The sequence below is a fragment of the Callospermophilus lateralis genome, chromosome 6, assembly GCF_048772815.1.
Source record: "Callospermophilus lateralis isolate mCalLat2 chromosome 6, mCalLat2.hap1, whole genome shotgun sequence".
NCBI classification, from domain to species: Eukaryota; Metazoa; Chordata; class Mammalia; order Rodentia; family Sciuridae; genus Callospermophilus; species Callospermophilus lateralis.
In genome coordinates, this window is record NC_135310.1 from 142,141,668 (window position 1) to 142,430,025 (window position 288,358).

The following is a 288,358-nucleotide window of genomic DNA, read 5'->3' on the forward strand; positions in this document are numbered from 1 at the left end:
TTTCCAACCCTTGTCACAAATGTCAAGCCACCTTACTTCCTTAGCCTTTTACAGATTGTAACACATCATTATAAATTGCAAGTAACCAAGATATTGGCATATCTTGTGGTAAAGAAGAGCGAGTTTGACAACTTTAAATGATGCTTTAAATGATGCTTTTTATTCTTTATCATTTTAAATGTATCGTTCCTTTTGATGCCATGCTTAATGATATTTATTGCTTCCTCTGCAAAGCACAAGTCGCTGGCTCACTCTCAAATTCAATATGGACCTGAAGAAAGAAGTTAAGTGTCACGAGGCTTCACTTTTCCATTCACTGTAGTAAATCCCTCTTGTTGGGATTGTAATTGCTGGTGGTAATCAGAGAACGCAGAGACCCCTGAAAAATTTGATGGCGTTCCAGCCAAGACACAGCACAGCCTGGAGACTTAAGAACTGGAAATGGGGACAGTCCTACAATGCTAAGACCAACCAGCAACCGAATGAGTTCTGAAGCGGTAGGGCAGAATTTTTAGAGGACGCCTCCCTTTATTTAAAAATAATTATTTTTTCCGTATGTATTCAGTATTTGTGCAACATAAGCATTCTGGTATTGCAGAGTTATAACACTGTAGCTATTCCCATAATGCCTTTCCTCCTACAAGTTCTTTTCTCTTTCCATTCTCTTTAAATCTTCTCCCATCTGGCTTTTCTAAATTAATTTTTTTTTGTAGCCAGAGCTTCCGTTTCAGAGCGGTGGTTACTTTTGTGTCTCTGATTGCTTTCTTTAATAACTTTTAATGACCTAAGAAATAGTTGGCTAGGTTCCATTTTTCACTTCCTCCAAGTCCAACGATAGCACCTCCTACACCCTGTGTTTACAAGTATCACAGAAGGCAGCGCTAATTCCTTTTGCCTTATCTCCACTGAAGGATGCCTGGATTCTTGACAAGACCGGATAGAATGTGCAAGTGGTTTTTGACACCGCTAAGAAACAACAAGCCAGTAGGACATCATGAGAACTAGCCACTTGAAACCATCCCTTCATTCTTTCACATGTTTGCTGCACCTTTCCGGGTGCCTCTCATCAGAAGGACGCCAGCTATGTGCTTTGTGGGGTGCAGACATGGGAAAGTCAAAAACAGAAGACGAGGTGTTTTCATTCTGCAAATGGGTGCTCCGATCAATACCACACGGGCTGCATGGACGAGGTGCCCCAAGAGAGGGACAAGTCACTGAGGAAGTTCAAATGAGGGAGAAGTCATATCCCCCCAGGGAGACTCCTATGGAGGTCCAACTCCATTCTATGACTGATGAGTTTGAAGTCAGCTGGCTTTCAAGTGCAACAGAAGAGAGCAGTGGGAACCCAGGACAGAAACCCAGGAAAAGAAGGACGAGCGGGAGGTGAAGATTCCAGAGCCGACTTTAGAGAGGTTGTAGTTTCCTTGCTATGCTCAAATTCGGGACCCCCCCAAAGACCACCAGAGACCAAGATCCATATAAGCAGCAAAGAGGTGTTTATTGCGAGCTAGCTCGGTCCTCAGCGCACACACAGCAACTGGTGACGCTGAGAGGCCCCAAGGCCAGGGTTTGCAGCAGTTTTATACATTCTTTGGGGAAGGCAGGGACTCCCACATACATCATAGCATCTCTTAGCAAATCATCACACACCGCAGGAAAATCAAATAACAACTCTAAAACATGATTAGCACATTCACTGGCAGGAACAAGTTGGGTAGGGGTGATTGGCTAGTACAAGAGGGGGATTCGTTTGAACTGATTGGTTTAAGTCAAAAGGTGTACATGCTGAACTACATGGTTTCCCAACACGTTATCAACCACCATAAACTACTGGGGGGTCATCTGGCATCCCAGGTATTTCCCTGTCTCATGCTGATTGGTGGCTGCTAGGGGGTTGCTATGGGTCCCCACCTAGCCTGACTGAGTCAGGGACACCTGGCGCAGCAGATCTCTCCTGTTATTTGTAGATAAACAACTCAGCAGGGTGGGGTCTGTGCCTAGGAGTGCTCTGTGGGTCTTTCCAAGGACAAGGGTCACGCCCCCTTCCTTGGACAGGCTTTGCGCTGAGGTAGGGGCTGGTTTCTCACCCTGGCTCCTGTTTGGACTACCAGGCCCCTTCCACTGCGGTGGCTTCCAGAGCCCAGGACAGCTGGGGCTTTTAATTTCCCAGTCAAGAGACTTCCTGCTGCAGAGGTGTATTCAGGACCCACGATAGGTATTTCTTTTTAGGAAAAGTTGCATTTGTTTTTTAAAGGAATGGGATTTTTTGTAAGGTCAGGCAGTGGCGACCACAATTGATGTAAGGTCAGACAGCGGTGACCACAAGGAGACAGATTAAAAAGGCTGCTGAAGGAGGCTTTGCTGAGATTTCACTCCAGGTGGGGAGGGACCCTCAGACTGACAGAGCAGGTAACCAGAGGGTCTGAGGCTCCACTGGACTGGAATTTTTATTGGGCTTAGGGCAGGAAGGGAGGGCTTGGGACCGGAAAAGGGGTTTGAAGAGTCCATTGTCCTACTGCGGTTGATCAGGAGTAGCTGGCTAAGATCCAGGATTGGCCAGGAGACCCCCGCTGCTTGACTGTCTGATTGGTGGTTCTTTTGGGGGTGTGAGCTGCTTGGTGCTTTGTTCCTCAGCCGCCTCCACCGAACATTTTTGTTTTGATTTGTTTTTATTATTTTGTTGTTTTTCTCATTTTTAAAGTAATCGTTACAGTTTAGATAGGAAGTGTACCCCAAAAGCTCACGTGTGAAACAATGCAAGAATGTTCAGAGGTAGGTGGGTGTGGTGGCGCACACCTGTGATCCCAGCAGCTCTGGAGGCTGAGGCAGGAGGACCACAAGTTCAAAGCCAGCCTCAACAAGTTAGCAAGGCCCTAAGCCACTTAGCAAGACCCTGCATCAAAGTAAGAAATTAAAAAAAAAAAAAAAAAAAAGGCTGGGGATGTGGCTCAGTGGTTAAGCACCCCTGAATTCAATCTCTGGTACCAGGAAAAAAAAAAAAGAAAAGAATGTTCAGAGGTGAAATTATTAGATTATGAGAATTGTGACCTAATCAGAAGATGCATCCATTAAAATGGATTAACTGGGTAGTAACTATAAGGGAAGGCTCACTGTGGGTGTGCCTTTGGGTTTTACATTCTGTTCCTGGTGAGGGGAGCTCTCTGCTTCCTGGTTGGGGTTGGGGGGCCACTCACCTCCTCCGTGCCCTTCTGCCTCATCTGGGGCCCAGAGCTGTGGAGTTGGCCCACCACAGACTGAACCTCTCAAACCATGAGCCAAGACAAGCTTTTCCTTCTCTATGTTGTTGTCAGGTCTTTTGGTCACAGCGATGAAAAAACTAACTAAACAAGTAATACTCATTGAGTATTTTAAATCTTAAAAGTATTTTTAATCTTTAAAAAATCCATATTCCCACTACTCAGAGACAATATAGTATATGTACCAAAGTTTTCTATTTAATTAACACAAATAAATGGTTGCATATTGATTCTATTTTTTTTTTGACTTGCATGTCTTAGAAAAACAAAATATAGATGGTATTATACCTAGTTTTTGGTATGATTTTCCTTCACATGAAATAAAAAATTGTGGTCTCTTTTGACTTCTGCATCTTTATCATTTTGGATTCCTACAGAGTATTTCAACCCTTATTGATTGATAGTCAGGTTATTTCAATTTTTATGCTACTTTTAGACAATACCATGATAAACATCCTGGTATGTCTGTACTTGTGGGTGCAGCTAGGCATCTTTCCTTAATACAGAAGTGCAGAAGTAGGTTACAGGGCCACAGATGTGTCTAACCACATTAACATATAGCCTCCATAGATGAAGATTAACATCAGGTGATTTAAACCTTGGCCCCATCATTCCTCTGTGTTCAGTGCACCTCCCCCACTAGGCCCTACCACTTCCCATTCATTCCGCCATCTTGACTCCCATTCTTGCAGGGGCAGAGTTGACTATCAGCTTATCATTTTAATCATTAGGACATTCACTTTTATGGCTTTTAAAGCTATGACTCATTTTTTAAGACTGAAGATGAGACAGGAAAACTATTATGGAGGGGACCCTTGACTGATATACTTCAAAGAGACCATTACTGCCCCGATGGAGGCGTCCTGAGCTAAGATCAGATATCTGCCCATCGGCAGGGGGGGCGATATTCTAGATCTTTTCTAAGCAGAATCCTTTTCATTGAAAAGGTCACCTGAATTTTCATTTCTAAGATCTCCTGCCTCTTTCCCCAAAGAACCATCTACTGCCATTCCAGAGAAAGAAAACGTTCCCCGCGAGTAATGAAAATGCATATTTGGACCAGTTCTCCCAACTGTGTGCAACAAAGCGAGTTCACAATCCCGTGGCCTCTGAATTCCTTTCTGCGGTCCATTTCCATGGTTATTGCCACTCAGGATTATGAGTCAAGAATTACTAAATCCATTCATCTCAAACTCCACTGCAACAACCACCAACATCACAGGCTAAGATTGCAAGTACACATGTGGGCAGTCAAAGCAAAGACAGTTTACCATGGGATTCTGGGGATCTTAGACTACACCTATACGTTTCTCTGAAGAAAAAAAAAAAACTGTGACTTCTAAACCCTGAGTCAAATTCTTACAAATCTGTACCCTTCATAAGGGTACAAAACAGAAAGGGAAATTTTAATACTCTCGAAACCTTGGTCTAAAAATGTCAATGCATATATGCAATTTTTAAATACAGCCAAAATGAATGTCTACTGTTTTTTTTCTTTCTGATAGTTAGATGTTTGAATAGGCACCTTGCTTGCCACTATGAAATTTTTATTCTCTATTATTGCTTTGCACACAATAGGCATTAAATAAATGTGTGTTAAAATGAACTAAATTTAGTAGTTAGGTCAATATCTTTTCATACATGTTGATGGTATTTAATAGTTGGAAAGTAACATTAACTGCAGCCATTTCCATAAATATCATTTCCTTTGTCCATGTGGAATGTAAAAACATTACCAATGGGAACTGTCCCGAGGTGCCTGAGCTGAGTTATTAAATTCTAACTTAATTACAGCAGAAACTACCAATTTTTGTTTGTGTGTTTGTTTTGGTACTAGGTATTGAAATTCAGGGGTGCTCTACCACTGAGCTATGTCCCCAGCGCCCCCCGCCCCGCCACTTTTTTTTTTTTTTTTTTGGAGGAGAGAGAGGTTCACTAAATTGCTGAGGCTGCTCTCGAATTTATAATCCTCCTGCCTCAAGTTGCTGGGATACAGGCATGATCGCCACCCCTGGCCCTACCAATTTGTTTTAAAAAACTTGTCCCACTCTTAGAAAGGAAAATTGATTTGAGGAGCAGAAGTCAATGAAGAAAATTGATGTTAAATGGCAGGAGTGAAGCAAATATTTGAAATTCTGGTTTCCTGGAGTTTCAGGAAGAGTTGAAATCTCTCCTACTTAGAAAATAAATTCTGGCATCAAAAACCATTCAGATCATAGTAGATTTCTATCTCAATTCGATTTCCTCCTCCTAGGCAGCCTATTTACTAAAGCAGTATGATAGCTGTTAATATTGTCATTTAATAAACATATAACTAATGGAAAAAAATAAAATAAGCTGTATTCCAACTATTCCCCCAATGGAATAAAGGTGTCTTCTCAAAACCTCTGCTGCTTTTTCTTTCCCATTGATCTGCCTCCTAGGAGTCAACCTACACCAATCCATGGAATTAGGAACAGGAAAACATAAAGTCTGCTCTTGAGAATATGTACATATCTTCTTCTAGTCTGAGAAAAACAGTATGCAAGGAGGACAGGGCAACAAGAAACTATCATTTAAAAGGCTTTAAAATATTTTTTTAAATTGAAAACCATATTCAAGCAGATCTATTTGTTGTTGTTGTTATTGTTGTTATTTGTTGTTTATTTGTTTGTTTGTTTGTTTGCTGCTGCTGCTGGGCACTCTGCCACACCATTCAAAATTTCCTAATGGCACGTATACTTCACACTTCGCTGTCCTGCGTGTTCCTTGGTTAACTTCCCCTCGTGTGAACAGATTCAGAACCGACACAGTTCATGCTCTGTTGTCTACAGAAATTTACTGAAAGAGAAGACTTTCAGGCACAGATCTTATCATAAGTGAAAAATATTCTGTTATTGTTCTGTGAAACAACTTTATAAATTATAGCAATCTTTTGAAAGATAAGATAATGTTCCTCTAAAACCAATTAAAATTTCTAAAAGATTATTCAGGATTGTTCTCTTGTTAAAACTAAGAGTCCCAAGTCCTGGGAATCCCAACACAGAGACCCAACTGAGGCAACTGGTCACCCTCACATCAGCAATCTTGAATAAAAATACCAGCTCTGAACACTCCGTTTAATTGAGTTAAGCAAGCCTTTATTGAATGCAGAACTGTGTCTAAAGTACTGTGTTAAACAGGAGTCCATCAAGGCCCACACAGGAGGCAGCTGGTATGGTCAAACTGAGTCATTTGAGTAGAGTTTCATTAAAAGGCTGTTTACAGAGGCGTGGAGAGAGCAAGGAACCCGTGAGACGTAGAGATGCATCCTGGGCTAGCAACAGTGGGCAGCCACGCGCACTCGGGGAAGCTGCCCAGCCTGAATTCACCACAAGCCTACAGGGAGGGAACCCAGGACCTTCCTCCCCCTCCTCCAGATATGAATTAATGCCTCCCCAAGTCCAACCGGAAAGAAGAGGAAAGGAGTGTCCGGTAAGGGGCTCTGCAGCTTCCCAGGCCACAGCACAGGGCAGAGAGTGGTGGGGAGGTGCCCAAAGAAGTCCTAAGCCTGACATTTCAAAAGAAATACTAAATGTAGGTCTTTGGAGCGATGACATTATGGGTATCACTGTTATTTTCTTCTACACTGTGCATTTTCAACATTTGGGCATGGAACATGGATTACTTCGGTCATTTTTCATCTTCATGTTCAACACTGAGTGTGCTATTTGGCTGTGGTGGGAATATTGTCTTGCTGCTACCACTTGTGTTTGAAGTTTACACTTCTGCAAATGCATTCTGTGATGGCATTCATCGTTTTAACACTTTCTTTTCTTTTTTTTTTTTTTTTTTCAGAGTAGAAATTAGAAGTTTATTAAAGGACAGCAGAAAAGACTTCTCCCGGAGGAAGAAGGGGACCCAAGAGGTGGAATCCCCGTTTTAACACTTTCAGTTTGCATAAATCTCGTTGTTAACTAAAGCGTGGCCCCTGCTCTTAGTAACTTAAAATCTAAGGGCAAGTTGAAGGCGTTAGTTTAGGCACATACCAACACAACTTAATAGTAGCAATACCCAAGTGTGCAGGTCTAACTAGCTCTTGTAGAAGAAAGCAAAAACCAAAATCAAGATGTTGGTTTTATGCCTCCTGACCTGGTCTGCTTTTAGTTAATTTGGAATTAATGGACCCTGGAAGTATTTTTATACACATGCACACATATAAATGTATGTGTACGTATATACATATATGTGTGTGTATATATACATATATATCTGTGCATACATATATACATACATGCATATACACAGATATGTGTACACATATATATTTTCAGACATAAATATATTGACATCTAAAAATATGTAAGTCATATTTATACGTCTTAATCTTTTTTTTTCTTTTTCTCTTTTTCTTTTTCAGTATTGGGGATGGTACCCAGCAGTGCTCTACCACTGAGCTACACCCTGACACCTTTTTATTTTTTAATTTGAGATAGTATCTCACTAAATTTGCCAGTTTGGCCTTGAACTTGCCATCTTCCCTATCTCGGCCTCCCACGTAGCTGGGATTACAGGCATGTGCCCCTGTACCCAGCTGTCTTTGTCTGTTTTCTGTAGTTAATCCCACAATGCCACAGACTGAGTTATAAAGAAATCTATTTGGCTCCCTGGTTCTGGTCCAAGGTCAAGGAGCACATCTGGTGGTGGCCTTCTTGTGGGCAGTGTGCCAAAGTGGTGTAGGGAATCACATGGTGAGAGAAAGAGAGCATGCAGGACCCAGCCAGGTTGGGTTTTACAGCAGCCTAGCCCCAAGGTGACCTATGACCCATTAGTCTATTAATCATGTGAGTGGTTGGTCCATTCATGAGGCTTGTTATTTGGCTCTGGAATGTGCCCCTTGTGTTAAAGTCTTGGTCCCCAGCCTATTGTGCTATTCATAATTGGTTGAAATTTTAAGTGGTGAAAGAGACTGGGAGTATAGCTCAGTGGTAGAACACTTGCCTAGCAGGGCCAAGACCCTGGATTCAATTCCTGGTGCCACAAAGAGAAAGAGGTGGAGCCTAGAGGGGGGGGGTTATGTTATTGGGTACATGCCCTCAGAAGGGATTATAGGACCCTGGTCTATTCTCTTCCTCTTCTTCACACCCTACCCATGAGGTGAGCAGTTGTACTCCATCACCCCCTCCCCATCATGATATTTTGCCTCGCTGTGGCCCACCAGTCATGGACTGAAACCTTCAAAACGGTGAGCCAAAATAAACCTTTTGTCTTGGGGCTGGGGATGTGGCTCAAGCGGTAGCGCGCTTGCCTGGCCTGGGTTCTATCCTCAGCACCACATACAAACAAAGATGTTGTGTCCACTGAAAACTAAAAAGTAAGTATTAAAAAAAATTCTCTTAAAAAAAAAAAGACTTTTGTCTTTATAAACTGATTATCTCAGGCATTTGTTATAGTAACAGAAAGCTGACTAATACAAAAGCAGAGGCTTAATCACTTCTTAAAAGTCCCACCTGGTCCCACCTCTTAATATAACAGCAATTAAATTTCAATATTATTTTAGTTATCCTTTTTGATACTAGTTTCATGATTGAGCCTTCATATAAGTCCTGCATCCATTCCCCTCCCTTTATAATTATAAAAAGGAAATGACATCAGGGTACCCATAGCACTGAGGAGCTGACACTGTTGGCTTTATCTTCAGTATTCTGCCCATTTTCACTCTGAAGCCACCTGCTCTTATTGAAGATGCATATATCCATGCTTCTCCAAAATGTATTAATTCTTGTCAAAGCCAGAAACAAATGAACAAATTGCAAAGCAGGGTTTAACTATTTGTAAGCTGTCTGCAACTTCTGACTTGCAAAACAGCAACTTCAGTTTTCAGAAAGAACATTACAGGAAGTTATCACCCCTGCGATCTCCAATGTGGCCCTTAATATAACCATAAGTCCAATGGTTAGAGTTTAAAATTCTAAAACACATACCACAAAAGCTGATTTCATTCTTATTGCACTGAACCACAGAAATCCTTCCCTCTGTGGCATCATAGGCGCTAATAGCTGATGAACAGACCACAGGTTTTCGTATGAAGGGTGCTTGTTATCTTCAGAAGGATTTGGACCGAGTACTAAGTCTCCTTTTCTTCCATTGGAAAATGGGAGAAATAATGATGCTCATTGGTTGTTATAATGATGAATGTAATTTCCAAAAAATATCTGACCCTGAGTTGGCTTTAAAATCAGGGTTCCCACCATAACTCTCTTCACCTTAGCCAACATGGTTTCAGTAACTTTGTGTTTAGTAACTTTACATTTAAATAACTTAAGAAATATATTTTCCATCAAATGTCATAGAACTTCTAAATATACTGGTTCATCTCTGCCTGCTTGACACGTTGAGTAGCCATTTGCAAATACAGGGATGAAATGAGACAAATATAACACTCCTTTGAACAAAAGGTTTCCAGAGAAGCACAAATTTTCTTTCAGTCTATTTGATGTGTAATCCAAATCAGGAACCAATGAAGTCTATCCAAGTGACGTGCATTCAGGTGCGGGAGATGGGGAGGGATCTTAACAACTTTATGAGGAGACAGTTTATGGGCTCCTTTTTGACACCATGAATGGAACTCCCTTTCCATACCCGGGGTAAACATGCCACACACAACCCTTCCTAGTCTTGAGCCCACCTGCCATAAGAAGTATGAATGCGCAGTGTCCCATGCCTGTAATCCCAGCCCCTTGGGAGGCTGAGGCAGGAGGATCGCCAGTTCAAAACCAGCCTCAACAAAGGCAAGGCGCTAAGCAACTCAGTGAGACCCTGTCTCTAAATAAAATACAAAATAGGGCTGGGGATGTGACTCAGTGGTTGAGTGCCCCTGAGTTCAATCCTTGGTATCCCACCAAAAAAAAAAAAAAAAAAATGTATGAATGAGGTACAGACAAAAGCCCTGAGTAGACATAGATTCTCTTTCTTGAATGTTCACTGACAGACTGCTTCCAGCTGCCCTCGGGGTGGGACGCCACCACAGTAAAACGCAGTGTTTGCTGAGGATTTCAGCAGCCACCTGGGGCCAAGGAACTCAATGAATGCTATTTAGCAGGGCGAGTGGTGAAACGGTGACAAATGGCATGTTGACTTTTTTTTTTTTCTGTGTTTGTGGTTTTAGGACGGCTTGGTTTCAGCCTCTGCTGGCTCCTTCTTCTGTGTTACCAACCTTTTCCACATTAAAAGCCTGTAACGGCCTCTCCCAGCTTCTGGCAGTGAGCTCCGGGCTGTTGACAGAAGCCATTTATTGGTTAGATGTGGCCTGTTGGAAACTACTGGCAAATACTGATTTGAGAGTTGATCCATGCTTCGGAATTTGTGTTCATTCTTTTTTTAAGAGAAATTCTTTAACTAGCCCAGTTTTTGCTCTTTAGAGTGTTATCATTTCAAAATGACCACCCACTGTTGGCTTCTTTTATCTCTGGTCACACCCAGTAAAATTAGGCTGGTTTGCAGATGATTAGCCCTAGACTCATCCACCTCTGAGCTAAACCTCCGCTGGCTTTGCTGGTTGGTTGGACTCTGCCTCAGGCTTAGCCCCTGGGACACCCCCTAGTCACCTCTACAGTCCCCAGAGCCCCTTCCCTGCCTAGGCTCACGCCTCTGGAGAAGGCTCATTAGCCTCAGCCTCCTCCTCCTCTTTGCTTCCGTCTCTTTACACAGCATTCTTCCCCTGTCCCTCTTGGTTCTAGAACGTTTCCAATTATTTCCGCCGCGAGGTTCTGAGTTCAGAGTGTTGACTGAACTAAAATATGGAAAAGATGAGAAGAGCCTGGCACTGAGAGGCCAATTAGTTAAATTGTTCAATGATCCCAAGAAAGGCCGGTTTCTCTTTCACTCCTGATGAGTCTTGGACTCATTAAAGGGAACTCAAGTTTCACTGAAGGCTTGTCCAGGAATTCCCCAAAAGCTCTTGAACCGAAGGCTGCAGCTGCCCGTGTAGATTTCTGTTTCCAAATGTGAAAAGACCTGAGAGCATTTCTCCCTTCAAAAAGATGTCATGGATCCAGGGCCCTTTCTCTGCCCTGCTCCGGATCTTGCCCACTCCAGGACTCAAGGTCAGGCGCTGCTATTTCAAGTTGAAAAAAAAAAAAATGATATTTCTGTAATCCAAATCGATTTGGGAAACGGTCCATAGGCCACTTAAACTGTTGCACAGTTTCACATGGATCCCGTATGTTACTACCCAGACTTCAACATGGTCTCGGTTCCACTCTCTAGACCCAAACCCAGCCAGCGGCACACCTTCCCAAAGCTCTTCTTTCCTCCCACCTCCCAGTCTCCCTCTTGGGGTTAAACCAATTCAAATTAAGCTATTTAGTGTGTCCCGTGCGCCTCTTCCATCCCGTATGCTAGATGAGTGTGTAAGCCCATGGACTACAACACAGAGTGAGCAGGGCAACCCCAGAAGTGAGATAAAAGCCCTCTTCCCCAAACACACAAATCTCACCTCTGTGGCACCAGGAATTTCCCCAACTGGACCCTTCCTCACGCTGACCCACGACCCAGTTCAAAGATCTAAAGAGGTCTTACAACCTATTTTTGTCAGACTTCCTTCGAGACTTGAGCACACACATGCGCACACCCAGGATCAGCGTGTCACACTGGGATCACAAAACCCACATCCCTATTCTTCCAGACCCTCTTACCTTTCCAGATCTTTCCAGACCAATCCGTTCAATTGTTCTAGAGAGGCAAAAAGTAACCGCTCGGATGGTGGTCATCTCCAGGTTATTCACTATTTTAGAGAAGGAAATATTTGTCACCCGTGGACATAGATCTAACGAGTCATCTCACATGCCCACATGCCAAAAGGCCCGTCCCTCAAGTATTCAGAAATCTATCATCTAAAAAAAAAAAATACTATTTTAAGAGTGGCCCCAGAGCCTTTTCCCTATTAGGATTCAAAGACACATTGTAATGCAGGAAATGTCTAAAACTCTCAGAGCTTTTTTATTCTAAAAGCATCAAGAGATTTTTTTTTTTTCTTTAAGGACACAATATTTTTTTCTGATGATGCTTTGATTAAGGTATTATTAGAACGAGTGTGGAACACGGTAAAGGTGATCTCAGGGGGGCACAGTGGAACTGGCCCGAGATTAAAAGCATCGCTAAAGGTCAGCTGGACAATTGATCATGGAGGCGTAATTCAATGTTGTTCTAGGATTCTATAACTAGATAATGTCATTTACATTATCCTTCCTTCCAAGGGAGGGGAGGAAGACCTATGGGAGGCAAAGCTTAATGGTTCCGGTACTGGCACCAAATGTCTTCTTGCGCAGCAAATCTGTTTCAAAGTACGGCTCATGAGCTAAGCTGGATACATACACAGGGGCCAAAAATTAACAAGGCAAGGAAACATATAGATTGTTTCGTATAGGTTGTCCCCCATAATCGGTAGTCAAATCAGCCAGCATATATTTACATGTATCTCTCCTGGGATGGAGGAGAGGGGTTTAATAAAAAATTTAAAAAGACAGAGGCTCCTGACTTCAAGAAATTTGGAGTCCAGACAGAGCTATGAATCTAGCACCTTCATCCAAGTTGGATACTGGGAGAGTGTCTCTGGGAAGGACTGCTCACAGAGGTAGTAGCATTTGAACTTGATGTTGAAGGATTTAAAAAAAAAAAAAATTGGTAGAGAGAGAATGCACAGACAGGGAGGCTAGTCACAGGCTGCTGCCCGGGGTGAGCTGTGCTCTGCGGAAAGGAAGAGTAGGAGGTTGTGACGGGGCCCCGGGTGCAATAGGACATGTCACCAGAGGCATCATTGCAGAGGCAGCTAGAAATGAAGTCGGATACCAGGCCATGCAGGACTTTGAGTGCCATGCTAAGAACGTAAGCTGTCATCCTGGAGACAGCGAAACTGTTCTCAGGACCATGACAAGCTCCCAACTGTGCTGGAGGAGAAAGTCTTCACCTTACTAGGGAAGGGTCAGAATGGAGATGAGCGGAAAGGCAGGAGACAGTAAGAAAAACGACCTCAGGCAAAGTCAGATGCATTCACAGACAGGACATCCCGACTGTCTGCCTCCTCAGCTCCCCCCCTGCCTTTCTCTGAAAGAAGTGATGGTCCCCACCCTAAGGCTGTGGTTAGACACCCTCACTCCCCCCGCCCATTCTTCTCAGCTTCCTCTGGGTACATCCTGGGTCCCTGTCCCTCTAATTTTTTTTGCTCCTGTTTGACAAACAGACTGGAAGTCGGTCCCCACCCCCAGGGCCCTGCCTCTCCCCCTAAATACTAAATGTGGCCAGTGTTGTTCCTCACTCTGTCTCTTCCACGTGTGGCCTTGGAACAAGGATCACCTTGATCATTTCATCATGGTGTTCAACGCTGAGGATGCTGTTGGACCGCAGTGGGGCTACTGTGTTGCGGGTGTCCACTGTGTCTGGAACTTCACGCTTCCAGTGATGCACTCAATGATTGACTTCATCCTTTACCAAACCACTTAACACTTTCAGCCTCAGATAAGCCTTGTAGTTAGCTAAAGCCTCCAGGTCGCTTTCACATGAAATGTTCACATCAATCATGACTCTCCTCTCCTGTTCGTCTTTGAGTAGTTAAGATCTAAATCCTTCTCACAGTACTAAAGGCTGCCTCTGCATTAAACTAGCTAAGTAGCCAACATGCTTCTGAGAGGGGACTGTCATGATCTAATCCACATGGTAAGGATTCCAGGACCTGGGCAGGTGGCCCTGGCTCCCTCTATCTCCCATCCTTCCACCCAGGAACCACAAAATATTCCTATATATAAAAATGAATTCATAAAAAAATTCAAGATGCTATTAACCTGTGCAGGGGATAGAAAGATTGGTAATGCTTTAAGTCTTTGGTATATCAAATTCTCTTGTTTTATGAAATATTACATGATGAAAATGTCAAATATGTCCTAATTTTAAGGTAATATGTAGGGACAATTTAGGTAGGAAGAAAATTCTCAGTATCCCTTGAATTTTGAGTAAAAAATAAAGGTAATAGAGAAAAAAAAGAGAAGAAAAAAGGCATTAAATAAATGAAATTTAAGAAAATTTAAAAAAAAACATGAAAGGGAAAAGAAAGTAAAAGAAGAATGAAGGAAATAAGAAAATAAATAAGTCTGAAAGACGAGCTGAAATAATGGAGTTGGGGACTGGGGATGTAAAGCATTTGCCTAAAATGTATGAGATCCTGGTTTCAATCCCTAGAACCAAAATAAATAAATAGGAAAGAGAGGGAAAAACAGAAAAGAAAGAAAGAGTAGGGTTGAAAGGAGGATTTGGCCAGATGGGAGTGGTGGAGGTGGTTGATTAACCGGTTGATGAAGTATCACCAGCCAGGTGCGGTGATGCACACCTACGTTCCCAGCAACTTGGGAGGCTGAGGCAGGAGGATCCTAAGTTCTAGGATAGCCTCAGCAACTCTGTGAGACACAGTCTCAAAAATAAAAATTAAAAAGGTCTGAGGATGTAGCTCAGTGGCAAAGCACCCCTCAGTTCAATCCTCAGTACCAAAAAAAAAAAAAAAAGGTATCACCATGGTGAGGACTGCAGATGCAGACTGGTGGAGAGACAGGGAGCCACGGACAGTGCCTCAAATCCTCCAAGAACCATCAGCAAATCCATGATCGCCCTTGGCCTTGACTTCAGCCACCCCAGGGGTCAGTCTTTCAGTGCTGTCCAGACTGTGTGGCCCAAAGTCAGGAGGCACAGGAGCCAAGTTCCCGCTGGTCCTTAGCCAGGCCTTCCCTCAGCTGTGGGTGCAGAATCTCGGTGCTCAGGAGTGTCGCTGAGGCGACTCAGCATGCTGTCCTTCCTTCCCCTCCTGCAGAGCCTGCGCAGTAGCCTGCCCAGCCAAGAGAAAGAAGAGCCCTACAAGCCTCCAGAGGAATGGCAACATGTTTCCCCCAAAACCTGCCAGGTAGGTGTGCGGTGACGGTCCAGGGGTCTCTTGGCCACGTTGGCAATTCTAACTTCAGACTGAAAACAAGGTTGCCCGCTGCCCCACCTGGCATGAAAAGTCAACTCCAGTGGGATTAAAGAGTTGCATGTTTATTTCAAAATGAGACCGTAAAAATATATATGATTCCAGTACGTGGGGGGAAATGGGGTCTGTTTAAAAAGAGATGGAGCAGAGAAGATTCTCCAGCCCCTGCGTCCAAATCTCCAGATTGCTGGGCCCTTCTTGACTCCTTGGGCTGAGCAGATGGCTCTTTAGTGACTCAGTCTGAAGAGCAGCTGTACCCAAGTCATTAAGATTCCATTTCAGGTGTTTAAAAGTTCAGGAGGCTGAATCAGAGATTAATTTTAATCCCATTCAAAGGCTTCCCCACCTCCCTCCGCCATCTCAGGCCTGATTTGGGACCCAGGGGACTGTTTTGCAATTTTGTTTCTCTTCGTCTCTCTGTGGCCCTCTGAGGTTGGAGGAAGAAGGGTGGAAGGCTTCGGGGAAAGGCTTCATTCCTACAGCTGCAGTCCTGTCTCGGGAGGGTCCCCCGGTGCAGGTCCTTCTGATGTCCAGTTCTCGTCAGTCACACTACTGCCGGATGCACTGGGGGTCCCACTTTTCATAGCCCCTCTTTAAGGCTCCCGCCCACCTATGCCCATCAGAGCCGAGGGGCTAGGGAAGGGGGCTCTGCACCAACCATCCAGCCACCTCTGCTACATTTATTGGCCCACAGCTCCGTCTCCCATCCTGGACTCTCTGGAAGGGGAGAATGGGAGCTAACCCCTCATGGGGTGGGCTGCTGCAGCAAGACTTGGCATTCCAAATTCTCTAGACGGAAAAGAGAAAGCAGGGATCAATTTTTAGGTTCGCACAGGCCCCTAAACTCCGAGGGGGGGCAGTGCAGATCCATCCGTCTTGAGCATTTTCCCGATTGCTCTGTGTCCTGGTGGAGACAGGGTGGGACTCCAGGGCCCCTGCGTCTTAGTAAGCTGCCAGCAAGGGAAGAAGTCCACCGCCTCCCTGTCTGTAGGGAGGGCTGGCTTTGAACTCTGGATGCTTCTCAAATGGCTTAGGAGGAGGTGATGCTCCCCCACCCGGCCCATAAACCCATCATAAATGGAAAATGCATTTAACTCACCTAACCTTCCAACACCCCCGATGAGCAACCCTGACCACAGTGGAGTGTCTGCTGCTCCAGGTGGGATCGGGGGTGACTGGGAGCCGCGACTGTTGGCACTGCCCAGCACTGAGGCAGAGGACTGGACGATCCTGGAAAAGACCTAAGTTCAAACTTTGCAGGTACAGTGGCTACTGAATGTGCATCATGTTCACCCAATCATAAATTAATTTAAAGGAAAAAAAAAAAAGTAAGTCGAATCATTATGTTGGGACTGTTCCTAGTGGCGACCTTGGAACCCCTTATTTGGCTTAAAGGCCAGTAGAGAAAGCCCCCACCACCACCACACACAGCCCCACTAGATCCTTCCTGTGCTCTGTTCCTTTGGCAAAATCTCATGGGCCTCCTTCTCCAAACAGTGCTTTTAAGTACATAAGATAAAATATACAGAATTACAAAAGAAACCAATGTCAGTGAAATGCAGTTGTCAAAATCACTTTAAAATTGATGCTATAATAATAATCCTTTTTAAAAAAATCACTTTATTGAGATGTGATTGGCACACAAAAAGCTGTATGTATTTACTATATACAAACTAAGGAGTTTGGAGACAAGTTCATGAAACCATCACCACAATTTAAACCACAAATATCTCCAAATATGTCCATCAGCTTCAAAAGTTTCCTCCTGCCCTATTCATCCATCCATTCATTCATTCTGAGAACATGTAACAAAGGAGCTAATACCCTCTTAACAGATTTTTAAGAATGTCATAGAAGATTGTTAACCATGGGCAGTTTGTTGTGCAGTAGGTCTCCAGGACTTATTCATCTTGCATAAGCAAAACGTTGTGCTTTTTGGTCAGCACCTCCTGCTTCCTCCTCCCGAGACCTGGCAACCACCATTCTACCCTCTGCTCCTACATGTTTGATTATTTTAGTTTCCTCATTTACGTGGTCTCATGTGGTATTTTTCCTTCTGTGTCTCACTTATTTTTGCTTAAGTGCTCTTTAATTAGTACTTTATTAATAAGTTTTAGCAGTACTTTCTAAGTAGGGATGAATCTAAGTGACATTTCTAGATATCCACAATGACTGCATATGATGTGAAAAAACTTGTGGTTTCTACTAATGACAGAGTTACCAATGTTGCTAATACGACTGTACCTTGTTGGCTACATTCATAATCCAAGGATATACTAAACTTCAACTACAGAATACAGAAAATAAGGATGGAATATTTTTTCCACTCTTGGTCTTGGACCTCCTGAAATCTACCCGCAAACTCCTGGGGACAGATGAGGAAGCCCTAGACTGCAGGCTGCCTCCTCCAGGGATCTCCCCACATCCTTCCTCGGCTTATGTAGGTCAGCGGGGGTGGAGAGGAGGTGGCTGCAGGGCCGGTTTGGTGGCCTGTTGGTGAGGTTTGCAGGTCACCTAGCAACTCCTTTAGGAGTGGAGAGAAGTTACAGCCCGAAGTCCTCAGCTTTGAGACATGCAAGAGAGCGCTCGCCTCTGGGTTCGATCCTCAGCACCACATAAAAATAATAATTAAAAATGAACAAATATTTGTAAATATAAAAATAAATAAATAAAATAAAGATGTTGTGATCTACTAAAATAAATTAAATAAATAAATATTTTTAAAAAAAATAAATAAAGATATCTTGTTCATATGATGGAAAAGAAGTTTGAAAGAAAACTTTAAGTTTTTCTAAAGGAAACTAATGTGACTTGAACTTATCTGAGGCAAGTAAGGATTCTCTGAGTATAAAAGTAATAGAAGAAATGATGGGGAAATTGAAAGATTTGATTACGCATACACACATGAAAATATAGGTCAAAACAACAATATCACAGATAAAACTGAAAGAGAGCCAGGCATGGTGGCACATAGCTGTAATCCCAGTGGCTCATGAGGCTGAGGCAGGAGAATTACAAACTCAAGGACAGCCCCAGCAATTTAGTGAGACCTTAAGCAACTTAGCAAAAGCCTGTCTCAAAATTAAAAAAAAAAAAAAAAAAGTTAAAAAGCACTGGAGATGTGGCTCAATGATTAAGCCCCTCTACAATCAATCTTTGGTACCAAAATGATAATAATAATAACAATAACAATAATAATAAGCATTAATAAATATCTGCAATGAAAATTACAAAAAAAAAAGAGCAGATAGTCATATATTGTGAAACAATCTTATAAATCGGAGAGGGAAAAAAGTAAGATACTATAAATAACTGTTTGGGGCTATTCATTACTTTTCTTTCTGCCCTAATTTTACCATATCTACCTCCAGAGAAAAACTGAGCAGCAAAAGAGATATATAATGAAAGCCAGGCTTGGTGGCACACACTAATAATCCCAGTGACACAGGAGGCTGAGGCAAGAGGATTGCAAGTTCAGGATCAGCCTCAGCAATTTGGTGAGGCCCTAAGCAACTTCATGAGATCCTGTCTCAAAATAAACAATAAAAAGGGCTGGGGTTGTGGCTCAAGGATTGAACATCCCTGGGTTAAATCCCCAGTACCTGCCAGCCTGCCCCCCCACCCCACCCCCCCCCAAAAAAAAAGAGAAAGAGAAAGAGAGTGAAGCCCAATGTACAGATCAAATGTCAGCATTCAGTGATGGCAGATACCATTTCCACCTCACTTTTGTACCCACTTTAGGCTCAGGTTTGTTACTGGCACTGGTGCTTTAAGCCACATGGAGAATCCTACACCAAACTGGACCTGAACTTCCGCAACCCTGGAATGCAAACAAATAAACTTCAGATTCTCCATTCTATCTTGCACCTAAAGGTATTGATCAGACCCTTTCAATAAAGATGCATGAAAGTTTCTAGAAAAATAAAATATCATGCAGATTTGCACCAGGCCTTCTGGAACCAGCATTGTGCTGTGTGGAAAGGAACATGGTCTTTGAGACCAGACAAACATGGACCCAAGTCCTGGCCTGCCGCCTTTTACTGACAGTGCAACTTGGGCCAGTCATGTATCTGTGTCTTGGTTTTCCCGTCTGTGAAACAGGAGCAGTGTGCACCCCATAGACTTGCTGTGAGGTTGAGAGATAACACATGAATCACATCCTGACCTTGCATCATATACACAAAAACACTCCAGATGGATCAGAAGATAAACATTGAAGTAAAACAATAAACCTCTTAGAAATGCAGGATAATGGTTTTGTGACCTTGGAATAGGAAAAGATCTCTTTAAAAAGTCCCCCAAAGGCCAAATGATAAAAACAAATATATATAAATTGAACTGCATCAAAGGTAGGAACGTCTACACAATAAAAGACATCTTGGAAAAAAGTAAAAAAGACAACCCAAAGCCAGGAAGAAGCTGTCTGTAACCTATTTTAAAAGAACAAAGCATTTTAGTATGTGGCATATACTAAAATTCTTTTAAATAAATTTGTTGAAGAAAACCAAATTAAATAAGTGGAGTTAAAAAAAAAAAACTCAAATAACACCTTTTCCCGATCTAAAAGAAAAGAAAACCTAATAGAAAATGAGCAATTTCTATTGCTCACGGGGTGGTATAATTGACAGAAGAAACACGGAGGTCAACAAATGCAAGAAAAGAAGCATAGCTTCACCGCACACGTGGAACTGCAAATCGATCCCCATTTCAGTCCTATCAAATAGTTCCCCTTTCATAAGAACTGAAAAACTCCCCTAAGCTTAGAAAAATTGTAAAATCCTAATAACAGTGTTGAAGAAGATTGTGCAGAAAAGAGGATTCATATGCTCCACCAGTGGGAGTATAAATTGATTCAACCACTTTGGAAAATAGCGTAGCATGATTCAGTAAATGGGCACAACCTCCCATCAACAGTTCATCTGAAGAGACCCTAGTGCCTGTGCTCAAAGGGGCAGATGAGGCTTTTGCTGGAGTGTAGCTTTTGGGTGGAGATTAACTAAAATCAATGTGAACCTCTCTCTGTAGAAGGATGGACAGATGGACTCCAGCACCCTCATACAGTGGGATACTATGTGCCAATGAAAACAAAGTTGCCAGATTTGCATGAAACATCAAGGGTGAATGATAAAAAATACGATTTTTAAGTTAAAAAAATGCTGCAGAAAGTTTTATACAGTTATGACATCACTTGTGTAAATAATTATAGATACTCAAAGCAACACTAAATATTCTTTACATATACATGTACTTTATGGTTTGCATCTTCAATGTCTCCCAAGACCCATGTGATAAAGACATGGTTCTCAGCTCATGATGTCCATTGGAGGTGGTGGAACCTCAGGAGGTGGGGCCTAGCGGAAGGAAGTTAGGTCATTGGGGGTGTGCCCTTGAAGGGGATACTGGAACCTTGGCTCCTTTCTCTCTCTCTTCTCTCTCTCTCTCTTTCTCCCCCACCTCCATGAGATGAGCAGCTCTCTCCTGCACCCCACCATGATGTACTTCTGTGCCAACACAGGCCCACAGCAACAGAAGCCAAATGACCATGATCTGAAACGATGAGCCAAAATAAACCTTTTCTCCCTTTGAGCTGGTTAGCTCAAGTATTTTGTCACAGTGACAAAAAACAGAATCTCTGTAATATGAACACATGAAAATATGGCCTGGATACATACCAAATTTCTAATGGGAAAGAAATTGGGAAAGATACAGAGGAGAGTTGTTATTATACTTTTGTCTACTTTTAAAAAGCTTTTCAGTTGGGAGGAAAGAAGTAAATAGGAAGTACTAAGGAGAATGCATGGCCTTTATTGGTGCCTTACTTAATTGAAGCCATTTTTTAAGTTATCTACCAAGTATAGGTAAGTGAAATGTACTTTGGTCCTGTGCCCTGACTATACCCAGCTTGTAGCTTCTCCCTGCCCAGTTCACCAGCTTGAGCAGCAGACTGTGTGTATGGTAGAACATGGGAAATTGATGTTAAGCCTCACAGTAAGCCAGCGGTTCTTAGCTGGGGACAAGTGTCACCCCCAAAGGACACATAGCAATGTCTGAAGACATTTTGACTGTTACAACCAATGTGGAGGGTGTTGCTACTGGAATGCAGAGCCTAGAGCTTGGGGATCCACTTTCAACCTGTGATGCATCAAATGGCCCCCACCACAGAGATTCAGCTGGTACAGAACATGAGGACTGGGGTCAGGGAGTGAGCGCTTGCCTAGCATGTGCGAGGCCCTCAGTTCACTTTCCAACATTGCCCAAAAAACAAAAAGAAAAATAATAAAGGAAGCAAAGAAAAGAAAGTAAGAAAGGGAGGGAGGGAGAAAGAAATGTCAATAGTGCAAAGGTTGAGGATCCCAGTGTAAGCCCACAGAAAATTAAAAACACACATCCCTTGAATTGCAAATAACATACTAAAGTTAACTACTTTTCGGATGAGTCCTTTTTCTAAATAACTGGGGATTACTGAAACCACTCCTCTTTTCTAACCCAGACACTGGGCTACATCCAAGAGTGTGGAGGACAGAGATGTTTCTGCCCAAACTGTAGCCTCCAGTTCTCTTATCCGGGTCATCTGCAGGAGGGAGCATAGACTCCAATCATTTCAGTTGAGAAAAATCCTCCCAAATCTGAATACGTATAGGTTCGCATCCTAATTCAGACTAACGCCGTCTGTTTCCAAAACTAAAGGAAGCACAACCTGGGTTATTTCTTTTCAACCTCCCAGGAAATCATTTAGCAGATCCAGGGACTCAGGCCTCCAATCCATACCCCTAAATCAATTGCTCCATATTCTTAAAGTTCAATGGGCCAAATCATGCATGAAAAGTGTATCAATCATGATCCAGCTTCATATGAGCAAAGCCCCATATATAGTGGCTTAAGTAAAATTGAATTTGATGCCTCTCTCGGTCAATTGAAATTTAGAGCTAGCCCAGGCCAGGTTTGGCAGCCCCAGGATGCCTCTTAGTATTCTCTGTAGCTTGGCTCTTTTTATTGTCCAGGATAGCGGCTGATATGTCACAAGAACATCCACCTTCAAGTCAGAAGAATGGAGAAGCGAAAAAGACTTACCTCTCCCCTTTTAAGAAGTCTTCCAGAAAATTCCTTGCCACACAATTGCTTTTAGCTCCTTGGCCAGAATTTATTTACCTACGTAGCCATACTTAATGACAAAGGAGGCAGGGAAATAAAGTCAACCCTCAGTGTTCACGTGAGATTGGTCCCAGAACCCCTGTGGATACCAAATCTCCAGGATGTTCATGTCTCTTCTGTAAAATGACATAGTATTTGCAGATCACCTGCACACATCCCCCTGTAGACTTTAAATCATCTCTAGGTGACTTATAATACGTCATATAATGTAAGTGCCGTGGAAATAGTTGTTAACACTGCATTATTCAGGGAATGATGATGAAAATGTCTACACGAGTTCACTGCAGATGCAGTATTTTAAAAATATTTTTGATTCACTGTTGGTTGAATCTGCAATCATGGAAGCTGCAGGTTAGAAGGTCCAATTGTGTAGATTTTTTTTTTTTTTTTTTTTTTTTTTTAGCCGAGTGGCAATATGCCTATTGAAAATCGAGGGTTTTGTATCAAAGAACTGCAATGTGGATTCTGGAAGGCATCTAGCATTTTCCACTGTGGTCTGCTCCTTTGGCTCCCCCAAATACCCATGAATGCTCTTCTCGTTCATACCCATGCATTTTCCTCAAAGTCTCCTACTGTTTACTGAATCTCACTTAAAGTCCAGGTGATCTAGACTTTAAGGATCCCTAGTTGATACACAATCATCTTCATGGAGTCCAGATGGGACTCCTTGTGCTCTGCTCATTCTTAAACCCCAAAGCAAGTTATCCAACATCTACATGCAACATCACTGCTGGAGCAGAAGCCAGAGACTGAGGCAGAAGAACCACATGGTCCTCAGAGTTCAAGGCCAGCCTGAGCAACACAGTGAACCCCCCCCCCATCTCTAAAATAATCGATCGATTTAAAAACTCACAATAGACAAAGGAAGAAAGATAAACATTGCAGGAATTTGTCCGTGGCAATGATCAAATCCTGCTCAATAGAAATGGCAAAGACCCCCCACCCCTTGCTGTCTGTGTGAGCCTTGACTGTCCCTCTGGCAGCTCTGCCTTGGAGAAGCTCTCTTGTCCATTGTCCGACGTGACCTCTGTCCGCCCTCTAGGAGGTTCTTCTATGGAGGAAAACGGGGACAAGCCCCGTGCATCAGAAGTTATGATCATTTTTTGATGCCATATGGTTTCCGTAGCCAACTTCTTGCTTTGGAGGGTGCATTTGAGAGCTGAATGAGCAGACGTTTTCGCAGGCCAAGCCCGGGGTTTCTGTCCAAACCTAAGTAAGCTGCCATCCAATCTATTTGCTTCCAGTCAGTTCCAAGCATGAGTGACTACAGCCCAATGTTGTGTCCAGAAACACGGTGTAAGCCTGAAGGTTCTGATCTTTTATTTATGTCTCTTTATGCTCTGCCCATCCTTCCCTCTCAAAGTGATGCTAGCTCCTTTGAGACTATTTGAAAGGCAGAGAGAAAAGGTTGGGTGGGACGGCACATCTTTAAACTGATCACTGGGGCTGGGCGCAACTCCATTGTCCAGAGGCAACTGCCAGGAAGGTGCCTGGAAAGGGCCTGGGGCCACATCCTTATCTCCTGCCAAGGCCCATGGGCTTCCTGTCACTCTACTACTGCTTCCATCTGGGGAAGAAGCAGTTGGATTTTTCACCCCTGCAAGGCCCCCAATTCCAGGACTCCCGGTGGATTTAGATTGCAGGCAGGGACTCTCACAATGCTTTTTTTTTTTTTTTTTTTTTTTGCTTACACTTTTTTTTTTTTTTGCTTCCACTTCTGCTGGTGGGTGGGATGGCTCCAGCTCAAGTTCATATCTTTATTACAATTCATAGCTAGTCGCTATAAGAAGTAATCAAAGCTGGGCTTGGTGGGGCACACTTGTAGCCCAGCAGCTCAGGAGGCTGAATCAGGAGGATAACCAAGTTTGAGGCCAGCTTCAGCAACTTGGCAAGGCCCTGAGCAACTTAGTGAGACCCTGTCTCTCAATAAAAAATAAAAAGGGCTGGGGATGTTGCTCAGTGGTTGAGCACCCCTGGGTTTAATCCCTAGTACCAAAAAAGGAGGAGGAGAGAGGAGGGAGGGTGAGGGGAAGAGGGGGAGGGAGGGAGGGGGAGGGGGGAGGAGGAAAGAAAGAAAGAAAATCAATACAAACTTTGCATTTCCTATCTCTGACCCTAGCTACACCCTCAGTTTGCATATTACTTGCTTGACATAATACATCAGGTGATCATTTGATCAAACGTTTTGCTACAGCATAACAAGAGTTACAAACTATACAACAAAAATATCCACTCCATCTCTGCTCTATACCTGACCTTCTTTACTAAGCCATTAACACAATTGGATTTTATTACATACACTACCCAACTGCCAGGTGTCAAATTTCATATTGATAAGGATACGGTTTAGTTGCTTAAAACAGGAAAATGCAAAATAACAGTGATTTGAGCATAGAACAAGGTGCTTAAAAACCCCACAGATGGAACTTGTTAACCATGTAACATGACAAGAAATACATTGTGTTAGTCAGTTGACTGTTAGTATAACAAATACTTGAGATAATCAACTTACAAAGAGAAAAGGTTTATTTTTACTCACAGTTTTGGAGACTTTGGTCTATGATTGGTTGATGCCATTGCTTTTGGGTCTGTGGAAGGGAGTGTATGGTGGAGTAAAACTGGTCACCTTATAACTGGGAAAGCAAAAAAAGAGGGAGAAAACAACATCTATAATCAGCACTCCCCCAGTGACCTAAAACCTCACTGGGCCCACCTCTTATGATTTCCACCAATGGCATTAATCTAGGGAGCAAGATTTAACACATGCGTTTTGGAGGACACGGATAATCCAAATTATTGCACACATTATTAATCATAACAGTTTATTAATTAAAATAGTTCCTAGCAATAACCTGCACCTGAGAGTTTAGGATTTAGATAAAACACCCAGGAGTGAATGTGCTGACCATCTCTTTTCCCTTGAGCTCATAAGCTTCTTCTCAAGCTGGAACAGAATTTCAGCTGACGTCTCTCATAAGGGGAGACCCAGATGTTTCATGATAATGTCAATTGATTCCTGACCCAGAAATAGAGCAGAGGCTGGTGATGGAGGGGTAGGGGCTTACTCACTGCTGAGGGGGACAAAGGTCAGATGGGAATTGGGAAGAAGGACATGGAGGGAAAGCCCATCAGTTGAGGTCCATCAGTCCAGAATCTGACTATAAAATCAGGAGAGTCAGAGAGAGAGTTGCTTGTTGAAATCAATGAGAAATCCAAAATCTGACTGCTATTGATTATCACAAACAACTCTTCTGTTTGTTTGTTTGTTTTTAGTACTGGAGATTGAACTCAGGGTGCTCGACCCTATTTTGTATTTTATTTAGAGACAGAGTCTCACTGAGTTGCCTGCTGCCTTGCCGTTGCTGAGGCTGGCTTTGAGCTTGAGATCCTCCTGCCTCAGCCTCCCCAGCTGCTGGAATTACAGGCTTGCACCACAGCACCCAGCCCAACCAACCCTTTTGGGAGTGCGCTACTGGGGATTGAACCCAGAGCCTTGCACAAGCTAGGTAAACACTCTGCCACTGAGTTACACCCCCAGCCCTTTTGGTTTTGAGACAGAGTCTCACTAAGTTGATGTTTTAGTCAGCTTTGCATTGCTGCAACCAAAATACCTGACAAGAACAATTTAGAGGAGGAAAAGTTTATTTTGGCTCATGATTTCAGAGGTTCAGTCCAAGGTTGACTGATTCCATCGGTTGGGGCACAGAACATCATGGCAGATGAAAGCAGCTCGGGATGTGGAGACCAGGAATTAGAAAGAGAGCCTCACTGACTAAGGACAAAATATAAACTTGAAAGGCACGCCCCCATGACCTACTTCCTTCAGGCACACGCTACCTGCCTGTAGTTACCACCCAGTTAATCCATATCGGTGGATTAATCCACTGATTAGCTTACACCTCTCATAATCTAATTATCTCCCTTCTGAAAATTCTTGCATGTAAGTTTTTTGGGAGCTCCTCATATCTGAATCATAGCAGTTGCCAAGGCTGGCTTCAAATTTGAGATCCTCCTGTCTCAGCTTCAGGTGAGCGACACAGTGTCTGGCTGACCAGTATACTATGTTCCAAGCAATGTACTAAATTCTTTATATGCTACAGATAAGGAAACCGAGGCTCAAAGAGGTTAAATAATTTACCCAAGGTGATGACAAATAGTGGAATCAGGGCATGACCTCGGGTCTCTTGGAGACCTGAGCTAATTAATCTCTTGAACATTGTGGTACATTGTTCAGATGGTAAATTTGGGGCAGTTTGGGGGTTTTGTTGTTGTTTTCTGTTTCGTTTTGTTTTGTTGGAACTGGTGATTGAACCCAGGGGCATTTTACCACTGAGTGTCACATCCCCAACTCCCCCATTTTTTTTTTTTTTTGTACCAGGGATTGACAAAGGGGTGAACCACTGAGCCACATCCCCAGCCCCCCCTCTTTTTTTTGAGAGAGAATTTTTTAAAATTATTTTTTAGTTGTAGATGAACACAATATTTTTATTTCATTTTTTATGTGGTGCCGATGATCGAACCCAGCGCCCCGCGCATGCCAGACGAGCACTCTACGACTGAGCCACAACACCAGCCCCTGTTTTTTTATTTATTTTGAGACAGGGTCTCACTATGTTGCTTAGGGCCTCACTAAGTTGCTGAGGCTGGCCTCAAATTTGCGATCCTCCTGCCTCAGCCTCAAGAGACACGGAGATTACAGGCATACACCGCCGTGCCCCACTTTTTACTTTATTTTCTTCAGAGGGACGACTCCTGGCTGTGTTAATTATTCAGTAGTATACAATCACCCGTCATCTGCATAATCAGTCTCATTTCATCACAAGGAAAGTCACTGCAGCCCCACATTCATAATTGGCATTTTCAAGCCACATATTATAGTCTTTATGAGCAGGAAGGAGGGGAAAGGAAGAGGTTTGCATTTAGGAAAATGAGCAAACAGACCAAATGGATTTGAAGCCCTCTCGTCCTTCCTTCCCTCCCTCCATCTGAGCATCCACTCCGCGCTCTGCTCTTAGATTGCAAAAGTCCCAAAGCCCGGCTCTGCACTCATAGAACAGGCGCTGGGGTGGATGGGCAAGCTCAGGAGCTGTGTACACCCTTGAAAACCATGTCCACCCCCCATCTGTGGGAAACGGGGGTAGAAAGGCTTCCTCTAGGGCCGGAATGTAGCTCAGCCATAGAGAGCTTGCCCAGCATGTTCAAGGACCTAGGTCTCTTCCCGCATTTATAAAGTAAAAATTGCCCAAGCGAAGACCTAGATGGATAAATAATAGAAGCCAGCCAAACCACGTGTCAGAAGGTTATCTGAGCACAGGAGGCCACCTGTGCAAAAGCATGTGTTCAGGATTGTTGAGGGCGGCCAGGATTGGGGAGCTATGGGAAGAGATGTGGCAAGAGGCCACCCAAACGTCAAATCCTGAAGGTCTTTATAGGCCCCACAGACTAAAGTAGGCTGCATGCTAAGGGAAGCGGAATGTTAACCACAAGAGGGACACCAGATGTGCTCTTTAGGAGGGCCACTCTAGCACAGGGGTAGAGAATGGTTTGAGAGGTGACTTAAGGTGGGCAGTGCCAGCGAGCGTCTGTCAAGGTACAGGAGTCTTGAGATGGGGGTGGCCCAGCTCAGGCACAAGACCAAGAAGGGACAGAAGCAGAGGGGCTGCCGTGCCCCTGAGGAGGCTATTGCAGTCTGAATTTTCACCACTGTGACCAAAACACCTGACAAGAAGAATTTCATAGGAGGAAACGTTTATCTGAGGGGTCACAGCTTCAGAGGTCTCAGTCGCTAGACGGCTGACTCCATTGCTCCAGGCCTGAGGTGAGGCAGCCCATCATGGGGGAAGGAACTGGCTCAGGACCCGGCACCAGGAAGCAGAAAGGAAGCTCTGATCAACAAGGACAAAATATATACCCCAAATATGCGCCCCCCCATGACCCACCTCCTCCAGCCACACCCTACCCGCCTTCAGCCACCAGCCAGTCAATCCTATCAGGGGTTAGGGCGCTGATCAGGTTAAGACTCTCCTAACCCCATCATCTCACCTCCAAAGTTTCTTCCACTGTCTCCGCTGTGATCCTTAGGGGACACCTAATATCTAAGCCAAACCAGAGATGGAGAGAACACAGTGTGGTAGATGAGACGAGAAAGACAGGCCAGTCCACGCGGTGGATTCTGACTCAGAATATTCAGCGGGTGCAATTTGGAGACAGTTACACGTCATGTAGAGGTCACGGAGTCCAGAGTCCACAGGAGAGCTCAGGCCCAGGAAAGCAGGTGTGGCATACAGAGTCTCTAGGGACAGGGGGACAATGACATGGTCCCAGAAGAGCACCGCTGGCCTCCCTCCTCTGCCTCCGACGGCACGTGCTGGCCAGTTCTTCCCATGTGCTGGGCCTCGCTAGTCCACTCCTCAGAATCTGGCCAGCGCTTAAACAGTTGCCCCCATCCTCATCCAAAATTAGTTCTGAGTCTCTTAGTGTGTCTCTCCCAGTCATTCTGATGAGTGATTTATAAAAATCATACAGGCATTCGTGGGTTATTGCCTACAACATTTCTGGATTTTAATGGAAGAGAATCAACAAGATTTGAATCCACAGAAATCTCTGAGGTCTTACTGTCTTTCATTTATTTGTTTACTTGTATTTGGTTGGTGGTTAACACTGAGGTTAACGTCCCCTCAGTCCTCCATCCAGGCCACTAGAAGCCCCATTTCTTCAACCACATTTTTAAAAAAATTGAGCCCTTAGCTTTGTACTTAGAAGTCTTTTCCACTCCAGTACTGGGGGCTGAACCCGGGGCTTCATGCATGCTAGGCAAACCCTCTGCCACTGAGCTACATCCCCAGCCCCTGGTTTTTGGCTTCGGAGGCATGAATATACATGGAGTGTGCAGGTCCTCATCGTTTCTGTCTAGGAGCACAAAGTACACTGCTCCATCTGTAGAAGTGGACAACTCAGGTGATGGCTACTTTAGCGCTGGACATGGACAAAACAGAACTGGAACATATGTCTGTTTCTGACCCATGCAAGGTCCCCAGTGTCAGAGCCACCTGGCAGTGGGTGGCCAGGAAGAAACCGCTGTGCTGTGAAAGTCAAATGCCACTACCCCAGGGAAGCTCTCCTCAGGAATCATCAGGGACTGCTTTGCCACGTCCTCAGGGCAGTGTGGCATTTGTCAGACTGGGTCCTGATTCTTTTTGTTTACAAATATGTCTTTCCTCCTATTCTGTAAGTTCCAGGAAGAGACGTGTCCTATCTTCCCCATCTTCTCACTCCCGGTCCCTGGGCCTTAACACAGTGCCGTGTGCAGCAGGCGTCCCATCAGTATCCACTGAACACACGGCTTCGTGAATGAATCTGCAGACAGATCCCACTCACAGAACGTGGGGACAGCAGGTGTGCAGATGTTTCTCAGCTGAGAAACTGAATGAGTGACGGCGGCACAGAGGGATGCCACCCTGGGCACGTCGGAGGGATTCCCAAGGCACCAAGCCACATAGGCAAGTTCTTCAGGAGACACAGGATTCTTACTCTCTGTCTTCCTTCTGGGAAAAAGCCTAAGAAATGCTTATTCATAACACGGGCCACGAGGCCAATGGCTAATGGGCTAAGTGGAGAGAATTCTGGAGAGACGGAAATGGAAACGGGTAGTGAGAATTGGAATGGGACATAACTGGGGCACCATGGCTTTGAGAGATGCCAGAGAAGTGACAGAAGGCAAGAGGATGAACGGCAACGGGAGGAGGGACAAGAAGATGACGGGTTCTGATGGAGAGACGGGGAAAGACAGGAAATGTAAATTCCAGTAAAAGAAATCTTGGCATATTGTAAAATTGAAATTAAAAGACAGAAAGGAAAATATTCAAAACTACTCATCCCTAAAGGCTTCTACCATCTTATTCTCTCTACTATTCAAAGCTTTCCTGAAATTCTTCTCTTGCCAGAAGTCTTCACCACCATCAGAGAAAACACTCCCGCCCATCCCACCCTCCCAATGCTGGGAGTAGCACCCAGGGCCCTGTGCACGCCAGGCACGTCCCCACCACTGACCTGCACCCCCAGCCCAGGGGCAGCTTAGCTCCTATTAGAGAACCGAGGACTGAAAGGAATCTCTGTGATCTCTGTCACCTTTACCTCACAGGTGAGGACGTCAAGGGCCTGGGCATGAAGTTACTCCCTTGCAGACAGATTGTCAGATCATCTGGAGCCTGAGCCCAAATCGCAGTCTCTGTATTTCCAGAACCATGTTCCTCCAATAGATACTTGTCTCGTGCTCCCATTTTTCCAAAAAGATGACTGTCACCGATACTAAAAAAAGAAAAGCCTGCTTTTGAGTTGACAAACATTTCTATGTGCAGGAGTGAAGCAGTCAGCCTGGGAGGAAGCGCTGTGCTTCACTGTTGTACTTCTAGGATCGAGCCAGGATCTGGCACATCCTCTTCCATAGTGTTATTGGGCGGGTGGATGGATGGACAGAGAAAGGGGTGGGTGCTTGGATGGATGGATGGATGGGTGGGTGGATGGATGTGTCCTATTAGTGATGTCATCACTACCCAGATGTCAATTAATCAGACATGAGTGTCTTCTGGTGTTACAAAGCATCCGAATCCAACTTGCATCTGCAATGATCCCAGGTTGTTTTAAAGAGTACGCAGTAAATGTTGATCTGATGAATGAAGGAGGCTAGTGATATTCTCAAATAAGTTATCATCTCACTGGAAACATGAGACACGGACACAAATAGAAATGACTAACAATGTAGGAAAATGGCGTATTAAATACCACATGGCTGTCCACACAGTAAGAGCTAAGAATAGGGTGATTCTACAATTTATCCTTTAAACTGGGTCTCGTTTGAGAGCAAAAAGTGGTATTGTAAATATGCATAGACAATAGGAACCATCTGGGCCATACAGTCAAGAGAGGTACAAGGGAGTTCAAAGAAAGGGTCAATGTTCCATTTGCTTGAGGAAGCCTCTGAACTTTGCATCTACTGTTCTCACAGCCCGAACACTTCTCATGGCTCATTACTATTTAATTTTTTAATAATTTTTTTAGTTTTAGGTGGACACAATATCTTTATTTTTACTCAGAGCTGAGGATCAAACCCAGTGCATGCTAGGTGAGCCCTCTCTACCACTGAGCCACAACCCCAGCCCTATTTAACTTTTTTAATTAATAAATACGATGCATTAAAATAAGGAGACAAAGTATACGTAAATGACAAAGACTAGAAAGAGAATAAAAGGAAATTCTGCACATGCTTTAAGTTTGTGGACATGGGCATTTCATGGGGATTAAAAAAAAAAAAAAGAAAAAAGCCAAGCATTTCTTTCTAGATTCCAGATATTTATCTTTGAGTAAATTTCTCTTAATAGTCTAGTGAAGCTAGTCCAGAGTTTTGACTTTTTAATGAAAGAAATGTTGCTAAGAAAAAGGTAGATTCATACTCTTGCTATTCAGTGTGCTCCATCGACCAGTAAAGCCCACGTCACCTGAGGATGTGCTGGAAACGTGGATGCTGAGGCCTCACCCCAGACGCACAGAGTTAGAATCGGCCTTTGATGGAGGCCTCTCGTTGTTCTGTAGGTACATTGAATTTGAGATACACTGGCCAATAGCACATTAATTCTTCCAAAAGAGTAGATTTCATTTAAACATTTAAATATACTTTCTCCTTTATAAAATATATTCAAATTGTGCTTCTTTATGCTTTGAATCCATTTAATTGAACAGATCTTAAGTAATGGCCACGAGGAGGATGTTGTCTACAAAGAGAACAGTCAGAATGAGACGAACACTGTACATTTCCCCACAAATGCATTCTGCACAGGGGTGACAATGGAAGACAAATTCCCACAATAAGTCGCTCCATCCTGGACTAGATCCACTTGAACTTCATTCAACTAACTTTCTTTTTAAAACTCCCAGAGGGGTGGGGCTGGGATTGTGGCTCAGTGACAGAGCACCTGCCTAGCATGTGTGAGGCCCTGGGTTCGAATCTCAGAACCACATATAATAAATAAATAAATAAAATAGAAAATTTTACCAACAACTAATAAAAGTATTTTAAAAAAAAAAAACTTCCAGAGGGAGAAACAAAGACCGATTAGAAGCAGAAACCATACTTGGAAATGCCAAGTATTCCAGGAAATCTTCACTTTTAGTTGACTGTAAATATTTCACAAAAGGTTTTTTCCTGAAGGAATGCAGCTGAAGGAATACTCACACGCCATGGGGGTACCTTGCCCATCTTTTCCTGTGCCTGTTTTGCTGGCTCTGGGCCCAGCATGAATATGGTGACACCAGGCAAGGCCAGAGCTGCTTGCTGATCTGCATGGCCTCTTTATTTTTGTAGCCATTAAATAGCTCCTCAATCTCCAACATGTGTTGCTGCACGTGACGTGTGACCCGATGATTCAATGCCCTGTAGAGAGAAGCAACAATAAGAACGTGGGGCAATTAGCACTGGGTGGGTGGTTCTTCTTCACCGGCTCTTGCCTGTGTGAATATTCACAGCACATTCTGGGTAGGTGCTCCTGGGAACTCCACAACTGTCACCGTCACCAGGATGGGAAGGGCACATATGTGGTGGGCCACTTCCTTCTTTCCCAAGACAAAAGCTGTGAAGGGGGGTGGGGGTGGGGCCAGGTTGTGAGTGCCTTCCAATAAAGGTCTTTTACAGCTCTTTAAAGCTGTCATTCAGTCATAGACTCTTTTGCCTGCTGGCATGACAACTTTAAAAATTTACATTTCTGAACTTGTGCTTTAACAGGCTTTTATCATTACTTCTGGGAAAATTTAAGTGTAGAGTCTGCACTGAGATCAGAATAATATTGACTAAGCTTCCTACTGGGGCTCTTCTAACATAAACAATTACCCTGCCTCCTAGGATTTCATATTCCAAAAAGGATAGTAAATGCTAAAATAATTCAATCCCTTATGCTGAAAGGCCAGATAAACAAGGTATTTTATAGTGAAAATTATGAAATAGCTCTCAAAGAGATTTTAAAGATGTTCTTCCTTTTTTTTTTAACAATTGCCTATAAAATGTGTTAGTCAGCCTGCTATCACTGTGACAAAATACCTGAAATAATCAACTTAAAAAGAGAAAAGGTTTATTTGGGTTCATGGTTTCAGAGATTTCAGTCCATAGTTGCTTAGCTGGCTCTGTTGCTTTGGGCCCTGAGGCAGTACAGTATTTCATGAAGGGAGTGCTTGAAGGGGGAAGCTTCTCACCTCTTGGTGACCAGGAAGCAAAAGAGAGAGGCAAGGAGTGGATCCCAGTATTCACTTCAAGGGCACACCCCCAATGATCTAAAGACCTCCCATTAGGCCCCACCTCCTGCAGGTTTCATCACCTCCCAACAGCACCGTGACAAAGCCTTCAACATGAGGTCCTTAACAGGGCACTTTTCCAAACTATAACAGTAACTTTCTAAGAAAAACTTTCCCTTTTCCCTTAGGCCACTGGTAGTTGAGGTGCTACCCTCCCTGATAACACAGAATAACTGTATTCCGGGCTCTCATTACAAAATACAACCTTGAGCTCTTTGTTCTACGATTCCTTAGCAAGAATTCTAATTTTTGAGAAATGATGTTTGTGGAAGGGTATGAGAATTCTCCATCCTGCTGGATATCTTAAAATTTACCTTTGGATCAAGTCTGATCATCAGAGCCGTGTGTATGTACATCATGGATGTTTGCCTCCTTGTAGAACTGATTTGACTGAATTGTGCTTATGTGAAGGGGTGCTGTCCCAGTCAACACTAAGATGTGCCTTCTTACATTTAACTCAGGGATTTACTGAGAGCCCAATCTGAGAGTGTGCCAGACTCCTCTTCATTAGGACCCACAGGAGATATTTCCCTGGGAAGAGCTGCAGGAGAACTTTGGCTTCACGGAATACTCTTTATCTTGCTGGGTGAGGTGGCTCACACCTATAATCCCAACAACCCAGGAGGCTGGAGCAAAAAGACTGCAAGTTCAAGGTCACCCTTAGCAATTGGGTGAGGCCCTATCTCAAAATGAAAAATCAAAAAAACTAGGGAACTCAGTGGTAAGGCATCCCTGGCTTCAATCCCCAGTAAATGGTGCAATCCCCAGTCCCTCCCTCCCCCACCAAAACACACACACACACACACAAAAAAAAAAAACAAACTATTTTTTTTTGTACCAAGGATTTAACCCTGGAGTGCTTAACCACTGAGCCACATCCCCAGCCCTTTTTAATATTTTATTTAGAGTCAGGGTCATGCTGAGTTGGGAAGTGCCTCCCTAAGTTGCTGAGGCTGGCTTTGAACTCACGATCCTCACCTCAGCCTCCTGAGTCACTGCACCTGGCAAAAAAGAAGAAAAAAAAAAAAAAATATATATATATATATATATATATATATATATATATATATATATATAAAATACATAATGAATAATAGGTATGAGTATGTTAGCTTTACTGTACTGTACTGTTCCTTTACTGTAATAAAATACCTGAGATATTCAGCTTAAAAGAGGAAAGATTAGGGCTGGGGATATAGCTCAGTTGGTAGAGTGCTTGCCTCCCATGCACAAGGCCTAGGTTTGATCCCCAGCACCACAAAAAAAAAAAAAAAAAAAAAAAAAAGGGAAAGAAAAAGAGGAAAGATTTACTATGGTTCCTGGTTTCAGAGTTTTCAGCCCCTGGTCATTTGACCCCTCTGCTTTGAGCCTGGGGCAACACATTGTGTCAAGACTGTGTAGTGGATCAAAGCTACTCATCTCAGGATGACCAGAAAGTAGTAGAAAGTAAACAGGAAAAGTCCAGGTCCCACACACTTCAAGGGCATGCCCTCAATGACCCACTGGCCCCCACTTTTTAAGGTTTCCACCACCTTGCGATAGTACCATGCTGGGGACTGAGCCTGTAGCACGTGGGCCCTTAGCGGACATTTCAGATCTGATTATAACGCGAGGAGTACTGTTCCTTTTGCTCTGGCTACCAGGAAATGTGGAGCCAAATTTATTTAGAAAATGGATTATATTATTCTATAGTGATCTTATCCTTGGCTTTAATTTTCTTACCCTTTCCCCTTTGCTGATATATTTATCTCTTTGATTGCTTATATTTTGTAAGTTTTCTTGTTTTTAAAATCAACTGTGGTGATATTGAGGCAGAGGGATCACAGTTCAAGAAGAGCTTTGGTGATTTACAGCCTGTCTCAAAAAATAAAGCTGGGCATGGTGGCTCTTGCCTGTAATCCCAGCAGCTCAGGAGGCTGAGGCAGGAGGATCACAAGTTCAAAGCCGGCCTCAGCAATTTAGCAAGGCCCTAAGCAACTTAGTGAGATCCTGTCTCAAAATAAAAAATAAAAAGGGCTGGGGATGTGGCTCAGTGGTTAAGCATCCCTGGGTTTAATTCCCAGTGCCAATAAAAATAAAGTAAAAAGTAGAAATTAAATTTAAAAGAATCATTGCATTATTTTTATTTTATTTATTCTTTTTTTAATGCTTATTTATTTTTTAGGGGTAGATGGACACAACACAATGCCTTTATTTTTATGTGGTGCTGAGGATGGAACCCGGGTCCCGCCCAGGCTAGGCGAGCGCTCTACCACTGAGCCACAATCCCAGCCCATTATTTTATTTATTCTAATTTGTTATATGCCGCAGTCCAGCTGCAGCAAAATAACTGGGGGGTGACAAACAACTTGTGTACATTGATATAGCAGGAGAGGGAGCCGTTTATTGTAGGACAGGAGGAGTATTTATACATTCCACAAAGCTTATCTAATTAACATAAACTGATACAGCAGTCAACCAATAAGGAATCTCCACACTTAATGGCTCGCTTTTGTTACTTCACAAACCACTCCCTCTGGCATTTGGCCAGGCGCCATCCAGACTTGTTTACAGACTCTAACAGTTATATAGGACAGCATAATGCATTTCAATTCATATTACACATATAGAGCACAATTTAAAAAATTTTTTTTAGTTCTTAATGGACCTTTATTTATATGCAGTGCTGAGAATCAAACCCAGTGCCTCACACATACTAGGCAAGTGCTCTACCGTGGAACCACAACCCCAGCCCTAGAGCTCAATTTTTCATGTCTCTGGTTGTACACAAAGTAGAGTCACACCATTCATGTCTTTATGCAAGTATTTAGAGTAATGATGTACATCTCATTCCACCATCTTTCCTAAATCCATGCTCCCTCCTTTTCCTTCCCTCCCTTTGCCCTATCCAAAGTTCATCTATTCGTCCCATGCTCCCCGCCAATATCCATTATGAATCAGCTTCCTTATATCAGAGAAAACATTCAGCGTTTGTTTTTTGGGGGGATTGCCTTACTTCACTTGTCATTATATTCTCCAACTCCATACATGCAAATGCCATTATTGTATTCTCTTTTATTGTTGAGTAATATTTCATTGTGTATATATGCCACATTTTCTTTATCCATTCATCTACTGAAGGGCATCTAGATTGGCTCCACAGTTTAGCTATTGTGAATTGTGCTGCTATAAACATTGATGTGGCTGTGTCACTGTGGTATGCTGTTTTTAAGTCCTTTGGGTATAAAATGAGGAGTGTGATAGTTGGGTCAAATGGTGGTTCCACTCCCAGTTTTCCAAAGAATCTCCATACTGCTTTCCATATTGGCCGCACCAATTTGCAGTCCCACCAGCAATGTATTTATTGCATTATTTTTCAAAATAAAAACATTTAAAGATGGATTATGTTAACTTCATAAATTTCAGTAGAATTGGGCTGAGTTCTTGATATTATTTTCCAAGGATTTGGAAACCCTAATCCAGCTTGAGCTCTCTGCTTTGAACTTAAGAGTAAACTGACTTGTCCGAGGTCACACAATTCACCAATACAGCCCCAAAATGTGTTAACTCTCCACACCTCATTCCTTGAGTGTGTCTTTCCAAAAAACTGTCTTTCTGACAAACAAAAAGAATTGATTTTCCACATGACATTTGAAGAAAAGACTTTATAAATTTTGTTCATTAATAATAAACTTACTGAAATCTTTCCAAAGAATGACTTTGTTACTACATGGAATGAACTGGGTTAAAAGCTATACATCTTTTTTTTTTTTTTTTTTTAACCAGGGATTGAACCCAGGGGCACTTAACCACTAAGCCACATCCCCAGTCCTTGTTGTTTTTTTCATTTTGAGACAGGGTCTTGCTAAATTGCTTGGGCTCTTGCTAAGTAGCTGAGGATTTTATCTAAAATTCTATGCTGGGCACTGGGGCACACGCCTGCAATTCTAGATACTCAGGCAGGAGGATCACGGGTTCAAAGCCAGCCTTATCAATGTAGCAAGACCGTGTCTTAAAAATAAATAAATAAAAGGGCTGGGGGGTGTGGCTCAGTGGTTAATCGACTCTGAGTTCAATTCCCAGGACCAAGAATAAAAACAAAACTTTTAAGGGCTACCTAACATTATCATTATTGTTTTTCATACCGGGGATTGAACTCAGAGGTGCTGAACCACCGAGCCACATCCCATTCTGTCTGTTTTATTTTGAGAGGGGATTGTGCTAAGTTTCTTGCAGCCTGACTAAATTGCTGAGGCTGGCTTTGAACTTGCAATCCTCCTGCCTCAGCCTTCCCAGTCGCTGGCATGACCGGCCTGTGTGTCACCATGCCCAGCCCTAAGGACTACCTAATATTATATTGATTTATTTAGTCACACAGATGAGATAGGGAAGATGTTCTGAGTTTTGCTTTTCATTAACTTTGCAGATTCTAGCGCTTAAGCCAAAAGTGCCCATTCATCTCTTTATTTTTAGAAATTATAGAACTGTCCCAATAACTTTCCTTCTACCCCTGTTCCCCAAAGCCCGTCTATCACTGCTTCTGCTGAAGCCAGACAGTCAGCAATCTCTTGTCATCATGATCTGACCTATGACTGGATACACTCACATCCTCTAATACCCAAGAAAGAACACGCCCTGCGTCATGTTCCATAAACATTTATGGTTGGAATGCCGCCCAGAGTGGATGGCATTTGGACCTCATCGTCCAGGGCTCCTGCGTCCTGGGAACTCTGGGAGCTCACGTGTTCAAGATATTGTGCAAGCCTGCCTTTGGAGCCCTTTCTTTGTGAAGCAGGGTGGTGACGCATTCACACTCATACACACAAGGACAAAGACAGAAAGCATAGCAATACAAAAAAAAAAAAAAAAAAAAAAATGATGATCCAAGTAGAAAACATACCCCAGAATAAATAAATGTTTATGCTGCTTTCAAAGGACTATGCAGTGTTGACGGGTTTGGTGCTAAATGCTGAAGGCATCAGTTCTTTATAGATTGGTCAGGAAAAAGTTTGCTCCCTTAGAGGAATATTCATGGCATTGGCAAGGAGCAGAGAGACGAGAGAAGCTTCAGCAGAGTGGGGAGCCGGAGAGGCCGACTATTTCTGGCCTCGAGGAAGGTAGATGTGAAATTGAGCTATTCAGAGGGAGAATCTGGGCCTAAGCTATGAGGAGATTAACATAAAGGAACCAAAAAGAAGCCTGATGAGAAAGAAAAATACTTGGTTGAAAGATTTGTGGTAAAGAGGGAAAAATAGGGGCTTAAAGTAGGTGGAACTGTCAAAGATATGTCTTAACTTTCATAAAAAAAAAAAAACCCAGATACATCAGTGGGGCTTCACCTCAAGCTTTTTTTTCTAGAATTTTCTCCCAACCAACCCAACTTCTAGGCCCATCCCACCCCAGAAAACTAAAGTCTACTGCCCTTGCCTCATTCTTTGATATGGAAATTGAACACGTTCTCAATTCTATTCGAGTGTTATCATTCAATGCAACTTGATGTGGAAGGGGGCTCCTCTGACTGTGCTTCCTACCATGTGATTGAAATAAGCCAAGACTCTCCTTGACAGAAATGTTCAGAGTAACTGTGGCAAAATTAACGTTTGCTCTCAACCATTTCATGCATTTCCTAAAAACTATTTCCACAACCTGAGAGCTAATTTAAGACAAACTCTTAGGGGCAGATGAAGGCCCAGATTGAGCACTCCCAGTTACAGTTAAGTTAAATAGATCTTTAAATAGATGCTTTCAAAGCTGTATTTCCAAGGAATATAGAGTACCACAGGGGATCTGTTGCATACATATCTGGTATAAAGGCACTTTCCCCATGATTGTCAAAGGGAACGCCTCATGTGGTGTTATTTGAGGGTCCAGAGACCACCTCCTCTTAACTAGCAGATAAACAGCTTGGGTTCTATCTATGACTCTGCCCCTCCCCCTTTTGGGGGGTACTGGGAATTGAACCCAGGGCTTTGGGCACTGAGCCACATCCCCATTCCTTTTTATTTATTTATTTTGAGACAGAGTCTCACTAAGTTGCCCAGGCTGACCTCTGACTAGTGATCCTCCTGCCTCAAACTCCTGAGTAGCTGGGATTACAGCCGCCATCACCCCAGCTCAAGACTTTGGTCCCATTTATTATTTTTTTCTATTTTTCCCCATTCTTCTTCTTTTTAGACATACATGACAGCAGAGTGTTTGTTTTGTTTTGTTTTTTGAGTATGGGGATTGAATTCAGGGGCACTCCACCACTGAGCCACATCCCCAGCCCTATTTTGTATTTTACGTAGAGACAGGGTCTCACTGAGCTGCCTGGCTTTTGCTGGGAAGCAGTGCAAGGTTCTCATGTTACTCAGGAAGTGACAGAGGTATAGATCTGACAGTAAAAGGTAAAGGGCACCACTGTATATTGTAAAGGAACAAATGACTTTCAAGGTAATAATGAGGAAAAAATAGTCATTTTTTTTTTCAAAAATTCTCAATCAATGATTGAAGGAAAAAAAAAAAAAAGAACAGGGAAGATAAATAGAAAATGCTCAATAGCTGGGCGCAGTGGTGCACACCTGTAATCCCAGCAGCTCAGGAGGCTGAGACAGGAGGATCACGAGTTCAAACCCAGCCTCAGCAAGGATGAGGTGCTTAGCAACTCAGTGAGACCCTGTTTCTCAATGAAATACAAAATAGGGCTGAGGATGTGGCTCAGTGGTCGAGTGCCCCTGAGTTCAATCCCCAGTACCGCCCCCCCCAAAAAAAAAAACAAGAAAGAAAATGCTGAATAACATGGAAGAATCAAAACTGCACATATCAATAATTACCTTTAATGTAAATTCATTAAATACTCAAATGAAATGACAAAAATTGTCAGAGTGAATAAAAAAATGAAATTGCTATTTTTAAGAGGCACATGGAAATCTGAAGATCCAGAAATGTTAAAAATACAAAGATGGAGAAAGACTTTTCTATCACAAAAACATGAATCCAAAGAAATTTGATATCTTAATATCAAACAAAGTAGATTTAAAGTCAAAAGCATTATTGTTGTCTTCATGATGATGAGAATGTTTTGTTTACCAGGGAAATAAATAGTTTTAAACCTGTATGTACCAAATAACATAGCTTAAAAATATATAAAGCAAAAATTAAACAAACCAATAGTCAAACGCAAATTCACGATCATAATGGGAGATTTTTAATATGCCTATCCTAGGGCTGGGGCTGTGACTCAGTGGTAGAGTGCTTGCCTAATATGTATGAGGCCCTGGGTTCTATTCCCAGCACCACCAAAAAAAAAAAAAAAAAAAAAAAAAATATATATATATATATATATATATATATATATACATAAACACACACACACTCACACACACACACATATATATATATATATATATATATATATATATTCCACTAACTGAAAGATTTGAACAACATAAATAGTAAAATTGAATGTATATATGGTGAGAACACTATGCATAATAACTGGAAAATACAGTCTCTTTGAAATACTACAGAATATTTACAAAACCTGAGCATATTTGTGACATATATGAAATCAACAAATTTCAAAGGATTGAAATTCTACAGATTTTTGATCACAATATCATTAATCCAGAAGTTAAATTAAAAAAAAACAAACTAAAAAAATCCCTGTGATTTAAAATCAAGAAATATACTTTTAACAACCCATAGTCTAAGTAGAAGCCACAACGAGCATACTTTGAAGTAACTGATAATAAAACATAAAATATTAAGACTTGTGAGATGAAGAAGAATTTGTAAATTTAAATCCATATATTTGGAAGGTAGAAAAATTGAAGATCAGTGAATAAAATTGTCTTATAAGTTAGAAAAAGAACAATAAGACCCAAAGGAAAAAGGAACTAATAATAGTAGGAGTATACCAATGTAGAATAGACTTCACAAATGCAGAGAATCAAAAAAGTCCAAAGTGGGCATTTTCAAAAGACTAGTAAATTAATATACCCTTGGAAAGGGCACACCAAATCCAGCAATTTATAAAAAGTATAATGCACCAAAACCTTATTTAGTGTATTCCATAAAAAGAAAATTGGCTTAAGATTAAAATTAGTGCCTTGGGTTTAAAAAAAAAGAAGAATATAAGTCAACACATTTACAAAATGAAGAAATAAAATCAGATGACAAAATCTGCCATCCATTCATAATTTAATTGAAAAAGATTTCTGGAAAACTAAGATTGGAAAGGGACTGCCTTATTTGATTAAAGATGCAGCAAAAATTCCTTCAGCAAATATTATTTCTAATGGCAAAAGTTTTCCCTTTGTAATAAACCCTAGGAGAAGATATCCATTATTGCTACTTTCATTCAGTTTTATATTGGAGAGCCTAAATTGGGTGCCTGTCACCTAATGGCCTTTGGAGTATGCACTTGGCATCAGCTAACTAGGGCCACCAAATTTTTATTTTGAAGTAAATTCATATCTAAAACCAACAAGCAGCCAGGCAAGGTGGCACATACCTGTAATCCCAGCAACTCAGGAGGCCAAGGCAGGAGGAACACAAGTTTGAGGCCAGCCTGGAAAATTTAGGGAGACCCTATATTAAAATAAAAAAATAAAAAAGGGCTGGGGATGGGGCTGGGGTTGTGGCTCAGCTGTAGAGCGCTCGCCTAGCACATGGAGGCCATGGATTCGATCCCCAGCACCACATAAAAATAAAATAAAGGCATTGCATCCAACAACGACTAAAAAATAAAAATATATATATCTATATTTTTTTAAAAAGGGCTGGGGATGTAGCTCAGTGGTAGAGGCTCAGTGGTAGAGTGTCTCTGGGTTCAAGCCCCAGTACCACAAACAAAAAGGCAAGAACAACAAGAAAAACAAACAAACAAACAAAATCACAAAGCATCCAATTTAATGCAATAATGCAATAATTCCCTAACTGCTCCATCCTATAATCAGTTCTTCGTAGAGCCAAGCTTTTTAAAAACACAGATCAGATCAGAGTGGCGCATGTCAATATTCCCAGCAGCTCAGGAGGCTAAGGCAGGAGGACCACAAGTTCAAAGCCAGCCTCAGCACCTTAGTGAAGCCCTAGGTAACTTAGCGAGAACCTGTCTCAAAATAAAAAATAGAAAAGGGCTGGGAATGTGGCTCAGTGGTTAAACGCCCCTGAGTTCAATCCCTGGTACAAAAACACCAACAACAACACCCCCCAGCCCCCAGCAGAGCAGATTATTGTTCACAAGACCCAGGACATTGTCATAACCTACCAGACTCACCTGCCTCTTCACCCCCACCTTTGTCTCTCTTCCTGTTCTCTGCATTTCGGTTCTTTCTGGTTCTCAGAGGTGACATGCTCCTTCTACATGGAGGTCTTCGCACTCTTGTTCAAGTTTGTCCTTCAGATTTCACTAATTTAGGTATGTCCTAATCAAAAAGTGAAAACAATCTCCAGGAGCAAAGAACACACCTGGCACACAGATACTGCTTTCTAGCATAATATTGCTTTTTTCATGAAAGAAACCAGGGCTCCTTGCAGAAGTGGCTGATTCTAAGACTAGAGCCGAAAATATACAAGATGAGCCTGGAGTGTCTTATAGTGCCAGAAAGAGAGGAAATGCTCAAAATACACACCCCATAAGGATGGGTGTAAGTCAAAGGAGTCAATTAAAAGATCTTCCACCAGGTGCCCTGACACAGGCCTCTAATCCCAGCAGTTTGGGAGGCTGAAGCAGGAGGATCACAAGTTCAAAGCCAGCCTCAGCAACTAGCGAGGCACTAAGCAACTCAGTGAGACCCTGTCTCTAAATAAAATACAAAGTAGGGCTGGGGATGTGGCTCAGGGGTCAAGTGACCCTGAGTTCAATCCTTAGTAACCTGCCCCCCCGCCAAAAAAAATAAAATAAAATAAAGGAGTTTCCAATGGCCAGAGCTGGAACAATTTGAAGAAGAAAATAAATAAAGTAGTATGAATTATAATCCAAAATATAAAATAAATGTCCATGAGTCTATACTGATATAAATGATTAATCAACTAATAAGTGGGGGAGAAGCGACAGATCTCTTATGCAAAAGAATTCCAAATTCTTTTGTAGATGTTCTGCCTGTGAGGAATGTGGGTCCTCATTGCTTAAGTGTGGACCCTGACTCTGATGCTAAGAGCACAGTATGGAAAAGGGGGCCCAGGGATGTGCGGGACTGACAGGCTCTGCTGCATCCAGGTGATCAAGGTCAAGGTCAATAGTGATAAGTAATGTTGGCTGCTACGTGCCCTTGATGGGATGTGAGCATGGCACTGAACCTCTGTGGCCTTCCTTACCAAGACACTGAACCCCAGTCTAATCAAGAGCTGATACTGGACAAATTCCAGCTAAAGAGATCCTGCAAGCACTCTGCAAAATAACTGACCAATATCTCCCAAACTGTCAAGGTCATGAAACAGAAGGAAAGTCTGAGAAACTGTCACAGCCAACATTAGCTAATGGAGGCAGGGGAACCACCTGCAATGTGACATCCTGAATGGAACCCTAGTATACAAAGAGAAAATTAGGTGAAAACTAAGGTTGTCTGAATGAAGTTTGGACGTTAGTTAATAATGTGTTGGACACAGGGTGTAACTTGGTGGTGGAAACCTTGCTTGGTATGTACCAGAGCCTGGGTTCAATCCCAGACACTGGGGGGGGGTAATAATAATAATAACATATCAGTGTTAGTTCATTAATTGTGACAAATGAAACAAACTAACATAACATGTTAATCATAAGTGGAATTTGGGTGTGGAGAATATGGGAACTCTCTGCACTGCCTTTAATTTTTTTCTGAAAATCTAAAATAAGAAAACATTTATGAGAAAACATCAACAATTCAATATGCCCCCATACTGAACACAATATGGTATACTTTATACTTCCCAAGAGTTATTGAAAAGTCTGCCAAAGTATTGGCAGGAACACAGGATTATCATTCCTCTTAAACTAAGAATTAGGTCCACAGGCCTCTGTTGTATTATTCTTTATACTTTTTTTTTTTTTTTTTCAATCAGGGATCGAACTTAGGAGCATTTGGCCACTGAGCCACACTCCCAGCTCTATTCTTATTTTATTTAGAGACAGGGTCTCACTGAGTTGCTTAGCACCTCACTTTTGCTGACACTGACTTTAAACTCACAATCCTCCTGCCTCAGCCTCCTGAGCCACTGGGATCACAGGCATGCGCCACCATGCCTGGCACTTCTTTGTGCCTTTTTAAAAGTCAAGTATTTCACTTTTTAAGCATGCTAACTGAAAAGCAATTATGCAGAAGGAAAAAAATGTTGATTTCTCTCATAATGTCTGCTTAAAATTTTTTAAGCTATTAATTTATTTGAAAATACTTTTTCAGTGATCCTGCTGTGCTGGTTCCCCGGCAGGTCCCCTGTGCCCATAGGGTGACGGGCACTGTCTTTTGGAAAGCAGCAGGACAGAGTCGGCCTTAAGTGGTCTAGGCTCACAGCTTCTTGCCATTTTCCTTGATTAGTAATTAAGAATGTTTTTTCCCCTGACAACTTAATGTCTATCTGTTCCAGTAGATTGGGAGCTGTCTGGGAGCAGGGATGATTGTATATATATTGATTAGTAAGAGGCCTGGAACACAAGTGGCCGGTAAATATTCATTGAATGAATGAATGAATGACTCTAACTTGGTGATGAAAAAACCCAGGCACTAGAGTTACCTAGACCTGAGCATGAATTTTTGTTTCCCCAACTTCTGGGAATAAAGTCAGTTATGGTGCTTATTCCAAAGGGTGCTTTTGTGGACAAATGTGCTTACTTAGGAGTCTTTGCAAATGTTAGCTATAATTTTATTAGGTGCTTGTTGAATTAAAGAGCTTAATATTTATAAAGTGTTTAGAACAGTTCCCAGCACAGGGTAAAGGCTTCTTGTTTGTGTTCTTTTTTTTTTTTTTTTTTTTAATGCTGTTGCTAACCAAATTAAACTTCATTCATTTTATTCAGTCTTCCACATTCTTTGGAGAGAAAAGGACTAAGATACATACTATAAATGTTCATTAGTTTAAAATACACCACATACTATAAATGTTCATTAGTTTAAAATACACCACTCTAGGATATGTGATAATTCAGCAGGGAACCCGGTCTGAACACCTTTGTAGTATTTATGGAGAAATAATGTGTACTACAAAAAAAAAAAAAAAAAAAGGATCATTACACCATTGAAGAAAATGGTTTCAGAGCTCTTAGGTAATACCATTCATACAATATTAACAATCCAACTTTGCAAGGGGCTTGTTATCCATCTTTCCAAACATTGGCTTTCAAAATTTTTTGACTTAACTCAAAATGTAAGAAATACATTATGATCTAGTCACAATAAAATACATGTGTGTGTATGTGCACATATGTACATGTATGAACATGTATAAGTACAATGGAAATTGAATTTCATGACACAATAGGTACCCTAAGTGACTTGTTGAATGTACTATGATACTTTCCCTACATTGATTCCATTCTATTCATTCCCTTCTGTCTCATTTTAAACTGTTAGTCAAGATCTACTAAAATGATCTAATGATCTACTCATGATTTGAAACCTTTAGTTTGATGAATGTATTGCTCTAAACCAGTCTTTCCAAATGTTAGTTTGTATTAGAATCTCCTGGGGGATTTGTTAAACAGATTGGCAGCCTCCAAAAGGTGGTAGGGTGAAGAATTCACATCTCCCATCCACCGCAGACCTGGAGCTTGAAACTTTGGCCTTTCGCATAGGGGGCAAGTACTTTGCTACTCAGCTAAACCTCCAGCCCCAAGTATTTACACTGCCAACAAATTCTAAGGTGATACTCTTGCCCTGGTCTGGGGACCACACTTTGAGAACTTCTACATTAGATAATATTTTTTATTAAAATAAATAAATAAATAAATAAGCCCCACTATGTGTTTTCCAATATTGTTTGGCCCCAGTTTTACTTTCAAGTTCATTTACACTTTGCTTTAGATTCGGTGCCCACCTGCTTGGGTCCTGAGCTAATTCTGGGTTTCTCTATTTTGGGCAGAACTGCTGTTCCTATATTCCTTACCAGCCACAATGTCCACACTCATCTCCTACCTAGCTATGTACTCTTTCTCCAAAACCAGAGGATAAGGAGGTTACTGAGGATGGTCTTGGTTAAAGCCAAATATAATTAATCATCAAAATAATTCAATGAAAAGTTATACTTACTGTTTTTTTTTTTTTTTTTTTCCAGGATCTATCTAAAATAAGTTAGCTACTGCCGTAACTGGCATAAAATCAACCAAGTCATGGGAGTGCCTTGGACTCTTTGCTCTTTATGATTTCAAGTCTTTTTTCTTTCCCGAGGTGGGGTGATGTTTAAAGCTATCAGCAAAAACTTCCTTGCTCTTAATCAAGCACTTCAATTAAAAGAAGACACAACAGATACATTGTTTAAGGATTCTTTCATGGAATCACCATCAAGTAAATAAAAAAGGAACTACAGTTAAAAATACTAAAACTAGTTGAGACAGAAAAAGATGCTTAATTGTCAGTTGCCCTTTGGGTAGTGGTGGTACCTAGCTCAAGAGGAAACTGGTGAAATGTTAAGAAGTCTCAGAATCGACATCATTAGGGCAAAGAGTTAAATAAATGGTGTTTGGCTGGGAAGCAGCAGTGTGGCAGCTGGTTACTGGCTTCCATATGAAAGAGAGAAATGATACCCAGGACCAGGATGGAGAGAGGCAGGGAGAGGCTGCCAGTTAAAATGGGGAAATTGACTATTTGGCCAAGAAAGGATACAGCGGCTGAAACCAGGAATCAGATGTTATTGGTTGGCCAGAAAAGGGCGCTGGTATCCAATTTAAGCTCTCTGGGAAGGCAGAACTGGTTGGCTCCAAGTTCATAAAAGTACCCAAGCATCTGAATTCATCTAATGACTGGTTCTCTATTTCTCTTTTTTGCATATCAGGTTTGCAATGTTCTTACTTTCTTGACTGATTGAGATGGATAGATAGTCCACCAACTTTTATGGAATGGATATGCTATAACAAGAACAGTGATTTCCTTTTAGTCTCAGTGTGTTTAAACAAACAAACTTAGGTCCCTTCCTCATAAAAACCACAATTAAATTTTGAGTTTTGGAGCAGGTTGTGAAGATAGAGTATGTTTTTGGGATACAAAATTGCTGATGGGACTCAAGACTCACATCTTTTCACAGCCACCCAAGCTTAAACTGCCTTTGGCTAGGGGAGCAGTGCTTGCAAGATTTTGGATTCTTTTGTCTTAAAAGTCCCATCCCCCACCTCCTCTTGCGTGCCTTGGGATTCAAATGCAGATGAAATGCAGATTACCGAGGGAGAAAGGAAGGAGTGGCCAGTTTGGCTGTTGAGTGGGGAAAGGAGAAGACCTCAAATTTAAGATTTTAGTCATTGTTCTTCCAAGATATAAAACGTCTGTGATTCCATATCTGAAGAGTCTTGGGTAGACTGGTTGTGGATTATCAGTTGTTTGGATATATTTGGAAAAGGTGTAAAATGGATTATGTGGATCTCTATCACTGGCTCAGGTCAGGTAAGCATTGGAGTTTATTGCCGGTAGATGTGTATTATAATTATGTGTGTCCGTCATCTCTCTTGTTGACCACTTCTATAATCTTTTAGAATGGCTATATCTTTATAAGCACATTCTATTGTACAATGTGTATTTTTGGTACAGTCTTCTTGATGTTTAGGGAATGTGATTTCGCTTTTCTCAATCCACCGAGAAAGTACTTTTGTAAAGAGCACCCACACACGTGGTCATGGTAACTACTGTAAAACTTCACTATTTCATAAAAGATGATATAAATTCAAAGCCACTCTGTGATATCGGGCATATTTACTTCAGTGATGAGTATCGATAAAATGTCGTTTATATTAAAAAGTGAGAGAGGAAAGCAGAATTTGCTTAAAAGTGAGATAAACTGAACTGATGAAATAAAAAACAAATTAAAATGGCATTCAGTAAACTAGTGGGTGTTTTAAGTGGAGGGAAGCCGGAAGAGGAGATGAGATGAACAAAAGTGGACAATAGAAAACGTGGCCAACTTCTCAGTCACTAGTTGGGTACCTTAGTACTGGCCTTTTCTGCGTTGGTGGGAGCCCTCATTGTTGGAGGAGAGAGGTGGTGGTACAAGGCTGTACCCCAGCCTTGGTACAGATGCTACCAATGGTAATTCTTTTAACGTGGATGACTACCCATGGCAATATACTTAATCCAGATAACCAGGATTAAAGGTCTAATGTAAATTGACTTTTTTGAGTTACCTGTTTTAGGCTGTAAATCGCCCCCTTCGGCGAGCGCGTGCGCGCACGTGCGCGCGCGCGCACACACACAATGAGAAGAATCACCACTCTGTGTGTACTAGCTCAGTATCTGAATATGGTTGTCATGGATGGGTTTCCTTCCTACTTGCCCTCTCTCCTTGGGCAAAAGTGATAATGTTTGAAGCTCTTTAGTGATAATATATTTAACATTTAACATTGAGTCCATGATGGAGCATCATATGAATGCTTAACAATTTCTGTTTTGAAAGTGGCAATCAGTAAGATGGTCCTGGGAAAAAGAAGAAATACTCATATTTATATTGATCTATCGCTGTATATAGGTTTATATGTGAGATGTATCTGTTCATTTTATATCGAGGATCCCCTTTTCTGTCAAGAGTTTATTTTGTGTGATTTTTTTCCTTTAAAAAACATCACCTGTAAGTATCTGAGCACTTGATATATAGTGTTTGTGTGGGTTCTAATTGCTTTGAGACTTCTCAAATGTATAAAATCCTGCTCCTTACCTTCAAAGGGCTTGCAATTTATATTGATGAATTGGAGCTTATCATTTATATTGATGCTTGGCACACCTAGGAAGAAAATCGCCAAATGTAGCAAATAATGGAAATGCTAAATGAGGGGAAAGAAGTGCTATTTGGAGGGGAGTCCGAGAATCGGACCCTTAGGGAAAGACGTCTGGACTGGCAGATGAGTTGGAGGCTTTGTGATTCAAGGAATTTGATAATGGGAATTGGACGTGTGGGTAACTGGCTTTCTCGTGAACACTTAAATTCCACTGATTGGACATAACGACTTGTTTTGTATGTATAGGACTGTGCTACGAGCAGAAGAGTCAGATTGGAAGTTGAGGTCTAATTGAAGGTCATGGTCTAGAGATGAGGGTGGGGCGAAGAACGGATAAACATTAAAACATACTGAAATAAGTTCTGCCATGGAGCACGCTTGGGTGCTTCGGAAGCCCCTGGAAAGGGAGGAAGTCTAGAAGACCATGCTTTGTGAAATGACGTCGGAGCTGGGAATTCAAGGTTCCAAAGGGGCTTTCAGGCAGTGGGAGCCGTAGGTAGAGACATCCGCGTGAAAAGACGCGGCGATGATTTGACTTCTGGTCTAGCGTTGTCCTTGTTTCTGGAAGCGGGGAGGTCAGGAAACTCCGCGAGGTCTGTGGTGGTTAAAACGCTGTTCGGGTACAGTCGGACTGGTTGGAGGAGCCTGGTGGCCGGGCCGAGACGTTGGTTAGGCTTGAGCACTAAGGAATGGGTGGCTGGAGAGGATTCACTAGAAGACATGTAGGAACTGGTGAAGGCTTCCAGATGCAGGGTCTGGGGAAGAATATGAAAAAAAAAAAAAAAAAAAAAAAGGTCTCTGCAGGGCCGGGTGGGGAAGTTCCGCCGTATTTGGCGGGAGGGTTCGGAGTTGCCGGCTGTTTGGGGGAGTCCGGCCCGGAAGCCCCTTTTCCTTTCCCCACAGATGGTGAAACGTCTAGTTCCCCGCAGGTGAGCTCTGGCAGATAGCCCTGCGAGCGGGGTTCACTTTGGCCATCTCCCCTGGACGCTGGGGGAAGGGCCGGCCCATCTAACCTTCTGGCGGAGAAGGCTTGTAGCGTAGTTGTCCACACCATGCCCCCAACGAGTACCACCATTGACAGCTTCCTTCCATTAGAACCCGAACCTCCCGGGAGTTCAGATTCCGGTCCCAGCTCCCCTTCGAAGGAGGTGGACACTCCAAGAGGAACCCCGAGGCCCGGCGCGGGGGAAGCCGCGGGCAGAGCCCGGGCAGCCGCACCCTCGCGCCGCCCTCCGCGGCGCCGGGCTCCCGCCCCCGGCTCCCACCCCCGGCCGGCGGCCCAGCCAGCGTGCCCGCCGGAGCGCGCCCAGACTCTCGGCGGGGCGCGAGTCCGAGTTCCGGGTCTGGGGCGCGGCCTCCGGGGAGGCGGGCACGTGGTAGGGCTGGGGTTCCACCTGGCCACGCCGCTGGCCTCAGCGCGCTGGCTGACTTGTCCCGGACTCGCGGACAGAGGCGGGCGCACAGAGGCGGCAGCCCTGCCATCCCCGGGAGAGGCGCGCGTTAGGCGGTGCGGCCGCTGCCGTCGGGGCGCAGGCCTTTTAGTCTACAAGGTCCCCTGCCCAACTTCGGCTCGCCGATGCCTGTCCCAGTGGGCACCACCGCCCTTCTCCTGGGTCCTCGAGGTCCTGGTCCCTTCCTCTCAGAACCAGCCTGCACCCACGTCTAGGCTGGTCGGTGGGCGGCGCCACAGTTGGGCCGACCCCCGCGAGCCGGACTCGGGGAAGCCAGAGTACCGCCCACCGCCTTGCCCCGCCCACAGCTCTTCTGGGCCCCGCCCACCACGCCGGCTCCTCCCCTTCCTGCTGGCTTGCTCCCGGCCGTCCGCCCGCCCGCCCGCCCAGGCCCGGAACGGAGCCCACTGCTCCCCTCCGCCGCCCCGCCCCGCCACCTCCCGGCCCCTCCCGCGAGGGCGTCCCGAAAACCCGGAGCGCGGGAGCGCGGCTCCGCCGGGCCGGGTGGCCGCACTGGGCATGCTCAGTAGCCAGGGCAGGTTTTTTGGTCGCAAGTAGGAAGCTTTTTGCACTACACCGGAGAGGGGGAGCCGCGGATCCGGCCGCGCCGCCTGCACCGCCGCCGCGCCCGCCTCAGCCCGCTTGGCCCCGCGGCGGGGCGCGATGAGCCCGCGCCCAAGCCCCAGCCGGCCCGCCGGGGAGTGAGCGCGGGGCGCCCAGGGCGCGTTGCGCAGCTGCTCCTGCGCACAACCCCGCCGCCGCCGCCGCCGGCCCGCACTGGCCGCGGAGTGGAGAGGCTCGTCCGTGCACAGCGCCCGGCGCCGGCAGCGGGAGCAGGAAGCGCAGGCCACGCAGGGACCCAACTGAAACAAAGTGTCGGCCGCCCGGCGCCGCGCCCGCCCGCGCGCCCGCAACTCCGCCGCCCACCATGGCTTCCGAGGAGCTGTACGAGGTACCTCCCCTCCCCCCGGACCCTCGGGCCGCCCCCCGTCGCTGCCGCGCCGCCCCTCCCCGGCCCGGCCGCTGCCAGCCCGACGGCCCCGCTCCGCCGCCGGCGCCCGCCGCGGCCCCTCCCCCGCCGCGGCCGCAGTTTGCTGGACGGGAAATGTGTGCGAAGGGGACCCCGAGCCACGCTGCTCCGAGGGGCCCGCGGGCGGGGTGGGGGCTCCTGGAGTTGTCGGGCCGGAGGGGGGTCCCGGCCGTGGGGAAGTAGCGCTGACATAAGTGACTTGCTTAGACTGAGCCCGAAGTGTTGGTGGCGTGGGCAATGCGAGTGAAGCCCCCGTGGGCGCTTGGCGGGGTCTGTGGGCGGTGCAAGGCGGGTGGTGGTGTTTTTCCTGTCCACTTAATAAAGCATTTGGGAGAGGGTTTTGTCTCTGTGGGGGGGGGGGGTAGAAGAACCAAGGCAACTGTCTCGACTCTACTGCTAACTAAAGCGATGCAAAATATCGCACCGAAAATGCTAAACGGTGACCACATGCTTTAATTAGGTTAGCATTGTGGCCAGAGCCAGGAAATTTAAATTTAACGCCGATACACCATCGCCGCAGCGTTGCAAATAAGAAAGGGTACAATCAGAACGCTAAGTTATGGGCGGTGGGTTTGCCTGCTTCAACTTCCGAGAGTTATCCATTTGGATCTTTGGGCATGTTTTCTATGTCTTGATTTAACTTCTTGATGTAGTTCAAAGTAGATTTGCTGAGACTACAGAAGTGTGGCAGGCATTCTGTTAGTTTGGATAGATGGTTCTTCTGCTTCACACGTACTTGTAAATGCATCTTTTTAAGAGCCTTAAAACTTCTGGATATTCTCTACACTCATCTCTATGGTGCCTTTAGGGACCTGGTGTTTAGGGACCTGGATGTAAGCGTCTGTAACATGTAGAGTCCCTTGGCCCTAAGTGATCCTTCCAAGGTGTGGTGTCTTCAGATTGTTTTTGCTATTGTCTTGGAATGGAGCTTTGTTGACACTGATAGTCTTTAGCAACTTTTTTGTTGGTTTTAAAAAGCAAGTGTTTGTAAAGTTATCCAGAGGAGGCTGCCTTCTATAGACTAATGTAGGTTGTTGCCTCTCCCTACATTGTGTGTGGTCAGTGTGCCTTAGCTGGTACTGAAAATGTTCCATTATTTTCAACCATTTTATATACTAGTTGTGTCCTAGTGTATTCAAAATGCTGTCTTAGATCCTTTGAGGATCTAAGCTTCCCTAGAAGCTTCCCTTCTAGGAAGGATAAGTGTTTTGTGTGGGGAAGGCCCAGAGTAGAGGCTAGGATGAACGCTTGAGGTTTTACCAGTAACGTTCTACAGTGGGAAAGTACGTAGGATGAAGCAGGAGGGATTTTACTTTCTGTATTAGATCATTCTTGGGTAGTTTAGTCTTTGGTGTTCACTCTTGCATTTGGTTTTGTGATTTTAAGTAATGGGTTCAGTTGGTGTTTGGATGAGAGTAGCACCTTATACGTAAGTTGTATCTGTGCCTATAAAAATGAACCTAAGACAATGTATTCATCACTAGTGCTGCTTGATGAATTACATTTTTTAAATTTATTCTCTATCTTCAAGTTTCTCTTCTACTCGCTATTTTTCTAGCAGAAATTACTTACAAGTAACAGTCAGTACTGTTTTGTATTCATTCAGCATGTTTATTGAGTGCTGTATGGAGGTTCTATTGTGCTGTATGGAGGTTCCATTGAGAAGATGGAGTAGTGAGAATGTTCATGCCCTCAAGGAGCAGCTACTGGGGAAGAAATAAGAACATTGCAAAGAAATGATGCATCTGCACAGTCGAACTTTCCATTCTGTTTTTTTTTTTTTTTTTTTGATTGTTGTTTGTTTTGGTAGGTTTTTTTTGGGGGGGAGGGGAGTGATACGTGTAAAGAGATATAGCATGTAGTAAGTGTCTAGGGGCCAGTATCTTTTAGGCTATTAGTTCTAATTTCTTGTAGTGAGCACTGTGACTATACTACTATTAATATTCTCTCTCTCTCTCTCTCTCTCTCTCTCTCTCTCTCTCTCTTTTGGTACCCAGGATTGAACTCAGAGGCACTCAACCACTGAACTGCATTCCCAGCCCTATTTTGTATCTCAATGAGTTGCGCAGAGCCTCTCCATTGCTGAGACTGGCTTTGAATTCCTAGTCCTCCTGTCGTTGCTTTCCAAACCACTGGGATTATAGGCGCGGGCCACCCGGGTCGGCTGCTATTAAAAATTGACATGTAAAAGTTTTGCATTGTGGTTGAGAGCCTGGATTTGGAATTAGACTACTAGTTATTGAATTCCAGCAGTGTCTCCTTGGGTAAATTAGCCCTGAATGCTCTACTTCCTCCTCTGTGAAATTGGGATCAGTGTTTCCCTCGTAGAGCTGTGACATTTAAATAAGAAAATACATAAAGTATATCCTACGATTCCCACTGCAAGCACTTAGTAAGTGATGGTTGTTATTGTATGGTAACTGAGGTTTTTATTGTTTTTCCTCATTGAGTCCTGTTTTTCTTTGTAAATTCATAGAGTTGGATTGTTTTGATCAAGGCAGTCTTATTTGTGGGGCAGTGATGATATAAAACTGTAAATGAATACTGTGGTCCTACAGGCTGGGAAGAACAGCAAAGTACTTTTCTGGACAGCTCAAGGGACATAGTGGCCATGTTTTTTCCCAGTTGTTCCCAGATGAAAATAAGTTTCATGTTTGGCCTGAGGTTTCACAAACCTAAGGGAATATTGAGTCTCTAAGATCATGTCATGGTAGAAGAATGGGTAGCTAACTTAACGGGTTAGCCTTTGTTTTCCCACTTAAAAGGAAGTAACCTCCTGTGCTTAGCATGGCCCCTGGTATATGATAATATAACCTTCAAAATATTTAAATGGTTATTGAAACTATGCTTTGTAAAAAAGCAATAAGGGAATGAGTCCTTGAAATGTTGGTGGTCCATCAGTCTTGCAAATTTTGAAGTGTTCTTTTAATGGAAGGATAGAATAGATTTACCTCCTGTGTTGCAGCAGGTTTTTGGTTCAGCATAGATCAGAACTTCAGATCTTTCACAAAAAGGCCAAGCAAGCACCTTTTATTTTAAATTTAAAAAGTTAATCTTTCAAAAAAATTAACATAAGATTGTGTTTCTTGTGTATAACAATGTTTTGAAGTCTGTATGCATTGTGGAATAGTTAAATTTAGCTAGTTAAGAAGAGTAGTATCTCAATTATTTTGTAGTGAGAACAGTTAATATCTACTCAGCATTTTTCGATGATACAGTGTGTTATCATTAACTGTAGTCACCATTGTTGTCTAATAGATCCCTTGAACTTAGTCCTCCTATCTAACTATAATTATGTGTCCTTCGACCATCATCCCCTGAACTTACCCCCCCATCCCCTGCTCCCAACTACTCCAGCCTTACCACTGTACTCTTCTCAACTTCTGAGCTCGGCCTTTTTAGATTCCACATATGAATGAGTTCACATAGTATTGGCTTTCTGTGCCTGGCTTATTTCTCTTAATATAATGATTTCCAGTTTCATCTGTGTTGTCACAAATGACAGAATTTCTTCCTTTTTTATGGCTGAGTGGTATTCCTCTATGTATAGAAACCATATATTCTCCCTTCATTGATGAACGCAGGCTTGGTCCTTATCTTGTTGTGGTCAACAGTGTGTAATAAACATGGGAATGCAGGTGTTTCTTCAATACTGGTTTTATTTCCTTTGGTTATATACCTAGTAGAGGGATTGCTAGATCATGTGGTAGTTCTGTTTTTAATTTGTTGAGGAACCTACATACATTCCAACAAAAGTTGTACTAATTTACGTTCCTACCAGCAGTGTGCTAAGGTTCCTTTTTCTCCACATCTTTGTTCGTGGTTACTTTTTATTTTTTTGCATAGCCATTATAACAGGAGTTTCATTGAAGTATTGATTCGCATTTCCCTGATGATGAGTGATGTAAACCTGTTGGCCATTTGTGTGTCTTTTGAGAAGTGTTTATTCAGGTCATTTGTTCATTTCTTAATAGGTCCCCCCCCCCCCCCTTTGTTTTTATCCCTGCTTTGAATTGAGCTCCTGCATAGTTTGGTCATCAACCCCTTATCAGAGGACAGCTTGCGAGTACTTTCTGCCATTCTGTAGGCTTCTTCCTGCTCTTGTTGGTGCTTTCCTCGGCTGCGAAGAGATGTCTTAGTTTGCACAGACCTACCTGTCTGTTTTGCTCCTGTGTTTGAAGTCATATCAAAGCAAGAATGACGTCTTAGAGCCACCCCCCCCTCCGTGTTTTCTTCTAGTAGTTTCATAGTTTTGGGTCTTATGTTTAACTCTTTAATTCCTTCTAGTTGATGTTTTAATATGGTGAGATGTGAGTCTGTCGTTCTTCTGAGTATAGTCAGTTAGTTTTCCCGACACCATTTTTGGAAGATCCTGTCCTTTCCCCGTGGTGTGTTCTGGGCACCTTGGTTGAAGGTCAGCTGGCTGTAAATGTTAAGCTATGGTTTTGAGCTTTCCAGTTTGTCCCGTTGTCTTGTCTTTTTATGCCAATACCTTGTTCTTCTGGTTACTGTGATTTTGCAGTGTATTTTGAGGTCAGGTGGCATGATGCCGCCAGTTTTGTTCCTCTTTGTTCAAGACTGCTTTGGTTATTTGGGATCCTTCATGGTGCCACCTGAATATCAGGATTGCCTCTTCTGTTTCTGTGAAGAAGAGTGCCTTTGAGGTTTCGATGGAGATTACACTGAATCTTTATTAGCTCATTTTGGGTAGGACGGACATTTTAACCATTTTATTGCTTCTAAGTCATATCTTTCCATTTATTTCTTTCACCAGTGTTTTACAGTTTCCAGTGTAGAGGTCTTTTTGCTTCAGTCTGTTCCTAAGTATTTTATGTCATTGTCGTTATCATAAGTGATAGTTTGTGGTTACTGCATAGAAACACTACGGATTCTTGTTATATTGGCTTTGTATCCTGCACTTTACTAAATTTGGCCCTGATAGTTTTTTGGTGGCGTCTTTAGGGTTCTTATGTATAAAATAATATTGTCTGGGCATCGTGGCCCATGACTGTAATCCCAGTGACTTGGAAGGCTGAGGGGGGAGAAAAGGACTGGACTGGGATGTAACTCAGTGGTAAAGCTCCCTGGGTTCAGACCCTAGCAACCCCCCTGACCCTCCCTCCCCCAAACCAAACCAAAACAACAACAACAACAACAACAAACAAACAAACAAACAAAAAACCAAGAATAACATTGTCAGTAAACTGGGAGAGTTTAATTTCTTCCTTTCCAATTTGGATGCCCTTTATTTTTCTTGCCTAATTGCTTAGGCTACGGTTTCAGTACCATATTGAGTAGATGACGGTGGCATCCTTGAGTTGAGTAGAAGACAGTGGGTTCCAGATCTTAGAGGAAAAGCTTGGGTGTTTTCCCTATTTGTTATGATGTTATCTGTTGATTGTGTTGAGGTGCATTCTTTAATTTGTTGAGGGTTTTTGTCATGAAGGAATATTGAATTTTGTCAAATGCTTTTTCTACACCTGTTGAAATGACCGTGTATTTTTTGTCCTTCATTCTGTTAACATGATGTATCATGGCATGGCAACCCATCCTTATATCCTAGGATGAATCCACTTGATTTTGATTTTTATGGATAATCAGCTGTCAAATTGGGTTTGCTACAATTTTGTTGAGGATTTTACATCTGTGTTCACCAGGGATATGAGCCCGTACTATTCTTTCTTTCTTGTGTTTCTGGTGTCAGAATACTGGCCTCATATGTGAATTTGGAAGCATTCCTTCCTTTTCAGCTTTTTTTTTTTTTTTTTTTTTCTTTTTTTTTTTTTTGAGAGATTTTAGAAGGTGGTGTTTGTTCTTTAAATATTTGGTAGAGCTGGGCATGGTGGCTCACGCCTGTAATCCCAGCAGCTGGGGAGGCTGAGACAGGATGATCGTGGGTTCAAAGCTAGCTACAGCAATGACGAGGCACTAAGCAACTCAGTGAGACCCTGTCTCTAAATAAAATACAAAGTAGGGCTGGGGATGTGGCTCAGTGGTTGAGTGCCCCTGAGTTCAATCACCAGTACCAAAAATAAATAAATAAACAAACAAACAAATAAATAATTCGTAAATGTTTGCTTTGATGGGACCCTTTTTATCCTGATTCAACCAGTATTTTTATTTAGTGTGTTCAGATTTGCTGTTTCAAATCCAGTCTTGGTAGGCTATATGAGTCCAGGAAGTCATTTCTTCTAGGTTATCCAATTTGTTGACATGTAATTTTTTTTTTTTGAAGGTGTGAGGGATACCAGGGATTGAACTCAGGAGCACTTGGCCACTGAGCCACATCCCCAGCCTTATTTTGTATTTTATTTAGAGACAGGGTCTCACTGAGTTGCTTAGCGCCTCTCCATTGCTGAGGCTGGCCTTGAACTTGTTGTCGTGTAATTTTAATAGTTTCTTAGGATTCTTTGTATTTCTTGGTATCTGTTGTAATGTCTGCTTTTTTTCTTATTTATTTTAAACATTTCCTCTTTCTTGTCTGAATATTTGTTGATTTGGTTTATATTTTCCAAAGCCAATTCATTGTTCTTAAATTTGTTAAGACTTCTTTGTGGGTTCCTAATGATCTGTCCTGGAGAATGTTCTGTGTGCAGTTGGGAAGAATCTGAATTCTGTTAATGTTGGATGGAATGTTTTATGTATGTCTGTTAGGTCCATTTGATATCTTCTATTTTTCTAGTTTCAGTTTTATTTATTTCTGTTGTGATCTTTATTGTTTCTTTCCTTCTACTGATTTTGGACTTTTATTTGTTCTTGTCTTTCTAGTTTGTTGAGGTATAAGGTTTGGTCACTAGTTTAAGGTCCTTTTTGATGTGTATTTATTGCTTATATACTTCCCTCTTAAAACTGCTTTTGCTGAATCCCAGAGGTTTTGTATTGTGTTTCCATTTTTGTTCCAAATTTAAAAATTTCCTCATTTCCCCATTGGTTGTTCAGGAGCATGTTTAATTTTCATGTGTTTGTGAATTTTCTGAAGTTTCTTCTGTTAATCATTGCCAGTTTTATACCACTGTGTTCAGGGAAGAAAGGTATTCGACGCAGTTTCAGTGTTCTTAAATTTGTTAAGACTTCTTTGTGGGCTCCTATATGATCTGTCCTGGAGAATGTTCTGGGTGCAGTTGGGAAGAATCTGTGTTCTGTTGATGTTGGATGGAATGTTCTATGAGTGTCTGTTAGGTCCATTTGTTCTAAAGTGTGGGGTTTCCTTGGTTGAAGTCCAGTGTTTCCTTGCTGGTGCTCTTCCTGTGGCTGGAAGTGGGGCTGTTAAAAGTGCCCTACTACCCTTGTGTTACAGCCAGTTTCTTCCTTCAGCTCTGTTCACCTTTATTTTACAATTGTTACATCCTTGCTGAACTGACGCCCTTCATAATTGCACAGTGCCCTTGTCTCTTAGTTTGATTTAAAATCCACTTCATCTGGTCAACGCGTAGCTACTCCTGCTCTCTTTTGGCTTCCATTGGAAGGGGCTGTCTTTGCCATCCTTTCACTTTCAGCTGAAAGCGAGTCCCTTGTGGACAAAATGGCCTGATTTAAGGTCTTCTGACTTTACTATCGTGCCAAAACTATACACATTCAGTAGAAACCCTACTTTGCATTTTGAATTTGTATTTTTCCTGGGCTGTGGTGTGTGGTGTGGTCCTCTCACTGCAAGGGCGGGAGCTGGGAGCCACAGTGAGCCCCGGAGTCGTGGGGAACACCGACGCTCTGCAGCGTGCGCTGTTGCTAAGTCGCGATGCTCTGCAGGCCAGGCGTGTTGAATGCATTTTAGACTAAACAGTATTTTCAACTTAAAATGGGTTTATCAGGGCCTAATGAATTGGGGAGCACTTGTAGTTGTGTCGGGGTTTTATAAAATCCACTCGCCACTCTGCCTTTCTGTTGAAGAGTCTAATCTGCTTATGGACAGGTGAAGACCTAGGGCTACCATTTGGTAATTGTTCTCTAGTTATGTCATGAGTCCTTTTTTTCTCTTAATGTCTTTCCAGTATTATGTTTTGATTCCTTGCTTTTCATTTTTTTCTCTATTTATCATGAGTTTTCCCTTTGTGATTACTATGAACATTATGAAAAGCATTTTATATGTATAACAGGTTATTTTCAGATTTTTTTTTCCCCAGCTAGAGATTGAACCCAGGGCCATGTGCATGCTAGACCAGAGGCTTTATTACTGAGCTACACCACCAGTATGATAGGTTATTTTAAGCCAATATAACAACTTAATTTTGCTCACAAAAAAGACTACACTTTTACTCCCTATCCCATATTTTGATTTAAAAAATTTTTTTTTGGTACTAGGGATTGAACCTAGGGTGCTCTACCACTGAGCCACACCCTAGCCATTTATTTATTTATTAATGGTACTGGGGATTGAACCCAGGGGTGCTTTACCACTAAGCTATATCCCTACTTATTTACTTACTTAAAGACAGGGTCCCATTAAGTTGCTGAGGGCCTTGCTAAATTGCTGAGGCCATCCTCAAACTTGTGATTTTCCTGCCTCTGCCTCCTAAGTCTCTGGGATTACGGGCATAAACCACTGCATACGCCTCTTCCCCTTTTTTATTTGAGACAGGGTCTCTCTGACAGAGTTTTTGAGTCTAATGTCAAACTTGGCATCCTCCTGCCTCAGCTTCCCAAGTTGCTGGGATTACAGGCTTGAGCCACCATCCCATCTCCACATCTTGAATTGTTGATGTCATGGTTTACACCTTTTTAGATTGTATGTGCATTACCAAGCATCCTTAAATCGCACTCTGTATGTAAAGGGGTTTATAGGCAATACTGTAGTCTTTGCAGGCTATACAGTATTCATCACAGCTACTCAGCTCTGTGTTGCCAGTACATAAGCAGCCATAGAATGCACTGAAAGTTAGAATTTCATTTCTATGTGTCATGAAATGCTCTTTTTCTCTCCACTTAAAAATGTCAAAACTGTCCTTAACTCACAGGTTCCACAAAGACAGCCAGTGGGCTGGCTTGGGCCTGTAGGTCACAGGTTGTAACCCTTGCTTGAGAAGATGGCGTCTACTCAGGAACTGGGCTGTGCAGGAGAGCTGGAGTCTCTGGAGGTTGGAGGCTGAGTGATTAAAGGCCTTCTGTTCTGGCTCTCGTAGAGGTTTTGAATACCCCTCTTCCCTTCTACTTAATAGCTGTGTGACTTGTCAAGTAGCTGCCTCCCCTGAGCTTTGTCATCGGTAAAATGAGTATGATGATGACTGAACATCCGTGAGGCGATTGACGTTACCAGTGATAGCAATTTATAGTTGATGAAATGCTGTGACAAGTTGTGAAGTGATTACTTCATCCAATGAAATGTCTTCTTCCATTCTCTTCTTTTGGAGGGGGTGCTGGGAATTGAACCTAGGGGCATTTAACCACTGAGCCATATCTCCAGCCTTTTTTTTTAAAAAAGTATTTATTATTTTTTAGTTGTAGTTGGACACAACACCTTTATTTCACTTGTTTATTTAATTTTTTATATGTGGTGCTGAGGATCGAACCCAGAGTCTTGCATGTGCAAGGCGATTGCTCTATCGCTGAGCCACAACCCCAGTCCCCAGCCTTTTTTATTTTGTATTTTGAGACAGGGTCTCACTAAATTGCCTAGGGCCTTGTTAAGTTGCTGAGGCTGGCATTGAACTTGTGATCTTCCTGGAGCTTCACCCTCCAGAGCTGCTGGGATTGTAGGCATGCACTCCTACAGGTCACTGCACCCAGCTCTTCTTCCGTTCTTAGAGAAGAACAAACAAGCCACCTACCTTTCATTTCCTGAAACTCATCCTATTTTTCTTAAAACTTTGAGAGTTGAGATTTCATTTGAAAGTATCCAGTGACTTGATTATTTTATCAAAGAAAACTGAGATAAAAAGGACCTCACTTTATCCAGTGATCAAATGTACGAGGCATGTTAGCAGCGGGTTTCTTTTTTTATTTTTTAAATAATATTGCTGGTGGCATTTCATTTTGTTTTGGTTCATAATATTTATTATGAGCAAAATTAAACTGCTGAATACTATATATGTATGACTGACTAGCAGGTAGACTTTGAGTTTTACAAAGCCTGATACCCCCCTCAAAAAAGGGAAAACATCCACAGCTTTTGATTATGGAAAATATACAGTGCAAATTGAATTGGCCCCGGGGTGTGTGCACATGCAGATGTGTGTGTTTATATTGATGACAGAGTTGGAAATTTGTATGTGCATGTGGTTGTGTAAGTGAAGTAGCACCAAGAAAGATATACTCACACAATTGAAAAAACAACCTTGGTGATTGTGATCACCAGAATGGGGTGGGGAGGTTTGTAGAAATTGAGTGGTGGGTCAGTGAAGTCAGACAGTATGTGTGCTTTGAAACTTTCTGGGTTATCTTGAATGATCTTCATGTTGTGGATTGCTGAGGAAATTTATTCATTTGCCTAAACAAGTGTGTGAAGACATCTCATGAGCTGTTCGTTTAAATTTGCTTTAAGCCCTGAGTACAGAACAAATTTTTGTTCTTTTCTTGTAGTAGTGTGTCAGAGTCATTGACATTTCCTCATGCTCTATGTTTTTTTTTGTATTAGGGATTGAACCCCCAGGGTGCTTAACGTCACATCCGTGGAGTCCATTTTCAGGGTATATAGAAACACTTTATTTGCAGTTTTCTGGTTCGTCATTTTGACTATCTATGATGCACAAAGTCAGTTCTCAAATTAGGCAATCTTTTGTAAATCCTAAGTAATAGTTTTTCTGTTTTGTGTGTTCATGAGTGGAACAAGATCATTGGAGGGTCCTTTTAAAATTCAGATTATTAGGCCCAGACCTTTAGATTGTAATTTCACTATTTGGATGGAGACCAGAATCTGTTTCAGGAAGCTTTTTTTCCTAGAATGCTGGTAGATTTTGGAACTTCTTTGGACGCCTAGGCTCCGAGTAGAGGTGGGAAGGTCAGGAGATCAGCCCAGGAGAGTAGGAGCTCAGTGGTGGGCTGGCCAGTTTTGCAGACTCTTTGACCATTGCTGGCTATTAACTGAAGCCATTCCAGGAAGGAGAACTTTGAACACACAAGGCAGGTGGCTAAGGGCACTGCAGTTTCTGTTGGTGTCGTCTTTGTGTGGTAGCATGTTTGCTGGAGTGTGAGTGCTTTAGCTAAGCATCATTTTGAGGTCATTTTGAGTTACTTCATTGAAGAGTGAATTACAAGACCCCTGACTTCAACATGCCTGTGCCAGTCCTTTACACCTAGTTTGTCATGTGCTTTTTTCATGGCAGAACTTCTGACTTTGCCTTCTCTCACTTAATCTGATCCTCTTCAGCTTTTCCAGCTGGATGAGTTCATATACTCCAGGGAGTCTGGGAAGTATCTACTGGATTTGAATGGAAATTTGTACAACTTTGTATGAACATTTTTTCTGAGACTACCAAGAGCTTTCTTATGATACTCAAGAGGGTTCTAGAATCCTAGCTCAAGTGTTAAACTGCTCTTGAGACCCTTGGAAAGCTGTTGTCTGTCAGGCTGGGAATGTAGCTCATTGGTGAGGCCTTGAGTTCCATCTCCAGTATGGTGGGTTGTGGTGATGGACACAAGGCAACACCTTTAACTTTGTCTGTTCTTTATTGACTGCTTTGACATTATTTTGAAATTATTTTTGATCAAACTCATTAATGCTCCAGCCACAGTCTGTCTACTTAAAACATTGCCGATTGAGTTTGGAAGTTGTTTGTTATTTCCAGTTTCAAAATGGCTGTTCTTTAAATCACACATACTTAAGATCTGAAGTTAATCAATATTAATGTCACTTTTGATGATACAAGAACTTTAGAATCTTAAAACTCTGATTCATCCCTCACCTTCTACTATTTTCCAGCATCTTATTATGCCATAAAATAGAACATTGTTATTTCATATAGATGACGTTGGTTAGTTTTATACTTACATCTTTACCATTTTTTTTTTTTAATCATCAATCTTCTTTCTGAGAACTTTCTTTCTCAAAACTTCTTTTTCTCCCTTAAGTATATCCTTTAGACATCTCAGACTGTTGATAGAAAGGTTTAGTTTTTTTATCATCTGGAAATGTTTTTATTTTTATTTTGCCCTGTATTTCCTGTAAAGCCAGTTGATAGGCATTTTGAAGATACTCTGCTGTTGTCTTCAGGCCCCTGTTATTCTTGAGGAGCTTGTCAGTGTAGTTGCTTTGCAGGTCTGTCTTCTGTCTCTGGTAGTTTTTGAGATCAACTCTTTGACTTTGGTGTTCTGTAATTTGACCACAGTGTATTTTGTGTGGTTTCCTTTTTATAAATAAGCTTGGTGTGATGTGCTTCTTTTGTGGGTTTGTGCCTCTTTTTCAAAGACTGCTTCAAAGATTTGTGCATTCTGTCTTCAAAGGCTGCTCTCTTCTGTGCTCCTCTGGAATTCCAGGTAGCCATGTATTGCATCTTCTCGTTGCTCCTCTCTGTTGCTTACCTCCTCATTTCCATTTTTTTTTTCATTTTTTAAAATTTCTTTCTTTTTCTATGTATGTATGAAAATCATTGTTCTGCTTTGCTTTCTTTTTGTGAGGTGCATTCTAGGTATTTCCTTCACTCTAGGTTTTAGATCAAATGAGCCGTGCTTAATTTGCTGTTTAATTCATTGGTAGCATTTTTAATTGCAAAAATTAATGCATTTTACTTCTAATATCCTGGTATTGTTTCTCCCACCAGGTCTGCTGCTGGCCTCTTCAGCCTTTGGTGCTTATCCACTTTCATGAGTGCATTATTCATTATGGTGGAGTTGGGGGAATTAGGAAGGCACTTGGATATTTCTCTTGCTTCTTGCAAGCCCTAGAAAGTATAAGAATTGTAGTTTATTGATCATCAAGTTATTTTGTAATGGGCAGCCCTCAGGAACCCACCTTCCCTCCCTCCCTCCCTTCCCTCCCTCCCTTCCTTCCTTCCTTCCTTTCTTCCTTTCTTTCCAGAAACTAAAGAAGCGTTCTTGACTTGGAATTTATATGAAATCATAGATTTCATTATGTTTGAGGGTTTGAGCCAACATTGAGATTTACCTACTGATATTGAAAAAGCAATGAAAGTATAAAGTAGATTTCATGGGTACTGTTTATGAAGATGGATATGGTAGTTAATTAAACTGTTATTCTGAAGCAAAATGTTCACCTCCATTGTGACGATTTTGATGCATAAGCATACTGTCTCTAACTTTTCTTCCCCTGAGGTTGTCTTGTTCAGTTGGTCTGAATTTGGCTTGGTCACACCTATATTCCTTCCCCTGTACCCGTGAGTCGTGCTTCTCCAGTGAGTGGGAGGTTCCCTCTTCCCGGCCTCAGTGCCCATTCTCCTTCAGAACCTCACCTGAGCGGAACTCCCATTCCCATCTTGTGGGACCAGTTTACTCTTGGTTTCACACTATAGTTCTTAGTGGTCACTTGTTCACATGCTATTTTTTTTCTAGATGTGATGTCTTGTGTACCTTTTCTGGAATGGTGGGTGAAGCATGTGCTTTTTGGTGTATCTGGTGCCTAGTCTGAAGACTTGAATGTAGTAGTCAGTCACTGCTAACCACCGTTAGCTAAGACATGCATGTGATTACAGTGACTAGAGCCACATTGTTGGACGTTTTACCTTACATGTCAGAACCATGCATTTAGTTATCTTGTTTGAGGAAACCCTACAAATGTCTTAGAGGCAAACTAGAATTCTAAATTTGATGAAAATAATTTGAAGAAGGAAATTGTGTTCCTAGAAAGAGAATTTGGATTTTTAGCATTGAAGTGGCTTTTATATTTTAAAAAAAATGTTTTTGTTTTTTTTTTTTGCGTGTGTGGTGTCAGCTAACAACAGAGTGGAGTAGTTGGAGAAGTTAGCTTCGGTATATTTAGGGAAGTGTTTTTACTTTGTCTGATTTCCATTTGTAATAGGCTCTGCTGTGTGCATTTTTCTAGAGGATGGTAGTTGCCTAGCATTTGTTTATTGCAGGTCATGAATATTCTTTGGTTAAAATGTACCCATTTTTCGCCAGTAGTTTACTGGAGGATTTCAGAGTCTCACAAAGCTGCATACAGAAGCATTTCTTATTTTGACATGTAGCTAATCTGGCTAACTCAGCTATTTAGCATATATGAGAACTGGGACCAAAAAAGAAAAATAATCTTAATTTATAAAAAAGACATCGTGTTCCATGGCCATTGGTCAGCTTTGCCTATGTCTCCCTTGGAGACTTTTTATTTTGGGCGTAATATGCTTGGACTTAACTGGCTTCATTAGCACGTTAGAAAAGGAAGTTTGGTGAGGGACAGGGATCTGCCAAAGGCAGGTAAACTGGCACAAGTAAGTTTGCTCATGCAGTCAGCCAAAGAGGGCAGCTGGGGTTGGCACCTCCAGGCCCTGGGGAGGCAGAGTCTCCTGCTGGTCCGAACCTCACACGCATGGGAAGGGCAGGCCAGTGCAGAGAAAGGGCATGTGTTGAAAGAACAGCCAAGAATGGCGTGAAAAGTCTGGGTGTGTACGTGACACAGTTGGATTTACTTCCATGGTCGGTGTTTCACAGTTGCCACCCAAGTTCTAAGAGCAGAGGAGAGCTGTGAGATACTCTCACAAGGAGGTGGGGGAGGTGGGGAGGTGGGGGAGGCTGAGTGGCCTCCGCAAGCCTGACTGTTTGCTTGGCCTGTCATCCTAAAACTGTTTTGATGCTTTCAGTGTATTCCTCAGCTTTGTGGGGAGGTTCCATGTTAAATGTTTTAACAGTTAACTCTTCTGACTGGTTAACTCTTCCCCCCAAATCTTCCCCAGTTGCTGTTTTAGGAACAGGAGGCATGGGTGAGTAGCTTCGAGGAAGCCTTGCGCTCCTGCTGCACGTGGGTGCTTGGTTTAAGAACAGGGACGTGTACTGTGCTCACTTCTGGAGTGTGCTAGGTGAAGGAAGTCTTAGCTCATTTGGTGATAATAAATGAGAAGGTTTGAGTCATTAAAAAAATCTTGTTTCAGTAATTGTTTTCTCAATGAACTTTAAAGATACTTGTTTTCTGTCTAAATCATCTTCTTGCTGGGTGTTTGGGACAAAGGGTGATTGGCTGTGTTCATCTCAGGTCCACCTGCTGCATCTCTGTACTTGAGAGAGAGATGCTGCTGCTGCTGCTGCATGGAGTCAGCTGCGGAGCTTCGTCGGTTGCTCTTGGCATGAGGGCAGGTCTGCTCCACAGTGCCCCATCCACGAACTAGGCTGAGGTCCCCACAGACACCTCTTTGTCTTCCAAAGAGCTATCGCCTACATTTGCAGTGTTTTCCAGTGGCTCATGTTTCTAAGGCTTGGTTGCCTGCCTGTGGCACTATTGGGAGGTAGTGGGATCTTTAGAAGGTGGAGCCTAGTGGGAGGAAGTTAGGTCCTTGGGGGTGTACCCTTGAAGAAAGGGGTCTTGGGACCCCAGCCCTATCCTCTCTGCTTTTGGGCTGCCATGAATTGAACAGCTTTGGTCCATCATGTGCTCTCTGCCATACTGTTTGCCCCAAATGATGGAGGCAACCACTTATGGACTGAAAAATAAGGAGCCAAACTAAACCTTTTCCTCTTTCAGGTTGATTTGTCAGGTATTTTGTTATAGTAACAGAAAGCTGACAATACATTGAGGAGTCTCCATCATCATCCCTTCTCTCCCTCTTGGATCCATGTCCAGCTCTGGTACTATGTCCATTGTGAATTTGTGCTTCATCCTATTCTGACTATTGACTCTGGCCTTGCACTTGCGTATTTCTTGCCGAGGTCTGGCCTGGAAACTAGGATACTGACTGCCCACTTTTGCTTACCTAGTTTTTTATGTGTACAGTCCAAAAGGAATTTCCTTATACTCCAGGCACCCGAGGTAGAGCTTCGCCAACTCTTGGCCAGCACAGAACTGCCCAGACCTCAACTCCCTGCTCACCTCTTGTATGCAGATGAACTTGCCTAAAGCAAGAGGTATATGAGTATTTTATTACCCCTTCTAAGGATGAAAAGGGTATGAGTGTGTTTGAAAGTTGCAACTAAAAGATGGTTTGTTGTTTTCTTCCTTCAGATTACTGTGGTACTTTGTGGGGACATGCTACAAGATCTCCAGTGGGTGCTAAACTGTGGGTAGTACTAAGCCCTAGTGTATCGAGTTTCCCTATTCATATTGAGATGTTCCCCCAGAGGCCCAGGTGGTAAAGGCTTGGCCACCAGCTTAGTGCTGCTGGTGGAGTGGGAGGACTTCAGGTCATTCAGGGTGTGCCCTTGAAGGGGTGGTGGGACCCTAGTTCACCCTGAGGTAAGTAAGTGGTTTGCTCTAGTAGACACTCCTGCCACCTTGTGCGGCCATAGACCTGCAGCAAGGGAGCCGGTCAGTCATAAACTGAAATCTCCAAAACTGAGAGATAATAAAACTTTCTTCTTTGAGTATTTCTGGTATTTTGTTACAGAATGGACCTGGCTGACACAAATACATACCTATGGTATTTAATTTATTAATTAAACATAGTAAGAGATTAATCATAATAATAAAATAGATAAATTATAGCAATATTCTGCAGTAGATTAAGTGACTGTGCTTTCTTGATTTATCTCTTTCTTCCCCCAACTTTTCCGTACTTTTACCTTTTCACTTAAAGGAAACATTGTACAGTTCCCTGCTGGCGTAGTTGCCTGCATTACAACTTTTGTACTTTGGGCATTTAAGTAAAATAAGGATTACTTAAACACAAGCTCTGTGAGTCTGTGACAGAGGGTCTGATAACTGCGACAGCTGTCAAGTGACTATCAGGAAGGTAGTGTATACAGTGTGGATATGCTGGACAAAGGCATGATTCATTTCCTAGGTATGATGGAGTGGGATTTCATCATGCTACTCAGGAAGGTGTGCGATTTAAAATTTATGACTTGTTTGTTTCTGGAATTTTCCATTTAGTATTTTCAGACTGCAATTGACTACAGGTAACTGAGACCACAGAAAGTAAAACTGTAAATAAACCATAGATACAGGCAGTGGGCACTGTTGTCTGAGTAACATTTCCTCCATAGTTATTTAGTATGCCGTCCTTCAACTAGATTCTGCTCACGAATGAGTGTTTTGAGGATGTCTTGATTCAACTGATAGATAACATCTGAATGTTTATTTCTCAGGGAGATGCTGCTTCCTAAGTAGCCCCAAGTTGGGGCTGCTAAAAAATGATGAGTTGGCAGTGATCGTATGGAATAAGTTTAAATGATCATGCTGAGGTGTGTGGGTATCTGTGGTGGGAGGAGGTTGACTGGTAAGACCCTAACCTCATCAGCCAGGGAGAGAGCTGGGAGAGAGCGGGGCAGCCACCTTCCCCTTGGTCAGGAAGATGGCGGGGGAAAGACAACCATGTAGCAGAGGTGGGCAAGGGTTGTTATAAAATCAAGACTCTTCGTTATGAAAGGAAACCTAAAACATGAGGGTCCTCACCTTGGGGCTAACTTTGGTGGCACTGGAGGAATGTGGGTGAACTGTTGGTTTCTAGTGGAGCAGTTCTCCCCCTTTGAAGAACAGTGCTCTGAAGAGTTAAAAGGAAACATCAGAGCAAATAAGGACATTCTTGTGCCCGAGGAGGGCCAGGGAATGCCTGTGCACACCCTGAGGTGCAGCAGCAGTTTGGAATCCCCTGTGTGTTCCGAGCCCTGCGGGAACTAGAGGAGCTCGGAAATTCCCGGCCTCTGTCATCTTTGCCACTGCCCGGATCCGTCAGACCTGGGGTTTTCATTTAAGCTTGACCCCATCCACCCGCGTTTCTCTGGAGTTTGTCTGATAGCCAGCTCCCTTCCCACCTCACCTGTTAGGACATGGCTGACTTTATCTGTCTGCTCTCCTGGGACAAAGGGTTGTTGCCACTATCTGCTTTGTGCCTGCTGGGACAGCCTCCTGCAGGAACCATCCCCCGGGTGTTGTGATGTGAGCTAGAGGCTTCCCTGCCCGGTGCAGTGTGGGCCTCACCCTGGCAGGAACGGAGGATCACACCTCTCCTTCTTCCTCCTTTGACTTTGGAGGCACAGGTTAAGTGTACTGCTTCACCCAGGGTCTCTTGCTTTTCAGGTGCATCTTCCATCTCTAAGCATCCCCGGGAAGGGGAAGATCCTGGGGATAGACACCGAGCCAGGCTCACAGCCCTCGCCGCCCCCCTGCAAGACCGTACCAGCCCCATTTCCCTTCTCCAGTCTTGGCAGGCCTCCCCTCCAGGTGCCTCTCCCAGGCCCAGAGGGTGCGAACCCTAGGGATGAAGCAAAGCACCTGGGCCGAGGGTTAGCTGTTGAAGACCACTGGTATCGGAAGCTCCTGTCACTGAAAACTGTTCCAACAAGATCAGTTATTGAACTAAGAAGTGTTTCCAAATTCCTTATTTTTGTTTTCTGGAGCCTCTCTGACATTAATAAGTTTACCCACGCGATTAGCTAGAGAGGGGAACTGGGGATGGCACCTCTAGGTCCTGGAGTAGCAGTCCCCTCTCCTGGGCCCACACAGTGTGGGGGGGACATGTTGATGCAAAGAAAAGACACGCGTTGAAAGGACTTGTCGAGAATGGCTTTTAGGGCTGGGGTTGTGCCTCAGCTGTAGAGCGCTCGCCTTGCACATGCGAGACCCTGGATTCGATCCTCAGCACCACATAAAAATAAATAAGTGAAATAAAGGTGTTGTGTCCAACTACAACTAAAAAATAAAATATTAAAAAAAGAATGGCTTTTAAAAGTTTTTGGCCCGTAGTCTCACAGCAAGGCGCGTGTGGCCCTGTCTTGCTCTGCTCAGAGTGTGGCTGTCTCCTCCACTTCTCCTGCCACCTCCTCACACACCCCTTAGAGCCTCGTTCCCTTCCTATGTGCTCCATCTTGTGATATGGAAGTAAACCATTCAAAAGCCTAGTTTTCTATTCTTTGTGGGAAAAAAAAATCAGATGCACAACAAAATTTGTCTTTCAAACTAAACTAAGCTCCTACTTGGGTGTTTGTCCACTTCCCTGTAGGTCCTCAGTGGAAATGGATTTCTTGTTTTTACTATACATCGTCAGTTTAGGGAGTACCATCCAGTCAAGTTTTTGTTTTTGTTTTTTGTTTTTTGTTGTTGTCAATCAGCACTGATACAGAAGAACAGCAAAAATAGAGGAAGACTGACTTTCTCCCTAGTTACCTATTTTTTATATATATGAGCAAAAACCTATTTTCTGTTTCAGTAAGCATGCTGTGTTTGTTAAAGGTGGTATTTCAAAGATTTCTGGAAAAGAGTTTATAAAAAATGTAATGCTCATGTAATCATTTATTTTATGTATTTATTTTATGTCAAGTTTCACTGTGTTGCCCAGGCTGGCCTCAAATTCCTGGGTGTAAGTAATCTTCCCACCTTAGCCCCTCCAGTAGCTGGGACTACAGGCGCACACCTTCTAATGGAATCATTTCTAAAATAATTGATTAATTTATTCTAATTAGGTGTATATGACAGCAGAATGCCTTTTGATTCATCGTGCACAATTGGAGCACAACTTTTCATTTCTCTGGTTGTACATGATGTGGCGTTGTACCAAAAGTGCAGTCATACATGTACTAGTGTAATGATGTTCATCTCATTCCACCATCTTTCCTTCCCTCATGCTCCCCCCCCACCCCGCCCCTTTGCCCAATCAAAGTTCCTCCATTTTCCCCATGTGACACCCTTCACCCCCATTATGGATCAGCATCCACTTATCAGAGAGGACATTCAGCCTTTGGTTTTGGGGGATTGGCTTACTTCACTTAGCATGAGATTCTCCAACTCCATCCATTCACCTGCAGATGCCATAATTTTATTCTCTTTTATTGCTGAGTAATATTCTCTTGTGTATATATACCACAGTTTCTTTATCCATTCATCTATTGAAAGGCATCAAGGTTGCTTCCACAATAAGGAAATCTTTTAAATGTGAAGACAGCCAAAACATTTCCAAATTTTTTTCACCTAAGAACTTTTCTGTGAGCAGCTAACAATCATGTGACCTCTTGTTATATGCCAGTGGCCTGTGGGTACTATGTGACAGTGTGTCTGAGTACAGGAGGTGTCACTTCTGTGCTGCAGGGTTGACTTTGGTGTGCTAGAGTTGTCATTGTTCTCTAGGACACACTAATAACAACTTAAAACATCCTTTTCCTGGTATGAGGACTAGAGATATGAGGTTATCTTAAAGTCTTTTTGGTGTAAGTTGACACATGATGGTAATTCATTGTCAAAGATAAATCTGTTCTTCCATTGTCATCATATTTGGAGTCATTAATCAGAACCCACTGTGGACATGACTAAAGTAGTGACGTGTTTTCTAATGTTGCTTGTGAAAGTAGAATAAGCAGACTCAGCTGCTACTTGCCTGGAGTTTCAGAGGCAGCCAGTAGGTTTCCTGTACACAGCATCATGGAAGTCTTTTGTATGGACAAAAATGAGTGGCTAATGATGGGATAGAAAGTTGATAAGTTTCATGCAAGGTGAATGAACTGAAGACATCATCATGGATAACATTGTTTGTTTGTTTGTGGTGCTGAGGTCTGAACCTAGGGCCTTGTGCATGCAAGGCAAGCACTCTACCAACTGAGCTATATCCCCAGCCCAATAGCAGTGTTCGACTGTCATCAAACATTTCAGGTTGAGCAGGTGTCTATAGGGGAAGAACAAAACACTGATGGAAATGGAGAAGAGATCAGAGATTGGATTTGTCCAGGTAGGTCAACTGAAATTTGTTTTTGTCTTTTGAAAATTAGCAAAAGCTCACTTTGGAATAGAATTTGAAAGTTTGTACAAAATTGATGAAAATAGAAATTATGATCTGATGTATGAGTTTTTATTTATTTATTTTTTTTTGTAAGAAATAGAATGGAATGTGTTTGGGGAATACATTAAGGAGGGTGACTTGTCCTGTTTAGCAGCAAGCGCTGGCATTCCTAAGAGGTAAGAAAGCACCAGTGTCAAATCAGCATGTGATCTTTGTCACCAATAGCATTGCTCATTTTATAAATAAGTCCATAGGTCAGATAAATTTAGTGTGTGGAAATGAGGAAGTTTTGAAAGTCAAAGAAGAGCAAAGGGAACAAAACAGATCTGCTAACTGTGGTGGCACATGCCTATAATCCTAGTGGTTTGGAGGCTGAGGCAGGAGGATCACAAGTTCAAAGCCAGCCTCAGCAATTTAGCAAGGCCCTAAACAACTTAGTGATCCCGTCTCAAAATAAAAAAATAAAAAGGATTGGGTACATGGCTCAGTGGTTAAGCATCCTTTGGTTAAATCCCTGGTACCAATTACCCCATAACCCCCCAAACAAAAACAAAAACACAGGGGTCTAATCATAGATTTCCTTGTTAGAATACTTTACTGTGTGGGAAACAACTTTTGATTTACAACATATCCCCAGCCTCACTCATTAGACATCTGGTTCTAAATTACTCTAGTTCATTCCACAGTCCATTTCTCCTTTAGTGAGTGAAGACTTGGCACCTTGGAGGATATTGCAAAGATCATGCCAGAGGATAGCACTAAAGGAAGAGAAAGTTCTGGGAAGGTTTTGTGTTGTCCACAGCCTGTTTGAAACAAGAGTTTGGCCTTCTTATGTCACTGTGTTGTGACCATGCTGTTTAACAAGACAAAATTAATGAGAAGGAGTGGTAGGATTTTACATAAAATTCTTTATATATCATTGGCTTGTTTTTCTTACTGATTTGTTGGAATTCTATGTAATGGTTACTAATTTTTGTTATGTTGGAAATGCCTTTTGGTACATGTTGTGCTTTAGATCTTCCATAAAAGTCTTTTAAGTCAGTCGCATGTTTCACCTGTAAAATTGATGAGATTTTTACGTTTTCATGTGGTCAAATTTTTCCTTTGTTTTCCCATTTAAGAAGTCCTTTTTGCTGGGTGTGGTAGAGCATGCCTGTAATCCCAGTGATTTGGGAAGCTTAGGTAGGAGGATTGCAAGTTCAAAGTCAACCTCAGCAATTTAGCAAGGCTCTAAGCAATTTAGCAGGACCCTGTCTCAAAATAAAAAATAAAAAGGGTTGGGGATATGACTTGGTGGTTAAGCACTCTTAAGTTCAATCCTGGTATTTAAAAAAAAAAAAAAAATCCTTTCTACCCCAGTGTCTTCATCTAAAAGTTTTGCTTTTTATAGCATGAATTTTAATCTGCTTGTATTTGTTTTTAATGTATGATATAAGATAGGGGTCTCATTTCTTTTTGAAGTGTGGATTATCTGTAGTTCATCTGTCCCCTACCCATTCGCCACGTCTGGTATGAGAAGGTTTTGTTGATGCATGGGTCAGACCTTCTGTTCGGTTGCTGTCAATGCCACACTGTTCATCTGTGTGGCTTTGCTGTGCATCTTGGAAACCTGCCCTGCCACGTGTCTCCACCTTGTTCTCTGTGGTGCACTTCTCAGCTCTCCTTGGTGGTGGTTGTGCTCTTTACACACTGGAACCATCTTGATGAGTTTCATGGGAAACCACGTTGGTTGGGTTGGATACTGCGTCTCAAGGCCTCCTCTGTGGCTCTGGGGAAGGCACGCTCCTGCCCTTGAGGAGCTTTGATTCTGCCAGTGGAAGAAAACTAATCAGGGTCTGGAGTACTAGTGGTGTGGGGAGGGGTGTTGTTTTTATGTAAGAGGACCAGTGAGAGCTTCATTGGAAAGGCGATGTTTGTGATGAGGGTCTGAGTGCTGCCGGGCCACAGAGGCCAGTGTAGACCTACAGAATGGCTAATGAGGTTGGGGTGGGGGTACGTGGAGAACCTTGTGGACATGCTAACTACTTTGAATTTAATTTGATATAACATGGGAAGCCTTGGAGGAATGATGGAGTGAAATTAAAATTTTAAAAGGATGGTTGGATATTATATGGAGATAACGGGGTAGGGGGGGCACACTAGGAGGAACAGGTGGACCGAATAGCTCGCTAACAGGTAGTTGAGGCAAAGATGGCAGAAGTTTGAGGCAGGATTGAGTAGGACTGGGGAGATGGTGAGAAGGGATTACCTTTCAAACACGTGTTGAAGGTAGAGCTCAGCAGGGTCCATTTGTGGACCGTACATTGAATGCAAGGGGAGGAGAAGGAGAGGAAAGAACCCAGGGTTTTTAGTCATTAAGATTTGAGATTTATTGAGATGGGGGGGTGCTGTTCAGGGTGCAGCTTTTGGTTTCATTGCCAGGGAAGACTGGAAGGTGGATTTTAGGAGTTGGGTGTGAGACAGGGCAGGTTTGAGATGCCTGGATTCGGGAGATGTTGAGCTAACAGGAAGCCCCTGTTCAGGGCAGAAGGTAGTCTGGGGAGTTGTCAGTGTGTATAACATTCCCAGTCCTTTATTTTTATTTTGAGATAAGGTCATGCTGAATTGCCCAGTGTGGTCTTGAGCCTGAGATCTTCCTGCGTCAGCCTCTGTTGTACTGAATTACAGGCGTGTGCCGCTGCATCCTGCCTGCAAACTTTTACGATTAACTTGTTCTTTGAAAACCTGTACGTTCTTTTAGATTATGATTATTGGTCATATTTAGATAGGACATGTACAAGTAGGGATGCTTATACTTTTTTTTTCAAGCTTTCATATGTTATTTCTTTTGTATTTTCTGGGACTATCCAATACAGTGTTGATTATAGAATCATTCTATAAAGTTTTATTAAGTAAAGCTGTGAATATTTGCTAAAAACTTTTTTTTTTTAAATCTGATAAAGTTTCGGTGTCTACCATGTGAAGAGTCTTTAATCATGGAATTGTATATTCTGTGTTTATTGGAGAATTGCCACTTTACCCACCTTTTAATTTTTATAAAAATATATTTTTAGTTGTAAGATGGACCTTTATTTTCTTTATTTATTTATATGTGATGCTGAAAATCAAACCCAGTGCCTCACACATGCTAAGGCAAGTGCTCTACCACTGAGCCCCAGCCCTAGCCTCACCTTTTCATTTTTTAAAGTACTATATTGATAGATTTCTGGTTGAGCCATCCTTGCATTTCTGGGCTAAATCCTTTCAGTGACATGTGGTATTTTATGCACATTGCTAAATTCTTTTCCTAATCATTGTTTTTATAGCCTCATAGAAGAGCAGTAATGTTTTTTTCTATTCATAGTTCCCAGAATTTTTGAATTTTCTGCTTTCTAGATTTGGTTTTAATTGCTTATGAAATCATCTTGTAGGAAAAGGGGAGATATTTGGTCACTAGCTCTTGTTGATTTATTAGTACCTTTTATTCCCCACCTCCCTTTTGGTTTTAATTGAATCGCATCATGGTCAGAGAATAGTCTTTAGGAAGGTACCAGGGATTGAACTCAGGGATGCTTAAGCACTGAGCCACATCCCCAGTCCTTTATGTGTTTTGTTTTGACACAGGTCTTGCTAAGTTACGTAGGGCCTCACTAAGTTGCTGAGGCTGGCTTTGAACTTGCTGTCTTCCTGTCTCAGTCCCTAAGCTGCTGGGATTATAGGTGTGTGCCACCACACCCGGAAGTGCTTTTTATTTCTTAAGTCAATTATGGCCGAACATTTTTTAGGTCAGGAGATTCTAAGTATCTTTAAAGTACTGTCCCAGACTTAAAATTCAGTAGGCCTGTGCTTTTTGTACCTTTCTTTTTACATATATTTTCTCTTACTTGATTTTTTTTGAAGTACCAGTTTTTGGTTCTACTGTCTTGCTCTTCCTTGTCTTCAACTTTATTATGTCCTGCTCTGTATTTCCTTCTGCCTTCTCTAGGTTATTTTCCCCTTGTTTATTGAGATGAACACAGCCCATGTTGCTCTTTAGTAAAAGCTATGAAATTACCTATGAATACAGCTTTAGCTGCATCTTATAAATTTGATGTATTATAAACTCAGTCTTATGGCTCTGAGAATTTTCTTTTCTGTTTGAAATATGTTCATTTGTTTGATTAGTATATTTATTCATATGTTTAAAAAGTATAAAAAATTTGACAGCCACAGATTGGTTTGTTTTTGAGAACATTTATATTTCTAAGGCATTTTTTTTTTCTTTCACAGTTAGACTTCAGAATTCTACTTGAATTGCATCATGGTCAGAGAATAATCTTTCGGAAGGTCCAAAATTTATGAAATTTTCTTTTTATGACGTTAAAGGGTTTGTTTGGGGATTCAAGTTTGGTATTTGTGGTGTTCAGTATTCAGTTTATACCTAGGCATTGAACTTATTATAGATTTATTCACTATTACATGTTCTGCATGCTTTTTTAAAAAAAATATTTCTAGTTGTCAGTGGGCATGTATCTATCTTTCTTTCTTTCTTTCTTTCTTTATTTATTTATTTATTTGCTGAGACTAGGACCCAGTGCCTCACACATGCTAGACAAATGCTCTACCCAATGCCTCACACATGCTAGACAAATGCTCTACCTCTGAATCACAACCCCAGCCCAGGCCCCCTGTTCTGCATGTTTTGAGCCTAAGCTTTAGATGCAGTCAAACTCATGATTGTTCCTTTTATTAATATATAGTGACCCTCAATGCATTTTCCCTTAAGTTTTTTATATATTGCTATACTTACTGGTTTGTGGTAATATTTTTGAGTCACATCTTTTTCTTTCCTTTTCATTTAAAAATGTGGTTTTATGCCAGGTGTGCTGGTGTGCTCCTGTGATCCCAGCTACTCAGGAGGCTGAGGCAGGAGGTTTGCTTGAATCCAGGAGTTGGGTACAGCATGGCAACACAGTGAGAACCTGTCTCCAAGAAAAGAAAAGAAAAAAGTCTGGTTTTGTTTAGAGCTGTAAGCAACAGCCAGCCATATTTAAAATCTTAAATATGATCTCTCTTCTGAATTTGATGTGTTTGCTTATTATGACCGCTGAGATATTTTGGACTTTTAGTGTTGTTCATTACTCTTGTTTGCTTGCGTTTTTCTTCTGTTTTGAGACTTTTCTATATGAGTTTGCTTTTCCTTTGCCATTTTGGAAGGTACAGATCTTAAGTCTGGCTTTATGGTTGCCATTAGTTTCATTAAGTTCTGCCTAAATAATATTCCGAATAATCAGATCATTCAGTTGTAACTTTTGGAATCTGACAAGAATGTCAGCTTTCTTCCCTCTCCATCCAGAATTTTGAATTCCTTTTTTTTTTTGTACTGGTGATTGAACCCAGGGAAGCCTAACCACTGAGCAACATCCCTGGCCCTTTTTTATATTTTATTTAAAGACAGGGTCTTGCTGAGTTTCTCAGGGCCTCTCTAAGTTGATGAGACTGGCTTTGAACTTGGGATCCTCCTGCCTCAGTCTCCCCAGCTGCTGGGATTACAGACATGTGCCACCATGCCAGGCTATATTCTTTTAAATGTACAAAAATGTGGTGCATACGTTACTGAAGCTCTAGTTATCTTCCTAGAAAAAAGATACAAGGAAATTTGCTCATTTTAATTCTTTTTGAAATCTTTAGGCTTCAACTCCGGTTAGCTTAATTATTCTGTTTGCATTTTATTCTTAAAAGATAGACTGACAGGGGCTGGGGTTGTGACTCATTGGTAGAGTGCTCATCTGGCACGTGCAAGGTCCTGGGTTTGATTCTCAGCACCACATAAAAATAATAAAATAAAGGTGTTGTGTCCAACTACAACTAAAAAATAAATATTTTTAAAAAAGATAGACTAACAATTTTTTTTTCAAATCACAGGTTATTTAAATTTTCCCACATGTGTTTTGAGTGCTAGCTGTTTCTTTTATTTCTTCCATGTGTGCTGATTTTTCTTCATGAATTACCCCCACCCCCCCAAGGTATAATTCACATGCAATAGAATTTCTCTTAAAATATAGAGTTCATGGGGTTTGGGCATATTTATAAAGTTGTGGAGCAATCCACACTAATTCCAGAACGTCTTCGTCACTCAGAAAGAAACTCCAATAGTGTACAAAATGATACCTGTCAGTCCCTGTCCCCAACCCATGTCAACCACTGAACTACTTTTCATCTTATGAATATCTGTGCTGGGTATGTCATGCAAACAGTCATGCAACATCTGGTGTTTTTCATCTGGCTTTGTTCACTTAGCGTAATGTTTTTAAGGCATCCACTTTGTAGAAGGTATCAGTGCTGCATTCTTTTTTTATGACTGAATAATCTTATTTTGAGCACGCACATTTTATCATTTGTTGGATATCTGAGTTGTTTCTGTGTTTCTTTCTGAATAACGCTGCTCTGTCTTCATGTAGAAGTATTTGTGTGAATATATTTTCAGTACTTAAGTAGACATCTAGAAGTGATTATGTTTTAATAGTTATTTTAATAAGGATTTAGGATTCTGAATTCTTTATTCATATGTTGAAACATAATCTCACTGTCATCACTATTGGTGACTTTTTAGCTGCATATAAGTTTATTATTGTGATTTTTATTAGTCTTACCATCTCTTTTTTTCTTTCTGGAGGGTTAATGTCGCCTTCCCTCAGCTCTATGGGTGAGTAGATGTGGTATACTTTTGATCTGAATGATCTGAGGACTTTGGGTCCTGTTACTGTATGCTAATGAGGAAGTGTGTGTGTTCAGAAGGTTCATGGATCTATCATTGTTTTGCCTGTTTCATGTCAGAGTTATACTGGCCTCATAAAGGAGTTAGGAAGCACTTGCTCCTCTTATTTTCTGAAGTTGGGTGTGTTAGGTTGGTTTTGATGCTTCCATAAATGTTTATTAGAATTTATTAGTGAAACCATCTGGGACTGAGATTTTCTTTATGATAAATTTTTAAATTATTGTTGAGGCGCCATTTTGCCAGAGGGAATGGTTGAAAGGATGCCAGCGAGCCATTGAGATGATGATGGTTAGTTAAGCTGTGTATTCAGTTGTATATTAGACCTTTGCTGTCCGGCAATAGGGCGCTCTTGGCGATTTGGAGTTCCCATTGAGTTCTCCCAGGGTTCTGAGAGAGCTGGCGTGGTGCCTGGGGAAGAGCTGGGAGAGTTCCGGGGAGTGTGTGTGGAGTGCTGGTGGAGTTCGGGCAATAAGTTTCCTGTTTGAACATACAAGTGCTTTGTGGCGGCTTGGTGATTTGTGCCCAGCCAGACTGCGGCAAATTATAAATTTAATATCTGTAATAGACGATAAGGATATGCAGATTTCAGGGTTTTTTTGAGTTAATTTGGTGTAAGCTACGTCTTTAAAGGAATTAAAATGCTGGATTATTGGCTGATAATTGTTTCTGCTCTTTATTATTTACCTCAAGTTTGGTATTTGTGGTGTTCAGTATTCAGTTTATACCTAGGCATTGAACTTATTATAGATAAGTTATTTCTAATTTTATTTGCTTTATTTTTTTGTTTATTAAGGTGGAAGTTTATCAGTCGAAGACTTACTTGTTGGTTTATTTTCTTATGTGAACGTTCTGTCTAAGCGCCACACCAGTGGATCCTGTAGAGTTTGATATGTTTTCCCTTTAATCCAGTTCAAACTATCTTCTAACTTCCCTTGTGATTTCTTTGACCATAGATTAGTTAGAATTAGGTTAATTTTCTAACAGTCAAGTTTCTAGGTGTTTTGTTGTTGATTTTAATTCCATTACAGTCAAAGAGCATTTTCTGTAGTATTTCAGTCTTTTGGAATCTCTTTAGGCTTGTTTTATGGCCCAGTATAACATCAGCCTTGGTGAGTGCTCTTGGAGAACTTGAAAAGATGATAAATTTGTCAGTTGTTAGAAGAGTGTTTCATAGTTATCAGCTAAATTCAGCTTAATATTGTCACTTAGATGTCTCATATCTGTCCTGTTTCTAGTCCAGTTTTATCTGTCAGAGAGAGAAGTATGTTAAATTTATCTGTCAGAGAGAGAACTATGTTAAAATCTCCCAACTGTGATTGTGGATTTGTTTTCCCTTAGTTTTTGTTTGTTTTCAAGTTATTGAGTGCATGCATTTTTTTTGGGGGGGGGGACCAGGGATTGAACTCAGGGACACTTGACTACTGAGCCACATCCCCAGCCCTATTTTATATTTTATTTAGAGACAAGGTCTCCCAGAGTTGCTTAGTGCCTCGCTGTTGCTGAGGCTGGCTTTGAATTCACAATCCTCCTGTCTCAGCCTCCTGCGCCACTGGGATTATAGGCATGCACTGCCATGCCCGGCTGTGTGCAGATTTTAATATTGATTTATTTTCTTAATCTGGCTTTTAAAAATTGGTATGAAGATTTTTTTTAATATATATTTTTAGATGTTGATGGACCTTTATTTTATTCATTTATTTCTTAGTGGTGCTGAGAATTGAACCCAGTGCCTCACATAGGCAAGGCAAGTGTTCTACCATGGAGCTATAACCCCAGGTCCCCCTCCCCATTTTCTGTTTTAGTAGTACTTTAAAGTCTACTTTGTTTTACAATAATATATCCATTTAATCCTTGATGATTTTACTGTTTTGATGTTACTTTTAGTTTGTTTCTGTCTTTAAAGCCCTTCTTTAAATATTTGAATGTAGTTGGTTGTTGCTTTTTTTCCTAATCCAACCTGACAATCTCTGCCCTTTGATAGGGATGTTTATACCATTTATATCTAAAGTAATTATAAATATGATTCTATCTAGGTCTATCATCTTTACCTTTTTAGAGAGGGGATTTTACTTGCCTTTTCCCTCTTTCGTATTAATCTATTTTAAATTCCATTTTAATTTTCTTAGCTTATAGCTATATCTTTGCTTTTTTGTGTATAGTTGATCTAAGGGTTACCATGTACATCAGCGATGTCACAGTCTACTTTAACATTAATATTAAATCTCTGTGGATGTAACATTGGAGTTTTTCAGTAATGTTTTCATTTCTCCTTTTAATCCTCAGTATTGTCATGTGTTATGTTTATATACTTTGCAAACCTGTCACTAATGGTTTTAACATGTTGCTTTAAGCTGTTATCTTTTATAGGGTGTGCTTATTATATATACCCACTATAATTACCATTCCTGACTGTTTCTGCCTGTAGATCCATCTTACCAGCTCCTATATTTTCCATTTGGATTAGAGCATCTTTTTAGTATTTCTTGTAGCACAGATCTGCCATGACAGATAGCATATTGGAAATACCTTCATTTAAAGGGTAGCTGTGCTGTGTGCTAGAATTCTGGGTTGAGAGGTTTTTTCCCTTCTCTTCAGTGGTTGGGATGTGGTGCCAGTGTCTTCGTATGTCCATAGTTTCTAGTGAGCAGTTGGTTTTGCTCTGAGCATGATTGTCATTGTTTTCCTGTCTGTATCATGTCATTGTTTTGTAGCTACTTTTCAAGATTGCCTCTCTTTGGCTTTTAGCAGTTCAGCTAAAATGTGTCTGGGAGTTGTTTTATTTGTTAATTCTCTTTGAGGTTTGTTGAGCTTTTGGGGGGTTTTCAGATTTAATATATATATATATATATATATATTTTTTTTTTTTTTCTTTTTTTCTTTCTTATCCTTCCCTGGCCCCTGCAACATTCCAAGTAGTACACTACTTCCTATTGTGGCTCATGTCATTGAATTCTACTCATTTTTTTTGTTCTGATTATTCTGTATTCAGGTTCATTGCAGATGTTAGAAGAAAGCATCAATCTTTTGCTTTGCCAATCTAGTTGGAATTTATTTTAATAGATCTAGAATTTTCAGATCTAGAATTTTCACTTTTCAAACTTCATTTTCTTTGTTGAGATTGTCTTATCTGTTCATTTATTGGTACCATATTTTCCTTCAGTTTCTTGAGCAAGTTTTAAAAAATTCTTTAACACACTTATAGCTGCTAGGTCTAATATCCAAGGCCAATGGAATCTATTTTGATTTACTCTCTTTTTGTTTGCATATTGGTCATGCTTTCCTGTTTTTTCTTTCTAGTTGAAAATTAGACATACTGTAATGAGTTGGAACTCTTTTGTGTTCTTATGAGGATTATTGGGTTTTTATTGTAGCAGACAGTAAAATTGCTTGGAGTCAAACCCTGTGGTTCGAAGCTGATCATCTCTCTCTCTGCTCAGTTTTTATGTCTTCCGCTGATTCTTCTTCATTTTGCCCTGTGCCTGCAAGACTTGGAAGTCGGTGGAGGCTCTGGGCAGAGTGGTCCTGCTCCCTTTGTAGGCTTCTTTCTTGCTGGGTTCCCCTGCCTTCTAGCTACTCTGCCATCCTTGAGCTCGCGCTCATGACACTTGAGGCTTCTGCCCCCGCAGCTGAGTGTGGTTGGTAGAAAGCACCCCGTTCACAGGTCTGGCTCCATGTTAACTCCTTACAAAGACCTCTTCCAGGTCCTGGCTTCCTTTCACCTTGCTGGCTTGGAGTCCTCGGTGCACGTGGTTAAGCTGTCAGTGAGGATTTCAGTGTGTGGTGCTCTGCATTTGGGTGCCACTCCTGCAATTCTGATGCTGTCAGAATCCTTTAGATTCATGGTTGCTTCCCAACTCTAAATTCTGATTAGGTTATAGCTTGGTATGGCCATAGTTGTGCGGATTGGAAAGTGCTTGTTTTAGGCAGGTTTTTGTGTGTGTGTGTGTGGGGGGGGGGTCAATGACCAAAGTACCTGACAAGAACAATTTAGAGGAGGAAAAGTTTATTTGGGACTCATGGTTTTAGAGGTACAGTGCATAGATGGCCGACTCCACTCTGTGCCCGAGGCAGGCAGCATGTCCTGGGAGAAGCTTCTCAGCTCCTGGCAGGGTCAGAAGCCCACAGAGGAAGGAACAAAGGGCCTCAGGGAGGGTGAACCCTTCCAGGGCACCCCCCAGTGACTCACCTCCTCCAGGCATACATCTCACCCCTCAGCCCCCCAAGTTACCACCCAGTTCATTAGGTCACAGCTCTCACTTGCTCATTTTTCCTCTGAGTGTTTCTGTATGAACAGGAGCATTTGGGGGACACCTTTCATTTAAACCATTGTTTTTAAGCCAAAAGCCACAAATTTACCATCCTTCTCCCTCAGGTTGTAGTTTTAATTCTTAACCTGGCCCTTTTAACCCGTCTTTAGATGGTCTGTTTTTGTCACCTGTGGGTGTTCCAGTGTCCCCCTCACCTTAGCCATTATAGAAAGTTGACTTGTAGTTTGGGAATATTAGGGCATAGAGGACCTGTTTTGTAAGCATGCATATCTTTCTGCTATGCTTTCATTGCTTTTAGGGTCATTTTTCTGTTCAGTTTTTTTAAATGCAAATGATTTTGTATGAGATTTAACCACCATCCTTTTTCTATAGTTAATTTTATTTGAAATTAGTTTCTGTGCACTTTCTAGGGGGATGGGCCAGGAGAGGTTTTCTGAAGCCACAGCTCTAGAGCTCCCTCTTCTGTCATCTCAGTGAGTGTTTGAAAATGTGTGCGGCACTCTCAGGCTCCACCTCCCCTTCCACCCTCTCTTTCCACTGCCCTCCTCTCCCCTCCGCTGGTCTTTGTGCTTTCCCCAGCAGTTCTTGGTGGAGGGGTGCTGGAGGGCTGCTTTGGCTGCATTCAGGATCTCCAAGGCTTAAGAGCAGCAGTCCCTTTCCACCTGACTGATCCCTGAGCTCACCTGCACGTGGAAATGTGTCAGACCCTGTGGTTTAGCCTGCTGTTCTGACGTCGTCTCACTGTTGCAGCCAGGGCCTGACGAATGTGCAGGGTGCTTCTGTTCCCGTCCACTGACACCCTTTGCCTGTTTCTTCCTCCTGCACAGACTCTGATACATTGGGTCTTTGGCTTTTGCTGATTTGTTCCTGCCCAGTATATTTTGTAGCTCGTGGGGTACTAGAACTTTTTCTTTGGCTGTTATCTGAAGATTTAGGTTTTTACTGAGGGAGCCAGGGAGATGGAAAGCCGCCTCAGATGCACCCTTCTCCCTTATTTCCTCATGTCTTGAGGTGTCAGGTTTTATCCTGCTTCAAAGGCTGGAATGTGAGTAAGCATTCTCGGGAAGCCGCCCTGCAACTGAGGTTGATATTAGGCAGGTTTCCTGATGTCTCCGTTCCCTAGTCACCATTTTACTTGAGAGGGTAGCCGGGGATCTAGCCTGCCTGTGTGGTCTCCAGGGTGCCCTCCTGCCTCTCACAGCTTTGTCCTGACCACTATATCACAGGCATCAGCACATGTCCTTGGTGTATTGTCTCCAGATTTGATTACTTTCCTAACTTTTTTTTTTTTAGGGTTCTGGGGATTGAACCCAGGGCCTCATGGATGTGGGGCAAACACTCTACCACAGAGTTACATTCTCAGCCCTTGATATTTAAAAAAATTTTTTTACCTGTATATTACTCAAGATATCCCTTTTTGCCCACTTGAGTGATGCCTTTTAAAAGTATTTAAAAGATACTTTACTCAACTGTGTGTGCATTTAAGTTCCTAGAAAGGGACCTAGAAAGGACCTTGTTGACCATATTGGTGAAAATGAAAATTTCATTTTTTTCCCTTTAAACTTGTTTGATCCTTTTTATCACGACTTCTGTGCCATGGCTCATCACACTTTCTTTTCTGTCTTAATCCTTTCTGACTTTGGAAGCCTTAGCTTTCTCTGTGTGTTCTAATGCTTTGCTCTCCTCTTCTTAAGAAACCAATCCAGCGGCTGTAACTTTTATGCAGTGTTTTGGATGTTCAGTCACGTAAGACCCACCTCCCAGTCAGATGGTAGGGAGAGGAAAGAGGAACTCTCATTGTAGACTGCTCCTGCCCTGGCCACACCCACATCTCACAGACCAGAGGCTGTTCCTGTGAGAGAGTCCAAGGCACAAGCTTTGCTTAATCACCCTCTTCCTGTGCTGCACTGAGACCCAGGGAAGGTAATTATTGAATCATGACCAAGTGCAAGAGTTTAACCCACATATTCCTCACAGTCACTGTAAGGCAAGTGTTAGTCACCCTTTTTGTAGCTAAAGATAATGGAGCTTCAGTTATGTTGAAATATCTCAAGGACTTCCATCACTCCAGAGCTGTATCTCCTGGCCAGCAGCCCAGGAGCCAGAGAGCACACCCCTTTGACACCAGTGCCCTGGCCTCTCCCTGCCTGGAAGTCAAGCTTAAGTGGGTTGGTTTGCTCCCTCCCTGGCCCCCTGCTCCAAGCAGCAGAGTAGCCTCCCACTGTTAGTAGACCTGGTGCCTGTCTCCAGCCTGACTCACACAGACTGCTGTCACCAGTCAGAAGTCTGGTAATGCGTCCCTGTGCATTGTCTGTCCTATGGCCAGTGATAGAAATTCCTAGTTCTTTGAGAAGTGCTTTTTGGTGGCAAGATTAACCTGTAAGAAGAAGCATTAGACTTGATAACTGGACTTTTTAAGGTCATCACTTAAATGAAAACACAAAATTGGTAAATCGTGTGCATTATTGGCTCATGTATATTGTCCCATATCTATATCTTCTCCTCTCCTCTCCCCGCCCCTCCTTTTGGTACTGGCGATTGAACCCAGGGTGCTTAACCACTGTGCCACATCCCTAGCGCGACTCCACCCCTCCACCCTACCCACCTTAAATTTACTTTGAGACAGGGTCTTGCTAAGTTACTTAGGGCCTCACTAAGTTGCTGAGCCTGACTTTGAACTTGTGATCCTTCTGCCTCAGCAGGGGTGCACCACCATGCCCAGCTATACATTTAGCTCTGTGTTCCAGATTATATCATTTTTGAATATCATTAAAGTAAGGGAGAAATAGTTCGTAGTAGATCATACTTAGTAATGATTTTAGTTGAAATAAAGGTTTACATAAAATCAACTATACAAAAAAAAGCAACATTAGACTGGAAGGCGCTTTTAAATAGCAGTAAGGTATGTAAACTAATGTCTTAGGACTCTAAAAGCTATTAATATGCTAATCAACGAGTTAATTTTCTTTTTCCTTTCAACTTGTGAGTCAAGTTTGTTTTATTTTTAGAGGATTTTAAAATCAAATTCAAGGGCTGGGGCTGTAGCTCAGCAGCACAGTGCTTGCCTAGCATGCATGAGGTACTAGGTTCGATCCTCAGCACCACATAAAAATAAACAAATAAAGCCATTCTGTTCATTTACAACCACAAATAAAATCAAACTTGATAACTCATGTTAGTATAGATACTTTAGCACTGAAGATATATTCTGTTCTCATTTTAAAAAAACGTGTGTGTGTGTGTAGTTTGTTAAAGGAGAAAGAAATGTTAGAACTTGTATTAGGCAGGGTATAGCCAGTAGTTAGCAGCCACACCAGTAATTTGAATGGGTGGAATTTTCAATAAAGAGTTGGTAGGTGTTAGGATTCTCTAGAGGAATAACCAACAGGGTATACATAGATATGTAGAATCATTTCTTATAGGAGTTGGTTCATGTGATTATGGATGTTGGGAAAAGTGTTCACTGCATGCCATAGGATACTGGAGACTCAGGAAAACCAGTGGAACCCAGACTTGGAGGCCTGAGAACCAGGGGAGCCGTGACGTTGAGTTCCAGTCTGAGTGCAAAGGCATGAGAGCCAGAAGCACCAGTGTCGGAGTGCAGAGGTGATGTCCCAGCTGAAGCAGAGAGTGAACCAGCCCTTCTTTTGCCATTTTGTGCCCATCCACATTGGGGAGAGCAGTCTTGCTCACAGTTGCCCATTCAGGTGCTGACCTCTTGCAGAGACACCCCTGTAGACACACCAGATGTAGTGCTTTACCAGTGCCGTGGACATAACTTAGGCCAGTCAGGTTGACATATAAAAAACCAATTGTCACCAGTGGGTGAAAGAAGGCTACTGTGTGCAGAAGTGGCATCCACAGAAAGCAGCTAATGAAGAGGGACAAGGAAGGAATGTAGTGGAGGACAGCCTGCCTGCTGCTAAGCCTCCTACCACCAAGGGGTATGTGTCCCGTAAGAACCCAGGACCGGCCAGCACTGAAGTGAACTGTGGGCGCCTGTGTGCAGACCTGCCGGCTGACCGACTGGGTGGTGCCACCCGGAAAACACTCAGCAGAAGGAAGAAGGAAAAGGGAGGATACCTCTCTACAGTGTCCCTTCAGCACCCTCTGTTGGCAAAGCAGCCGTGTCAAGTCAGCTGTCCAGTGTCACACAGCAGGGCAGACAGTTTGGAGTTGAGTGTAAATTCACACCTCCTCTATTGCTCCCAGAGTGGTCTTTCTAAAATGGTTAAATGATCCTTGCCTTCTACTACCAGAGCATTTTAATGGCTCTTAATATTTAAAAAATTATTTTGGAGTAATTTTAGACTTGCAGAAAAGTTGCAAAAGTAGTACAGGATCCTCAAATACCCTCACCCAACTTCCCGGATTTTAACATCACTCATAGCCATAGCACAGCCATCAAAACCCGGAAACTCATTGGGACATGACTTTATATACACATCCTTTATTCACATTTCACCAGTTTCTCCATTAATGTCTCTTTTCTGCTCCTGGATCCAGTGTTGCATTGAGTTGTCATTTCTCTTTAGTTCTCTTTCAATCTGTGACAGTTCCTCAGTCTTTCTGTTCATGACCTTGACATTTTTAAAGAATAAGTTATTTTGTAAAAAAATCCCTCAATTCAGTGTTAGTACACTTTTGGCAAGAATTTCACAGAAGCGATGTTGTCTTCTCCTGCATTTTTCAGGGCCTCTGTAACAAAACACAGACTAAGTGACTTAAAGAGCAGAAGTTAAATTTCTCACAGTCTGGAGGTCAGAGTCTTGTGCAAGGTTTGAACTGGTCTGGTTTCACCTGAGGGCTTTCTTCCCTCAGAGGACCGGAGTTTTGCCATCCTCTAGCCATGTTCCTGCGGGCTGTGTCCTCTGCATGCATGCAGCTGGGGCCTCTGTTTGTATACAGATTCTTTGTAAGGGCTCCAGCTCTGTTGGATGGGCCTACCCACAGCTCTCATTTAACATGATTCTACCTCTGAAGGCCTGCCTCCCAAGCAGCCATATTCTGAGGTTGTGAGGATGGGGGCTTCAACTTATAAATGGGGTGGGGGTGTTCAGCCCTTCTCTCACGCATCAGTAGGAAGATATATGATGTCATACTTAATTTTTTAAGTTGTAGATGGACACAACATATTCATTCATTTATTTTTATGTGGTGTTGGGGATCGAACCCATGCCTCACATGTGTGAGGCAAGTGCTCTTCCACTGAGCGACAGGCCCAGCCTGTGATGTTCTCTTACAGACTTGATCACTTGGTTGAAGGTGCTATCTGCAAGTATACAGCATATTGTTTTAGTCAGCGTTTTCACTGCTGTGACTAAAAGACCTGACCAGAGCAATTTTAGAGGAAGGAAAGGTTATTTGAGGGCTCACAGTTTCAGAGGTCTTAGTCCATAGACGGCCGGCTCCATTCCTTGGGCCTGGAGATGAGGCAGGACATCATGGTGGAAGACTCAGCTCACATGATGATCAGGAAGCAGAGAGAGAGGTCTCCACTTGCCAGATACTAATATATCTGACCTCAGAGTCATGCCCCCACTGAACCACTTCCTCCAGCCAAACCGAGTCTGCCTCCAGCCACCACCCAGTTAATCCCATCAGGGATTAATTTACTGATGAGGTTAAGGCTATAACCCAATCATTTCTTCTTCAATCCCTGCGTTGTCTCACATGGGAGTTTTGGGGGGACACCTCACATCCAAACATAACACATACAGAAAGTGTAAGGTTTATAGTAGTTAGTTTTTACTTTGTAGTTAATACATGTTTTGGGGAGATAACTTTGAGACTGTACATAAACCGTTATCTCCTCAAACTTTTGTCCATTAACCTCAGTCAGTGTTTGGTTTGTGAATCTCGTCTGCAAAATTTGTTTCCTGATGGTGACAGTTTATTCTCCTGTTTCCTCTATGTTTGTTAATTGGAGTTCTTTTATAAGGAGGAGCTGTCCTTTCCCCATGGATGTTCATTCATTCATTTCTTTCTGCATTCAAGTCTTAAGAATTCTATGTTACAATCCAACATTATCGTTTTGTTACTTAGATTGCTATAATTTTGGTCATTGGACTTTCCTTCAGTTTGGCTGCTTTATCTTTACTTTGTACCCTCCCCCACTTTCCTTTTTCAGCACTTTAGACCATCCTTGCCTAGTTGTGGAGTGAAACACTTCTTCAAAGGAGCCCTGTTTAGTTTTTTTGGAAAGTGGCATTTAGAAACCCAGATCTGGGGGCACAATTTGCTTCTTGCTGCACAGTCTCCTGTAGGACAGAACTGTGGACACGTGTATGTGTATCAGTCCATACATTCCTCCACATCTTTATATGGATCTGTCTGTATATAATTAAAAACCCCATATTCATATTGTAAGTTCCATTTCCAGTCCAACACCAGTAGTGTCCATTCTGACTTCACTCCTTTATAAATAACTTATTTCTGCAACAGTGAGGAGCCTGTCTCCTGTCATCTATAATACATTTATTCATTTGTTCCATCACCATTAGGAAATAAAATTCTAGTATGTACATAAAAGTAGTTTCAGACTTGCTAACCCATGTGCCTATGAGGAACAACTTTATCAACTAGAGCAGGGATCAGTGACCTAACTATACCCATGGCCCTATCTAGCCCCCCTCCCATTTCATGAATAATATAGCCTGCCTGTTTTTGTTTGTTTTTATATTTTTTTATGTGGTGCCGGAAATCACTCGTGAATGCTAGGCAAGCACTCCACCACTCTACCCCAGCCCACTAGCCTGTCCTTCCCACCGCCTTCAGTGTGGTTATTTAATTCCTTTATCATGCAGTGGCTGCTTCCTTACGGTTTGTGTTCCCATTTTAGTTCCCCCACAAACTCATCCTGGCTAACTGTAATTGTGTGTGTGTGTGTATGTAGATTATGTATTTATTTAGTTGTAGATTGATACAGTACCTTTATTTGATTTGTTTGTTTTTATGTGGTGCCAGGGACTGAACCCAATGCCTCACGCATGCTAGGCAAGCCCTCTCCCACTGAGCCACACCCCCAGCCCTTTTAATTGTGTATTTTTGGGGTATGTGAAACAGTGGCGCCAATGGGAGGTGTTATCAGAAGGTATTCTCAGAAATGCCACTCCGCGGTCCCACTTCCCCATTGCCATTCCCCCAAGCTTCCAACTCCTTTCCTGCTTGCTCCCTGGGGGTGACCAGTCTCCTCCATCCTCCTTGTCTGTCATGTACATGTTTGGAGCAGAGCAGCAGAACCTTGTGCACTTTCTTGATCTATTTCTTTCTTCTTACAAGAAGCGTGGCACACAATAAGACACTGTTTTGCACTTTGCTTTCTTAGCAGTCATTCTTGGAAATTACTCTAAATCAGCTCTTAGAGATCATCCTTGTTTTAAAAAGTAGCTCAATAGGACTCCATGGTGTGGCTGCGTTGTAGCCTATTTGACTACTCTCCTAGGTATGACATTTAGAATTTCTAATATTTTATAGTAATAAACAGTGCTGTAGTCAATAACCTTATATATGAATAGTTTTTTTTTCTTTTACTGTTATTTCTAGAATGGGATTGCAGGGTCAAAAGGCAAAGCACAAATGTCATTTTGTTAATTGTTCCCAAATTCTTCTCAAGAAGGGTGGACCAGTCGGCGCTCTGTCGGGGTGTGGGAGGCCTCAGTGCCACCAGGAGAATATGTCATCACTGTTCCCTAATTCAATAAAGAAATTTTATCTACATATATTAAACTTGGAACTTCTCTCACAGTGAGTTGGAACACTTTTTTTTTCATGTTTGATATGTTATATTTTTTGGTATTAAAAATTTCTCGTAGATGTGAATTGTCTGTTTTTGTGTTTATCCCGGTTACTATCAGATTTTGGTCTGTGTTCTTCAGTTTTTAAGAGTTCTTTGTAGGGTACGGATGTGAGCCTTTGGCGATACTTCTGTGTGTTTTCTCCAGGTGGACTTTGCGTTTGGTTTGTCTGCATGGCTTCATTCCTTGCCTGCAGGCTAGTCCCCTAATCCCTAGTTCTCTGGGTGCTCCATTGCCCACTCTCTGCTCTTGACAACTCCTACTCAACAAGTCCCAGCTCAGGGGACAGTTCCTAAATGATTTCTCACCTAGAATGAAAGAAAGAAATGGATGGCCTTGATGCCTTCCCAGGGGGTGCTGCTTTAAAAGTTGTGTGATCTTCATGGTGCCCTTCAGCGACTCCTTGTGACTGGTGACTAGAGCTGGTTAACTCACGAGTTTCACACTGCATCAGCCCCGGGGTCTGTTTAGAATGATTCACCATTGGATCAGAGACATTCACCCTGCTTAATATTTTCTGATTTCATCAATTTATTTTCACCAAAACCTTTTCCTTTTTTTGTGCCAGCATATGATAAAATTGATGTGTTCCCAAGTGAACTTGGGTAGCGTCCTAGTCCATTTGGGTTGCAGTAAGAAAATATCATAAATTGGGTGGCGTATAAACAGCAGAAGGTGATTGCTCACAGTGCTGAAGGCTGGAAGTCTGAGATCAAGGCTCCAGCAGATTTGGTGTCCAATTAGGGCTCCTTCTGGATCCATGGAGGGCTCCTTCTCACTGTGGGGAAGCGGGTCACTGGCTCTCCAGGGCCTCTGTGGTAAGGGCACTAAGCTCACTCCTAAGGGTGAGACCTCCTGACCCAATCGCTTCTGGAAGATCCCACTTTCTAATGCCATCATGTTGGGATCAGGTTTCAGGTTGTGAATTTTGGTGAACAGACATTTAGACCAGAGTGAATGGCCATTTATGGACAATAAATTCCAGTCAGCCTTTTCAGTAGTGAAACAGCTAGTGAGTGCACACCATAATAGAGCGGATCAGCCATAGCAAGGCCAGTTCACAGGGAGTGAATGAAGCTCTAGATTTGGGTACCCTCACTCTCAAGGGCCAGCCCTGGAGACTTTAGTAGTTGGCTATAGAAAAGATATTTATGCAAGCTCATTAATTGTCAGATAGTTAAGAGTGACTTTCTCTGGAAGGATTAATTAACAAGAGTAGGAGATGAATGAAATGTAGTAGGCCACATTAAAAAAAGAAAAATCCTGAATTACAGTTGCATGAATACTACTACTTCAGGTAGAAATAGTAGTTATTTTAAGTAAATTTATTGGACTTAAACAATTTTAAATAAAAGGTGACCACATAATGTAAAATAGTGTTTTAAAAAGTACTTCTGTAGTAGTCATGAGCTGTCACCACCAGCTATTGATTAATTTCTCTTTGCTCCTGTTCTCTTCTGGCCCAATTACTGATCCTTGTTTGAGGAGCAGAGCCAGCCTGCCAACCTTAATTGACTCTCTCTGTGTACTTACCATTATGAGACTCGTAGAATTTAGTAACTATATACTTAGAAGTTTTCTGTCTGGGATTTTAGAATCTAGTTTTTAATTACACAAGTACTCAATTATATGATTCTTGTAAAATAAATTAAAACATTATAAATAAGCCCCAAACCACTTTTGACTCCTGCTTGCGGTCTCACTTGTCTCCCTCTCTCTTCCCCACTTCGATAACTATTATTGTTCTTCTCTAGAACCTCCCAGAGGAAGGGGAACACTTGTATTCAAGGTTGCCCATGGATGTCACCAAGCTGCAACACCATCTCATAGGAGTTGGTTGGAATTGCAGCATCTCAGGCTCTACCCAAATCTACTCTGTTGGAATCTGCATGTTAATAAGATCTTTAGGTGATTGTAGGCATGTAATTATTTATGCATGTATTAGGAAATGTAGAAAGTGTTGCAGATTTATGCTTAAAATTTCCCCAAAGTGCATAATGTGGCAACTTTTCCCAACAAGCTGCCCGTGGTCTCTCCATGTTGCTGTGTGTAGACCTCTTTGATTCTGGTTTCTTTCTTTCTGTGGTACTCAATGATTAGCCATTTCTTTTTTGAAGGGCATTTTTGAGATGTCCAGTTGGCGGTGAGCTCCCAAGGTGTGTTTTATGTATACATGCTAGGAAGTAGCTGGATGGAAGGGTGTGAACATTTTAAACATAATGATCCAGCCAAATTGCCCTCCATAGTGGTGCTATCAACTTGACGCTAATTTATTTCTGTGTTCATTTTGCATATTCTTTATTTTTACAACAATATTTTAATTACTGCAGCTTTGTAATATTTTCACATCAAGTCGCTCAATTCCCCCTTTGTTGTAACTGTTCAAAGTTCTATTGCCTTTTTAAGAAATTTCTTATTCTTGTATAATGAAATTGAAACTCAGCCTGTCAAGTTCAATGAAAAATTCTGGTCAGGTTTTCATGGCAGGAGATGGCATTGAATTTCCAGGTGAATTTCAGCAGAGAGGTAGTCTTGTTTTAACTGTTGAGCTTTCTGATACTCATTCCTGACCCTGGATGGTGTTTCTCTCCATTTCTTTTAGTTGTAAGCCCTGTAGTGAAGCTTTGTAGTTGGATGGAAATGTACATTTTTTATATATGGGTGTTATATATTATAGTTTTCTTTTTTGTATGTGGCGGGGTGGTTTAATCTTAATTTTTCTAGCTCTTAAGAATGGGATGGGGGCGTCTACTGGGGATTGAATCCAGGGCCTGCCTCATGGTAGGCAAGTGCTGTACCTCCAGACCGTTTGTTTTATTGTGGTACAGTTTCACCGAGTTGCCAAGGCTGGCCTCTGCCTCCCAAGCAGCTGGTATCATAGGCCTGTGTCACCAGCTATGAATGGAATTTTTGAGAAGTCTTGATTTCTAATTGATTGCCAGTATATAGGAAAACCACCAGTTTTTTTTGGGATCTTGATCTCCTATTTGGTTCCTTTGCTGGATACTAATTGTCAGATCACTAGAATTTTTCGAGTTGGCAATCAGATGCCTTCTAACTATGGTCTAATATATTTTCCTTGATATTTTGTATCTCATTTCATTTTCTTGTCTAATGTAGGCTGGGGATGTGTAGGCAGGTGGGTGTTTATTAGTAGCATGGTAGATGGCATTGCTGTCCGGCTTCGCTTACTGCAGGGCTTTCCCACAATGTCTTACATGTACTCTTCCATCCAGACTTCTGGTGAAGAGGTCTTTGTTACTTTTAAAAATCACAAGTGGGTTTTAATTTGATATATGCTTTTGCAGCATTCATCGATATTTTTAGATTTTGTTAAGTTATATAATGAGGTAGGATTGAATTTTCCATGTATTCCTGTGATACATTGTACTGGGTTACCATTTATTTTGGGAGATACTGGGAACTGAACCCAGGGACACTAACTGAGTCATATCCCTACCCCTTTTTATTTTTTATATTTTATTTTGAAACAGGGTCTCACTAAGTTGCTTAGGACCTTTCTAAGTTGCTGAGACTTGTGCTCCTCCTGCCTCAGCCTCCTGAGTTGCCAGGATTACAGGCATGTGCCATTACACCCAGCCATTTATTTATTCTTTAGTCACTGATGAAGTCAGTTTGCAACATTATTGTTTAGGAAGTCTAAATCTCTGCTGTGAGAATAACTCATGTATATGTGTATGTGTGTGTGTTTGCACCTGCGCTGTTTTTGTTGTTGTTGTTGTTGTTGTTGTTGTTGTTGTTGTTGTTGTTTTGTTTTCAAGTTTTGGTGGAATTTGCCTGAAGTTTCTCAGACTTGTAGGCAGAAATGTTAATGCTTTTTTTTTTTTAACATTTCAAATAACAATAAGCATTAACTTTGAGTACATCTAATTAGGTATGTGTTTCAGTTATTTTCATTACTACACTTAGTTAAAATTATTCTCAGCATGCTTTTGGGAACAAAACATTTAAAAAAATATTTGAGTAAGTTTTTTAAAACTTACTATGAGAAACTCTGTATTTATATATTTATAGTCATTTTAGAGATGAAATCATGAGGGGAAAGAACCCTTATGTCTTGACTTGAACCTAGTAGAAAGTGAAACTGAACCGAGGTTTTACTGCCCCATTGAGCACATATGCAAAGTTAACCTCAGAGATCACAGCAGTTTAATTTGGGAGGAAGTTCTATTTCCGTTCGCTGTGGGAATTTAATGTTACCAACTCGGGGCTGACAGACCAGTGTAGAACTGAGACCAGCTCCTGCAGATGTGCTCTGGTGTGGAGGACATGGAATTCATGTCCTGTTGTCCTGAGTTTTGGTGGAATCCTTTCAAAGTCGAGGGAAAGGATAAGTAGATCAGCCGGAATAGTGGTAGTGGTGTGCTGTCCAGCTCCTTGGTGACAGATGTCTCAACTCCCTTGTCACAGACTTTCCCATTTTTCTCTGTGACTTCCAGTTGGCTTTCTCTTCTATCCCAAAGTCACATTTTTAAGCCTGTCAGTAGGAACTTGAGTTTTGATGGCAATATGCTTATCTTATAGTGATAAATATAGGCAGGAAAGAGGAACGTTGATTTTCTTTTTTACTGATCTTCCATCTTGACCTTCTAGAACATGCATATGTGTGTGCGCGTGTACATAGTATGTATCCCATAGATAGATTTTTAAAATGTTCACTGAAAATGTACATAGCTACAGCTGTGTGGCTTTTTCCTTTGCAATTTAAGAATAGTTATTTTGCGTATCATCGCATTAGCCATCAGTCATGTCACCTTACCCTCCTCGAGACCTCAAGGTCTGTGTTTCCTAGCATAGAAACTGAACTTACGCAGCCATTTCTCTGTTGGGTTCTGGGTGGAAGGCAGGTTTTCAGATGGTCTTACTGAGTCAAAAAGCACACACACCGAACAGTTCCCGTGTTGCCAGGTTGTCCTCTTGCCGTCTGTCTGTACTCACAGGTTGAGCGCCGGTTTTCTTGTGCGTATTGATGGTGATCACTGTCAGCCTTTACTTTTTGCTAATTTAATAGACAAAAAATTGGTATATTATTGTTTTTATAGTGAAGTTGAACATTTTTCTACTTTATCATTTTTAAATTTTATTTTTATTTGCTCACTTTATCATTTGTTTTTCCCTTTTGTAAGACACGCTCACATTAAGGTTCTTCCTCATCAGTACATAGTCATGCTTCATACTAAATGTATATTCTGTGTCACAGCGTTTTCTCCTCATCCACTGCCTGTTTTGACTTTTAAAAATATCCTTTGCTCGTATGGAGATTCCTTAGAAAGCTGGGAATGGAACCACCATTTTATCCAGCTAGTCCCCTTCTCGGACTATACCCAAAAGAAGAGCGTACTACAGGGACACAGCTACATCAATGTTTATAGCAGCACAATTCACAATAGCTAGAATGTGGAACCAACCTAGATGCCCTTCAGTAGATGAATAGATTAAAAAAATGTGGCATTTATACACAATGCAATATTACTCAGCACTAAAAAATAATAAAATCATGGCATTTGCAGGCAAATGGATGGCATTAGGGCAGATTATGTTAAGTGAAGTTAGCCAATCCCTAAAAAACAAATGCTGAATGTCTTCTCTGATATAAGGGGGGTGACTCAAAATGGGATAGGGAGGAAGAGCATGAAAAGAAGACTACCACTAAATAGGGAAGAGAGGTGGGAGGGAAAAAGAGGGCGAAGGGGAGTTTCACAGAAGATGGGAGGAGAACCTCATTGTTATACAGAATACATAGATGATGTTGTAATGAGAAAAAAAAGTGTGTCACATTAGATTGGATAGAGAGAAAGCACGGGAGAGGAGGGAGAAGTAGGGAGGATAGGAGGGCAGCAGAATAGGACAGACAATATGATTGATGTATGTACATTCCATGTATGTATTATATGTCAGAATGCATTCTACTGTCATGTATGACTAAAATAAATAAGTAAATAAATAAAGTTCCACTTTGGTTATGGAAAAAAAATATCCTTTGCTCTACAGAATTTTTTATTTTGATAGTCCAGTCTTTTTCTTTATGACCACTAGCTATTGTATTTTGGTGAGATTGTTCTTTCCTGTATCAAAATTGTAAACACCCTTTTATGTTTTCTTTGAGTATTTTTATAGTTTTAGTTTTGTTTTCTTTTAGATTATTCTGTTTGATTCACCCCGCCCCCGACAGTGGGAATTTAGGAATTGAATTTAAGATTTTTTTCCATATGAAATAGCCAATTGTCTCAATACTCCTCCTTCAAAAATCCTACTGAGCATATACTAAGTTTCCATATATTTCTGAAGTTTTCCTTTAGCTTCATTCAACAGTTGAACTGTTCTGCAACAGTATCACAGAATTTTAATTATTACAGCAGTAGAGTTTATTTTGATAATTTAGTGTGCATGTCTCCCTCACCCTTGTTCTTTTTGGCCAAAATTCTTGTGGCTATTTTTATGTATGTAGGCTGATTTTTAAAAAAAGAGATTTACTTTGGATTTTATGATTAGTAAAGGAAACATTTTATGAAGAAAAAATGTAATTAATACTGCCCATATCAATACTATCATGTAGTTGGTATTGTTTTAAGTTCTTTTTAAGTATTGTTGTTGAAGAAGCAGTTATTTCTCAGCAGTCCTAGAATTAATCTGATTGTAAGATTGAAATGGGGAACAACGTCAAACCAAGAATTTTGCTATCATCTAGGCTGAGAGTGGTGTAGCCTGAGGTAGACCCGGGCTCCAGCCTCTCCCCCGCATGTACACCCAGTTCACACACCTCATGTTTAATGTCACTAACTGTGATCTGTGTCCTGCTTTTTACAAGTGTTCCCACTGTCATGAAACACAAGTATAACTCACGAATGTTTTATATCCTATTTGCTGTATTGTTTTAAAATCTGCTTAATCTTTTAGCCATTTCATTTTTTCCATACTTTTTTCTTTTGTAAAGAGTGTCCCTTACAGTTATGGCGCATAACCCGGGGAGCCGCCAGGAACCAGCTAACCTCAGCGAGCCTTTTCAGGGCTCAAGCTTGGAGGGTGTGCTCTCTCGCAGTAGGTATTTAATTACTGGCACACAGTTATAAGTATACTGTGACGTGCTCTCAGAGCGCGCTCTGCGTTTTAAGAGAGGATTAAAAAAATGCAGTGAAATTACTGGATCCGAAGCTGTGAGCATGTGAAGCTTTTGTTGGCACCCGCTATTACCCGGAGGACCCGAGAGGCCTCCGGAGCATCCCCCCCTGCACCGGGCATCATGCAGCAAGCAAAATAAAAGATCAGGCTCACTTGGTAGAAGAGGGTTTCTTCTAATTTGTACTATTCAGATCACTAGAAGCTAAGTAAGTGGGTTTCGTTAGCCCTTTTCTATTTAACAACAATTTCACAGTATCTCTTCGTATTAACACCTTTTTATGGCAGATTCATTTCTCAATTTATTTTCTTTATGCTTTGACACTTTGTATTTATCTCTATTTCACTTTTTTTAATGTAGGTAGGTCCATTGGTCTTGCAGTTTGTAATTTGAACTTAAATGCCATTCCCACGTGTAATTTTAAAATTTTAATCATGTTAAACTTTTCAATTTGTAATTTGCCTGGCAGGATTTATTTTGCCCAAGCTGTGTCTTGAGTGGTCTAAGTTTCATATTCAGCCAGTATTGCCAGTATCACTCACGGCTCATCTTTCCCCTTTACCAAAGGGAAACCTTGTATACTGGGATCTGTTGTGGGCAGGTTTACGAAATCAGAATTAATTTATCTGTGCAGTTCTGTTCCTTGGGATAAAACATTTCCCTGAAGAAACTTTGAAAGTATATCTTTTACCTGTTAAGAATGTTCAAGTATTGGTAATTCTTGTTCTGTGGCTACTGCTAAAATTGTGTTTCCTCAGCTTCTATATCCTTGAATAAGACAGTAGCTGACTACTAAAATTGAAAATAGGAAATAACCAAGAAAGGCAGTGGATAGTAAAAGTGATATGATCCTGGTAACCCCGGGAAGGATCATTTGTTCCCAGGGAAGGGAAAGATTTTGGAAGCCTTTTGAAGGAATCCTTGGTAGTGTCTTCTGCATAGGGTTTGTACTGTGTACAACTGGATTGGTCTGCATCTTTGCCCTTGGTTGGTTGTCTTGGCAGTGAGTGTGTTCTGACTTCTTTCTCCATTAAGTCTCAAGACTCTCCATGAGTTCGTCAGACTGGGACCATAATTTAATTGTCTTCCATGTGCAAATGAACTTCTTGTGCCCGGTTTTCCTGCTCATACTGTGCTCGTCCTGCTTCGTTGGGCAGCTTTTGACACCATGTTAACTCTCCGTCTTCAGGAGGGAGGCACAGTTGTATTTTGTAGTGAAACGCTAAGTGGAGAAGGCGTGAGAGCCAACTCTGAACCATGCTTTCAGTATTAAAATTGTGGACTGAAAAATCATGTTAGGCTGGGGGTGTGGCTCAGTGGGAGAGTGCTTGCCTAGCATGTTTGAGGCACTGGGTTCGATACTCAGCACCACATATAAGCCAGTTAATAAATAGAGTAAGAGGTCCATTGACAAGTTAAAAAATATTTTAAAAAATAATGTTATGGAGCTGGGGGTATTAGTGGTAGAGCGCTTGCCTAGTTATGTGTGAAACACTGGGTTCAATTCCTCAGCACCACATAAAAATAAATGAATAAAGTAAAGGTATTATGTCTAGCTAAAATCAAAAATATATATTTTTAAAATCATATAATGCTTGCACAAGGCCCTAGGTTCAATCCCCAGCACTGAAAAAAAAAAAAAAGAAAAGAAAAAAAAAAAACGTTATGACAACTTGGATGCCATTCTTTTAACTAGGTGACTGGAGGACTTCTGTTTTTAGTCGTTTTTCTTTTCCCAGGGGCTGATGTCCTGCTCCTAAGTCTGTTTTGAAAGTTAACCCAGGTGCTATGTAATTGCAGTGCTCTCTGGAGGTCCTATAGTTGGGAGTGCCTCCCCAAGACCCCCAGAGATAAACTTGGGCCCACAATCAAATCTCTGCATACCTTGAAAAGGAAGGTAGAGGTGGCACTCTGTATCCGTGGGTTCTTTATTCATGGATTCAACTAATCCACACAGTAAAACAGTTGTGTATACTGAACATGTGCATTTTTTTCCTTGTCATTATTCCCTAAACAATACAGCATTTCAATCATTTACATAGCATTCACAGTGTATCAGGTATTATATGTAATCTTCACGTGATTTAACGTACCCAAGAGGATATGTGTGGGTTCCGTACAGATGCCACACCATTTCATATAAGGGACTTGAGCATCCACAGATTGTGTTATCTGAGTGGTCCTGGAACCAATTCCCTGCAGAATTGGAGGGGCCACTGTACGACTTGCTTAAACTTTTCCTTTTAGTGTACAGCTCCTCACTATTCTTTGTGACTAGGGAATTGCTTTGGATGTAATCTTCTGTGATAAATCCCATTAATAGTTTGAGATTTTGAATGCTCTTTGCTAGTTGATGACTACTCCTGTATGTCGGGTCTCTGTGTGTAGAGCCAAGATGCTCCCAGCCTGGGCGGTGCCAGTGCTCAGGCTGTCCGATGGCGTGGTCTCTGTGTTGCCCACTGTTGGGCAGGTGGGGGAATCCAAGCCCAAAGGCGGGGGGCTTTGCTCTACTCATCCTGGTTCCAACTCTTCCAACATCCACTTGCAGTGTGGCTGGGACTTCTGCCCTTTCTGTTGCTGGCCTGCTGATAACCCCCTGTTGATGAAGTTTGCTGCTTTGGGGGCCCAGGTTAGTATTACAGGCGTCATCATGACGATGACATGAGGTGTATGGTATCCACAGTTTTCGTTTAAGATCTTGAGAGAAAAGAAGTTAGTTGGGGTGCTCTCCACCACCCCCTTTGGTCCCTGCTTATTTCTCCTTTTGCCCCATAGTCTGGAGCAGGTGTTTATGGCAGGGGTTTTCAAGGGGGAATGTGGATTGAATTTGCTTCCCAGGGACATTTGTCAGTGTCTGAAGACACTTTGTCAGGACCAGCTTGGTATGTGTGTGTGTGTGTGTGTGCACGCGCGCGGGGGTGCTCCTGGCACCTGTGGGGAGGCTAGGGACGCTGCTGATCATCCTGCCATGCCCAGGACAGCCCTACAGAGACTTAGCTGGCCTCAAATGTCAGTAGTGCTGGCGTGAAGGAACCCTGGTTTATGGGAATGCCCCAGGTGTTGGTGATGGGGTAAAGTCTCGGGAGACCCTAGCAGGACAAGGGACTGGAGGAAGGTGGGTTAGGCAGTGAGGAGAAGGAGAAGGGGCCTAGCTGAACCAGTGCTGGGATTGCATACTGATTTCTAATCCATCTCCCTCCGCCATTCTATCTGGGAGTTGGTCCTCAGGCCACACAGATATACTGAGAGCTCTTAGACACAAATAACCATGGAGAGATCTAGATTTTCCCTAAGAGAGTGCAGTTGCTCCCAACAGGCAGATAAACAGCCTTGTTTCCTGCAGTTGAAGCATTTCTGTTGTTTCAGAGCCCTGAATACACCTGGTGACTCCAAAGTGATTACTAAAAACACCCAATTTTTGTGGGGTCAAACAAAAAATTTAGAGATCCAGTTTCACCAGTGGTTGGCTGTGAAGGTGGCCGTTTTACTTCCTCTCACCCTGATTTCTGTGCAGTAATGAATCAGGCTCAGTGATTAGTTAACAATTCTAAGCCCAGTCTGTACCATGGGGAAGAAAGATGAGTTCCTCTGTTTGGATTCTGCCATTTTCTTCTCTCTTTCTAGCAGCATCAAGCTTTTTTCAGGGTCCTGAGGTTCAGCTCTTGCATCTTGGCTGGTGTCTCTCAGTGAATGGGATAGAGGAATACCATGTTCATGCCCGTTGATAGTGTGCGTTCTGTTCTCCTGCCTCCTGGTGTACCCGAGAGGCGTACAGACAGGAGACTTAGCTCTGTGAAGGAGCACAAGACCAAGTTTAACCAACTCTGGTGAGTGCTTGGGGAAATGATGTAGTAGTTAGAAATGATGTCCACAAAATGACTGAGCTACCTTAATTACGTGGATGGAAACAGCCCTTAAAAACTAAAATAAAAGTACAGTGGCAAGATACACTGGCAGGCCTAGAATGTACCAAATCACCTGAATAGTGAGACTTTTAAAATCCATAAAAAAACCTTAAGTTCTTGCCTTCACCTAGATGTGAAACCCTGTCAGAACAGTCTTGTATCTTTACTGAGTTCTGGGCACAGAAAATATCCAATGGAAATAGCAGTGAGAGCAGCTTTTGTGTTTTCTAGTCCTGCATTTAATTATATTAATCTTATTAATGAGATAATGTAGACTCTTATTTCACCTTTATCATCATTAATCTCTTCTTCACCTATTTATCTTGTGACTGTAATGTTTCTGTAGTCCAAGTAACAGAAGGCTCAGGTATATAGAATGTAGATCAGAGAAGCATTGATCATCACTACCACATGGGAATTCTTTGTGTAAAAGTGTTCCTTGGATTTCTATGTATTATTCTTAGCAATTGTGATTTAGAAAATGAAAAGCATGTGCCTGTGGGATTATGTAGAGGAAGGTATGCATCTGCACTGTCCATCTTATAATTTGGCTCAATTTCATTTGCGCCCAAACCCACAAATTAGTTATTTTTGCAACACTGTGTTTACCACCTGTCTGGTTTGGCTCTTCAGTGTCCCACAAAAGCTCACGTGTTGAAGGCTCAGAGGTGGGGCCTAGTTGAAGGAAATAGGTCCCTGGGGGCTTGCCCTTGAAGGGGATATGGGGACTACAGCACCTTCCTGTTCTCTCTTTGCTTCCTGGCCACCTCAAGGTAAGCAGCTTTCCTCCACCACATGCTTGCTCCATGGTGCATGGCCTCACACAGGCCCAAAAGCAATGGAGCCGAGGGACCGTGGACTGCACTTCTGCAGCCATGAGCCAAAATAAGTGTCTTCCCCATTCACGTTTTTGTCAGGTATTTTGTTGTAGTGATAGAAAACTGAGTAATATGCCACCCACAATGTTATTTTTTTATTTAAATAAATCATCGTTTTTAACATCTATATTTAAAAGTAAACTTTATTTCTACTGTAAATGTATCACCCAGTTAAATAGAAGTGTAAAAAGCATAAAACTACCGTGTTAATTTTAGAGAATATGTCAATAGAAATGTTTATTGATTGATAGATTTATAGGCTCACATTGATCTAATTGATGTGTGCACAGTTGGAAAGTACAGAAGATAACTAATCATTTTCTTTATTTTGGTTGAATACCAAGAATTTCGAATGCTGGCATTGAAAGTGACTTTGGTTTCAGGGAGCCATCAGAAGCCATTCTCAAAATCTGAGAGTGTCAGGTTTTGGGGGTACAGACAGCAGGGTAAGGCTTAGCCACTCATTGCTGATATCTGTTATGGTTAAATAAAATTTATTTCATGCCTTTCGATTTCTTTATAACGTGGAAAATGTTTTCAGTGAGTTTTTCTGGTAAGATCACCAGGGTCGTGCAGACAGTGGAGACAGCCCTGCACACTGTACATTTATGACCCCAAAGCCCTGCATGTGTGCTCACAAGGGAGTTCATCTCTTCCTGAGTGTGGGATACCACCTTGTAAGCACAGGTCTAGACACCGTGAGCGCGCAGATGCCTTGAGTGAGCAGACGCCTTGCAGAGCACACACCAATTCCTGAAGCCTACATGGTCATGCCTGTGCCTGACGTGGACCTTCCTCCATTATGATTCCATGTCCTCCCCATCTGTCCCTTCAGAAGCCGGGGAGAAGAGGTGCAGGATTCTACAGTTTTCTCTAACAAGTTGTCGCAGTTTGAGTTTACTTCTCTATGTAAAAACAGTGAGTAGAATTTAGAATTTCACACTAGTATTTATATTTCCAAGGTGACTTTTACCTTTCAGACTTTTTAATCACTTAATTGATCTTAGCCACAGTGGGTCCAACAGAAGGAACAGATATTCAGAAAGCAGCCTCAATCCCATTTCCCAGTTATGTGAGCTTGTGCAGCGCACACGAATGAACATGCTGCCGGTTTTTAGGAGTGGCTTTTTGATCTGTCACTGATAAGAATACATGGGGCACGTGGGCTAATTCAGTATTCACACATCTCCATTAGAGGTCAGGCATGTTATCCATCCCGTCTGTACTTCTATTTTCTTATGATAAACTGAATGTAACATAAAATTTGCCATTTTAACCATTTTAAGTGCATGATTAAGTGACATTAATTACAATGTTGTATCACTATTACAGAAATGTTACTCAACTTAAACAGAAACAGCAACTACTGTGTAATAATTTCCCATTCTTTTCTTCGCATAGTCCTGCCTCAGTGAATTTGCCTATCCCAGATATTTGGTATAAGGGAAACCATGCAATATTTGTCCTTTATTTGGCTGTCTTCATTTAGCATAATGTTTTCAAGGTTCATCCGTGTTTTATGTATCAGAATCTTATTTCCTTTGAGAGGAAGGGGCTTGAACCCAAGGCCTTGCTCATGCTAGGCAAGTACTACACCAGTTGAGCTACGCTTTCACCTCCTGCCTTTGCCTTTTTATGGCTGGATAATACTCCATGCTATAGTCATACCACATTGTATTTATGTACCTTAGTGGACATGTGGGCCATTTTCCTATTTTGTCTATTGTGAATAATGCTGCAAATTGACCTACACATTGTTTGAGCCTCTTGTTTTCAGTTATTTTTGATCCATGTCTAGGAGTAAGCCATATATCGTATTGTGGGTCATTATTGGGTCATATGGTAATTCTGTTTTTAACTTTAAGGGACTGCCAAACTATTTCACACTGTGGCTACACCATTTTACATTCTCACCAACAAAACCCCGTAGCAATTACTTTTAGTTTTTTTTTTTTTTTTGTAGTTAGCCTAATAGTTGTAAAGGGGTATCTCATTGTGGTTTTGATTTGCATATAAGGAGAAGCATTTTATTTTTGCCAGAAAGCCTGTGTTAATTTTAATAGGGGTTGCATTGAATTTGTGTATCATTTTGGTTTATACTTATTGCTGGTATAGAGAAGTGTATTGATTTGTGTGTGAATCTTGTATCCTATAACTGTACTGAATTTATTAACTGTAGTGGCTTTCCTATGGATTCTTTGGAATTTTCTCTATATAGTCTCTTCTGTTGTATTTGAGTAAATATAGTTTTACATCTTTTGTAATCTGGGTGTCTTCCCCCTGCCTCCTTGTTTAATTGCTTTGACTACACCTCTCAGTACAGAACTGGTGAAAACAGGCATCCTTGCCTTGTTCCTGAAAGTGCCAATCTCTCATCATTCGGTAAGTTGTTAGCTATGGAGTTTTTTGTTTTTTTTGTTTTTGGTGGTGCTGGGGATTGAACCCAGGACCTTGTGTATACAAGGCAAACACTCTACCAGCTGAGCTATATCCCCAGCCCAGCTATGGATTTTTAACAAATACTCTTTATCATGTTGAGGAAATTCCCTTTTATTCTCAGTTTTTGCTATGGAAGGATGTTGGATTTTTTTCAGTACCTCTTCTACATTGATTGAATTGATTGAGGTGATGTAGTTTTCTTTTCTTCTGTTTAAAAATTTTTTTTTTGCTGCTGTTGTTGGAGATGGACTCAATACCCTTACTTTGTTTTTTTGTTTGTTTGTTTGTGTATGTATGTATGTGTGTATTATGTATGTTATGTGGTGCTGAGGATTGATCCCAGGGGCTCACACATGCTAGGCAAGCACTCTACCACTGAGCCACAGCCCCAGCCCCCTTTTCCTTCTATTCATGAATGGATTCTTTGTGATGTTGATTGAACCAACCTTGCATTCCTGGGAATAAATTCCATTTGGTCATGTTTCATAATCCTGTTAATATCCTGGGGTATTCAGTGTATTAGTATAGTCAGTCCTCAATATTCATGGATTCCACATTTGCAAATTTATGTAGTGACTAACCTCCAAATGAATACTGCAGGACTTTCATGTCATCTGTGGACATGCCTAAAGAAGCAAGAAAATTTGAGTCACCTGACATGCACCTTCTTGGTTGAGGTTGACCATGTCAACACACTGCTTGTTCAGCTTTTCACAGAGAGGCCAGCAGATGGAAGTATAGTGCCCTGGGCCAGTTTATGGGGTTTGGATCCCAACTCTGGTACCTGTCTGAAGGGTGACTCAGGCAAGTCACTAACACTTCCGGTTTTGTTTTGTTTTTCCTCTTTTGTAAAATAGAATCTACCAGGATCAGTTTATTGTAGGATTTTAAGATTATAGTCTGTGTGATGAGTGAATGAGTGTGAGCAAGTGAGCATGTGTATTTGGTGTGACAGCAGTGGTTTATCATTTACTAATTCAGTTTTCTTAGTATCTTCATAAAATAAAACTGCTACTAATATAACAATTCACTCTATTTTGTTGAGGATAGTTGCATATATATTAATAAGGGATTTTGGTTTAAATGTTTTCCAATTTAATTAGTTAATTTGTTAATTTAATAAAAATGTTTTCTTTTCTAGTGATATCTTAGGATAATATAGGTATCAGAATGAATTAGGAAATATTCTTTTATTTTTGGGGGGAGTTCAGGAAGCTTGGGTACTAACTTTGCTTTAAATGTTTGGTAGAATTCAGTGATAACATGTGGTCTTTTACTTTGTTGGGAGGTTTTTGTTGTTGATTCAGTCTTGCAAGTTTGTTGAGGGTTTTAATCTCCTTGAGCAGATATTTATATGTTTCCAGGAATTTGTCCATTTTATCTAGGTTTTTCAGTTTATAGGCATACAACTATTTACAGTATGCCCTTCAAATCTTTTCATTCTGTGAAGTTGGTAATAATGTTCCCACTTTCATTTCTGATTTTAGTTATTTGTATCTTTAATCTTTTTTTCCTTTGTAAAGATTTGTAGATTCCTATAGAGCTTTTAAAAGAACCAACTTTTTTTTTTTTTTGGTAGGGAAGGGTACCAGGGGCGCTTAACCACTGAGCTAGATCGCCAGCCCTCTTTTGTATTTTATTTAGAGACAGGGTCTCATGGAGTTGTTTAACACCTTGCTCTTCGCTGAGGCTGGCTTTGAACTCATGATTCTCCTGTCTCAGCCTCCCTAGCCGCTGGGATTGCAGGCGTGCACCACTGCGCCAGCTGAAAGAACCAACTCTTGGGTTCATTGATTTGTCTGTTTTTCTCATATAATCTCTATCTTTTTAAATTTCTATCCTTCAGCTAGTTTGGGCTCATTTGACTTTTTAAAAAAAAGTTTCTTGAGATATATAGTTAGGCTATTGATTCAAGATTTCTTTTTTTCGGTAGGATTTACAGCTATAAATTAACATCTGAGCACTGTCTCCACTGCGTTTCATATTTCATCTATGTTGTGATTTTGTTTTCATTTGTCTCATTACCTTCTTTATTCCTTGGTGATTTCTTTTCATTCCAGCAGATACCAAAGTGTCTTTGATTTCAGTCTTTTAAAATTTGAAACTTTTTTTTTTTTTTTTTTTTTTTTATGGTGCTGGGGATTGAACTCAAGAGCCTTGTGCATTGCGAAGCAAGCACTATACCAATTGAGCTATATCCCCAGCCCTGAAACTTTTTTGAGGTCTAATATTTTGTCTGTTCTGGAAAATGATTCATGTGTACTTGAGGAAGGTGTTTTTGTTGTGTGGTGGAATGTTGTACGTATTTCTGTTAGTGTCATGGTTCATGGTTTCAGTCAAGTCTCTGTTTCCTTACAATCTTATGTCTGGTGTTCTGTCCTTTATTGAAAGAGGTGTATTGAAATCTGCAACTATCATAGTAAAACCGCCTTTCTCTTTTCAGTTTTGTCAGTCTTGCTTCACATACTTTAGAGCACATAAATGTTTGTAATGTTATATCTTTTTTAATATTTATTTTTTTATAGTTGTAGATGGACAGCATGCCTTTATTTTTTTTTTTAAATTTTTAATGTGGTGCTGAGGATCGAACCCTGTGCCTCACACATGCTAGGCAAGTGCTCTGCCACTGAGCTACAGCCCCATGTTATGTCTTTTTAAAAATTTATTTATTTTGTTTCTATATAACAGCGGAATGCATCACAATTCTTATTACATATATAGAACTCAATTTTTTCCATGTTATGTCTTTTGATTGATTGATGGGTTGACCTTTGAATCAGTGCCCTTTGTCTCCCATAATAGTTTTTTAAACTTTGTTTGTCTATTTATTCATTTATTTTATATGGTGCTTAGGATTAAACCCAGTTCCTCACACATGCTAGGCAAGCCCTCTAGCCCTGACAACCCCAGCCTCCCTGTAATAGTATATTAGTTCAGGCAAAATAGACTTTAAGAAAAATCTATTTTGCCTGAACTAATATACCTACTCCAGGTCTGTTTTCATTATTGTTTGGTCAGGTTTTTGTATCCATTTTGCCAGTTGCTCCCTTTTGTCAGAAAAGTTTATCTTGCATTTAAAGTAATTACTAATAAGGAAGATTTTCTTCCATTTTGCCGTTACCTAGATTTTTACTTTTTTTGTCTGTTATTTCATCAACTACAGCCTTACGTTATTGGATTTCTTTCATTTTTGATAGTGGATAGTTTTAATTCCCTTCTCTTTTTCTTCCTTTTTTTTCACCAGGGATTGAACTCAGGGGCACTCAGTCACTGAGCCATATCCCCAGCCCTATTTTGTATTTTATTTAGAAACAGGGTCTCACTGAGTTGCTCACCATTGCTGAGGTTGGCTTTGAACTCATGATCCTCCTGTCTCAGCCTCCTGAGCCCCCCTGGGATTACAGGTGTGTGCCTGGCTCCTTTCTTATTTTTCTTCCTCTAGGTATTTCCTTTGTAGCTATCATTAAGATTACATGTAACCATTTAAATTTATAACAGTGTACTAGTTTGAATGGTACCAACTTAACCATAGTTGCATACAGATGTCTCTCTCTGCATCACCCCCTTTCTGTGTGCCCAGTGACTTGGACTTGTGATTATTTTTCATGCGTTCGTCTTAAAATCACATATGGAATAAAAAATGGGCTTACAGTCCCAAAATACAGTAGTGCGTGTGTCTTCACATTACCACCGGTCCTTCTTCCTGCTTTGTTTTAGGCTTTGCGTTACTGTCCGGCTTGCTCCCACTTGAGGACTACCTGTGGCATTCCTCGTAGGACAGGTGAAGTGGTGGTGGGCTCTCGCAGCTTTGTTTATCTGTGAATGTTTTTCTTTTTAAATATTTTTTAGTTGTAGATGGACTCAATACCTTTGTTTATCTTTATGTGGTGTTGAGGATCGAACTGAGTGCTCTACCAGTGAGTCCCAGCCCCAGCCCCAGCCCCAGCCCCATAAATGTTTTTCTTCATCCCTCATTTTTGAAGATCAGTTTGTGGGATATAGGCTGATTGGCTCTGTGTGTGTGTGTGTGTGCATGTGTGTGTGTGTTCCATTCCCCACCCACTTCAGTACTTTAAATGTCATCCCATTGCTCTCCAGCCCCTGTGGTTTCTCCTGAGAAATAATGCTGTTAATCTTATTAAGTTTCCTGTATGTGTTGAGTCACCTTTCTACCTGTTTTTAGGATTCTCTTTGTGTGGATAGTTTCTGCCAGTTAATTGTAGTATGCTTTTGTGGCATTTTAAAAATTTTAAATGGCTTGGAGATCATTGATTTTCTTGGATTTGTAAAATCATGTCTTTCCTCAAATTTGGGACTTTTAGCCATCATTTTATAAAAAAATAGTCCCTTTGCCTCTCATATCTCTTCTCATCGTAGATCTCTCTTAATTCATGGGCTGTTGTACTTCATGGTATCCCATTAGTCCTTTGGGGTTTGTTTAATTATTCTTATTCTTATTATTCTTTAAATTGTCCTGTTTTTAAGTGATTGGCAATTTTTATCGCTCAAATCTGTGGTTGAACCCCTTTAATTTCAGTTATTAAATTTTTCAGAATATTTCTTCGGTTTCTTTATGTAATTTCTATTTATTGGTTTTGCTTATAGATCATTTTCCTGGTTTTCTTAAGTTCTTTATTTCTACTAACTTTTTGAATTAAGAGGGTCTATTCTTTTCTCAAGTTAAGTTTGATGTCTGGGCTTCCTTGTAGCTGGTTTCTGTCAGTTTTTGTACTTCCGAATAGATCATACTTTCTCATTTTATGAGCCTTGTGATATTGGAAACTGAAATTTGATTATTATAATATAGGAATTCTGGACATCAGATTCCCCCTTCCTCAAGTTTTGCAGGATTTTTTAATTGTTGAAGGCTATTGCAGTTTGCTTAATGACATCTCCCCCCGCCCCCCTTTTTTTTTACAAAGACCATATTCCTTGTTGTGTGTTGTCACTGAAGTCTCTGATCTTTAGCCTGTGTTTCACTAGTGCCTTGGCAGAAATTTCCTTTGTATGCACAGAGCTAAATAAAGCAATACCTCACTTGGTCCTTGCATGCTGACCCATGATAGGGCATTCCTCCCACAATTAACCAGGCTTGCACTGAGCCTGGCCGAAAGCTGAGGGTCCTGGGCATGTGCATGGCTTTCTGTCAGCCCCTTTACTCCTGAATGCTTTTTAAATATCCTGGTTTCCCAAAGGCTCTTGCCCAGCTTTTCTGTTCCAATGTCCTTTGAAGTGCATTGTATGCCTCAGTTGTGTGATCTCTTCTCTCACTGTCTGTAGGTGTTTTTTAATGTGCCCTCACTTTTCTTGCCTAAGGGATCATGTAACTGTCCTGAAGGAGCGGCTCCCAGTCAGGTTAGAACATATCTAAACAATTTGTAAATAAAATCTGCTCTGCTTCCTTTGAGTAGTGAGCCAGGGACCCCAATTGGGAATGCAGGCTGCCGGGTGGGGAAGAGGGTGGGGCAAGAGAAAGGTAGAAATAACCACAAAGCCTTTTTACTGTTTTAAAGCTGCCTTGTTGCATGTGTGATTTGAGGTCACTTGTTGGTTGTAAAGCTTTGTCCAGAGTTCTGACAAAATTCATTCTAACAGTCGATGCTGGTTTTGATGTTTCTGTTGGGAGTAGGAAGTCAGAGCATCCTGCCCCACAGTTTCTGACCCTGTCTGTGCTTCTGAGTGTTCAAAGGTTAGTAGAGATTTTAAGTGCTGTAGTGTGCAGAAGCATGGCCCCCACAGCTCAGGGTCTGCATAAGGAAAGCCATCATTCCCGTAAACAGCTGGCACTAGGTAAGCGGTACTTCTCGCCCACCAGAGGGGTATGGCATCTAACAAAGATGGAGCCCGTGCTTGCTTTACTTATAGCGGTACAGATCAAGGGGGATGGGTAGGTGTCTCCATCAGTGCTATTAATAATTATTCGGAGGTGGATTGTCTTTAAATGCAAGTGTATGTTCGATCACACCAATTGTCAAATATAAACAATGCAAAGTGCTGGGTGTGCTGGAACACCCCAACTACATTCAGTGCACACTAATTAAACACTATAAGCAAATCACACAATCTTAGGGCAACCACAGGCCCCCAAATACCTCTCAGGTCATGAGACTTCTCTTAGCCAAAGAGCAGAGTTGTCCTTGTCTGGACATGAGGGAATGGTGGAGCCGGTCCAGGGACCTACAGCAAGGCAGGCAGTCTCACGGGTGTCATTGGAGCAAAACTCTTCAGTGTGGCAGGACAAGCAATTTCAACACAGTTCCAAGTTGGTGGTGTCATTTGGTGATTGGTTACACCCAGTGACAGTCAATGTCCATTGGTTACATCCAGTGAGGTGATGAATTGCAACTGGGCATGTCTTTGCACATGTCCGTGGAGCTGTGCTCCCTGTCAGTTACAACCAGTCGTTGCTAAGCGTGCCTGTGGCTAGTGCTGCCTACAGCTCCTTATCAGTTGCAAGCAGACAAGACCAAGCAGTTCAATGGCTGCTGTTCCTTATGGCTAGCAACTCAGTGAGTCCCAGCATTTCCCAGCATGTCTAAGGCAGATGCTCCATACAGTAGGTCTAAAGCTTCAGTGTGGGAGGAGTCTTGTCTCCTTCAGGAAGTCTTGCTTCTTCAGGGCAGCAGGATGAGGGAGTAAGCAGCCTGTATGTCTCTTAGCAGGTGATGCTCATCTCCAGTGTTGTGCTAAACTTGAGATGGAGCAAGGCAGGACACCACGTGAACAGGCATTCTCAAACCAGTGAGATTATTGCTAGTTCCTGATGTCATGGCTTCAACATCGATTTTCGTTCACACACAGTTCATGGATGGCTCCCCACAGGTGCTAATGTGCAGAAAGTAAATACAGTGTTCATAAATTTTAACATTCATTCTGTGCCACCCAAGCAGTCCTCTTGGGTACCCCTGGAAGACAAGCATCATGCCTCATCCCCTATCATAAAGACAGACCATCGGCAGTTTGCTTTAGCAGCCCCCACTCTATTCCAGTCCAGGATGCTGTGTTCAATATGTCGTAAGAGCCTCATTGACTTGCAGTCACACCACAACTCATGGTTTGTGATCTGAAACTTTTCTCCCCCTAATTGGTGTTTTTTGTTTGTTTGTTTGTTTGTTTCTTCTTTCTTTTCTTTTTTTTTGGGTACCAGGATTGAATTTAGAGACACTTGACCACTGAGCCACATCTCCAGTCCTATTTTGTATTTCATTTAGAGATAGGGTCTCACTGAGTTGCTTAGTGCCTTGCTGTTGCTGAGGCTGGTCTTGAATTTGCGGTCCTTCTGCCTCAGCCTCGGGAGCCAAGTACCTGAGACTATAGGCATGCACCCCTGCATCCAGTCCTAATTGGTGCTTTTTGATCTGGGAACTTTTAAATCTGTTATTCACAAGGCTTAGGTTTCTTTGTCAGCCGCAAATGCCATTCATGACTATGTACATAGAAACAGGTTCTCCAGAACCCAGAGTGGGTTTTATTTATTTATTTTATATCTGTGCTTTCAGAATTCCAACACTCTAGAGGAGCTGGAATTTTAACTCAGTGTGGTGAATTCTCTTTATCCCCCACCCCCTTCTTTCATTCCTTTCTTCCTCCAGTTTTTATTTTCTTCCTCTAGGGTCCTGGGAATTTGGACCTTCTACTCTCTTTTCCAGAGATACCACTTGTCTTTGTCCACTGTGGAGCAGGGGCTCTTGCTGTCCTTCCTCCTCTTCTGTTTCTGCAGTAAGTACTTTTCCTGCTAAAATCTTTTAAGACACTACTCGTTACATTTTTCTTTTTCTTTTTTCTGCAGTGTTGAGGATCAAACCCAGGGCCTCATGCATGCTCTGCAAGTGCTTTACCACAGAGCCATACCTGCTGCCCCTAAAATATTTTTAATTAGGGCAAAATGAGGATCCTAAATGCTTTTTAATGCATATCACCACACAACAGGTTAAAAAGTAATTTGCACGTAAATGTTACACAGAGGAATGAAGCAGCTTAGTGAAATTGTGGGGCTAGCTTGACTCTTGGTGTGCTGGTCTTTAGTGTGGCAAAGGGAAGCCAAAATGCCTGCACTGTGTATGAGGAGTAGGTGGAAAACAGCAGTGGGCAGGTCCCTGTCTGCCTCTGCACCTTGCTAGGGTTGGGCCTGTGACTCATCTACCTTGTTCTGGATGTATTGAGAGTTGGGAGATAAGGAAGTAGATGGAATAAAAATGGGGTTCATCTGGAGTGGCTCCCTGGGATGGAGTAGAGTGTTTTTTTTTTTTTTTTGTGTGTGTGTGTGTGTGTGTGTGTGTGTATGTATGTATGTATGTATGTGTGTTCACTCCCACGTCTGCCTGTGATTTCACTTCCTCAAAGTAAGGCAGAGCAGTGTCCCATGTCCCCAGTGTCTTATGCAATGCCTTGTACATAAGAGTCACTCCTGTGCTAAATGAATGAGGGTCCAGATAAGCTAGAGCAGCTTTCTCGGAGGCCTGGGCCCCAGTGGTAGGCATCCCGAGTTCAGTGATACAAATTGCCATTGGTTTTAGTTCACTGATTTGACTCAGCATACATTCCTCACCTAATGTTTTACCCACAGATGGTCCCTAGTTTATGACAGACAGTTCAGCTTAATAATTTTTCAACCTTATGATGGTACAAAGACAATACACATCTGTAGACACTGTACTTGGAATTTCTAATTTCCCTCTCTTCCCAGTCTAGCGATATGTAACTTCCAGCCAGTTGCACTGTCACCAGAGGAAAGAGCCAGTACCGTACTCTGCAATGTACTGTGCTTAGTAAATCACACGAGATAGTCAACGTTTTACCATAAAATAGTTCTTTTTCTTCTTTTGGTATCAGGGATTGAACTCAAGGGGGGTGCTTTACCACAAAGCCACATCCTCAGCCCTACAGGGTTTTTGTTAGATGATTGTTGCCCAATTCTAGGCTATAATACGTGTTTTGAGCACATTTAAAGTAGGCAGGGCCAAGCTGCGATGCTCCATAGGTTATGTGTATTAAATGCATCCTCAGCTTAACAGTATTTTCAACTTAAAACAGGGCTATCAGGACTTAATCCTTTTGTAAGTCAAGGACCATCTTAGAGTGACCATATACAGATATTCCTCCTTGGCTTACAACAGGCTTACATCTTGACAAACCCAACGTAAATTGAACCCCAATAAAACCATCTTGTAGTGGAAAAATCCCAAGTTAAAAAAGTTACAACATTCAAATGGAGACATGTGAAGAGCAAAAGGGGCTTACAGATTGTTGTATGATTTTTGAAATATTTTTGACCAATGTGTTTGCTTTATTCATTCACAAGTAATCTAAAGGGAACTTCTATGGTCATTGGAACATTACAGAAAAATCATTCTTGCTACATTTTTTGTAGTTTTATCATTTCTGTTGCAACATGATGTTATTAATGTCATTCTGAAGAATGTTTCTTTCTCCATTGTGGGTTTATTTGTGAAATTCTTAGAATTGCCTGCACACCTCTTTAAAAATGTTTTCAAGTTAATATGCTTGAGATAGTTGACATTTTTAGTTTATTCTTCTCTGTACACCATCATATTTTTCTATTGAAAAAAATACTCTTTTGGTGCTAAGGGAGCTTATTAGTAAGTTCAGAGTAACTTCTGAAGGGAAAATAGTTTTAGTTGTTGTTTTGTTAAATTGAAATATGAAGTATTGCTGCTTAAATATTTTCACAAGAACTGTCTTTTATTTTTTTTAACTTCCATTCAGAATGCCTTTGTTCAACAAATAATCTTACCAGACAAAACACTGTCAAATAAATTGCTTCTTTCATTCTTTTGAATATTTGGCTAAATTTAGATGTTGTAAAATTTAATGTCTTTATTCAAGTAAAAATAGGAGCTCTATAAAATAATTTCCACAAATTGAAATACTCTAAAACATACAGTGAATTTCAAAATTATTCTACATTTTAAACCTGTTTTTTAAGTTAGCTTCTTGATTTATGAGGATTAATTTTATCATGTTTTCTTATAAGTTTTAACTAGTAATTGTACTTTACTAAGGGCTTAAAAATTGACCCCCCCAAAAAATTGTTGAAAATTTTGATCTGATTTTGAACAAAATAAAGCTCAGATTTAAATATCTTACTAGAATAGAGTCCAGATCATTTTGTGATACTTGGATTGATTTTCAAAGTACTTTCCTGAAGGCTTAACTTGGTGAACAGCAAAAAGAATCCACACTTTGATTATGCTGGAGTTATTTTTAACTTTGGTTTAATTTGTTCCTTGTTACTATGTATGTATGAAAATCATAAAAACAAGTCATGTTCTATATTGAACTTTTTACAGCATTATTTACAGTAATACTGGATTTTAACCTTCTGAGGTGTCAGAGTCAGTGAAGTGTTCCTGTGAAGGGCCAGGGCATTAATGGTCTATTTTGTGCTTTGTGGGCAAGACTGAAAGTAGCCGTGGATGTTATGCAAATGAATGAAGACTGAGTACCAGTAAAACTTCATTTATGGGCACTGAAATGTATACAAATGGTTATTCCTCTTCCATTCTTTTTCCAACCACTGAAAACTGTGTACATCATTCTTACCTGGTAAGCCATGCCAAAACAGGTTGCAGGTGGATTTTACCTGCAGGACATAGTTTGTAGACCCTGATCCCATGAGTTGGATTGAAAAAAAATAGACCACTTTCTGCTTGAAAACTGGAGCCATTCAATCTCTTGTGTTACTTTTATAGTACAGGAGAACATTTAGAGGAGAAACTGGGTGCAATTAATTAAAACAGCTGTTTGATCTAAATGAAGTCATATTTCAGAAGTAAATGTAAATGCTGCAGTTGTGTAAATGCCAATTCTGTTTCTGCACTTGATAATTAGTTTGGTAACTGCCTTCTTTTAAAAACAACTATTAGTGCTGGGGCTAGGGCTGAGGCTCAGCGGTAGTGCCCTTGCCTGGCTTGTGTGAGGCACTGGGTTCAATTCTTATCACCACATATAAGTAAATAAAAAATAAAGGTCTATCAACAACTAAAAAAAAATTTATTTAAAAAAAAAACCCCAACTATTAAAGTGCATATTGACACTAGTTCAGAGTTCTTCTGGCCTTCCTGGGTCCACTGATAATGGCCCCCATGGCAAATGTGAACAGAATGTGGAAATTACAGTTCATTAACTTTCTTAAACAATATCCATACTTATTAAGCCCACATTTTAATTTTTTAGTTCAATGCCACTGAGTGACTTATTGCAAAATAATAGTAATCAAAAAGACAAACAAACCAATCCAAGTGTGGATTTATACCTTTTAGTCAATAGCAGACTTGTGAGACTGGTGTTGGGTTGATTCCCATGCATTCGTGCCCAGGAATCTGCTGAGGCTAGCACACTTCGTTCCGTCAGCGAGTGTGCCGTGTGTGCCTGAGGAACTGCTGGTTATCGTGGAGCTGGAAAAGGTCCAGAAAACAGGTGGCTTGTTTCTGGTTGACTTTAATAACATGGTGAAGTAAAGAGACTGGGTGCACGCCTTGCATACCACCAGAGGAGATTGTGGCAGAAGCAAGATACACAAAGTGGAGGCCTGCTAAACACAAACTGGCATATTTTAATGCTGTGGTGAATCATAATACACAATTAAAAATGGAAAAATGCAAAGGCCAAACTACTTAGGATATTGAGACAGCAGGTGTCAGACAAGACTGTTCTCCATAAGCCAGGACATATGGTTATCCTGTTTAAACCATAAAATTGAACTTTGCCGTAGTTTGGGTAGTTTTCTCTTTCCTTGTCTCTATTTAGTTGGCAAAGTAACCACCTAGGTGTCTCCAGGGGTTGCTCTCCCTGTTCTTACCCCACATGCCACCTTTGCACAGTCCTGTTGTGTGAGCTGTGAAAACCTGACACTGGCTCTCTGTATTTCAAACCCAGAACGAGCTCCCCATAAATGTCACCTGTGGTCCTCCAGTTGTGGTATGCCACCAACATCACCTATATGTGAGGCTTGCTGCAAATTTCTGGTTCCTGTCTCAGAGATTTGGGTTTCAGTAAGTCTTGAGGAAATACTGGCACATGGGACATTAGGGTCCTGTCTGTCTGGTTACTTCATTACTATCACATCCCTCCAGTACCATGGCTGATCCCAACTGCTGTGTGTCCCCAGTGCCCTGTTAAGTGGAATTTCCCCATCAACTAAGGGCTGTTAACACATCATCTCCCTGTTGGAATTACAATTATCACTTTTTAAAATTCCCTCTCTCTCTAAACTGGGCATCTTGCGGGGTCTAGGTTGGATCATTGCTGAATTCTTAACCTGACACCTAAACCTCATGGTGACTGTTGAGTGATATTTATCCATATAAAATCCAAGGTATGATCTTCCCATTGTTGTGTTTGTCATGAGCTGAAAGTTCAGTGAATTGAAGTGGAATTTATGTAGCCACTTCATTGAGCTCATTGCTTATCTCAAGTTCTGTGGCCGAAGTTTCCATTTTCTCCAGGATCAGACAGTGTGGTGATTTTTAATTTCAGACTTTAAAAATTATGTTTTAGAGCAGAGGAACACCTGTTAAACATTAACAGCTTCTGCTGTATTTTAAAATAAAGCAGTAACTGCATCTCTGTCCAGCCAGAAAAGAGCTCAACCAAAGAAAGCTGGAAGATACGGGAAGCCTCCGCTCCCCAGGCTCTCAGCTGGAGTCCTGCGGTTGATTTTATGTGTTGATTGCCACAAAGTTGGTTCCAAAAAGACCTGCTGAAGCTTTTCTGTGGGTTCATGCCAGTGGGACATACCCTGCACTTAGTGAAGACCTGGTGGAAATCTAATGACCAGAGGTGAAACTGGGAACTTCTTTTTCTTCTTAATGCTTTTGCTTATAAATATTGACATTTGATAAAAATTTAACCATTGTTACCTCTTATTCTATGAAACCAGGTAGGCATTTTCCAGAAATTTGTGAGCCTCGTGAGGCAGGGGTTTTGTTATTGTTGTCTTTGAGGTGGGTGTCTGTGTATTCGGTTCCAAGCTCAGCGTCTGACATCGTCTGTCACATCATCAAATGAACAAGCTTAAGGTAAGGCTCCAAATATGGCAAATTGATTCTTTGGTGATTTAATTTTTTTTCTATGACATTTTTTTCCTTCCCTGGAAGACTTTTTTAAAAAAAAAAATAGCTTGTGATATCCAATTGAAAACAGTTGCTGGTACCTAGAGCCAGAGTTACTGTGCTTTCTGCCCCGGAGTTCAGAATGTTCTCTGTGTGATTTGTGCATGAAGGACCAAGACCATAGCAGTCGTGAGCAACTTCCTGTTCAGTGTTAGCAAGGAGTCTTCAGGGCAGGATCTGCATTGAGTCGTGGGCACCTGGCCTGAAAGTCCACGTCAGTGCAAGGGCAGACATCTTGAGGAGAGTAGTTCTTCCTGGAAACTGGGTAATTTTAGTTGTGTGGATATTTCTGCTGCCTGGTGGCTTGTGTGGGGTTTAGGACATGTTGAGTGTTCAGGGTCTTTGCCTCAAAGACAGAGTGGTGGTGTGACTCCTGTGAGGCTGGGTGGGACACCTGGGGCCAGTTTGGCCTTGATGGTGACAACAGCAAGGGCTGGAAATCACTGTGTGTATAGGATGATTGAAGCTTATCTTGTCAACTTGTTGATAGTATTTGACATTTCCTTTGGGTAACAGCAAAATAAAGACAGTACGGTAATAGAATGATCGTCATCAACTCCATAGAGATAATGCCATTTTTTTAATTGATCAAATTTAGTTTTAATTATGTCTGATTATTTTGGGACAGTTAGATGAAACTCTTTTGCCTTAATGCTTGATCTCTCTATTTAGTTACCAAAGGCATGATTTATAAATTGGTAAGACACTTTTACAGACATGGGGGCTTCATAATGAAATTGAAGCCTTTAAAATGTGGAGAGAGAAACCAGTTACAAAACAGATAATAGTGACTTTTGGCAAAACAAGTCTTTATGGAAGCATACATTAGTGATTATCTGCCAAATGCAATTGCTTTCTGAGGTTAACAGAATTATAAACAGGAAGCTACAGACACAACGATCAATACTGAGCAGCATGATATTTACATAGAATGTTCTTTAAAAGATTCTTAACAATCTTAAGTATTCGGTGTGGAATGTTACTAATTAATTTGGTTACTTAATTTGGGTATTTAAATAAATGTTCTTTTTTTCTTCATTGCTTTTGTATGTAAACTTCACTGTTCAAAGGATATTTATATATAATTATATTTTTATCCCTTTATTCATTCTTTTTGTTTGTTTGTTTTAATGTGGTGCTGAGGGTCAAACCCAGTGCCCCACATGTGCCAGACAGGTACTCTACCCCTGAGCCACAACCCCAGCCCCATAATATATTTTTAATAAAAAATTTTCCCAAATTATAAAATTAGTCCAGCCAAGGGGGTAAAAAATCCTTTACCCAGTTGGAGCATGTTAGATAATTCCTGTTTGTTTTGCACCTGTCCTCATGTGCTGAATAGTTAGAAGTTCAAGGGAGTTGGCAGGAAACAAAACTGATGAACTCTTCATGAAACTCACATGTAGACCATAAGGAAATGAGGCAGTGAGATGGCATTAAGTGCTCAGGACAAAACAGAAGGCAGAGAAAGGGAATAGGACTGCAGCTGGGGGCAGAAGAAGCCAATTCACACTGCCACTAAATAAGGGTGTTAGCTGGGTGACTTCAGGTCAGTCATTTAACACTGCAGTCTGTTTTCTCATAAATAAATTGGAAAAAAAGGCATTCAACCTGTTCAATGGGTAAGAGGAATATTGTTAGTGAAAAGGCAGCGCAGGTGTATATAGTGATAATTTCAGCCTTTATTCAGTACCAGCTTATTGAATCTTTGCAGTGACGCTCCACAGCATCGCAGCTCATTCTTTCACTAACCAGCAGGTATTCCTGGAGTGTCTCTGCTCAGCACCGGGGACCTAACTGGGTTTGGATAGCGTGAGATTTGTGTCTTCATTCTGGTGGAGGTCTAGTTGAAGACACTTAGTGTTGTGTCATATACTTCTTATGTTGCTTTACAGGAAAAGTTGTTTGGTGACCTTTTGTCATTTAACTGCAAAAGTTTATATTTTAGTAAAACTTGTGATCAGATACTTAGTGTTTTATTTTTCCTTGTCATCACTTAGCATAGTAATTTGTTTCATTCCGTAAGTATCTTAATTTTAAGATGGAAATAAAATATGCCATTTGATCATCAGAAGCATTTAGTCCAGACTGCAAAACCACACGCTGGAATTTAGCCGAGTTCCTGAATTCTGACTTGTGAAGGAGGTAAATCGTTCTCCATTTGGGATGGAGGAGGAAGAGGAAGAGGAGGAGAAGGAGGAGCAGGAGGAGGAGGAGGAGGGATGGAAATAATTTGGATACTTAAGAGACGTTTTCAGGGGTTAAAATACTATTTGAAAAAATGTATGATCATGACTAGTTAAGGCTGAGCACTGAAGTCTGGTTGTGATTGATTCGGGTGTGCGATTTTATCTGTGGCTGTAAAGGTCTGAGGCAGCCAGGGTACTGTACTGTGCCCTCACCAATTCCAAATCCTGACATTGATGTTTGGGGCCATGACTGGGTTTCCATGACAGCACTTGGTGTGGAGGCAGATTCTTCCAGGTGGACTTAGTTGCGCCCTTTCAAAGCCAGAGCATATCTCATCAGAAAGTAATCGGAGCCACTCGGTTGCTTACTCTGTAACCTCGAGAAGGTATCTGTCGCTTTGCCATCTGTGAATGGACGGTAACAGGATGATGAGAACCAAAATGAGTTGTTGGTGCACGTTATGGGATTAGCCAGCAGCAGGGTACAGACTCATAGAAAGTGCTTCCCAGTGTTGATGAAGGAAAGGTTTTCCATACAGTTGTGAATACTCTACACGTTCCAGTCTCTGCTTGGAAATGTTCAGTACTCTCCCAGGTAGGAGTGAACCTTTGATGTCTGCGGTGGCAAGTTGCATCTGTGACACCTTCTGTCATGTGATCATAGGAAGCTGGAGTCGGGAGGTTGTTAAGGGGTCTTTGGGAAGGTAGAAACAGGTGACTTGCCTGCCCCTACCTTCCTTTGTGAGGGAGCTTTCAAACGGGGACCTGGAAACAAATTTCTGCTGAACTCTTCACTGTTCCTTTGCACATGCAAACATCGCCCTTGGTAAAATTCTCCTACCAGGAATCACGGATAGTGATGTGTCACTGCTGTGCGTGTATTCAGCCTTATGCCAATAGAAATGAGTGGCTGCCATTCTTCCTACCACATTTGGGGAATGACCCAGGGGGTGGGTGTGTTGAAACTACCAGCCTGCAGTGGAAGTGATGATGATGATACTAACTGAAAGTAGGCGAGTATCTGTACCCTCTGCTTCAACAGTCCCTGCTTTTATTTATTGTATTTATTGAGTGTTTGAGATGATGGGGCCAGTTTCTTGTTGAGAGTCTCACATTCTGGATTCATTGGACTGTCTCCCGGCAGTGATGCAACTTACTTCCCTATCCTTTGTACTCTTCTCCACTGGGGAGGTTTTAAAGGCTTGGTGAGACTTGGGCTGCTCCATTCGACGCGAGGCAGCCTCTGCTGTGTTGTTGGAGGTCCCACTGCCAGGCCCAGCGGCAGCTTGTCCCAGCGGTTGGCTCTGGGTTGATGGCTTAGTAAGTGGTCTGTCTTGTGAAGGGATGTGTGCCACTTGCCTGTTGGTGACACTTGGCACCAGGTGGAACTCCCGTTTCCCACTGGTGATTCCTGCTGGGACTTGCTGTGTGTCGCAGTGGGATTTTCTAGGTTTGCCGTTGCTGCTGTGTTTCGTGGGTAGAATATTATGTAAAGGGGTTTTCTCTCAGCACCTGGGGTTCTTCCTAAGAAGACGGGCTACTTTTTATTTTAAAACCAATTTTTAAAGTTTAGATTCAGTGTAATAATTACCTTCATTGATGATAAGTGAGGATTTAAATTTTATCATGTTTTACTGTGGGCTTATGATTTTTATTCAGTGGTGCAAATAGTCAATTTTTTTGACCATCAAACTTCTATCCAGTGGGAACCGTTTCTTGTGCATGTCTCCCCCCCGCCCCCCTCTGATATCCATCCTCACTGCCTCATTGGTCTTTAAGTTCTTTATTGCTTTTTGGCACAGAAAGATGGCCCAAGCCTACCTTCTCTGCATAGTTAACCACAATAGTAATTACAGTAGCCATCACTGGACACTGACTGGTAATTCACGAGGAGTGAATGTACCACATTCAGTCCTTACCACAACCTTGAGGATATGGGTACTTTTATTTTTCCATGTAAAATGAAGACACCAAAGCTCAGTGAGCTTAAGAAGTGGTAACACAACTTCTCCAAAGCTAGGTGCTAATGGTACAGGCTGCATCCGATCCTGTAGTTGCCCTGTTACTGTCAGTCAGCTCCCGAAGACCTGCCCCCACCCCACCCTGCCCTTTCGCACTAAGGATAGCCTTGCAGCGTCTCCTGGCTCCTCTCAGCTTCCTCTCCTTGCTTTAGGTGCCGATTCCTCTTCTAGGTTATTGCAGTGGGTCTCTGCCTCCTGCCTTCCTCCTCCTCCTCATGTGATCAGTCCTGCCAGCAGGATTTTTTTTGTTGTTGTTTTTAGCTAAACATGACAGTAGAGTGTATTTTGACATGGGGTATAACTTGGTATTCCTGCAGTTGTGCACAATGTGGAGTTATGCTGGCTGTGTATTCAGTATGCACATAGGGAAGTTATGCCCGACTCATCCTACTGTCATTCCTATCCCCACGCCTCCCCCTTCCCTTCATTCCCTTCTGTCTAATCCAGTGAATTCCCCCCCTCACTTCAATGCTTGTTAGGACCCACATATGAGAGAGAACATTTGGCCTTTGGTTCTTTGGGATTGGCTTATTTCATTTGGCATGATAGTCTCCAGTTCTATCCATTTACTGGCAAATGCCATAATTTCATTCCAAAAGGGTTTTCTGTTAAAGGGCAGCTCCACTTGGTGGACAGTGCAGAGCCAGCTTCCTCCATGGCACACAGGCTTCTCCCACCACACCTGCAGGGCAGGCCAGCGTGTCTTCTCTACTCACCGATACTTGCTCTTACACCTCACACATTTTGTTTCTTCTTGGAATCCTTCCACTTTTAAATTTTTATTTATTTATTTATTTATTTTTCAAAATTCAGCCCAGAGGGGCTTCTCCTGGGAGTGTGTTTTCCCATCTCTCTCTGCAGAGGTATCCCTGCATCTGGCCAGTTCCCCTGAAGCACAGTACTTTCCACATGTGTCCTCAAGGGTACAGCCATCTCCTCCAGCAGGCCACACCAGGACAAAGCTCCGCAGACCCATCTTGTGCACCTTTCAGTCAGCGTGTAAGTACCAGTTGTGAACGCTCAGCACACACCTGAACAGGCTCAAGCCTGGTTCTCCTCACAGGAGTCGCCCCCTGGACTCTTTATTCAGTTGATGCCGTCCTGTGGTAGGGCTCAGCTTGTCCTCAGGACGTTTTTTTTCTCATGCCAGTTTTCTTAAAAACTCAACATTCACAGTTCTCAGCACCCTGTTTATGGGTTGTAGTACAGTCTAATGCTTAGTCCAGCAGATCACAATTTGAACTTGATTCTTCTCAGTACAAAGAACTGTGCACTCTGTAGGTTCCTAGTGAACAATTTTGTTGTATTAAATGACACAGACTTTAGTCACCAGGAGCCAAATGTGTACCCTCCTTTTAGAATTGTTCCTATGCCAAGACTCTGCTACAGCAAGAATTTTCAAGTGTGGAAATGCCAAGCTACCTGGGATGAAGTACCAGACAATCTCATGACCCCAGTTGGGGGAGATATGTGGCAAGACTGGCAGGTGCAAGTTTGTCCCATTTAGGATAAATATTGCCTCAAGGTTAAGTCCCTACCTATTTATGGCAGCACAAGGGAGACCCAGACGATATCCCCCCCCCCCCCCCCCCCGCCCCGCCACGTGTGCAACCAGTGACATAGAGACCAGAACTGCAGAGCACACCCCTGAAACACTCCACACTGCATTAGATGTGGCTGGCATCCTTGACTACTTGCCTTTAAAAAAGTAAAAAGAGTGATTAAGGTTAAGGCCAGTCTACTGTGACCCCTGAGGATCACCAGCCAAGACCGAGTTGAGTTGGGGCTAAAGTTGGAATTCGACTGAGTCTAGTTACAGTTTTATAAAATATATGGAAGAAGCTTCTTCTTTACTAAGCACTGGAATTCTAGACCTAGTCTGTGTTTAGGCAAAGTTGTTTTAGGATAAAATGAAAGGATATTTCACAGGCAGTAAGCTTGGTATTTTAGATGGACTGTATAGCTAGATCGAAAATTATTTGCATAAATGAATGGATCCATAATGGATTCTCAACAGTGAAAGCCCCAAATCTGACTCTTTGAAGCAGAGTGAGAGAGACTCAACCCTCTTTTCTATTAATACTCTCTTACCAGCAGTTTCCAGCCTGCACACACAGTAGTTCCCTTCTGGGGTCTGCTCAAAAGCCATGCATCCTCAACCTGGAAAGCTACCCGTCTGCCCCCAGGTTTCCCTTGTGAGGAGGGCCAGCAAAGTTATTTGTGGACTCTTTCTCTCTAAAAGTTGATCTCAGGGTATAGTGGGAAATATTTTAGTACATCACCATCTACTGCACACACTTGTTAAAACATAAAAAGTTTTGCAGAGCACTGGCCTTGCTATGTGCTCTGTCACGGTGTAGTTCATTTTATGAAGGGCCATCAGTTAAAGCAACTTCATGGCTAGTGGGTCTGCACCTGCAGTTGGACAAATGTGACTCTCAGCAGGCCAGGGGGCCAGGTGTTAGAACCCTTGCTTTATCACAGTCAGGTTCTGTGTTAGACCATCTCATGTTTGCACATAGTTCTTATAGTCATTATCTCTTTGTTGCTCAGGAGGACAGATCAGGTCTGATATGTGCTTACCTCAAGCACTCAGAAAGAATTACAGGTTGGTCTCTGGCATATCAACAGTATTGGGATCTGACCCACACAGGTCCTATAAATTGTAGAGCTCTTACCTTCTCGGCTGGCATCCTTGACTACTTGCCTTTAGAAAAGTAAAAAGAGTGATTAAGGTTAAGGCCAGTCTACTGCCTCCTTGTGGTCAGAGCACAGGTATGCAAAGAGCTACAGGGTATAGCAGTGAACAGATGAGACAGGTGGAGTTGGAGACAAAATATGTAGCATGGCAGATTGTGGTGGATGCTAAGGAGGCAAAGCAGGGAAGGGGATACGAAGGGCTGGGATAAGGTTTGGGATTTTAGGCAGGGTCACTGAGGTGTTAGCATTGTTAGAGAGAGAGAGAGAGAACACGTACCCCAGCAGTGGGGGTTAACCCAGAGGCTCTACTACCGAGGTACATCCCAGTCCTTTTAATTTTTTTATTTTGAGGTAGGAATTTGCCAACTTGCCCTGAGTGGGAGGGCCCCATGGTGTCTGGAGAGGAGGGAGGGGGCTGAGGGGACAGAGGACAGCCTGTTGTTGACCAGGCTTGGGGAGCACGGGGTATCAGGGGAGCTGCATGCAAGATGCACAGGACCTGGCTGGGATGGTGGCGGCAGGAACAGCCAGAGTGCCCCCATTCCAGAAAGACTGGACCTGGGCGGGAGAGGAGAGGAGGCCGAGCTTGAAGCTGCCTGGACAGACTGGGAAGACTGAGGCAGGGGGCTGGGGCATCTGGAGCCCAGCCTGCGCCCGGAGAACTTGGGATGCCGATTCAGTCTGATTGGAAAAGCCAAGAGGGTGTCAGGATCCTTCATTTATAGTTTTGCCCAGTTCTTCATTTGTTTGAAAGAGAAGCCCTAAACAGCTTCTGATGAGTGTGGCCATGGTATTTTTGTGCTTGGCTACTGTGTTTTTGTGTGTGGCTGTCCCCACTCTGTCTTTCCTGTGGGGCTGAGTTCTTGGCAGTTTCTTTGTCAACCAGCCAGGGGAAGGAAGTCTGTTGAGCAGAAAGAGAAAACCAGCTGTGAAGAGGAGAAGGGTGCCTTTCCTCCATCTTTTGGCACCCACATGGTTCAGTGGTATAATTTGTGGCCTTTTCCAGTTAGAGAAATGTGGGTTTTTTTTTTTTTTTAAAAAAAAAACATGGTAAATACACCTAATGCAAACTTTACCCTGTGAGCCATTTTTAAGTGTTCAGTTCAGTGGTATTGAGCACATTCCCGCTGATGTGCAGTTACCACCTCAGAACATCTCCAAAACTGTTAAAAAATGAAATTCTGCACTTAGATGTCCTTCTCAAATGTACTTCAGAGTTACCCAAATTTACCATGAAAAGTTACTATACAAACATAAAAATGTTTTCATATAGATTAAATATTTGATTCTAAAAATGTCATGGAAGCCTCTCTAGAGGACAACTTCTCCACTTGGGGTCTAAACTGAGAATTCTTGTGAAGTCCAGGGGACTCTTGCTGGACTCCACCTTTTCTGGCCAACTCTCCCTTCAGCAAATGTCCTCTTGTGTCTTCTGGATGGCTTTGTTGGCCCTTAAAGTCCCTTCCAAATAGGGCTAGTTATGTAGACCCCTTGAGGTCTTCTGATACGTGTGAATGCTTTTCTAAGTCTCCTGCTGCGAAATCCCAGGGGATCCTTGTGCTCACAGTTGCACCTGTGTGCTGAGCGTCCCTCTCTGTGTCCCTGAACTGTTACTGGACTCAAGAATTCTCTTCCTTGGGCTGGGGATGTGGCTCAAGCGGTAGCGCACTCACCTGGCATGCGTGCAGCCCGGGTTCGATCCTCAGCACCACATACAAACAAAGATCTTGTGTCCGCCTAAAACTAAAAAATAAATATTAAAAATTCTCTCTGTCTCTCTCTCTCTGTCTTTCTCTCTCTCTCACCTCTCTCTTAAAAAAATTAAAAAAAAAAAAAAAAAAAGAATTCTCTTCCTTGCCATTTGCTTCTCCCAAAACAAAACAAAACAAAACAAAATAGAAAACACCTGTTGAATTAAAGCTTGTCCCAAGTCCTTCAGGTGACTTTGCAGGATCTTGCCTGATGTTTGCTGCTTCACCTTGAACTCTCTGCAGAATTAAAGTCAGCTTTATTCGTCCTTATTTCCCATTGCACCTGTTTAGAAGAACCACCACCCCACTTTGCTGAAGCAGCGTGATTTAGAAACCTGGCTTTGCTGCGTCTGATTGTGCCCAGCCAGTCTGAAGATTTTCCACCTCACCAGTCAGCTTGTCCCGTTTACTGGTTCTTACGTGTGGCACTAGCTCCAGGCTCTTGGCTCCCTTCACCAGCTTTGCTCGCCCTTCAAAGTCATACTTGTTTCGGATTATGAGAGTTTCAACTGGGAGCTTTCCGCGTTCACTTTCTTTTATCTCCTTTTATTTCACAGTGTGCTTCTCGTTCACATCAGGCTTTTATTTCATTCTCCTTCAAATAAAAATAGTTTGTATTTTTAAAACAAACTTATGTAGGGGTTATGGCTCAGTGGCAGAGCGCTTGCCTGGCATGTGTGAGGCTCGGGTTCGATTCTTAGCACCACATATAGATGAATAGATCAAGGTCTGCCAACAACTTAAAAAAAACTTATCTAGGGAGGGAAACCAAGCAGTGAAGGGAATAATGCCAGAATGTGGAAACTCACATAAAATTTAAGCATCAGAACTAAACCACTGTTACATTAATCACATCATCATCTTGTTCATACGCAGTAATGGCAACATGAATGCTGCCTTAGTTACCAACTTCCAAAATGCTTCACACCCAGACACACGAGTTGCTTTCATACCAACCCTCTAGGGGTGGGTACAGGTTGAACATCTCCAATCTAAAATCCTAAATACCCCCAAATCCGAAACTTTTGGAACACAGTCAAAATGCACATAACATTTTTGGGTTTTTGGAGCATTTCATACTTGGGTTTTTTAGATTAGGGTGCTCAGCTGGTCAAGTCTGTGCAAATATGCTCAAATCCGAAAAACTCAGAAATGTGAGACACTTCTGGTGCCCAAGCCTTTTGAATAAGGGATACTCTGACAACTGCTGTGTATCTGTGCCGATGAGTGAAGTGGAGCTGCTGGAGCCTGTGGAAGCTGCTCAGAGCCACTGAGCCAGACCCGGGCAGGTGTGCACTTGGGACCCAGCCAACCTGTCTGTGACTTCCTCTCCTCCTTGCTGTGCATAGCTAGAGCAAATGTATTTTTCTGTGCCCTGCCTTTTTTTTTTTTAAACTGAAGTATATATTAGAAATAGTTTCATATCTTTGTACAGATTGAAATTTAAGGCCTTCATGAAGGTAGAGAGGGAGACTTCTGCATTAGCCTGCCTCTGTTCCCTTGATGAGGTTACCTGATCCTCTTTGTGCCTCAGTCCCTTCTCTGTAGAGAGGGGAGGACAGATTAGGATTCTGCAAGAATTAATGAGTTAATATAGATAAAGAGCTTAAAGCAGTGGTTGCAAAATAAGCACCTGCAGATGTTAATTACCCATGTTAAATGTCAGGTACCCGCCGCATCCTTTGTTCATTCTGGGCTTATTCATGACGGATTCACTTGGGAGGGTGCTTTGAGGGTAGTGCTGGAGCCAGTCATGTGCATTTTTTTTTTTTTTTTTTTTTTTTTTTTTACTGATTTATTATCTAAGTGTCATTCTCAGTAAGGTTCTCTGTTGGTTTGGTGGCTGTCGAGTCTCTTTGAAGCTTTCCTTAGTGGTGTGTTGTTTTCAGTGAGTCACACTGTAGGTGTGTTCTGTGGAACAAACCTGTCCTTGGATTATGACAACAGGGAAATTTTATTTCAAGGAAGCTCCGTTCTGGGAGACAGGTGCCTCTGTCTGAGGTTCTTTTCTCTCTGTGCCAGTTAGCACCAGCTACTTGCTGCCCACTGTTGCTGTTGCAGATCAGCCGTGCCTCAGTGAGTTGCTTAACACAGAATTCATTTAATTCAGCCCAAATCAGTTGCCCTGGCCAAGCAGATGGGGAACAAGCAGGGTTATGTCCCTGCCACACCCCACCTGGCCTCCAGGGCTTCACCAAGTTCATACAAGGCAAGCTTCATTTCTTTTCTATGATTGACAGTTGCATAAAAGAACATTTTTACTGTGGATTTTGTTGTGAGAAATTGAGACTGTTTGGCTTGTACTAGTTTTTCACACTTTTGCATTTTAGGAATTATGCCTTATTTAGGAGGTATGTTATCTTTTGGGAGCCCCCATCTACAAGCACTTTTGAAGTTCAGGTTCAGTGTTTGGTGAACAAGTAGTGTCTTGTTTGCAGGAACCACCTCTTCTGTCTCCTCCATTTTCCCTCAACCTGACCACTGACTACAGGTCCTCCAAGTTCTGAATAGCTGTGCCCTGGCTGGACCAACAGGATGACTTTAATAGATACACAGTTTATAAGGATCATAAGAACAAGCTTGTACTTAATGGTTTTATTTTTTGAACTTTGATTTGCATATTTCATGACATGTGCATGATGAACATAATTATTGCCACTACTTCTTGCCAGTCATACTCTCTCCTCACTGTGTTGGCTTTACATTAGTGACTTGAGGTCCTGTCGTGTGCAGGCATTAGCATATAGGTGGTGAGGCTCCAGGTATGAGCTTGTTACCAGTGATCAGAATAGTATAGAAGGTGACATTAATTCATTAGCAGCAGTTATTTATTTCTCTGACGCAGAAGACCTAAAAATACAGACCAGTTAAATGTCAATGAAAAACACAACATTATGAGCAAAATATTAGGGAGGCATATCCCTGTTCTTTCTGGTCATATCTATTTTGGGCTCACACAGGGAGGCCTACATTAATTCTCTAGGCTGGTCACCCAGGCCTGAACCTAGGCGCAGAGGGCTTGGCTAGCTAGAGTTGTCTGGGGGCCAGGCTGGCTGCTGGGAAGGAGGTGACCCCAGTTCTCCTTCTTGAAGGTTGCTGACAGTTGTGTCACCCATCCGTCCCTAAGTAGCTCTTCAAAGTCACCTGAGTGACAGTGCTGGAGATGTTGCCCAGGCCTTGGCCATGTTTGAGTCCCGCTCCCAGCACCAGATTCCTGTGAGGGCCAAGTGGGCCAGGAGATGATGGTCCAGACTTCCAGGAGAAGAAAGGGAAAGCCACTTCTTAAGGTGCATGCTGTGATGTTTAAGGAGGTCCTTAGAAGTAAAGCTGTTGCTGCACTGTGCACCTCCATGAAGGAATTTTAATTTTATGGGGTTGCTTTTTAGGGAGAACATTTCTTCTAAGAGCCTCTGGAAACTGCCCCAGGAGTTGAGCCTGGTGCCCTTGTCTGCTGTGTGGCTCCCTGTGTAGTTCACCTTCTGTGCCTCATGTCCGTGCAGTTCTACTTCTGTCCTCAATAAGCTGTGAGCAACTTGGCTGCCAGAGGCACGAGAGTGGTCAGGTTATGGACACCGGTGACCGTGTCCTTCAAATCAGCACCCGGCACAAGGGTCTATTCCCTGTTAAATCACAAGCCAGTCATATAAATTCATAACCCTGGTCGTAAACCAGGAAGAGACCCCTCTGCTCCCCTCCTCCAGGAACTGGAAACAGACACGTCAGGGTGCTAACTAAGCAGCCTTTCTGGAGATGCTGTGCGGGCCCTGGGCACCTGCTGGTGGTGTTCTCACAGCTCCTGCGAACAAACAAGATACTTTAGGATGAGAAGCAAAAGGTCCCTCCTCCCTGGGGCTGTGCCTGATCCCGGAGACAGTGTGTGCTTTAGCTCCAAAAGAAAGGTTTAAGTGCTGCTGTGTCTGCTGTTTGGTTGGAGGCATTTTGTTCTTTTTCAAGGGAGTAGGGTGAATTTACACTGATTTTGTGGAGCCTTTAAAGAAGGCTTAAGCTCACCGCTGAAATCTCAGCTCCACCTGGTGACAGCCTACCCGAACTACTCCCTTTCTTTTGAAAAGAAAGTAATTTTTGCCAGAGCCGTAAAACTTAAAACCATAGTAAATAGCGCTTATTTTGACTTCTATTAAAACAGTATTCTTTATTGCTAACCTGTGAAAGACCTCTGAACATGACCTAATGGATCAACAAAGTTCTTTGCCTTTGGGGGCAGTTCAGTTAATACATTTGGAAGCCTACTGCAGCTGTCAGTGTGGACTAAGTCAAACACATGAAATGCTTCAGGACAGTTATTTAATTTGTTTGTCTTTATTTTGCAGATCCTAGGCCTCTTACTCCTGAGTAGCTTCAAAGGGAATTTGCCTGGCAGTGACTCTTTGGCTTGTCTATGGCAAGGCCTTTCTAGTCTACCTTGGTGCTAAGGGTCTGGTATGGCTTCCCAGCTAGTCAGTGTCTGCTGATTTGAGCAAGAAATGTCTTTTCAGATGGGTGCAAGAAATGTCTTTTCAGAACATTACTAGTTCCACTTCATGCTAGAAATGGGAGGAGGGGGCCGTTTGGTTCCTTAATCCTTTGGAATTAATTTATACTCACAAAGAATAACCCTCCAAGAGTTTTGACTCGCCAGGTGTTGCTCCAAGTTTGCATTCATTGGCATCCTGCCTAAGCAATCCTGGCTTTGGCACAGCTGATTCCTATTGCAAAATGGTATTTCCCATGGGGGTGAGTCTGAAAAGATGCTCCAAGAAAGCCACTTTCTCCTACAAGCATCTAAATTAATCAGGGAAATAAATAGCCATTTGAAGCTTTTCATAGGAATGCAAAACAAATATTTAATGCAGAGCTGATCTCAAAAGCGGCTTAGTTGTAAATGCCTTCATTGAAATAAACTTGCAGTTCTGATCTTTGCTTCTTGGGGATCTATGGCTGTGACTGAGGCACAAGAAGGTCCAACTGTGTAAGTCAATTATGTGTTTCTGAGTAGAGAAAGGAGGGTCTGATGAGAGAATTTTGGAAAAGATAATGGTTAGGAAGATACCATTGTAGATTTAAAAAACCAGTTCTCAGCCGGGCATGGTGGTACCCACCCATCATCCTAACAACTCAGGAGGCTGAGGCAGGAGGTTCATAAGTCTGAGGCCAGCCTCTGAAACTTAGCAAGACCCTCAGCAACTTAGTGAGAACCTGTCTCAAAGTTTGGGAAAAAAAAAAAAGTGGCTGGGGCTTTAGCTCAGTGGTAAAGTACTTGCCTCACATGAGTGAGGCCCTGGGTTTGATCCTGGCACCACATAAAAATAAATACATAAAAGATAATGTGTCAATTTGCAACTATATATGTATGTATGCATATACACATATATTACATATATTTAAAGGGCTGGGGACATAGCTTGAAAGTACAGTACATGTTTAGCATGTACAGTATTGGAAAACAAAAATAAATGACACAGTTCTTCATGAATTTAAAATAATAAATTTAAAATAATCTTAAATTTCTTTATCTTTGGAAGCATAGCTTCAAAATATATAAGGCAAAGCTGATATAACCTCAAATCTGTAGTTAGTGGAAATTGTTGAATGACTTCTCCATAAGTGACTAGTAGGTTGATCAGAGAGACACTGTTGGGATAGATTTGAATAGCTGCAGTTTTGTCTGAGCTAGTGGACAGGAAAACCCATTCTTTAATAAGAAGTTAAACTTTTAAAATGTGAGACATAGTGTTAATTTTTCCGTGTACTAAGCTACAAAACAGTAAACATCAACAAATACCAAATTTATACTATGGTCTCTGATCACAGCTTATTAAGTTAGAAACTGAATTTCTAAGCACATACATTTTGGGAATTTGAATTCAAAATAGCTTTGCAATACCACTAGGAGTGTACAGGTATACCACACTGCACTTAAAAGACACCAGATGATTGAGAGGCGGCTGAGAGCAGTGGGAATGCTCAGGATGCAGACAGCTCCTACAGACACCTACGGGGATGCAGGTCGAGCAGGGAGCCTTGAAGGAATCAGCAGTCTGACCTACTCATCCACACCGTGCCCCCACACCAGACCCAGAGAGTTCCCAACGCACCCCAAGAAAAAGTCGAAGGAAGCCGGCGATAGTTTAGTGTTAGGGAGTTTGTTTGTGAGTTACCATGACGCAAGTTCAGGAGATGTCATTTCTTCCAGTGATAAATCCAGTATACAGACGTTCCTCAAGTTATAGTGGGTTGTGTCTTGTTAAGTCCATCCAGGGTTGGAAGTACAAGTATAAAATGCACCGAGTGGCCCCAACCGAGGCACATCAGAGCTTAGCAGCACGCTGCCCCATAGGGCAGGTGTGCCCCCAACCCCACCCCCACTGCCCCACAGGCAGGCATACCACACCCCCTCCCCAGTCGGCTGCTTGGAGCTTTGGCTGCTTCTGCCGCTCTGCCTTGATTGGAGCGCATGTTGCTAGCCAAGAAAAGACACACACTTGAAGTGCAGGTTTTTTTTTTTTTTTTCCCCTGAATGCATATTGAGTCAACATCATCCTAAATATTTCTAACCTAATAGGACTGTAAGAATACTATAATACCATTATATTTTAATAATAACCACCATTACATAAAATGATATTGATTCAAAATGCCACTTTTACAATTGGCTTGTTTTAGTTGGGCTCTAAACTATGACTCCACATTTGGCTGACTCTTTCCCTCTATTTTATTGTCCTCGTTCCAACCATTCCTTGAAAGAACCAGGGCATTTGTGGTGTGGATTGTCCCAAGTCTGTAATAGCTGACTGCATCCTAGTTGTATTTGTTTTTCTGTCCCCATGTAAGTTGTGAATTTTACATAAATTGATAGTTACTAGATCTAGGGGCTTGTTAAATTCAGGGCAGTCTCTTTGTCAAGAACCCTTAGAGACAGTGCTGCAGCCTTCCCGTGACATCTAACCAGGAAGCACATGATATCTGGTTGTCCCACTTTTAGTGAGGTTAAGATTTGTCGGTGAATTCAGGTGTTTTTATGTCTATGAACATAGGCATAAAATTTCCTAAATAGAGTGTGAGCAAGAATTCAGCAGTGTATTAAAAAATGACCAATTTAACATACGAAAATGTCATGTAATATATGTCATCATAAAATCATCTCAACTAAGAGATTGGGTCTTTCTTTACAATTTATTGCCTTTAATTAAAAACTCTCCAGCAAATTAGCAATAGAACCTGCTCTGACATAGGGTATCTACTCAGACTTGCTCTAAACATGGTGAATGATGAAATGTTACAAGTATTCTATTTAAAATACAGAGCAGTGGGCTTGAGACCTGGAAACCAAGAAACAAGGCTGTCCATGTAACAGGCAGGTGTGGATGTCAGTAAGGGGGGACACAAGGTAGACCGTGAACTGTTTTTCCATCCGAGTGCCAATTTAAATACTTACGAAAACATTTATAGTAGCAACAAAATCATAACCACAAATCTATAAATCCAAATGTGCAAAATCTTTATGAAAAGAATTAGAATGTTACTGAAGACAATTAAAGAGAACCAAATAAATGGACTAGTGTTCCATGTTGGTGGATGGGAAGGTTTGTTACTTTTAATTCTTACCCCTCCCCATTTATAGATGCAGAATAATTTCACTAAAAATCCCAAAGTGGGAAGGGTTTTGCTTTGCTAGTTTCTGTTGCCTCTCCGCTTTGGTCACTGTTGTGTGGCACAAGATGACAACTTGTATGCAAGAACACTGTGCCTAGAATGTCCAGATAGTTTTCACATAGAGGAGGTGGGTGCCTCACCCTGTCAGACCCCTCACCTGCCTTGGCGTGGTGGGGCTCTCTGGTCTTCCTTGGAGCCGCAGGACCTCCTTTTGTGTTCTGCAGGCAACAGCTTTGCTCAGTATTGGTTTTGGGGAATGCCTTTCTTTTGCCTTCATTTTTGAAGGAGCATTTTGTGGAGCATAGAATCTTTGATTTTAATTTGGTGCTTTGAGGATGTCTTCCCCTGCCCTCTGGCCTTGCTCCTTGCTGATGGACAGTCAACCCCCGGGGCATGGGCATTTTGCTTTCCTGGCTGATTTCAGGTTTTTCTCTTTGCCTGTATTTCCAGATATTTAATGAGCACATTCTCACCCCTCTTCATTTTCTTAAGTCTTTTCTGTGTGTAGCTTGCATAAATTCTGTTGCTCTCTATTTAATTCACTGATTCTTTCTCCTGCCATCTCAAAATCTGGTGAATTTTTTAAAAATTTAGATTGTATTTTTTAAGCTTAATTAAAAAAAAATCTCGATAACTTGTATTTCTTTGTGGATGTTTCCTACTTGAGTTATTGTCATGTTTTCCTTTAGTTCTTCAAGCATTCTTTAAACATCTGTGTGTCGGGGCAGGTACTGGGGACTGAACCCAGGGGCACTCTTCTGCTGAGCTGCAGCTCCAGTTCTTTATACTCATCATCATCATCATCATTTATTATTATGTAAAGTTTGAAATAGGTTGGCAGGCCTCAAACTTGGGATTCTCTTGCCTCCGTCTCCTGAGTTTCTGTGATTGTAGGCATGTGCCACTGCTCCTGGTTTAAAATATCTTGAATGTTCCCTCTAAAATCTGGAACAAGACAGGGATGCCCTCTCTCACCACTTCTGTTCAACATAGTTCTCGAATCACTGGCCAGAGCAATTAGACAGACGAAAGAAATTAAAGGCATAAAAATAGGAAAAGAAGAACTCAAATTATCACTATTTGCAGATGACATGATTCTATACCTAGCAGACCCAAAAGGGTCTACAAAGAAACTATTAGAGCTAATAAATGAATTCAGCAAAGTGGCAGGATATAAAATCAACACGCATAAATCAAAGGCATTCCTGTATATCAGCAACAAATCCTCTGAAATGGAAATGAGGACAACCACCCCATTCACAATATCCTCAAAGAAAATAAAATACTTGGGAATCAACCTAACAAAAGAGGTGAAAGACTTATACAATGAAAACTACAGAACCCTAAAGAGAGAAATAGAAGAAGATCTTAGAAGATGGAAAAATATACCCTGTTCATGGATAGGTAGAAGTAACATCATCAAAATGGAGATATTACCAAAAGTTCTCTATAGGTTTAATGCAATGCCAATCAAAATCCCAACGGCATTTCTTGTAGAAATAGAGAAAGCAATCATGAAATTCATATGGAAAAATAAAAGACCCAGAATAGCAAAAACAATTCTAAGCAGGAAATGTGAATCAGGCGGTATAGCTATACCAGACTTCAAACTATACTACAGAGCAATAGTAACAAAAACAGCATGGTACTGGTACCAAAACAGGCAGGTGGACCAATGGTACAGAATAGAGGACACAGAAACCAATCCACAAAACTACAACTATCTTATATTTGATAAAGGGGCTAAAAGCATGAAATGGAAGAAGGATAGCATCTTCAACAAATGGTGTTGGGAAAACTGGAAATCCATATGCAACAAAATGAAACTGAATCCCTTTCTCTCGCCATGCACAAAAGTTAACTCAAAGTGGATCAAGGAACTTGATATCAAATCAGAGACATGGCGTCTGATAGAAGAAAAAGTTGGCTATGATCTACATACTGTGGGGTCGGGCTCCAAATTCCTCAATAGGACACCCATAGCACAACAGTTAATAACTAGAATCAACAAATGGGACTTACTCAAACTAAAAAGTTTTTTCTCAGCAAAAGAAACAATAAGAGAGGTAAATAGGGAGCCTACGTCCTGGGAACAAATCTTTACTCCTCACACTTCAGACAGAGCCCTAATATCCAGAATATACAAAGAACTAAAAAAATTAGACAATGAGATAACGAATAACCCAATCAACAAATGGGCCAAGGACCTGAACAGAAATTTCTCAGAGGAGGACATACAATCAATCAACAAGTATATGAAAAAATGCTCACCATCTCTAGCAGTCAGAGAAATGCAAATCAAAACCACCCTAAGATACCATCTCACTCCAGTAAGATTGGCAGCCATTAGGAAGTCAAACAGCAACAAGTGCTGGCGAGGATGTGGGGAAAAGGGTACTCTTGTACATTGCTGGTGGAACTGCAAATTGGTGCGGCCAATTTGGAAAGCAGTATGGAGATTTCTTGGAAAGCTCGGAATGGAACCACCATTTGATCCAGCTATTCCACTACTCGGTCTATTCCCTAAAGACCTAAAAAGAGCACACTATAGGGACACTGCTACATCCATGTTCATAGCAGCACAATTCACAATAGCAAGACTGTGGAACCAACCTAGATGCCCTTCAATAGACGAATGGATAAAAAAAATGTGGCATTTATACACAATGGAGTATTACTCTGCATTAAGAAATGACAAAATCATAGAATTTGGAGGGAAATGGATGGCATTAGAGCAGATTATGCTAAGTGAAGCTAGCCAATCCCTTAAAAACAAATGCCAAATGTCTTCTTTGATATAAGGAGAGTAACTAAGAACAGAGTAGGGAAGAAGAGCATGAGAAGAAGATTAACATTAAACAGGGATGAGAGGTGGGAGGGAAAGGGAGAGAGAAGGGAAATTGCATGTAAATGGAAGGAGACCCTCAGGGGTATACAAAATTACATACAAGAGGAAGTGAGGGGAAAGGAGGGAAAATATAAGGGGGAGAAATGAATTACAGTAGAGGGGGTAGAGAGAGAAGAGGGGAGGGGAGGGGGGAGGGGGGATAGTAGAGGATAGGAAAGGCAGCAGAATACAACAGACTCCAGAATGGCAATATGTAAATCAATGGTTGTGCAACTGAAGTGATTCTGCAATCTGTATATGGGGTAAAAATGGGAGCTCATATCCCACTTGAATCAAAGTGTGAAATATGATATATCAAGAACTATGTAATGTTTTGAACAACCTACAATAAAAATTAATTAAAAAAAATATCTTGAATGTATTTATTAGCATAGTTTGAAATCTTTTTCCAGCTAAATCCAATTTCTGGAAAAACTGGAGAAAATTTCCATCAAATGTTTCTGTTCAAGCTGGGCTCATGCTTTTCCTTTTTTTCCCCCTCCCTTTCCTACTCTGTTCGCTTGCTTGCTTTCAGGATATAAAAATTGTTTTGCCCAGAGCATTTTGGGGTATGTGTTTATATGTGTGCTTTTAAGTTACTTGTTTGATGTAGCCCAAGAAATCTTGTCACACCGACTTTTCTGTTCAGCTCCCCACCATCACCCCACTTCTGAGCCTCACTCTCCAGGGAGTCACTCTTGGATATCTGGAGGGTTTACTTGTGAGCCAGGTTTGGTGGGAGGCCATCTGTGAACCTCTGGAACTCACAGCTCCCGTCCTGCTTGGGCTGGGAATGCAGTGGAGGCCCGAGCCATTGTCTGGGCTGCCCCAGGTCTTTCTGGGCCACTGGGGTGTGCAAAGTGTGCCCAGAGGCTCGCAGAGGGCGGGGCCGTGCAGAGCTCATAGGGAGCTTCAGAGGCCCAGGACCCTTGCCGTGTCTGCCTGCTCCTCCAGTCAGTCACTGCCGACGTCACTGTGCTGTTCTGGGGAGACCCTTTCCCCCCAGCCTTATCACTTGCCTGTTTTGGCTTTCTAGAGCCTGGAATGATTGTTTTTGCTAATTTTCTCAAGTTAAAAGTTTTCTTTTCCTCCCCGGTAGAAAGGGTCTGTCAGACTCCATAGCTGAAGTCCCCCTGCCAGGCCTATAACCTATATAAAAACATCTGACTCGTTGATTGTCCCCTCTTCGGAGGCCTGGCTTTGGGGACACCACTTCACTGGCTCCCTGCCCTGCTGTGCCCCTCCTCTCCAGTCCTCCTGCTCTCTGGGTTCTCAGCTGGGTGAGTGTCCGGGCGTCGGCCCTCGGGCTCCTTTCTCTTTCCTTGGTCCATACTCACTCCTGGGGTCTTGGGAATTTAACGACCCTTTAGTGCCCTCTAATGCCAGCTCTCTGTCTAGCCTGAGTTCTGGATCTGTGACTCGAAAGGCTGTCTCCCTCTCCTCGCAGCTTGTTAAGACTAGACCCTTGGGCCAGTCACATTTCAGTCAGCGGAGGCTCCATCCTTGGAGCGGTCGCTTGGGTCAGATTCCTGGGTCAACCTTCACCCTCCACGTCTCTTTGTCCGCAGCCAGGGCTCCAGGAAGTCCTGTGAGCACCGGTACTGGTGATTTCCAGAGAGACCCCGCAGGACACGGATGCCTGGAAGGGTGGATGATGGGGTCTGTGCAGGGGGGCATTGATTGGGAGAATTGGCTCATGTAACCGTGGAGCCTGAGAAGCCCCAAGGTTGGCACGGCCCACTCCTCAATATTCTTCCTGGGCGTCCACATGACTCACTGCCTCCTGGCCACTTCTCTGCCTTACCCTGTCTCTTCCTATGGCCTTTCTCCCAACAGTTGTGTACATTACTGTGCTGAATGTATTCGTTTTGTCTCACTCCTCTCACTTGAACATAGCTTTGAGAGTAAGAGGGAGAAGTGACGTCTGTGTTTCTTCTGTGCTATAGTCTCAGCAGCAGCAGGAAGCCTGGTGTTGTGGAGTCGCAGCAAATATCAGAGGAGCGAGGACTGACTGGTCAGGGAGTCCACCTGGTCCAGGGGCTTCCACCCCGACTGTCAGAACCTCTCACTTGGCGGATCTCCAAGCTAGTTTGTCGGACTTGAAGTCTACAGACGTTGAGCATCACTCCCAAAGATCCTCTCTAGCTTGTTGCAGTGCTGTTTAAAAATTAAATTTGGCCAAGTCCTCTCCACCCTAAACAGTCTCCCTTACTTCGCTGGACTTGGAGAGAGTTCACTTTCTCACAGAAGCCACCCGGCACCCTGGTCTGGCTCATGCCCGTTTCTAATATTGTTGAATACCAGAGGTCCCATTAGTCTCCGCAGCGAGCCTCGTGCTCTTCCTTGGCACTGTGGCTGTGTTGCTTTGTGATGTTGAAGATGCTATGGCCTCTATAACATGGCGCCAGACCTCTGTGCAAAAGTTGAGATTTTGATTTCTGGCCAAAGCAGTTGTGTTATGGTTTGTTTGTTTGTGGAACATAAAGTGCTTTATTTGCCTATCATTGGTCGTGAGTGAGTGAGTGAGTGTGTGTGTGCAGGCGTGCCTTTGCGTAGTTTGAATAGTCTTTTGTGGGCTGCATTACACACTGGAGTGAGTTTTATTCCTGGGTGGATAGATTCATTTCCTTCAGCAGAGGCTTTGGGAGTTTTTCAATACCAGTCAACTACCTCAGTGAAATCTGTCATAAATGTTGCTTTTACCAAGAGTCTACCAGGTGCCTGGTATATTCTGTACCTGAATGTTTTGGCATCTCTTGGCATTTTGGCTTGGGTTGGTTGTTTGTGGAACATAAAGTTTAAAAGTGAATATTTGGACAAGTGTTTCAAAATTTAAGATGTGTGGAGGCTTGCGTATAGCACTATAATTTCTAACTTCACTGTGCTGTTATGAAAATAGAATTAGATTGAAAATTCCCCACATCAGACATCCTAGTTTATCTATTTTTAGTTACCCAACAATATCATCTTTGTCTCTATCCATTTAAGAGCAGCAGTCTTGGAAGCACAGTAGCATCATTCAGCTTCAGAACAGGAATTTCTTTATGATTTCTTCGATCTCTCTATTTAGTAATTTCGGTTTGTGTTGCCAGTGAGAAATAACCAATGTCTTATCCTGCTTTGAGGCATCTGAAGAGTAATGCAGTTGTTGTGAAATTAGTTCTTGTAGTTATTTTTCAGTTGTAGCAGCTGTGTGGGAGAAGTTCTGATTCGCCCTGTTTATACAATATACACATATAGATTTGATTCAATTTGTGATTTGTTTGTCAAGTAGAAAAGAAGCAAGCAGATTTATTCGTACCAGATACCACTCTACACTATTCAAACGAAACACCAGAAATGTGACCTATTGGTAAAATCTTTCAATGGCTTATCCTTTGCAAAATATTCATTCCGTTTTTTTGAGGTGTGGGTAAGCCCTATTTTAAAAAAATGGATGAATCAGATACTGAATTTTATGGCTCCTAGCCAAAAGGATCTTTTTGATCTCTCAGTCTCATTGGCGAGGAGAGGGCCACAGCCTGCAGTTCCTTCGTATGTGTATCGTGAGAGGCGTTTTCATCCCTGGTCTCCAGTGTGCTCACGGGAGGGGAGGGGGAAGGGCAGTTGATGGGTCCTGAGTGTTTTTCATGGGGTGGATGGAAATTCACATTTGCTAATAACCTAAGCCATTGAATTTCTCCTTAATTTTTGTTCTAAAAGTTAACTTAACATTCCACTGTTTGGAAACATGGCTATTGAAAATTCCTGCACTTTAATTCTACCAGTGTGCTCCAAGAGTGAGTTAATTAATTGGCAGATGTAAAATATGTAAAAATATAGAATTTCGTTATTATTGAAGGAACTAAAAAATGAAATGATGTGTATCTGGTTTCGTGCTGTGCTTTGGAGCAGGCTCTGAGATCCTGCTTTGAAACGGCGGAGGGACCTCCTGTGGGAACACTCATGGGTACTGGGCCTGCGGATCCTGCCTCCCGCACCCGCTTGCTCCTTCTTTTGAGCACCCGTTTGAGTTATTTCTTGGGGATTATTCCTTACTAAATTCCCATGTGAGATTGTCTTAAAACCCTTGGATGCTCCTGTTCGCTTGCCCTTTGTAAGACGGTCCTGCTGCCCCAGCAGTTGAGGAAGTGGCTTCTTCACACCAGGAAGCCTTTTAGACAGAACATGTCCCTCACATGGGTAAGGTTAAATCCTATTCCAGGTTTATTGATAGTTTATGTTCTTTTATGAATGGCTTAGGCAGAATTTGTTCCACTCTCAATTCGAGTGTTGGCCTTACTGTTTTGAAAGAGCTTTTTATGCGTTAAGATTTAGCTTCTTAGTCACAGTCTGTCAGTCTTATTTTATGATCATTTTTTATGTGTATTACATGCATTTTAAATGTTTCTGTTCAGTGTTGGCATTAGGGTTGGCAAAGCCGCCTTCTCCCCATCGTGTGGTAGAAACTAGTGTGCTGTGCTCCTCACAGGAATCTGAGAGGACCGGGGGTCTCTACAAGACCAGGAGCAGTCTTAAATATTTTTGGCCAGAAACATCTTTTCACACCACAATTAATTCCAGACCACGAGCTGCCTAGGTGACTTTCTGCTAAACTTGTTCCATGAGGTGGGTTCACATACGGTAAGTGTCTGTGGATCCTAAGTGCGCAGGTAGGTGAATTCTGACAGACACGTACACCTGTGTAACTGCCACCTGACAGGGATGCCCGCATTTTTATCACCTCCAGGCCCCCCACCCAGCCCGTTCCTCCCCCCACCCCCGCCACTTCAGCCACTGTCCATTCCTCTTTCCTCACGCCAGTTTGCCGTCTCCACGACGTCATATAGATGCAGTCACACAGTGTGTGTCCTTTAGTGTCTCCTTCCATTTGCTGAGCATGGTGACATTGCACGATCAGTAGCAGTCCTTCTATTGTGAACATCATTCTAGTGTCCCAAATCCCCAAGATGAGTCAGCTGTTAAGGAGGAAGGCTTATTTCTGCTCACAGTACAAAGCCTCAGAGGTTTCTGTCCATGGTCACTGTGAGCTCCCCTCTTTGGGCCTTTGGTGAGGCAGCACTTCAGGGTGGGACCATGCAGCAGAGAAGCTGCTCACTCCTGGCAACCGGGAAGTAAAGAGTGACAGAGGCTGGTGCCCCAGAACCCCCTGCAGGGGCACACCCCGCAATCCTGCCTAATGATCACCACCTCCTGAAGGTTCACCACCTTTGAAGAGTGTGACAAGCTGGTGACCAAGCCTTTAAAATGCAGGCCTTTGGGGGACCCTCACCGACTGTAGCCATCATGTGAGCACCTCGGTCTGCTCACACACTTTCCCATTGGCGGATCCTGGGCTGGTTCCATCTGTCTCTGGGGGAAGAAGGCGGCCCGAGCAGTCTTGTACAGGTCTGCTTGTGGACTGCAGCATTCCTAGAGTAGACTTGCTGGGGTAGCTGTGTGTTGAAGGAACTGCCAGAACATTCTCCAGAGTGGTTGTGTCACTTTTTACTCTAAAGCAAGACATTGGGAGTAGCTCTTGTCAACCTCAGCAACATTTCCTGTCATCTTACTAATCTTAGCCAGTAGAATAATTCTTGAACTTAGGTGTTGGACGACCTGAAGAACTTTATTCTTTTAAGATTTTTTGCCTCTTTTATGCTCTTTGCGGTTTATTTATTTTAGAGTTGATCAAATTCTTTGAAAAAGTCTTTAGGAATCGGTGATTGGGATTATGTTGCATGGGGTTATGTTGCCTTTGTATGTCAGTGTGGGGAAAACGAAATAATACTGTTTGCCAGTTTATAAACACGGTATGTCTCTCGGTTTTCTCTCAACCATGTTTTGTCATTTTCATTGTAAATGTCTTATTGTTTGTGGTTAAATTTATTTTGAGTATTTTGTTCTGTGATTATTTTGTGAATTGTTGTTAAACTTTCATTTTCTGAATGGTTACTACTAATATATAAAAAATCTTGTAATTTTTTTTCTTGTCTCCCAATGACTAAATTCACAATTTTTCCCAGTCAATCGTGAAGTCTTTTTCTATTTTCTGAGTTTCAAAATCAATAATAATATATTGTTTTGCCTGCAACATCTTAAAATTTTGAAATATACAGCTAAGTTGAGAATTTTGCTATGAGCGTTCATAAACTCATGACACAGAATCTTATTTTACCATTCATCCATCTCTTCCTCTGTTGGTCCATCTTTTTGGATAATAAGGATTAGGATTGCTGAGTTGTAGGGTAGGATTTGTTTACTTGTGTAAAATGCTGTCAGATCTTTTGCCAAAGTGGATGAACCATTTTAAAATCCTACCAACAATGCATGAATGTCCACGTTTCTCAACACTGAATTAACTTACATGATATAACAAGGTTTGTGGTTCACTTTATTCATATATAGATATCCAGTCTTCTAGCACCATTTATTAAAAAGACTTAACCAAACCCCATCATGTGGCCGTTCTTTTCCACTTTGGCCGTTCTCAGGCGTATATAGTTAGTAGCTTATTATGTTTTTAATTTGTAGTCTCTTCATTGATAGCAGGTTTTATCACTTTCTAAAATTTTTTAATTGACAAAATGTCCATCACTTTTTAATATGCTTACTGGTCATTCACGTATCATTTTCTGAGAAGTGTCTGTTCAGATCCTTTGTGTACATGTGCTGTCTGCCTCTTATCTTTTCGTTATGAAATTCTAGAAATTTTATTTCTTAGGTACTGGAACTATTGGGAATGGGATGCATGTATTTTGTATTTGAAAAGAATATGAGTTTTGGAGACTAGGGTGGAAGGAATGTTTGTGTACCTGTGGGGGTTCCCTCCCCCATGATGGAAGTTCATCCCCAGCGGGAGGTGGTGAGGTCATAAGGGTCTGCCATGGGCTTGGCATCTTATAGAGGTCCACAGGAGCTTATTCACACCTTTCCCACATCAAAGACACATAAGGCACCATCTCACCAGACACTGCTGGTTCCTTGACCCTGGTCTTCCCAAGCCTCCAGGACTGTGAGCAGTAAATTTGTCGCAGCCCCAACAGGTAAAGACAGAAATCAGCACTGAGAGCAGAATGTTCATGTCTGTTATCTCCCCGTCTATGGTTTGATGGGGAAGGATTTGAAATTTTGAGCATCTGTTGTATCAGTTTTCTAATTTTTCATGGTTATTGTTTTTTGTGACCTAAGTAACCTTATCCTTTCCCCCAGGTCACAGAAATGATGGTCCTATGTTTTATCCTAAAATCCTCATAGTTTTAGATTTGGTATTTAGGTCTATAATAGATCTTGAATTAACTTCTGCATGTGATATGATAAGGTTTGCACTTTGCTCTTTTTGTATATGGGTAGCCAGTCTTTCAGTGCCATTTATTTAACCAAGTTGATTACTTTGTGACCCGGTACCTACCTACCTACCAACCAACCACCCAACCAGCCAACCATCCATATAGACCAGGAGTCTTTCTATCTATTTTCTCATGTGTCATTGATCTCTTTGTAGATCTTACGCACGAATTACACTGCCTTGAAAATTGCTTTATGATGATAACTCCTTAAGTGAGGTTGTGTGAGCCCTCAAGTCCTTTTTTAGGATTACTTTGGTTCATTTCCTTTCCATGTAAGTGTTAAAATCATCTTATGAATTTCCACACAAAACATTGTTGGATTATTATTGGGACTGTGTTGCGTTTGGGAAAATTTATACCTCAACTGTACTTGCTCTTTTTTCATGAACATGGAATATCTCTGCATTTATTTAAGGTTTTAATTCTCAGTGATATGCCTCCCACTTTTTTTTTTTTTTTTAATAGATTTGTTTTCAAAGGGCAGTGCACTTAGAGACTTTAGGTCCAAGTCCAGGAGAACTGCTCTGTCCCCGAACTAGGTCCTCAGTCAGTGATGATCTCAGAATGGTTCTCACTTCCACACACTCGCCAGTATCATCCGAGTCCTCTCTGTGAGGAAAGGGGTCTGATATTTTTATTCATGTACATCCGTCTTGTCTGCAATGTAATCAACAATTGCTTGTGGACACGTTAACTTTTCTGCCTCTGTATCAGGAATTTCAAACCCAAATTCGCCTTCTATGGCCATGGTAATCTCCACTTGGTCCAAACCGTCTAAGCCCAGGTCTTTCATAAAATGAGAATTTACTGAAAGCTTTTCTGGGTCAGTCTGTCATGGAGTTTCAGGACGTACAAAACAGGTTCTTAATTTTCTCTAACGTCAAAAGGGTTGTGTCACTAAACTGATGGCACAACGGTGTGACTGTCCATGGAATCTTCATGAGCAGTAAGGCTGCTGCTTAGTCCCGGGCCTTGTCTAGTTCCCTGGGACACCCAGCTGAGTGGCTGGGCCAGGCCAGCGTGGGGACCTGGAGTTCACGGCAAGAGGCCTGCATCTCTTGAAATACGGGATACCCCCAACCCCCAACCCCGTGTCTGTTTCTTTTTCAGTTGCAGTTGTAGGCTTAAACCTAGGGCCTGTGAATACCGGGCAGACTGCTCCCCAGCCTGGCTTCCCTCTCTTATTTTTCATGATACAGTTTCTTTATTTCCTTTTTCTTCCTTACATGTTTGATAGAATTCAGTAGTTGAACATCTGGGGCTTAGGGAGGGAGGTTGCTGAGAATTTTTTATCAGGTGCCTTAGCTTTATATTTTTGTTTCATGTTGGTGTCCGTTTTAGTTGAGTTCTATTTCTTAAGGAGTATGTCTATGTCATCTCAGTTGATGAAAATATTGGCAGACTGGTGTTCAGTATTTTGTACTTTAATGTCTGTAGGGTCTGTAGTGTTGTCTCTTCATTTCAATATTGATAATGTATGTATTCCCATATTTCCTGACCACCCTGACTATATTATAATATCATAATTATATTACAAATTTATATATATAAATTTTTATTATATTATAAATTTTAATAATATTTAAATGGAGCATCTTTTGACTTTTTGCTTTTTATTGTTGTTCCAATTTATTTCTCTTGCTAAGTATTTCCTTACTTTTACTACTTTTTTATTTTTATGTTTTTTATTTGTAAGATGGACACAATACCTTTATTTATTTATTTTTATATAGTGCTGAGGATTGAACCCAGTGCCTCACATGTGCTAGGCACTACTGTGCTACAACCCCAGCCCTATTTTTACTGCTTTGGGTTAAACTTCTTTTTCTATTTTTTAAAGTGGAAACTTAAATTGCATTTTTTTAAAGAAAAACATAAATAACTGGGCTATTTTTAGATATGATGTTATTATTGCTGTCTACTTTAATTTCCCTTCCATCAAAGAACATACAAGTCAATCATTTAAATTTTTACTGAGATTTACTTATCTTGTGGCTGAACAGGTGGTCTCCAATTGTGACTATTTTAAGTATATTTTAATATATAGTTTTTAGTCATTGGCTGTAGTATTATAAATATCACCAGGTTAAGGTGTAAGAGTGCTGTTAAAGACTTTAATGGATTATTGATCTTTTATTCAATGAAAGAGGGATGTTAACATTTCCAGCTGAGTTTGTGGATTACTCTTTGTCCCTGGATGGTTTTCCTTCATGTATTTTGAAGGCTTTTACTAAGTGAGTAAATATTGAGGATTGGCATAGTGTCTTGATAAACCAGCCCAGTTCTTAAAGCCATTCTTTCTTTATCTCTGCTCATCCTGCCTGTCTTAAAGTTCACTTCGATAAATACCAGCTTTTAAAAAAATAATTTCATGATGTCTCCTGACATATAAGAATAGTTATATTTCCATTTCGCTTTGCTTGTTTGGTTTAATGGACTTTATTTTTTCAAGAGCAGTTTTATGTTCACAGCAAAATTGAGAGGAAGGTGCGGAAATGTCCAGCGTACTTCTTGTCCCCACATACCACAGCCTCCCTCTGCATCGGCATCCCACCAGGGCGGAGAATTAGGTAGAAGTGATGAACCTGCACCCACCCATCGTTTCCACCCAGAGCCCATGGTTCACATCAGCGTTTACTTGCAGGGTTGTACGTTTACTTGCAGGGTTGTACGTTCTCAGGATTTTGCAAACGTTTAATGACCCGCATCCATCATTATGGGATCATGCAGAACAGTTTCACTGCCCTGCAGGCCTCTGTGTCGCTCCTGTTCTCCCCTCTCACCCTGGCGACTTCTATCTTATTGTCGCTGCAGTGTCATCTTGCCTTCCCAGAGTGACCTATAGTTGGAATCCCACAGCGTGCAGCCTTTTTGCTCTGGCTGCTTTCACTTGGCAATAGGCTGGTAAGGCTGGTCCCTGTCATTTTGTGTTTTGGCCGTCCACTGAAGAGCATTTCTCTGTCTAGATGTACCACAGCTTACTTACCCGTTCACCTCCTGAGCTGTCTGTTGGCTGTTATAACTGAAGCTGTACAACTGTCTGTTGTAGGTTTTGTTTGAATAAATACCAAGGAGCATGATGGCAGGCAGAATCATTTGGTAGGACCATGTTTAGTTTTGTCAGAAACAGCCAAAGGGTGTCCCATGGTGGCTGTACCATTTCGCATGCTCACCAGCAGCAAGTAAGAGTTCCTGCCTCCCTGCGTCTTGCCCACACCCAGTGTCATCAGTGTTTTGGATGTGCCGCTCTCATAGTGATGTGCCTCAGCCTTGTTTGAATTTGCATTTCCCTGGTGATGTGTGCCCTAGAGCATCTTTTCATGTCTATTTGCCATCTAGACCTCTTTGGTGAGATGAGTTTTGCTCTTTTAAAATTGAGTTGTTCATTTTCTTATTGTTGAGTTTTAAGAGATCTTTGTTGTATCTTTTCGATGAGTCTTTTTAAAAATATTTTTTATTGTGGATGGATACAATATCTTTATTTTATTTATTTTTATGCAGTGCTGAGGCTTGAACCCAGTGCCTCCCATATGCTAGGCAAGCACTCTATCACTGAGCCACAATCCCAGCCCCTGGATTACAGTCTTTTGTCAGATAATACCTTTTGCAAATATTTCCTCCCAGTGTGTGGCCTATCTTCTCATTCCCTCAATCACCAGATATATATATAATTTTTTTTTTTTTTTTAGGGGATAACATTGTTGAAATTTGACATTTCACTCTAATTGTCTAATGGCTTTTGGTCATATTGGTTTCTATTACTGTGATTTTTTCCGTTAGTTCTTAGTGACTGTTGTAGAGTGATGGTTCTGCCTAGGCCCCAGGCTCAGCATCACATGAGAGCTCATTAGGAACATAAATTATTGGGCTGTGTCTAGGCCTCAGACTCTTGGGTGAAGCCTTGGGCATAGTTAACAGTTGAAATGTGTGGAGATGTGATGTACCACTTTATGTAAAACACATACTTTAACAAACAGTAGAATCCAATTGATTTATCTTATTTGTGCTATTGTGAATTTTATATCTAGAAATGGTAAGTCTCACAATACTATATTTCAAATTTTTCATTTAACACTACACTGTCTTACTAAATTAAAAGAGAAATAAGAAGTCATTTATGTTTGTTCACTTATTTGTTGTTTTGGTCCTTTTTGTTCCTGTAGATCTGAGGTTTCACTTGATAATCATTTTGCTTCAACCCAAATCATATTCTTTAGCATTTTTAATAATGGGTATTGCTGGGAGACAGTTTCCACAAGTCTCTTGCATTTCTGCACATTTTGCTAGCAGAGCACTAGCTGCTATTCTCCTAGACTGTGTTAGTCAGCCTTTTGTTAGTGTTATCAAGATACCAAACAAGAACAATTTAGAAGAGGAAGAGTTTCTTTGGTATCATGGCTTCAGAGGTTCAGTCCGTGGTTGGTCGACTCCATTGCTCCTGGCCTGAGCTGAGGCAGAACATGATGGTGGAAAGGCTGCTCAGCTCAAGGCAGCCAGGAAGCAGAAGAGTGGGGGAGAATGACCAGGGCCAGCATAGACCAAGGCCATGCCTCCAGTGACCTCCTTCCTCTAGCCACACCCAACCTGCTACAGTTACCCCAGTGGTCCCTTCCGATTACTAATCAGATGAATTAATCCACCAATGAGGTTACAGCTCTCAAAATTTAATCATCTCACCTCTGAACATTGCTGCATTGTCCCCTGAGCTTTTGGGGGGACTCCTCATATCCAAACCATAACACTTCTTTTCAGGGATGTTTGTAGAGAAGAATCTGTCATTGTGACAATTCCAAGTCACTGCTTGAAAAGGATTGGAACCCCCTTTCTTCTACTAAAGGTTGGGGCAGGCAAGCTTGCCATCCGTCCTAGAAGATGAGAGGCTCCTCTGGTGTAGCATAGCCCATTGTATGCAGAGGTGTCATGCGGCTCTCTGTGGCACTGGAGGCTTAGCAAGCTGGAGTAAGAAAGCTCTGGCACTCTGGCTACAGTAGTAGCCTCTTCTGACTGTGGCTCCAGAGTCCCTTGCCTTCTTCCAGCATCCATAAAACAGTGGCAGGCTCACTAACCAGTTTGTGGGAGAGGTGAAATCGCAGACTGGTCACAGTTTTCGACAGTGTCGGTTATGAAGATGGGGAGCTGACAGAGGACGTAGTTTCCTCAGATAAGAGCATGGGAGCTTCTTGGATTGGTTGATGAAATTTTAGGGAAATCCATCGGGTCATTATTCTGACATGTTGTCCAAAGTGTCAGTGTACCAGTACGATCCTCCACTTCATTGCCTGCTGATGAGGAGAGACCGAGGGGATGACTGTGACTGGCTGCCAGGAAAGAGGTTTTTCAACAGATGTGAACCAGTCCTCTGGTTGTGGCCAGCTCTTCTCTGGGCGGGAAGACCTCCTGGACCCTTCTTACAGGCCGATGGTTTGTGGCCCTTTTCAGACAGTTAAGGGAAGGGAATTCACAGCCACAAGGGGCAGCTCTCTGGGACATGAGGGGCGGGGGACTGGTTAAGCAGTCACACTCACTCCTGTAGCCCCGTCCAGCCCGCCAACCTCAGGTCCCCTGGGAGATGACAATAAAAGGCTCAGCATTTATTTTTGTGCTGGATCCTGGCTGCTGCTGCGGAGGTAACCTGACAGAGAGAGACATCTGCGGGAAAACAGCGACAGGCCATCAAATAGAGGCATTAATGCTGATGAAGGTGCCCATCCCACACAAGGTGAGATAGATCCTTGTAGTCTGTTCTGCTGCTCAAATGCTTTCCTGGCCCTTCCCTAAAACATGGTGAAAACCAAGAGGTAATGTCAGGACGGTAGGACAGCAGATGCTCCTAATTAGGGCCCATGCCTTTAAATGTTGCTGCCAAGCACTTCAGGCCTGAGTCAGCCAAAATGTGCAAGCTCTGTGGCCCCCGCTGGAAAACTAGCTGAGACTGCTGAGGCAAGGAGTCCCCAACACTGAGACAGATGGCGCACTAGCGACCTTGTCCCCTGAGAAGAGCTTCACTTGGGAAACCTGGAGGGTGAGTGAGGGCGTTGGGCTGAGCACTAGCCCTGGCCCTCTTTCCATTCTGCCTTGGCCCCACTGCACTAGGAAGAGATGCTTAGGGGCCAGGTGAGGTCCCCAAGAGGGATGGCAGCTCCTGCCCAATTCTCCAGGGAGCCCAGGGAACTCTGGGTTGGGGAGGAGCTCGCACGCACTCGGCTCTGTTGGATAAAATCTCCCAAGTCACTGGCCTTCCCAGTCTTGTGGGAATAGGTGGCATCTGAATTCCAGAGATGGGGTTTGGCCCAGCTGAGTCCAGGTAGCATGTGGCCCTTGTGGGCGGGCCTCCTGGATTAACTCAGTGTCCTGTGTGTGGTGCATTTAGGAGATTAGAGCCGCGTGTTCCAGGCTTGCATTTCCCTCTCGTCAGTGGCGAAGAGCTGGGTGTGGGGGGCCTCGAGGCCTGGATGAGCTCCTCCCCCATCTGCCCCTGGTGAGAGGTCTGATTCACAGGAGTGCCTCTACCCTCTGTTCCAGAGCTGTCACTCTGTAGGTGATGCCCTGACGGGTGGCACCTGTGAAATGTCCTCTGAAGACTCATGTGCAAGGCCTGTTTCCTAATGAAGCCGTGTTCGGGGTGGGGTGATTGGATGGTGAGGACTCGGATCTCATCAGTGGATGATCCATTGATGGGTTAATGATCTGTTGCTGTGGGGGGTTGGTTGAAGTTTTAGGAGGTGGAGCATAGCTGGAGGAAGTAGGTCACTGGGGCAGGCCGTGGAGGGGGTCCCCTGCCCCGGCCCCTTCTCCTGTCTCTTTCCGCTTCCCGGCGGCCACAGGCTCTGAGCAGTTTTCTCCCATCGTGCCTTCTGCCTCCTCTCAGGCCCAGAGCAATGGAGCTAATTGACTGCCGACTGAAACTGCTGAAATCTTGAGCCAAAATGAACTTTTCTAACTCCAAGTTGTTTGTCAGGTATTTTGGTCACAGCAACAAAAAGCTGACTAACAAAATGTTAGGAGCCTCAGTCTCAAGTGCCCTGAGTATCACCACCTGCAAGGATGGCTGATACACACACCAGCAAATGGCCCACTTGCCACATAAAGGTTTCTAGGACTGTGTGGGCAGAGGCACAATGCTCAGGGGGTCTCTTTAGAACTTGGTAGTAACTGCTGTCTGGCCCCTGCATAGAAAAGGAGCCATCCCCTAATTGGACTCTGGGTATTGGAGACAGCATGGTCTTCACTGGGGCATTCTGCTTGTCCCTTCGTGTAGACCGAGCTGAAAGTCAGCTGGGGGTCAGTGTGACAGGTTGTGTGGAAGCCACCCAGCACTCTGGCTGACTGGGCTGGAGGCACACCCCTTTGGAAAAGAAGCTAGCTATTATTAGCTGGGTGTTTCCTTGATCCTGGGCTCTCGGAGAAACCAAATGCATGTCCCATGGAGGTCTTGTGATTCTCGAGCCTGCTATTCCCTCTTTGGCGTGGTCAGTGTGGAATCCTGACTCAGATGAGACAGGCGCAGCAAGCCTCAATTGCTAAGTGGAAATGTCCTGTTGAACTAGCTGGCCTGGTCCTGGTAGCTTCTTGATTTTATTTAGAAAAGTGGCAGCTGTCCCTGGGGTGAATCTTTAGCCTCTTCTCTTCACCCTAAGCAAAGCCCCTGGCTCACTGGGGCCTGGATTCACAGGGTTCCCCTGAAGTGTCTGGACATGTTCTGCTCATGGTTCAGCTAAGCCGGAGACTGCTGCTGCTGTTCATCCTGTTGGCAACTGTTCAGAACCCAGTGTGGCAGCTCTGCTCATTGGGCAGAATGAAAGGTTTGACTCTTGGGTGGTTTGCTGTCTTTTGGTCTGCCCCTTGGAAAACCAAGCAGGCTGCTGAACTGTTTGGGGTCATTCATGTGGGTGCCTCTGGTGAGGGCCCTATTCTTTGATGAGACCAACAGGAACCAAGCTGCTCATGGATGCAGTGTATTCCTCTGCCTTGTACTGAGAAGACGAACCTAGGCAGCGGAGGATGGCTCCAGCTCCTGCACCTGTCACACAGAACACCTGTTAACACTTCTGCATGTCCGTCCCATCCCCTTTCACGTCCGTCCTTCAGTTACTCCCATGACATGGATAATGCCACTGGCTGGTCGGATGACACGGGACAGGTTGGACTGACTGCTGTAAATGGCCCTCCAAAAACAAGGATGAGACTAAATAATCTGTACTGAGCTGAAGACTGTGACATCTGTAACCAGACTGTAACCAACCACACCGATGTTGGAGGCACTGTCAACTGTGTCCCCATAATGTGAGACCCCTTGGGGGAGCCCCAATAATTATAAACAGCACTTTTTAGGACTAGTATGCACCATTGGGACTGTATTTCTTGTGGAGGCCAGGTATCAATTTGTTTCCCTCCCTAAAACACAGTTTTACTTACACCTTAGGAGGGACATAATGACCCTCAAGTTCAAGGAGAAACTATCAGAAGATCATCTAGCTGTTGTAAGACTGTGAAGTTCTTTCCAAAGTGAGGCTGCCCTTCCGTAGCTCTTCAGAGGCATAATTGATTCACTGTACACAGCTTCCATCAGCAACAGACAAGGTGGTAGGAAATTTGTCCTGGAAACACGTTGGTTCTAGAAGATACCTCGACAGTCTTAACCCACTGGCCAGGATTTTATGGGTGATATAAACGTTCCATATTTCCTCCTTTGGGCCAAGACAAAGTTCACGCAATTGCTAATGTGTCCTATCATACCCGTGTCAATGGCCCCAGCCAACAGCAAATATCAGTTCATACATTGAAAGAGAGTCGTGGGGCCTTCTGAGGTGAGCCCTGATGTTTGGTGTTTGACCCCTCATATACTGTTGCAAGTAAGTGCTCATCTGCTAACAATTGCTAATTGTTTTTTCTCTGATGAGGACTCTTCTGCTATCATCTATGAACATATCAAAAACTAACCTGGCAGATAGTAAGATCTCAGATTCTTCTTGGTTCTTCAAGTAGGTTCATTGCAAAAATGATTCTTTTAGCTCTTGTTCATCTGAAAATTCCTTCATTTCTGCCTTTGTTGGGCAGGCTGGGTCCAGTTCACTGGTAGGCATGAGTAAGGTCAGCAGTGTGGTTGGCCCATCCTGAGACAGAGTCCTTTTGTGATAGCTTTCATTAAATGTTGTGAGACACAATGAGCAGATTTGGTTCCAGCCTCTATTGGTCAGATTGATCCGATCGACTGATGGAGTGGGTGCTCTGAGGGAAAGTTGCCTGAAGCCAGTACATGTCAAAACAAGGGTATCCTTGCGAGACAGTTCTCCAGGGGTCTCTTACATTTCTGTCTTTGGAGGAAAAAAGTTGCATTTATTCTGGTCTGTGATTTTCAATAGTGATGATGGAGCAAACAGCCTTGGAAACAGAAATAGTGTCTCCCTTCAGACATTAGGATGGGTTTTGCTTATAGTTTGTGTGGTAGGGATGGAATAGGCAGGCGCTGCCTGTCGTAGAGATGTTGGTCTCCAGCTCAGTTCCTCTCTGCTAATGCTGCCTGCTGGGCGAGCAATGTTACCTGGCCCTGTGTTTATTGCTCTGTAGGATCTGGGGCTCAGATGCTGGTTCAGGTAAGTGCTCACAAGCTGACAGTGGCTAATGCTGTGCTCTGATGAGGAATCTTTAGCCACAATATATGAAAATATCAGAAACTAACCTGATAGATAGTAAAATCTCAGATCCTTTGTGGTTCTTCAGATTGATCCATTGCCAAAAATCCCTTTAGCTTTCATTCATCAGAAATTTCTTTATTTTTGTCTTTGTATAAGTAGCTTTTGTTAAGATTAATTCATATACCAAGCAGTCCACCCATTTAAATTGTATGGCTTAATATAAAACAGCACAGGGTTTTGTATCCATCACCAAAGTCAGTTTTAGATCATTTTTATATCACCTCAAAAAAAAAAGCCCATATCTATTAGCAGTCATCCCTCTATTCACCCTACCACCTCTTCCCAAGCCCCAAACAACCAACCACTAATCTGTTTCTGTCTATATAAAATTGCCTGTTATAGACATTTATACTCTTTTTTCCTTTTTGGGGGGGGGTGCTGGAGCTAGAACCCAGGGTTTTGTGGGTACTCAGTCCATGTGTTACCACTGAGCTACATCCCCATCCCCATCCCCACGCATTTTCTTAAAAATTCAATTATACAACATTTAGCTTTTTGTTACTGGCTTAGCATATTGGGTTTTTTTTGTTTTTTTTTTTTTTACTGCTCATTCATGTTATAACATGGGTGAGTAGTATTCCATTGTATAGATATATCATGTTCATTCATCAGTTAGAGGGTATTTGAGTGTTTCCTAGTTTTGACCATTATGAATTATGCTGCTGTAAATATTCATTGGACAAGATTTGGTGGGAGACAAGTTCTCCTCCTCTTGGGTAGATACCTAGGAGAATTGCTGGGTCATATAGTAAGTGTGTATTTACTTGTTGAAGGAGCACCCATCCTGTCTTCCAGGATGTCAGAGCCATTCAGCATTTCCCAGGTAGAGTATGAGGGTTTTCTATCCTCCATATCCTTGCCAACACCCATTACCTTTGTATGGTAGCTGTCCTGGTGGTCGTGAGTGGTGTCTCATTGCGGTTGTGAGACACATTTTTAAAGTAGCTAATGATGCTGAGCATCTTATCTTACAAGTACAGGTTATTTGTAGGCAAAATAAATGTTCATTCAGATCCTCTGCCATTGTTAAAATGGGTTGTCTTTTAAAAATAGAGTTATAAGACTTTATATATTCTTGATACAAGTCCTTTAGAGAAAGAACGATTTCTCCCATTCTGTGGCTTGTCTTTGCAGTTTCTTGGTGGTTGTCTTTGAAGCATACAAGTTCTTAATTTTGATTCCTATTTTACATTTTTTAAATCTTGCTGCCGTCACTTTTGTCGTATCTAGGAAACCATTGCCTGATTCAGGGTCACAGTGCACACTTATGCATCTGAGAGTTTATGGTAAGTGTGTACTTACTTGTTGAAAGAGCACCCCTCCTGTCTTCCAGGATGTAGGTTTAAACCCTTATGCTGGGCTTTGATCCACTGGAGTTGAATTTTGTGCAAGGAGTGAGGTAAAGGGCAGCCTGCGTCTTGCCCCAGCACTGTTTAGGGAAAATAGAAGAATATTCTCCCTGACTTGGTGCCCTTGTCAAACACCACTTGACCCTGTATGTGAGGGTTTATTCTGGACCCTCTCTTCTGTTCGTTGGTCTCTGTAACTGTGCCAGGTCCACACTGTTTGGACTTGCCAAAGCTTTGTAGTGTTCTGAAATCAGAGAGTGTGAGTCTTCCAGCTTCGTTCTTTCTGAAGATTGTTTCCGTTCTTTTGAGACCTTCAAGTCTATACAATTTTTAGGATTAGCACACCATTTTCTAGAAAGAAAACAGCTGGAATTACAGGGATTGAATTGATTTTTTTTTTAACTAGTTTGAGGTGTATTACAGTATTAACTCCTGATCTCTGAACACGGTGTGTGTTTTCACTTAGATATTTCTTTGAATAATGTTTTGTAGTTTTTAGTGTATTATATTAGAATTATTTCTAAGTATGTTTCTTTTCAATGCTGTTGTAAATTAAATTGTTTTCTTAATTTTGTATTTGATTTTATCATTGCTACTCTTAAAGAAACACAACTGATTTTTATATATTGATCTTGTATCCTGAAATCTTGCTGCCCTTTTTAGTTCTAATGGTTTTTAATGGGATGAGGATGGGGACTAATTTACTTCTTTCCAATCTGGATACCTTCTCAAAATTTTCTTTATCTTTCTCTGGGAAGCCTCTTGCACACTTTTGCACAAAGTGGCAATAGCAGGCATCCTTGACTTATTTTTGATGTTAGGGAGAAAACTTAGTCTTTCACTTTTGAGTGGGAAGTTATTTGGTCTAGATCTTTTTATATCAGGTTGAGGAAGTTCCCGTGTTTCTAATTTATTGAATGTTTATTTGACTTGTTTGCTTAATTAAGAAAAGGTATCATTTCTTCTTTATCTATTGAAACAACCTGATTTCTGCTCCCTTTTCATTATTTGATGTGGCATATTACATTAATGGATATGGGGATATTAAACCAACTTCGCCTTTCTGGAATAAATCCTTGGTCATGGTCATTTTTATGTGTTGCTGGATTTGTTAGTATTTCATTGAGAATTTTTGTGTCTGTTCATTATAGACATTGGTTTATAGTTTTCTTTAAATGTCTCTGGTTTTGACATCAAGATGTATTATTGGTCTCATATGATCAGTGCTGAGGTATTCTTTCTTCTGATTATTGGAAGACTTTTTTGAAGAATTGGTGTTAATTCTTTGAAGCCATTGAGTTCTGTACTTTGTGGTTTTTGTTTTTTTAATTGCTAATTCAGTCTTTTTGTTTCTTATAGATTTATTCAGAGAGAGAGAGAGAGAGTGAGTGTGTGTGTGTCTTTAATTCTGGGGATTGTACTCAGGGGCACTCGATCACTGAGCTACATCCTCAGCCTATTTTATATTTTTTATTTAGAGACAGGGTATCACTGAGTTGCTTAGTGCCTTGCCATTCTTGAGGCTGGCTTTGAACTTGCAATCCTCCTGCATCAGCCTTCTGAGCCTCTGAGTAGCTAAGGGTTTATTACTTTTTATTACATATTGATCAGTGCAGCTAAGGTTTATTACTTTGGTTGAGTTTTTGCAAGGGAACTTTAGGTTTTATCACTTTTAGTGTCGCGTTTCTAGTCTTTATTTCCTGACATTGCTCTCTGCTTTTTGTTGCCACCCTTCTCTGTGCTCTGGGTTTAGTTTGCCTTGGCCCTGAACTCACCCCACCCGCCCGGCTTCCACTTCTCACTGTCTTCTTTTTAAGGCAGGCACCTACAGGCATACCTTTCCCCCTCTTCACTGCACCTTCTCGTAAGTTTTCATATGTGAATTTTTGTTTTCTTTTACCTCAAGGTATTTTCTAGTTTATCTTGTGATGCATACCCTTGGCCCATTGCTAATGTTGTATATGTTGATTTCCACATTTAAAAAACATTCCCAATTTCCTGTTATTTATGATAATAGTTTGTATGACATGGGAAATGTCCCATGTGTGCTTGAAAAGGATGTGTCTTCTGCAGATGTTGGGTAGAGGTCCCCGTGGGTGTCATTTAGGTCTAGTTGTCTATTGTGTTGTTCAGGTCTTATTTTCGTGTGTGTGTATGTGTGTGCGCGCATGTGTGTGTGCGCACACATTTGTGTTGTGTTCGCAATACTGGGGATGGAGTCCAGGGCCACATGCATGCTACGCAAGTGCACTATCACTAAGCTACACCCCCAGCCTGATTATGTCTCCTTCTGTTTTATTCTGTCCCTTATAGACATTGGGGTTGATTTTTAAAAGATTTTTAAAGTTGTAGTTGGACCTGACACCTTTATTTCACTTATTTATTTTTCTGTGGTGCTGAGAATCAAACCCAGGGTCTTGCACATGCCAGGCAAGTGCTCTATCGCTGAGCCACAACCCCAGCCCAGGTTGAGCCAGGTATTGTTTATAGTCATTTCCCCCTTCATTTTTGTTCAGTGTGGGCTTCATATATTTTGTTGCTATTTTAGGTTCCCCAGTGGCAACATCTTGTAACAAAGTGGCCCAACAGTCTACCTTGACACATCAATACCACCCCCATCCACAGTTTACCTTGGAGTTCTCTCATGAGGTTCATTCTATGGGTTGGCAAACGTGTAACGGCATTGTGTAGTCACCTCTTTGTGCTCCTTTGTCTATTACTCTTTTCTCCTCTTGCCAACCCCTGGTGACCGCTGACCTTTGCTTCTTACAGACTCTCCCGTAGTTGGAAGCATACAGCACGGAGCCTTTTCTGTTTTCAGTTTTGAAAGACACATTCACTGACTTGAAGATTGACATGTTTGAAACAAATTTTTGACCCTGGACTATGTCTCCCACTGCTTTCTGCTCTCATTCTCTCATGGGAAGTCAGCTGTGCATCTTCTTAATTCCCTTCCACCTGAGAAGTTGTCTTGCTCCGGCTGCTTCAGCGTTCTCTTGCCTTTGAGTACTTTAACTATGAGGAGTCTGTTCATAGATCTCTTCACTTATCCTCCTTGTCGTCTGTAGTGTTTCCTGGATATACATGTTGTGGTTTTAAAATAAACTTGGGGAGTTTCTAGCCATTATTTTTTCTTGATCCTTTCTTTTCTTGCCATTACATATATATTGTTGTGCCTAAATATGTTGTTTCCTAATAACTCTTCATTTTCTTCATTCCATTCTCTTCTCTTCATAGGTATAATCTCGGTCTTTTTTCAAGTTCACCGATTGTGAACTTGAAAAGAGCCACCAGCTCATGGTTCCGCTGCAGAGAGCCTGTGGTGATCTTTTCTTTTCAGTTGTACCTTTCAACTCCAGACTTTCCGTTTGTTCATTATTTCACGTCTTCTGTTCATTGGTATTCTTTAAGATGGCAATGTCTTTATACCTTCCTTCTTCAGGTGTGATGTCCTTTAGTTCTTTGAACATATTTATTTTGGCTTATTGACGTCTTGTTATATCTCGCATCCCTCCCTTTCACAAGTAGTCATGGGTTTGTTTTGTTTTTATTAGTTTGTTTTTATTTGTTTTACATGTTTGAGTCACTTATTCCTGGTTTCTTTGCAGGCAAAAATATATACTATATTATGCAATATTTAAATATGCATACTTAAACTGGGTGTTTTATATCTCTAGCAATTAGAGAAATGCAAATTAAAACTACACTGAGATTTCACCTTACTCCAAGTAGAATGGCAATTATCAAGAACACAAGTAACAATAAACATTGGTGAGGATGTGGGGAAAAGAGTACTCTCAGACATTGTTGTTGGGACTGCAAATTAGTGTAACCACTCTGGAAAGCAGTATGAAGATTCCTCAAAAAAACTAGGAATGGAACCATCATGTGACTCAGTTGTCCCAATTCTTGGTATATATCCAAAGGAGTTAAAATTAGCATACTGTAGTGACACTGCCACATCAGTGTTTATAGCAGCACAATTCACGATACCTAAGCTCTGGAACCAACCTAGGTGCCCATTAACAGAATAATGGGTAAAGAAAAAAAAAATATATATATATATATAGCAACAAAGAATTACTTTATGACATTCTCTGGTAAATGGATGGATATGGAGACTACCATGCTAAGTAAAATAATCCAATACCCCAAAACTAAAGGTCAAGTGTTTTCTCTGATATGTGGAAACTAACCCACAGTAGGGGAGGGGATAGAAGTTCATTGGATTAGACAAAGGGAAATGAAGGGAAGGGAGGAAGGATAGGAATAGGAAAGAAAATGGAATAAATCAGACATAACTAGGAATACATCACAACGAATCTCACCATTGTGTGTATCCACAAGACTAGGATCCTAATTAGAGTAAGATATACTCCATTTTGGTATAAATGGATTCTTCTGTCATGTATAACTATAAAGAACAAATTTTAAAAAAAAAAAACTGGGTGTTTAGGTTGCATGTCAGAGCAACTCTGTATCCTGGCTCCCCTCCCCCTCCCCAGGAGTTGTTTGGTATTTGCTAGGTGTCTTTGTTTTGTGACTTGGCTAGACCATTTTTGTGAAGCCTGTGTCCCTCCTGTGTGCTGCCTTTCATGTGGCTCCTCCGAGGGCACAGGTCTGGGGAGCACACAGTCCCTCTGGGTTGACTGTAGTGTTTGGGCTCTTTGTCTTTTTCCCCGACCTTGCTGCCAAGCTGTGGTTTCAGTTGCTGTGCACTCAGCTCATTAAATTCTGCTTATTCCTGGTGGCTGCTGCTACACTGTTTCTGAGTGTCTGGTGCATTCAACTGCTGATCAGTCTGATCCTGTGAAATCTGGTCAGGGGCTAGATTGAAGCCAGGTGTGTGTTCTGACCCAGCAGGACTGTTCCTAGCTGTTCCCGGGTTCCCTTGGGTGGACTGGGTGCCTGCTGCTCTTAATCTTAACTGTCATTTCAGGAGTGCCCTTAGGCTTGAACCTGTCTTAGAGTCCGTTGTTTTGGGTACTGGTTCTCTTTTTCTTCTGGACTGCCTGTCCCCTGGGCAAAATCTCTGAACCACCACTTTGGGTGCTAGGCAGTGGTGGCCTTGATTGGGAGCTGAAGATGATATGGGGAGCCCGTGATTTGGGGTCCATCAATTGGATTACGCAGCTGTGCCCTGAATTGGGGATTGGGCAGAAGATCGGAAGGTGAGGGAGTATGGTTCAAATGTCACAGGCTTTCTGTGTTCTGATGCTTTCTGTGTCCTTAGGGCAATTTGCAGGACTGGTTTTCTCCAACTTTGCGTGTGTTTGGGAGCGTGTCTGTAGGGCTCACTGTGTCTCCCCTGCAGAAGTGGGGCTCAGCCTTTGCTTGGAAGCATTTCTTTTCCAGATGCAGTTCTGAGTTGATGGGCCTTCCCTTCAGCACATGGTGGGTGTGCCCTTGTCTTCTAGCCTCTGCTTTGTGGCCTTACTTCTCCGCCCCACCCACTGGTTCCTGCTTTCCTGAGCTTTGTTTGTTTGCTGGTCCTTGTTTTCACGTTTCTCTGTGAGGTTCATTGGTCTGGAGTATGCTGCACGCCTTTTGAGAGTCTGGAACTTTGGTACCTACCAGGCAGTGGGTGCTGATGTAACCATCCTCCATAAAAGCCCTGGCACCTGGTCTGGCACTAGGAGAGGATTCTTGGATTTGTGCCTTGTACCCCAGATGTCAACCCATGTACCTTTTCTCTTTGCTGTTTTTTTAGTTTCCTTCTACTGTAGTAAAGTCATAAACTTGAATGAGATGATATGCAGGACTTCTGAGACCACGAAGTGAATCCCAGGTGGTCTAGGGACTCTGGCACACCAGCCGTTGCGTTTTTACTGGCCTGGTGTCATTCAGCAGTGTGCCCAGGATCTGAAGGTGTTGATATGTTGGTTTAGGGGCTCACTTCTTGGTAATGCATCCTGTCTTTATCTCCTCCCTAGATTTCAGGCCACCTTGTCAACTCCCAACTCTGTCCTCCAGCTGGTAAGACTCGGCCCGCGGCTCCCACTCTGCCAGCACCATGCGCCAGCCAGCGGGGCGGGGCGGGGGCCCGAGGAGCCGAAGCCCCTGTGGTTCCTTTTTAAGACTCCAGTCCCCCCTGGCTTCTGCCTGGATTGGATTTCTTTCCACTTTCTACAGATAGTTGTACTTAAATGATTCCATTTCCAGCCATGGAACCATCTGTCTGTTTTTATAATAGAGATGCTGTTTGAGTCATGATGGGGCTCTTCGCAGTAAGTCCATCGTAGGTTGAAAATCTCAGCAATGCGTGTAGACTCCTACCACACCAGCACCACAGCCTGGCATCAGGGCACACAGGGGAGCACCTGTGGTTTCCCTTGTGATCATGGGGTCGACCCGGAGCTGTGGCTCGCTTCCCCTGCCCAGCATCACCAGAGGGGATCGGGTCCCCATAGTGCTAGCGTGGGAAAAGGTCAGAAGTCCAGTTCTACTGAGTGTCTGTTGCTTTGACACCATGATAAACCTGAAAGGGGACTGGTGTCTGTACATAAAAACTATTCTTAAAAGTCATTCTTAATAGCTGAGACAGCTTTCAAAAGGGCTGGTGCAAAGCCTACCTTCTTTGCTTCAAGCAGTTTAAATAAAGGCATTATCTTTCTCAGGAGTGAAGCTTTGTGATTTAAAACTATCCAAACCCAAGAGAAGTTTTCAGATGGCTTCAGGTTTCACTTTGTCCTGGCAGCCTGCTCACACAGTTCTGATGGCATGCGATGCTCAGAGCCAGCATCCCTGCTGCTGACGAGGTGATTGGCAGTGGTGCGGTGCGCAGGCTTTTCCTACCATGATGGTTCTGCAGCTCCGTCCTTTTCTCATAAGCCAGTGTATCTGCATGCCTTGCCTTGGTTTGTTTTCTGCTGCAGTAGTGGCACAGTTGCCTTCTTTCTTCTCAGCCTGGGCAGAACCAGTTTCTTCTGTGGATTTCTGCTCATGTGGTCTTGGGCCTTGCTTTCATCCTTTCCTTTCTGACTCCTCCAGCTCTGAGTGCAGCGCTGGGCCCAGGGCTCTCAGAGTGCTCCAGGGAGGCAGAGCGAGCAGGCGGGTAGGTTTTTGGACAGTGGTCAGCAGCCTTTCTGGATGGGGGTTGCTCTGCAAACCATCACAGGACTTTGCAGTGTTAAGGAAAGCCAGGTTTTTACTTGTTTAGCATTTTTAATTTTTTTTTTTTAGATTGGGTTTTAGATGAAATATCCTAACAAAAAAGTATTTTGGCCAGCTTACTGTACAGGCTATTATGATTTGGATTTTCCACTTAAATTTTCACTCAATGTGTGATTGTGGATAATAACATTAATGCAGAACAGTGTCTGTGTGATTTGGGTGAGATTTTTCTGCCTTTCTTTCTTCATTGTGTCTTAACTTTGAAAACAAATTTAGAATTTTACTGCAATTCTGTATATCCTTCCACAAAGAGTTTATTCTTTGCATTGAAATTCTATAAAGCTAGAGTGACAACTGCTTAGACTTTGAGAAAGACAGTAGTACATTGATACTGTTTAGGAACAGTCACACGGGGTGGGAGACGGAGAGAAGGGAACTATGAAACCTGAAAGATTTACTTACGTGCTTGGATTAAAATTCCTCACTGACCATTATAAAATAAATAGGTTTTAATATTATATAACAATTTATTGAATTGAAGTGATGTCTGTTTGTAGGAGATTAACTCAAATGAAAGGGATCATACAGGACTTTGACTTTTCAGATCTGACCTTCGGATACCTCATGTCCCCAGTTGAATCTAAAGTTGGATGCACTGTACCTTAAGGTGTGAGTTGGTACCTCCTACCCTGTGCGCGGCGCCACTTCACAGTCTCTTGACCCTGTGTGTGTTCCATTGATTCGCACCCAGTGTCTACCACAAGAACCTAGTGGTGCACCCTGTCTGCATCTGAAGGACTTCCTGTGCCATCATGGTCTAATGCAGGATTAGCAAACTACAGCCCACAGCTGACTCCAAGTGGTTTTTATGTTTTAAATACTTAAAGAATATTATTTTGTGACACATGAAAATGAACAAAATTCAAAGTTCAGTGTCCATAAGTAGGGTTTTCTTATTTAATGCCTCCCTAATTGTTTAAGTATTACCTGTGCCTGAGTCCTTGCTCCAGGGTCAGAGCTGAGTGTTTGGGAGATGGTGTGGCCCACAAACCTAAAATGTTGACTAAAACATTGGCACTTTCCATAAAGAGTCAATTCGTGGTCTACCATTGCTCTCTTTCTACACCTGTAAAAACTCTGACCACTGAGCATACATATACAGGTGTGCATGTGCGTGCATGCGCGCGCGCGCACACACACACACACACACACACACACACACACACACCCTGCCAAAGCTAGTGCTGTTGTACTACCTCTCAGTGGCAGAAGGAAGCAGTATAGTACCTGGCGGGGCCTGACCCTTTAAGGAGGTAATCCCGGGAGACTAGGGTAAGGAGGAGGAGGAAGAGAGACTCACCCTATACTCCCAGACCTTCACTTCACAGCTTTAAGGAAATAGAGGACAGGGAAAGGGGATACCCTGATTTAATGTGCATGCTTCTGGAATGAGAATTGATTTAGGGGGAACAAAAAGCATTAAACATAGTTTTCCCACAGATATAATCTCTTTACCCCTTGCATTTAAAACTTTTAAACTGTTGTTGCCATGAAATTAATTTGTGTGAAATTTTCCAGAAATACATCTTTTACTTAAATGCTTGTACCTTTATGCAGAACTATTCACAAGTGAAGGAGCAGGGGGAGAAAAACCATTTTAAAGTTCTCCTTGCTATGTTATGGACTGTGTGGACTTGCTCATGCTGATCTGACATTAATTTTTGACTCAGGAGATCTGTTAGGCGTGAAATCTGCCTCCCGATGAAACAAGGCCTTTCTGTTCTTAATCCTTTTTGCACGGAAGTAATGTGCATTGAATTTTAGGCTTTACTGCAGTTCATGGCTTTAATTCTCTGTATCTTAAGTGGATGTGCTGGGTAGTTTGTCTTGTCATTTTAAGAATAGGGGAATGGTGGGGGTGGGTATTTTCCCATTCTGCAAAAGTTATCCACAACTGTATTCAATCAGCCAGAGTCATTTGGCAGTATCAAAGTTAGGTACACTGTTGTGTCATCTGATATAACCTTTAAATTTGCCAGAAACATTGATATTTTTGATCATTGAAGGGATCAGACCTTTGTGTCCATAATTAAAGAGCTGCTCTCTGGCTGTGGGCCTCCACCTCAAGATGTGAGCCGCATGCTGCCCCTGACGGAGAAGGCTGATTGGAGAGAAGTTTGCATTAACTGCAGATATAACCACAGATTCTAAATTTCTGCAATAACATGTGGGCATCGTGTCAAATGTTTTTTCTTCATGTAAGCTGTAGAAGATCTCCCATTTACCTTTAGAATGTTAAGGTAGTAGAACATGTCAGGGTAATAACATACTTACAAAGCAAGGGTGTGTGACTTTACACAGTTTGACACAGAACATATCGATCATTAAATTTAGAGATTAATAGCATCTTTCTTTAAAGATACTTTCATAAAATTAAAACCAAGATTTGAAGATAAATAACCTGGCTATCCTGGACCATTTTATTATTATCATAAACTACCTTTTTAGTTTTAGGGGAGTGCTTCAGAATGATGCTTACAATCCCAATTATATTTTCTCAGTGAGCCAACACCACACCATGGGAAGTCCACAGTGCTTCATTGCTTGTTGCCCACTGCTGGTCACCTGAGGAGGACCAGGCCCAAGGCTGCAGATGCCCCCTCTTGCTCCAGTCACAATTTTGAAAACCAGCTCAGGTGGACAGGATTCAGTGTAAAAATAAAAAGAGCCCCTTTGCATCACAAAGAAACAAGCCACTCGATGTACATCCATGTATCATCTCTTTGCTGATAAATAAAAATTCATGTCTTATTGATATTTAAAGCAAGAATACATTTTAAAATAAAGTTATTTTGATAAATCATTATTGTATAATCATTGAAATTTGTTTTTGCCCAGTAATTAACAGAAATCATGTATATTGATATAATGTTTCGATATATGGGTACTCTTCACACATGCCAAGCATAAAATTCAAGCCTTTTGTTCAACTCCATTTCAAGGAAATTGCCAAAATCCCAAGTGTTCTGTTACTGTTTTATTCAGATGATTGGGGTTGGGAAGAAAAGATCGTTTTCATGATCTATGGTGCTTTTTATTGTTTTGATGTTTCCTTGTTAAGCTTGTATCTTTCTGAAAGCATAAGCTCTTATTAAGACTCTTTTCTCCATCAGGTTGAGAGAATCGTGGACAAGCGGAGAAACAAGAAGGGGAAGACGGAGTACCTGGTTCGGTGGAAAGGCTATGACAGCGAGGACGACACGTGGGAGCCGGAACAGCACCTGGTGAACTGTGAGGAGTACATCCATGACTTCAACCGGCGCCACCCCGAGAGGCAGCGAGAGGGGACCCTGACCCGCACCAACAGGACCTCTCCCAACAATGCCAGGAAGCAGATTTCCAGGTCCACCAACAGCAGTTTCTCCAAGACCTCTCCAAAGGCCCTCGTAATCGGCAAAGACCACGAGGCCAAAAACAGCCAGTTGTTCGCTGCCAGCCAGAAGTTCAGGAAAAACACATCCCCATCTCCCTCGAGCCGTAAGAACATGGACCTTGCAAAGTCAGGTATCAAGATCCTTGTGCCTAAGAGCCCCATTAAGAGCAGGACCCCGGTGGACGGCTTTCAGAGCGAGAGCCCTGAGAAACTGGACCCCGTGGAGCAGGGTGTGGAGGACACAGTGGCACCGGAAGTAGCAGCCGAGAAGCCTGTGGGAGCTTTGTTGGGGCCCGGTGCAGAACGAGCCAGGATGGGGAGCAGGCCCCGAATACACCCACTAGTGCCTCAGGTGTCTGGCCCTGTGACTGCAGCCATGGCCACCGGCTTAGCTGTTAATGGAAAAGGTGAGTGTCCAGGTGGGCTGCCGTGGGCCATTGCCCACTGCTGGCTGGACAGTGACCCCGGAGGGTGCACATCCTTCTCTAGAGGCCTAAGAGCAGGATCCCAGTGGACGGCTTTCAGAGGGTCCACTTGTGCTCACAGAAATCGGGAACCTGCACAGGTGTCTGCTGAAGGCTTTGGGAGATCTTCCCGGCTCACTCTCTCTTTCCCTGAAGTCTTCGGCATTCATCTCTTTAATCAGCACTCGTTGTCTCTGCGCCCTCTACTGTGTCCCCCACTGACTCTGAACAGTTTTTCACTCTAAACTCCTCGTTGTGGTTGGTACTTCTTTGCATCAAGTTCCTTTCTGAAACTACCTACCTTTCTACCTCTCTTAGACAGTAGGTCTCATCTGTAAGAACCCACCTGTAGTTTCCCAGCATGGCCAGTATAGATTTAGAAGCTGTGCTCCTTATTTTGCACACCTTCTTGAGTAACCTTAAATGCCTTTCATCAAGGGCATCACTAGCCTAGGGGACTCCTGATGGGAGTTTGCTTGGGTTCTCTGTTCGGATCCCTTTGCTCAACATGGCACCATGGGGGGTTTCTCTCACCCCCTGCTCCTGCTCTTAGACTCTGCAGTTTCATCATTTATACTGTGACCTGCCCGTCTCCTAAGATGGCTCACCTGAGACTTCTCCCTCACTTGCCCACACCTTCCTGGTCACCCACTTTTACAGAATTCCATCATATTCCTCCCCTCCAAAGCCTGGAACTGCCTCACTCTACCTGCCATAGCTTTCCTTTCTTTTTTTTGGGGGGGGATGGGGGGGTAGTGGTGCAAAGGTTTTAACCCAGGGCCTTGTGCACACTAAGCGGGCACTGTACTGCTGAACTATGCACTGCCCCCAGTTTCTCTCTCTGCTTCCTGCCTTTGACAGCTCCTTCCATTTCCCACCATTCTTGTCCTCTCCAGTCCGGTGCCCCCTCCCCCATGGCCTTGGGTAGCACACGTGTTTCTGAGCACCTGTGAGCCCACCCTCACCTGCCTTCCCTCAGCACCAGGGCAGTGTGCTCCCTCTTCCTCCTGGAGCCGATGCTCTGCCTGGCTGTGGGGCACCTCCTCCTGGGCCCTCTTCGCTCCTTGTTCTCTGGGCTGCAGTTCTCGAATCTGCCTCTGACCATCTGTGTGAGTCTCCCTCGGCCCCCGCCCACTAGAATAGTATAAAGCCAAACACAGAGGTATCGGTTTGGTGTGGGGCTGCTTTCCTCAGCGGGGGACTGTACTCCGACAGCCTTGCTGTGGGGCACTCGGCAAGCTTCCATCTTGGCCTGACCCTGGCTTAGCAGCCAAGTGGGATAGAGACACAAACGTGGGGTTTCCTCTAGACAGGAAATCGCCACCTTGCTAGCATTTTTCAGATTCACACTTGACCCAGATGCTGCCACTCCGCTGCTCCAGTCTGACCCTCACCTGGGACGTGTGGACTTGTTTACGGTGTGCCTGCCTCTGGGTCAGCCTGTCCCTGGGTACGTTCTCTGACTCATTTGTACAGGAAGGCTCACAGAAGGTCAGAGGTGCAGGGGACTTCATAGGTCACCCGAGAGCATGCCCTGTTTTCCTGCTAAGTCCAGAGAGCAGGATGATCATGAGAGAGCAGGCGCCAGGGAGGGGGGGAGAGAGTGCCTTGATCCCTCTTCCGGAGTTCTCCCTGTCATGGTGCGTTGCCTCTGCTAGACTAGAGCCTCCCATCTTTGATGACACAGGGTCAGGCACTATGCGGGGCTCTGGAGCCACAGTCAGGAACTCGGGCAGGAATTAACAGCCCGCCAGCCTACCACCTAGTTTATGGCCTTCAAGCTAAATATGTTTTTACATTTTCTAATGCCTGAAAAAAAATTGAGAGGAATATTTACTAGCACATGAAAATTAAGGAATTAAAATTCATGCATCTGTATATAAAGTCTGGTTGGAGGACGGCTGCACGCATTCACTGATTCATTCATTGGTTCACCAGCACATGTTTTGTCTTGGCCATGCTCCTGCAACAAGGCAGAGTTGGGTCATTGAAAGAGACTGTGGTTTAAGGTTTGCCGATTTGGTTCTGGGAAGTCATAGTGTTTGGGCTTTTTGTTAAGTTGGAGAAACATAAAGGCTTCAGAAGATTGGGGGCCCCTTTCGTGGTCCACAGAGGCTGTGTGTGCACATTTTTATGGGAGGACCCATGGGTTTAAGGCTTTGACCCATCCAGGTTGAGAACCATGGTCCTTGCTGAGAACCTGGAAGGCCAGCTTTGATTGGTCACTGCTCTTGCACAGCTGTTCCTGTGGGCCACGATGCATTTAGCCTTCACACTGAGGCTTCTCAGCAGAAGCCCCTGTTCCAGTTTCCTGTAGGAACAAACAAACAAGCAACAACAACAGAAAAATCCCAAGGGTGGCTTTGGTTAAAATCACAAGGGGCTTGAAAGCATAGAGTCTTACATTATTTTCTCCTGGTCTGTGGTGTTAGGGGATTGGTGTGGGAGTCATGCTGTCATTCCATGTCCTTCATGACGCTGCCTTTCTCCAGAAGCTACTGTCCTCTTCATACCCCTCTTGCTCCCTTCCACCTGGTTGTTGGCCCTGCGTCCTGTGTATGGCTGAGGGCATAGGACAGTGGTGAGTGGCATACCCTGTAGCATAGCCTGTGTTGAAGTCACACTTGCACATTTATACGTTAGAGAATAATCCTTCCTGCCATTGGAGTGTCCTTCATGAATAAACAAGATGACAAAAGCAGTAGTGTCTTGGGCAGCTGAGCTGCTTGCGGACTCTTAGGTGGGCCTAGGAGGATCAGGGCCTTGGCTTCCCGGGTGCTTCGCCGCTCCATGGCATAAGTGCTGCTGTTGCTCCTGCACCGGAGTGCAAGCTCCGTGGGGGTAGTGTGTCCAGGGGGGCTGGCTGAATGGGGGGTTTCTCTGCAAATCCCTATGTGTGACTGATTCCGAGAGGATAGGTGCTTACTGACGAGACTGTGACAAGTCCTTGTGCTGTCCCCGCCCCCCATTACTGGCTCAGAGCAACTCGAGGAGAAATGCAACCAAGATTATAAGGAAGGAGGGCCAGAGAAAACCTCCAAGAAGCCACTATTGCCCTTTGCTGAATGAAGCTCCGGTGGATTGTTGGGCCACACTCAAACATTTTTAAAGTGGTTGTTTGTTTTTACTTTCCAGATTAATTTTAGAGATGATAAGAAAACTGATTTGTTTTCTAAAATTAATTGAAGCAGATGCTGGTAGAGTCGTTGGGAAATGAACCATCTCCTGTTCAAGACAGTAAAATCATGTGCACTCAAGGGATGTATCTGCCACGTAAAACAACAGATACTTGAGTGTCTGCGAACCAAAAGAGTGGGTGTTTCTGGGACATTTTAACCCCACACAATTGCTTTTATAGATAACCACATGGACATTTACTTTCTAACTATTCTAAGTGTGAAGCTAAGGTTTAAAAGATGAATACACTGCTTCACTCAAATGAAATTTAAAAATGCAGTTAATGCAGCTGTCATCTTATTACCCCTCTTTATCAGTAAGTTAGGGATGAATCTTTGCTCTTTTAATTGCCGAATGAATTAATCCTACAAAAGAAGCAATTTGCTTTTAAAAACTGGATTATCGTGACTTTGTTCTTTCATGAGTTCAAACATACGATTGTTCATCATTCCATATATAAGGATTTGGAGAAAATGCTATTAGAAAACTTTGAAAAAATAAATAAATAAAAGAGGCCAGGCACCATCGCGTACGCCTGTGATCCCAGTGGTTCAGAAGGCTGAAGCAGGAGGATCACAAATTCAAAGCCGGCCTCAGCAAAAGTGAGGCTCTAAGCAACTCAATAAAATCTCTCAATAAAATACAAAATAGGGCTGGGTATATGGCTCAGGGGTCAAGTTCCTTTGAGTTGAATCCCTGGTACCAAAAAAAAGTGTAAACCTCACCAGGGTTATCATGTGGAGCTGGCCATTAGATGTCCAAGTCAAAGCCAGCAGACATAGCAGGAAGGTGACTGGAAGCCCCTTGGCACACCTTCTGTCCCATGAGCATGTCAGCCAAAGGACGGTCCCAGGAGAGCCTGCTCTAGGCATCCTGGCTGGAGTGCGACTTCCTCTCGCTGACAGCAGGTGATCTGGCTCCCTTTCTCCAAGATCATCAGGTTCATGTAGAGGCTCCTCGCCCCACAGGGCCATTGAAATTTAAAAATGCAGTTAATGCAGCTTATTACCCCTCTTTATCAATAAGTTAGGGATGAATCCTTAAGCATGTGATGTAGCCTTCATTGAAGTGTTGCGGTTCTGAAGACAGAAGTGACTTCACCCCAGGGGAGGGTAAGAATTCAGGAGGCCAGTGTCCAGTAGCAACAGCCATTCAGTAGGGCCACAAAAGAAATGTCCACTTGAGAACAGCAGATGTTTGAAGTCAAGTTAGAGCAGACAAGCAATTGAAAGTGTCTGTAAGGATTTGATCCAGAAAGGTCTCAATTTGAAACCAGCAAGCAGTTGGTATCTCTGTAACAGGCCCCGTGCTCAGTACTTCTAAGTGCTCACTTAGTCCTTCCAAGGAACAGAGCTGCTTAAACATGGAACGGTTCAGAAGCTGAAAACCAAACCACACCACAAGAAAATAAGTCTTTTAGGGAAGTACATGGACACCCTTCTCCCCACCCCACCCCAGCGTGCATCACCCATGTCCTCTGGTAGAACATGTGACCACGCAGTGCAGATAGGTTTCTCACAGGCAGCTCGGTGGTCCCTAAACCTGGGTGTGCTCAAGAATTCTAGTGCGGAGTTCTCACTAGACGCAATACCACGTTGAGAAGATCCAGCAGACTCGGTTGTTAGCCTAAGAAGTGGATTGTCCCCAGGAATCTTGAAAACATACAAAGAAAGTGTAGTAATTTTATTTTAAAACTTATAAATGTATGGTTTTTATGTCAACCACTGTTGTATAGCCAGGCCCTTCAAAAGGGGATACTTGTGTTTGCCACTTGTTGGAAAGCCAGGGCCTTTCAAGTATGGATCCGTTGACTGGGGTGCTGTTTCACATAGTGCACACCCAGGAATCATCATCTACTCTTTCCAGTTCAGATTTCTTTAAACTGGAGAAGTGCTTATGATTCTGGATCTTGAATGCATAGTCCTAGTTTTTTGTTTTGTGGGGTTTTTTTGGAGGGGGGGAGGATTCTTCATATTTCTTTTTCACACCTGGTTTCACATTTATTTTTAGCCTAAAGCCTTTCCAGAGCATGTGATGTAGATTTCATTGAAGTGTAAGCTTCCCTTTTGTGGTCACATCTCCAATTTTATGCAACAGTGAATGAAACGTAACCAGTTGGACCAGCCTCAGAAGTGGAGGGAAGGAGAAAAGCATTTCCCTCCCCTCCTAGGTTCATGGGGGCCTGTGAGTAAAACTGAACTGACAAGAGAGAGGGGAACAGGAGGAAAAAAGGTTGTACACTGAATTGATGTTTTTAATTTTATGTGTTTGGGGGTTGGGCTGCCACTGAAAAGAGGAAACTCCCAAAGGAGTGGTTACAGTTAAAGAGTTTATGTGCCATTTTAACAAAGGACAATAAACTATGAAGTGACTAGAGCGGGCACCCAGGGCTTGGGTTCTGGGTTGAGAAAGGTAATGTTTGTGCAAACTAAGGAAGATAAGGACTTGTTAGCAAAGTTTCTTCATGGAAACTCATCTCATTTCCACCTCCATTGATAAGGGTTCTTTTCCTGGTTCTGAAAAGGAGGATGCTTTTGTAAATGGAAATTTATGCCCCACTTCTAAGCAGAAAGGGGGAGGTTAGAGTTGTTCTTCCAGCTATAGCTTCTCATTTGCCTTCAACTCAAAACAGTCCTTATACCAAAGTGGCACATTTTCAGTGGCATGCCCTGATCCTTTGCAGAAGTTAAGGGAACAAACCCAGCCAGCTCTTGACCAGCACACATGGCAGCCAGGCCTAAACGCTGACTTTCTTAATCTGTAGGGGCCAAACTTTTCAGAGAATACCCCCCATCCTTACTGCACTGTTAAAATGTTTTATGACATTATTAAGGATTTTAGGACTCTGGGCAATGCTTATCCAGTGAGCCATTAAAACCCTGCTTCTAGCCTAGAAACTAAGTTGGAATGTGGTATGATCACTTAGTTCTCTTGTTGTTTCAACTTTCTGTAGTTTGACTCTTTTTTTTTTTTTTTTTTTTAAATGCCAGTGATTCTAAAAGGTGGTACCCAGACCAGCAGCATCTGGGAACCTGTGAGAGTGCAGATTCTTGGGCCCTACTTCACCTCTTGAATTGGAATCTCAAGTTGGGGCCCAGCAATCCAGCAAGCTCTCTATGTGTTCTGATGCCTGCCAAGGTTTACTCTGTTGTATTTTGTTTTATGTTTGGTTGACAAAGTGGAAAGTAAATAAAAATATGCTGCTAAATAATTCCATTTATAGCATATTTTAGTTTCTTATTGCTGTATATATTTAGTTCCTGTTGTATCTTGAGATTGTTTACCTTTGCATATCTTCCCCCCTGCCCCCTCCTCATGCTGGAAATTGAACTCAGTGCCTCATACATGCTAAGCTTGTGCTCTACCACATCCCAGCCCTAGTCTAGCGTGTCTTGATTTAAGATTGTCTTTAGGCTTTTTGATTTAGGGAAGAGCTACTCGAGATTGAACCCAGAGGCACTTAACAACTGAGCCACATCCCTAGTCCTTTTAAGATTTTACATAAGAGACTAAGGCTGGCTTTGAACTTGCCATTCTCCTATCTGGGCCTCCTAAGCCACTGGGATTACAGATGTGTGCCACTGCATCCAGCTTGATCATTTTTAATACAGATTTTAACAAGCATCATAAAATAATAAAAAAACACCTGATCGTTGACACACACAAAATCCCTACCTCCTTTTTACTTTCTAGAAATAACTGCTGTTAACAGTTTTCTTCTTTTAAAAATGGTCTAAATATGCTTCTGGTTAAAACAAGACGTGTTAACATTCCTGCAGCTGTAAGGGAGATATGTGAGGGGGACACCTCACATCCAAACCGTAACAAACTGTATTTCTCAGCAGGAACACTTTGGATTTGGGCTGGACACTCTCCGCCCCCCGCCCACCCCCCATTTAGTGTCCCTAGTCCTGCCTTTAAGATTTTGGTATGGCTTTGGGCATTGTCATAAACCAGAGTCCCACGTTCCCGTTTCCCACACACCCATATCCCACAGGGGGCCCCTAGTCTGTGGGAGCCTCACTGTAGACATTTCAAAGGTCCCCCCATTGATGTTACAGCTGCAGGAATGTTAACACGTCTTGTTTTAACCAGAAGCAGCAGCATAAGTACCACAGATGTTCACACAGTACTTTAGAAGTACTTTGAGCAAAACGTGGAACTACTTTGTTACCTCCTCTCCACAGGATACTGGGTGCCCCAGAGAGGACATTAATAGCTGGGTATCATTTTAGACCTTTTTCTCTGTGTGTTCTCTCTAATATGAGATCATACTATATACATGATCCTACATTTTCATTTAACATGTTTTAAGATATGTCATTTCTCTCAAAGTTTTAGCTTTATATAGGTATGATTTCATGTTCCTGTAGATGTTGCCAGACCAATACAAGAAACACTCAGGTTCTCTTTGCCCAGAGTCACCAGGCCTTTGTCTTCCGCCTTCTTTGCTTTCTCTGTTCCGTGTCTCCCTCTGCCGAGGTGTGTGTTCATACACACATACGTATACGTGGAGGCACATTTTTTTCCTGAACTATTTTAGAGTTTGTTGGCAACTTGCTGTTATAAACGTTAGCCTAACGCAGGCTCATAGCTGATTAAAGAGTTTGATAGATTTTGCCACATTTCTGTCTCAGAAAGCTGTGAGGTTGTGACTCTTCATTTACCTGTTCCTAACAGACGTTTGGTCCATTTTTCAGTATCTGCCAGAGAAGGTAGAAAATGATATATCATTTAGATTTAAACTAGGAAAACTTTAAACAGGCTGACCATTCGCATGCATTTTTCTCCTACTTCTCTTTGTATATCCCTTACCTACTTTTCTTTTGGGTGGTTTACCCTTTTCAAAATGGGTAAACATGCACATGGAATGTGCATGTCCTTGCCCAGGGACTACACAGTCTTCCCTGTGTGCTTGAGCTGTAGTGTGTACTTAAAAGGGTGCCCTTCAAAAGAGGTCACCGGCTTATAGTCCTGACCCACTCACAGGCTGATACTTCCATAGTTACAACTGACTAGTCCCTGCCTCAAGGGACTAGAAAACCACAAGTTAATTTACATTAATTTTATGGTTATTGCTCCATTTTTAAAAATATTTATTTTTTAATTGTAGGGGGACATAGAATCTTTATTTCATCTTTATGTGGTGCTGAGGATGGAGCCCAGTGCGTCACGTGTGCTAGGTGAGCGCTCCACCGCTGAGGTGAGGGCTCCACATCCCAGCCCTCTCGCTGCACTTTGCATACACCAAAAGATACTGCTGTAGGGGCTGAGTTGTGGCCCAGCGGCAGAGTGCCCGCCTAGTACGTGCGAAGCCCTGGATTCGATCTCAGCACCACATAAAAATAAATAAATAAAATAAAGGTATTGTGTTCAACTACAACTAAAAATACATACTTAAAAACAAAGATACTGCTTTAATTTGGAGTATGAGAGAAATTTGGATTCTTTAGGTCAGATGTCAAAGGAATATTTCTAGCTCTAATTCCTGTTCCTTTTGAACTTTGGTTCAGGACAAAAGAAAGTCACATTTTTGTGTTGAATTTCTTTTCTTTAATATTTTTTCTCGTTGCTGTGATATTTGCTTTTATACCAGTGGGAGCTGAATACCTATTACAAGTCCCACATATCTTCTGTACTCCAGTTTTTGCTGCTGTCATTTGCAGCTGGGTACTGCTCTTCTAGAAGATTCCTGTAGTGGCATCCTGTATCTGAGGGTAGGGGGCATCTGTGCACACAGAGGCAGTCCTGCACATCATGCTCTCACCCCCGAGCAGGCTCTTGTGCTGCCTTTGCTTGTCTTGAGTTCCTCCAACGTTCTTCCTAATTCAGAGAATGCTGCTGAATAGAAGAAACTGGTTGTGAAAGGGAAAGTGATTTGATAACAGTAACTTCAGCAGAGTTGTTGGGAGAATAGGATCCACAGTAGAGAACTCACTCCTGACTTCCATCTAGTTCTTTATAATGTTGTCACATGCTTTCAAGTGACTTTCTGTAAGTACAGTTCATACTACTGATAGGTACTATGTGAGACAGGACTTTTTCTGTTTTCAAAGTACATAGTTAAACTCAAATTGGATCAAACAGTCAAATGCATCTTTTTTTCTCATATAACTAAGATCCAGGGCCTGAAAAAAATAGAGAGGCAGCCCTTAACCTCCTCTGAGTTCAGGTAGACCCTTCCCACCTGGAATCAAGATACTGTCAGGGTGTCTGACCTCTCAGCAGACCAGACAGAAAAGGGACTTCTCCTCAGAAGGTCAGAAGGGGAGCCAGGCACATGGTGCATGCTTGTAATCCCAGTAATTTGAGAAGCGAAAGCAGGACGTTCAGAAGTTCAAGGCCTCTTACAACTTAGCAAGACTGTCTGAAAAACAAAAAGGGTCAGGGATGTAGTTTAATGGTAAAGCATCCGAGGTTCAGTCTTCCATACCACCAAGAAAAGAAGAAGAAGAAGAAGTTAAAAAGGAGAGATCAACTTCATCTAAACTGCTAAACTCTAATCTAGAAAGAGAGTTGGGATTCCCTGAGGGAATTCCAGGGCCACTGGCAGTGGAAGTAGGTACTGGGCAGACCTGAACATAGAAATCAAGAGGCTCGACACGACAAATATGCCAAGTGCATTAAAAACCTACAACTTTTCAAAGTTAGAGAAATAATCACGGATGTTAGATACTAGCCATATGAATAACGATATCATCGAGGAATGTGCAGCTCCACTTTGGAGCAGTCCTTTCAAACAACCTAATCCTCCTCGTACAACTGGGCCGGAGACTGAGCTCTGTGTTTATCTTTTCACTTTGTATTTTTAACTCTATTTTCAAGTCCTGTCTTTGAGGGGAGAGGCACTGCAGCTATTCTCTCCTAACAGGTACATCACTTTTTTATCAGTCAGCCACTTCCTTACAAAAGAGAGGCTATTTGAAAGACAGTTTATTGGGAACTCTTGAAGGAAGATGCTAGGGAACAAAATTTCCCAAACTCTTGCTTTGTGCAAAAAAAGTTTTAGGTGGCATGGAAGGGTGCAGTCCAGTGGCAGAGGGCACACCAAGACTCCAGCACTGCAAAACAGAACAAAGTGGCTGGGTCGCCTACATCTGGTGAAGGAGAGTTCGTTCCCTGGTGGAATCTCTGAAAATGGAAAATGTAATGGAAAAGATTCAGAGAGATCCAGAATAGATGCACACATACACCAACATTTCAGATGGTAGGAATGGAGAAGTATCATGACTAACGTCTCAAATCATCTTTAGAATCTCCTACATTGTCCAATTGTTCACACAGAACAGGTGCTTAACCTACATTTCAGTGTGCATGAATGAGTTGTTGGAGGAATTTCTACCACTTGTGCTTCCATCTTGTGTTTGCATAGTCTGAAAAGATTAATTGTCTGAGTAATTAAGAAATTATCAGACAGTAGGAGGTAAATATGTAATGAAGTGATTCCTAAAACCACAAAACAAAGTTAATGTTACAGGACATCTTTTAGAAGTACCAGTGAATAAGGCCTATCTGTGACAGCATCCAGGCAGATGGTGACCACTGTCAAGCCTTTCACCTGGATGGATCCATCTCCACAGCTCGCAGTCTCCAGAATGAGCTTTGGACCAGCAGATCTGTCCCAGCTCCCCGGGTTCCTGGTCATTGGAGGGAGAAGTAACCTGGGCCCAGGTCTCCATGTGTTTCCCCCTTGTCGCTCCAGCCTCAGCCTTCACGGCCCTTTTCCCCCTTGAGCTGGCACCTGCCCCTTCTCGTCCACCTCCTAACCTGGTGACACACTGTCATGTTCATGGCTTTGCCTTCATCCAGTTCCCCTAGTGCTCAGCCTCCCACGAGGATTCCCCACACCTTCCTGCCCCACCGAGACCCAGCACCAGCTCCCCTTGCAGCTCCTTCCTTGTCCAGTCCTGCGTTCCGATCTTTGTCCCCTCTTGCTTTGATTGACCAGCTTCCTGGTCCTCTTCCAACATCCTTCAGAGAAGTGGGCTTTTGAGTCGAGGCCTTGAGTCACTCTCCAGCTCCTCCTGTAACCTCAGAGGACTCAGCCTGCAAGGGGAGGCCAGCAGGGCCTCATCTGTCCTCCCAGCAGTGGCTGCCATTCACATGCAGCTACAGCATCTAGGCCCACTACCCCTGTTGTCACAGCCACCAAGTGATGAAATACACCAGGCAGAAAGATGGGAAGGAGCCTGCTCAAATCACACACCCTAATCCCCAAGTCCTCTCCATAGTTGGGAATGATTTTCTCTTACAAGGGGGAAAAATGGTTTTCAGGTGCAGATGCCCGTCACCTGCTTCTTTCTGTTCAGTTTATGCCCCTGCCCCTACCCCATCCCCACCCCCATCCCCATCTTGTAACCAGCAATCTTAATTTCTCAGCCTCTGGAGTTCCCATTAGTCCCTTTTCTGCGAGAATTTTATTAATATTTTTTTAAGAAAATCTGTTGCCACCTTTGTTCTTAGGCCACACTTCTAGAGAATTCATTTCAGTGCTGCCAGCTCTCTTCTCTTTCCTGCTTATCGCCCCTCGGTCTGGCTCGTTCCTCTCTCAGAGATACTGAGCACCAGGGCCGCTGGTCTGCACTGGTGCTCAGACTCCCCCAGAACCAGCCCTCCTGGGGCTGGGGGCATTGCTCTGTTGCTCAGTGGCAAAGTGCCCAAGGCTCTGTGCCATCCCAACCAACAAGCCACACTCTAGCCCACATGAAGGTTCACTACATCTTCAGATTTTTTGCTACAGGGCCCCATCCCTCCCACCCCCTGCACCAAGGTTTAAACCCAGGGCCTTGCGCAGGCCACGTAAGCACTCTACCACTGAGCTACATCCCCAGACCTCTTTTTAAATTTTTGTTATGTTACACATTTTACATATACAATTCAGTGACGTTATATGTATTTATATTGTCATGCACAGATCCTAGAATCCTTTTATCTTTTTTTCCTTTTTTTTTTTTTTTTTTTTTTTTTTGTGGTTGTAGATGGACAGTGGCCTGTATTTTATTTGTTTATTTTTATATGGTGTTAAGCATTGAACCCAGTGCCTCACACATGCAAGGCAAGCACTCTGCCACTGAACTACAGCTCCAGCCCCTAGAACTCTTTTATCTTACAAAATAGAAGCTCCATACCCAGTCAGTACTGCCTCTCCTTCCCCCTAGTCCCTGCCAGCCACCTTCCTACATTCTGCCTGAGTTGACCACTCCTGGGTACCTTCATTTCTTGTTAGGTTGAATAGTGTTCCCTGGTGTGTTATATGCCACATCTTGTTTATCCATTCCTCCATCCTGGTCACTTGGGTTGCTTCCGCCTTCGGTGTTGGGAATAACACTGCTGTGAACACATGTGCAGCTACCTACTCGAGCTGCTGCCTTCACTTCTTTGGATAAACACTCAGAAGTGAAACTGTTGGATCGTATGGTCCTTCTGCTCTTAAGTTTTGAAGAAATCCCCACACCTCCCAACCCCCTGGTGCTGGAGATCCAACCCTGAGTGCTCTAGCACTGAGTCATATCCCCAGCCCTCTTTATTTTTTATTTTGAGACAGGAGCTCGCTAAGTTGCTTGAAAGTCTTGCTAAGTTCCTGAGCTGGACTTGAACTTGCCATCCTCCTGCCTTGGCCTCCAGAGTTGCTGGGATTACAGGTGTGCTCCTCGGCACCCACCTGCACGGTTACAGGCGTGCTCCACGGCACCCGGCCTGCACAGTTTTCCACAGCAGCTGTCCCATTCCTACGGGTGATGCACAGGGGCTCTAGTTTTCCATGTCCTCACCAGAACCGTTCATGTCATCCTGGGTTTTTAAGATCCTTGTTGACAGAACACTCTTCTCTCTGTTCACCTTTTGCCTCTTTGGCCATTTCTTCTCATTTGCCTTTGTGAACTGTTCTTCTGACACCCCTAAGGGACACTGCTTGCTGCGGCACTCACGGAGGGTATTGGTTTGGTGCACAAGATGGCCCGTGTGGGATTCCAGCTGCCCAGGGCCACCTGCACCCCCGCCCTAGGCACCTGGAGGACCTTTTCGTAATTAGATGAGGTCAGCGGGTTTACGCTCCTGCCCCCAGGTCCCTCCTGCACTTACACTTTTTTTTTAATTGATACATTCCTCTTCCCAGCAGACCCCAGCATGCACAGGACCTTCCTGGGAGGGAGAACTGAGCTGTGCCGTCCTTGTTTTTCCACTCCCTGCCACACTGGCACAGATGAAGCATTTTTTTCTCTTATGGTTCATCTTAACATGCTTTTCATAAGTACCTGTTTTTGAAGATTAATACTACATTGTTTTATCTGAGAAAAATCTAGTTCAAAGAGTCATTAGGTTTCAACATACAAAAGGAATCGTTAAGAGCACTCCCACCTGGATTGGGGGTGCTCGCCTGCCTCTGGGTATCCCAGGAATGAGGCTGCTCCAAGTTCTGGGCTCCTGATTAACTGTCTTCGGTGGCAGTTAGTCTAAGTTCCAGAAACAGGGTTTTTTTTCCTGATTATCAGGCATTTATATCAACTTTGTTTTGAGGTTCTGATTATGTCCCATTCCGTATACTGACAGCCACCCCTGCATGAGGACATTTCCAGAAGCCATGCCCTCTCATCATGCTTAATGAACACCTGCTGTGTGCCAAGAAGTCTCAGTTCAGACACACACTGCCCCTGACTTCTGGTAGCTTCTGGCCTGCTGGCAGATGTTTAAGAACACGAGTTTCTGATCATGGGGCCATTTGAATGGCTTTGTAGTTGACAGAGCCGCAGGCCGCACACCAGAGGCCCAGATGCTCTCCGGTGTTGCAAGTTCCGCCCTGCAGGGGTGGGCAGCATTCCTTAGAGCCAGAGCAGGGTGCCAGACTGTTGTTAAGGAGATTGTGATGAACTCATCCTTGCACAGACCTGCTCTTGCTGGGGTGGTGACATCTAATGAGATAAACTGTCTCTATAAAAAAGTAATTACCCTAATATAGTAAATACCCATCTCCCCTAGTGATAAGGATCTAATGTAATGGCTTCTCTGTCTAGGACCATAAATAGAATCCACCGAGGCACTCAAAATAGGGAATATTAGGAGAACATTTTAAACCTTCCCTCCAGAGTGAGAGCTATTCCAGATTACTCCCTGAGCTACACGCCTGTTCTCAGGCACATGGGTTTGCTGCCCATCCTTTCATTGCCGGGCCTCCCCGCAACCCCCATTTTGGGGAGATGATACTTCATTATCAGCTTTATTTATGATAACTGCTGCGCCCCCCCCCCCCAGTGTTAAGAGTTGCTAGTGTTTTTAATGGGAATGTTCTAGATTCTCAAATATACCTTAAAATAACCCCCTTTCTGCCCAGTTACCTCTGTCATGGTCATCTTAAATTCTGCAGTGTAAGTCTTTATGTATGTGTGGCAAGGGGAGAGGAGTGTAAATGACCTTGTGCTTCAAGGGACAAGTGCAGGTGTTGCCTAGGACCATGTCGTCTATTTAGAGCACAGCATGTACTGTAACTCCCTCACCGACCCTCATGCCGAGAAGTAATCGTCACAAAGTCCAGGCAGTAAAGCAGATGTTTAATCGCCAGCAGACCCGTTAGTCCTTGTGACATCAGCTGACCTCTGGGTGAGCCCCTGCCATTTGCACAATAGACTTAGGAAGATGATGACAGCTCTTCCATTGGCTGGGCCATTGTCCCTGTTCTAGCATGTTCTGAACTAAAGAACTTATAGCCCCTGTTTACGGTAATCACCACATTTACCATTACATTTTACCATTACATTACCATTCACACCACAGTGTGGCTATCGGAATGTTGGTATATCACAGTCCTTAGTGTGGTGGTACTAAGAGGTGGGGCAGGGGTCCCGTGGGGGGGATTTGGTTATTGGGAGCATCCTCTATGTAGGGATTGTGAGTCCCGATCTTCCCAAACTCCTCCTGGCTTCTTGTCTGGCGGTGTGGTCATCTTCTTATATTCCTGCCCTGATGCCATCTGCCACGCGGCTATCACCAGAGCCAAGCCAATCCAATGCCAGTGCCGGGCCCTTGAAATGCAACCTGAAAAGTTTTCTAACTGGAGTATTTCCTTATAGTAACAGAAAATACTGTTACACTCCATAGTCATAGCACCATTTCTAGTATTAACTATAGTCACCTAGAAGGTCCTTGTAGAAGATAACTGGTAAATTCTTAAAATCAAATAGTAATCTGACATGGTCTGTGAGGAGGAGAGCTACAATTTTAATTATGTTGGTGATGCGGGGAGAGTTTTGCGTTTTATCAGGTAAGGGAAACTGCCTGTCCTGTGGATGGGTGCTGTGATGTTTATTGAATGCAGCACACATTAAAACCTGAAGCTCTTAAACGAGATGGGGATTAGTTTTCATTTTGCTGATGTTTTAAGTTATGTATCCCATGGTAGCAATATCTAGCATTTTCTTCTTTGGATGACACTTTGAGCAAAGCCTGGCATTACCTCCAGAGGTTAAATGACGTTTGGGTTTTGTAGGAATTCTATAGGAAAGCGTCACGTGAACATTATCAGCAAGGACGATGCTGTTTAACCGCCGTGTCACCTCGTTGAATCGTTGAGTGCTGTGCCGTGCTGCATGGCTGCCTCTGTGTGTCTGCCTTAGGAAGGTGCCAGGCTGGGAGGGGAGGGACAGGGCCAGGCTGCCAGGCCAGCTTGGAAGGTGTCACCTTAGGTACGGTGCTGCTGATCCCATGATTTGAACTAGTATTGGAAGGATTTTAAAGGGAAAGTAGAAAATAGATTCTCCTGATCCCTGTCCTAAATTTGACTTTACTTTTTCTGATGAACCATATTCGATAGAACAAAAGTTCTAAAACTGTGGCAAGCTGTTTATTCTGTTACCTGAATTGCCACAACTTTATGATGGCAACTGGAGGAGTGAGGGAAGTAGTCTCAGGCTGTTTTGTTGTGGTTTGGTTTGGTTTTATTTTGGAAGAAAGCTTGCCCTAGTTAGTTTCTACTTGCTGGGTACTCATGCCATTTTCTAGTAATGTGTTCTCCACAAGTGGTCTAAACCATTCTTTCCCCATCACATGAACTGTTTGGAAGGACTACCTAGCATACAATCTGATCTGTGCATTTTCCAGTTTCACCAGGGATTTTCTAATATGCATTTAATAAGCAGTTACACACTGGGTTATCTTGATTATATACTCTGTGCACTGCTGTGACAGCCCTGGGTGGCACTTTTCCATAGTCTTGAGAGTTTTACATGTTACTGTATCACAAGACCACGTTAGAAACTGCCACTGCTCCACGCTCCACTCAGGTGAGTGTACACTCGAGTTTAGGATGTCACTGAGGTGTCCAGCTGCAGAGAATGGGTGGGGGGCACAGAGCATGCTGCTGCAGTTTTAGCACCCACTTCCTTAATGTATGGAAGAATAGCAACAAGCCCTGTGTCAGCGTGTGGCCCTAGTATGGTTTTTAAGTAGTCATAACAGAGCTCAGAAGTTGATTTTTAAATCACCATGTAATTTTTTAGATTATGTTTATAAAAACTTAGCAAGTGTGGCTTTCAGGTTTTTGTTTGTATTCTGAGTCTGTTGTGCTGAGGTCAGCCTTCTGCAGTGGGTTTTGAGTAGCTTTGGATATCTGGACATCTCTGAAGCGACATGTTGAATTCGATGCTCTATCTTGGTCCCTTCTCAGGGATTGTCCTGGACTGTGGCTCAAGCCAAGGGTGTAGGTGCTGCTGGAAACACCCTGGTGGAGGGGAGGGAGCCTGTCCATGCAGGCGGTGCCGTCCATGTAGGACAATGGCATGGGTTTAAAGGCCATGTTAACCTCACTGTAGGTGGCGTGGTTTTGGACCCAAATTTGAGAAGCACTGATCCAGACTAAAACTAACTGTGGTTTAGAAATTTGCTTAAGGAAATATTTAATTTCAGCTTAGATTGTTTAGCCTTTTAGCTTTTCAGATTAAGCTGACTCCTTAGTGAAAATAAGTCGCCCGGGCCCTTTTGATTCTTGTCCTTCACCGTGGGACAGTGTCACATACCTTCGCGGCTTCTCTCGCAGACCACAGTCATGGTAAATGGCACACTGTGGGCCAGCAGGCTGCTTTCTTGGCTCTCCACGGTTCCAGAGTCTCTTTTCTTTACCATTAAACCTGCTGCTACTTGCAAGGTAATGTCCCACCTTTGAGCTCACTGCTGCCTTTCCGCATTTCTCCTCCACCTGGCAGAAAGAAGCTTTAATTCTGAACAGTGTAGCCTGCAGCCCATACCCATCTGACCCACTGTAAGTTCTCCAGCAGCTCTGCCCGTCCACGTACAGATACTCCGCCCTCCTTAACTGTACTGCGACACACACTCAGTAGAAGTCTCCTTTCCCTTTCATGGTCGTGTTCCAGCTGTGTTGAGGTGCTGTGCTCTTTGCTAGATCTGCTTGCCTGGTTGTTCCACAGAGAGTTCCTCACTTAGCCTGGACACAGGTTTGAAAAATGCCGTGCCCATGTGCAGAAGTGGAGGCTGCGGGGCTTGAGCAGGGCTGGGTCGTGGGGTGGGGTACCTCTGCATTTCAGCTCTGTTGCTCTGTGATTCTGTGGGCATGAGGGAAATCTCTTAAAGGAACTCAGCCAGAAAGGAGGGGAGCGAGTATATTAGAAGGAGGTGTTTGTCATGTAATCACTTCCGCCCTGTATTCACTTCTCCAGCTGGTGCCTTTGGCCATGAGCACTGTACCCACCAGTCCAGTTCCCGGCCCCTCTCTTCTATTCAGTCACCCAGGCCAAGCACCAAGGCTCCTTTCTCCCACCTCCTCGCCCAGCAGCCAGCCTCTCACCGTTGCCACCACCCAGGCCAACCCTTAACATCCTTCACTGCCTTTTTCAATCCATTTTTCATTTCTCAGCATATGTCAGTCATATCACTGTCTTGCTGGGGCTCTTTCCTGACTTTCTGATGTACCTGAGGTAAACTCACACTGCTGCTCAGAATCCACACGGCCTGGGGGCTGGCCTTGCATTGCTGTCCGCTTCCAGTGGACTGGGCTTCCTGTGCTGTATGAAATTGGCCAATTTCTCTCTTTTCTCAGGGTTTTACACGTGTTCCCTTTTTTAAAAAATCTGGTTAGCATTTTTCCTCCTGGTCTCAGCCCAGCTGGCACCCCTGGACTCCCCCCAGCTTCCCCCGCACCTCGGCCACACTCTGCCACTCCACAGCATCCACCTCCAGTTCTAGCTCATGTCGGTCATTCACCCAGCTACAGGTTAGGCACCAGCCAGGCTGACTGCTCGGCGTTCTTAAACTGTGGTCCTGGCTTCTTCTCTTTCTCTTCCTGCCAGGGCAGGCTCCGTGGTCTTGTCCCTGTGTTCCTGGCCGAGTACCCGTGAATGAAGGAGTGAAGGCTCTGCATGTGGCAATCACTGTCCTCCGACTAAGCCCACTGGACACTCTGTGCCAAGAACCACGAGGTCCACTGGTGACACACGTGACCATGTAACTAGTCTGTGTCCAGGAGCCAGTGTTTGCTGGGGAGGAGAGAAGCCAGTGACAGGACCTTGTGGGAGGCAGCGTGTAAATGCTCCTGGCGACTTGGAGAAGGGTTCCCGAGGTTCCAGGCGAGGGCGCGTCTGGTTGAGCCCCACGGAAGCAGGAAGAGGGGAAGGGCATCCCCATGGGCCTGGAAGGCTTCGTGGGGTTTGGTCCGGTGGTAGGGTTGGAAGAGACGGTCTGGGTGGAAGGCAGGGGGCAGAGTGTTCCTGACAAATTAGACACCTTTAGACCTTTTTGAAAAAAGACTGAAGGCAGTTTACTGTTCAGAATTAGAGGGTTTTGGATTTGGTGTTTTCAAGTGATGACACCAAGGCAGATGGAAACTAAAATACACTGAAGCCAAGGGAATGATTCGTCTAGAAAATTGGCTTGCCAGGGGCAGCAAATTAGGCCTCTAGTTATCCGGCAGCAGATCCTAAGGATGAGGTGATGAGTCAGGTTACAGGGGCCCCACACGGGGACTCCTCCATAGACCCCCTGAACCCAGGAACCTGGGAGTGTGGAACAGAGCCCGCCGTAGGGAGGGCTGTTTTATTAGACAGCAGGGCTGGGTGGGATGCAGAGAAAGACGGCGTCCAAAGGGTTGTTTCAGTGTGTTTTGGGGTGTAGGGAGGAGCTGCGTAGAGCCCTTTTCTGATTATAGGGCAGTTCTCAGATGTACTCTCTGGAGACAAAATAATGTTGGTAGGAAGGTTGCCTCTCCTGCTGCCACCACCTCCAGCCCTCTAGACCAGACAGGGAGTAGACAGGGTCGCCATCTGTCTGCCCGCCTCCAGGAGAAGAGGGAGGGAAGGTTAAGGAGGGGCCAGCACCCCAGGGTTTGTCCACAGCAGCGGGCTGGGGAGGGCAGAGACAGGCCCCCAGGGAGGAGGAGGCCTTCGCCCTGCTGCTCCCTTAGAAGGTGCAGGGCCTTGTGCTGGGGAGGGAGCAGCAGTTCTGGTTAGTGGTCATCCCAGGACAAGTGGGGCTGGGAGGCCAGAGACTGGGACTTCCCAGGGTCATCCTGGTGGGACAAGCCTTGAAATGGGGATGGCACGAAGCACAAGGAACCCCACCAGACTGATGGGTCAGCAGGAGCACTGAACGTGGTTCCTAGAAATGACAGGTTCCAGTGCTGGGAAGTGGTGTCTGCCTGATCGTGTTGTGACATCGTGTGAATGCGTGACAACAGAGCTCAGTGTCACGCATGACGGTAATGCACAGAGGGAAGAAACCCCGAAGCCTGGCTGTGATGGTGTCAGGAAGGCAGGTGAATGAGGAGAGAGAAGGGGCAGCGGGTGGTGAGCCTTGTCTTTATTTTCTCATTTTCAAACTGCTGAGCATCCTGCCTGACTCCTTTTGCCACAGAGAATTAAAAGTAAATTGCAGGGTCCAGGGACTGTGGCCCAGCACCACACCAAGAATAAAAAGAAGGAAAACAAGAAAGTTACCTGCACTACTGTGCTTCATGAGTAGTTGTGTTTTAAGTACTCCCTCTGAGTTATAGATTGGTTTTCAAAGAACCGTGTAATAGAGTTGATACAATTCTTCCCCAAAATTGGACATGGCCTAAAACTGGGGAGCATAAATATGTTGAAGGAGAGGCTGAAACTAGAAGAGGGCCTTTGGAAACCAAAGTGCTTGGTGACCACCTGGCTCACCTGTGGTCTTGAAATTGATAGCATGTAGGAAATTAAAGGAAAAAAACGACTTGGCAAATATTAAATAATGTTTAGATATATGTTTTAATATAAAAATATCTTACATAAAAATTTACATCTTAAATAAGCTCTTCAGATCTCACAGGGATGTAGATGTAAATGTCTCAAAACTGTTGGTTTTAGAATTTTATCAAAGGACTCAGCCACAGTGGGCTTTGGAGCCACCTCAGTGATTTATTTTGACGTCAAATTTTTGAGAAGTCCTCATTAAGAATCAGTTTCTAGGGGCTGGGAATGTGGCTCAAGCGGTAGCGCGCTTGCCTGGCATGCGTGTGGCCCGGGTTCGATCCTCAGCACCACATACAAACAAAGATGTTGTGTCCGCTGAAAACTGAAAAATAAATAAATATTTAAAAAAAAAAAAAAAGAATCAGTTTCTAATAACTGTGAAAGAGTCCCTTTTTAGATCTGGGAGATATTTGGTATTTTTCAGGCAGTGATTTACATCTTCAAAGATGAAGTGCCTGTTAACATGAGAAGATAAGCAGTCACTGATTTGATTTGTCCTGCGTCTCTGTGCATACCAAAAGGAGGCCTTCCTCTTTGCCAGTGTGTTTGAAAAGGTGCTGTGCATTGAAAGATGATTGGAGGGGACATGCAGGGTGCAAGGGCTCTGAAGACAGATGTGATATGGGGAAAACAGACATAAAAAGGCCTGCAGAAGTGTTAGGGAGTGTGAAGACACCCCCCCCCCCCGCCCCCAGTCTCATGAGGGGTCGGGAAGAAGCTGCAAGACCATTTGGCTTTGGGAATTTCCTGTGTAATGCTGTCCTGGGCGTGGGGTGGGATATTTATTTATTTGCTTTAAGTTTGTGGAAAGCAAGGAGATTCAACACTCACTGATATCACATGATTAAAGTTAAAATTAGATGATTTTTCAAGATATAATTTTCTCTTAAAATTACCATTATTATTTGTCTTTAATCATACTCATTTTGAAATTTCAAATGCAATGAAGAAGGGTATAACTCGGGGGAGACTGGGCAGGGATGAGAAAGAGCAGCGAGTATGTGAGGAGGGACAGCTTCATTGCTGGGGCCCGGGACGGAGAGTGGACATGGTTTGTAATAAGGACCTTACACTTGCCTTTGAGTTGGTGTGTGCAAAGTGTACCCAGTGTCATGCAATAAACACCAAGCTGAGCCACCCCATGAACTTTGGATGGCTCATCCCTCAGTGGCAGTAGTACATCCTGCATCCTTAACATTGGGGACAAGGCCTCGCTAGACAGATTTGGCGTTGTGCAGACATCCTAGAGTATACTTGCAGAAACTCAGATGGTCTAGGTCAGTCACTGGACGTGGTTTCTTGATGCGGCTGTAGGAAGCCGCTGCTGGCAAACACAGCAGGCGATTTTACAGCAAACTTTTAAGAAGTGGAAAGACCATACTGTAAAATAACAAAAAGTATAGTAAACATGGTCGTCATTATCAAGTATTATCCACGTACATAATTGTGCATCCTGTGTTACTGTACAACCAGCAGCATAGTGAGTCTGTTCACTACAGGATCTCCACAACCCCAGTAGTGCCTTGCACTACTACTTTACAGTGAGTCAAAACTCACTGGCAGTGGGAGGTCCTCAGCTCCGCTATGATCTTATGGAACTGCCGTAAGACTGCCGTGCAGCCTGCTCTCGACTGAACTGTTGTCATACTCTGCGTGGCTGCGTGGTCCCTCCCAGCTGTGGGGTTTTCTTAGAGGCCCTCTGTCAGGTGGACCAAGTTCCTTTCTGCCCAGCTTTGTCAAGTGCTTTCATCAGGAATGCGTTCTCGGTGTTATCAGATACGTTTTTGCAACTATAAGATGGTTATGTGGTTTTTCCCTTCTATTCATGTGTCTTAATACATTTATTTCCTATGTAGAGTTAGCCGTGCATCCCTGAGACAAGCCAAGGTGGTCAAGGTGTATAATCATTTTTATATGCTCCTGGATTCAGTTCTCTGGTGTTTTTTTGATTTTTGGATCTGTGTTCATAAGGGATATTGCTCTACAGCTTTGAGGTCTTTGTCTAGTTTTGGTATCAGGTGAATAGGAGGCTTCAGAAAATGAGTGCAGAAGTGTTTTCTCCTATTAAAGAGAATGTTGAAGAACTGGTGTTTAGTCTTTAAATATTTGGTAGAATTTAACAGTTAAAGAAGCCCTCTGGTCTGGACTGGTGGGAAATTTTGCTGTTATTAGTTTAATCTTTTTACTTATTAAAGGTTTTTAAAATTTTCTGTTTCTTCTAGAGTCAGTTTTAGTAGTTGGTATCTTTGTAGGTATTCTTAATCTACTGGCACACGGTTGCTCATAGGGTTCCCTTATAACTCTTAAATTTCTGTAAGGTTGGTAGTGGTGTCTCCTGTTGCAGGAGACATTTAAGTGCTCTTAGCCAGTCTAGCTAATGACTTGTCAATATTATCGACCTTTTCTAAGAACCAATTTCTGGTTTCTTTGGATTTTGTTGTTGTTTTTTTTTGTTGTTGTTGTTGTTTTGCTATTTTTCTGCTCCTTGGTTTATTAATTTCTGTTCTTTATTATATCTTCTGCTTGTTTGGGGTTTAGTTTACTCTTCTAGTTTCTTGGGATGGAAGCTTAGGCCAGTGGTTGGAAATTTTTTAAATGGAGTTATTTCCCAAATTTTCTTCTGTTACTGATTTCTAATTTTATTCCATGTGTTTAGAGATCTTATTTTATATTATTTTAGACCTCTAACATTTAGTCAGACTTGTTTTGTGGCTGGCTCATTCTCTATCCTGGAGAGTCTTCCATGTGCACTGGAAAAGAGTGTGTGGAGGTGTTTGGTGATGTCTCGTCTGTTAGGTCTGGTTGTTGGTGGAGCCTGTCAGGTCGTCTTTTTCCTGCTCATCTTCAGTCCCGTCCTGTTCATTCCATCTGATGTAATGTCCTTATTGAAACCAGGATATTAAAACCTTCAGCTGTCATTGAGTACCCTAGTGCTTCCAGTTCTGATTTTAGGTCTCTGTTAACGTGTGTGTGTGTGTTGTCTTGATACATTAGCCTTCTATTACTATAAAAATACAGCCCATCTTGTTTTCCTCTGGTACTATTTTTTTGTCTTGAGTTTTATCTGATGCTAGTATAGCCATTCCAGCTCTTTTGGTAAATGTTTACATGGTCAATCATATTCCATTCGTCTATTTTTGACCTCTTTGTGCGTTGAATCTATAGTATGTCCCTTGTAGACAGCATAGGGTGGTATCATGTTTTTTCACTCCTTTTGCCCATCTCTGCCTTTTAAGTGGATTGGCTGTTTCATCACCTTGGATGTAATTAGATTCATTCATTGATGGATCACATATATGACAGTGGTCTCAAAATTGTAACAGAGCTTAAAAATCCCTATTACCTACACTGTGTTTTAAGATAAGTGTTATTAACAAAGAAGTAAAAAGGTATTAAAATTTTAAAGTACAGTAAGCTCAGATTAATTAATTTATTTATTATTTTTAAATATTCTTAATTGTTGATGGGCCTTTATTTGTTTATTAATTTATATGTGGTGCTGAGAATCAAACCCAGTGCTTAACACATGCTAGGCAAGCACTCTACCACTGAGCCACAACCTCAACCCTAGATTAATTTATTAAAAATGTTAATGAATTTAGTGTGGCCTAAGTGTGTGGTCATCGTAAAGTCTGCAGCCATGTGCAGTAAAGGCCTGGGCCTCACATTCAAGCTCCTTTTATGGAAAGTGCCTGAGCTGTGTACTTTTTTTTTCTTTCTTTTTTGGGGCCAGATGTGGATACCAGGGATTGAATTCAGGGGTACTTGACCACTGAGCCACATCCCCAGCCCTATTTTGTGTTTTATTGACAGACAGGGTCTCACTGAGTTGCTTAGCACCTTGCTTTTGCTGAGACTGGCTTTGAACTCACGGTCCTCCTGCCTCAGCCTCCCCCAGCTTTTTCCCTTCTTCTTAATCTTTTATACTGTAGTGTAACAGTACCTTTTCTTTTGCTCTGTCACTGAGCCAGGCCCCAGCCCATAGATATATTTAGATGCACAAATACTTAACCGTTGTTTTTTAATTGCCCTCAGAATTCAGCGCAGTAACATGCTGTCCAGGTGTAGCTTCAAGTACCCCCTGTACCCTTGGTTTTGTAGGCTGTACCACATAGATTTGTGGAAATTCATTCTGTGATGTTTGCACAATGAAATCACCTAATGATGCATTTCTCACAACCTAATCTTGTCATTAAACAACATGTGTCTGCAGTGGGATTTACATTTGCCATTTTCTATATACTCATGCCCCAACCCCCCTGTCCCATTAAAGCATTCTTTTGTGTTAAATAAGTATATTCTAGTATACCACTTTATTTCCTTCATGTTTTCTTTACTAATACTATATAGTTTTAGCTGTTTTCAGTGAGTGTTCTGCAGATTAAAGTCAACATGATAATTTATGAAAATACAGTTCAGGTTAACAGCAGTTTAAGTTCCGTGGCATATGGAACTTTTGCTCCTATAGACTCCATTCTCTCCTCCCTCCTCCTGCTGCTGTCAACATACAAGTATGTGCCCAACACAGAGTCGTTTTGTTTTATATAGATGTCTGTTAAATAAGGTAGGAGAAGGATGAACCAAAGCACATTTATCCTGTGTTTTATATTTAACCTCTGCAGTTGCCTTTATCAGTGTTCTTTATTTCTTCTCATGGATTTGAGTCACTATCTTGAGTCTTCTCTTTTTAGCCAAAAGGTCTTCTGTTTTTAAAAAAACATTTATTTTTTAGTTGTAGTTGGACACAATACCTTTATTTCATTTATTTCTTTATTTCTTTATTTATTATTTATTTCTTTATTTCTTATGCGGTGCTGAGGATCGAACCCAGGGCCTCGTGCGTGCAAGGCGAGCGCTCTACCGCTAGCCACAGTCCCAGCCCCAAAAGGTCTCCTGTTTTTGTATAGCAGGTCGGGTTAGTGATGAATCTGTTTTTGTTTATCTAGAAATGTCTTAATTTCTCCCTCATTCTTGAAGTTAGTTATACTAAACTCTTGGTGGACAGTCTTATTTTTTCACTATTTTAGATATGTTGCCACACTACCATTGGCCCGCTGTGGTTTCTGTTGAGAAACCAGCTGTTGTTGTCTTACTGAGATCCTTGGACAGGAGGGGCCGCTCCCACTGCTCTCGAGGTTCTGTCCTGGGCTCCGCTTCAGCACTTGGATTTTGCTGTGTCTTGGAGGGGATCTGTTGAGTCGACTTTGCTTGGAGTTCCCTGGGCTTCTTGGATATGCAGGTTAAAATCTCGCCATCAGACTTTGGAAGTTTTGAGCCACTGTCTCGTCAGATGAGTATTTGTGCTCTCCTTTCCTTCTGGGATCCCCAGTGCATGGCGGTGTGCCCGGCTGGCACCCCCGCCCTCTGAAGTTCTCTTCCTTTCTCTCCTTCCTTTTTCTTCCTGTTTTTGACAGGGTTCTCACTGCTATGTGGAAAAGAGAATTTTCAAAGGTCTTTAACCGTTTTCACTGATGTCACTCCCATTCAGATTTTGTGTTTCTGCATGTGTCAGCTTAGAATAGTTTGCTTCTAGGAACTGCATCTTCGTATTCAAATCTATATAAAGTTGGTCCTAATACTTTCTCCCTAATATCTCTTTGGGTTCTGTAGAGGTGTCTGCTCTTTTCATTCTTGACATTGGTTCTTTCTGCCCCCCTTTCTAACTTTTTTTTGTTCAGGGGGTTTTGTTATAATAGAAGCTTTCTGTCATTGTTGATTCTATTCTGTTATTTTATTTCATTATTTTCTGTGCTTTTATTTCCTCCATTCTATTTTCTTTAGGTTTTACTTGCTTATTTTCTGACTTACTGCTATGAGTATTTATGTTTTGGGCTCTTGGCTGTTTCTAAGTGTATGTATTTAAGGCCACAAATTTCCCACTTCCCAAGGCTTTGGTGGCATCCCGCATGTTTTGATATACATTTTTATTATTCAGCAATTTTATGCTCTAAGTTATTTTCCTAAAATTGTACTTATTTGTGGGTGGTGGGCAGGGGAGTACTGAACATTGAACCCCGGGGCATTTAACCACTGAGCCACATCCCCAGCCCACTTTTTATATTTTATTTTGAGACAGGGTCTTGCTAAGTTGCTTAAGGCCTCACTGAGTTTCCAAGGCTGGCTTTGAACTTGGTATCCTCCTGCCTTAGCCCCCCGAGCTGCTGGGATTGCAGTGTGCCTCACTGTACCCAGCAGTGTACTAGGTTTCTAAACATTTGGAAATTTTATGTTGGACTTCAGTTGTTAGTCCTTTTTGTATAAGTTAGACAAATATAAGTGTATTTATTCAAATCTTTTATATCTTTACTGAGATGAGGGAATTCTCTCTCAGCTTTTTATTTATTTGTTTGTTTGTTTGTTTTTCCTGAAGTCTTAATTGTGTCTTTGTTTTTTAAGTCAGTCTGTACTGGGTAGATTTCTCAGTGGACAGTTGTTTTCTTTCTGTATTTCAAAGGTGCTGCTCTGACGAGAGGTCTGTGGTCAGCCTCTGTTCCTGTGTCATGTGGGTTTTCCACCTGGCACCCTTCTAGACTTCACTGTGGTTCTTAGAGATTTGCAAATGATTTGCCTAGGAATGCGTATTTTTAAATTCTGCCTAGAGTTCTCAGAGTGTCTTGGATACTCTGTTCAACTCGTGGGACTTTTCATTTTGTTCTTTTAATTCTGTTGACCTATTTGTGGAGTTGGAGAAATGAGTTCTTTACCTCTGCACCATGTTTTTTATTTCTGGCCATAATATTTACGCTTTCTTAAGAGTTTCTGTATCTTTGCTGAAATTCTCCATCTGTTCGTGCAAGTTGTCCACCTCTTCCAGTCTATTTTGAACATCTCCTAGGGGACGTCCAATGTGATATACCATAATCTCAAGTTACTGCTGAGTTTCAGTTCTGTTGATTACTTCATTTCTCAACAGTGACCTCTGTGGATTCCATAATTTTCGTGGATGCCCGACAAGCAGGAGAGATTGAGGTACATGATACTTGTGTCTAGACGTGGGCATGGTGTCTCCAGAAGCCAGCCAGTCAGTCTCGTCACCTCGAGCTGTGTTCACTGCGCTCCCTGATCGCCCTCAGTGCATCTGAGCTGCAGATTCCTCCCAAGATGCTTTGTGGTTCCCATGGAGGCGGGCTGCAGGAGAGCGTTTCTCAATGTTTGTGACCAGCTGGCAGCTCTCGGCTGTCCTGTGTGCCTAAGTCTGTGCCCTTGCCTTTTCCTGGCAGGAGCCAGCTGCTGGTTTTTACTTACCTCTTGTTGGACTGGGGTGGGGGAACCCCTGGCAGTGGGAGCGGGGTGGTTCTTTGGTCTTCTGGTTCTGTCTCAGGCTTGGCGCTCTGTATTTCAGCCTTGGAATCCTTTCCCCTGCCCTAGGTCTCAAGAGGTTTTCCCCACACTGCCCTTTCCTCAGCACTAATGGGTCAGCGGGGTTTGCTGTCCTTTCTTCCCCTCCCCCTCGGAGGCCTGAGAGAAAGAACAGATGGGAGGGTGGAGGAGGCTCATGCCTTTCCCACAGGGAGGCTGTCTCTGCTGTGCGCAGCCCAAGTCTTCCTTCTGAGTCAGGTCTGCACACTTAGGCTGTAGGGTTTGGCCGGTCTCTCTTCTTCCTCCTTCTCCACAGTAGAGACGGTCCACGTGCCTCAGCTTTCCTTGCATGGAGCCATCATTCTGTACATTCAGGCTCTTGATCATCTTGCAACCTCAGTTCACTGAGTTCAACAAAGTTGTATTTTTAGTTTATTCAGTTCTTTAATCAACTTTACCCATTGACAGTTCTGTTCCTTCTGAGTTGTTCATCTGCTTTCCCCATTGGACTTCTGTAGCAGTAGAACAGAATGGGTCTTCTATCTGGAGCAGGTTCTGGCTTGGTCTTAGAGCAGAGACCACAGATGGCATCATCCAGGATGAGCCAGAGCTGGGTCTCGTGTGGCCTGGTGCCACTGCTGTGTGGTCTGTAAAGCTGCCCTTAGATGGTGAGCTCATGGCCTAGTGCAGACGTATTCCATACAGCAGCAGAAGCCCGGCAGCTGTCCCTCTGTGTCCTCAGCATGTGGGGAAGGATGAGAAGAGACCATGCTCATGGCAGGAACCTGGGAAATGGATCCGTAGGTGAGAGTGGGCAAGAGGGTGAAGCAGAGCCAGCTTGCAGAGGTCTGGCCCCGTCCTTGCCATCACGCCGTGCCCACACGTGGTCTCTGTGTAAGAATCCACAGCTCACAGATTTGCATACCGTGCGTGCTCCTCAGATCGTGTACACTGTGGGCATTCAGACTTCCTGGGGCCGTCTGCCTTTGTTAATTTAGAAGTTGGGTAAACATATGTATTTCTTGTAATATCTGAGTGATTAATTTGATTGCTTCACACTTTCAGTACCTAGAAATTTAAAGAAAATAAAGCCGCAGCCATGCTCAGAGTGGCCATCTTCTGGATGGCATATTCTCTTATATCCCTCTCTTTGGGGATAATACTGCATGCCAGACTTTTTAAACTTTGAGGGTATTCTTTATATAAAAATCTGTTCCTATGAGTAAATTTTCTTTGAAGTAGTCTTGGAGTGATGAAATCTTTCTTTTTAAGGTTATTGTATTTTTTATTTTTTATACCTTTATTTATCTGTTTTTATGTGGTGCTGAGGATCAAACCAGTGCCTCACCTATGCTAAGCTAGTGCTCTACCACTGAGCTACATCCCCAGCCCCAAGTGATGAAATCTTGACTGGGAAAAAAAAAAAAAAAACCCTAAAAATAAAGATTGAGTGAATGTCATAAATAACTGCAGACAGTTCTTGAGAAGTTCACTGTGGGTAAAGCAAAGACCATGCTCCTGTGTTCTGAAAACAAACTGAAAGGCCAGCCGAAGCATGCCCAGGAGGTGACAAGACTGGGTGGCAGTTTCTGTTCTCCAGTCCTGCCTTCTCCTTTGGCGGTTCTGACCGTTCACCTTGAGGGGCAGTTCATTCCGGGCAGACAGCCGAGCTCTGTGAGGACGGAGGTGTCCCCTCCCCAGTCTTTCTTACTAATGGAGTCCCATCTTTGACTTCGGGATGCTTCATAAATCCAAGGAAGTCTGTTTCTCCCCATTTTCTAGGCAGGTCCTCTGAGGGAGGTCTGGCCACCTGTGCAGCTGGGCGCTGGGTCTCAGTGGGTGCCCCCACCCTCCAGAGTTCCTCTGCTTGTTTTGGTTTTGTTTTAGAGGGTCCAAGTGAGATTTTATTTAGGGAAGGAAAAAAAATGGCTCTGTATGTATGAGAAATGCTAAGGAAAGAATTGGTTTGTGCAGTTTGAGGAACCTGCCAAGCCCTTGACTTTTGTGGTTAAATTTTCTTTTCCTTCCTTCTGCTTTGGGGTGGCTGAGTGTGTATGTTGACTTTTTTTTTTTTTTAAGGAACCCGGGGAAGATATTTCTCATGGATCTTAGAAGTACCAGTTTGTCATCTTAAGTCATAGCTGTGTTTGTATCTGAGTCCCCCGCCCCCTCCTTTTTTTTTTTTTTTTTTAATTTAATGAAATCATCAACCTTCTTCTGGCTTCTAGAAACCCCAGAAATCAAGTCTGTGGCCTACTTTCAGGAACTGACCACAGAACTGACTGTTTTCTGTGTTCTCACCTTTGGTTTTGCCTTGATGGGGGGGCCCTGTGCTTTGGGAAGTCTTGGCCTTTGTAGCTTGATGGGCTCTTCTGCCCCCAGCATCTGTAACATACAGTAACACAGAGGGAGCTGAGAGTCATCCTGACGGTGTGTGGAAGAGCATTAAAGTTAACGCAGGCATTATTCCAGTTTTAACTATTTCTGATTTAGAGATAGGTGGCAGGGTGGAAGAGAGAAGTTATTGCTGTCCCGTGGTGTGTTCTGTTACTTGAATACTCAAGAAGTTGATAGAAATGGAAGCACCTGGAAAAGATGAAAAACGTAGATAACAAGTTTCATTCTCGGTCTGTTGATGTTGATGAATTAAACTGCTTATCAGCAAACGCCTTGAACATGACTTTGCTGTGGGTAATAATATAGTTCCAAAGGAGTTATTTGAAGATTTGGTTCACAAGATGTGTCTTTGCATTAGGGATGGAAAATTAGCACTGAACATGTTAGCCTAGACTATGCCAGCATAGTAAATATAGATTGTGAGTTAATTTTTCACTATTCTGTATGTATCTCACCAAGGTAGTATCCTCCTTTAAAATGTAAGATTTGAAATTAGCTTACAGTTGATTAGTTTCCTTACTAAAACAATAGTTGTAAAAGCTGGTAGGTTCTAAAAGACAACGTAAACATTGTGAAGAAAATCGTTGAGAAATTTAATCGAGTATCAGGTAAAATAGAATCATCATTTCTGGGAACAAAAGTTTTGTTGACATGATCAACAATATGGTCTTTTATTATTTTATAAGAGCTTATAGCATTCTTATTGTTATCTGTGTGTGTATGGGTGTGTGTGGGTGTATATAGGTGTGTGTGTAATGCTGGGGATTGAACCCAGTCATTCTCATATTTTCACTTGTGTTTTTCCTGTTAATCCTTTATTTTTCATTCTAAACAGAAGGATAGGTCTGAATGGTTTTCCATTCAGTTTTGGTATTTCAGGATGACATTGTAACATACAGATTGTTGTAGGGTCTTTTTCTCTCCAGTATTTGGCCTATTTGCAAAGTATTATTGAGGAAATAAAATGAACTAAATTTGAATTATCAACTATCTTGTTGAATTTACTTTAGCAACTTAGTATGCTTAGTTAGAATGGTGGGGTTTATATATTACCTAGTAATTAAAAAAAATTTTTTTTTAGTTGTAGATGGACACAATACCTTTATTTTGTTTATTTAATTTTATGTGGTGCTGAGGATCAAACCCAGTGCAAGGCAGACGCTGTACCAGTGAGTCATAACCCAGCCCCTGCCTAGTAATTTTTTTCAAAAGGAAACTAAGCTTAATAGCTTGAATTTGCATCTATAATTAAAGACTGATCACTCTTAAGTAAAGTTGTCCATTAACTTTTTCAAATGATAGTTTACTTTTAAGAATTTCATTCTCCTCAACGTCCTTAAATTTTGATTGTACAATGTTGGGTATAGCTGATAGCTTTGTGGCTGCTTAATTTCATATGTGTTGATGGGCATTTACATTTCCTTTGGGTACTAAAGATCGCTTTTCTAGATTTAGGGATCCAAATCCCCTTAAGGATTAATGCTTTCTGAGGAGCTCAGCATAACTCAAAATGAAGATTAAAACTGACAGAGGGTTCTCATCCATACGATAATCAACAGACCACTGACCTTTACACCACAAAACCTTAAAAACTCTGGCAAGGACACTTGCTTGGCTCTTCTTGTACCCTGAACTTTGCATAGTTCACGGTGATATTGCCAACTAGAACGCTTTGTCCTGGAAAAACAGAAATTGTCAAGTTATTGTTATTGCCCTACGGTCAAGAAGTGTTCAGGGAGACAGGCATGGTGGCACACGCCTGTAATCCCAGTACCTTGGAAGGCAGAAGCAGGAGGATTTTGAGTTCTAGGTCAGCCTGGGCAATTTAGTGAGACCCTATCTCAAAACACAAAGTAGACTGGCTGGGTAGAACCACCCTGGGTTCAATCCCCAATTACCCTCCCCCACTCGGGGCGTGGGGGGGAGGAGTTTTTCAGCGAATTCTTGAGTGTCTGAAGCTCAAGTCTCAAGCTCACAACCAGAGGCACAAGCTCCTGGGGCTGGAACCCTACCCTCAGGGTGCCTGCTGCCCCTTGGTGTGGTCAGCGCTCCAGCGCTGGCTGGTTTCTGACCATAAAAAAGTGCAACAAATAGCTCTTCGTACAGCTTTTGTCTCTAGGCTCAGAACGGCTGTGGCTTCTTGTGCACTGCATCTTTGATCACGGTAGCCCTCCCAGCACTTGCTGACCCAGCATCTTCTCCCCTGCTTGCTCAGCCCAGGAACACTGAAGAAACTTAACTGGGAAATGGAAATAAGCATACTTTAAATCTTCCCCAAGAGTTTGGTTATAATTGGTCATTAAACACATTCTGGGGTAATTTAGAAAGATACTAGCTATAACTTCAAAAAATTAAACACAGGGTTACCTTACAATCCAGCATATTGGGTGTATTCCATTTCTAGGAATATACCCAAAGGATGGGGAGCGGGGTCTTTGAGAGGAGTTTGTACACCAGTGTGAGCAGCATTAGTCACAATCGCCAAGAGATGATAACAGCCCCAGATTCTGTCAGCCGAATAGATAGTGCCATACAGTAAAATACTCTCCTGTCTTAAAAAGAAAAACTTCTCTGTACGCCACAGTTCAGTGAGCCTTGAGGACATTATGCAAAGTGAAATGAGCCAGTCACCAGTTAAAAGAGGACCAGTACAGGACTCCATCCATGAGGTACTGGAGTGGTCAGATCATAGACACACAGAGGAGTGTGGTGGCGACTGGGCGCTGGAGGGAAGTGGGGGATGTGGAGTTAGTTTAATGGGGACAGTGTTTGAATTTGGGAAAATGGAAAAAGTCCTGGAGGGGTTGACCGTGATGCAACGTTGTGAATGTACTTAATGTGCCGTGGAAGGAGCCCTGACATAGCACGCCTTGACAGGAAGCAGCACTCCGGGTGCTCTCTGCTGGGACCCATCCAGGACGGTGAGGTGTCTGTCTACACAGCACACACTGGACTGTCACAATCTCAAGGACAGTCACAGACGGGCCCAGTAGACAGTGGGCACTGCTATGGGCCCCAGCTATGTCCTGCGAGCAGGGGTGGGGGCTGCAGGGCACAGCTGATGCCCCCAGGGGCCCGTGCAGTACAGGGATAAGAGCAGCAGAAGGCAGCTTGTTGACCACATTTGCCGTCTAGAGATTGTGTGGGGGTGGGTTTTGTTGTTTTTAATAATCACACGAGCCGTTGCCCAGTAATGGTGGCCTTCGATCGTCTCTTGTAGGCCCTGCTAGTAGGCAACATCAGCAACCTTGGGATACATGTAGAGGTCGGTGTGTTTTGCGCCCAGGGAGAAAGCATTTCTGTGGTACTTAGCGTGTTTCTTTGCAAACTCCCCCACGAAAGAGAGGAAGCTTATCACGCCGGAGCACTGCCTCCTCTCTGCCGTGGTAACTAGCGCACAGCCTGGGGGCCCAGCACGGGCTTTCTCCCCGTTTGTGAAAAGACAGTCCCTTTGGCCCTTCCACCCAGGTTGATGTCAGAAGCCACAAGAGGACTGCAGCTGGGAGGCCTTAAGATTTAATAGGCTGTGAGCCATGTGTTGGAGTGACATCAGCACTTGGCTTCACATTTTCTGGCTCTTGGAAGATCTTTCACATCCCCTCTTCCAGGGCCCAGTTTTTAGTTTTCCTGGAAGGTGGGTGAGATGTTGATCGCCTAATCCCTCTTCATTGCCTCCAGAGTTGTGTCCATATTATTTAACTTCTGCCTCTAACCCCTACGAGACCGACTCAGACCTACAAAGATCTGTTCTCTTCCATTCTGGCCTTGTGCCCTAAACCTTCCTTGGAGTCCTCTGAATGAAGGCATATCTGGCCACCTCCGATTTTTGCTGATTAGCACAGCACCTTGATTTGCCATAATCTAATTCTTACTATTACATTCAGCAGATGCTTATTGAGCACCTACTGCATTCAAAGCATTTGAGAACCAGTTACAATCCCAAGTCCATCGAGCTTAACCAGCATTACCTGGGAGTGTTCCTGACCTTAATGACGTTGCTTGTCATTAATCACTCATTTCCCCATCTTTTGCCAGTGTGTTTTTCATGTGTGCATATGTTTCCTGCTGGGGCAGGAGCCTAAGTATGATGGAGAGCAGAGGGCATTTGTAAAGCCTCATGGCACAAATCTGATCTGCCCTTGGCACCTCCTGTCCTGCTCGGGCCAGGTAGTTAATGCTGCACACCCTGAGTTTCCACCTTGGGAAGTGGGGATTTAGTGTTGCCCAGTGAGTGTCCATGGGTCTGAGGGTGTTGGTAGCCAAAGCTGTGCCTGGATGTCTGAATCTGGGACCTCCTGTGATCTCTTGCTCTAAGAAACCACAAGCTGGGATACCCCTTAAGCATTTGGTGAAAATAGAAAGGAAGTTAGCAAAGAGTTATCAGTAAACAGGTGGCTCATCCTAAGGGAAAGTGGCTTATCACAGCGGGGACAGTTCTGCTTTCCTGAGTGACACTAATCGTGAAAAATTACAAATACAAGAAGTAAAAGAACCAACCACTGAAGTATTTCCACATAGGACGATAGCACTGTGAAATCCTGAGCTTGCTTCTGTGGGTAGTTTTTGATAAGGAAAGTTAGAGTTGGTGTCAGCCACTTCACAGCTCCCTGCTGGCTTCCCAGGCCCCCAGCATCCATTTCCCCATCTCTTCATTGTGATATCGGTTTGATTACTTGGAGTTTAACACTCCTTCCTCTGCTTTGGAGGAGGTGTTACTGCTACTCGGCTCTGTCTTGCTGCCCTGATTTTTTTGTTTTGGGCCTACCTGAATGTCCTCAAGTGTCCTCCATTGGTAAACGGTGTCAAACACACTGACTCTGAATTGTGGTCCTCAGCCTCAGCCTGCATCAGCATCCTGTGGGCAGAGGACCTGTGCTCCACCCTGGAAACCTCAGGTGGCTGCCAACATGGCCCAAGGAGCACTTTGTTAAAAGTCCCCAGTGGCTCTGTTGAGTCAGGGCGAGAACCCCCACTGTAGACGGCACACGTTGCACTTGACACGTCAGACGCAGCATTATTAGGTATCCCTGGGCTTAATCAGGCTGATCATAATTAACTACCTGAAGTTGATTTAAGTTACTTAGTCTCACTAGTCATACTTCCTTTTCGCCCCAAAATGGTGTTTTCTGTTTAAGCCTCCTCGCTGCTTTTCATGCTGTTTTTAGACTGGTTCTCTATGAAAAGTTAGCTATTAAAGCGAATCATTTTAATTGAAGAAAGTACAGCGTGTGTTTTTCCTGTTGGTTTCTGAAGAGCTTATGTGCTCTTGGGTTTTTAATGTCTTCATTTCTTTTTTTCCATTTGTTTGCCTTCCGTCTCTTTCTGGCGTTCCTCAGCTATTTGTATGCTTCATGGACTAAAATGACGTATGCATCCTCCATTCTTAGGTTTCTTTTTGCTCTTTAAATAATGAGTTATTAGTGCCGGGCACAGTGGCGCACGCCTGTAATCCCAGCAGCTTGGGAGGTTGAGGCAGAAGGACCACAAGTCCAAAGCCAGTTCCAGCAACTTGGGAAGGCCCTAAGCAACCTTATTGTGAAACTCTGTCTCAAAAAAAGTCTAGGGATGTAGCTAAGCGCCCCTGGGTTCAATCCCTGATGCCATAATAATAATAATAATGTCATTTGCAACTCTTTCCCCCTGTGCTGACACCATGCCAGGAGCCATACAGTACAGAGTCTCAGGCCCAGTTGTCTTGGAATGTGGCACCTGGATCTTTGTCACAAAGTGGCACCAGGGATGCTAGAAAGAGACCTGAGTCTCAGAAACCTCAACTATTCATCTTACTGTAGATTTAGTAGGTTTTACGTTTTGGCTCACAGGGAAAGCCCTTGAATGACAGGTGTGAGGGGAGTCATTCTGGCTGTGGGCTGGCCGGTGGCCGAGGACAGCAGCAGGAGGAGATGACAGAGAAGCCGCCAGGTGGGTGGGGAGTCCAGGTTCAGGAGAAGGACGGGGGAATCCGCAGGTCCGGAGAGCAGCGCAGAGGGGGACCTAAGGAAGGGGTGGACAGCTCGGCTGTGAGTGCAGAGGGCAGTGGGCAGCCCCGGCTGGTGAGGCATTTGTTCCTTCTGTTGCCAGAAAGGCCACCAGCGGCCCACGACCCTGCCATTGTTAATGGGAGACTTGGCTGCTTACCTGGTGTCCTGTCTCCCTCTGTGCCACCCCTGGGTGGTGGTGAGCAGGGAGGGGGACAGGGATGATTCTCAGAAAGCAGGTGCATGAGATGGGGCCAGTGAGAGCTATTCACTTACCAGATGCGCCTCGAGCGTCATACTACACTGGGGCCGGTGCCTTCCGAGCCCAGATGAGTAAGGGGTTGGAACCCTCAGGGAGCACAGCTGGTGCTTTCCAAAAGATGTCCTTGGCACACAGAGGCACTGCAGTACCGCAGCAGCCTTCTCACACTTCTCCAAGGTGACCCGCTCCAAGAGATGAATCAGTGCCCAGGCACACCATGATCTCTAATTTCTTGTATTTTATTCTGTTTGAAATAAGTAATTATTGATTGGTAGCCATGCAATTGCATTTGCATCACAGAGCTCAACAGGCACCATGGTGTGGTGTAAACTATGTCCAGAGAAAGACCACCCAGCACCCACCCAGCACCCTTAGACAGCTCCAGGGTTAGCACCGTGACCTAGAAGAAGACCTTCTGGTCTGCACCCGACATGGAAACCAGTGGCGGTAGCTGCTGGAACAGCAAGACTGCTCAGGCATTTGTGTTGAGTGGCTGGCAATTTTACAAGGCCCGGGCCGCATCTGATGTGGTGGGCTGTTGTGGTTTCTAGCACACATATGGGGAGAAGCCCAAGTGGGGCCAGCACAGTGTAGCCCTCCCTCCCGTTTGCTCACTGGGTCTGCCGTCATAGAAGCCAAGCTTTGGGATAGACAGTGCAGGGGAGGTGTGTCCATGCAGCAGAACGTGGCCCTCGTTCTTAATTATAATTCTTAATCTTATCATTATTTGGGGAATACTGGGGATTGAACTCAGGGGCACTCAGCCACTGAGCCACATCCCTAGCCCTATTTTGTATTTTATTTAGAGACAGGGGCTTACTGAGTTGCTTAGCATCTTGCTTTTGCTGAGGCTGGCTTTGAACTCAATATCCCCTGTCTCAGCCTCCCGAGCTGCTGGGATTACAGGTGTGCACCACTGCAGCTGGCAATATTATTCTTTATAATAAGGCTCCTTATACAGATAGTTTTCCACTTATATTGGGGTTATAGCCTAATAATTACAATAAACCCATCCTGAGTTGAAAATAAAAGTTGAGCAGCCATTTCAATGTTTATAGCACCTCAGTTCACAATAGTCAAGCTAGGGAACCAACCAAGGTGACCTACAACAGATGACTGGATAAAGAAAATGCAATACATACACACGATGGAATATTACTCAGCCATAAAGAAGAATAAAATTTTGGCATTTGCCAGTAAATGGTTGGAACTAGAGAGTATTGCTAAGTGAAATAAGCCAGTCCTAGGTCACTGAAAGCAGAATGTTCTCTCTGATACGTGGATGTTAACCCACAACAAGGGAGGGGAAATTTAGAAGTTCATTGGACTAGACAAAGGGGAATGAAGGGAAGTGTTGGGGATGGGAATAGGGATAGGAAAGACAATAGAATGAGTCAGATATAAATTTCCTACGTGCATCTGTGAATACACCACCAGTGGAACTCCAGGTCACGTACAACCATAAGGATGGGATCCTAATTGCAACAAGTTATACTTATTCCATGTGAGTATAATATGTCGAAATATACTCTATTGTCACATATATATTTAGAAAGAACAAATTAAAGTGTGTGTGTGTGTGTAAATTCATTGAAGACACCCATTCGGCCACGCGCCTGTCCTACTTAGCCACACATGCACCTTGAAGCTTCATTTGTTCCTCCCCTCTGTTGCCTGGCTCACCGGGAGCTGCGGCTCCCCGCCTCTGTCTGACATCATAGGAGAACCATAGGTGGTTAGCCCAAGAAAAGATACAAATTCAAGATTGGAAGTACAGTTTCCACTGAAGGCATATTACTTTTGTGCCTTCATAAGCTCAAAAAAATCAAACACTCAACATTCTTTGGTTGGAGACCATCCGCGTTTCAATTTAGTTACATTAAGTTGTGTGATCAAGGGGCTAGTGTCTAAAGTGGCTGTTTTACTAGATTTCTTTTTCCTAACAAAATATACAAAAATAAAGTTCCTCCAGGCCCAGCACCCAGGAGTCTCAGTTCTGGCATAAAACGGGACTTGCGCCTGGTCTGCATCCCAAGCCCAGGGCTGTCTGTCGGGGGATCTCAAGGGGTCCGTCCACAAAGAGGTTTTCTGTGGACTAAGAGTCCTGAGGCCGCCAGGGGTGCCGATTCTGAAGACCAGGTCTGTGCTCCGAGCCTCCCTGCAGGGTGTCCGGTGGGGCAGCCCCAGAGTGGTGTTCAAGAGGCCTTGACCGTGCTCAGTGACTTGGCCTGAAGGATGAGCAGGAACCCCCGAGTCCCCCAGGGCAGTGCAGGTGCGCTCCAGGTCCTAGGTCCGCGTCCTCTCTCCAACAGACAGGATACAGTCACCTTGAAAATGACGATGTCCAAATAGAGACGAAGGTCTGGGAGCAGCCAGTTGTGTGTCTGGTGGGTAGAGCTAGGGAGGACTAGGAGGACTAGGGGCCGAGGGAACCCTGAGAACGGGGAGAAGTTGCCCAGCAGAGGACGCAGAGCCCCGCCTCCTGCTGTAGAACCCCCAGGCCCCGCAGGCCTCTGCAGCAGTGGGAGCATGGAGAAGCCTTGGCCCCGAGTTGGGGAAGCACTTTGTTCCCAGTTCCTTCCGTTGGAGGAGGAGCCTGCTTTGCAGTGGGGTCTGCGCAGAGCCCCTTTGACCTGAGTGAGCTCCTGAAGGACGGGTCCGTGGAGAACCCAGCCCTCGGAATGTGGTGCTTGGTAGAATCCAAGTCCTTTCTTTTTCTTTCTTATTGCTAGTTGGTTCATACGGCATATCACCAATCAGATAACTTTATTTTTAGGACCAGGTCTAAAATGTCACTGTGAATGAATTTTCTTTGAATCAAGCGAAAAAGAACAACCGGTACTGTGTAAGTCAGTTTGCTGTCATGTGATGTGTGCATTCCTGAGAATTCCACACCACTCAGAGTGCTCAGTAAAAACTGCAGGGCTCAAGGGGGAAACAACGTGAGGGACATGGCACTCAAAAACTTTGTCACTAGGGCTGGGAGTGCAGCTCAGTGGTAGAGCACTTGCCCAGCGTGCATGAGGCCCTGGGTTCTATACCCAGCACTGCAAAAAAGAGGGAGGAGGGAACTATCACTGGCACATTAAAAATGCAAGACAAGACACTAATGAAACAGCACAGTTTCACTGGTTAAAGGGGTTTTGTGGTAGCATGCCTTGGGAAAGATGAGCAGTTTGCTTGTGGAATCGAATGTTGGAAGGATTGCAGTGTGAGGTACTGTGAGGTGGTGGAAAGAGAGTGATCTGAAATCAAGCAAAGTGTCACAGCTGGCGCAGGGGCACAGCGGTTTAAGGTGTGTTCAAGTGTTTTCAGCCAGGTGTAGCTGGGAGCAGTCATACATTCCCTGAATTTCTCCAGATAATTGCACATAAACACGTGGAATTTGCGATATAACTCATTGTCCGGGCATATCACTTGTGTTGGATAGAACATTAAGGTAGCACTGCCTCTCTTGAAGGTGACTGAGAATGAGCATTTGTCACCTTAAGCTCAGAGATCCCTGTGAATAGGGAATTTATTTAACTAAAGGAGTTGGAGCAGAGGAGATTTATAATTATTTATAAAGGGTTCACTTAACATATCATGGAGAAAAGAGGCACTAGTGTTTAAGGCCTACCTTTTTGTTTTGGGTTTTCGGGGCAGTACTGGGGATTGAACCCAGGGCCTTGTGCACTAGACAAGTGCTAAACCCTATCTGTATTTCCATGTCCATATGAAAACATACCCTTAATGAATTCAGTCTGCAGATTATAAAATTGTTGGGGTTTTTTGGGGGGGGAATATGGGAATGAAAGTATTTTGAAATTTTTGAATGACAGTATTTTAACTCTACAAAGATGGGTTTCTGTAGATGCTATAGTTCTTGACGTCCAACTTTAGACTAAAGAAAATTAATGACCATGAATATCTGAGATGGTCAAGAATAGTTTTGAAGTCTGCCTTCACAGCATAGTAAACTTGCTGACTCTTGATTAAACAATCCTAAACTCACAGATAGGGAAATACCAGCCTGTCTTTGCCTAATGAAAAGCAACATCCAGGAACTTTTATCTGGATTTGGGGTGCTATAGTATCTTTTCAAGTGGCTTCCTGATCATAACAGTAATAGCATCACAGAAATTTACAAAATATAAGATACAAGAATTATCCATCTCTGTCTACAAAAAGGAGCCATTACTAGCAATTTTATGATTTACACTCCTGATAAGACTGGTATGGAGACGTGGTTGACATCTCCCCTCCACGCAATCCTTTGGTCATCTTTCATTTTCACTTCTTTATTCTCGTCTTTGGAGGACACAGGCTTAGCTCTCAGGTCTGCAGGCCCAGCACACAGTTCCAGGTGCACTGTGTGGACTCCCAGAAATGACTTATGATAAGAGTTCAACATTTGTGGTATTAATGTAAATGGTAGCAGCTGTAATGCACTTATTGGATTATTTTTTTAAAATCTTAACAGATACATAATATTGTCATTTACCTATGATTAATTTGACTATTTCCTTACATTCAGGCACTAAATTTAGAGCTCTTGATAGTTCCTTTTTTGGAATTGAAAAGTTATGTGAATACCTTTTGTACATAAAACAAGGTCTCATATAATTTTTAGTTTTTAGAAGTAAACTTATGAAAGTTGAATTACGTGGGCAGAAGTTGATTGGTACATCACAGTTGCTTTCTAACAATGTGCCAGTTCACGTCTGTGTGCCCTTCACTATCACTGATTGAGTTGCTATAAGTTTTCCTAATCTAAAAGTAGATGAGGTTCCTTCCTTCAAATCCATTTTTCATGTTTTGGTGTTTTTAATCCCATCATTTGAGTTTGCTTTGTACACCTTTTAAGTGTGTCATATATTTTAGGTCTGTTTTATTCTTTACATTTAAATCCATTTTTATCAGTGTAAAAAATAGCCTTTCATTGAGGAAGTTTTCAATTTGTCTGTACTTGAATTTTTCTTCTGTCCTTTTTGTTCTTTTCATCTAGAAATCATATGTTGTGCTGTTTTTTATTAAATAAAACTTTTTTAATGATCAGCTTTATAGTTTTTTATACCAGATGATCTGGTCTGTAATGCAGGTACGATCACTGGGGAGCTGATTCTAGTCCATCAGCTTTCTCTGTATCAGACCTGTGTCCTTTGCGCAGACTTAGAACTAGTAAGGTACACATTACTCATCAGTCTTTTCAAAGTCTCCTAGTTTGTCTTCCTGCTTAATCTTAACCAGAGATTTTGATTGGAAATCTTAGAATTAAAATTGGGAACAACAGAGAGCTTAACAGGACTTGGTGTCCGCTAGAATCATAGCACTTTCTCTCCCCCCTCCTTTTTTTTTAAATGTTCCTTGGTAAAATTGGATTGATTTCTACTTATTCATTGTGTATATTTCTTGAAGGCTAAGTTGACCCTAGTTTTAGTTCGATTCTGGATGGATTTTTAATGTCTGTTTTCTGAACACTTCCTAGAAAGTAGAAGAGCTGTTGTTCGGTGTGGTTTTTTTTCCCCTGGCACTAAGATATCTCACAATTCTTAAAATGCCCTTTGCCACAGACGATCAACCATTAGTAAATAGGATGGTGATGGTGTAATAACCAAAATCAGTGTGTGGTTTCGCTCTTGGCCGTGCGTGTCAGGTTCTCCCATTGAAGCTGCCTTTGCAGAATGCGTCCTAGCTCTCCTTCTAGCCCTGTTCTCTGAAGTCACTTGTTGTAGTCAACTGTTCGTAACCTGCCTGGCCCCAAAATGGTCCTAAGAAGCTGCTATAGTTTAGATCTTACGTGTCCCCAAGGCCTGTGTTGAAGGCTTGGTCCTCAATTTGGTACTGTTGGGAGGAGGTGGAGGCCTTAGGTCACTGGGTGTGTCCCCAGGGATGGTGGGTCGTGTTCTCTTCCTCTTGCTTTGCTTCCCAGCTGCTCTTGGGTGAGCAGCTTGCTCCTCCGCATGCTCCCACCACGGTCAGTACTGCCTCACCACAGACCCAAAGGTCACAGGACCCAGCGTGACCCTGGGTGGAGCCTCCGCAGCTGATAGCCAAATCAAACACGTCTCCCTTGCAGGTTGCTCATCTCGGATGTCTGTCACAGTGACGGGAAGCTAACAGAAGAAATTCTTTATAACTCCCTTTCTTAAAACTCCTCTTGGTGATTTTTCTTTTCTTTTTAATTTCTGCATCAGAAATCAGTCTTGATAATTCATATTTTTCTAACAGTGATCATTTTCTTGAAGATATTTTAATATGCTTCTATAAGATATAGGTTTTTATTTGGTTTTGTTAGGTCGATAGGAACGTAGTGGAGATATTGTTTTTCTGTGAGTGGGCCAAGCAGTTTCTTCTTCCTGCTGTTAGGAACTTACACTAAATATGCAATCTGGGTAGGTTCATTTTTACCCATATATTTTCTGCTCTGGTGTTCTTCAGTCTTGTGTTTATCTACGGCTGCTGAACCATATGGTCGGGCACAGCAGCAACCCCCTTCTCAGGACCAATTTTAGTGACCTTCAATGCAGTGACCAAGAGACCCAACAAGAACAAATTAGAGAAAATGCTTGTTTTGGCTTGTGGTTTCGGACCTCTCAGTCCCTAGAAGACTGGTCAACCCAGGATGACTCTGGGCCCAAGGTGAGCCCCAACACTGTGGCAGAAGGATGTGGCAGAGGGAAGCAGCTCAGGACATGGCAGTGAGAAAACAGACCTGTCCTGTGTTGTTGAAGGACCTTTATGCTGTTTGTTTGCTATCTAAGTTCATCTCCCCTGCTCTCGCCCCCTTCACATACTTTACAGATACAATTCCAAGCGAGGCTCAGTAGCACCTGCCGGTAATAATTGCCACTGCTCAGGAGGCCGAGGCAAGAGGATTGTGGATTCAAGGCCAGCCTCAGCAACTTGCAAGGCCCTAAGCACTTAGCAAGACCCTGATTCAAAAATAAAAAGAGCTGGGGGTGTAGCTTAGGGGTCTTAGTGGTAAAGCACCACTAAGTTCAGTCCCCAGCACCAAACAAAAAAAGATACATTCCATTTTTTTCTGTATTATATTCTTTTTTTAATGATAGTACACAGCTGTTCTCCCATTGTCTTATCTGTAATACACCTCCACCTTTTTGTCATCTTTTTCTTCAGATTTTAGCAGCTTATAATGTGCCTTAGTTTGGGTTGTGCATGTATCCTGATCTGTTAAGTTCTTGAATAAGTAGGCTCTGGCTTTCATCAAATATGGGAAACTTTCAGGCATTATTTCTGCAGATATTTGACACACACTCTTAAAAACTCACACTATATGTATGCTAGACTACTTGGTAGGTCTGTTCGTTGTTTTGTCTTCTCTCCATGAGGTATTTTGAATAGTCTATTGCTGTCTTCAAGTTCTCTGATCTTTTGTTCTGTAGTAGTATTCAATCTGTTAAGTATTCAGTGAAGTTCTTTTTTTTTTTAAATTAATTTTTATTGTAGGTTGTTCAAAACATTACATAGTTCTTGATATATCATATTTCACACTTTGATTCAAGTGGGATATGAGCTCCCATTTTTACCCCATATACAGATTGCAGAATCACATCAGTGAAGTTCTTAATTCTAATCTTCCATTTCCACACAGTGCTCATGTCTTTGAAATCCTTGGGCTTTTTCTGCACATGTGTATGTGTTCACTCTCTTACTATCTCTATATCTCTTTCGCTCTTTTTCTAAAACAACATTTGAGGATTGTTGCTCTGAAAGTGTATTTGGTTGGAATCTTTAAAATCCAAAACACAGATCATAAAGTGATATTTCAGACAGTGATACAATGACTACTAATGCTTGTCTGCATAAACACAGAGCAATGCTCTTTACAGCCAACTAGTCCGTCCCACAACCCCACCCCCACTGCCTTTAGAAAGACTAGAGTAAGAGCCATTGAGAGGCAGAGATTTTTTCATAGTATGATCCAGGGTCTGCCATTAGCAAACAGGATAGTACCTGCAAAGTTCACTTGCTGGGAGCTAGCTGGTTCTCTGTGGGTCAGAAGGTAGAGATGTCACTTTGTATTATGAAGTAGGGGCCAAATGATTTGTCTGTAATTTTTGCCTGCTTTGTGACTGGAAGAAAAAAAAAGAATATCCAATCTTAATTCATTAGTATGAAAATGTAACTCTTTATTGAAATATATCCCCTAAGAAATAGGTATAATATAAGTAAAATTTTACAGAAATATATCTAGGAGTGGGAAGGCAAATATATACCAATTTGTGTAGGTGCCCACCATGGTTGAACTGTCCTAGCTGCCTGGGGCATGTTCTGAAAAGACTTTTTCCACCTCTTCTTTCAATAGGAGAGCAGCTGCTGGGCTGTGGTGCATGCCTGTCATCCCAGCGGTTCTGCTGGGGAGGCTGAGACAGGAGGATCAAGAGTCAGAGCCAGCCTCCGCAACTTAGTGAGGCACTTAGCAAATCAGTGAGATCCTGTCTCTAACTAAAATATACAAAAAAGCTGAGGATGTGGCTCAGTGGCTACGCACCCCAGGTTCACTCACAAGTACCCCCCCAAAAAATGGAGAGCAGCTTTGGTAAATTAGTGCTGTCTGCACAGGGTGCAGGCGGTTTGACTGCACCTCAAGGACCATCAACTTGCCATGCCTGCTCTCTCCCCATCCCATTTACAACTTATTGTTCCATCCTTAATCTTCTCAAGTTGAGGTTACTAATTTGTGGAAATGTCCTTTTCTGTTAATTCCATCACTCTCATTTTTAGGTCTATTCTGTTAACAGATTGACTCTTGGTCATTAGTCTTGCTGCTTCTTTGCCTGTCCATATCTGGTTGGTTGATGAAAATTATGACTTTCATGACTCAGGATGCTGGATTTTGTTGTATGCTTTGAAAAAGTGTTAGATTTGTTCTGGTAGAAAATTATGACTTACATCAGTTGGATCCTTACGAGGCTTAATGTTTAAGCTTTGTTGGTACAATTCAAAGTATCCTTTATTCTAGACCTAGATCAGTTTGGCTGATAATATGTGCCTCCCTGGATTCTCCACAGATGCCCCGTGAGTTCCATGAGGTTTATTCACAGTGGCTGGTGAGGACCTAGCCTTTGTGAACTCTTGCTCCCTGCCCAGACTTGTAGAATTTCTCCCTATGTATACCCACATCGGTGCTCAGCAAAGAAAGACTCAAGTTCTGGAACTTAATTGTGTGTAGCTCCCTCCTTTCCCAGACACTGCCCCCCAAATTGTGGCTTCCTGGGTCCCCACGTCGTCTGTGTTCGAGGGCGGCATTTCTGTAGACTGCCTGGGTTTCCCTCCCTACGGGTGCAGCGTGGAGGTCCTCCCAGCAGAAAGCTGGGTGCTCCGTTAGGCTCCTGGCTTCAGCAGCCCGCCCTGCCTGTGTCCAGCGTCTGATCAGCCGCTGCATACATGTTGTCCAGCTCCCTAGTTACCAGTGGAGGCGAGAAGGCCAGGCACCGTCCTTCCGTTCTCCTAAGACCCGAGGCACGTGTCAAGGCACTTTTAGAGAGACTTTACCTTTTGAAGCCATGTTTAACACACCAACCATGTTTGATGATATCTTTGGCTCTTTAGTACTTTAAAAGGAAACCAGTTATTAGAAGAGCTACTAAATGAGTTCCTTTCTTTTCTCTCTGGATTTTATACTGATAACCCATGGAAACACATTGGAGGTCTCTGTGTCCTCATCCTTAAGGGACAATCCGTTCTCAAGGCCACTGGGACTCCTCTGCTTTCGTAAGAGTTGTTGCTCCGGTGAATCACTCCAAATGTTCACACAGTTTATTCCATGGAGGACATTTCTCCCTGGGTCCCAGGGTTTGCTCCCATTTAGTCATTCTCTGACTGTAGAGTTGACTGCCCCTACTCTGGCTGGAGGCAGTAGGCTATGTGACATCTGGCAAGTCATCTTATCTCTAGATCAAGGGATCTGGACTTTAAAGGGACTTGTTTTTGTTTGTTTGCTTTAAACTGGGAATTGAACCCAAAGATACTTTACCACTGAGCTATGTCCCCGGTCCTTTTTATTTTTTGAGACAGGGTCTCACTAAGTTGCCAAGGCTGGCCTTGAACTTGGAATCCTCCTCCTCAGCCTCCTGAGTGTGATTACAGGCAAGAGCGCGGCAGGACTTCATTTCTTAATTCGGTGACTATTCACTGAGTTCCTGGGGATACCTGGGTGAGGGAGATGAGCAGGGGGTCTTGGTGGAGCACACTGATGACACTGAGAAGGAAATGGCTTTAGGTGTGCTCTGAAGAAAAATGGGGTGATGTGAAATGGTGACGGGACAGGGCTGGCATTAGATGGGGACATCCAAGTCTGTCTGGGGAGCTAACATTGGAACTGCCCTCCAGATGAACAGAAGAAACTGGCCATTTGAAGTTCTAGGACAGGATATTCTAGGCAGAGGAAAGAGCAGGCACAAAGGTCTTGAAGTGGGCACAGACCCGGCTGTTGTAAGAACATGTGGCTTGGTCCCCTGGGATGAGCTCAGAGGGACATACATGAGGCCAGGAGCAGAGGGAGCGGGGCTGGGCTCCGTCCTGCCGTGAACACCTAAGTAGCGCAGGGTTCCTGTCTCATGCTCTTCACAGACGGATGGCACAGGGTCCCTGGCCTTATCCTGGGGAGGGTGTGGTAGTGCAGGCACCAGCAAGATCAGAACCTGAAATCAGCAGGGACCCCAGTGGCACAGCGAGCGAACACAGATTTCACACAAGCAGCCAAGAGCCAAGTTCAGTCGTCTTGGGCAGCATGAGCCAAAAGGAATCCGTTTCTAAATTTGCAGAACCACAGAAGGCTCCCTAGGAACTGCTGCCTCAGAAAATGTTGGGCTTTTTCTGAAGCTCACGTGTAATGGCCGTGTGGACCTCGTGTCCTAGAAATCCTGCTTCCGTAGAAGGAAGCCACCAGCAAAATTGCTGGGAGAGGAATAAAACTTTCAAACAGAGAAAGAAAAGATGCTGTGAGAAGGAAGAGCAGTTCAGGGTGGCTGTCAACTAAGCCAGCAGGGGAGGACCTGTGGGAGGCAGCGCAGCACCTGCAGGGGTCAGCTCCATTCAGAGTGTGGGGCCGCCGGACTTGGTGTCTAGTGGAGGCTCCCGGAGGATTTCAGGGTCTGGATGGGGAGGGGATTCACGTTCATACCACAGCCACAGCACTCCCCCTCTGTTGCCAGGACCAATTTTTTGTGCTTTGAAAAACAGCATCATTAAAAGTTGGATTAAGTAACTCTCAGAGACCCAACACACCTTCAGGTGTGGTCTGTAAGAAGCCCTCCTCCTGAGAAGGCCAGAGGCCCCGCCTGTCTACGTCACCTCCCTCCTGCACCAGGTTACGTGGCCTTCATGCTTGCCCCTGAACCTGACTGTTCCTAACATGATCTGTATTTTAGACCAGAAAAATCCCTGTTGTCAGCCTCTCCTAAATGTCAGTGCCTCTCACCTTCAGTTGTGTTTCAGTTTTCCTGAAACCAGTATTTTAACATAATCTTTTCTTTTCTTTTTTTTTAAGTACTGAGGATTGAACCCAGGGATGTTTAACCACTGAGCCACATCCCCAGCCCATTTTTATATTTTATTTAGAGACAGGGTCTCGCTGAGTTGCAAAGTGTCCTGCTAAGTTGCTGAGGCTGACTTTGAACATGTGATCCTCCTGCCTCAGCCTCCAGAGCCATTGGGATTACAGGCATGAGACACCATGCGCGGCTGTTTTAACGTATTCTTGATTTGAACGTTTATGGTGTTCATTGAACATTTTATGTCTGTGTTTCGTTGTAGTCTGGATTCTGTGCAGTGTGCCCTCTGACCTCCCCTTGCATTACCTTCCTTCCCTTCTCCACCTCTTGTAATACCCTCAGCCCTGGGGGTCTTCTGGCCTGGGTGTGGCTCTCCCCGGCTGGCTGGCAGCAGGCTCAGTTGCCCTCAGCTCTTCCCTCTGGGTACTGCCTGTCAGTTCCGCCGTCCTCTCTGGGCAGGGTCCTCAATAGCCATCTCCGACCCTCAAGACCCACCCTGGGTAAAACCAAGTTCCCTCCCTCTCCTGCTCGGCTCAGAGGCTCAGAACATCCATGATCCATTTTTCTGCACTCAGAAGTTATTTGGCTGTGTTGACTCTAGCTTTTAATTGGCAGTGGGTCCAGGAATGGACAGAGAGAGAGGTGGGGACAGAAGGACTGGCAACATCCCGTCTGAGAGGTAGATCTGTCAAGTGCTCTTTCAGTTAGAAGCACTTGAGCTTGCCCTCTAGGTTTGCCAGCATCGGAATGACATGGGCCAAGGCCATACACTGCAGGATTGTTATAATATTTTTAAAATCATTGAATATTAGTGTTTATCCCAGTGTGCATTAGAAAAATGAATTCTGATATATCCGTACAGCAGATACTGTGCAGTCTGAGAAAAGAATGACTTCAATGCAGAGAATAAAATAGAACAAAACACTGTCTAGTGTGCTGTCATTTGTAGTTTTGAAAAGGGAGGGAAGATAAATACATATTTATATTTCCTTGTCTATAGACAAGGACACTGGAAGGACACTTGAGAAGCCACCCCCAGGGGCTGACTAGGGCACAGTGGCCCAGGGCCAATAGTGGGTGCAGGAGCGGGCCTTTAACCATATATGTTTATATTTTTAGATTCTTAAAACAAATACATATATTATAACCTCTTTAAATTTTTCAGAGGATTGAATTTTTTTAATTCCAAAGATTAAAATAGATATTATTATTTTACCATTTGAATGAAAGCCAAGTTGTTTTATGGGGGAGATTATTTGACTTCTGTAAAATGACCATTTATTAGTCTTTTGGTGGCAATAGCTTACTTTCTTTTCCTGTGGAAGAAATATTTCTGATTCTTAGTTTTTTGATTTTTCCTTCAGAAAACTTGTACCATTGCTAATTTTACTAATAAAATCTGATGTAGTTTTCATAATCTCTTTCCTTTTTTCCCCAAAGACTTACATTCATTACTATGCTAGATAATATTTGGAGAGTTAATATACATAGTAGAATAATTATTTGTTTTAATATTTAAATTTTTACTCTGACATCTTGGTAACTCCAGTAAACTATTAATTGAAACCCTTGGCTTTTATTATAATTCAGAGTGTTCGGAATTGGGGATGTGGCTTAGTGATAGGGCACGTACTTAGCTAGCATGACTGAGACCCTGGGTTTCATCCCTAACAAATAAATAAACAAATAAATAAAAGAAATGTTAAGTCCAGGAGACTCTCTTAAGGCTAATTGTTGATGGAGAAGCCGTGGCACATGGGAACATTGGTGGAATATTTTATGTGGTGGAAGAGAAGGAAGCTGGCTTCATTTACTTAAAAGGCTCTTTAAAAAGTACCACTGGGACCCTTTAAGGAAGACGTCCGTAGTTTCCAGTGCACCCGGGTAGAAGTGGTCAGAAATGGCAGCCATCACTCTGCCCTCCAGACCTGGGAAGTCGGGTGCCTGCATACACGTGTCTATACAGTCACATTCAGGAAATGGAGCTTGGCTGTATGGCAGATGGCCTTGACTCTGTTTTCTTTAATCGGTTTCCTTTCTCCTTGAGACTTGAGACTAGAACAGGTACTCTTCAAGCGACCCATTCTCTCTTAATTCTATTCTTCAAGATTCTCAGATTTTGTAGCTTTCTTTCAGTAAGTATCTCTCCATCTTTTATCTTTTAGGCCAGATAAGTAAGTGGGTGGTTTCCTTGTTTGAAGGAACAAATACCTTAAAAGCCAACTTTCTGAAGGTCTTGATTTTTGTGTAGTCCTGGGCTGGCAGAATGTCGTGATCCAGCTCGGAGGTGACAGTGGGAGCGAGCTGGTGGTAGGACATCACAGACCACTGTGATTTCACGCTCTTGGCAGGTTCCTCTCCGTTCATGGACGCGCTAACAGCCAATGGGACAACCAACATACAGACGTCTGTTACAGGAGTGACGGCTGGGAAAAGGAAATTTATTGACGACAGAAGAGACCAGCCTTTTGACAAGCGGTTGCGTTTCAGTGTGAGGCAAACAGAGAGTGCCTACAGATACAGAGATATTGTCGTCCGGAAGCAGGATGGCTTCACCCACATCTTGTTATCCACAAAATCATCAGAGAATAACTCACTCAATCCAGAGGTGAGATGCTCCTTGGGCTGATTTGTGCTTCATGCTTCTCCACGCCCCCATTTTCCCGGCCTGCTTTGCTGAGTTGATGCTCTTCTCTGTGCTCTTTCTGACCTCCTTCTGGGCCATCTCACGATGCCCACCAGAAGGTAGGAAGCAGAGGTGACTTTGACAGCTTTGCTCCTCCTCATGCTTCTGGCTGTAGTGACATGGGGACAGTGGGCCTGTGCCGAGTGTCCACTCAGTTCTCTTGGGTGTGTGAGCTCTGTGCAAACCGTGGCTGCAAACAGGGAGATAGTAGCTACACCCCTGTCTTCGCTCCTCTTTGAGCTCAGGAGCTCTTTATCTGCAGGACATGGGGGACACGGGAGCCCACACAGCCTCCCCGAAGTCACAAGGGAAGTGTTTGTGTGTGTGCTTTGCCTGAGATGTCATCAGACTCTTAACAGGTTCTTTGTTGTTCAAACAAGATTAAAATGCCCTGGGTCCCAGGCTGGGGGTGGCGGGCGGCATCCTAGCATACAGATACTCTTCAGCATAGCCCAACACAACGGCCACCCGTTCATTGTTGGTAGTACCTAGAAAGTCAGCCTCCAAAGACCCAGGAGGCTGGAGTCGAAGCTAATTCCACGGACTATCAGGACCAGAGTGTTGGGGCTCGCTCTGTACTGCACCAAAGTTTTACTTCTGGTGGTCGGTGGTTTTGTCCTTGTGAGAAGCTTGGGCAAGTTGTTTCCAAACAGAAAACCAGAGTACAGAAAGTTGTGTGTCTGGCCAGGGTCATTTAACAAGCCAGTCCAGGCCTCTCTGTACGGTTTTAGACAGCAGAGTCCCCTCGCTGGTTATTTTTAAATGCTTCAGAGAGATCCTTTTAAATGAGTTTCTGCCCTTCTGAAATTCCCTCCCGTGCTGAGTGCTTGTACTTAATGCGCTGCTGCACCGAACCGTTGAGGTCTCGGTCCCAAGCGTGTGGGTTGGTAGGCTGATGTGAAAGAGCAACCAAGAAACAGAACTGAACTTGTTCCTTTGAACTGGTTGAATATGCCACCTGCTGTCCAAACTGTAGAAATACCCATTGGGTACCCTGTGTGACTTGCCTTATCTACTGACAGCCGCAGTGGCCACAGAATGGGAAGGTGATACAAATTACCTGTCTTAAATACCTGTGCCCTATTTCTAATGCCTTATATAGTCATATTTATTCTCCACCCCCAGCATCCCAGTCTGCAGTTATAGAAAATAAGAAATGTGTGAATTATTTAGTCTTGGTGGATGTAACAGACTCCATCAGGCGGGAATGCGCCTTCCTTGCCTAGATTATTTGATAATAAAATGCTGTGGGATTCTGTACCCAAATGCTCTTTACCACTTGAACTTATGGTGACTTTCAGGTAATGAGAGAAGTCCAGAGTGCTTTGAACACGGCCGCTGCGGACGACAGCAAGCTGGTGCTGCTCAGCGCAGTGGGCAGCGTCTTCTGTTGCGGTCTTGACTTTATTTATTTTATACGGCGTCTCACAGACGACAGGAAGAGAGAAAGCACTAAAATGGCGGAAGCGATCAGGTATGCAGAAATGGTGTGTGGTGAATGTTGGCTGGGTGTTCTGTGCTCAGTGTTCAGTCTCTGCGGGAGCAACCCAGACAGGCTTCTCACCTCTGGGGGGCACAGCAGCAGAATGAATGAGTCACCTGCCTCTTCTGTGGGCCTGGCAAAAATTCCTGCTCGCCTTGGGCTGGTAACCAGTTTCCAGGCTGGCTCCTTCCCAGAGCACCCGGGAAGGCTCCAGTGACCAGAGGACTCTGCAGGATCCTGGGTCGGCAGGCTTTCCGTTATTTGTTGTCCCATGAATAAAGAGTCGTTCTCTGGGTTCCAGATAATGACTTGCTAGTTTGCCAGACCCCACCATCCCTTGGTGGCCTTTGTGACAGGCTGGCTCCTCGGTGCGGCATGGGAGCTGCTCTGCTAGTGCAGACCCCGCTCGCTGCGGCTTGTTCCAGCTGCACAGAGACTGGATCACAGGAGAGAGGAAGACTCCCCTTTCTCACTCCGCCCCACTCTTCACTTGTATGTCTTCCACTAAACAATTTCTTTTTTATTTCGTAGGATTTATTTTTTTTTAATTGACAAGTAAAGATGGCAAATACTTATGGTGTACAGCATAGTGGGTGTTTTTTTTTTTATGTTCGCTTTTTTAATGAATTTTTTATTAGAGCTTTATAGTTATACATAGTAATTGGGTTCCTTCTAACAAATTCGTACATGCATAGAAATCAATTGAAGTTCAAGAGCCCCCCTTCTCTCCCTTTTCCCTCCCCTCTCCGATTCTCCTTCCTCTACTCCACAGGACTTTATTTTGCTTGCGTATTAATTTATATTTGGTCCTTTATATCATCCTTCTCTCTTCCTTTTCATTATTTTACTTTAGCATCCACATATGAGAGAAAACATTCAATCTTTTAAGTTTCTGAATTTGGCTAATTTCATTTAGCATGATATTCTCCATTTCCATTTAGTCACTGATGCCATAATTTCATTCTTTTTTACAGCATAATGTTTTGTTATGTGTCTGCATTGTCTCATGTACCCATTTTTGTGGTGAGAGCATGAAATCTACTTTCTTGCAGTTTTCAGGCATACAGTACAGTGTTGTTAACTATAGTTACCATGATGTACAGTCGTTTTCTTGATTTCAGCATTTTTAATTGTGTTTTTTATATACACACACATAATGCAGATTTGTTGTAGTTCTGTTAAATAAATGGATTACACCATGTGCTGCTTTTTGCAGCTCGATTTTCTCCTTTCTAACTGTAGGACTTTGAGCTATTTCTACTTCCTCTATGGTTGGATTTTTCACTACTGTATCATAACAGTACGAAAAACTCCCCCTAGAATCACCAATTCTGCTGTAAGCACATCCTCTCGTTTATAATACTAAGCAATGTGTGTAATTGAAAGTATCTAATTTTTCAGAGGTGAATTATATGAAATGAATGAGACCAGTCACCAACCAGGGAGGCTCGTATCTCTAGCCTAAAAGGATATATCCCTATGTGACCCCCTAAGGGGTTTTGCCTTTTTAATTTATAAAAGGATAAGAGATGCAGACTTGCAGAAGGGCAATAAAGTGGATTGGATCTCTTCCAAAGCTCCAGATACTCACAGAGTTGAAGCTAAGATTTTTATAATTACTGAGCTTTGACAGGCTGAGGCTCTGAGCACTCCTTTGTGGCAGTGGGCTTTCTGGTCCCCTAAACCATTCAGTTTTTGTGGGTCTGGGTATCTCTCTGTAACAGATCCCCAAGGGGCTTTTCATGGGCACTACCCACTCAGCCCACCAGAGATTCCTGGAATCCCAGGCCTCCTAGTTACGGGGTATTATCTTGGCCTTTCATGATATAGTTAATAATTTTCTGACCAATATACGTATACACCTGCATTTAGGAGGTTATTTGTTCCTTAATCTTTTGTACTTTGCCATCTTCAGGCTATCATGATAGTTTTTTGTTTGTTTTCAGAAATAGCTTGAAATTTTATAATGTAAGTATTATTTCTGGTCTCCTAAATGATTTCAGATTTATGGTGTAGTACTAGATTATTTAATTTGAATTAAACTTCTTGATTGATGTGCACGATTCTCCCGACAGAGCCCCAGAACCCTCACTACCAGCACACCCCGCCAGGGTGAATTGCATGAATTAAAGACTCCTTGTGCCTCCCATGATGGCTATTTTCTGCGAGATCACACTGAATTCACCCTTAGTACTGTGCTTTTGGGTGGCTCTGCTGCAGTGAGAAAATGAGGTTTGTCCTCCAGTGCCTTTGGAGCCACAGGGACACTCTCCCATGTGGCGCTGCCCTGAGTGCCACTGAGTCTCTGCCATTCAGCCCACTGCTCCCTCCAGTGTGGCATTGCCCTTGGCAGAGGCCACAGCTTGTGACCTTGGGGCTTGTACAACAAAGAAAAGACAGGTCCAGACAGATTTAGAGATCTCGTTTCTTGGACTCCTAGATGACTTTCAGTGTTGAATTTCATGAGCCCCCCACTCCCATTTCTGCTCCCAACCGCCCCCACTCCTTTCTGCTCTCCTTGCTCCCCACAAAACTGAATTGGTGTTCTGCGAAAGCCAAATCCTACTTCCAGGAAACCCGCTTGGTTTTACTCTAAGTGAATACATTTTTGACCGTGCCAATTTTTCTTAATATACTCTGGCAGGATCAGAAAAACAATTAGTTACACCACATTCACTTAACCTTTCTCTTGCTCATTTGCATTTAAATTAATTTTTATATGTGCAAAATTGGCTTATACACATAAACTCTTACTGTGTATATATACATACGTATATGTGTGTATATGTGTGTGTGCGTGTGTGTGTGTGTATATATATATAATAATAATAATATATATATATATATATATATCGTTGTTGTTTCTATGTGTCTTATCTCAAATTTCTTAAAACTTTGAAAGGACCTCATCATAGCAATGCCAAAAGAAGAAGATTGGACTAAACATTAGATTGCCAGGTAGCTAATTCCATTATTGGAATTGTGGTGACAACCAGTTTGCAGACTCATTGTCATAAAGTGTCCAGCTCTTTAGTGATAAACACAGATTTATGTCATTCGGCTTTTGAAGTCGGCAGGAACAGTAGCTTCCTTTCAGGAAGCTACTGGTGGGTAAGGAAGGAGCTTCCTCTCTCCAGGAGCTAGGTGTCTTGCCCCACCAAGGAGGGAGCCCAAGGGGAGGGGCTCTGTCCCCAGATTAGAGGACGGGAGAGGGGACAAAGGAGGGGCAGAGCACCGACCTTGACCTCTTCCCATTCAGTCCTTCCAGTTTCAGGAACTTTATGAACAGCTCAGCTGAGAAATAGCAGGGACTAGCCATTGAAACCCTCTTGGCCTCTTTTCCCCAAACGATTCCTGGTCTCTTCCCTTAGGTGAATATCTAGCTTTTTGATGTTTATACATTGGTAAGTGTGCTTGATCTCTTTTCCTTCCCTTCCGTCCCCAGCATAGCCTTTAACTCAGTTACATGTTGCATTTCACACACTTGTGTGTTTTGTCTTTAGTTTTGAATGTACTTGCTTTACACTCAGCACAACGTTGTTCTCCTTTGATGCAGGCTGCTGAGTTCCTGTCCAGGCCTGAGGGCCGTCCCCCCTCCCTACCCCTGGGGAGTTGTGGTCACCAGGCTGAGTTCTCAGCAGCCCTGAGAAGTTTCTGTTAGACACAGCATTTCTAGAAGGGTTTTGTTGACAACACAATTTTCTGTGCAGACCATGTTTTTTTCTGGCATTGTGGAGCTCACATATCAAAGTGGCCAGTTTCCTCCGAGAAGAGAAAATCTTTGCTCTAGAGTGTGCTGGTGAATTCAGTCCCCTCCTAAAAAGAGCCTTCGGTTTCAGTTGAATTTGTTATTGCAGGCAAAAATCAAAATAAAATTTCAGTTGCAAAAAATTCAGCAGGTTGCTAAAATCCCAGTTCTGATTTTTCTTCATCTCCTTAGAAGCCGAGTTTTTGAAGTAATTAGTTCCTCTTACCGTTTCTCTACGGAATCATTTTATTATCACCCTGGTTTTATGGTCCTTTTCATGTCACTGCCAATCCTGGTGGTTCCCAAATGTCAGCACTGGGGCATGTTATACTCCACCTGAGCCTGTATATGGAGCTGCTCCAGGCATTGAAGGAGACATATTTTGGGAGCATCTGCTCCATATCATGGGGGCAAGTCAGCAGCTCTTTCCAAGGGGCACCAGTAACTGAGGGTAGAAATGTCTTTCCATCTCGTGTCATTGACCCAAAAGCCTCAAACAGCAGCACAATTGAAGTAGCTTCTTGTAGACTCTCCAGGCTAATTTCAAGAGCCTGGCTAAGAGGTTTCCTGACCCTCTTTGTATCAGTAGACCCCATGTGATCTTGGTAACAATGCCTCAGGTCTTCTCACTTAGCAAGTCTTAGCAAGCTCATTCATTTGAATGAATGGATTCTTGCTCAATGCAAAGATCCCACAAACCTTGGGGGTCTTGCAGTGACTAGAGCTTAACAAGCTCCTTGGCTCTGTAACCACTCCTTGCCTTGGTCTCCACACGTACTCCTGCACATGCCCACCCTCCTCGCCTCCCCATCCTGCCCCCTCCAAAAAAATACCACTCATCCTGCCAGTATTGGGGGTGGGAGCTGTTCGTGCATGCCGAGTATGATTTTCAGAAATCTGAACAGATTGCTCCAGCTTTTTAAATTGCTGAATTATAGAGCGCATCAGATGGCTATTTTCAGTTCTAACAAGGGTTCAGGTTTAGAATCCATCCAGTGTGAAAGCTCTCTTTATTGTGCATTTCCAATCTAGAACTTGAACTGCCTTAAAGGGATTATCTTGAATTCGTTTTGGTGTGTGTTTACCCTTTTCTCCACTGTGTTAAGTCATAATAAGAAACAACTTCTCAGCATAGCCTCTGGGATTGGGAGGAACGTGCTCATTCCCAATATGGTCTGACTCCGTTTCCCCAAATTGAAAAGCAGCTTACTTTTCCATCCAGATCCTGAAGCAGTGTCGACTCTCTAATAAAATCTGCCAGCTCTGCGGCCGCCATCCCACTCCTGGTCTTGCTCTCCTTGAGTTGCTGCCAAGTGGAGTCTGCTAAAGGGTCAGCAGGGGGTGTGGCCGTGTGCCTGCTGGACCTGTGGTTCTTGTTTTCTGGTCTGGTGTCTGAGCCATCCTGCTTCCACACACCCCAGGTCACTCACTCAGTCTAGTTCAGTCCAAGTTCAGGACGAATCTGTTGTTCCCAGTTGACTAAGGAGCTGCCCCCTGGGTTGTGTCCTGGCTCTTGTTAAGCCTTTAGGACACGCAGTAAATAAATCCGCAGTTCGAAACTTCTGGGAGAGGGCCTTCAACAAATCTCAGCTTATAATGATTTCCACAGAGTTTACATCTTGGTAAAAACTGAGTTCCATAATAGATTTTTTTTCATCTGCTCAAATATGCAATGTTTTGAGTAATTCCCCATTTATTTTTCATTTTAGAAACTTCGTGAATACTTTCATTCAGTTTAAGAAGCCTATTATTGTAGCAGTAAATGGCCCTGCCATTGGACTAGGAGCATCCATATTGCCTCTTTGTGATGTGGTTTGGGCTAACGAAAAGGCTTGGTTTCAAACACCCTATACTACCTTCGGACAGAGTCCAGATGGCTGTTCTACCGTTATGTTTCCCAAGATTATGGGAGGAGCATCTGTGAGTACCTTTAAAAAAAAAAAAAAAAAAAAAGATCATTCTAGAAAATGTCCTGAAGAAATTTAGTGTGGTTGTTGTTTTTCTCAAAATACAGTGTGTCATTCTGTGGGAACTATCCATCAAATACACTTGTAATGGAGATTTTGGTTCATGGGACATTATGATGCTATTTTGCATCCTTCTCTAGAGAAGGACCCCATTCATACAGAAGCCTTCAACTTTGCATAACCAACACTGATAATTCCCCAGGTGTAAGCCAGACAACAGAGTTTACAATTGAAAACTTCTTTACCTAAAAACCCAAAACCTTGCACTTGTCAGGAAAGCAATGGGCGAGCATAGTTGCAAAGGATAAAAGAGGGGGTTTCCCACGTGATCTTAGTTTGATTTTTTAACTGTGTGAACAAACCCACCATAGCGTGTGTTTGCTAGGTTTTGATTCCTTGCACAGAAACACAGTGACACACGTACCTCCTTCCTTGGTCCTTGAATTAGGGCAGGGGCAGTGCCACTGGTGTGCCTCCCCAGAAGCTGACAAGTTGGAGGCGACCAGTGGGCACCTGTTGAGAGACAGGGAGGACATGGGACTGCAGCTCTGCCATACCCGGGGGCTCTGGAGCCCATGTGGTCTGGACAGGGTGGCTCTGCAGCTGAGGGAGTCCCCACAGAGGCCAGTGGCTGCCGGCTGGTGGCATCGCCCGCAGCAGAGGCAAGACCTCCCTTTGGGGGTCACAGTGGCACATCTCCATCCAACACAGTCCAGCCCACTGCTGCCGGGATCCCCCTCTTCCCAGGGCAGTCCTGGAGGACGAGGTCAGACGGTCATAACTGTCCAGGATTATCCAACTGAGTGAGTGGGAGCCTGAGGGAGGAAAAGGACATTTGCACCCTCTCGTTATGGGCTGTGAGAAGAAGAGCTTTTCAGAGGAGAGACTGGTGGTCGGAACCCACCAGCCAGGCCTGTGGACCTCAGGGCACCAGGCGTGACACCTGCGATGCACAGCTTCCATCACAGCACTCCTGCCAAAGTGCACTGCTCAGTCTGGTCACCAGGAAAACCCGACAGACCCGGGCCGCGGGGCAGTCTGCAGTAGAGACACTGAGCCTTCTGGACCGTTGTACCCAGGAGGACAGGGGATGTGACAGCTCAAAGCAGTCCTGGGATCCCAGGTCAGAAAAAGGGTTTGAGTGGGGAAACTGGCCAGAGTGGTGCAGGTGAGTCGTGTGATGTCAGTGGTGACGCCCTGGGTTTGCTCCTCCCGACAGGTAGGTACCTGTTCATGTAGGGAGGCCTGGGCCAGCTAATGGGAACTCCTGCACGTTTTGATAATGTTTCCATAGGCCTAAATGTGTTCCAAAGTAGAATACTCCCCCACCCCACCCCACCCCCTGAAAACCCCCGCGAGGAGAAGGAATCTCCTCCTCAGAACAGATTTATGGTGTAGTACTAGATTATTTAATTTGAATTAAACGCTGCCACTCGGGTCTTGGCCATCCTGCTTCTCAGCTAGATGTGCCCTTACCACATTCTGCTGGTACCATTCCTAACGGGCCCAGGCCTGTCACCTTGCACTGCTCAAGCCAGAGTGGTACCACTGGGCAGAGCAGGACCTAGAGTGTCCTGTTTCACCTTTGCCCGGGCCGTGCATCCTTCCAGCTGGGGACACGACCTGTAGCAGGTGTTGGTGCGCTGTATGCACCACGAGTCAGAAAACAGTCCTGTGCCCAGGGAACACACTGCCACCTTGGTGCTCTGCCTGCTCCTGGTCCGCGGACCCTCCATCAGGCCACAGCTTCTGTAGATGCTGTGTGTGGCTCAGCCAGACAGCCCTGTGGTCCTGGCCCCCTCCGGTAAGTCCCTCACCACTAGGAGGGTCTTCTGTTCGGGCATAGTGCTCTGTGGCACCCTCTGCTGGTGGACTAGACCCTCCCTAAGCCTCAGACCTCAGGGCCTGCTATTACCAGGCAGCACTGGGGGCAGGGGTGGGACATTCCCATTGGCACCACCAGGTGCCAACTGGGTGCGCTTCTAAGAACAGTGCTGTGCAGGCTGACTTGGAGGCAGCAGTAGCTGAAATCACCTTGGCATTCAGGGTCCATGCTGTGGAAACCATCCCTCGCTCAGTTCACAGGGCTGTCGGGTCCTCACGGGGATGGCTGCAGTCAGGACAACAGCCCAGCCAGCCACCCAGGCCACCACCCCTGCTGTGGATCTCCTGCTGCTGCTCCAGACGGGTGCCCAGGTGCACCCCCACTTGGTAGCGTTTCCGCCCATCGCAGTTCTTTATGTCCACAGCCCTGTACGGCATCAGTCAAGTTGATGTTCCCCTTTGGGCTTGCATACCCACACACTGACTACGCACAGTCACAGGGAGTCCCCCGGTGGCCACAGGTATGGGCTAAGGCAGGACTCCTGTGCAGCAAACGTGGGAGCCTGCGCCTGCCACTGGCCCTGCCTGGCCTCACACCTGTGGGTCTGGTGTGACTCAGCTTCTGGTGGACGTTTCTGACATGTGTTTGTTTGGTGCCCCGTGGCCACACACTCCAACAAGTCCCAGCCAGCACAGCAGGCACATCCTTCCCTTCTGAGGCTAGCTCCGCCTTGCTCCAGGTCGTGGAGAACTATCCTGTGGTCCTCCCCCTGGCTCTTCCACGTGATGTCCAATCCCACCCCCTCCACTGTCAGCCACAGCTGCCCTGGCCCTCCTGCTCTGCTCAGAGTGAGTCCCCATTCAGAACCATCCAGGAGTGAGGTCACCCCATTGACCCCTCCTGTCAGGCCCTGGGCCATATGCCCTCAGAATGAGACCCACAAGTCTTCCACTGCCCCCACGGGTACCTTGTGGCTGGCCCTACGATTACTCTCAGGGAGGAGACAAGTTACAGGCCTGACACCTGAGAGAGGATGGGACAGGTCTTAGGGGTCTCAGTTTGTGGAGGATGGGACAGGTCTCAGTATTGTCTTGAGAGTGAACCCACATTGCCTTCAAGCAGGGCAGTGTGCTGTTAGTGGGGACAGTTGGACCATTCTGTGGACACATAGGGTCAGAGGAGTCTGAAGTTCAGGGCTTGAAGGCATCCACCCAGAGGCCCCATGCCACGTTCTGTGGTTCCCTAACAGACCTACCTTAGGCGGGAACGTTGAAGGTCCCTGTGTGGGCACCATCTGTACTCTGCCTGCCCAGCAGTGGGCCTCCTTGCCAGCCAATAGGAAGCCATCCAGCCCCCGAGTCCCTCCCCCCGCGTTCATTCTATTCCCACCTGCCACAAGTTCACTTCTCTGGAAGCCGAGGTGGAGTTTGCAAGTGGGATTTGGTGAGTTTGGTGTCATCGTCGGTGGAAGGGCAGGAGGAAGCAGGGTTGGGCAGAGGGCAAAGCTGGGTGCAGCCCTGGCAAAGCCTTGTCCAGCCCCCGAAGCCCTGGAGCCTACATGGCCTCATGGTTACTCCACACTTGGCTACAATAGCAGCCCCAGGAAGGGCCAGTCCACGGGTGAGGCCATCTGGAAGCTCTCAGTTGCCTGCTGACCTTCTCCCAGCAGCTGGGCAGCCAGCATTTCCCAGGCTGGGGGCGTATTTTTGTCCACCCCAGGGAGGGCTCCATGCTTCCCACATGAAAGCTTGGGTCACCTGTGTTGTCCGTCTTGTCCGCATCACCAGGCTGCACCTACCTGCCGCTGCCTGGCTCCAGGTTCAAGTCATCACTACAGTTTCTTTGAGTGAGTTCTCTCTGTGGATAGGTGGTTTCATGATAATCCTGGCGTAGAGAATCCTTATCAACAATAACCTCATGCGAATAAGCTCATTTTGGGTCTCTCTATAGAGATTGAAGTCTGAGGATTCTGTTCTCTCCTGTTGTAGGACCTGAGAATATTTGTGAGGTGCAGGTGCACGGGCAGATCTGGGGGAAACAGGCAAACTTGGACATCAGGCACCTTTTGGGCAAAGGCATTTTGGAAGTGGAGCCCTTGAGCCACGTGCTGCTTGGCGATGGGGGTCTTGGTATTCACTGCTTGGCAGGATTTGTAGATGGCTTGAATTTGGCCAAATCGTATACAAATCTGGGTCAGTTGTCTTCCCCACTGGACAGGTCTTGACAAATAGATAACATTTGGTTCCCCTAGAATGTACCTGGGGCAACTTTGCTCACCCCAGGGCATGGGGCAATGTCTGTCTGGAAGTGTTGTCTTGGTTGTCCCAACTGAGGAGATGCTGGCTGGTAGAGGCCAGGAGAGCTGCCCAGCCTCCTCCAACACACACAGCAGCCCCCACACCAAAGTTAATACCATCCCCGACTGACTCCAGAGCCCAGAGAGAAGCTGCTCTGAGCAAGAGGGAGGGTCCTACACTTCACACCTGCAGATCCATCGCATTTCAGGCAGAGATTTGAGCCTCTACAAACAGTAAATAAGTGGTGTTGAGGGGCGCTTATTGGGGTAGCTCTTGTTGGAATGATGCCCTTCCTTTTTTGAACTTTGGGTGTATCTGAGGCAAGACTGAAGATACACAGGGGTCACGTGATCATGAAGCAAACTGGGAGCCTTCCGTCCACCGCTGGGGAGATGACGCTTAGCCGCAGGTGCAGCCACACCATGGCAGTCAGCTCAGGAGGCCATTCTATGGGTCACCCTCCTTGTCCCCAGGAGACATTCACGGGGTGCCTACGAAACTCCAGACACTCTGCAAGGTCACAGACCAGCCTGTGACCCTCCACCCCACCCCCAGGAGCCGACATGCTTGGGGAAGTTGTGGACTTTGTGACTGACGCAGAGTCTCGGCTGAGGAGAGCACAAAGAAGGACCCGGCCCACAAACAGGCCCCGCTTGTGAGCATGGACCACTGAGTCTTCACAGGGCGTTTGGCTGGAGAAGTGCCCAGTCAATGGCCATGTCCTTCCCTGAGTTCACCAACAAGAGCTGCCCTCCTGGGGCATTTAGAGACGGCGGCCCCAGGAGTAAGTGGCAGAAGAGCAGCCACTTGTAAGAAGAGCTGCTCTTGTAGCTCGAAACCCAGACCCTCCGCCCCCGCCAAGCCCTCCCTGTGCCTCTTCGTGTCCTTTTGGCCGAGGCCTGTGTTTCACCTTCCTCCAGCATTCCTCCTCAGGTCCGGGTCCCACACGATGACTTGTAGACATTTGGACAGTTCTGACCACATGAGTTGTTTCTGTGGGTCATCTCCCAGGGTCTCGTGTCCAGTCCACAGCTAGTGAATTTCCCAGAGACCACATCTTTGCAAGTCTGTTATTTGGGTAGAAGTTTAAAATTCCCGTTTTACGACTACTGAAAATGGGGTGGGGGGGTAGTGGGTGCCCTGATGCAGATGGAGTCTATTAATCCTGCACATCTGACAAGGACCATTTTTTCTTAATGGTTGCTTGGTGGTTTTAATGAGGAAGTGAACCGTTGCCTATGTGAAGCCACCAGGGTCCGCCCCAACGTTGAAACTCTTGGGTAAATTCAGAAATGCCCTTGGATGTCCGGCACATCCAGCCGTCCCGACTAGAGAAAGCTAGGGTTAGGGAAGGACTTTCCACGGGCGCAGTGCAGAGCCGGTGGGCTCAGAGGAAGACAGACCCCGGGGCAGTGTGCTTGCAGGAGGGGAGGGCAGTTCTGACTGGCGGGCCCAGGTCCAGAGAACCAGGAAAAGGGGACCGGGGAAGGCAGCCTGGGAGGGATGGAGGAGAATCCTCCCGGCCAGGCGGTCCTGGGTGTGGGGGGCCCAGCTCAGGCTCTGGTTCAGGTGGGTCTTGTTGGAGAACATCGTCCTCCTTGACCAAGGGACTGAGTGGTGGTGTTGTCTTCACTGTACACTGAGACAAGATCCAGGAAAGCAACAGTCAGTCACCCTGGGGCGCATCACCGAGCTTGCCACAGGGCCCGTCCCGGCTTCCTTCCTCGCTGCCCTGGGGTCTGCCCTGAGAAAAGCCGTCCCCACAGGCAGCAGTGGGGTCGTGTCACCTTAGGGAGCTGTTCACTGAGCAGACTCCACACACTCAGCCTTGTCCCGAGACTGGGCCGTAGAGCAGGCTGCACTTTGGGAGATGCTGAGGGCCTGGCAGACTATCTCCCCGACTCTTCTGCCCCTCTGCTGAAGGGCAGAGCAGCCACACACTGGCTGTGCCACGGGGGGACACACTCAGTGACTGTAGGCCTTCCTGAGATGACTTTGCTCGTGGTCAGGTCTTCTTCCCAGCCGGGCAAGGGGTCATCTCAGGATGGCCACGGGCAGGCAGCTGTCACGTTAGGCCACTCCAAAGCCCGTCAGGTGCGCCCTTCCTTTCTTGCCTCTCACAGTGTGAGCCGATCCACACACAGTCTCCAGGCACCTGAAAAGTGACCCGGGGTCCAGGACAAAATCAGTGTCAATTATACACGTGGGTTTTTTTTTAAACAAAAGCAGATGTTAGCTTTGTCCAGCGGGTCTCACGGTAGCCCTCTTAAACAGGGTCCTGCCTGGATCATTTCACATTTTAACATCCAGGTGAGAGTGTGGCCTTCAAAGCTTCAACCCCCAGCACACTGCCACCAAAACATTGGCTCTGTGTCTGGAGAGGAGGCCACCACGTTGGCCTCGTCCTGGCTCAGGTCCTGGGTTCTGATTCACCTAGCCTTACTCAGGGCTCACTTCCCCAGGATTGGTCTTGGGGACTCTGCGGTGACCCCGCTCTCCCAGTAGGCCCCACTCATGGTGCCCTCACACGGGGTTTATTCTTGGTGGCCGCTGGAGGATACGGCAGAGTCCAGCGTTTTTCAACCTCCATCTCAGTTTGGATTTTGAGGGGTGGGTTCTGGGGATGGGTCTTCCCTGCTGCCTTCTCCCAAGTGTCACACCCCGTCAACGCTTCTTGTTTCAGGCAAATGAAATGTTGCTCAGTGGGCGGAAGCTGACTGCACAGGAGGCTTGTGGCAAAGGCTTGGTCTCCCAGGTGTTTTGGCCGGGGACCTTCACCCAGGAAGTCATGGTTCGGATCAAGGAACTGGCCTCGTGTAACCCAGTGGTACGTCCAGTTGATTCTTTCACCTGTTACTTTAGAGCTCACAGGTGACAGTATATCCTGAGTCCCCCACACCGCAGCACAGCCACCTTCAAGCCCAGTACTGACAGACCACAGTGGGTGCTGTCTCCCCAGACTTGTGCACCTGGCCCCCCTGTGAATATCCCCCCAAATTAAAGGAGTAGACTTCATTTTGAATTATAGTAATTTAAGGTGTCCACTGAATGTCTACCACAATCAGCACTGATACCGTTCTTTCCTGCTGGTGAAGCCCTTCATATAATCACACTTAGTGTCCCCCACACTTGGTGAGCCTATTTTTTTTGTTTGTTTAAACAAATTGCATTTAATACATTGTAGGATGAAATGCCATAACTCTCATCTAAACTTGCCCAGAATCTGAACAACCTTCATAATTAAAATTAAACTTTGTTTAGAAAATGCGCTCAACAGGTGTTCAACAGGTGTTCTCAAAGTATCAAGGGAGGGGACATCCAGTTCAGAAGTCCACACCTGCCTGTGACAGTAGTGCAGTAGAGTCTCCCTCCACATCCACCCCCCCCCCGTACCAAACTCCTTGCGTGCTCAAGTCCCCTATATAAAAACACCTTGGTATTTGCCTTCTATAAAGCCTAATGCACTGTAAATACTACTTTGGTAGGTGTTTTATATCTTTATTATTGAGACAAGAAAAGGTGTGTACATGTTCAATACAGACACTGATTTTTCCAAATATTTTCAGTGCCGTGTTGATGGAGTCCACAGATGTGGAACCCACAGGTTCAGAGGCCAGCTGTCCTGACGTGTGTGGGGGCCCTGGAGGTGGGCTGCTGGCTCTTGTAACAAGTAGTGGCTTGGGTTTGACGGTCTCCCCAGGTGGGGACGCAGGGCCAGTGCCCGCAGAGGTCAGCATGCTAACTTGCCCCCTGCTGCCCGCTGCAGGTGCTGGAGGAGTCCAAGGCCCTCGTGCGTTGTAACATGAAGATGGAGTTGGAGCAGGCCAACGAGAGGGAGTGTGAAGTGCTGAAGAAAATCTGGGGCTCGGCCCAGGGCATGGACTCCATGTTAAAGTACTTACAGAGGAAAATCGATGAGTTTTGATCGGCAGGCCGCGTGCCAGCAACACTGAAACTGGTCTGAGCAGGACATCGGCGGCTCCCAGTTGCCACGATCCATCCTCACAGCCTGAAACAAGTTTACCTGTAGCACACGTTAGAAGCAGGGCTGGGAACATCCAGGCTATTTATTATCGAGGAGTTTTTAAGTACTGTAACTTTCAAATAAATAACTACAAAGCTCCTTTGTGCAAACGTTATTATTTTATACTTATATACTCACAAGTATAAAAGTATAATGGGGAGCACTAGGCTGCTCGTGGACACTCTAACTTTTGTTTCCTTTGGCTAGTACTGTATAAAAAAAGAATTGTGTTGTATTCATTTGGGGTGATAGAAAGTCTGGAATAATGTTTATTTTCCTCATTTTTTTACAATTTTCCTTCTCGAACACAGAATCTAAAGGGGTATTAGCCAACCTCATCTCCCCCTCCCCCAATTAGAGATACAAAAGACCTGAGACGTTCCTTCGTCTCCAAGGGGAGAGGTACAGATACCTCAGAGATGGAAAATTCTAAATCAAAAGTAAGACTTACCTTTAAAGAAAAGTAGTTCCGCTGAAAGACATAAACATGCACTTAGGATTTATGCTGAAATGTCGATTGATTCTTCTTTCTTATTATGTCTAGTTCTTACCCAGTTAACATGAAGAAACCACTCTCTCCAAGAAAGCTTGTTTTACAGTATTAGTGAGTCACTGAATAGCCTCAGTATGAGTATCTAAGTTATGAGTTAGTCTTAGTGGGTTTTAAATAGTTCTTCTGACCCTTTGGGAAAATAACTACATAAGCACTTCTTGTTGCTGGGTGAGAAATACTCTGTTATATACAGTTTTTGGTTTTCTATCTGCAGATATGACTGAATTACACCAAAAAAAAAAAGTATTTTTATGTTTATAAAGTGTAATTTTAGGTTCACTTAGAATATATTTTATTTAATAAGTTAAAATTCTTTTGGCACACTATTAAATACAGAAACTCCTTTCCAAACAAAAAAGAACTACCTTATATTCAACATTTAATGTTCTTGGTCTCTGCTTTTATGTCTCCACCACATCCTGAGTGCAGTTGAGTGTCCCAGAGAGCCCTGTGTGGACGGGGACGCGCATTCCTTTCAGGAGTGGGGACTGATTCCTGACGGCAGACGCCTGTTACTAGAAAGGCTTCTGGGCTTGCAATCATATTGAATGTATGAAGAATGAAATCAAATCAAAACCTTATTTTTGTACAGTTTTGAAGTTTATACTTAGAACTGACCCCCGCCCCGACCACGCGGAGAACTGTACAGTGTGTAAATCTGCCTTTACTTGGATTGATTGGTACAGTATTTTTGCATCTGTGGGACCTACTTTTTGTTCAGTAGTTTGAACTATATATAAACTGTACAATCTGTAAAGTTTTTATAGAATAAATATTCAGCTGTGAAAACTGGTTAAATAAAACTAATATTTCTTAACACATTTGAAATGTTTCTGTGATTCTTCACTTGCAAGGTTTCTCCCGAGATGTCTTCTCTGATCTTTTCTGTGAAATACACAAATGTACTAAAACATCTGTGCAGTATTTAGTGGGATGAATATACCTGTGTAACTCTCCACCAGGCAGGAAATAGGATACAACCAGTCAGATCCTTCCAAAGCCCTACCCCGCCCCAGCCAGGGACCACTGCCTGCTTCTCTATCCAAGAAAATATTCTTAAAATACGTTGCTTAGGTCTGTCAACTTGATACATTTATGTCATATCAGACATAAGTTCTATGATTTTCCTCTGACTTATTCTGTACCCACACCTGCAGTGTAGGTGTTTTCGTTCCTGTCTTAGAAGAAGGAAGCTTCCCTTTTTAACATTTGACCCGAGTCACAAAGGTCAGGGATAAGACCAGACTTAAGACAGGTCAGTGTGGCAAAACCCGTATTCCAGTAACGACCCCTGGTTCCGTCTGCTTTCTAGAATTGACCACTGGGGAACTAACCCAGTAGATTCTCAGGGTAGGAATCTGGCTCCATCAGCCTGGACGTGGCTGGTCCAGGCCCTGTCCGCCCTTCTCTGAAGCACTTGGAGGAACACTGTCAACGTGGGTGAAGTTCTGAGATTCACACCCAGTCGGTGAGGGTGGAAGGAAATGCAAACTTTGATATTGGAAGTTAAATCGGTACAATTTTATAGAATTGGACAGTCGCTGTCAAAACAGATCACTGAAAACCTGGACCCAGCAATTCCATTTTTAAGGAATAAATTCTTACTGGAAATGTGAGAAGAGAGATCCATATGCAGTTCAGTTCATCTCAGGACCGTGCCTAATGGGGAAAAGTTAGGAACAGCCCACGTGTCCATCAGTAGGGTTTTGATTAAGTAATTCCAGACGGTTCCTGACTGGAAATGGTTCGACTTCTGGTTTTGCAGCTTCATGGTGGTGCAAAGACGATACACATCCAGTAGAAACTTTGACTTTTGAGTCTATGTGGTCTAATACTCTTGTGAGGCTGGGCAGTGGCAGCTGTCAGTCAGCTCAGCAGGCACCAGGGAAACCACCAGCACCCTGCAGGGTGCCTACGTGGGGTAAATGCATTTTCAGCTCACAGGGTGATTACAGCTGTGTGTAATGACCACCCAGTGGGATACACAGCTATTGAAAAAGAAGGGAGCCCTACCTGGTAGCACACACCTGCCATCCCAGTGACTTGGGAGGCTGAGGCAGGAGGGTTGCAAGTTCAAGGCCAGCCTCGGCCATTGAGTGACGCCCTAAGCAGCTTAGTGAGAACCTGTCTCAAAAAATTAAAAAGGACTGGGGACGTGCCTCAGTGGTTAAGCACCCCTGGGTACAATTCCTAGTACACAAAGGAAGGAAGAAAAAGAATGGAGTATTTATAAAATAATATACTGAAGAGAGCAACAATGTGTTTTTAAAACCTTAAAGGGATATATGCACCAAAACCAGACTATGCTCTGGTGTCTATTAGGTCCTCTTCCCTTGAGGTTTAAAGACTGGCCAGTCCCCTCCACCCAAGAAGCAGAGGGTCTGGAGACCACTAGTGCCACTCAGGACTTGCTTCCCCAGCTGTGACAAGGGTGACAGTAGTGTGGCAGCACATGCCCAGCTCTCTTCTAAACACTTGGTGCATTGGCCCATTTAATTTTTTGAGAGTAAGCATCATGGAGATCCTGAATATCCCCCCAGAAAAGTCCCCGTGTTAAAGACGTGGTCCCCAGGGTGGTGGTGTTGGGAAGTGGTGAGGCTTTCAGAAGGTGGGGCTACATGGGAGGTTTTTAGGGCACTGTGGGTGTGACCTCAGAGAGAATTGTTTCCTGGCCTCGAGGTGAGCAATTTGCTCCATCACCTGCACCCTGCCAGGGCCCTCCAGCATGCCCCACCAGAGGTCCAAAGCCACGTGTCCACCCCATTCTGTACTGGAACCTCCAAAACTGGAACCAAAATAACCTTTTCTCCTTATAAGTCAATTCCCTCAAGTACTCCATTATAGTGATGAAAAGCTAACACGACATTTTATAGAGAACACGAGGTACGCTCATATATAATGTATAAAATGGGAGCTCTCAAAAAGTCTCCAGCTAGGTGCAGTGGTGCACACCTGTAATCCCAGTGGCTCAGGAGTCTGGGGCAGGAGGATCATAGGTTCAGAGCCAGCCTCAGCTGCTTAGGCCCTAAGCAATTTAGCAGGACTCTGTTTTTAAAAAAGGCAGGGGCCAGAGGGACTGGAGGGGATGGGGATGTGACTCAGTGGTTGAGCACCCCTGGGTTCAATTCCCAGTACCAAAAAAAAAGTCTTGATAAACTGACTCAGTTTATGACATCTCTGGCAAGACTAGAGAAGGCTAAAGAAATGAAAAGAACCAGAGTTTGGAAGGCCTGGGAGGGAAGTCCAGGTAAGGGGTGGCTGTCTACGGCGCTCCGTGGCTCCTCCCACCCTTGGTCAAGGGTGACCACGGGGTGTGCAGAGGGCCAGGCCAGCACCCTTGGCCAATGCCCTCTTGATGGGCAGCATCAGAGGCTCCAACCCACTTGCACGCTGCTGTCTCGCACGCCTATGAGCGGATGTTACAGCTTCTCCCAGGTGGTGAAGAGTGTGTTGCACGGTTCACCTACTAAATAGTGCCATGGACGGACCCCGGCTCCCTGGGCTGGGTCTATCACTGCCCCAGGAAGCCAGTCCCATCGCCTCCCCTGGACCACACCCCCTGCACCCATTGGGTGGCCTGTTACTGACCTGTGTCTTCTTGACCAACTTGTCCCTGCCCATGTCCCTCTGTCCCAGAGCACAGGCAACTTCTGAGACTTCTGACATTATCCCCAAGTTTGTGCCCCGGCAAACAGATGGGAAGGCATCTCTGAGCCTCCAGAAGATGCCAGGTGGAGGCTGGGATAGGCTTCCCTGCAGAAGAAAGGAGACCCTCAGGGCAGGGTCAAAGGCCCTGGGGAGCAACCCAGGACTTAGTGGACATGGAAAGCGCCTGTGTAACTTGTGAGAAAACTGAGGCCCAGAGGGGTCAGGCAACTTTCCCATCATCACACAGCCTGTTGATGACCCGAACCCGGGAAAAATGTGCTCTTCATACTCGCCCACCAAAATCAGACCAAAATAAAAAGGGACCATGCTCATGGGGAGCAGGGCTTGTGGGTCTGCGTTGCACGTTAGAATCACTGGGAGAGCTTTAAGAACATGGACATCCTGGCCACACAAGACCAATCAGATCATCCACAGCCTCCCTGCAGAGGAAGGGCAGCCCATCCTGGCACTCCATGGGCCTTCAGTTCTACAGGGGCAGAACTGGTGGTACTGTGGGGCGGGGTGGGTGGCTCCGGATTCAGGACTGTTTACAAGTGGAAGCTGGACACGCCAGAGAACTGTAATGTTCAGCAAGCTATTTCCACATCGGGAGGAACTGGGTAAGTCCAGCAAGCCTTCCCAACACTAACTAGCACTCAGAAATTAACCACAGTCAGGCACAGTGGCACACACCTATAACCCCAGACTCTCGGGAGGCTGGGGCAGGAGGATTGCAAGTTTGAGCCAGCCTCAGCAACTTAGTGAGACCTACCTCTAAAAATTAAAAAGGGCTGGGGGTGTAGCTCAGTGGTAGAGCAGCCCTGGGTTCAATTCCCAGTACACCTCTGTCTCTCTCTGTCTCTCTCTCTCTCACACACACACACACACACACACACACACAACAACTAATCCCCCTACAGGGGAAAAGTGGACTCGGCCCTAACCTCAGGGGACCTCTCTCTGTCCTCTAGGGAGCATCCTGATGATGTCTCTGAATGAACAGACAGACGTCTGCTTTGCTGCAAATGACACTGGATGAATCTAACTTTGGCTTAAAAATCACTTTTTTGACCAGGTGTGGCAGCAGGCACATGTAATCCCAGCGGCTCAGGAGGCTGAGACAGGAGGATCTCAAGTTCAAAGACAGCCTCAGCAAAAAGCGAGGCACTAAGCAACTCAGGGAGACCCTGTCTCTAAATAAAATATTTTAAAAGGCTGGGGATGTGGCTCCGTGGTTAAGCACCCCTGGGTTCAATCCCTAGTACAAAAAAAAAAAAAAAAAAAAGAATTCACTGTCATTAGGAAAACAAAAATCAAAATCTCAACTTACCACTTCATACCAATAGGGTGGCTATAAGAAGTAACAGGTGTCACTGAGGATGTGGAAAATGCAGTCCTCCTCCACTGCTGGGAGGAATGTAAATAGGTGTGGCCACTGTAGAAAGCAGGTTAGCTGTTCTCCCCAAGAGCAAACACAGGGTTACCTTATATACCTTATAATCCTGAAATTTGACTCATGTTTAAATATCCAAGAGCATAGAAAACAACTGCTCAAATATTTGTACATAAATGTGCATGGCAGCATTATTCATGATAACTCCAAAGTGGAAACAGCCCAACTCTCCATTGGCTGACGAATGGATAAACAATGAATGATATAGCCAATGGAACGTCATCTGTCTATAGAAAGAAATGGAGACCTGATCCATGCCACAACATGGTTGGACCTTGAAACATAAGGCCATATATTGGATGCGTCTCTTTGTATAAAATATCCAAAATCGGCAAATCCATAAAAACAAGGGTTGCCTGGGACTGGGAGAGGGAGTGGGGGACATCAAGGACAGGCTTTTATTTGGGTACAATGAAATGTTCGGGAATTGTGCAGGTAAGGTTCACATGACCTGGTGGATGTACTGAAAGACACTGCACCGTATGCTTAAAATGGTTAATTTTACAGTAATCATATCTCAAAACTTTGCAAAGAGTTTGTGTGTGTGAGTGTGTCTTTTTCCTCCAACATAGGAAGAATATGGAAACTACTTAACTGACTCAGAATAAGTTTCAAAGGAGTGAAAAAAGGAACATAAACTAGTTGCACAAATAACAAACACATTGTCGATATGGTAGAATGTAGCTCAAAATATTTACAGGCACACTAAATAAAAATAGACCAAATTCTCGAGTGAAAAGGCAAATATTCTTCAGGTTACATTTAACATAAGTAAATCTAGACATACCTATATGCTGTTTATTTACAATATCCACACCTAAAGCTGAAAAATTTAAAGTGAAAGGTAGAAAATATACAGTGTGAAAGTCTCAACCAAACAAAAACTAACATAGCTATGCTAAAATCAAAATGCCTATTTAGAAAGCATCTTAGGAAAGAGAATTATTCCTTAAAGCAGCAGATCGAGATCTACTAAAACTATAGAACAGTTGAAAGATATAATGGTTCTCAATTTGTAGGTACGTAGGTGCTTATTCTCAAAATATGTAAAGAAAAATTGACAACTCTGTTTAAAAATACGCAAAATCCTAAAGGGAGTCTTTTGTGAGACCCTGTAATTGGCGGAATGGACTCTCCTATTCCTTCCATGAGGGTGGGGGTTTCACAGTTAGGTGAAAGGTCTTGAGAGGTTTGATTTCTGCAAGTCCCGAGTGTGGCCAACACCCTCTACATTGGCTTCCTGCGGTCCCCTTCTGGATCCTCCCATCCTCACGTGTCCCCTCTCCACTAGTGGGCACGGGACCTGGACATCTTTCTAATAAATAGGACCCAGGAAAAGCAGAGGGTGCCACTTCTGAAAGCCGCTGTAGAAGACAGTCAATTCCAACTTGCACACACTTGTTCTCTCTGGCTCACTCTGGGGCAAGTCAGTGGCCTTAAAGAGAGGCCCAGGAGCCCAGGAACTGAGGGTGGCCACCCCACAGCCCATGAAGGATGCAGAGCCTCAGTCCAGCAGCCCGGGAGGCACTCCAGCCCGCCAGCTCCCCCCTGCAAGGGGCTCCCTCCCCGCCACGTGGTCAACTCTACCAGCAGCCTTGAGTGACCCTCTGCCGGAAGACCTGGCCTAGCCACACCTGCAGTTTTGCACCAGAAACTGTGAGATTATCAATGCTGTTATTTTAAGCCCCTGAGTTTGGGGATAACTTGCTGAGCAACAGCAATACACACACCTGGGCTGGGCAGTCTCAGATCTCATTTTGCTTGTTTTATGTTTTTATTTTATTGGTTCTTTTTAGTTATACATAACAGTAGGATCCCTTTTGATATAACTATACAAGCATAGAATATATCTTATTAGAGCTCACTTTGATATTCGATAAATACAGAGAGGGAGACAGACAGACAGACAGACATATACATAGACATAGACAGCCATGTGTTAGGGTTTGGATCTGAAATGACCCCAGAGGATCACATCTTAAAAGCCTGTTCCCCACTGAAGCAACTTCAGAGATGAGGCTTTGGGAACTGATTATACCACGTGTGTTCCGACCTAACCAGTGGATTAATTCACGGGTGGATTAATCATTTGATGGCGTTTTGGGGAGGTGGCAGAAACTATAGGAGGTGGAACCTAGTTGGAGACAGGTCACTGAGAGGTGTGCCTGGAGGGGTAAGTCTTGTTCCTGGCCCCTTTCTCCCTCCCCTCCCCTCCCCTCCCCTCCCCTCCTCTCTTCCCCTCCCTCCCCCCTCCCCTTCCCCTCTCCTCCCTGGCTGTCAGGAGATGAGCAGCTTCCCTCCTCCATAACCTCTGCCATGATGTTCCACTTCTCCTCTGGCCTCCTCTGAATCTGCCAGGCACCTGTAATCCCAGAAGCTCTGGAGGCAGAGGCAGGAGAATCATGAGTTCAAAGCCAGCCTCAGCTAAAGCAAGGCACTAAGCAACTCAGTGAGACCCTATCTCTAAATAAAATACAAAATAGGGCTGGCATGTGGCTCAGTGGTTGAGTGCCCCTGAGTTCAATCCCTGGTACAAAACAAAACAAACAAACAAAAAATCTCTGCATCTGGAAGCCAAAATAAACCTTTCCCCCTCTAAGTTGTTTTTCTCAGGCATTTTGTCCCAGCAACAAACAGCTAACTAGCATAATACATCATAGCCATACTCATAACCATGGCCATAGACATGGCCTTAGACTCATCACAGATATGTAGATACAGATATGTAGGATCTTCCACAAAAATTTCATTTTAACATCCTGTTACAAATTGCTAATAACAAAAGTCTCTTCTCTGCATTTAAGAACACCTCTTTGAGAGACTGAGTACACAAATGATTCTATGCCCATGCAACAGAACTCCATGCAGCTCATAAAACTACATGAAGAGGAAGAGAAGGTGGTGGAAGAGGAAGAAAGCAGGAGAAAGAATATTTCTCTCTCAAATGAGAGTTACACTCAGCTCCATTTTCAGACGAGATTGGGCGCGTTCAGGGCGGCACGGCCGTAGACAAATCAGCTCCATTTTCAAATGAAGAAACTGATGTGATTTTCCTAAGGTCACTGCCTTGTAAGGGTTGGAGCAGAGCTTTGACAGCAGTGAGATCACACACAAGCTTTGGGGCTCAGCTTTACTGTTCCTTTCTCCTTGTCCTCTGGAACTGGCTGGTCCCCGATGGTTAGAGTGCTGTGCTGACCAAGTGTGGTCCCAGCTTGGGGATAGCATTCTCTCCTTCGCTGTGGAGTGGGCTCCATAGACCCCAGGGTCCTGGTATGCATAACCCAAGGAAGGGGAAAGATCCATGGCTGGAGCGCTCTCATTCTCTGACACCGAGTAAATGTGACATTTCTTGCACATTCTCTTGAACTTTAGCAGTGATTTGTAGGTGTGTTGCCTGGATGTTATTCTAGGTGTCTTTCCAGCCAAACTTTCACTATCAAGCTCTGATAAAGTTAGATACATTTTTGCATAAACCCCCTTTTTATCTATAAACCCTTGCTACTCACCCTATCAAATTCAGGAATGAAACTCATTTGGATGCATATGCTCCTGATTCAAGCTTGGCGTCATTCAAGGCAGGAACAACTTGGTGGTTTGTCCTCCATCTCAAGAAGCATAACCCAGACTCCCAAAAGGGAGCTGGCTGAGGTCCCCGAGATGGGCGCCTCAGCCTGGCTCTCCTTCCTCCCACATAGAGACCTCGGCTTCTCCTGGTCCTTTCTGAGGCAGCCTGGGTGGGCTGCCTGGGCGCTTCTGTTAGCGGCGTCCTCTCTCTTAGGTGCAGTGTAGGAACTTGGTAGGTTTTTCTGTGAAGCAAACAGTTCCCTCTTTGGGGCTCTGGTCACCCCAGGGCCACTGCAGGATGTTTTTGAGAGGAGAGAACTTCCCCATGTTTTCTTTGGGGCTCAGCTTTTCTGTTCCTTTCTCCTTGTCCCCGGGAACTGGCTGGCACTGTGGTGGCTAGAGTGCTGTGCTGACCAAGTGTGGTCCTGGCTCGGGGGGCCTTTTGCTGTCCTCTGGTTCCTCGCCAAAGACCTTGGCTGACTGCTGGCCACAACTGTCGATCAGCGGAGGGATGGAGAGATGCGGATTCAATGGACAGGGCCCGCGTGCCTCCTGGAGAAGGAAAGCGAGGAACCGGGAGACGGGCGAGACATCTCTCCCTAGACAGAGAGAGGCAAAGGCAAGACAGGCTTGGGGTTCAGGACTTTTATGGGGGAGGCCCAGGGATCAGAGCTGGGCGGGTCCTCAGGCGGGCAGTGAAGGGTGGGGTTGGTGTGAGGGAGTGGTGAGCCTTTCTCAGAAATGCCCTTGGGTGGGAAAGCAGAACTTTTTCTTCAGATGGCAGCTGTCACTTAAGACAGCCGTCCATCTGGACTAAGCAAGGACCTCACATTGCCCCCTTTTTTGTTTGTTATTGGGTCCCTTAAGGGACAGGGGCATAGATCAGTCTTCTGTAGTTTCTTACGCTGGGAAGGGGCCGTGTCTGGACCCTTGTAAGGGGCTGGGGTGTCATTGAGGCAATGGTGTGGTCAGGAGGTGCTGGGCAATGCTGTCCCAACTTTGGTGAGGGGTTGGAAGTCCTGGAACAGAAGCTGTTTCACGGTTCAGTTAGAGTCTCTGAGTCTGGTCTGGAATAAATCTAATGACGCAGGGGGCGAGCATCAGCAAAGGCCTATGACAGGAGAGAGGCCAGGAAGGAAGTGCCACTGGAGAAGGGGGCGTAGCTGCTGTCCTCAGTTCCAATGGCCGTGGGCGAGTTTCTTGACTTGTTAATGAGAGGCTGCAATCAACCTTCGTAGACAAGGGGCCCATCCCTGAACAGTAGGGTCAAGACTCTCCGATAGAGAAGACACGGGAGCAAAAGGCAGCCCCAGCATGTGTCCAAGGACCCCCAGAGCAAATCCCTGCTTTTCAGCCTCGTAAGGGTGGAATGAGTGTGTGAGATCAGGGAGATGGAGAGAGAAAGTTTTGAAGTCATTCTTCTGTGTTGTAGCCAAGGGGAAAGTCAAATTGACACTTTTTTCCCCTCAGCCTCTCCATCAAGCCTACTGAGTCTGTCCTTGGTCATTGTTAACTTACTTCAGTGTGGCCTTGGCCAGGGAGATGGCGGCCTCGGGTTTTACAATGTAGGAGGGCTCTGGGTCCCTTGTCTGTCTAGAAGTCGGGTCTCTGGGGCAACCCAGAGCTTTAGTGGCAAGTAGAAGCCGGGCTGGGAGCAAGAGGAGCCAAGGGAAGGCTTAGAATGGAGGAAGAAGAAACCTGCACATAAGGGATTTCCTTCCACTTTCCTGAGCATTCGCAAAAGTTATGAAGATTGGAAGGTTGAACTGGTCGAGGGGCCTCTAGATCAGGAGCCAAACAGAGTGGGGCTAAGTCGGCGAGGAAGCAGCCTGAGAAGCGAGTCAGATGGGACTGGGGAGTCCCCATGGCGAGCTGGAGTCTGGGACTGAGAGAAGGGAGTCACCCGCCACTTCCCTAGTCCCAGGCTTTGCCGATAGAGAGTCCTGGTTCCTGGCCAGGGCTTCCGTGAGCTCTGCTGAGGAGCTGAGAACCAAGACCCAACGGTGCACTCTCCAAGGGGAAGGCGTGGGCCAGAATCTTGGTGCTGGGCCAGGATCTAAGTTCCAGAGGAGACTTGTCACTGCTATCTCCAGGGACGGGAAGGGCGGAGTCACTTACCCAAATGAGGCAGAGTGTGGATGAGGAGGAGGGGCGCTAGACAGACGGGAGAAGGTGTGTGGTCATTGTCCTGGGCCCTCAGGCCGGGATCCCAAAGCAGCTCAGATCCTCGGAGGGGAGAGCGAGGCTGATGGGAGAAGGTCATCAAGGCTGCTCCGCAGAAAGTCTAGAGACGGATGTGAAAGAGCTCCTGCGTGAGGCGACGAAGGGACTTGAAACACCCCGGACAGTAGGGTCCACCTCGGAAGGGGGTAATGGAGAGGCACTGGCAGACGGGATAGGGGATGGTCCTAAGGTAAGGCAGAGGGTCGGGGGAGCGGCAGGCAAGTCTGGATGGAAGCCTATGAGAGGAGAAAGAAAGCGTAGCCCCAACTTTGTGAGGGTGTCCCTTCCCCTAAAAGAGTGGGTGAAAACTAGAGAGCCAAAGGTACAAACAAAGCTAGGTGTTTGCAAGGGCTGTTAAGGTTGGCCCTCTCCCCCGACAACAGAGGTCCCAGAGTGAGTGGCAGGCCCCCAGAACTCCTTGAGGACTGAATATGTAGCCCCAGTGTCCAGGAGGAAGGAGACAGGCCCTCCTGAAATGCGCAGAGTCACCCTGGGCTCCCGCAGAGTGGTGGTAGTGGTCAGGTGATGGGGACCTGGGCCTCATCGATCCTCTGCAGCCAGTCCTAAGACTTGGAGAGGGAACAGAAGGGCTGGGTGGCCACGGGCTACTATGGGTTCAGGGACGGTCACAGCCAGTGTCCTTCCTGATGGCATTTAGGACAAGGGCCCAGAGGCTTTCAAGGGTTGGGAAATGTATGAGCCCAGTGGTTTGTCTGACCCCATTTAAAACAGGGTCTGGGTGGTCCTGAGGAACCCTCCATGGGCCAGTGGAAACAGGGACCGATGCGGAGGCCAGATGGATGGTTGAGTGAACACCTGACATTTCTGCTTCTGGGTCTTCTCGTCTCTCTCATTATATACCTTAAAGGCCACTCCCAGAACCTCACCCTGGGAAGTTAGGGGCCCCCCCTCGAGACTCCTTAGTTTGGCCTTAATATCGAGGAAACTCTGGGAGAAAAGTAAGTCACTAGTAGTTGCCTCCCATCTGGAGTCTCAGGGTCCAGATTAGTGTATTGTACTGAAGTCTTGGTCAGGGGGTCTAAAAATGCCGAAGGGTTTCATTCTTATCTTGGATGATTTCCTGAAGCTTTTCATAATTGATAGCCTTATGGGCGGCCTTTCTAAGTCCTGCCATGAGGCAAGTAATGAATTGGTTTCCACTAGTTATTCCCCCAGGCGAATTATAATCCCCACTGGGGTCCTGACCAGGGACTGCTTCAGTGGCAGTCTGTGGGGCAGCGGAGGTCTCATGTACCTCATTGCCCTAATTTCCAGCTCGATCCCAAACTTGCCTGCGCTGCTCAGGCAGGAGGGTGTTGGACAAGACCGTATGGGCATTTATGTGGTGGGACTTGAAGTCCAGGCCCTAAGCCCTTTTTCTATCTGTGAAAGGTCTGACAAAGAGAAAGGCACGTGCATCTACCTCAGCCACCTGGCGAGAAGGACACAGAGATGCCGGTTGCAGCGGCAGCCCGTGAGCCGTGGCGGGAGGAGAGAAGGGCCGAGGGGCCGAGGGGACACTTGCAGCCGCGGCTTCATTAGGAAGAAAGGGGAGGTGAGAGCTAAGAGGACTTGCGGGGAGAGCCAGAGTTGAGCGAGAGGGCTTAGAGAGAGGAGGGGATTGAGGCCAGAGCTGATTGCACAAGTGGATAAGTTTTGGGGGGGTTTAGGCCCAGGTAGGAGAGAGACCCTAGGTTAGCCAGGAGGAGCCTAGAGAACTATGGGAGGGAAGGTTATGAGGCGCCGCCCGTGGTGAGCGGCAGAAGGTGAGTGTCGAGGGGGGTGTCCCCAGTCTCTAGCATCACCCGGTCCAGAGGATGGCTGCACACCGGGGGTCATCAACTGCTGAGTAAGCGTCGGGGGCAGGGCCCATAGAGGCACTTAGGCACCTGCCTAGGACGAAGTAGGGGCAGAAGCCATAGAGATTGACCCAAGGCCGAGGTCTCACCAGGAACATTTTTCTCAAAACCCCAATAAAAGACCACCTATAAACCCGGTTGGCAGTAGGGACCAGCTGTAGCTGTGACAGCTGTGGCTGGGGGTCCCCCTGACCACACAGTAACGCTGGGAGTGCCAGACGATCGATGGTCACTTCCTGGCTTCCCTAGGCCCTCTAGGTCGACTGGAGACAGAGATCTTACCCGAAATGTCCGGTGGTGGGTGCGGAGAGGGCGTTTGGCAGAATAGAGGGCCTGGTCCCACGATGGAATTTGGATTGGGGCCCTGGGTCACTCAATCACCCTCAAAGAGGGGAGCAGGCAGACTGGGGAACCTGATCCCAGGTTTTGACACCAAAATGAAGGGAAAGCAAGGGACGAGGGACGGGTGAGTGAGAACTGAGAGACAGAGACCAGGCAGAGATACACACAGAATTTATTTGTCAGAGCTGAAAAATAGAGGCCATGTCTCCATAGACGGAGAGAGGCCAGACAGGCTTGGGGTTCTGGACTTTTCTAGGGGAGCCTCAGGGATCAGAGCAGGTCCCCATGAGGGCAGTGAAGGTGGCGTTGGTGTGAGGGCGGGGTGAGCCTTCCTCAGGCCCCTGGACAGGAAAGCAGAACTTTTTCTTAAGACGGCAGCTGTCATTTAAGACTGCCGTCCAGATGCTAAGCAAGGACCTTATCATCCTGCCTTGGTCAGCAAGGCAGTGACCCCTGAAGCCCAGCTTCCCAGGCCAGGACATGTTTTTCAGTAAAAGGCACAATGACCTGTTGGCTTTTACACCTTGCTGTGAAGTTTTGCGAGTAGCAACCTGTTGAGACAGTCAGCACTGGGTTGGTTCCCCACCCCTTCTTTATTACTAGAGAGAATCTCAGAGCTTTAGAAACCCCTGCCTTGAGAGACTATCACAAAAACATACTTTTGGAGAAAAAAAAATACGTATACTTTTTGTTCCCTAAAAGTGTGTGGTTATCACCCCAAGAAAAAAGCCCCCAGCTCTGTGCTGGGTCCCTCAGATGTGGTTTATCCCCTTGTTGACTTAACATCCACCTCCCCGGGCTGGGGGAACAGCTGCGTGGCAGAGAGCATGACGAACCTGGGGTGGCCCTGGGCTCCAACCCCAGCACCTCAGACACACACACACACACACACACACACACACACACGCCTTCCTCATTCTCAATTTCCAATTTTCTCAGGATGGAGGGACTCTTCCATCGCCTGGTGATGCTGCCGATTTTGAAGTTCAAGTCACAAGCTCCAGAGGTCACCTGTGTGTCGAGGGTGTGGGGAGGAATTAGATGCAGATGAAGAGTCTGTGCGACTCTGAACCGTGGCAGGTTCTGTCCTCTGTCTGGGCCATCACAGACTCTAGAACACTGAACTGGATGTGGTGTCGGCAGCCACACTGAAACCCGGGGCCAGGACACTTTGAAGACCCAGGGCTCCTGCACGTGGGCAGGTCTGGAGAGGGAGATCCTGGCATGTGAGTGATGCATCTGTGGCTTGGGCCACTCCATGTCAGAGTGCATGAGCTTGCACAAGCACACGCATGTGATCTGCGAAGGGGGGGGGGACACACTTTTTAACAGCTTTGTTGACACGTCATCAACACAACAACACTGCACATATTTAAATTGTACCATTTGACAAATTTTGGCAAATTTTCACATCCCCCCCTAGCCCCGCCATGAAACTGTCACCAAATTAAGACAGTGTACGTATCTGTCAACCCCGAAATCTTCCTTTCCCTGGTGACCATCCCTCCCCACAGACCCTCCCCACCCTGTCCCATCCCAGACAACATGCTGATCTGCTTTCTGTCATCGTAAGTGGATTGCACACTGCTGACAATACAGTTCTGAGCCCAGCAGGCAAATACTTTCTTTTCATAGGAGGAGCTTGTTATTATGTGTTTAAATTTCTCAATTCTGAGAGGGAGGGAGGGAGGGAGGGAAGCTGGTGGGGGCTCCTCCTATGCCATGCCCTAACCTGGAGCCCCCACTCCCCTGGCAGCCCCGATTCCCCCCTCTACAAGCTCTCTGGCTCTGCCCCATGACCTGTACTGGGCAAGTCCCCAACAGTCTGGAGAGCCTGGACAGCCAGTCCCGACACCAAACACTGAGTCATGAATCCAGTGCAGATGTCTGAGCCACTTGCTGCAACCTCACCCCCCGCACTGTGACACTGAGCTGCCCAGCACAGGAGACTCCCCCTTTCTCTCCCTTACAGCCTTTCCTCCTGTCCTGCTCCTCCTGGTACTGGCTCTTTCTGCTCCTGTCCCACCTCCTGCAGCCCTGCAGCCCAGGGCCATGTAAGCAGGCTCTTCTATCTCCTCAGTCTGTTTGCAGAACCACAGCTCTGACCTGGCCCTGCCCAAGGACACCCCACTCCTCCCTTCTCCACAACCTGGACCTACGGGATTCAAGGGGTGGTCCCACTTCTGCATCAGGCCCATCTTCCTCTAATGCAGGAAGGGTGTCCAGATGTTGGATAGTGTGTTCATCAGCTTTTGGTTGCTGTAACCAAAGAACAACTTAGAGGAGGAGAAGTTTATTTGGGCCCTGGTGGGCCAACTCCATTGCTGTCCTGCCTTTGGCAGATGGTGAAGGTACTGTTTTTCTACAGAGTAGAAGATCTTCACATCTGTGAAGGTGCTAGTTCCTTTCACAGAACACAATAGGGATCAGAACAGTGGGACCTGTAGGGATGTGGAGATTTAAAGGCTCCAAAGGAGGTAGCTTCACACACAAAAGAACACTGATACTAACCCCCAAAAGAAAATACTGATACTTTAGATGATAGCAAAATCAGTCACTTCCTTTTGTCAATAGAGAGGTGGGGTGCTGGGGTTGTGGCTCAGTGGTAGAGCACTTGCCTAGCATGCATGAGGCACTGGGTTCGATTCTCACACATAAATGAGTAAATAAAATAAGGTCCATCAACTACTAATAAAAATATTTGAAAAAAAAAAAGAGGGCGGGAGTCACAGTATTAGACAACATTATGTCCCTATAACAAACACCTAAGAAAAATCAACTTATAAAGAGAAAAGGTTTATTTTGGCTCACAGTTTTGAAGGCTCCCATTGCCTTGGGCCTGTGGTGAGGCAGCACATCATGGCAGAAGCCCAGAGTGGAGCAAACCCACTTGCCTCTTGGCCAAGAAGCAAAAGTGAAAGAGAAGAGGGTGCCAGGGTCTCACCAGCTCCGATGACCTAAAGACCTCTACCTCTTTTTTCCTGATTCTATGAATTTTATTTATTTAGATTTTTCATACAAATGAAATAATAATATTTTGGGTAGGGCTTATGTAACATAACACCATGTCATCCAGATCCGTCCTCTTGAATCCGCGTTGTCAAAAGTTAGGCCCTTCCTCTAAGAGATTCCACCACCTTCCAAGAGAAGCCCCCTGGGGGCCAAGCCCTTAACAGGTGGGCCGTGGGGAACATTTAGGAGTCAAACCACAGCAGTCACAGATAGAGACATATGTCTGTAACACAGGTAATAGGCAAAGTATTGTGTTTATTTTATTGGTTGTTTTTAGTCATACATGACAGTAGAATCCATTTGGACATAATTATAAAAACATGTAATGTATCTTGTTCTAGTTCAATCCCTAGAACTTCTCTTCCCTTCCCCTCCCCTCACCGCCTCACCCCCTCAGCCCCTCAGACAGGGAGGAAGAAGAGTGGGAGAAAAATCACTGAACCCTGTCAGCCATGAGATAAATGGAACTCAAAGTAAGAAAGCAACGCACACCTACTCGAATGGCCAGAATTAAAAGCATTATTAACATGTTGATGAGTGTGAAGTAACTAAGTGCTCATACGTTGCTGGTGAGACAAGAAAACAGCTCAACGGCCTTGGGAAACCCTTTGGCAGTATCCACAGAGGCCAAGCCGACTCTGTTAATCCCACTTCTAGGCTCAGGCCTGAAAGAAAGGCAGACGTTCACCAAGGATGTGCCCCAGCATGTCCGCAGCGGCACCTCATAATAGCGCATATGTGGGAGAACAGACACACACATTGTAATGTATTTACAAATAGAATCCTTATGGTAACAAAAATGGAATATCTGTGGTCGGTGGAGGGATCTCATGACCACAGTGTTGAACTAAAGAAACCAGATACAAAAGAGTTGGTGCCGCAGGACTCCAGGTAGATGTGCACTGAACACGGCACAGTTGGTGAGGGACTCAGTGGCAGCAGAAGGATGGGTGCTGGTGGTGATATTCCTCTTTTTCCCCCAGCACTGGGGATTGAGCCCAGTGCCTTGAGCATCTAGGAAGTGCTCTACCGCTGAGCTATCTCCCCAGCCCATAATATTCTATGTCTTGATCTAGGGTCTGGTCCCTGGTCTGTTCATTCTGAGACGATTCATCAAGCTGTACTGAGGATGGACGGCTTTTCTCTCCATACATTCCACTTCAAGTTTTAAAAAGTTTATTTTGAAAAGATCCTCCAACTAAGAAGCACTAAGCAGATATCCCCCTGATTTACAATGACTTTAATGATGATTTTTCAACTATGTGATACTGTGGAAGTGCTATACATTTGGTCAAAACCTTATTTCAAATTTGGATCTTTTCCTGGGCAGTAAGAGGAAACAGCCAGTGGTCTGTGGTGTGTGCTGGGTTGCTCAGCTGGGAGGTTTGATAGGGCAGGAGTAGTAAGAATATTTTTGACATGATATTTTCAATGTACATTGGGTTTACCTGGATATAACCAATAAGTCAAGAAGCACCTGCATTTTATCTAAAACACTCTCCTGATACCCTCTCTTGTTCTTTTTGCACCACATAATAATGCAAAGCAGGAAAGATTTCATCAGACTGGTTTCTATGAGATAACTACATTTACATGTGGACCTTGAGAAAGGCACAGGCATTCTTTATGACTATAAAGGAAAAAATGGGCGCTGTGAGTTCTGGAATTAATTGATAAAGAGAAGGGCAGGTCTCCAAATCAACCAGCTGACCCATGGAACTGCGGTACGTCAAGCAGAGAAATGTGGATTGGCTTCGTTTTCTTTCAACTCTTTACTTTTACTTATGGAATGAAAGCCTTCATTCAGTTAAAGAGATTTGCAGTTTGGTAGAGCACACAGGAAAGATATTTTTTTATGCATGAGAGAGGTCCTTTCTCAGAGACAGAATTGAATATGTATGAACCCTCTGTCACTAAGCATTTACTTAGGGTGAGCTCCAGACCTGGGGCAGAGCAGGACAGCGGAGGAGCCTGAGCCGGGAGGCAGAGTGTCTTGCCTTTGACAGGTCGGTTGGCCTGGTGAGAGGTTTCGAGGTCCAGTCTATCCAGTTCGGGTCTATATGGCAACTCCTCCTTGCTGTACTGCTTATGCTAGCCTTGGGGATCCAAAAATAAATTAAATATTATATCCTATTCTTCAGGGCAGTGACTTAGTCTGCTTGAGTTACTGTAACAAAACACCACAGACAGGGTGGCTTATAAATAATAGAAATTTATTGCTCACAATTCTGGAGGCTGTAAATCCAAGATCAAGTCAATGGCAGACCCCGTGTCTGGTGAGGGCTGCTTTCAGGTTCACGCATCACACCTTCTTGCTCTGTCCTGACCTGGTGAAAGGGGCAAGGGAGTTCTCTGAGGTCCCTTTTGTGAAGCCATTGTCATGGTTTAGATATGAGGTGTCCCCAGAAGTTCACATGTGGGACAGCGCAAGAAGGTTCAGAGCTGACGTGATTAGATTATGAGGTGTGACCTGATGAATGGACTCATTACTGACATGGATTAACTGGGGGGTAATTGTAGGCAGGTGGGGTGTCGCTGGAGGAAGTGGGTCACTGAGCGTGTACTTTGGGGTTTACATTTTGGTCCTGTTGAGTGCAGCTCTTTTTAGTTCCGGGTTACCAAGACCTCAGCAGCTTTCTCCTGCGGTGCCCTTCCACCACCATGCTCTGCCTCACCTCAGGTCCAAAGCAGTGCAGTTGGTCCACCGTGGACTGAGCCTCTGAAACCATGAGCCCAAATAAACTTCCCCTCCTCTCGTTCTTCTTGTCAGATCCTCTGATCACAATGAGGAAAAGCTGCCCGACACAGAGGTGATATCTCAGCTGGGTCTAAAAGGGGGAGTTTGAGGGGATGAGGCCCACGAGGAGAACACAGCCCAGCAGCGGGCATGGCTTGAGAGCGTCCCAGAGACGTGAGACAGTGTGGTGCTGGAGGTGGAGCTGGAGTCGAGGGCAGAGGAAATCTGGGGTCAGGTCTCAGGGGGCCTCATATACTAGAGAATGGGCTAGAATTTGATTTTATAAGTGACTGGGAACCGTGGAAAGGGTTTTTTTAAAAAATGCTTTAGAAGTCTGATCAGTAGGACTTGGTGTTTGACTGGTTAGGATTCAAGGAAAGAGGAGTCAGCAACGATGACCAGGTTTGTAGCTTGCAAAAACGGAACAGATGACGGTGGGAGGGAAACTGGGAGTGTTGGAAAGGGGCCATGCATTCTGTTCCGACCCCGCTGGGCTGGAGGTGCCCGTGGACAAGCTCCAGTGAGCAGCTGAATGCATTCGTCTGAGGCTCCGGGAGATGGGTCAGTCCTGTGTGTGTCGGTGGCGCCAGGACAATGAGAGAGGCTCCCAGGGAGTGTGTGGCCAGAGAGGAGGGGTTCCCTCAGGACCAGCAGCACCTCCGACAGGCTGAGGAAGAGGATGGGTGGGTGGGAGATTTCAGAACAGAAGATGGGACACTCAGGGGCCTGAAAAGTGGGTGCTCAGGAGAAGTCAAAGAAGACAGGACCCAACGGGTCTGGTGACCATTTGTTAGTTTGCTGCGGTACCAGAAGAGCACAGGCTCGAACAACAAAATTTATTTTATCACATTTCTGGAGGCGGGAAGCCCAAGATGGCGGTGTGGGTTTCTCCTGGGCCTCTGTCCTTGCTTTGGAGTCTGCTCTCTGAGTCCTCCCAGGGTCACTCTAGGTGTGTGCGTGTGTGTGTGTGTGTGTGTGTGTGTGTGTGTGTGTGAATTTCCTCTTCTTCTGAGGACACCCCGTTGTATTGATTAGGGTCACCCCAACGACCTCACATTCCTTAATCACCTCTGTAAAGGCCCATCTCCAAATATGGCCACATTCTGAGGTGTTGGGAGTGAGGACTTCAACATGTAAATCTGACGGGGGGACACGATTCAGCCCACTACTGACCAGTGGGACTTGGCCATAGCGAAGCCATCGGTGAGTTCAACAAGACGGGGATGAAGCCAGGCTGCCAGATGGGGGAGAAGGGGATGGAGAGGGAAGAAAGGGGGGCAGGCTGGGGGCCCACAACAGACAGGAGCTGGGCGGAGGAGACTCCGGCTCAGGTCAAAGGCGGAAGAGAAACAAGAACCCAGGAGGGAAGGTGAGAGGTCTGGGCTCCAGAGCCTTATGCTTTGCCACGCCACCAGAGCCCCTGCAGCTGGGAGGCCTCAGCCTGGGTCCAGCCACTCAGGGACTATTTCAGACTCTAACACAATTTAACTCCTGTCCCCTCAGGCCTGGTGACTTGCCTCAGACACATACCAAAAAATCATTAAAAAAAATAAAAATATAAAAAAATAAAATAACAAGAAACAAGCTGGTCATGGTGGTGGGAGTAAAGGGAGACCCTGGAGGGTCTCTCCCTAGGACTTAATGGAACAGAAATTTCAATTCAGTGAGTTCAAAATATTCCTTCCCTAGCCACAAAACATTCTCTAAATTTAAAAAATGGTTTCTTTCACTTAGAGGAGGCACTTAGAGTCGTCAAATTCAAAGACCTGGGCGATTGCCAGGGGCTGGGGAAGAGGGGAAGGGGTACAGAGGTTCAGTTTTGGAAAATGAGAAAGTTCTGGGGATGGATGGTAGTGATGGCTGCACAGCCATGTGACCACACACACACACACACACACACACACACACACACACATCATATACACATATTTTTCCCGGTGTTGGGGATTGGACCCAGGCCTCGTGCATGCTACACAAGCACGTTACCACTGAGCTACACCCCCCAGCCCTGAGACTCTATTTAATGCCTCTGAACTGTGTTCTTAAAAAAAAAGAAAAAAAGATTAAAATTGTCAATTCTATGCTGTATGTTTTACCACAATTTAAATAAACAAATTGTTTCAAAGAATAGCTTCTGCTTCCCTCCTCGAGATGCATATTTGAATATTGGAGACAAAATGTCTCTAATGTTCTCGATCCGCAAAATGTTTGTTTTTAAGAAACCCTCAGGAGGAGCTTTTCCCGGAGCCCTCTGCGAAGTACAAGTAAGCTGACCTTTCTCCAGCCTGGCAGGAGAGGTAAGGAGTTCCAACGTCAGGGGGCCATCTTCCCCACCCGCCGTTCCAGCCAGCTGACACTCCCAGGAGCAGGCAGGGAGGGAGCCAGGAGCTTTGTTGGTCTCATTACTTTGCCTTTGTTCCGACTTTGCTTGTTCACAAATGTCAGCCCCTGTCTGAAGCAGGTAGCTGAGGGTGGGCAGTGCCAGAAGCTGGGTGGGTGGGGGGGTGCCTTCCTGCCGGCCCCCTCCTCTCAGTCCCTCCTTCCCGTATGGGGAAGAGGACCCAAGTCATTCCCAGAGGCTGACCTCAAAGGTCCAAGTGCCTTGCCAGACCACTGCGGGGCGGTGGGGGAGTGGTGAAGGGCAGCTGGGATTCCAGAAAATTCTGAATGAAAATAGCAGCCGCAGAATGGGAATGGCTTCGCAAACTGCAGCTGATGATTCCCTGGCTGCCTTGGGTTTTGGCAGAAGCATGAGGAAATCTGCCACCAAAGGATCCAAAGAGAGCAGTGGAAAGCGAGAGGAAGGAAGAGGGAGGCTGAAGGAGTCGGGGAAGGATGGGGCCAAGCTGGGGGACCCCGGCTCTCCTGGAGCCCCCAGCTCCCAGCCCATCCGCCCTCACAACCTCAGGCCCCTTTTGGCTGTGTGAGGCAGGAGGCCCCAAAGCCAGCATACATCAGCACTTGGAGCAGCTCCAGTTTCAGCTGAACTTGACCATGTGTTACCCTGGGGTGGAGTAACCCGATGCCCCATACTCAGAGCCAGTTACGGCTTTGGGCTCTGGTGGCCTGGGGCGCGGAGCCTACTTCTCAAGCACACCAGAAATGTACGTGTTGTTTCTCAAATGGGTCAGCAGACTGCTGCGGGGGCCAGGGCTTTGATGGAGTGAATTTGGACACGAATCAAATATTTAAATGGATGTTTTCCTTCTCGGGCAGCAGGACCACTGCTGCCTACCCGTGAACTTGTTTTTATATAAGATCTGGGCTGCTTTAAATTACAGTTTTTTTCTTCTTGACTGTGCCTGGGGCAGACAGTGGCTGCATTCGCAGGCTCTGGGCTACTGTCAGGCCCCAGAGGAGACAGCAGCTCACCTCAGCTCACCCTTTGGCAGTTAAGTGCAGTTATTAGGAAAACAATTCATTTGTTCCCTGGCTCCACCAGGCTATGTATTATTTAAACACTGGGTCTTGGAGTATGGCCGGGAAACAACTTGCTGTCTGCTCCCCTTCAGAATGAAGGAATATGGCAAATCGTTCAGCTCTGTCTCTTTTCAGTTCCTTGGGTTAAAGGAACACAAGGTGTTTATGGACATCCTGCAGGGCTATGAGACGCTCATCTTGGTGAATATCGATATCCTGCTTCCTTTTGAAAAAAATAGCATTTTGTCAAGGGGATTTTTACCCACAAATTTACCTGAAGTGTTTCTAGATATTTTAACTCCCCACCCCGCCCCCTGCATTCCTCCCTCCTCTCCATTCATAAAGACAGGCTGAAGAAATGTGGGGTCTCTACACACTTCTTCCAGGACCTGGCCTGCCGCTGAGTCTCCACCCTTGGCTCCTAGATGCTGGCACTGGGCACACAGTGGCAGTTGCAAGGACCCTTCTAGGAAGGTGCTGGAATTTTGGAAATTCCACTCCCACAGGAGTCCAAGGAGCCCCATGGCCAAAGCTTCCCTGTGCCCTTTGGAAAAGGCAGGCAGGACGTTTTCCTTCAGAAAGGGCGCTAGGAGGGGCGCTGGCTTCTCTCTACTCTCCATCTGGTGGTTCTGCCTCTATCCTCCCGAGGTGGAGGCCCAGCCCCGAGGTGAAGTCCACCTACTGGTCTCTTGTCTTCCTATGGTTACTCTTTCTCTGCATCATCTGATGTCAGAAATACACATCACCAATGTCCCCTTTTTACTTATGCTGCCTCCTAAGTGTCCACTGCCCAGTGTGTGTGTGTCGACTACCAGGCTAAGAACCAGCCACATTCCCAGGAGAAGTTTCTACCTCAGCATAGCCAAGCACACACCATAGGCTGACTCAGACTCTTTGGAGCCAGCCCAGAGTCAAGGACACAGGTGCTTCCTGGTGAACCCACCGTCCCAGGGAAAACCACTGACCTAAACCAATGTCTCTAGGAACCAAAGCTAAAGAGGAGCCTAGTGTACAGTTTGCTGAAAAGGAAGAGGTCTAGCTGCCTACCCATGGGGTCCATGGGAGAACTGAGTGTGTGAGTCAGCTGCTTCACCACTGTGACCAAAAGACCTGACAAGAACAACGAAGAGGAGAAGTTTATTTTGACTCACAGTTTCCGAGGTTCAGTCCATGGCCAGCCGACTCCACAGCTCTGGGCCCAAGGTCAAGGAGCACATCATGGCAGAGGTCATGGCAGAGGAAAGCAGCTCAGGACACGGCAACAGGAAGCAGAGAGAGCTTCAGTCACTAGGGACAAAACAGAAGCAAGCCCCCAGTAACCCACCTCCTCCAGCCACACCCTGTCTGCCCGCAGTTACCAACCAGTTAATCCATATCCGTGGATTAAGCCACTGATTAGGTTACATCTCTCTTAATCCAATAATTCTGACTCTGAATGTTCTTGCGTTGTTTTATGAATGAGCTTTTGGGAGATACCTTATATCTAAACCGTAACAATAAGCAAATGCTCTCAGGTGCACAGTACGACCCAGCATGTGATAAACTGGGTGCTCTTTTCCTCCTGTGCTAGAGGAATCCCTCAGAATCCAATCCTTAGACATCACACGTGGTTCTACATAAATACAGAGAAAAGTCCAAGATGACACTCAGCATCCGGAAGCCAAACTTTTCTAAGTGGATGAATTCTAGGGTTGGCAGGTTCTCCCCTGAAGATGTGAGAGCTGCTACCAGCATCTAGAATCAGGGTCACCTGCCACTACTCCATTTCTGTTTCTCTGGCATCTGTGGAGATCTGGAAGACTGGAGTATCCATAGTCGTCCCGACCAGGAAATCTCCAACCCACCAGACCTGGGGAGGTTTTGAAGCCACCTCCTAGCCTTTTTGACTTAGAGTCAATGGGCTATGTGGCAAATCACTTGTTTGTAACATCACAGGGGAGAAACACAAAGTGTCTACTCAATGAATTGCCAAAATTCCTGAAGCTCCTGGGAGCCTGGTAGTGACATCTCCAGACATCTCTAGCTCCATGACCCATGATCTCATTGGTGGAGTCCAGACTCAGAGGGAAAAGATAATGCTTTTCTTTATTAAAAAAAAAAAAAAAAGAATATGTTTTGGAAAAAAGATAAATCATTTGATTTTATGAGATCACATTGCCCAGATACTAAAGCCAGACAGGTATATTACAAGTAAAGAAAATTAAAGGCAATATCCCTGATGAACACAATGACAAAAATCCTCAATAAGATAATAGCAAACCAAACTCAAGACCACGTTAAAAAAAAAATCACTCACATGATCAAGTGGAATTTGTCCTTGGAATGCAAGGTTGGCCTAATATCAATAAATTAATAAATTTGACACACCACTGTAACAGAATGAAGGACAAAAACCATATGATCATCTCAAGAAATGCAGAAAAGCCATCTGACAAAATTCAACATACTTTCATGATAAAAACTCTCCATACATTAGATACAGAAGGCACCTCAGCACAACAAAGGCCACGGGTACAAACCCATCACTAACATCTTACACAATGGTGAAAGTTCTTCCTCTAAAATCAAAAAGAAAACAACGATGCCCACGTTAATCACTTCTGTCCCATCCAGCACTGAATGTCCTAACCAGACAATTAGGTGAGAGAAATAAGTAAGAAGCCCCCCAAACCAGAAAGAAGTTAAATTTTCTCTGTTTGCAGACATGATTTTATACACAGAAAACTTGTAAGAACATAAAAACGTAAGAACTAACAAATAAATTCAGTAAAGTTGTAGGATATAAAATTGATATATAAAAATCACTTTCATTTCTGTACACTCATAATAAATTACCCCTCAAATTAAGAAAGCAATCCCATTTACAATAGCTACAAAAATAATAAGTTTAACCAGAGGTGAAAGAACTCTACAATGAAAACTATAAAACATTGAGGAAAGAAATTGAAGAAGACACAAATAAATGGAAAAATAATCCCATATTTCTGGACACAAAGAATCACTATTGTTAAAATGTCCATAGTAACCAAAATTTTCTACAAATTCAATGCAATTCCTATCAAAATTTCAATTACAGTTTTCCACAGAAACAGATAAAAACAATTTGAATGGAAACACAAAAGACCCTAAGTGTATAAAGGAATCTTGAGCAAAAAAGAAAAAAGCCAGAAACATTATACTATTTAATTTCAAAATCTACTATAAAGCTACAGGAATCAAAACAACATAGTACAAGCATAAAAACAGACATATAGACCAAGAAAACAGAACAGAAAGTCAAGAAGTAAATTCATGCTTTTATAATCAGATGATTTTTCACAATAATGCCAAAGCACACAAAGGAGAAAGGTCTCTTTAATAATTGGTTCTGAGTAAACTATATGTCCACATGCAGAATGAGATTGATTATTACTCACACCATATGCAAAAATCAACTCAAGATGGATTAAAGATTTACACACCAGACCTGAAGCTGTAAAACCACTACTAGCAAATATAGGGGAAAATATCAGTGACATCCATCTTGGCAATGAATCTTGGGATTTGACCTCAAAAACAGGCAATAAAAAACAAAAGATTAACTTGGAATCATATCAGACATAGAAGCTTCTGCACAGCAAAGGAAACAGTCAACAGAGTGAGGAGACCCCCCACAGAATGGAAGAAAATAATTGCAAACCATGTATCTCCTAAGTGGCTAAGATCCAAAATAAGTAAGAAACTCAAACAACTCAACAGTAAAACCAAAATCCACACACAATTATAATAACCCCTTTTAGAAATAAGCAAAGGACCTGAATAGATCTCAAAAGAAGACATACAAAGGACCAAGAAAAAATGCTCAACATCAGCGATCATTGAGAATATGCAAATTAGATCACCAGGATCTTACTCACACCATTAGGATGACTATTAAAAAAGAAAGAAGAAAGATAACAAGGGTTAGTTAAGATGTGGAGAAAAGGGAACTCCTGGGTTCAGATGCGGAGAAGAAGGAACTCTTGCACATTACTGATGGGATACAACAGTATATATCTTCAAAGGAGACACAATCAGTGTGTCGGAGGGACACCTGCACTCCCAGATCCAGTGCAGTGCTCTTCATAATAGCCGAAATACTGAATCCATCTCACAGATGAATGGATGAATAAAATGTGGAATTTATGCAAAATGTAAATAGTGCATTCCAATCCAGCATCTAAAGAGAAGAAAGTATTGTCCTTCATGACAATATTGGGGAACTGAAAGACATGGTGATAAGTGAAATAAGCCAGGCACAGAAAGAAAAATGTGCCTGAGTGATTTTAGCCCAGGCAACCACAGCCTCTCAAGCATATATCATTCTTTCATTCATTCACTCATGGAACATTGACCGAGGGCTTCTAAAGGCAGGGGATAGGAAGATTCACTAGCTGTATGTTCGTACAATAGAATATATGTATTTCTTAATAAGGAAGGAAATTCAGACAAGGCTTACTACACGGATGAACCTTGAAGACATTATTGGCAGTCAGAAATGGATAAAGTCAGTCAAAAAAGAACAAATAGTTTATTTGTCCATATACCCAATAGACAAATTCATAGATACAGAAAGTAGAATAGAGATTCCCAAAGATTAGGACAAGGGGAAATAGGGAGACACTGTGTAATGGGAACAGCTTCTGTTTGAGATATTGAAAAGCTTTTGAAGTAGGTAGATAGTGGATGCATAGCCATGTGAATGCACAGAACAGCACACTAAAAGGGATAAAATGGTAGATTTTATTGTGTGTATTTTACCACAATTTTTAAAGGCAGGGAATTGACAACTTGTTCTGGCCTGCTGGAAAGTCAGACTGCAGAGTGAGGAAGGACGTAGCCTGTGAGCTGCTCATTTCTATGCAGGATGTTAACTGCTGTAAGAGAGACAGCTCAGGAGGTAAAGAGCCCGGACCCCAGATGAGAGGCACCTACCCTAGCAGGGGGCACTGGGAAGGAGTCCTGCAGGGCTGACCCTAGAGCTGACTGCAGCAAGAGTAGCTCTTTTCTCAACTGGCTAACTTCAAAGGATAGTTAGCATCTATCTTCCGTTCTTCTCACTAAGCTGAAAACAGGGAATATGACATTCATAAATGAATTGGTTAATGATTGATTAGTTCAACCATCTGAACATCTATCACTGAAGTTTCAAAATTGAAGTGCAAAGGTCTATAAAATTTGAAATGTTAATGAGTGAGCTTTGCTATTAGCTTGAAGTGGGGGAATAAAAGAATGCTTTCAGCCAGACAAAATATTAGCACATATCACCTGTAGGAGGCTTATTTTGGTGTCCCTCCATGAACCACATCTCCTAAAGTTCATGCCCTTATAGAGTCTCCCACATGAACCCAAAACTCCGCAATGAGACTCACTTTGGTTGATGTGTCACTAATAAGTATATTCCAGCAGGATGCTTCATAAGCACATTCACAATGGGACGTATCTTTCTGGAACATTCCTTTTTAGAATTCAGTCACCATGCTGTGAGGAAGTCCAGGCAGCCACAGAGAGGCTCATACACAGGAGCACTGGGACTTCTGGCCAACAGCAGCAGTTGACCATCAAGTTGGGAACCAGCACCAACTGCCAGTCATGGGAGTGAGACCATTTTGGATCTTCCTGCCAACCCATAATCACACAAAAGAGAATTATATACTGGTCAACTGCAGCATCACGAGGAATAACAAATTGTAGGTGTTTTAATCCAGTAAGTTTTGGGTATTTGTTACCTGATAATAGATAATTAAAACAATTTCATCTTCCCAATCTCATTTTATTAATGAATTAAGGGTATTTGGGAGACATAGCAAACCTTGATATTTAAAAATCTCCAGCTACAAAATCAAATTTAATCAGTCATTTTGCTTTTTTGATCGTTTACTTAGTCATGTGGCTTTGGGAGGATTACTTGGTTTTTCCTCAACCTTATCTGCAGAATGAGAGTCACACCTGCTTCAAGGGTCTTTTGTGGGCATTCACTGGAGAAATGTGTATCAAATGCTGGGTCTGAATGCACAGCGAATGCTCAGAAATGTCAGCTATTATTATGAAATCAAATATACTGGCTGTGCTTTTATTTTTGAGAACTTTCGAGTGGGTTCAGAATGGAACAGGGGCAAAGTTTACCAGTTGAGAAAAAGAGACAAGTTTTGGAAGTTCAGAAGGCAGTCTCACAGGAACAAAGACATGGAGTCCTGTTAGAAGCTGGAGACCAACAGGACCAATTCTGGCCGCTTGCAGATCCAAGAGACTGCCCTACATTCTCAAGCCTCCACATCTTTTCTGGGTCTCTCTCCCCCAGGTGACTATATCAGGCAGAGTGGCCTAAAGCCAAGTGTCACTAAGATTCCCAGAACACACTGCCTCCAGGCTGCCAATTGTTATCTGAAATGGGAGCCAGATGTGAGCTCTTTGTAAATGAAAGAAAAGAGCCCTCACATTCCTCATTAGTTGAGGGAAACAAAGGAAGTCTGCAGGAATATAGCTTTTTTTTTTCCCTGTGCCCAATTTCTTCTCAGAAAGAGCGCATCAGTGCCAACAGAGTGATGGCCCAGATTTCCAGTCCCTGAACTTCTTCACGTGGTGGTCTTCCCCGAGGCGCCCCCTGCTGACGGCATTCATGGCTGCGGTGGGTTTCAACAATTCCTTTCCACCCAGCCTGCGGAGGCCTCTCCCTCCTTCAGCACCCTTGACGTGGGTGTTACAAGAGAAAGAAAAAGGGCAGCAAGCCCAGCCAGGTCCGTCCACACTTCCAGGAGTCTCGTCTATCCTAAAATAAGGACACTCTATAGACACAATTCAGGACACCATAGACACGCAGGGTAATAACTAAGGAAACGGCTGTTTCTGTAAAGTAGAGCATTCTCCTGAGAACAGACTCCCATTCTTCATTAGAACTTGATGGTTCCCAAGAAGCTCTGGCCAAGGAGTTGAGCAAGGCCTTCCCAAACTGGTATATTGAGGACCAGGGGTCAGGGGTCAAAGGTGAGGAGAGTAGCTTCAAGAACCTGCTCGTCCCCAGGGCCACTCCTCCCAGGGGAAGGAGGCCAGCTGAGCGGCCTCCACCTCCTCCAGCAGGTCCATTCCCCCTGACCTTCACAGTCACCACACCTGCTTGAGGGCAGGGCTAACAAGGTCAGGGGAGGAACAGCGCTGCCCCCTACATATCTTCTCCCCAAAGAAGGAAGCCACGTCATCGAATCTGCTGTGCTCACAGTCCCACAGAAACTGTCTCACGTGTAAACCAGATACCATCCAAGCCATCACCACAGACTCAGCTAACTCACAGGGCAGCTTGGTGGTAGAAATGGCATCCAGAATTAGAGGCGACACTCCGGAAGAGGGAGAAAACCCAAATCCTGGGCCAGAGGAAGAGAGGACAATTATTTCTCTGATTATCAAAAATAATCCCCTCTGGCCTCCAGTCATTTCCTCAGATGCGAGTGGCTCACACCAGGTTCTGCTGTCTCCTTTAGATATCCTTTGGATGTCATAAGATGGAAGCAGAGCGTCTTTGTCCTCAGAAACACTTTTCCTTAATCTGGACTGTTATGGTTTAGATACGGGGTGTCCTCAAAGCGAATGTGGGAACCAATGCAAGAAGGTTCCGAGGTGAAAGAGTTGGATCTTGAGAACTTCCACCTAATCATCCACTGATGGATTCACTGGATGGCGATGTAGGTGGGTAGAGTGTGGCCGGAGGAAGAAGGTCACTGGAGGTAGGCCTTTGGGGTTCACATTTTGTCCCTGGTGAGCACAGCTTTCTCTCCGCTTCCTGGCTATCATGTCCCAAGCTGCTTTCCTCCACCATGTCCCTCCACCATGATGCTCTGCCTCGCCGAGACCCAGAGCTATGGAGGTGGCCAACCATGGACTGAACCTCTGAAGCCATGAGCCCAAATAAACCTTTCCTCCTTTGCATTATTCTTGTCGGGTCTTTTGGTCACAGTGATGGAAAAGCTTACTAAAATATGGACTCCGAAGAATACACCAGCACTCGTAATGGTCCCTCTTGTCCCTAAGTCCTGGCAGGTTATCTTGAGAGGATCTGAGGACAGTCTTAACTCCTGGAAAGGGGTGCCATTTCTTGTTTGTTTGTTGTATCAGTTGCTGTGTTACTTTTCACTTGTTCCAAATCTAAGGAAACCACCTTGGTGATTTGTAGGATTATTCCCCCCAGAAACCTCTTGACACTTGTTCTTTGAAGTGCTCTTCCAATATTTATATGAATATTCACAAATTTGCCTATTTATATAAATTTATCAACTCTGTCTTTTAAAACTCCTCTTAAATATCAGACTTTTAATTTAAAATGGAAAATAGCTTAACATGGCATTCATTGGCAGGTATAGATAGTTTGAAAGATCGAGTCAACCTGGGTGGGGCACTGGGTTCGATTCTCAGCACCATATACAAATAAGTAAAATAAAGGTCCATCAACAACTAAGAAATATTAAAAAAAAAAAAAAAAGAACCGAACAACTGTAGGGGCTTGGATTGTGGCTCAGAGGTAGAGCACTCACCTAGCATGCGCAGGGCCCTGGGTTTGATTCTCAGCACCACATAAAAATAAATGAATGGAATAAAGGTATTGTGTCCAACTACAACTAAAAAAAAAAAAATACCCGACCGTAAATATATAAACTAGTAACAGCCATTCATGATTAAGTGTTTTGCACTGTGCAGAGTGTGAATGTCGTGCACACCAGTGAGGCACTGTGCTAAGACCTCAAGATGGCTGCCATGGACCTAGGCAACAGGGACTTTTCAGCTTCACAGTAACTTTGGGGGCTACCTTCAAATGTGCTGTCCACTGTTAACTGAAACTTTGTTACAGGATGCAAGAGTGTGCTGCAAAGTTCCAAACCAGCTCTGGAGGCATGGATGCCTAGTTACTGTGCTTGAGACCTCAGGGGAGTCAGTGCCCGGAGACACTGGCCCACCTGCAAGACAGAGCCAAGAGAATGAAGACGAGGGCAGAGAAGCTGTAAGCTGAAACAGGTGCTCTGCACCAGCGTGCAGATGGTCCTGTGAGGTCAGAGAAGAGAGCAACGTCCAGCTGGAGAACCATGCAGCACATGACAACCCTGGGATTTTTTTGATACTGAGGATTGAACCCAGGGGCACTGTCACTGGGCTGGACCCTCTGTCCCATTTTTATTTTTTGAGACAGAGTCTTGTGAAGTTGCCAGGGCTTTAAACCTGGCAATCCTGGTGCTTCAGCCTTCCCTAGATGTGCCTAGTCCCCTGGGGATCTATGGCCTGGGGTTGGAGGTGAGAAAGTCATAGACGGGAAAGTCAAGGTGAGTACTGGGAAATCTAAGAAATCTAAGAAAAGTTGGGGGCTGGGCCCCTGGGGCTTAGTGGGAGAGTATTTGCCGAGCATGTGCCAGGGCCTGGCTTCAATCCCTCGGCACTGCAAAAAAATACAAATAATAAACTCTAAAACAACGTTGAAAATTCTTGGCAGAAAGGATGAGTGTGGCCATTGAGTGGGACAGTGGAAGGCCAGAGGAGAGGAGGCGGTTGGAGGGTATTTTCACCCTCATCATTGAACGTGGTTGCCAGAGATGGCGACTCAGTCCCTCCGTTGGGCTGCCCTTACAGACTGGGTGGTTAAACAACGTAAATTTATCTCTCACAGTACTGGAGGCCGGAAGGTCCCACGAGTTGGGTACAGCACGATCAGGCTCCTGGTGAGGGTCCTCTTCCTGGCCTTTTGAGAGCCACCTTCTTGCTGTCTCCTCATGTGGTAGACAGAACTCGAGTCTCCTCCTCCGCTTATGAGGACACTAATCCCATCACGGGATTAATGCTCCGCCTCACGACCTCATCTAAACCTTGATTTCCAATGACCCCACCTTTCAATACTGTCACATTGGGGATTAGGGCTTCAACGTAGGAATTTTGATACCAATGTTCAGTCCATAGCAGATGGTCCTGCAGACAAAGCTTCTTGGCCCCCACAAGCTATCCTTCAGGCAGGTAGTATGATGGTAAATAAACTCTGTAGAGCTGCTTTGGTAGAAATTAAAAAAATACAAAATACATTTCCATCGGGGTTACTAAAGGAGGTCCTAGCTAGAGCAGGGCAACAGCTATTATGGTGGAAGGGGGCTCTTAAAGTATTCATGGAGGGAGAGTCCTTAGGAGGCAGGGGAAACTTACCATGAGTTCCCCCTCCACCTCCCCACCAAAACCCCCTAGTCTAAGGGGATCCCTAGGGGCTGCCCCAAACTTTTCCCCCGCCAGATGTTAGGAACCAAAACAGGTTGCAAGGGAACCCAACTCTGGGGCCACCTCAAACCCAGGGGCTAGCCCTGGGTTTACAGCCATCCCCATCAGGGCCAGCCTCTAGGGACACCTTCTCTAGGGACAGCCCAGGATGAACAGAGGTGCAAAGGCGTCCTTGCTGCTGCCTTCCTTGGGCACATTCTGGTGGCAACTGATTCAGTAGCTTCCTGACTTCAGGAACCATGGAACTCTGGTGTGCTGACGGCATCACCCCATTCCTACCCTCTTCCAGCCCCTGTAGGCTCTTGCACCCAAGCTTAAGTGCACAGAACCACAATCACTGATTGTGACACGTTTTTTGTCACTGATGGCCATTTACTTATTTAGATGTAATAAACCCACAGAAGTCATTAATTCAACAAGGAAGTGTGCATCATGACAACGGGCAGGTACCGAAGTAGTCCTCCCTGTTCCATCCCGGATTCACGTGTACTTTCTCCTTGTTTCTTTTTTTTTAATTAATTTTTATTGTTGGTTGTTCAAAACATTACATAGTTCTTGATATATCATATTTCACACTTTGATTCAAGTGGGATATGAGCTCCCATTTTTACCCCATATACAGATTGCAGAATCGCATCAGTTGCACAACCATTGATTTACATATTGCCATTCTGGTGACTGTTGTATTCTGCTGCCTTTCCTATCCTCTACTATCCCCCCTCCCCCCTCCCCTCCCCTCTTCTCTCTCTACCCCCTCTACTGTAATTCATTTCTCCCCCTTATATTTTTCCTCCTTTCCCCTCACTTCCTCTTGTATGTAATTTTGTATACCCCTGAGGGTTTCCTTCCATTTACATGCAATTTCCCTTCTCTCTCTCTTTCCCTCCCACCTCTCATCCCTGTTTAATGTTAATCTTCTTCTCATGCTCTTCGTCCCTACTCTGTTCTTAGTTACTCTCCTTATATCAAAGAAGACATTTGGCATTTGTTTTTAAGGGATTGGCTAGCTTCACTTAGCATAATCTGCTCTAATGCCATCCGTTTCCCTCCAAATTCTATGATTTTGTCATTTCTTAATGCAGAGTAATACTCCATTGTGTATAAATGCCACATTTTTTTTTTATCCATTCGTCTATTGAAGGGCATCTAGGTTGGTTCCACAGTCTTGCTATTGTGAATTGTACTGCTATGAACATGGATGTAGCAGTGTCCCTATAGTGTGCTCTTGTTAGGTCTTTAGGGAATAGACCGAGTAGGGAAATAGCTGGATCAAATGGTGGTTCCATTCCGAGCTTTCCAAGAAATCTCCATACTGCTTTCCAAATTGGCCACACCAATTTGCAGTCCCACCAGCAATGTACAAGAGTACCCTTTTCCCCACATCCTCGCCAGCACTTCTTGTTGTTTGACTTCCTAATGGCTGCCAATCTTACTGGAGTGAGATGGTATCTTAGGGTGGTTTTGATTTGCATTTCTCTGACTGCTAGAGATGGTGAGCATTTTTTCATATACTTGTTGATTGATTGTATGTCCTCCTCTGAGAAATTTCTGTTCAGGTCCTTCGCCCATTTGTTGGTTGGGTTATTTGTTATCTCATTGTCTAATTTTTTTAGTTCTTTGTATATTCTGGATATTAGGGCTCTGTCTGAAGTGTGAGGAGTAAAGATTTGTTCCCAGGACGTAGGCTCCCAATTTACCTCTCTTATTGTTTCTTTTGCTGAGAAAAAACTTTTTAGTTTAAGTAAGTCCCATTTGTTGATTCTAGTTATTAACTGTTGTGCTATGGGTGTCCTATTGAGGAATTTGGAGCCCGACCCCATAGTATGTAGATCATAGCCAACTTTTTCTTCTATCAGATGCCATGTCTCTGATTTGATATCAAGTACCTTGATCCACTTTGAGTTAACTTTTGTGCATGGCGAGAGAAAGGGATTCAGTTTCATTTTGTTGCATATGGATTTCCAGTTTTCCCAACACCATTTGTTGAAGATGCTATCCTTCTTCCATTGCATGCTTTTAGCCCCTTTATCGAATATAAGATAGTTGTAGTTTTGTGGATTGGTTTCTGTGTCCTCTATTCTGTACCATTGGTCCACCCGCCTGTTTTGGTACCAGTACCATGCTGTTTTTGTTACTATTGCTCTGTAGTATAGTTTGAAGTCTGGTATAGCTATACCGCCTGATTCACACTTCCTGCTTAGCATTGTTTTTGCTATTCTGGGTCTTTTATTTTTCCATATGAATTTCATGATTGCTTTCTCTATTTCTACAAGAAATGCCGTTGGGATTTTGATTGGCATTGCATTAAACCTATAGAGAACTTTTGGTAATATCGCCATTTTGATGATGTTAGTTCTACCTATCCATGAACAGGGTATATTTTTCCATCTTCTAAGATCTTCTTCTATTTCTCTCTTTAGGGTTCTGTAGTTTTCATTGTATAAGTCTTTCACCTCTTTTGTTAGGTTGATTCCCAAGTATTTTATTTTATTTTTTGAGGATATCATGAATGGGGTGGTTGTCCTCATTTCCATTTCAGAGGATTTGTCGCTGATATACAGGAATGCCTTTGATTTATGCGTGTTGATTTTATATCCTGCCACTTTGCTGAATTCATTTATTAGCTCTAATAGTTTCTTTGTAGACCCTTTTGGGTCTGCTAGGTATAGAATCATGTCATCTGCAAATAGTGATAATTTGAGTTCTTCTTTTCCTATTTTTATGCCTTTAATTTCTTTCGTCTGTCTAATTGCTCTGGCCAGTGATTCGAGAACTATGTTGAACAGAAGTAGTGAGAGAGGGCATCCCTGTCTTGTTCCAGATTTTAGAGGGAATGCCTTCAGTTTTTCTCCATTCAGAATGATGCTAGCCTGAGGCTTAGCATAGATTGCTTTTACAATATTGAGGTATGTTCCTGTTATCCCTAGTTTTTCTAGAGTTTTGAACATAAAGGGATGCTGTATTTTGTCGAATGCTTTTTCTGCATCTATCGAGATGATCATATGGTTCTTATTTTTAAGCCTATTGATGTGGTGAATAACATTTATTGATTTCCGTATATTGAACCAACCTTGCATCCCAGGGATAAATCCTACCTGATCATGGTGCACAATTTTTTTGATATGTTTTTGTATCCGGTTTGCCAGAATTTTATTGAGGATTTTTGCATCTAGGTTCATTAGAGATATTGGTCTGTAGTTTTCTTTCTTTGAAGTGTCTTTGTCTGGTTTAGGAATCAGGGTGATGTTGGCCTCATAGAATGAATTTGGAAGTTCTCCCTCTTTTTCTATTTCCTGAAATAGCTTGAAAAGTATTGGTATTAGTTCCTCTTTAAAGGTTTTGTAAAACTCTGCTGTATACCCATCCGGTCCTGGGCTTTTCTTAGTTGGTAGTCTTTTGATGGTTTCTTGTATTTCCTCAATTGATATTGGTCTGTTTAGGTTGTCAATATCCTCCTGACTCAATCTGGGCAAATCATATGACTTAAGAAATTTATCGATGCCTTCACTATCTTCTATTTTATTGGAGTATAAAGATTCAAAATAATTTCTGATAATCTTCTGTATTTCTGAAGTGTCTGTTGTGATATTGCCTTTTTCATCCCGTATGCTAGTAATTTGAGTTCTCTCTCTTCTTCTCTTCGTTAGCGTGGCTAAGGGTCTGTCGATTTTATTTATTTTTTCAAAGAACCAACTTTTAGTTTTGTCAATTTTTTCAATTGTTTCTTTTTTTTCGATTTCATTAATTTCAGCTCTGATTTTAATTATTTCTTATCTTCTACTTCTTTTGCTGTTGTTTTACTCTTCTTTTTCTAGGACTTTGAGTTGAAGTATTAGATCATTTATTTGTTGGTTTTTTCTTTTTTTAAGGAATGAACTCCAAGCAGTAAATTTTCCTCTTAGAACTGCTTTCAATGTGTCCCATAGATTCCGATATGTTGTGTCTGTGTTTTCATTTATCTCTAAGAATTTTTTAATTTCCTCCTTGATGTCTTCTATAACCCATTGATCATTCAGTAACCTATTATTCATTCTCCAAGTGATGCATGATTTTTCCTTACTTCTTTTATCGTTGATTTTCAATTTCATTCCATTATGATCAGATAAGATGCATGGTATTATCTCTACTCCTTTATATTGTCTAAGAGTTGCTCTGTGACATAATATATGATCTATTTTTGAGAAGGATTCATGTGCTACTGAGAAAAAAGTGTAACTGCTTGATCTTGGGTGGTATATTCTATATATGTCAATTAAGTCTAGGTTATTAATTATGTTATTGAGTTCTATAGTTTCCTTATTCAACTTTTGTTTGGAAGATCTGTCCAGTGGTGAGAGAGGTGTGTTGAAGTCTCCCATGATTATTGTGTGGTGGTCTATTAGACTCTTGAACTTGAGAAGAGTTTGTTTGATGAACATAGCTGCACCATTGCTTGGGGCATATATATTTATGATTGTTATATCTTGTTGGTGTATGGTTCCCTTGAGCAGTATGTAGTGTCCCTCTTCATCCCTTTTGATTAACTTTGGCTTGAAATCTATTTTATTTGATATGAGTATGGACACTCCTGCTTGTTTCCGAAGTCCATATGAGTGATATGATTTTTCCCAACCTTTCACCTTCAGTCTATGTATGTCTTTTCCTATCAAATGCGTCTCCTGAAGGCAGCATATTGTTGGGTCTTGTTTTGTGATCCATTCTACTAGCCTGTGTCTTTTAATTGGTGAGTTTAAGCAATTAACATTTAGGGTTATTATTGAGATATGGGTTGTTCTTCCAGCCGTATTCGTTTATTTATGTTACTAAACATGGTTTGTTTTCCTCTTTGATTATTTCCCCCCCCCTTTACTGTACTATCTCCCGCTGTTGGTTTTCATTGATATTTTCCATTTCCTCTTCCTGTAATATTTTGCCGAGGATGTTTTGAAGAGATGGTTTTCTAGCTGCAAATTCTTTTAACTTTTGTTTATCATGGAAGGTTTTAATTTCATCTTCCATCCTGAAGCTTAATTTTGCTGGATACACAATTCTTGGTTGGAACCCATTTTCTTTCAGTGTTTGAAATATGTTATTCCAGGATCTTCTAGCTTTCAGAGTCTGTGTTGAAAGATCAGCTGTTATCCTGATTGGTTTACCCCTAAATGTAATCTGCTTCCTTTCTCTTGTAGCTTTTAAAATTCTCTCCTTATTCTGTATGTTGGGCATCTTCATTATAATGTGTCTAGGTGTGGATCTCTTATGATTTTGCACATTCGGCGTCCTGTAGGCTTCTAGGATTTGGGAATCTGTCTCATTCTTCAAGTCTGGAAGTTTTCTCGTATTATTTCGTTGAATAGTTGCTCATTCCTTTGGTTTGGACCTCTATACCTTGCTGTATCCCAATGACTCAAGTTTGGTCTCTTTATGTTATCCCATATTTCTTGAATGTTCTGCTCATGGTTTCTTAACAGCTTTGCTGAGCTGTCTATGTTCTTCTCCAGTTGAAATACTTTGTCTTCATTGTCTGATGTTCTATCTTCTAAGTGTTCTACTCTTCTGGTAGTATTCTCAATTGAGTTTTTAAGTTGGTTTATTGTTTCCTGCATTTCCAGGATTTATGTTTGTTTGTTTTTTATAACCTCTATCTCCCTGTATAATTGATCTTTTGCTTCTTGGATTTGTTTATGTAATTCATTGTCGAAGTGGTCAAAGTGGTCTTTCATTGTCTGATTTTGCTGTCTAATGTCTTCCTTGAGACTCCAGATCATCTGAAGCATGTATATCCTGAATTCTTTATCTGACATTCCATCTGCTGCAGATATTACCTCTTCTAAAGTTGAGTTGACCTGCATTGCTTGTGGTCCTTTCTTTCCTTGTCTTTTCATACTGATTGCGTTTCTTTCTTCTTGGTGAAACTGTTGTGTTATTGATTTTTCCCCCTATATATTTATATTGCTCTTGTATAGTTGCAAAGTCTCCCTCGCAGGCTTTGGCGGTGGTTCTGCCCCTCCTCCAACTGGGGCAATGTGCCTACCACGCCGGCAGGCCGCTGTGCCTGTACTTTCAGTGGGCCTGTTCTTTCGGTGGTCACAGGTCCGCCTACCTTGCAGGCGTGAGCAGCGGCTCTGCCCCTCCGCTGGCCGCTAGGCCTGTTCTGTCTGTCGGTTGCAGGTCTGTCTACCTAACAGGCGCTGGTGATGGCTCTGCCCCTCCCCCAACCGGGGTGATGTGTCTGGCGGGCCACTGGGCCTGTTTTGTCAGTGGTCACGGTTCCGCCTACCTTGTAGGCGCGTGGGGCAGCTGTGCCCCTCCGCAGGTTTCTGGGCCTGACCTGCCGGTGGGTCGCAGGTCTGCCTACCTTGCAGGCTCGGGGGGTGGCTCTGCCGCTCTGTGGATTGCTGTGCCTGTTCTGCTGGTAGGTCGTGGGTCCACCTACCTTGCAGGCGCCCGGCGGCTCTGCCCCTCCCCCAACCAGGGCGATGTGTCTGGCGGCCACTGGGCCTGTTTTGTCGGTGGTCACAGTTCCGCCTACCTTGCATGCACGTGGAGCAGCTGTGTCCCTCCGAGAGTTGCTGGGCCTTACCTGCCGGTGGGTGGCAAGTGCGCCTACCTTGCAGGCGTGGGGGTAGCTCTGCGGCTCCGCGGGTCGCTGGGCCTGATCTGCTGGTGAGTCCCAGGTCTGCCTACCTTGCAGGCGCCCAGCGGCTCTGCCCCTCCCCCAACCTGGGCGGGGCGATGTGTCTGGCCGGCCGCTGGGCCTGTTCTGTTGGTGGTCACGGTTCTGCCTACCTAGCAGGCGCGTGGGGCAGCTGTGCCCCTCCACAGGTTGTTGGGCCTGACCTGCCGGTGGGTCACAGGTCTGCCTACCTTGCAGGCTCGGGGGTGGCTCTGCCGCTCTGTGGATTGCTGTGCCTGTTCTGCTGGTGGGTCGCGGGTCTGCCTACCTTGCAGGCGCCCGGCGGCTCTGCCCCTCCCCCAACCGGGGCGATGTGTCTGGCGGGCCTCTGGGCCTGTTTTGTCGGTGGTCACGGTTCCGCCTACCTTGCACGCGCGTGGAGCAGCTGTATCCCTCAGAGAGTTGCTGCGCCTGACCTGCCGGTGGGTGGCAAGTGCGTCTTCTCCTTGTTTCTTTTTGTATGGTTTGGTCTTCACGTCTTTCTAAAAAGCACACATTTTTATTTTTTGCTTTGTTTTTATTTTGAAATAATTTTTGATAGTTGCAGAACATGATCCTTAGACATTCTGTGTAAACTCCCACCCATAATGGTAACATCTTACATACCTACCGCATGTTAAAACCAGGAAATTTACATTCGTATGATCCACAGACTTGAATTAGATTTCTAAAGTTTTACTTGTAATTGTGTGTTTTAGTTCTATGCCATTTTATTATGTGTAGGTCTGTGTACAGACAATCACAGTAGACATACTGAATCGTCCCATCACCATGAAGATTCCTCATGGTGCCCCTTTATAGACACACCTACCTCCTTTACCCATGAACATGGTATATCTTCCCAGATGTCTTCTTTATCATAGCAAGATTTTGTAGTTTTTATTCTCTATATTGTTATTTTTGTCAAATTTATTCCCAAGTACTCAATTTTTTTTATTTACATATGATAGCAGAATTCATTTCAATTCTTATTACACATATAGAGCACAATTGTTCATATCTCTGATTGTATACAAAGTATATTCACACCAATTTGTGCCTTCATACATGAACCTTGGATAATGATGTCCATCTCATTCCACCATCATTTCTAACCCCATGCCCCTCCCTTTCCCTCCCACCCCCTGCCCTATCTAGAGTTCGTCTATTCCTCCCTTGTTCCCCTTCCCTACCCCACTATGAATCAGCCTCTTTATATTAGAGAGAACATTTGGCATTTTTTGGGGGGGATTGGCTAACTTCACTTAGCATTATCTTCTCCAACTCTATCCATTTACCTGCAAATGCCATGATTTTATTCTCTTTTATTGCTGAGTAATATTCCATTGTATATATATGCCACATCTTTTTTTTAATCCATGCATCCACTGAAGGGCATCTAGGTTGGTTCTGAAGTTTTGCTATTGTGAATTGTGCTGCTATAAACATTGATGTGGCTGTGTCCCTGTAGTATGCTGTTTTTAAATCCTTTGGGTATAGACTGAGGAGAGGGATAGCTGGGTCAAATGGTGGTTCCATTCCAAGTTTTCCAAGGAATCTCCAAACTGCTTTCCATATTTTACTATTTGCAGTGCCACCAATTTGCAGTGCCACCAGAAATGTATGAGTGTACCTTTTTCCCCTCATCCTCGCCAACATTTATTGTTGTTTGTCTTCATAATAGCTTCCATTCAGATTAGAGTGAGATGAAATCTTAGTTTTGATTTGCATTTCTCTAATTACTAGAGATGTCGAACCTTTTTTCATATATTTGTTGATTGATTGAATATCCTCTTTTGAGAAGTGTCTGTTCATGTCTTTGACCCATTTATTGATTGGGTTACTTGTTTTTTTGGTGTTTAGCTTTTTGAGCTCTTTATATATGCTAGAGATTAGTTCTCTTTCTAATGTGTGAGGGGTAAAGATTTGCTCTCAAGAAGTAGGCTGTTTATGTCGCAGATTATTACTATTTTTTTTGTGAGAAGAAACTTTTTAGTTTGAATCCATCCCATTTATTGATTCCTGGTTTTAATTCTTGTGCTATAGGAGTCTTATTAAGAAAGTTAGGGCCTAATCCCACATGATGGAGATGAGGGCCTACTTTTTCTTATATTAGACACACAGTCTCTGGTTTTATTCCTAGGTCCTTGATCCACTTTGAGTTGAGTTTTGTGCATGGTGAGAAATAGGAGTTTAATTTCATTTTGTTGCATGTGGATTTCCAGTTTTCTGAGCGCCATTTGTTGAAGAGGTTATTTTTTCTCCAATGTATGTTTTTGGCACCTTTCTATAGTATAAGATAATTGTATTTTTTTGGGTTAGTCTCTATGTTTTCTATTCTGTACCATTGGTCTACCAGTCTGTTTTGGTGCCAATACCATGCTGTTTTTGTTACTATTGCTCTGTAGTATAGTTTAAGGTCTGGTATAATGATGCCACCAGCTTCACTTTTTTTGTTAAGGATTACTTTGGCTATTCTGGGTCTCTTATTTTTCCAGATGAATTTCATGACTGCTTTTTCTATTTACATAAGGAATGTCATTGGGATTTTGATTGGAATTGCATTAAATCTGTATAGTGCTTTTGGTATTATGGTCATTTTGATAATATTAATTCTACCTATCCAAGAGCAAAGTCGATCTTTCTGTCTTCTAAAGGTGTTCTTTGTTTCTTTCTTTAGGGTTCTTGAGCACTATGTAGTTTCCTTCTTTATCCCTTTTGATTAACTTTAGTTTGAAGTCTACTTTATTTGATATGAGGATGGAAACTCCTGCTTGTTTCCGCAGTCCATGTGAGTGGTATGATTTTTCCCAACCCTTCACCTTCAGTCTGTGGATGTCTTTTCCTATGAGATGAGTCTCTTGGAGTCAGCATATTGTTGGGTCTTTTTTTTTTTTAATCCAATCTGATAGTCTATGTCTTTTGATTGGTGAGTTTTGGCCATTAACATTCAGGGTTATTAGTGAGACATGATTTGTATTCCCAGCCATTTTTGTTTATTTTTGGTATTTAACGAGACTTGGTTTCTCCTCTGATTAAATTTTCCTTTAGTGTAATCCCTCCCTCTGCTGATTTTCATCAGTTTTGCATTTCCTCTTCGTGGAATATTTTGCTGAGGATGTTCTGTAGTGCAGGCTTTTTACTTATAAATTCTTTTAACTTTTGTTTACCATGGAAGGTTTTTATTTTATCAAATCTAAAGCTTAGTTTTGCTGGATATAAGATTCTTGGTTGGCATCCATTTTCTTTCAGAGCTTGGTATATGTTGTTCCATGATCTCCTGGCTTTGAGGATCTGGCTTGAAAAACCTGCTGATACACAATTTGGGCTCCCTCTTATGTGATCTGATTCCTCTCTCTTGCAGCTGTTAAGATTCTATCCTTATTCCGTATGCTAGGCATTTTCATTATAATGTGCCTTGGTGTGGATCTGTTGTAATTTTGTACATTTGGTGTTTTGTAAGCCTTTTGCATTTGGTTTTCCTATTCATTCTTCATGCTTGGGAAATTTTCTGATATTATCTCATTGAAGAGGTTGTGCATTCCTTTGGTTTGAAACTCTGTGCCTTCCTCTATCCCAACAACTCTTAGATTTGGTCTTTTGATGCTGTCCCATAATTCTTGGGTGTTCTGTTCATGGTTTCTTACTATCTTCCCTCTTTGGTCAACTTTATTTTCCAGATTGTAAACTCTATCTTCATTATCTGACATTCTTTCTTCTAAGTGACCTAATCTGTTGGTTATACTTTCTATTGGGTTTTTCATTTGGTTTATTGCATCCTTCATTTCAAGGATTTCTAACTGTTGTTTTTTTTTTTTTTCCAGAGTCTGTATCTCTCTTGAAGTAATCTTTAGCTACCTCTATTTGCTGGCTTATCTCTTTGTTGGAGTTATCAATTTTTGCCTGTATTTGCTCATTTAGGTCATTCCTTAATTCACAGATCATTTTAATTATGCACCTTCTGAACTCCTTCTCTGACATTTCATCAACTTCACTGTCCATGGGTTCTGTTATCACAGTGTCCTGGTTTGTTTGGGGCACTTTCCTCCCTTGTTTTTTCATGTTGTCTATGTGCCTTCCTTTCTTGCAGTGTGAATCTGAGATATTACAGTCTCTTCCTTACATTCTTGTAGTACCCATGCAGATTGTCTGTACCTCACCTTGATGTGGGGCTTCCAGACCCTGCTGGCGTTCCTCAACATATGCTACTGCAACTAAAGGTGGTGGTGGCCATAGCCGAGGTAACTCTAGATAATAGTTAAGGTGCCCCAAGATGGAAGCAATGTCTTACAGAGATGGGACTGAAAGGCTGGGCCTCACGCTCTCTTTGGGATGCCTGCTCTGAGATGTGGCTGCTTCTAGGCCCTGACTGTGGTCAAAAAGTTAGGGGCTACTGCATGGGGAAGGCTAAGGCGATGACTGCAGTGTTTCCAGATGGAAGTCAGTTATGCTTGGGCTCCCAGGTGTGGGGGCGATGAACTCGGACCTACCCTGGATCTGGGTCCCCACAATTTGGTGTGGGCGGATTTAGGCAGGGCCTGACCTCCCCCCATAGTATGCTGGTTGGAAGGGACCGTCTTGTGTTGGAGGCTGGGCTCCAGTGGGTATGTGCTGGTGGCAGGATGGAGCTTGATATTTTTATGGTATTACAAATGTTGATTTTTAAATTTTAGTTGTTTCTTGCCCAGTTGCACAGTCTAGAGCCTCCAATATGTTGAACAGAAGTGATTAAGAGCAGACGTCCCCAATTCATTCTTCACATTGGGGGAAATTTTCAGGCTTTCATCATTATTACAGCTGTAAGGATTTTGTAGTTGCCTTTCATCAGGTTGAATAAGCTCCTTTTATTCCTAATTTGTTTACTTGAAAGCTGGATTTTATTAACTGTTTTTTTTCCATATTCAGATGATTACATGACTATTCTTGTTTAGTTCATTTATATGAGTAGTTACATTGATTAATTTTTGAATGTTAAATCAAGCCAGTGTTCCTTGGATAGATTTCATTTGATCAGGAAATATTACTTTAGTGTTATACTGCAAGACTCAAATTGTAAAAGAGTCGTTCAGAATTTTCACTGTATGTTCATGAATAATATTGTCCTGTAGCTTTCTTCTAACATGTTTGACAAGTACCAGAGTGATTTTGGCCTCATAGGATGAGTTGGAAGTCTGTCCTCTTCCATTTTTTTTTTCAGAACAATTTGCAAAGAATGGCATTATTTCTGCTAACTGGAGCCATTAAAGCCACTTGGTTCCTAGATTGCCTTTGTACAAAGGTTTCAAACCACAATTTTAATTTCTTAAATAGATGCAGTGTTAAAAAGTTATCTATTTCTTCTTGAGTGAGCTGTGCAACTTGTGCCTTTCAAGTAATTTGTCAAGTTCTCCATTGCTGAATTTATTGGGATAAACGTATTCCCATTCTAATAGTCTTTTACTCTCCTTTTATATCTGTGGAATCTTTAATGATGTCACCTTTCTCATTCCCAATATTAGTAATGTGTTCCTTGTTTCTTTTCTCCCTGATCAATCTGGTTGGACATTCTATTCTTTCATTTAATCTTCCCAAATAAGCTTTTGGGTCCATTGATTTTTCTCTAAGGTTTTTTTTTATTTTTATTTATTTCAATGAAGTGCACTTGTTCATTATTCCCTTTCTTCTACTTGCTGGGGATTTAATTTTATCTTTCTAGTTTCTTAAATAAGCAGCTCATTTGAGATCTTTTTCTAATATAGGTATTTGAATGCTAAAAATTGCAGTCTAATACTGCTTTAGTGGTAACCCATAATTTTGATTTTAAGTTTTTATTCACTTTACTTTTTAATTTCCCTTCAGACTTCTTCTTTGACCTACAGGTTACTGAGTTTTAGTTTTCAAATATTGGGATGGGGGCAGGTTTTCAAGGGTCTTTCTGGTAATGATTTCTAATAATTCTATTCTGGTCAGAAAATAGACACCATATAATGAATTCTTTCAAATTTGAGATGTTTTTGATGAGCCATGGTACAGTCTATCTCCTTAAATATTCCATGTTTAGTTGATACTGTTGGGCAAAACTTTTATATTCTGATTTCAGGATACTCATTAATTATTGAGAGGTGTATTAAAATCTGATATTTGCCATTTTACTATTTCTCCTTGCAATTCTAAAGGTTTTACTATATGCATTTTGAAGTTTGTTATCAGATGCCAAAACTGTTTTCTTCTTTAGTTGACTGCTATCAGTTATGGTAACATTCTTCGTTCTGAAACCTATTTTAAAATAAATATAGCCACTCCAGCTTTCACTTAAAAATGTTAGTATATCTTTTTCCTATCCTTTTAATCTATTTGTACTTTTATATCAAAATAACATTTAACATTGGCAGCATATAGTTGAGTCTTATTTTTTTCAACCCAATCTTTTTAAAAACCCTGCCTTTTAAAAAAATATTTCTTTAGTTGTAGATGAGCACAATACCTTTATTTTACTCATTTGTTTTTATGTGGTGCTGACCTTTTTTGAGACGGGGTCTCACTAAGTTGCTTAGGGCCTCACTAAGTTACTGAGGCTGGCTTTGAACTCACCATCCTCCTGCCTCAGCTTCCTGAGTTTCACCTGCCACAACACTCTACATTTAAGTGACAATAAAGCACTTGTACAGTCTAAGAATCCTACAACTGTATGCGTCTCCTCTACTAGTCTTTCAAAGCCTTTGTGGTCATCAACTTCATTTTTACATATAAATCTCATGCAACTTTATTACTTTTGTTTAAATAACTATTTTTAGAGGTTGAGAAAACAGTAAATCATATACTTATTCTTGTTGTTCTATTTCCAGTGCTCTCCGTTCTTTTGTGCGGGCATTTTCCCTCTGACTGAAGGACATCCTTTAATTTTTCTTATCTTGTGGGCCCCCAGGTAATAGCCTTTCAGCTTTTACAAGTCTGAGGATGTCTTTATTCCTTGTGTTATTCTCTTTGCACTGGTGTCTAGTCCGCTGTTGAACTAATCATTTGAACTTTCAATTTCAATTATGATATTTTTCATTCCAGGACTTCTACTTGGCACTTTTCCCAGTCTTCTTGGTTATTTTTAAAATCATGCTCTTTAATCGTCATTTAAGTATAAAACACATTTTACATTGTGTTTGGTTAACTCCAAGTCTTTGTGGCTCTGCTTCTGTTCATTTTTTCTGCTGGCTCTTACCTATTTTATGTGTCTATGACTTTTACTATGTATGTGTACATTCCTTGAAACTCTAAGGGCAATCTGGTTTGCTCCTGCGCTGCCTGCAAGGCACTAAACCATCATCACTTTAAATATATCCTCTTGGGGAGCTGCTTTCCCTCAGGAGATACCTTGCATGCTGTCCCGGGTGCTGCAGGGGGCGAGAAGCAGGCGGGTCTGTTCATCCTTTGCCTTCACAGTGGGTCTGTGCTTTGGGGTCTCAGCTTTGAGCTCTCCTCGTAGTTCTTCTCCCTGGGCAGGCTCTGGGCTTTGTCTGCTGTTCTGTTGCCTCCTCCCCCACCAGGTTGTAAAAATAAATGTTTATTTTGACATTTGGCAAATATATTAAGGGGGAAAAGTAGCATCAATGCTCTTAATTACTTTGGGTTTCTGCTTCCATTAAAAACAAGTCAAAAAACAAAACAAAACAAAACAAAAAAATCTAGGGCTTGGGATGTGGCTCAGAGATAAGGCAGCTTGCCTAGCAAGGCCCTGGGTTCAAACCCCAGCACTGGGAGAGAAAAATCTGCTTGAGAACTCTTACAAACTCAATGACTTTAAAAAAATGGTTCTTCATATGTATTTTGGGAGTTTTTGCTGTTTTCAGCTGGTTCTTATCAGCGATGTTGCTGGAAATAAAATTCTTTCAATTTGTTCTCTACTACTTTCTACATCCGCAGATCCCCTCCTGCTCCAGAGAGTGAGAACACACACGAGGAGCCAGGCTCGAGATCAGATCTCAGGTCTACCACCAGCATTACCTTGGTAGCTTACTACACTCTGCCTCAGTCTTCTCAGAGGGCTGGTGAGAGAATGTCATGAGGTTAATATGTGAATAGCTCTGACGATAAGGAATAACCCTTGTAAGGATGATACAGAATTTCTTTTTGTTATGTGAAAAAGTTGTAATGAGTAACAGATGCACCTTGCCCAACTGTCCAACTCCCCTGCTTCCTACCATTCCAGCCTGCTCTTCTAGACAGTAAGCCACAAACCTGTGCTTATTGATGGGAGAAATCAACTTCGACTGACTGGCTGGATGACCAGCCCAGCTGCTGTCACAGATGGATCCCATTCCAGAACAGAGTGCTAGAGAGTGTTGATTTGAGAAATGTTGTCATTATACAGACCTGAGTGGTCACACATTCTTTTTCAATTAAGAAATATGAAGCTGTGTTTGTGAGTGCACTTCTGTAATCCCAGCTACTCAAGAGGCTGAGGAAGGAGATTTCAAGTTCAAAATCAGTCTTAGTGAGATGCTGACTCAAAATAAAAAAGAAAAAGGGCTGGAGATGTAGTTCAGTGATAGAGCACCCTGGATCCAATCCCAGTACCACAAAAAACAAAACACACACACACAAAATGAATAAATCTGAAAACAAGCATAAATATAAACAAACATGATTTTTTTTATGGTGGACAATTATCATTTGCCCCAACAGCCATCTGAAGCCAATAGTCCTGATTATTAAAAATCACGAAGTTGTATAAATGTTCTCCTCCTTTCCAAAAACCATGTTCATTTTCTCTCCATGAAACCGGGCTGTCTGCAAAGCCTTGGACTGATAATGTAACCCATGGAGCTAACTTTGGTTCATCAAAGTAGTGACTGAAAAAGAAAGAGAATTCTTAGCAAACAGGGAGATTCAGGAATGTCCACATTTAAAAACAATTGACTCAGCATAAGTAGTATTTCTAATTTCTAAGGAAGTTTAGACTTTTGCTTTAATTTATAAAAATTAGATGCAATTAAATTTCTGATGCTATATTCTGAATTTCATAAAGTTCAACTAATACACAGTACATAAAACAATACTCCATCAGTTCCAATCCCTATTCTGGAAGATCATTTAAGATTAAAAGAACAAAAAACACCACACAGTGTATAGTTTCTCTCCCATCAAGAGTGCTTTCCTCCATCTCTGTTCACTGAAACAATGCAGAATAATTCACCAGGTTTTAAAAATCCAACCTTCTTATTAAAGAAAATCAAAGTCCTAAACTAGTAAGTGTGAAAAAGGATGTTTGATTTAAAAAGGAAAACCCTGAAGACTTAACATATTAGACATTTTAAAAGTAAAGGCTGGGGTTTTAGCTCAGTGGTTGAGCACTTTGCCTCACATGCATGAGACACTGGGTTTGATCCTCAGCACCACATTAAAAAAAAAAACATATATATATAAATAAAATAGAGATATTGTGTCCATCTACAACTAAAAAAATTTTTTTAAAAAGACTGAGAAGAACAGAATGTTAGAGAATGTTGATTTGAGAAATGTTGTCATTATACAGAGAATTATAAGCTTGAATATTATAATATTCAATATTATATTATTGAATATAATATTATCATAAGCTTTATTATTATAAAGAGGATTATGCTCAAATTTAGTCTTTTCAATAGGGATATGAGCGTCCTCATATTAGACACAATGTATACATTTTATTAATACAGTACCTCCCAAAATGAAAAAAAAAACCTATACTATTCTATAAAATACTTAGAATCTTATTAATGCCTAGTGATTCACAGAATTTTAGGCTGGAACACATCTCAGATATGATTTGGATTCAGAAATGATCAGCTCTTTTCCGCTCCATTTTTGAATGAGAGATTTTGCAGAATTGCATACTTAAAATAGATCATAATTTGTCACACAGAATGTTACTGTGTTTTTAAGTCATATAACTTGGACTGCACCAAAAAAATGGCCCAGGGTGGCAGAACCAGGAAAATGAGCAGTTTGTTTTCCAGAAGCATTTAACTACTTGGTCGTAACATTTCCTTAAGAGCATCTTAATTACGCCATTTAAGATGATGAAGTCACTACACTGTCAGCCCAAGCAATGACAAAAGAGGAAAGGTGTGTGCAGGGCCCTGCCTGGGGAACACCAGCACTGTTCTCACCATGACACCACGGCACCAACACGCAAGATAGAGAAGACAGAGTTCTTACCACAGCTGCTCCAGTAGGACAGAGATCGACTCTGGAAGTATGAAACCAGTGATTGTACACAAATGAGCTTGGGCCACCACTGTGCTTGGTTGAGGACAGCAAAAGTTTGATATGAAATTATCAGGCTCGTTATTTCTGCCACAAAGAAAAAAAAGATAACATATTTTTAGCCACTACATAATCAAATCCAAAGTATTAAACTGCTATTAAAAACATGCAACAAGCAGACCCCCACCAGACCCACGGAGTTCAGATACGCACAGGTCGGCATTACAGAAGACACCTCCAAGCCAGTCCAAGAGCTCTAGTGCACTGCAGGACGTCTCGGGCTTTCCCCTGAGCTCACCGCTCTGTAGCACTGGGCACTGGAGATTGCTCAATGTGCTCATTGATACTTTGGGCTGATGCTCCTGAATTTGGTATTTAGAAAAGAATGACAACATCGCTGATTCTTCTGCACCTTAAAACACACCACATAAGGCCACATGAATATGTAAAAACATTCACTGAATCCCTGAAACAACCCCACTCTCTTTTGAGTTATGGGAAACAGGCAAATGGAAGTAAAAATGGAGGCTGTGCAAAGCTGCATTCAAATCAAAACCATTTCAAGTTGCTTTCAGCTCCTTATGCTCCAGGTCTGTGAACATTCACCATCGTTCATACTTTTCTGTAAATGTACACTTTCAGATTGGATCCAAATTAGTCTCATCATTTATTCTAATAAGAAAATTTCAATTTAAGACATAAACCCCAAAGCATTCCTTATGTCTGAGTAACAGTGAACACTACAGACAGAGAGCATGTTTACACAATCTCTGTACAGAAAACAGAAGAGGAAGTAAACGATGACAGAAATGCCACAGTCTGGCTGGGCACAATTCAGGAGCCACTTGTCAAAAGAAATGAACTTTATTTTTAGAACACACACACCAAACCACACAGCTCCTCAGGAAAAACCTTCAGAGCCCAACTGCCACCACCGGCTTCCCACAAGCCTCTCAACCCCCCCCCCCCCACTCCTCCTGCTCTTGAGGCTGATTGGTCAGGTCTCGGTGGGCAGAGCCAAAAAAAGTCCCCCAATGAGCAGCTCCCTGGTCTGAAAGGGCGGGGAAACAGCCCAATGAGCATCACTGCAGAGGAGCCAATCAGTTGGCAGCTAGAAGTTTGCTGGGGCCGCTGTGAGCCAATCATCAGCTGGCAGCTGGAAGTTTGCTGGGGTCCCTTCGGTTGTGACTCTCAACAGACAGAATCTCATTCAAGCTTGCCTTTGAACACCCAGTAATCCAATGTATTTTTTTAGAGATGTTTATGTAGCTTGCAGCCTTCGAATACAGAAATAGGGACCCCCTTCAGAGCAAAGGATGGGCTTGAAAAAAAAGTCTTGCTCCCTTATCTCTGGGCAGAGATCAGCAGGCTTACTGCTCATTATAAAAGGTTTGAGTTCCTTAAGCTCTGGGTTCCTCTCCTATAACTGGGTTCCTCTCCTGTAATGTAACCCTCTGCATGCGCAAGCATTACTGGATCAACTTTATGTCATCCTGTGGGAGCTAGGACTCTGTGAAAGGGCACAAATGCTGATTCTCTGTGTGATAGTTAATTTTAGGTGTCAACTTACTGGTAAAGTATTATTTATAGATGTGTCTGTGAGGGTGCTTCCAGAGGAAAATGGACTAAGTAGGGAAGATCCACCCTCAGTGTGGGTGGGCACCATTCAATTGGCTGAGGGGCCCAGACAGAACAAAAAGGCAGAAGACAGGCAAATTTACTCTTTCCTTTAACTGAGACATCCAGCTTCTCTGGCCTGGGGACTCCATGCCAGAACTGGTAGGCCTCCCAGGTTCACAGGCCTTTGGCTTTGGATTAAGAATGATATTGTCAGCTTGCTTAGTTCTGAGGCCTCTTTTTTTTTTTTTAAACAGATGGTCTATCATGGGACTTCTCAGCCTCTGTGACTGCATGAACCAATTCCCCTAATAAGCCCTATCCTATCTCCCTCTCCCCTTTTGTCTTTCTGGAGAATCTAACACTTTCTGGCTACCCCATTGCTATGAGGAATCAAGTTGTTTTTTTTTTTTGTCTTTGACCCAGGAGTCTCATGTTCTGCAAGTGGGGTAAAATCTCATTAGCCTGCCAGTAGGGTAAAATCTCAGACTTTTCACAGTTCCTGAGAAATTCTGGAAGTAATTAGGAGTTTTAGGAACATATCCTGAATAGGTAATCCTCATAGAAGACTTCAAGTGACTAAAACTTCAGTAAGTCCCTCTGCCCGTTTTTTTATGACAAGTGCCAAAGAATTACAGAATCAGAAGTCATGGGAGCAACTTGGGCAACCCCAGTGACCAGGAACTTCCCATGAAGAGCAGATAGATGGACCTATTTCCAAAAGGGACTGGTGTGCTTCCTTAGCCTCTGAATAAGCGTACTATGCTTTTATAATTCTTAATGATTTTGAGTCACTGTAATGGGCCAAAGATACACTTCTTAAAGCAGCAATATATGTGGCAGTGTGGCAGTTGGGAGCAGATTAACATATTTGATGAACATCAAATTTTGAACTAAATTTAGTATTCCAATCAATTAAAAGTCACAACAAACTGAATCTGACATGTAATGGTATGCCTGAGCTATTATCCTGCAATAATGAAAGAGCAGATGATATATATAATTATAATTGGTGTTAATTTAAAATATTCTAGCCAAGGCTGTTTGAGGTAAGTGGGAGGGAAGGAAGGGGAGAAATAGATAAAGCTACTCTGAAGCCACTCTCAAGATCTCTGAATCTATGTATAACCCAAGAAGATTGAGGCAGATGGCTAAGAGGTCTAGATTACCTTAAGCTATTGTCCTCAGAGATGGCAGAGGGCTAAAGCAATTTCCCTAATAATGTTTATAAATTTACGTATAAATATTATTTAATCATAGGAATAAATCAACATTCAGTCTTTCACTACTCCTCTTAAATTAACAATCAGATTTCAAAATCACTGTATATTACCTAATTTATTCTTCATACCTGTATGATGCCAAGCCAAAAGAAAATCAAATTTTATTGGCTTCTTTTCTTTGAAGGACCAACATATTCTTTCATACTTCTTAGAATTCAGGTTAAAGGATAAATCCATCAAATCAATGGAAACAACTTAAAAATGGAAAAAGAAATATATTCATTCAAATACACATATCTTACACTGTGGAGAAAGTGTAATATTAACAAGTCAAATATTTTGGAAGCTTTATAAATAGTAAAAATCACTTTATTCTTTTGATACTCCCTTTATTGTACCAAGTCAAAAAAAAATTCCTTCATTGGGCATTTCTAGCATTGAGAACTATAACAACACAATATATATATAAATTTGTAGATGGACACAATACCTTTATTTTGTTTATTTATTTTTATGTGGTTGGTGCTGAGGATCAAACCCAGTGCCTTACATGTGCAAGCCAAGCACTCTACCTCTGAGCCACGGCCCCAGCTTCCACAACACGTTTTAATTCATATTTTCCCTCTGTCAAAGACCAATGGCAGAAGTCCTCAGAAGGTCAACTCTAATCTACTTATGGCTGTGGCAATTTTAACTACTGATGTCCACACCAGATACTGTCAGAAGAACTACATCTCTTTATAAGTACGTAAATTTCTACTAGTAACTGTAAAGATCTGGTGAAATTAAAGGAAACTCTTCATTAAGTCATAAACTCTTATCTTGGATTGACTACTCTGGATTTTTGACCTATAACATACATGTCTAATGGACTGCTCAATTCTATGATCTTTATAAAACATAGCCTACAGCTGAAGAGAAATGTAAGAGACTTAATAGCTTCATCTTATCCTCAGTGAAACTCACCCCATCACTCCTTGAATCAGAAGTTTTAAACACAAGAAGGAGCTATGGTTTTCTGAACAAAGAGATCAGAGGCAATTTAAACATTTAAATCTAATTGCTTCAGGAAGATTCCTGACTTGTTAGAAACTGATGGGATATTACATAATACTTACTAAATTTCATAATTTTTCTGCCAGAATACTGAGATGGATGACCCTGAAGTCCAGTTTCTTCATAAGTATCTTTATCCAGTGATAAAATTAATTTCCCTATAAATCAAATAGTTCCCATGAAAGAAATGCTAAAAACATGACTTACGTTCTCTAAGAATGAAAGACAATTAAGCAGCTAGATTTCAATGTAATAAACTGCACACAATGACCTTATTTATAATATCTGGATATTATTTATACATGTATACACATAAGGATATTATAATAATGAAACTAGAAAAATCTAAATTTCTATTAAAGAAGGAACAGTTAAATCATGGCATACACATTATTTCTAATATCTTTAAGACATTAAAAATTGTGAGTTAAAATTTAGGAACCTAGAATATATGCAATATATTCTATTGCATATTCAATAAATGTTTGGAAAATTCAATTTTTGGGAAGTGGGTACCAGGGACTCAACTCAGGGCACTCGACCTCTGAGTCACACTCCCAGCCCTATTTTGTATTTTACTTAGGACACTGAGTTGCTAAGTGCCACGCTTTTGCTGAGGCTCACTTTGAACTTTTGATCCTCCTACTTCAGCCTGCCGAGCTGCTGGGATTACAGGTGTGAGCCATTGTGCCCAGCTTTGAAAATTCAATTTTAAAAAATTGTGGTTATAAGTATATCGCACTGATATGGAGAGATGTCTATGATCTGTAGCTTAGGAAAAGAGAACACTGAGAAACAATGTATGATACAATTTATGTTTTAAAAGAAAGAACACTTATGTGTGTTTATAAATTCATAGAAAATCTCTGGAAGAATAAATACCAAAATGTTAGTAGTTCCTTCAAGAAAAGGAGTGAGTTTAGAGGGAGGGAGAACCTTTACTTTGCTTGTATAGATGTACATAATTTGATTTTTTTGGTTATTGGTTTTACATGTATTTCTTTTATAATTAAAGAAAGAAGAAAATGAGTGTTACCATTT

At 43.5% G+C, this 288,358-nt stretch overlaps 2 protein-coding genes and 1 non-coding gene across 4 annotated transcripts in view; 1 reads left to right on the forward strand and 2 right to left on the reverse strand.

Annotated features, from left to right (window-relative positions):
* The first annotated feature begins 15,075 nt into the window (after positions 1 to 15,075).
* On the forward strand, positions 15,076 to 234,878 carry Cdyl (chromodomain Y like). Of its 2 annotated transcripts, none has more exons than XM_076859150.1 (7): positions 15,076 to 15,159; positions 166,930 to 167,596; positions 217,826 to 218,082; positions 219,462 to 219,634; positions 225,101 to 225,311; positions 232,164 to 232,307; positions 233,247 to 234,878. In XM_076859150.1, the coding sequence occupies exons 2-7, from the start codon at positions 167,302 to 167,304 to the stop codon at positions 233,403 to 233,405; spliced, it is 1,239 nt and encodes a 412-aa protein (XP_076715265.1). In that variant the 5' UTR covers positions 15,076 to 15,159; positions 166,930 to 167,301; the 3' UTR covers positions 233,406 to 234,878. The 2 variants fall into 2 exon arrangements, with proteins under 2 accessions (XP_076715265.1, XP_076715264.1); XM_076859149.1 differs by lacking the exon at positions 15,076 to 15,159 and adding an exon at positions 51,460 to 51,964.
* On the reverse strand, positions 105,921 to 105,993 carry Trnat-ugu (transfer RNA threonine (anticodon UGU)). Its single transcript has one exon. It is a non-coding gene; the product is annotated as a tRNA-Thr (tRNA).
* Positions 234,879 to 281,826: 46,948 nt separating the features above from the next.
* The window catches only part of Rpp40 (ribonuclease P/MRP subunit p40), a 9,515-nt gene continuing 2,983 nt past the window's right edge, over positions 281,827 to 288,358 (reverse strand). The window contains exons 3-8 of the mRNA XM_076857879.1: positions 288,354 to 288,358; positions 287,380 to 287,475; positions 286,390 to 286,515; positions 283,635 to 283,833; positions 283,374 to 283,508; positions 281,827 to 282,025 (exon numbers count right to left, since the gene is read on the reverse strand). The exon at positions 288,354 to 288,358 is cut by the window's right edge and continues 64 nt beyond it. Coding sequence (XP_076713994.1) covers positions 281,827 to 282,025; positions 283,374 to 283,508; positions 283,635 to 283,833; positions 286,390 to 286,515; positions 287,380 to 287,475; positions 288,354 to 288,358 — 760 coding nt within the window. The remainder of the gene's footprint in view (positions 282,026 to 283,373; positions 283,509 to 283,634; positions 283,834 to 286,389; positions 286,516 to 287,379; positions 287,476 to 288,353) is intronic.

Coding starts and splice junctions, on each gene's coding strand:
- Cdyl (XM_076859149.1), top strand. CDS start 51,941: ATGGCTTCCGAGGAGCTGTACGAG. Junction 219,635..225,100: donor AAAATGGCGGAAGCGATCAG/GTATGCAGAAAT, acceptor TTTTCATTTTAG/AAACTTCGTGAATACTTTCA. Junction 232,308..233,246: donor TGGCCTCGTGTAACCCAGTG/GTACGTCCAGTT, acceptor TGCCCGCTGCAG/GTGCTGGAGGAGTCCAAGGC.